We start from the raw sequence: 235084 nt of genomic DNA, 5'->3' as shown, positions 1-235084 counted from the left end.
GGTGCCCTGCACTGGTAAAACTGGTGTATATGCTTCAGAAACTCTACTACACAATGGGATTCTGTATAACTTATCTGTTATCTACTGTGTATCCTGTGCTTGAATGGCTGCCCCCATGGCTACACAGCAGCTTATTTATATAAACTATAGTAGTACTTATCTGTTATCTACTGTGTATCCTGTGCTTGAATGGCTGCCCCCATGGCTACACAGCAGCTTGTTTATATAAACTATAGTAGTACTTATCTGTTATCTACTGTGTATCCTGTGCTTGAATGGCTGCCCCCATGGCTACACAGCAGCTTGTTTATATAAACTATAGTAGTACTTATCTGTTATCTACTGTGTATCCTGTGCTTGAATGGCTGCCCCCATGGCTACACAGCAGCTTGTTTATATAAACTATAGTAGTACTTATCTGTTATCTACTGTGTATCCTGTGCTTGAATGGCTGCCCCATGGCTACACAGCAGCTTGTTTATATAAACTATAGTAGTACTTATCTGTTATCTACTGTGTATCCTGTGCTTGAATGGCTGCCCCATGGCTACACAGCAGCTTGTTTATATAAACTATAGTAGTACTTATCTGTTATCTACTGTGTATCCTGTGCTTGAATGGCTGCCTCCATGGCTACACAGCAGCTTGTTTATGTAAACTATAGTAGTCTACCTGAAGCAAACACACCAGTTTTTCCAGAGCAACACTACATTATATTGTCATTTGTTTAAAGAGTTTTCATTTTTTTTTCTTTAACACTTAGCAAGTATTATTGCATGTAAAAGGGACAGAGACCAAATAGTGGTCTTTTATCCCTTCATAGTTGGTCTTTGTCTTTGGAGCCTGTCTACAATTATTATTATCCTTTATTTATACAGAGCCAATCTATTTTGCACCACTTTTATACTATTATACATCCCTGACACCAGTCTCTTCCCCGGTGCAACATACAATCTTAGGACCCTATCCCATTCGCACACACACGGGTCAGTTTTATTAGGAGTAGTGATGGGAGGATTAAATTCGCAGGGGTTTCGCTGCCGGAAAAATTTGCAGTGGAGAAAAAATGTGGGTGCGCGTCAGAATAGTCGCACGCGTAAACATTGTTGCGCAACAAAATTATTCGGACACCCATTGACTTTAATGCGTTTCGCTAATTTTTTGCCGTTTCACGAATTTCGGGGGAAATTCGTGAATTTTTCTGCGAATCGAAACGGGACAAATTCGCCCATCACTAATCAGGAGCCAATCAACCTGCTTTTGTATGTTGTTGGAGTAATTGTACTTCAACTGTAGCTCCATAACTGACCTGCACAGAGGCTTGTGTAGTCAAACCTGGATATCCTGTTATTTTTTTACAGGGATACCAATAAACATGAGTTCTGCCCTTTTACATCAGGGGAGCTTGTCTCTACTCATCTCACACAAACAAACTGCTCACTGCCTTGACCGGGCGCGTCAGCTTTTGCATCTTTTGTACAAACTTTGTAACTAAAAGTGTATTTTTTAAGAAAGTTACAGTTCAGTTGTGCAAGAATATTTAGATAAAGGGGTCAACCCCGAAACGTTGCATGCTGCATTAAATAAATTTCAAGCAAGGGTTTCACCCTGCCAGCATTACCTGTGTGTCAGTGAATTTCTTGCACCTATGTGGAACCAGCCACTACAGCCTAAAATACCTTCCTGCCGTAGCGGGTGTCAGATGCAGCAAAGGTGCCAAACTGGTAAAATTTGGCAAAAGTATGGATTAAAGTCCACGTTGCAGCCTTGCACAATTGTTCCGCTGAGGCTTGGTTTCGAAAAGCCCAGGACGCACTCATTCCTCTGGTGGAATGTGCCCTGATTGAGTCTGGGGGAACCTGACCCTGTGATGAATAGGATCTCTGGATGGCCTGTTTTATCCAGCGGGATATGGTAGTCTTAGTAGCTGGTGTGCCCTTGAGAGGGCCTGAGGGAAGGATGAACAAGGAGTCCGATTGACCGATGTCCTTGATCTGCTGCAGGTAAAACTTGGGGGCCCTAACGGGGTTGAGGGTGTGCAGTGCCTCTTCCTTCGCATTGGAAAGGGATGGTCAGAAGGTAGGATGCACGCAAGGTAGAATGACAGCGTCAGAGAACCCCTTCCATCTCAGGATCGTGGTTTCAGTAGCCACGCCATCAAATTGAGGTTGGCAGGACAAGGGTGAAGGATTGGACCCTGAGAGAGAAGGTCCGGGATGAGAGGCAGAGTCCAAGTTTCCTCTACTGAGAGATGTACTAGATCCGAGACCCAGGATCGACGGGGTCATCTTGGAGCTATGAGGATGAGAGTAGTGTGTTCTCTCTGAAGCTTCTTGATCGTTCTTGGAATGAATGCGAGATGGAAGTCCCAGGGAGAGGTGAGGGTGTCTGTCGCCAGCATTAGATGATCCCTGGACCTTACAGGAACTTTTCGATTGTGACGTGATCGACCTCTGGCGTCCCCCATCTTTGAGTGATCTTGTGGAAGATGTCATCCTTTAGAGCAGGGATCCCCAACCTTTTGAACCCGTGAGCAACATTCATAAGTAAAAGGAGTTGGGGAGCAACACTAGCATGAAAAATGTTCTTGGGGTGCCAAATAAGTGCTGTGATTGGCCATTTGGCAGCCCTTATGTGGATTGTCAACCTACATTGAGGCTCTGTTTGGCAGTACACTGGTTTTTATACAACCAAAACTTGCCTCCAAGCCTGGAATTCAAAAATAAGCTCCTGCTTTGAGGCCAATGGGAGCAACATCAAAGGGGTTGGAGAGCAACATGTTGCTCACGAGCTACTGGTTGGGGATCACTGCTTTAGAGACTACTCGCCGGGATCATAGGGATTGTCTGCTGAGATAATCTGCTTCCCAGTTTATGAGACCTGGAATGAAGATGGCGAGTCGGATTGCCCGTATCTCAAGAAGGTTGATGTGAAGACGTCGTTCCTATAGAGACCAGCGACCCTGCGCTGACCGACCCTCCAGCACCGCTCCCCAACCGGAGAGGCTTGCATCTGTGCTGAGCAGTCGCCATTGTGGATCCCCTTTTTTGTTTGTTTCTCCTTTAACATTAAATTTAAATTAGCTGTATGCTCTCAGAATGTTAGCTAACTATAGTGGACAGTATTTGCTTGGAACACTTTCAGGAATATAAGTTACCTGTTTTTTTCTCACCGTAAATTGTTTAGTAGTAAGTGTTGGCAATAAAATGCAGATAATTATCATAGATCACTGGGTGGGTCTGAAAACACATGCATCATTATTAGAGAAACCATGCTTGTGAACCCTTGCTGAAGATAATGATGTTTACTGTACATCTCTGTGCTCTCTTCCATAACAGAGCAGATGATGTTGCCCAAAGGGAGAAGCAAGAAAAGGAGAAGAAGGCTCGGAAGGCCTCAAGCCTCTCAGCTCAGTAAATGGCCGTCAACCAATGGCAACACCTATACTGTTCCATCCAGTAAATGTGGCCAGAGAGCAATACAGAAATATGGTTTGCTACATATACATGTATGGGATCCGTTATCTGGAAACCCGTTATCCAGAAAGCTCCAAATTACGGAATACCCTTCTCCCATAGACTCTGTTTTATCCAAATAATCCAAATTTTTAAAAATGATTTCCTTTTTCTCTGAAAAAATAAAACAGTAGCTTGTACTTGCTCCAAACTAAGCTATAATTCATCCGTATTGTTAGCAAAATCAGCCTATTGGGTTTATTTAATGTTTACATGATTTTCTAGTAGACTTAAGAGTTGAATATATAATTTATGGAAAGATTCATTATCCGGAAAACCCCAGGTCCTGAGCAATATGTTGGCACTCTATAAATACATGATAATAATAATAATACTTAGGATATTAATGCTCATGTGTAGAGCCCTATCCACTCTGACTTTGCAACAGTTTGCAGCAGAGAGCTGCTTCTTCTTCTTAAGAAATCTGAGATGACATTGCTCCCTGTAGTTTTACAGCTCTTCAGAGGATGTTCTAAACTTTCATTCTCTCCATACCAGTTAAATTTAAAGGGATACTGTCATGGGAAAAAACATTTTTTTCAAAATGAATCGGTTAATAGTGCTGCTCCAGCAGAATTGCGCACTGAAATCCATTTCTCAAAAGAGCAAACAGATTTTTTTATATTCAATTTTGAAATCTGACATGGGGCTAGACATGTTGTCAATTTCCCAGCTGCCCCAAGTCATGTGACTTGTGCTCTGATAAACTTCAATCACTCTTTACTGCTGTACTGCAAGTTGGAGTGATATCACCCCCTCCCTTTTCCCCCCAGCAGCCAAACAAAAGAACAATGGGAAGGTAACCAGATAACAGTTCCCTAAAACAAGATAACAGCTGCTCAATAATAAAAACCCATGTCTCACTGAGACACATTCAGTTACATTGAGAAGGAAAAACAGCAGCCTGCCAGAAAGCATTTCTCTCCTAAAGTGCAGGCACAAGTCACATGACTGGGGGCAGCTGGGAAATTGACAAAATATCTAGCCCCATGTCAGATTTCAAAATGAAATATTGAATATAAAAAGATCTGTTTGCTCTTTTGAGAAATGGATTTCAGTGCAGAATTCTGCTGGAGTAGCACGATTAACTGATGCGTTTTAAAAAAAACATGTTTTCTGATGACAGGATCCCTATAAGGAATGTCTATAGAGTATTCTGGCTGATTAATTCTTCAACTTTGTGGTTAGGTGACCCCAGTTACCACTGTAAATCTGCCCATAGCAACCAGTTAGTTTAAATTGGAAAAGACAGACAAACTGAACAGCAATCATAGCAAAGTAATGATAATTATTATCTAGCCTTTACAAATATCCACCGTTTTTGCTGCATGTTTCCTTAAGGGCCATGTCAGATGAGGCGTTTTCTCCGCAGGCATATCTATGTTTGGGGCGAAAACGTAGATTCACTTCTTTCTGTCTCAACATCACTGTGTACAATCTTTTTTTTTAATAATGTTTGTAATAAAACAGCCCAGTCAGTGAGAGCAGTGAGGCACCAGCTACTAAATGGAGAAAATAATGCAGCTACAAAAAAGAGAAAAAATGGCTGCTTCCCCACTGCCAAATACAATGATACCATGTGTAACAGAACTTAATACAATGTACAGGTTTATATGACACACGCAGCACTTTTCCGTTACAATCTACACAACCATGAAATATAGAAATAACTAAAAACTGAAACTATATGAATGGTCAATGTGGCGTTCCCCCAGTCTAATGGGTAGGAGGTAATACATCTAAATAACTGTAATGGTGCATCTAGCATCTATTTTCCAGTGATGCTTTGTGTGGTGTTTATACATTAGCCATGCACTCCCCTGCTCTGTTTCATCCATTTTTCCATTTTTGAGTTTTCTAATGTATTTTAAATGAACTAATAAATCTGGATTTTATTTTACCTGCATTTGTAATCTCTATCCCCACCATTGAGCCAGTGATTGCGCCTTTAACCTCATTGAATTGTTTATACAAATGGCCTGTAGATGTCACTGTGCCCAGACTTATACTGTGCATACTTCCTGACAGCTTAAAAATGAAAGTTACTGTTGTGTAATGGCTGCTTGAATCTGCTAATAAAGCACTGTTATACTCTACTCATCCTCTGCTAGAGTCCTGCAGCGGGTCGGGTACCTGCAAAAACCTGCGGTACCCTGCGGGTTGCGTTTAGAAGTTCCAGGTGCAGGTATACCCGCGGGTCGGCGGTTCTGCGGGTTTGCGAGTTGCGGGTCTTCTCAATATCGATATTCACTCCTTTCTTCTGGTCACGTCTACTTCCGATGATGTCACTTCCGGTTTACAATGACAGAACTTCCTGTTTTACTCCTTTTTTTTCTGATCATGTCTACTTCAGATGATGTCACTTCCGGTTTACAATGACAGAACTTCCTGTTTTACTCCTTTTTTTTCTGATCATGTCTACTTCCGATGATGTCACTTCCGGGTTACAATGACAGCACTTCCTGACTCATGATGGTCAGCGGGTCCGGGTTGCGGATAAGGTACTTGCGGGTAGGGTCGGGTAGCGGGTCCAAGCGGGTTAGAATGCGGGTTGCGGGTCCGGGTTGCGGATTGCAGGTTGCGGGTACGGGTCGGGTTCGGGTCCCAAAACATGGACCCGCGCAGGACTCTATCCTCTGCTACCCAAAACATAACAGTTTGCACATAAAAACACTGTGTCTAATAAAGCTAGTGCATCGCCTGGAGATGAGCTTCTTTTTTATATAACTACATTATTTTTAGCTCCATAACAACACTTATTTCAGGAACAAAGGTCTAACCAACCTCTCTGTGAGTGAGCTAAAATAATTCTGAGGAAGTTTGGGATGGTTCACCTGTTGCCTTGGCAACACAGACTTGTTATCCACTCATGGTCGCTACCTGGAGAGCTAGTCAAACCTAATGAGATGCCGTCCGTCAGCAGCACAGACTGGTACAAGGGGCTTTTTAAGGTTTGCATGAATCACATATTATCTGTTGCATATATTTTTTTTTTCATTTAAAGCCTGATATCACAAATACCTATTTTTGTTTATTAATGTTACATTGATTCTACTCACCAAGGTCCCCCCCACCCACAAAGAGAAATTGTATCTCCACTGCCTATGAAATAGAGTAGCTGGAGCTTTCTCTGTATGACGTCTATTTGTTAAACGGTGAAACTGAGTGATTTTCATTCTTTGATAAACGTACCTTGAACATTCTATACAAATATGTCCCATAGGTTACAAATTGAGCTTTGCTCAAGAGGAAATTGCACAGCTCTCTATCCACTGCAAGTCTGAAAAACAGAACAATAAAGATCAATATCACAATAACCTGTGTCCTAAATGTACATTTTAGTGTTTTGCTGACCTTAAAGGGGAACTATCATGAAAATGAAAATTTAAAATAAGCTGCTTCCTCATACTGCTATAAGAAACTTTCTAAATACAATCAATTAAAAAATGCTGCATTGTTTTAGATGAATGATCTGATATATCTTTCCTATACCTTTCCTAGCAGATGTATTAGAGCTCACTCAAATAGCCGATTCCAGTACAAACAAAATCTGACAAAATAACTGACTTTTGCACAAATTCTGCATGTAGAGAGACAGGATTTCTGGTGATTTCCATCCATCATAGTTAACAATTCCCCGGTGCCTTGGGGTTATCCTAGATTCTGCCCTGTCATTCACTCCTCATATCCAGTCACTTATTAAATCATGTCACTTTCACCTAAGGAACATATCCAAAATACGATCATTTATCACCCAAGACGCTGCCAAAATTCTTATTCACTCTCTCATCATATCACGTCTAGACTACTGTAACTCTCTTTTAATTGGCCTCCCCCTCCAGAGACTGTCACCTCTCCAGTCCATAATGAATACTGCTGTGAGGTTCATACACCTCAGCAACCGCTCCTCCTCTGCTTCGCCATTCTGTCAATCCCTGCACTGGCTTCCGTTACCTTTCAGAATCAAATTCAAATTAATGACTTTCAAAGCACTTCTTAACTCTGCCCCACCCTACATCTCTGAACTCATCTCTAGATACGCACCCAACCACTTACTACGTTCCTCTACTGACCTGCCACTCAACTCTTCTCTCATTACCTCCTCACATGCTCCCATTCAAGACTTTGCAAGGGCTGCACCCCTCCTCTGGAACTCTCTCCCACGGTCTGTCTGACTTTCTCCCAACCTTTCTGCTTTCAAGAAATCTCTGAAAACGCACTTCTTTCGAGAAGCCTACCCTCACTCTGCTTAACTACCAAACGCAACACCACATACAATACCACATTTCTCACCCACTTAATTCGATCTTGCCCACTCCCACACCTTGTGTATTACTCCCTTCCCTTTAGACTGTATGCCTATGCATAGGGCCTTCCTCACCTTCTTGTACCGGTATTGATTGTGATGTATGTAACTCCATATGTTCTATGTATATAATTCATGTGATTTAGTTGTATAATGACATTTACTCTACAGTGCTACGCAATATGTTGGCGCTATATAAATACATGTTAATAATAATAGGCAAAAGGAGCCCCCAGATCATTCATCTGACACCCAACTGCTGCATGAAGACAGAATGAATAGAAACAGATGCTGAGAGACGATAGTGAAGATAAACTTGATTATTTCAAAAATTGTACAGAATTTTAAATTGATTGTATTTAGAAAGTTTCTTATTTCAGAATGCTGAAGCTAATATTAAATTTTCATTTTTGCAATAGTTCCCCTTTAAAGAGATGTCGCTTTATTATAAAATTGAAAGTAATCTTTTAAAATCATTACAAATATTCATTTAAGTATTCAAGTTGAACATCAAATCTTAACTGCAGATGTCAAACATGGAGATTCTAGCTGTAAATTTTAGACTTTGGCTGTAAGTGCAATTTCATTGTGTAATGTCCAAACCTAAAGACTAAAATGCCTGATCTGAACTGAAAACGTGGCAGAGGTAGCTCTGATAAGAATTAAAAACAAACACAAGGTCTGACAATAGCCATTATGGCCCCACCCTCTGTAACCACATCAGATATCCTCCTTACTACTAAATCCTGAATTCTACTGATAAGCCCTGTTATTATTGTATTGGCTGAAGTAGAAGGTCTGGAATGGCGTCTCTTCAAAGAGTTTAAGTATTATAGAAAAGGAACATAAAGATGGCCATAGACTCAAAGTTCATCGCCAAACGAGCGGATCTTTCCTCGATATGCCATTAACGAGCATGGCTATATCGGGGGAAATCTGAACGTTCGGCCGAATTATCCGATTACGATGGGCTCCAGCGGTATCGGTCAGGTCAAAATCAAACCTGTCCAACCGACCAAACGACCGATCTCCGCCGGACGAAAGATGTCGGCACTCACCACACATAATCCGAAAATCGTAGGAATCCTCGATTCGTACAATAGGATCTGTGCGTCTATGGCCAGTTTAAAGGTCTATATCCAGTGAGTCATAATCTGCAGTATTTGCCAATCTGACTTTATTGTCAGTTGGCCGTCAATCCAATGATGAAAAGGCTGTTTGTGTAGTGGGTCAGGGGGAATCAGTGTATGTCCTTTAAACCTTCAAACACGCAGGGTGAGGTGCAGGAGTGACTGGCAACTAAACGCTGTTGGGCAGACAGGGTTGGTAAACTTAAATCAAGATTTTATCCTCTCCAAAAAGGTTTTTCTTTTGAACTGTATAACCTCACTAAATAGTGAAGACCAGGAGTGCCCATACTTTACTATTGCAGAGTCTTCTTTTAGTGATGTTGTCCCATTATGATCTACATACATAAAAGCATTGTTAGCATTCTGTTCCATGGAAAATATTACTTAAATATCATATTGATTTATGAGATCATTTATATTGCTATATTTATCAGACAACTGTTTCTTATCTAACCTTAACATAATAAATATCTGAATGAAAAGCATGAACCTGGAGGGTAATTTAGTCAAGCTGTTTGTTGACAGTGTCTTTAGATCTAAAGGTCTACTGGTAGATCCCAATCTACTTTTTGGGCATCCGTGGTGTAGACAGTCTAGGACAGTTGTGTCCAAAAGGTAGAGGGGGATCTACAAGTAGACCTTAAGTTGGTGATCAGTAGATCTCAAGACACTGTCAACAAACAGCTTGACCCTCCTGTTTCACTCAGATATTTATTCTGTTATATAAGAAATACATAAGAAATCGATTTTTCGTATATATATATCAATATACAGTACATTCATAAATCAATATAATATTTAAGTATTATTTTCCATGGAACAAAATGCTAACAATACTATTATGGATATAGATCATAATAGGACAATGTCAGTAAAAGTAGACCTTGCATTAGTATGAGCACTCCTGGGGGCAAATTCACTAAGCGCCGAAGCGCCGAACGCTAGCGGTAATTCGCTAGCGTTTGGCATTTTCGTTACTTCGCGAATTCACTAACGAACGCTGGCGTAGATTCGCTAGTGTTACTTCGCACCGTTACGCCTGGCGAATTTTCGCTACGGACGTAACTACGCAAATTCACTAACGCGCGCAGTGTACTGAACGCTACCTTTTACGCTAGACTTCCTTCTCCACCTCAGACCAGGCGAAGCGCAATAGAGTAGATAGGCATTGCTTCAAAAAAAAGTCAAAATTTTTTCTAAGTCCCAAAAAACGCTGGCGTGTTTTCTACATTATGGGTGATAGGCTGAAAAAGATCAAAAAATGTTTTGGGGCTCCCCTCCTTCCCCCCTACATTTCCTGACTCATGGCAACTTACCTAGACAGTGGGCACATGTGTAGGGCAAAATAAAATTTTTATTTGATGTTTTGAAGGTTTTCTAGCCATTTGTAGTGCAGATACGTGTTCCTCCATTGAAATTTGAATTTGGCGCCGTATGCAAATTAGCCTTCGCTAGCGTAACTTCGCTTCACTTAGCGAATCAACGCTAGCGCAACTTCGCAATCTTACGCTACCCCTGTGCGCAACTTCGGATTTTAGTGAATTTGCGGAGCGCTGGCGAAACTACGCCTGGCGAAGTGTGGCGAAGCGCGGCGAAGTTGCGCCTGGCGCAACTACGAATGTTAGTGAATTTGCCCCCTGGTAGGGTTGCCACCTTTATTTAAAAAATTTACCGGCCAGTGGGGGCGGGCACCAAAAGGGGGCGGACCGTGATGCTAAAAGGGGCGGAGCTATGCTGTGTGCCGCAAAAGGGGCGGAGCAACATTGAACAGCGCTGGAAAAAAGGTAAGTTCTTTGCGATCTTTGTGAATTGGGGGGCAGGCCAGGGGCTTTTTTTAAAGGATGAACCGGCTAGGCCGGTAAAATACCGGCCGGGTGGCAACTCTAACTCCTGGTCTAGGAGGACAAACTTGTGAGCAACCCACCAACAGGATGCAAAGTGCAAAAAACATGGCACCTATGCTTCACAAATAAAACCTACTGTCTCGTAGTTGCTGCTACTTCCCATGGAATATATAAATTTGTGGGTAATGATGGTACCTTTTGTGGTCTCATCAATTATAACCACTGTTCCACCAGGCACCAAAGTGGGCTCTAGCGCTCTCACCTCTGTGTGCCCCATCTTAAAGACATAACTGGGTAAAGACCAGGGCCGGATTTACATATTGTGCGCCCCTAGGCCCACTGCCGTTTGTCGCCCCTGTTCCCTCCCCTGTATTCGTGCAAATTTTCATCATCTGGACTGGAGCAATGGGAATTGGCGCACGGGAAATTTAAAAAATTATTGTATCTCCAGCGCATTCCCTGTGTTTTAAATAAATGTGGGTGCAGGCCCGGATTTGTGGTGAGGCCACATAGGCCCGGGCCTAGGGCGGCACATTTTTGGGGCGGCATGCCGCCCAGCCGCCTGTGCTTCCCAGTGCTTCGCTTTTGCGCCAGCGTGTGGTCGCACGGCCTAGGGGCGCCCGCCCAGTGAATCCAGCGCTGTGTGGGTGTGGTTAGGCAGCATGCCGCCCCCTAAAATCCTGCCCGCCTAGGTGGCCTTTCCACGAATTCAGGCCTGGTAAAGACAGTGCCTATATCTGTTTCAGGTCAAAACTACCACATGCTTTTAAGAGACACATTTATGGGTGATGGGAGATAGTTTGTGTGCAGTCAATAGACATGATTGCCTTTCCCAAATCTACCACCAAGAGGCAGTATTCACCCTATAATGCAGTCCAGTCCTCAAGCCTTGCCATCATCAATAACACATTTTATGAAGTAATTTTTTTTGCTTTTCTGATAAAATGTAATTTCAACAATACAAAAATATACAATATACTCCCTGGTACATGAGTACAGAGACTGTTTACAAACAGATATTGAAATCAGTGGTGGAAGCTTTGGATGGTGGCATTTTTGTGGCAGCTGCGAAAATACAAAGTTTGACATTAGCATATTACAGAGAAAAAACAAACAATTAAGAAATGTTCCTTTAAATTCCAACCAAAGGTGCGGGCTAATAGCAGCACTAGGACATCCGCACCAGGAGGGAGCTCCTTGTACGAGCGGCCATGTTGGGGGCAGGGGGCAATTTAAAAAAAAAAAAAAAACTAATTACTCCCAACCGAAATGCAGGATCTATTAGTAAACACCTTTGGTTGGGTATTATATATTTAGCTAATAGGTGTCCATTAAAGGATAAAAATGAATCAGCAATGATCCAGGACTTCAAACTTGTCACAGGGGGTCACCATCTTGGAAAGTGTCTGTGACACTCACATGCTCAGTGGGCTCTGATTGGCTGTTGAGAAGCTAAGCTTAGGGCTCGTCACTAATTATCCAGCAGAAAATGAGCTTTCCCTGTAATATAAGCTGATGCTACAGGTTTGCTGATTATTAAATTCTGATGCTAATTGCACTGGTTTCTGTGCTGCCATGTAGTAATTATCTGTATTAATTACTAATTAGCCTTATATTGTGACATTTCTATGTGTACTGTATATTGTGAGTGGGTCCCTAAGCTCAGTAAGTGACAGCAGCACAGAGCATGTGCAGTGAATCAGCAGAAAAGAAGATGGGGAGCTACTGGGGCATCTTTGTAAAAACAGATCTTTACTGCTATAGGACTGTGGTTGCCTTGGTTATTACAGAATCCCAAAACATAACGTACAATATTTCTGGCCTACTTCTTTAGTTACGCTTTAGTTCTCCTTTAAACATTGTCTTTTTCCTGAGACAAACACTGGCATTGCCATGTTTCAAAGACTCATTGTTCAAATATAACTGATTAATGGAGCCAAAAGGAACTGTTTTTCAAAACAATGTGACCACTAGATGCCAGGTCTATGGGAAACATTTTATACCTAGAGATATCACAGAAACCAGTGTGACAGCTTCCAGTAAGACACATTCAGGGGTATTGTTTCTCTTTTGTGTGTTTGCTGCATTATTGCTAGTACAAGCTGTGTAAAAGCACAAAGCAATACAGTGGATACAGACCAGACAGACTGCAGAGAGTCGCACAGGCTGGACATCTCTATCCCAGAGCTGTTTACAGACCAGATTATATGATTGTTTAGGGGGATTTATTAGCACTTGCTCTTCCATTTCTATTGAGCAAATCCTAAACTAGAGCTGGACATAAACTGGTGAAATGGCAAAATGGGCAGTTTTCCCCCCTATAACGTGTATCTCAGGGGGAGGACCACATCAACGAGCTGATGTGGTCTTCTCTCCAAAAGTCTGCTTGATATTCCCCCAGAAATCAGTCAAAGGACTCAGTGTCAAGGATTAGCATCTTAAATCTACCCATGTATAGCCTTCTTAATGCTTTCCTGTCTCAGGAAACTCAGGTCAGGTCCCACCAGGATAAATCCCAGTACCCCTACCCCGGTAAACCAGTCCAGCACTGGGTGTGAATGTTGTCTGGGAAACCAAGTTGATAAGTAACTATAGCGAATACCAGAAGCTTGTTAGAATGTAATGCATTGTTTTAAGTGCTAAATACTTAGGGGCTGATTCACTATGGGTCGAATATCGAGGGTTAATTAACCCTCGATATTCGACTAGGAATTGAAATCCTTCGACTTCGAATATCGAAGTCGAAGGATTTAGCGCAGAAAATTCGATCGAAGGATAATTCATTCGATCGAATGATAAAATCCTTCGAATCGAACGATTTTAATCCAACGATCGAAGGAATATCAAAAAAAGTTAGCCAAGCCTATGGGGACCTTCACCATAGGCTAACATTGACTTCGGTAGCTTTTATCTGCCGAACTAGGGGGTTGAAGTTTTTTTTAAAGAGACAGTACTTCGACTATCGAATGGTCGAAGTCGTAGTCGAAGGTCGAAGTAGCCCATTCGATGGTCGAAGTAGCCCATTCGATGGTCGAAGTAGCCCATAAAAACCTTCGAAATTCGAAGTTTTTTTTACTTCGAATCCTTCACTCGAATTGAGTGAATCGGCCCCTCAGTATTTTGGTACTTTTTGCTTTCAATAGTATTTTATATGCAGGTGCTGGACAAAGAAATATAAGGACTTACTTGACAATAGGACAGGTGTAAGTGCTTGACCACTAAGGGGCACATACACAGAGCACTTACACCTGTACAAGTTTAGGTGCATGTTTTTTTTATAAATACTGGGGGGAGGTGAATTTGGAGTGTTTGGGAAAGACGAATAGTGATGGGCGAATTTGCACTGTTTCGCTTCGCCGAAAAATTCACGAATTTTGCGCGCAATTCGCAAAACAGCGAAAAAATTTGGGAAACAGCGTTTTTTTTTACGACAGCAATTTTTTTCGGGCGAATTTTCGCGGGCGTTTCGCGCATTTATTTGCTGGCGGCGAATTCGCGCCTGGCGAATAAATTCGCCCATCACTAAAGACGAACTAGAATACTTAGGGTCTAAGCTGTAAAGCTGTAGCAACTACACTAACCTACTTTAGTGCATGAAGGAAGGACTAGTTTTTCACAACATATGACTTTTCAAAACACTGACAATTTATGCTTATTATCATTAGAACTTCGACTGAATTGATTCTTTACCAAATAAACTTACCACATTCACCCATTATCCAGAATTTCTATACTACAGGAAGGCCATCACCCACAGACTCCACTTTAATCAAATCATTCAAATGTTTAATGATTCCCTTTTTCTTTGCAATTATAACACACACTTTGGGGCTCATTTATAAACACTGGGCAAATTTGCCCATGGGCAGTAACCCATGGCAACCAATCAGATTGCTGCATTCATTGTACTGCTTGCAGCTGGCTTTAAAAAGCTTATCATTGATTGGTTGCTATAGGTAACTGCCCATGGGCAAATTTGCCCAGTGTTGATAAATGAGCCCCCTTGTACTTGATCCCAACTAAGATATAATTAATCCTCACTAGAGGCACAACTATCCTATTGGGTTTATTTAATGTTTAAATGATTTTTTTTTAGTAAACTTAAAAGTAGGATATCCAAATTACCGAAAAAGATCCCTTATGCCAAAACATTTTGGATAACAGGTCTCATACCTATACAGTTATAGTCACCAAAGCTACAGAATCATCGACTGTTTCATTTCAAACAAAATTCAAAAATATTTTTGCAACTTCATGAACAGGAGAAGTGCTTCCATGTTTGTTATTTATTCTTGATATTACACTCTTCCATAAAAGGAATTTACATGTAAAAACACCATATAGCAGAATAAGGGAGGAGTATAAATCACCACTTATAGCTGTTTATTGCTTTATGCCATGGCACAAGGTTAAAAAGAACAAGGACATTTTTTTCCATTTTTTCCTTTGGGTATGAACCATTAAAGAAAAATAACAACTGCTGTGACATTGTTAATAGCAATATAAAGCAAATAACAGGACACATGGTGAACTTTTCCGAGTGCCAACTGCTGTAATATAAACCACAAGGGAACTGGGTAAAGCTAAATGTTTCCGTTAAGATGAGAAATTTCTTCAGCGTGAGGGAAGTTTGAAGATTCTGATGCCGTTCCATGGAATCTGTTGTCTTTATGAAGCAATTATGTGCATTGATTCTGTTTAAGAAGCACAGATGGCTCTCCATGGTGCAGAATTATGCAGAGGAGATGTGATTCCATGGACCAGTATTTATTGGGAGTATGAGTCACTGTATGGATCCAAACCTCGGAAACAGAGGGTCAGCCATTTGCATACTTTCTCTTTCCTTTGCATCGGTTTTTTTCCATTGGGGAAGGGTTCTTCTTCCATATCATTCTATTACCTTTATTTATAAAGAAGAGAATTAAATATGATGGGGATATCGAGCGAAGGGTACTTCATGGATTCTGTTTTTGAAGCAGGGGAAAACATTCCATGGATACTCAATATAAACAGAAGTGTTTTTTTCCTCTAAGTGTAATATATGCCTCCCATTAGTATTTGTTCATCTTACTAATGTCTTCAACATAGGACTTGGAATTTCTTTGTCTCTTGTCACTTATTTTCAGTGGGGAACGGGGCAATCAGATTTAACTCTGAATCAGCTTGATCTCTTTTTTTTTTTTAAAAGGTAAGTTTTATTGTTTTAAACACGTAAAACAAGACATAACAGCACATCTCGTATGCATTACATGAAATCAGACATGAATTACCAGTCGATAGAGTATTGTAACAGTAAGAACCCTGTATTGGGGTCAATTGGACACTCTTAGAAGTATTCTTTATGAATTATTTTTGAGCCACTGATTTGCTCCAAACTAAATTGTGAAGTTGCTTAATTGTCTTATGTAGGGGTACACCTAGGTTACCCTAATTCAGGGATCGGATCGATATCACACCACGGCCCCCAGACCTTGTCAAATTTGGTGGGTGAACCTCTAATTTCATATGTAAGTTTGAAAAGTGGGACAGCATTGTTGACCAACTGCTTCCATACTCTGAGGGAGGGTGGAGAACTACCCATCCAGTGCATTGCCACTGTTTTCTTTGCATAGAATAATAGGATACGTGACCGTAGCCTGGCATGTTTGGAAGGGATTATAGCTTCTACAACCCCCAGGAGACAGATAGCTGGTGTTATTACCCTTGGGAAATCTAAATTATCTGCCAGGTAAGTTACAACTTGGGACCAGAAGGTAAAAATTTGTGGACATTCCCATATCAGATGGAAAAAGTCGCTTGATCTCTTTTTAAAACAATTTGTGGCTTTGGATAGTTCCCAAAAAAATCTCGTTCTTTAAAGGCCCTAAAGAATCTGCTTTCCCAATCTCACCTTCCAACATCTGTTTGTTGAAGGTAAGCTGCTTTACATGAAATCAAATTCCATGAGTTTTCTATTTATAGGGATGCAGTGAATCCACGATTCAGTTCGGTATTTGGCCTATTTCAGCAGGATTTGGCCGAATCCTCGTGCCTGGCCTAAACATATCCAAATCCTTAAAATCATGTGACCTTTTGTCACAAACAAGGAAGTAATAAAAGTTTTTGCTACACGCTGCTCTTTTTTCCCTCCCCCTGATTTGCATATGCAAATTAAGGGTCAGATTTGGTTCAGTATTCGGACTAATCTTTCACAAAGGATTCAGGGGTTTGGCCGAATCCAAAATAGTGGATTCGGTGCATCCCTTATAATTTAATGAATGGATTGTTCGCTATAAAGAATATGTATCTCTGATCACAGATATATGGTGATGAAAATGGAATATCTGCTGTAGCTCTACCATAATTTCCCATTCATATTAAGACCCTTAACGAAGCCAGTGACTTCTGCAATAAGGTTTTTCGTCAATTTGCCCTTCCCCCTGCTTCCACTAGGACAAATGGTTGAGTTGGTAAAGTGTTTTATATTCTAACAGAACAGAGGCATATCTAATGGCCACTACATAGGTTGTTGTTCGGCAACTTATTGCATTATGATAGCTACATTTGCTCAATAACAAGATGGTTTTGTGAAAGATGAAATAACATCAATTTAGGAAGATAAAATGTAGGAATGAAGAAGGAACGTAGGAAGAAGGCAATACCCCTCTTTGGATTCTCGTTATGGACATGGAGATTCCATTCAATGGTTTATCTTTATTAAGATGGGGGATTGCATTCCTGGGGTTCTCGTTATGAAGAGGAAGGATCAGGTTCAATGAGATCTCAATGAGAGGAGAAGGTTCGCGAACTTCGAACACCCGCAAAATCATTTGATTCGAACGATCGAAGGATTTTAATCGTTCGATCGAAGGATTTTCGTTCGAATCGAACGATCGAAGCCGTTCGATCGAATGCTTTTCATTCGATCGAATGCTTACAATCGTTCGAACGAATGGAAATCGTTCGATTTTAGCGGTCGAAGGAATCGAATGGTCGAATGGTCGAACGATTTTTATTCGAATCGAACGCGAACTCAAATTGGCGAACGTCGCGCGACGTTCGCGAACATTCGGCGGACGCGAACAGTCGAAGTTCGCGCGAACTAGTTCGCCGGCGAACAGTTCGCTACATCCCTAGACTTCTAGTTATTGTTGTTATACTATGAAGAGGATGCTAATCTATGTTTGAATTGGGGGCCCTATCCTGTATATTCATCTGACTGGAGGACTGATTTGGCTTTCACGGTCTTGGTGGATTTACAGACTGTACAAGTGCTGTAGGCAAAGCAGGTACAGGGATTCATACAGACTGTGCTCTGAAACCATGGGAACATTTGTACATTCCCAACATATATGTGCAAAACTTAAAAAGTAAGACTCCAACCTGTTTACATACCACCTACTTTAAGGCCCGGCTCACCCTAACTAAGGTATGTGGGATAGTTTATCTAGAAAATGAATAGCACAGGTATGGATTCAAAGGCGATGTTATATTTTACAACCCTTACGTATTCACTTAGCAAACCACTCATTAACAGCTTTCAAGGGGGGGGTAGTACAAGCATATATATTCAAATGTAAAACCTATATAGGTACAAAGCTTTAAGAGACTTAAATTTGAAGCATTGATGAAAAATTCCTGAATAACATGAGCAATAGAAACCTATTGGTAAGTATAAGAAAAGCTTAGATTTGTATACTTCCCAATAAGAGAATAGTAGAACTATCCACAGTTATACTACATAACATTTTAAACAATTTTACTTTAGAACATCTGTCACCCCAAAGCTTTAAGAAGTTTGGAAAATGCACTTCTACATCTCTGGTCCTCTCTTTGTGTCTGTTGAATTCACTACACCTTATTGCCTTGTTCTACTGTAGCAAGATGTGTTGTCTGAGTCATGACAGGTAGTAATTATAATAAGCGACTGCTTGAGTTGGCAGGGTGATAATACAGCTGATATAGATAATAATGGGACGTTCTATGTCAAGTACCAGATACACCAAATAATAATTCAGCATAGTAAGTTCTTTATTTTGTTCTTCTACACTGTGTTTGCTGAGTTATACAGACACACTGAACTGGCCATACCTGTTTGATGAGGTTGATTTGGACACCCAAGTGCAGGGCCAAATATGGCTGATACATCAAATTATTGCTGGGACTCTAAACAAAGGTCAAAAAAGCTTCCAACGCAGTCTGGAGGAGCCCTATCTGTTGTGTATGGCCAGCATCAAATTAAAGCCATACTCTAGTCTAGACAGTGCCATCTATAATAATTATACTATGCTATGAAGTTGCTCCGCTATGTCTCTCGTGTTGGAAGAAACTGGGTAATTATGTCTTGGCTTTCCTACAAGCGGTTGTCTTTCACATGGATGTCCAAGGGTGTTTGGAGTAAACTACTGGCCCTAATGATATTCTTGCTCGTTGGGGACTTGATTTCTTGGAAAAATGACTCATTTTGGAACATGCACTGCCAATTTCCTTTCTCGTTTCATACCTTCTTCTCCTTCCTTGTACCCTATTAATTATTTGTCATTTCACTGGGGATTGATTTTTGCTCTATTTTAAAGCTTTGTTTAAATTATGTTACATTCTTTTTTTTTTTTTTTTAAAACAAATGACTTTAGAAATGAGTCAACAAAACAACATTCTCTGCAAAGGACATTGTATTCTCTAAGCCAGGCCTCGGGGGAAGCAGAATCTGATAAGAACAAACCTCAAGATGGCAGCCTAGGCTTTTCCTCGATAAGATTTTCCAGGCATATGCACATCTGCTAATAGTTCAGATTCCTACCATTATAGAAGCACTGTAGGGATGACCCAGATATATTTATACTAGGGATGTCCTCTACGTGTCCCTGATGACTCTGAGACCTCGGAGAGAGTGATGACTCCGAGACCCCATTACTCATATTCCTTCCAGGTCACCCACAGGCAGGAATCTGTTTACCTTTAGGCTTCTCTCAAGATATTTCCACTGCAGCATAGAAATCATTTTGTGAATGCCTCTGTTCTGTTATATTCTGGTAGGTTTATTGATAATCTGTAGTCCGTTTATCAATGACCACCATTTTCTCTTTGCATGGTGTATCCATACTAATGAAGGCATCACATGCTCTATAATATCAAAAGATTAATTGACATAACGATACTCTAAGTAGGGTTTATGTTAAGGATGTCCAGTAGATCATGTCTCCAGCTGTTGTTGAACTACCACATCTTATTAACCTGTGGCTGTCTTATAATAAGCTATACTTAAGGCCCATGGCACAAGGGGTTTTTGGTTTTCCAGCAGACTTTTGCACAAGTAAACTTTGGTTCTCTCAGGCCAATCCAGGCAATTTGGCTGGCACGGATCATACCTGTACAAAAAGTAAAGTAGATGGATTCCTAGCTAAATGAGATTTTTGAGGGGAGTGAACTTTGGAACTATAAGGAGCACCCAATAGCAATCCCGTCTCCGATGTCGGTGTGTCCAAGATGGCGGCGTCCATGACTCACGTGGGCTGATGCCGGCGTGATGATGTCACACGGCCGCCGCAAAAATAAAAGGACTTCCAGGTCACAGGTCCAATTATAGGAATTGCTGAATCGTGTTCCTGGGTTTCCTAAATTCCTAATTTACCGCAAACTTGGCCTTTAACCCCTAAGCTTCCTCCTTGGTCTAGACTTCTCCCCTAGGAGCCAATAGGCCCCTGACAGGAACGTAATAGATGCATTTTGAACCAATCATTTCTAGCATTTGACTTTGATTTAGATTAACCATTTAAACATTCCTCTTGTCAGAGCAGCCTGCAGCATGTTGTACCTACGTCAGGAAACTGCTCATCCAGAGGATTTCTCATTTGCTGTTTTATTTTGCCAATATTGTTTGCCTCATTAGTTTTTAGTGGTTTAATTTTGAATTAATGGCATTCACATATATAATGTCATCAAAACGGTGACATAAATTTATATATGTGCAGACACTGTATCTTCACTAATAATCCTGACAGCGGAGATATGTTTCCAGGGCAGTTTATAAGTGGATTGCTAAAGAATCATCCTTCCCTTTCCTTTTTAACCTCTTCAAAGACGTACAGAATAAAAATTTGCAAGAAGGTGATCCATTAACTGTTCTTGGGACTTGGCTTTGTGGCCTGTCCACCAGTTTTATTAGGCGAATGGGCTAAAACTTGGACTGCTGTAAAGGGTAATCAGCTCTGATTCACTAACATTGTGCACTGGTTCAGGAAAACTCTAAGTTGAATTGTTTCCTTTGGACAAGGGCCTCCTGCTGTGTCCCCCACCCTTTACTGTTTTTCACTTATTACTGAATATTTAACGACTTTATGGAACTATACCATGTCTTCATAATGAAGAAAAGGGGGGTCACCTCGCACACTCTGGCCGTCCGAATCTTGTGAAACCTGGTGCTCGATGAAGGAGGTATTGGCAGCCTCCACAACATGCAGAGAAGTGAAAAATCACCGGCACAACAGGATATTTCTAGCAGGGAAACCCTTGCTCGTTTAAACTTGATATCTGTGTATCACAGGCTTGGTATCTGAAGGAACTGTTGGGGCTGAAGTGGTTACCCAGTCTGAGCCGACTCCAGGCCAAAGAAATCACTCCATATGATGTATGAGACCCTCCATGGCAATGGAGCATAGAACACCTGATTTCGAATCCAGCCTTGCTGTGTGCCCTGCGCTGTTCCAATGCCTTTGCCACTTTGGGGCACACAGTCAAGCACCTGGCACCCACTTCAGGCAAAGAGAACCCCCAGCTCATTACATAGTTACATAGTTACATAGTTAAATTGGGTTGAAAAAAGACAAAGTCCATCAAGTTCAACCCCTCCAAATGAAAACCCAGCCCCATACACACACCCCTCCCTACTTTCACATAAATTCTATATACCCATATCTATACTAACTATAGAGTTTAGTATCACAATAGCCTTTGATATTCTGTCTGTCCAAAAATCATCCAAGTCCCTCTTATAGTCATTAACTGAATCAGCATCACAACATCACCCGGCAGTGCATTCCACAACCTCACTGTCCTGACTGTGAAGAACCCTCTACGTTGCTTCAAATGAAAGTTCTTTTCTTCTAGTCTGAAGGGGAGGCCTCTGGTACAGTGATCCACTTTATGGGTAAAAAGGTCCCCTGCTATTTGTCTATAATGTCCTCTAATGTACTTGTAAAGTGTAATCATGTCCCCTCGCAAGCGCCTTTTTTCCAGAGAAAACAACCCCAAACTTGACAGTCTACCGTCATAATTTAAGTCTTCCCTCCCTCTAACCAATTTAGTTGCACTTAGTCTCTGCACTCTCTCCAGCTCATTTATATCCCTCTTAAGGACTGGAGTCCAAAACTGAACCACATACTCCAGATGAGGCCTCACCAGGGACCTATAAAGAGGCAGAATTATGTTTTCATCCCTTGAGTTAATGCCCTTTTTTATGCAAGACAGAACTTTATTTGCGTCTTTATTTGCGTCTGCTACACCTAAAAATCGCATTTCGGCAGGCAGCTCTTATATCTACAGTTCGGGGTCTTGTTTCCATTAACCAGCTTTCTTCTCATTTCCTTAGCATTCATGCACCACTTTCCTTCCTGCACCCCACAGAAAATAGGGACATTTCTCATCATGAGATTAATCTGATGTTAATACTATGATTGTTCATTCCATATAGACTCCCATTCTCTTGCTTTACCAGAAAGCTGAGCAAAGAAAATTTACTTTACTTAATAGAAAATTTACTACAAATTAATTTCTAATAAACCTTTCTTATTGGTCAACAAAACTACTGATAATAATAATTCTCAATAATTTTTCCCTGTGACTGCTGCTTCTGTTTATTCTCCCAGTAATCCTTCCTTAAGTTAATTCTATCCTTTACTAGACTTTTATCCATAAATCCTCTTCAGCTCTGTACAATAAATCTTCCTCGGTTAGCTTGAGTAATAGATTATCTTGATTATTCTACAGCCCTGGGAACCAGAACCCTAATATCTGCTCTCTAACTCCTCCAGTAACAGGCCCATAACTCTTTTCTACCAGGTCTTTGTAACAGCTCTTTATAAATCCTCCTCTCACTGATACTTTTACCTGCACTTTTAACTCAGCTCTTTGGATCACTGTAGATACACCTGGAACAAATTCTATGTATTTTTTAAATTATTTTCTTTTTCTGACTCACATGCAGAAAATTGTTCAAGTCTGATGTACATCCCCCCAACTGGAATAAATTGTAGAACTGGAGGTGAGAAGTTATATACTGTATATTGCACCTACATCTGGTGCATATCCCTGCATGGAATTATGATTTTTTTTTAGACACCATTCTTCATATTTCTTTTATTATATCACTTTTAAGGCTCAAACAGTGTATTTTCCCATAAACAGAGAGGGCTCAGATGCACTAGCGCACGCTGTCATTTTGTTGTCACTAGTGGTGTGCACCATATGTATAAAGGGCCAGCAACACATTGACAGGTTTTGTTTGTATTTTATATTATTGTTTTAAATATTAATTGCATTTAAATACTTTTAGGCAAAGATCGTTCAGGGTTGTGTCTCGGCTTCTCTCATCTGCGTTTTCTCTGGAGGCCAATTCACTCCCATCCACTAACAGGCAAAGTAGCAGATTTCAGTGCAAGTGGGCTAAAGCATTTCGCACCGATATCTGCTCCACACTAGTAATGGACGAATAAATTCTTCAGGCATGGATTCGTTGCAAATTTTCATAATTTCGCTGCCTGTGAATTTGTTGTGCAAATAGCCACTACAAAAAACAATTGTCCCACGTCAAAATTGGCGCACATAAAAATTATTCGGACGACCATTGACTTTGCTGCGGTTTAGTCATTGAGTCAACCATTCAAGTTCCAGTTGGATGGAAGGGCCCACATTTGCATGGCAGTTAACTGATAAGCTGTCTATAATACAATGTAAAAAAAAAAGACTGTTGCTGCCAAGTATTTTATTTCCAGTTGTAAAAATGCAAAAATTTTTTCCAAACGAATCAGTTAATAGTGCTGCTCCAGCAGAATTCTGCACTCAAATCCATTTCTCAAAAGAGCAAACAGATTTTTTTATATTCAATTTTGAAATCTAACATGGGGCTAGACATATTGTCAATTTCCCAGCTGCCCCAAGTCATGTGACTTGTGCTCTGATAAACTTCAATCACTCTTTACTGCTGTACTGCAAGTTGGAGTGATATCACCCCCTCTCTTTTCCCCCCCAGCAGCCAAACAAAAGAACAATGGGAAGGTAACCAGATAACAGCTCCCTGACACAAGATAACAGCTGCCTGGTAGATCTAAGAACAGCACTCAATAGTAAAATCCAGGTCCCACTGAGACACATTCAGTTATATTGAGAAGGAAAAACGGCAGCCTGCCAGAAAGCATTTCTCTCCTAAAGTGCAGGCACAAGTCAAATGACCAGGGGCACCTGGGAAATAGACAAAATGTCTAGCCCCATGTCAGATTTCAAAATTGAATATAAAAAAATCTGTTTGCTCTTTTGAGAAATGGATTTGAGTGCAGAATTCTGCTGGAGCAGCACTATTAACTGATTTGTTTTGGAAATTTTTTTTTTTCCCATGACAGTATCCCTTTAATCTGTTCCTGACCATTCAAGGTAGAATATCTGTTTAAAAGTTATGAATATGAAACAGATAAAACACTGTCTTTTCACACCAATCAAGCCCAATGCTGTCTTGCCTAAATCTTTCTATATCGCTGCTCCTTACCTCTGAAATTTCACCCCTCCACAAGGAACACCTCCCAACTGTCCCGTTTTAGAGGGACAGTCCCTCTTTTGACAGCTCAACCTGCAGTCCCTCGTTTGTACTGGAAAGTCCAGCTTTTCTCTGCACTGAACAGCCAGAAAAAGAAACAAAGTTAATTGACTTTAGGCAGGGAGCCCAGAACAGCCACAGCAGCAGATAAGATACTTTTGTAACAATTTCGAGATAAGTAATTGTAACAATATAAGATAAGGAGGTCCCTTGGGAAAATTTAGACTCACAGCTTAAAGAGATACTGACACCAGAATATAACCTTTTTTTATATCTGTCATAATATTGTCTTTGCATACGATTTATAATTTTGCCTGATGCTTTTACATTACCTTTCTTACTCCCATTTTCCTTTATGAGGGGGCTGCCATATTTGTGCAGCAGGAGTCCGTTAGCATTAGAATCTCTAACTGACATGCTGAGATGGGACAGTCAGGTTGTCAAAACAGTCAGGTTAAGGAACTTCAAGTAACAATTACTAACAAAAGCAGTACAATCTGTGAAAACAATCAACATGACCTATAGGTAATTTTTTAAGTAGATTAATATTTTGAAAAGAAAGTTTTTAGTGTCAGTATCACTTTAAAGGGCAATTCACCTTCATTAGCAAAACTGTAATAACTGAAAAAAACACAGAAATATGTTCAAACTTTCATAACCTGCCAAATTTTGTAAAAGGAATATGGTAATTAAGGGGTGGTCAAATACATTTCGCCACGCTACGCGCGCCAACTTTTTGTCCCTCTTTTTATTTCCAAAATGTTGGGAGGTATGTAGCCTCCTCTCTTTTCCGCATTCGTAAGTGTTGATTTGTCTTTGATGTGAACAGACCAGGCATGGGCCACATTGGTCCCTATCAGCTAGCTCAAATACACTGGCTGCAGAATAGAGGGAGGCTACTGTCCGCGCAGTGGTGGAACTACTGGGGGAGCAGGGGGTGCGAGCGGGCCAGGGGCACCCCCTCAGGGCCCCCCGGCAGTCAGTTCGCCGCTGAAAATGCGGCCAAATGCGGCCGTACGGAGGGGGGCGGGGCCCGGCTGCGCATCAAGCTCCAGGGACCACCCCCCTCTAGGATCGCTACTGTGCCTGCGGTAGGACTTAAATCAGCCAGTGTATTTCAGCTAGCTAATTATGCCCTTGTGTAGCCCTAGCCTATGTTCTGGAAGTTAAGGACCAATATCCAAACCTTTGTGCAATTTGTTCCACATGGCACTTAATCGCTGTTTATTTACTTATTCATTTACTATAATTTATTGTAATGTTGTCATCCCTGTATTGTAAAATTGTACAGAGCTGTATATCGTAGTTGTGCTAAATACATACAGTACAGTACATCAGCTGCCCATTCAGTTTTGATAATCCAAACCTGCAGACAAGTAAAGGAAAATGTACTGTATTCTGGCAGCTGAGTCATTTCTAGTTTAGTTTTATCTTATTCATAAGCCAGTATTTGAAGAAATGGTGTCCAGGTTAATTTTAATATACCTTGGGTACCACACTTCATTGATGAAGGCTCCCGAAAAAAATCACATCTAAAAGAAATATTTTAGGCAACCATTCCTCGTCTTCCTCTTATTGGACCTGCTCAAAAGCCACTAAATTATTCATTCCGTTTTTTTACTGTACCAGGAATGCTCACATTTTTTCATGTTTCCTCTCATTTTGCTTTCTAGGTCTGTGAATGCCATTTTCACCCCAAATCCTATGAGGCTACTTCATGCATCAGCTGCCTAATTTGTGTGTCACTGGGCCAGACTGCATGCACTGACTAATACCCAGCATACGGCCAAACCCTTCCCTTCAGTTCAAATTAAATCCTCTCTGCTCAGGCCCAGGTATTAGTTATTCTGTGCTATCCAATAAAATAGGTTATATATTTCAACTGCCCGCCACTATGGCAGACAGACCGGGGACTCATCGATTTATTGACGTTGTCTGTGACTTTATGCCCCCTAAAAGGTCAAGAAATGAAAGACTTTACCCAACGGGTCCTGGAACGTTTACTGAATATTTTGCAGTGTTTTGAAAAAAGAAATTAAATGCTGCCTGACATTTTTTCAACGATTTTAAAGTTATTTGATAATGTGTTTGCTGTTGACAGTCTGTCATCTGCACTGCTGCTTCTGACTACATGTACCACTGTAGCAGTAGTCAGCTCTGCCACAACAAGAGCAGATTTATCAAGATTCGAAGTTTTTTAAGTGAAATTAGACTAGGGAATAGTTAGAATTAGATTCTAGTTTTAAAATAAATTCACACCAAAATTGGTGTGCGCATACAAATTATTTGGACGACCATTGACTTTAATGCATTTGGACAATATAGTCACTTGCATCAAAATTGCAGCGCATCAAATTACTTTGACGCCCAACGACTCCAATGCGTTTCACTCATTTTTTCAATGTTTCACAAATTTTTCTGTTTTTTCAAACAAAAAACTCGATTCATATTCGACATCAATTCGATTTGAGTTTGCGGGTCGATTCCATTCACCCGAGTTTTGAAAATTCTAGTTAATGAATGCATTTCGATTGGTCGAATTTAGGTTGAATTTACTGTTCATGGGAGTTTAAAAAACCTCCCATGAACTCTAAATTCTACCCTTGATAAGTTTGCCCCTAAATTCCCCATGACGTATTGCACACTAATAGGAATCAAAAACATGAAACTTTGCAGCAGTGCAGTATCCCATAGCAACCAATTGCTTTGGCTCACTGTGATGGTGTCAATTGCCCAGTGTTCGTAAATGAGTTCCCCTTGTCTCAGGCTTTGCTTCTCTGCCAGGCCCTTCAAGAAACCAGTTTGCCCTATTCGAACCAAGGAAGAAAGCAAATAAGAAGATTCCCGACATAAATCACTGCAGACATGATATGAATTGGAGGATGCTGCTTGCATGTAAATGAGAAGTAGCCAATGGCAACACAAGGCAGTGTTGGATAACAGCAGTATAAAAGGTTAAGTACCTGAAAAAGTAAAATAATTAATAGAAATATATTAAATTGAAAAATTACCCAGACACTTGCCGTATGTATATTTTGCTGCATAATGTTTATACAGTCTGTTGTCTGCTCTGCACAGGAGCATGATTTCTAATACTGGTCGCCCTTTGACATTTGACTGACCAGATGTCTAGCCGATAAATAGAGTCAGGGGTTAGGCAAGGGAATACAGTAATCCATGAGTAGCCTGTTCATATGTCTGGCTATAAAAGAGCTAATAGCTGGCTTGGATGTAAAGACTACAAGTGAGTACACCAAGAGCATTTTAAGCAAGAGATGATAAGTAAGCATTAGTAGTGCTTCTTTTAATGGACCATGGCTTTTGTAATGCATTACTGTTCTGTTAATTCTTTTACAGCAGCTGAAAAAAATAGAAAGATTATATTGAAAAGCTTGCAGAAAAAATGGTCTCCCTTGATCTGAAAATCAGATATGTCACTAGATAGACATTTACCCTTTGTTTTTCATGCTTATCCATGACATTTCTGTTTTACTCTCTGTTCTCATCTAGGTTCCACTTCCTACCAGGCTCCCATAAAGACATTTTTCATCTTTTCTCTTTGAAGAATCCACTGTACTCCAGGCTGAGCAGGTAGCATATAACCGACCCTTCTGCTTCTAAAGGTGACCATACACCAGTGTCGGACTGGCCCACCGGGATACCAGGAAAACTCCCAGTGGGTCCAGGTGTCAGTGGGCTTCTGTGGCCAATTTCATGGTCATTCCTTATTTCTTTATGGGAAAAAAATGTGTAATAATGGACTAAGAAAATATAAAAGACTAGGAGAATAAAGCGGTTGAGTGAGGAGAGGAGAAATAATAGTTTGGAATGTGGGCCCACAGTCTAATGTTTTCTGGTGGGCCCCTGGCATCCCAGTCCGACACTGTCATACACGATAAGATCTGCTCGTTTGGCAAGTTCGCCAAACGAGCGGATCTTTCCCCGATATGCCCACCAACGGCAGGGCGATATTGAGTTAATCCGAACGTTCATCCCTAGGGCCGAATGATCCGATTACAACAAAGAGAATGGTATCAATTAACCAATGCGGTCCGCAATTGCCAAAAAAATCAAACCTCCCTGATCAATATCTTGGTCAGATATTGATCAGGGAGACCCGTTGGAAGCCCCCATACACTGGCAGATTAGCTGCCGAATCCGTCTAAAGGTTATCTAAAGGTTACCTAAAGTCAACTTTAATTGGCCAGTGTATGGCCACCTTAAGCCCTGTCAGGGAACTGTTGTGGGGAAGTCATGTTCTATCCTTATGTCACAATGGACAACAATGTCATCTCTATTCATTTACCAGCAGTGACTTGCAGTTGTGCCAATACAGTATTGGGAAATTTGAAGAAAGAAGAAACTGGAATAACCGGTGCAGTTTTCTGCTGATAGGAGCACCGTCCCAGGGTTTCAGGTAAGTAAATAGATACAGTTGGGGATGTCAAACATTTGGCACCCCCAAGTGCTAAACGACTTTCCTTCTCCTTTAAAGGAATATTTCAGACAATGTCGCTCACAGCTAGACCACCAGTTGAGTGGATTAGGGTTTCAATTTGGCTAGCCATTGAGGGTTAGGGTTGGCTGTGGGTCAAACTGGGGGAGTACACTCCTCTACTGCTCCCAAAGATTCAGTTTCTTGAACTTGGAGCCACACGACTAGAGGCTTTTGTAACAGCAAATGGAGGCCTTCTTATTAATATTCTTGGTTTTAAAATGAGATGCTTTTCTGTATTAAAAAAAGTATAGCTCTGCCTCCATGAGATCAATGGAACCTATAGATTGGATCTGGATAAATGCAGCATAATAGGCAAAGTAAGCTGGCATCCTTCTAATAATATGTAGGTTAAGTGTTGCAATGTAAAAAGGAGACCTGAATACTATAAATAGGAAACTTGTCTAGAAATAGACTGTTGGTGGAAATTGTCCTTCTCTGTTACTCTATAGGTCTATGAGACTGTATAATATGGGTTTTAGTCGGCACCTTGTGGATGTTGTGGAGTTATAAACCTCTTCAGCCTTTGGCCTAAATTTTTGTGGAGTACTTTTCGCCCATGTAATTTTTAATGCAGTTTCATAAATAACCAGCAATGCGTAGGATAAGTGGTGCTTAGAGTAAAGCAAACCCTTGTGATCCTAGTTGCTGTTTAAGACCAGACCACAGTCACTTCTAATCCCCTGAGTGTTGGGACATCAGAGCTCAGTGCCTTTTAATCGGCCTACGTTCCCAATGGTAAGACATTAGGGATTTACTACTTTAGGGCTTGTGCTGCTTTCTATTTTTCTGTGCCTTTCTGTAATACTAAGAGTTAACATTAGCATTTCTTGATAAATCAATGCATTTGGCCAGCTTTGAAGGAACAAGACAGCTTTCTTCAGTGTACTATGAGACTTTCACTGAAATAGATGCAAGGAAAGAACAAGACGTATGCTGATATTTTTGGTTGGCCTGACTGCCTTCTGGATTAATTACAAATTGGAGAATCTGCTGGGAAGACTTTGTCTCTGTACATTAATATGCGATGGATTTATTTAGCCTTCGGCACACAGTTTGTGTCTATAACCCAACAACAGCACTAAGTTTATCTGACTTTTTCTTCATAGTGTATAGTAGTAGTTGAAATATAGGATCTGACAGCACATAATAACGGCTTTGTCTATATAGGATAAGTATTTAATTGCTCCTGTCCTTTATTCCTTATAATGTATGTTTTATCATCACTAATACAGCGATATATTGTGCCACTGTGCTATTGTGCTGTTCCCCCAAAACATGCAAACCTTAAAGGGATACTGTCATGGGAAAAAACATTTTTTTCAAAATGAATCAGTTAATAGTGCTGCTCCAGCAGAATTCTGCACTGAAATCCATTTCTCAAAAGAGCAAACAGATTTTTTGATATTCAATTTTGAAATCTGACATGGGGCTAGACATATTGTCAATTTCCCAGCTGCCCCAAGTCATGTGACTTGTGCTCTGATAAACTTCAATCACTCTTTACTGCTGTACTGCAAGTTGGAGTGATATCACCCCCCTCCCTTTTACCCCCCCCCAGCAGCCAAACAACAAAACAATGGGAAGGTAACCAGATAGCAGCTCCCTAACACAAGATAACAGCTGCCTGGTAGATCTAAGAACAACACTCAATAGTAAAAACCCATTCAGTTACATTGAGAAGGAAAAACAGCAGCCTGCCAGAAAGCATTACTCTCCTAAAGTGCAGGCACAAGTCACATGACTTGGGGCAGCTGGGAAATTGACAATATGTTTAGCCCCATGTCAGATTTCAAAATTGAATATAAAAAAATCTGTGTGCTCTTTTGAGAAATGGATTTCAGTGCAGAATTCTTCTGGAGTAGCACTATTAACTGATTCATTTTGAAAAAAACATGTTTTCCCATGACAGTATCGCTTTAAATTAGCTTCATGCAGCAAAACTGCCAGTCTCATATCAATGGAGTTACTACAAAGTTGTGCTTTGGGAAATACAAGAAATCCCACTGTCTAAAAAGCCTAGAACACAAAATGTATTGAACATGTTAAAGGAACAGTAACATCAAAAATTTAAAGTGCTTTCTTTTTGTTTCAATATTTTTTTATTGAAGGTTATTTTTCTTCCTTTTTTGTTTAAATCGTATAACATTGCTTTTATTTTTAACAATTGCAATTTCATATAATTCCACATATATTAGTTTTACATGGTATATATTGGAGCTGCGTTATACGTTTATCCAGAGATATGTATCCTATGAGATGCAATATTTTCATATAACATAGTGTACATAAGCTTACAACATGGTATATAAGAGACAGAGGGGGTGAAAGTGCTTTTAAATAATACAAATATAATGCAGTGTTGCCCTGCACTGGTAAAACTGATGTGTTTGCTTCAGAAACACTACTATTGTTTATATAAATAAGCTGCTGTGTAGCAATGGGGGCAGCCATTCAAAGGAGAAAAGGCTCAGGTTACACAGCAGATAAGCTCTGTAGAACATAATAGTGTTATCTGTTATCCACTATTTAACCTGTGACATATAGCTAAACAGCAGCTTGTTTATATGAACTATACTAGTGTTTCTGAAGCAAACACATCAGGTTTACCAGCGCAGGGTAACACTACTTTATATCTTAATTACTTTAAAACACATTTTTGGTGTTACTGTTCCTTTAAAAGAATAGGGTTCCTTTACAGACTCACAATGGTTTAAAGGAACAATAAAAACTGGGTAAATAGATAGGCTGTGCAAAATAAAAATGTTTCTAATATAGTCATTTAGCGGAAAATGTAATGTATAGATGCTGGAGCGACTGGATGTGTAACATAACAGAAGAGAACACAACTTCAACCTGCTCTTCAGCTCTCTAACTCTGAGTTAGTCAGCGACTTTAAGGGGGGCCACATGGGACATAACTGTTCAGTGAGTTTGCAATTGATCCTCAGCATTCAGCTCAGATTTAAAAGCAACAGTTATGCCCCCCTCAAGTCTCTGATTGGTTACTGCCTGGTAACCAATCAGTGGAAACCAAGAGAGCTGCAAAGCAGGAAGTAGTGTTCTGGCTATTATGTTACACATCCAGTCACTCCAGCCTTTATACATTACATTTTTGGCTAACTTACTATATTAGAAACATTTTTTATTTTGCACAGCCTATCTATTTAACCAGCTTTTTGTACACTGAACTGTTCATTTCTGAATTAAATGGAATCTGATTGAACCCAGGAGATGGGCACTGGGTCATGAGGCATTTTACACAGCTTGATTTAGGAAGAATTACTAAAGGACTTAGTCTTCCATGTCACCTAGAGGTTTGTCAAAGGCACTTACAGTCCCGTGGCAACAGCACTAAGATAAACTGATAGCCCAGCAGAAACGGTTTCTGCACCTTGCTTCTCATTCAAGATGTTATACAGAAAGTCACTAGTTTTTTTGAATTTTTGACTGAAGATAAACATTAAATTTTCTCCATGTTTTGCATTACTGCATCTAGATATTAATAAGCTTTCTTCAATTCCTAAGATAAATTTTATCTCCCATGAAAGTAAGTTATTGACTACTTTATTTCTAGCTGCTTCTAGGAAAGCATTATCTAATTTTTGGTCACAAAAAGAACCCCCCCTCATTATCGGACATCATTTCTTATATGAACCAGCTTAGTTGGCAAGAAGCCTTAATAGCTAAAACAATAGGAAGTACTTCCAAAGATTCTTATAGGCTGATCTGGTCTCTTTATTTTGAGATCTGTAGCTCCAATACTGGTGATCAAATAATTCGGTTTCTTCAATTGTAAAAAGATTGTCTATTGGGTTGTCCGGCATTCCAGATGATGAATGGGCTTTTTCAGTTTGATCAGACAATAAGATCTTCTTGTGTATGGCCAGCTAAAGTCAAAAAATTTTGATAGTTTTGGCTGTTTTGCATATTAGGAATTTGATCTGATGTGGACACACTGCTCTGAATTTGGTGCATTCAATTTATACCTAAACACTTGTGCCATATATACCCACTGTGTAGTGCAAGGATAGGTAACCTACAGCCTTCCGATGCCGTTGAACTAAAATTACCAGCATCCCACCAGAAGTCTAATGGTGTCAGGGGTCCTGGCAATTGAAGTTTAACGGCATTTTAAAGTGGACCTGTCACCCAGACACAAAAATCTGTATAATAAAAGTCCTTTTCAAATTAAACATGAAATCCAATTTCTATTTTTTATTAAAGCATTCATAGCTGCTGTAAGCTCATTTAAAAATCTCAGCTGTCAATCAAATATTGTCTGCCCCACCTCTATGCCAATCGCATAGAGGCGGGGCAGACAATTACTTTCACTTTCCATTCAGCACTTCCTAGATGTCACTGCTCTCCACACATTCCCCCCGTTCTCTTAACCATTTAATTGTGTATCCAAGGCATGGAAATGGACATTGGGTCCCCCATTCTGGTGCACAAACAAGATTCTGAGATGATACAAGGCTTGCCTTAATAACAGTGTCCACAAAATGGCTGCTGCCTGCTTGCTATCATTTTGAAATCCCAGACTGAAGGACACAAGATTCAAATAATTTATATAGTGTAATTAAAGTTCATTTTGCTTGACTAATGTGATAAAATAGGATTTTGAATAATTTCTTTGGGTGACGGGTCCCCTTTAATGGCACTTAAGGTGGCCATACAGTATGAGATTCATGCCAATCGAGTAGATCTTTCCCCCAGTATGCCCACCAACGGGCAATATTGGGCTAATCCGAACATTAAGCCTTAGGGCCAAACAATCGGATTACAATGATGGAAATACCAACCGACAAGTCAAGAACTGCATCAACTAGCCAATCTGGTTCTCAATTGGGTGGGAAAATCAAACTTGCCTGATCGAGATCTGGACTATTTTTGGCCAGATATCAGTTGGGGAGGTCCATCGGAGGGCCTTAGGCACTGTCATACATTGGCAGAAAAGCTGCTATATCTAAAGTCTAAACGCCTTGAATCAGCAAATTAAAACTTCTCGTGTATTGACACCTGTACCCAACGTTGATATATGGGTACAAGCTCAGTGGAGCAAGATAAATAATATGCAAAGAGTTTTTATCTATTGCTGAGGCTGGTTTCTTTGAGCTGATGCAGTGTAAGCTGCTTGCCTAGCTATGTCCCAGGCAGGGTTAAGCTTCAGACTGTTGCAGACACAAGTGACTTTATTAGCAATGACAGTGGCAAAAAAATCCTAAAGCTTATCCGCTGGGTGTATGGAAAATGCTAGTCACATACACAGTAACACGTGTGCCGTATACTTATGACGCACACTAGTGTCAGCTTCTATACTCAATCACACAGCTGTACAACTCAACTTCATCCCAAGCTAACAGCCAGGAACCGGTAGCACTTTTCTGCTTAACCCCTTCCTCTCCTACAGAAGAATAAGGTTCTGTTTACACAATCATCTATACCTCAGTATTTTTATCTATATCAGGGACAAAAATATTCATTTCAGAGGGTTCTCTAAATCCCTGGCAATACTGCGCACACTGGCTTTAGTATTTAGAGAATATTATTTAGTATTTAGTTGACTATTCTTGACACTCGAGTTCCTACTTCACATAAAAGGCAGAGACAGATTTTTGCAGATATCAAACAGACAGATGTCTATGGATGGAGTAGAGAACCTGCAGCTCTCCATCTGTTGCTGAACTTGAGCTCCAGTCATCTTTAGCCAGGCAGCTGTTATTGTTAAGCAAGTGCCGGAGGCCCCCAAGTGCTCACTTCTTGCCAAGGGTAGCACAGATTGTGTGGGTGACACTGTGATCTTTCTCTTTTCACTCCTTTATCCCAAGCTCACATATCAGACAGATAAGCAGAGATGTTCCAGCTTTGGATTAATGGGACGTTTATGCAGAGTGCTTTTATAATACAAAAAAAGCTTTACATCAAATTGATAAAGTATGTGTCTTGCCTGTTCATCCTGATGTTATTCAGCGGTTTTTTTAACTGTCTACAGTTGGGTGTACCCTAACTGGTAATGAAGCTGACCCCCAATGCCACTGCTTCAATCCTCCTACTGGTGTCAGCCCTACAGTTTGGGAACCATTGCTTTGCCACTGTCATTGCTTTTTTTTAACGTGCCTAACTGCCAGTTGATCCAGAGGAAGGCAAAAAAAACCATTTGAAGCCTCTCCAATTTGCCTCAGAGGGGAAAAAAAATCCTTCCTGACTCCAAATTGGCAATCGGACTAGTCCCTGAATCAACTTGTACTATGAGCTATCTCCCATATCCCTGTATTCCCTCACTTGCTAAAAAGCCATCCAACCCCTTCTTAAAGCTATCTAATGTATCAGCCTGTACCACTGATTCAGGGAGACAATTCCACATCTTCACAGCTCTCACTGTAACAAACCCCTTCCCAATATTTAGGCGGAACCTCTTTTCTTCTAATCGGAATGGGTGACCTCGTGTCAGCTGGAAAGACCTACTGGTAAATAAATCATTAGAGAGATTATTATGTGATCCCCTTATATATTTATACATAGTTATCATATTTCCCCTTAAGCGCCTCTTCTCCAGAGTGAACATCCCCAATTTGGCCAGTCTTTCCTCATAGCTAAGATTTTCAATACCTTTTACCAGCTTTGTTGCCCTTCTCTGTACCCTCTCTAATACAAAAATGTCCTGTTTGAGTGATGGAGACCAAAACTGTACGGCATATTCTAGATGGGGCCTTACCAGTGCTCTATACAGTGGAAGAATGACTCCCTCCTCCCGTGACTCTATGCCCCTTTTAACAGCTGAAGACCTTATTTGCCCTTGATGCTGCTGACTGGCATTGCTTGCTACAGCCAAGTTTATCATCTACAAGGACTCCAAGGTCCTTTTCCATAATGGATTTGCCTAGTGCAGTCCCATTAAGGGTATAAGTGGATATTTTTACATCCCAGGTGCATGACTTTACATTTATCAACATTGAATCTCATTTGCCACTTAGCTGCCCAGATTGCCAGTTTGTCAAGATCGTGTTGCAAGTGCCACATCCTGGATGGAATTAATTGGGCTGGATAATTTTGTGTCATCTGCAAACACTGATACATTACTTACAACACCCTCCCCTAAGTCATTAATGAATAAGTTAAATAAAAGTGGACTCAATACTGAGCCCTGAGGGACCCCACTAAGAACCTTACTCCAAGTAGAGAATGTCCCATTAACAACCACCCTCTGTACCCGATCCTGTAGCCAGTTTCCTATCCATGTGCAAACGACTTCATTAAGCCCAACAGACCTTAGTTTAGAAAGCAGTCGTTTGTGGGGCACAGTAGCAAAATCCAAATAGATCACATCTACTGCCCCCCACTGTCCAGCATCTTACTTACCTCATCATACCTCATTGTGACTAGAAGAAAGTCATTTTCCATATCCGTCTATGGTTTCAGGTACCAAATGTAGACAGAAAGCTATATAAGGCGTGTTCTTTTGCATGTGCAGTGCTGCATACATAAGTATATGCAAATATGGTGAAAAGTCATTTTGTGTTCGCAGAATAAGCTAATTAATCTATATCCACTGTATCCCCCATTAATATTTATCAACCTTTTTGTTCTGTAGTTCTCAAGCCTGTTTGCTGTAGCCTTAACAGTGGTGCTGCCGGGTGTTTTCTGATGAAAGGACATGGGAGGCAGTAGGGTTGGTTTCAGGGGCCTCTCCATTAATTCATTTTAAACCAAAATGACAGTCAAAATTAACAGACATCATTCTCTGTCGGCAGTTGACAGCCCATGTGCTGAAATGAAAACTGGCACAGATCAGGGTATTCTGATTATTTTGCCACGTTTAAAAATAAAATTGCTCATCAGAATCACTGAGCACAGAGTATCAGCAGGACCACTTTTATTTGCAATTGTCCTTGTGAAGGTTCCAGACCTTCCTGCACCGCATGAAACTGGCCTTTATGATGAGATATATATATATATACACTTTATTAACATGCAAATCAGATGCCACAGACATTTCGCTCAGCCTCATTTATTAGCAATTCTGTGTCTTGAAGCAGCAATCATTTTTGGACACAAATGCAGTTTGGCAACACTTTCAGCTAAAGCAGCAACTGGCCAAGCGTGTGACATCAGTAGAGGATTTGCTTGTGGGCAAGATAAGTAATGTATGAGCCTATGGGCGCTTGGCCCCAGCTGCAGTGCATAGTTTTAGTCTGAAATTATTCTTGTCTGGCATATTATTCTGACATACTCTTGAAGTTACATATTTCTAATATTTTTTATTATTAAGAGACTGTCATTATCTGCTGAATATCACGATTAAACATCCGAAACTTAGTGCAGTTCTCATTACGAAAGATTGACGAGAAAGAGAGATGTAGATGTAAAGAAGTAGGTAGTCTATCTGTGCTATGAACAGGTTTCTTTGGGTTACTGATGACAATAAACCTATGTTGTCAGCCCAGGAGACTAATGTCAAGACTCAAATGTTGATACAGGTATGTGAACCTTTATGGGAAAAACCCATTATCCAGAAAGCTCCAAATTACAGAAAGGCCATCTCCCATAGACCCCATTTTATCCGAATAATCATTTTTAAATAAATTGATTATTCGGATAAAATAAATGTTACATTTTTCTTTGTAATAATGAAACAGTACTCTGTACTTGATCCAAACTATTATATAATTCATCTTTATTAGATGCCTATTGTTTTTTTTTAATGTTTACATGATTTTTTAGACTTAAAGTGCACCTGTTGGGTAAAAATGTTATCCCCAAGCAAAGGTGCCGGCATGCGAGTGACACAATATGTCTGCTTGCAGCGGGTAGCGTAGCACTGGCGGGGGGCATTTTTATTTAAAAAAAAAACTACTGTTATCCCCAACCGGAATGCAGGTTCTATTAGCCCGCACCTTTGGTTGCGGATAACATTTTTATCCAACAGGTGCCCTTTAAGGAATGAAGATCCTATGGAAAGATCCATGATCTGGAAAACCGCAGGTCCCAAGCATTGTGTATTACAGGTCCCATGCGTGTATCTGTATAATCAAACATATCAGAGGGCTTATTTACATCTGTAAGTGCAGTGGACAACATGCAATTTCAAACAGTGTTTTTTCCTAGAATTCCAGTGTCATTGAGGTCGCAAGATTGCCAGTGCATGAAGATTAAAGGGGTGGTTCATATTTCAGTTAACTTTTAGTATGTTATAGAATGGCTAATTCAAAGCAACTTTTTAATTGGTCTTCAGTTTATTTTTTAATTATTTGACCTCTTCTTCTGACTCTTTCTAACTTTGACCTAAAAAACAAATGCTCTGTAAGGCTACCAATGTATTGTTATTGTTACTTTTTATTACTCGTCTTTCTATTCAGGTCTTTCCTATTCAAATTCCAATCCCTTATTCAAATCAGTGCATGGTTGCTTGGATAATTTGGACCCTAGCAACCAGATGTCTGAAATTGCAAGCTGGAATGCAAAGCAAAATAACTCAAAAAACACAAATAATAAAAGATGAAAACTAATTGCAAATTATCTCAGAATATCACTCTCTACGTCACACTAACAGTTAAGTGCACAACCCCTTTAATGCAATTGCACCTTCTGTTCACCATAAATCAGATGCAGTTGTGCAAAAAGCTATCCAAGTCCAGCTGACGTCATTTCTGGTGTTGGGTGTGAGAATGGTTCTGTAAAGGTGGCCATAGACACACAGATCTTATCGTATGAATCGAGGATTCGTACGATTTACGGATCGTGTGTGGCGTGTGCCGACATCTTTTGTCCGGCGGAGATCGGTCGTTTGGTCGGGTTTGATTTTGACCCGACCGATCCCGCCGGAACCCAGGGCACATAGTAATCGGATCGTTCAGCCATACGGCCGAACAATCAGATTACCCCCATTGTAGCCATGTTAATGGAATATCGGGGAAAGATCCGCTCGTTTGGCGATGTTGCCAAACGAACGGATCTTTGCATCTATGGCCACCTTAAGTCAACTGCACCTATTAATGCATGGCAGTGAGGAAACCCTGGAGCTACTGCCTGGCCTGGAGGAGATGGTAGCTAGAGGGATCCTCTGTGTAAGTAGGTGCAGTTGCACTTAATTTTCGAACAGGAAGCAGGAAGTACTCACTTCCACCATACACAACTATACGTAAGTGCAAAAAGTTCATTGAATGGGGGATTTCACACAACTGGCTGCAGATAATTATGCACACATGTATCACAATAAAAGCCTTGACTCCTGAAACACAAAAAGTTAATTTAAGATAGGATATTGTGCAACTTGGCAGGGACTAATGTGTGGATTAGCTGGGGAATATGTTGGCACTATATAAATAAAAGATAATAATAACTTGGTCAAAACCAAATCCCCTTGCTTTCATAATATTTTGCTGCACTGTGCCACCTTATTGAAGGCATTGTCATTTGTACAGAGCAGTTGAAAATATTGTCACTTTTTTTTAAAGATGATACAAATAATTATTGCAGAATAAATTAACAAAATATATTTTCTAATTATTTATAGTAATGGGCGAATTTGCGCCGTTTCGCCAAAAAATTGTGAATTTCGCGAAACCGCGAAAAATTCACGAAACTGCGCCGGCGTCTCATTTTTTTTACACCGGCGCCCGTTTTTTACGGCAGCGTCCGTTTTTTCGGAAATTTTTTTTTGACGCCGGCGAATTTTTGCCACAATTTTTTGCGGCCATTTTGCAAATTTATTCGCTGGAGGCGAATCACGCAAATTTGCCGCCAATTCGCCCATCACTAATTATTTACCTTTTTTTAATTTTCAGATTTGCTCTTTGTCAGTGCCCTCTGCCAGACACTTGCCTACTGTTTCCACCCCATATGCTCTGTGCCTCTCCCCCACCCTTCATCCTCACTTAGGGTTGCCACCTGGCCGGTATTTTACCGGCTTGGCCGGTAAAAATGATGGTTGATCCCAATGTTATTAAAAGGGAAAAAAAATAAATATATAGGAAGGCCGGTATTTTTTTCCAGAAAAAGTGGCAACACTATCCACACTCCAAAGCAGGGGTTCCCAAACTTTTATATCTGTGAGCCACAGCTAATTGTAAAAAGAGTTGGGGAGCAACAAATGAATGAAAAATGTCTTAGGGTGTCAAATAAGGACTTTGATTGGCATTTTGATAGTCCTTATGTGGATTAACAGTATGAGGAGGTTTTGTTGGGCAGTACACACAGTTTTTATGCAACCAAAACATTCCTCCAATCCTGAAATTGAAAAATAATTAAAAAATAAGCACCTTCTTTAGGCCACTGGGAGCAACATCCACGAGCCACTAGTTGGGGATCACTGCTCTAAAGCAACTAGTGTCTAAATAGTTCCATATCACAGGCCAACAGCAATTGACCAATCACAGGCACAGCTTGTGGCAGAAATGTACAGCCCTGGAAAATACTTGTTTTTTTAAGGTATAATAATGACCAGAGATTGAGAAATTAATGATTTTATTTATGTGTATTATGTGTTGTTAGAAATACCTCAATATATTACAGTATATGTGTGTTTTATCACTGCAGACTGGAAAGTTTGAGGGTGTAGCTCAGTGTCCAGAACATTTGCTTTATACATAAAATGCATTGGTTTCAGCCTGTTTCTAGATTGCCCCATTTACCCAGTGGGTTCCCGGGGGTCTTTGCCACCCACAGTCGGTCTTTCTGTTTCTACCCCTCTTCTACCCGGTGCTTATCATTATGAGCAGCCGAGCAGGACAAAGTGGTCCCATATAGTCTGTTTGGTACTTACTGCTCACTTCTACATCCTAATCTCAGTCGAATGCTACCTCTCTCAAATGTATGGGAATGTTGGGAGCATATTTATTATGTTTAATAGTAATTACATTTACATTATTGATGTACCGGCTGACCTGAAACCCACAGTGACCCACACATTTACCGCTGGTTGGTTTAAAAATTGAAAACCAATTGCAAATTGTATTGGAATATCTATGTGACATTATACTAAAAGTTGACTCATAGGCGAACTACCCCTTTAACCTTCTAAAGCCCTCTTATTATGACCCCCCTCAGAGGGGGATGGGATAAAAGGTCAGGAGGACTGGTATGGGGGAGCATGGGCTGTATATGGCAATTTCTGTAGCAGGGAAAACTCCTTAGGCTCAGGGCCGGATTTACATAGTGTGCTCCCCTAGGCCCACTGCCGTTTGGCGCCCCTGTCCCCTCCCCTTTATTCGTGCACATTTTCATCATAAGGAACAGGAGCAGTGTGGATTTAAAAAATGATTGTATCTCAAGCACATCCAGTGGCAGAACTAACGTGGGAGCAGGGGGTGCCCGCGCGCCACTGAAAATGCAGGCGGTATGGAGGGAGGCGGGGCCCGGCTGCGCGTCACACACCAGGGCCCACCCCCCTCTAGTTACGCTACTGAGCACATCCCCAGTGTTTTTGAACCAATGTGGGTGTGGTTGGGCAGCATGCCACCCCTCTAAAATCCTGCCGCCCTAGGCCCGGGCCTAGGTGGCCTTTCCACAAATCCGGGCCTGCTTAGGCTTTCCTGTATCCTATACAGAGAGATACATTAAATCTATATCAGCATTGTAACAAGTGCAAGAAATATGCAGTCATATGGACCTACTGAACTCACTCATTCTGTATGTACTGTGTATAATGAAGATGAGTGAGTTCTTAGTCATTCAAAAGTAAATGTACTGTAAATGAATTCCATATATTCATTCTCCTTATATCTGTGGCTTATTCCAGGTAACGCGTCTGACAGAAGGGCCCTGCCTGTTAGTAGCTGCCCATGGGGAAAATGCAGTAACTTGTTCTCCATTATTAATGCACGGGTAAGTCCAGGGGTTATTGTAAATATCTGTCCCACCCACATTAATAGAATATATACATCCGAGAAAATACATCTGAGAGAATTTGCAATTTGTCTTTGTTTCATATTTGGTGTGATTAAAGAATATTAGTGATGCACCAAATCCAGGATTCGGTTCGGGATTCGGCCAGGATTTACCTTTTCAGCAGGATTCGGATTTGACCAAATCCTTCTGCCCTGCTGAACTGAATCTGAATCCTAATTTACTTATGCAAATTAGGGGCGGGGAGGAAAATCACGTGACTTCTTGTCACAAAACAAGGAAGTAAAAAATGTTTTCCCCTTCCCACCCCTACTTTGCATATGCAAATTAGGATTTGGCTCAGTATTCAGCCGAATCTTCCCCGAAGGTTTCAGGGGTTCGGCCGAACCCAAAATAGTGGATTCCGTGCATCCCTAAAAAATATAAAGGGGTCATTTATGAATGGCAGGCAGTAAATACAGGCCCCAATTGAGCACTGCTCACTAACTGGCAGGTCTGAATGATGAGCCTGTGTACCCCTCTCCAACCAGTCTGGACTGGGAGTCAATATAGGCCCAGGAATTCCAAGTACAGAGAGGCCCAATCAGCTCCCCACCAGCCCCCTAAACAGTGGCATCTTATGGCAGCCCCATAAGAACCCATAGATTGCCAGCCCGGGCCTGTCTCCAACTCCTTATAGAGACAGGGCTGCCAAATACAGACAGGTAATTGTTTTAAAGGACAAGGAAAGTTAAACTATAGAAGTAGGCTAGAAATGTTGTACATTATGTTTTGGGCTTCTGTACCAACCTCAGGCAACCACAGTCCTTTAGCAGTAAAGATCTGTGTCTCCAAAGATGCCCCAGTAGCTCCCCATCTTCTTTTCTGCTGATTCACTGCACATGCTCTGTGCTGCTGTCAATTACTGAGCTTAGGGACTGACTCAAAATATACAGTACACACAGAATATAAATCACAGTCACAATCACAGTATAAGGCTGATTAGTTATTAATATGGATATTTACTACATGGCAGCACAGAAACCAGTGCAATTAGCATCAGAATTTAATAATCAGCCCTGTAGCATCAGCTTATATTACAGGGGAAGCTCATTTTCTGCTGGATAATTAGTGACGAGCCCTAAGCTTAGCTTCTCAACAGCTGCTCAGAGCCCACTGAGCATGTGAGTGTCACAGACACTTTCCAAGATGGTGACCCCCTGTGACAAGTTTGAAGTCCTGGATCATTGCTGCTATTGACAAGCTGAAACTTTAGGCTGGTGCAATAAGTTCACTATATAAAATATGGCATTTTTAAGCCATATTCATTTTTAGGGTTTAGTTCTCCTTTAACTGAAGCACTCATACTTGGTAAAAAAATGAAAAAGAAAAAAATGCAGGAAGCCCATTTGTATTCAGGTTACAAAAGGATCTCGGTGAGGTTGCCAGCAGCTCCCATCGGCTGACTCATCTGCTTCTAACTAAGGCCGGCAACGTGACCCTAGTGCTAAGGTACCTCATGAGAGCCCTGTACATGCCATTCAAAGCAAGCGAGGGGTTAAACTGCAGCATAGCACGGAGCGGATTTAATAGATGGAAGGTTCAGTTCCCCCTGATGGATTATGCGTTCGGAAAATCCGGTTATAAAAAGCTTTTGTTGTGCCAGAGATTAGATGGCGTGCCTGGGTTTCCATGACTTAAAAGATGTATTGGAGCAGCACAGGCGTGTACTAGCTGCACCCATATACATACATGTTAGCCAGGCCATTGGCAAGACATTTAACCCTCTCTGGGCTGCAGAAAGGCTGTGATGCTAGTCACTAGTAAAAATGCAACTTTGATTTAACACATAACAACTAACTAGACATCTCTCTTAGGAAAGGTTAACATGCAGCATCTCAGATGTTGTTTACCAACAACTTTCAATACCACCACCCACAACAGTAGTTAAACAACAACAAGATAATTGCTAATTGGCTGGTGTAGGTGTTCCTAGTGCATGGCCTTCACTTACTTACAAAGGTAGAAACTAAGGGCTGAACTACACGGTGCACCGCACGCAGCGTCTTCATCCGACAGTCAGATACGTGTGGTTTGTGTGTTCAATTTCCCCTTTGGTGCCATTATCTTCTGCAGATCCGTAACGTCTCATGCATGTCATCGCATGGCGACGTGTCGGATAACCGCAGGGTCGGACTGGGGGGCCGATCGGGGCTGCTGTACAGGGCCCCCTCCGGACCCCCAAGCTGCGCCTTCTTCCCGCCGCACGTTTGTGCACAGGCACGCATTATGTTTTTTGGGCCGCCACGCACTGTTTTTTAGACATTTGAGTTAGGAAGAAGTAGGCAAATCGAAGGATCGGGGAGCGGATCTGGGTCGAGGGGCCCCCAGGTTTTTTCCCGGTGTCCCGCCGGCCCAGTCCAACCCTGGATAACCGTGTGCTGTGTAGTTCAGCCCTCAGGGGAAAACTACATGTACAGATATTGTGGCATGCAACACCATGCAACAGCACGAGATTTGTAGGATCCTATAAAATCTGATCCACTTATAGCTAGAATGTACATTAAAGATCAAATAAAGATCAGAAAAAGTTGGATGGTGCAGTTTGTTCCTGCATCTGCATCAGTTTATCTCAATAGAAAAAAAAGTCGGACAAATACCATCAGAATTTATCTTCTCGGATAAAGATGCAGCATGCAGCGTTTGCATCCGACAATCCGATTGTGTCACATTGGATGGGAAATTTCCTTGTACTTAACACATCTGATTTTTGCATCAGTCCGATTATCTTTTGACCGATGGGGCCACATCAGACTTGTAGGATATGTTTTGTTGATCAGACACCATTCTACAAAATCTCCCGTTGCTCTAAGTCAAATTCAGTAACCCACAGCAACCGGCGAAATGATTCTTTCATTATTTTTAATTGGCTCTAACCCAGTCAAAGCTAATAGCACAGGTCATTGCAATAAGGAGCTAATTTCCTCCTGCATTTGGAGTGAGGAGACCCTCTGCTCATTAGGATGCACACCAACAGGAATCATGAGTTGGAAACCCAGTTTGGTTACTCACCAGGGGCAAATTCACTAAGCACAGAAAATGCGCTAGCGGCGGCTTCGCCGCACTTCGCCAGGCGTAGTTTCGCCAGGGCTGTGCAAATTCACGAAGATACGAAGTTGCGCACAGGTTACCGAACGGTCGCGAAGTTGCGCTAGTGATAATGCGAAAAGCAGTCCGAAGTTACGCTAGCGACGCCTAATTAGGATACGGCTTGCAGTTAAAGTAGAATGGACACGTATGTTGCAGCAACTACATTACACTACACAAGGCCAGGGGACCTTAATAAAATTAAATAGAGGTCTTATATTGCCCTACATATGTGCCCACTGTATAGTTTAGGTGCCAAATGTAAGGGGGAAGGAGGGTACCCCAAAAAAAAATTCTATCTTTTTCAGCCTATTACTCAGTAAAAAGTAAAAAACACCAGCGTTTTTTGGGACTTCGAAAAATTTTCAACTTTTTTTTGACAAACTCCTATCTACTCTATTGCACTTCGCCTGGTCTGAGCTGGTGAAGTAAAGTCTGGTGCAAGAGGTAACGTTCAGTAAAATCCGCAACTTAGTGAATTAACGTAGTTACGTCCCTTCGCCAGAGCGCAACTTCTGCTACTTTTCGTTCATTCCAAATAGATTTTGCTGGCTGTGGCTTCATCCAACTTGTCTCCTGTGTTTTGTGGATCAGAGGAGACCTGACGAAAAACGCCCATGGAGTTCAGCCCTTAAAGGAGAACCAAACCCTTTCTATTAAAATCCCACCACCCTACATAGATCCCCTTCCCTGCTGCCCCCACCCAGCCTAGGTGATACCCTCAGTAAATGCCCCTAACTCTTTACTTACCCCTCATTGTAGATTCAGCGCATCAGAGTTCATGGGCGCCATCTTCTTCTCTTTGGTAATCTTTGGGTCTTCTTCTGGCGCTTCAGCAATTTCCCTGAGATATGTTGCTTACTTTACGAATAGAAGAAGATGGCGCCCATGAACTCCGATGTGCTGGATCTGCAATAAGAGGTAAGTAAAGAGTAAGAGGCATTTATCAAGGGTAACACCTAGGCTGGGGGGAGCAGGGAGGGGGGTCTATTTAGGGTAGGAGATTTTAATGGAAAGGGTTTGGTTCTCCTTTAAAGCACAGGGCAGGTGCTGATCAGATCCCAACTAGAGACCAACTCTGCCCTAAGGTTAGAACTACATGGGCGTTTTCGGTCAGATGGAAAAGTCGCAGTGTTGATCCGACGCGTCACGACTGTGGACTGTCGGATCAACGCTGCTCCTTCATCCGACATTTCTATCTCTTACCTTATTTCTTATTGACTTGTCGCAGTCGTTTTGTCGCAGCGCGTCAGATCGTGACGAAAACGTCCATGTAGTCCTACCCTTATTGGCACTCATGAATGTAACACAGGCTTTTCTCATAACACAGGGATGAGCAGCAATAAAGGCAACACCAGTCAGTAGTTAGGATCTGATAATCCAGGGAGCTTCAGCCTGAAAGATATTCCATGACAATGAAAAGTTTAGGACCAAAAACTTGGTTTCCTTCCCAGGATTTCTTCTACTTTGAATGATTAGATTTCCCTTTTAATTAAGAGTATTTCTATGTCAATGAATTGATTTTTCTTTTCATTTTGAATGAGCAGAGTAAAAATGGCCAGGACTGAGTTAACCCTATCATGCCTTGGCAGGTACCTTACAATCCAGCTTTGTATTTCTGCATAGTTTAGCAAACTGGCTGTCATGGCTTCATTTTGCTGCCAATGACAAACGAGCACCTATTTCTGGTCACACATATACATACAGTATATATATATATAGAGAGAGATATATGTATATGCATAGTCAAGCACGTATAGTGCCTATAGGGCTGAAAGGCAGCAGGGAACAGACTGTGTGACAGGAGGCTGTGTCAATCCCAGCGGGAAGCTCTCTTGGCTTTTTTTTTTAACAGTTCTGTCAGGGAAAGGGGGTTGATAGGAGCTCCTCAGATGCCCCCTCCCTAGTTCTTATCTCTTAGCACTGCCAACCTCAAAGCCATGAGTTATAGCCAGCTGCACAGCTAAACTAGGCCAGGCATTGCTTAAAAACAGAGTATTCAACAAAGCGAAGGTATTTCACTTCTACACTGATTTCGATCACAAAAAGAGAACTCTATTTTTACCCATCCTAATGAAAATAAAATTGCACGGGGGCAGAAATTGAGCCACGTGAAACGCTCTACAAACAATGGCATCTTTATGTGAGAACTGGGTTAATAGCAGCCATAAAGCTTTCCTCAGTATCGGATTTGTCATTGGTCTCTGTTTTTAGCAGCATAGGGGTGGTATAAAGGATGAAACGGAAAAGCTAATGAGATTTTTCTTCACAATGCTTGACATTGGTAAACTGAGCCAAAAAAGATCGAGCCTTCCTTTTAAAGGAGAACGAAACCCTAAAAATTAACTGGCTAATGAACTTATTGCACCAGCCTAAAGTTTCAGTTTGTCAATAGCAGCAATGATCCAGGACTTCAAACTTGTCACAGGGGGTCACCATCTTGGAAAGTGTCTGTGACACTCACATGCTCAGTGGGCTCTGATTGGCTGTTGAGAAGCTAAGCTTAGGGGTCGTCACTAATTATCCAGCAGAAAATGAGCTTCCCCTGTAATATAAGCTGATGCTACAGGTTTGCTGATTATTAAATTCTGATGCTAATTGCACTGGTTTCTGTGCTGCCATGTCGTAATTAGCTGTATTAATTACTAATCAACCTTTTATTGTGACATTTCTATTCTATGTGTACTGTATATTGTGAGTGGGTCCCTAAGCTCAGTAAGTGACAGCAGCACAGAGCATGTGCAGTGAATCAGCAGAAAAGAAAATGGGGAGCTACTGGGGCATCTTTGGAGACACAGATCTTTACTGCTAAAGGGCTGTGGTTGCCTTGGTACACACGACAAAAACATAATGTACAACATTTCTAGCTTCTTCTTTAGTTAAGCTTTAGTTCTTCTTTAAGCAGAGGTGTTTCATCTCGTTGGGTTCAATCCAATGTTTGAGGTTCAACATTTAAGCATCTCCCCTTAGTTCACAGCAAGAGAATAGATATATAATATATATATATATATATATTTATATATATATATATATATATATATATAGGCATATGAGACTGCTACAGTTCAGGAGTATCCAGAGAAACCAATAAGTACTCTTCTCTGATTTAATCCTGTTTAGCTGTCAGACTGGGTCTCCATGGACTGCTTTTATACCCACTCTTTCAAAATCTGTCTGTCCACATTCTTGGACTACAAATGTGGAACTGAACACAAAAACAAATATCTGATGCCATTAAGGTCAACATTGCAGCCATGTCAGTTTGACCACTATGGTATTTTATAACAGTCCATTAACCCCATCTTGAGTATTTTATAAATAAAAAATTGTGAAATCAAGAACGGAGTAATCTGTAAGTTACCATGTTTGATGGTTCGGCCTGGGTATGACCATAGCCCCGGCTCTGTTTGCCAAAATAATAATATGTCACTCAGCTGTAGTGAATGTTGCTCTAGTGTACAGACAGAGGCACAACTGACTATAATGGCCAACAGGAGAACCTCCTTGATGTGGGGGTCCGACCTGCAATATAATGCAGATATTCACGGACCTCAATTTGCAGCTGCCCTCAACTCTCTCTCTCTTTGGTAACTCAGACCCACCCACCTTAGAGCCATAATGGTGAAGGGACAGCCTTAAACCCCATGCTTCAAAACTCCCCCCAGCTGCTCAGTGGTGTGCTCGAGAGCTCAGGGGTTTGCTGGTGGTATAAGGAATATCTGTTGCCGCAAAAGGCCATCATGGAGAAGTGCGGCTAATTTTGGCAATGTTCCTGCACACACAAACCGCCCATTGACTTTAACGCATTTGGACAAAAAAGTTGCCTTAAGGAAAAAATGCCTATTTTAATGCATTTGGAGTGTGTCAAAAAACTGCCCTGCATACATTTTTTTTTTTATGCCCATTGTTTTCAATGCGTTTCGCAACATTTTTGCCGGCACAAAATCGCTCCTCACTACTTTTCTCTTTAACCACAGACTCCAACGCTTGATAGCTGTGTTACACTGACTCAGTAGAAATAAATAATTATGCAGAAAGACATTTCTTAACCAGCTCCATCCCCTTATTTACTTGCAGTGATAATCAGCATTACGTGTCAGCACACGGCCTTACTGAGTGAGTGCTCTGTCCGCAGACTAAATCGCAGGTACGGAGCTCTGAATGGATATATTCCCCCTGAAGCCAACAGATCTTCAGCCTCATAATGTGATGACATAAACATGACTTGAACCAGATGCTGGCAAATAGAGAATCATTTGTGCAAAATTGTATTTATTTTGTTGATTTCATTTGCTAGAAATGAATTCCATTCTCGGCTATACCCTCGGGCAATAAGAGATAAAAGGAAAGATGTACTGTGTTTCTAATCATGTTACTGCTTTTCATCTTCTTCCATATCTGTCACTTGGATGTTTTTTCCCTTGAATCCTTTCTTATCCTTTCTCATTTCTCTGTCTCTACAGGCCAACAAGATGCTCAGCTGCTTCTTTGATTCCCTGACCCCTGACAGCATCCACCAAATCCTGCCGTAGGCTCCATGACAATAGACGTATACCTGTGCGATCGTCAGCGCCAAGCCTCTTAATGAGAGATTCAGTGTGACCTTGCCAACCCATAAAGGTGGAAAGCATGAAGGACTTAGCTTGAGATGAGACTGGAAAGCGTTGGCAAGCACAGTCAATAGAAATGAAGTATTACGCTGAGAGAAGCAATCGATTAACGTGAAAAGGTATGAAATGAAATCCAGAAAATGCTCTAGGCCAGGCCAAGCATCTCATATTGTGGGCCTTCAGCTTTTTTTCATTGTTTTGGATGCAATAAGCAAGCTTGTCCATTTTACCAACCATTCCAATAAGATACACAGTATATATATGTATATATATATATATATATATATATATATATATATATATATATATATATATATATATATATAGTACAAAAAAGACCAGCAACACCTTGATACTTTGTGAAAAAATAGGCCAACGTTTCGGTCCCCTACTTGGACCTTTTTCAAGACACCATTTTTAATTTGCAATCTCAATAAATAGTTAAAAACAAATTGGTTAACCAATCAGTATAAAGCCGCATTGTGGGGCATGACATCATCGTAACACTCCCACTCCAGATAAGGGAATTAAACTATTTGCTGCAACAATGTATCGGAAGATTATCTAATGTATGCAGTTACATTATATTATTAAGTCACAATTGTAGATATATAGCTTATCTTTGATTCAAGAAACATGAAAAGGAGCAATGTTCATTTAGACCACAAGGGGCGAGAGTGTTTAATCTCTTTATCCTATTAATACCTCTCTTTGTAATAATGCCCTTGATCTGTCACCTCCTCTGCGCAAAGGAGGAACATGATCTATAGCGATATATTTAAATGTAGGGAGTCTGTTGCCCATCTCAAAATAGTGTTTTGCCACTGGCTTTTGAGTTTTCCCATCCCTAAAAGCTGTACTTATCGCGGATCTATGTCCATCCATTCTTATCTGCAATGTTAAATCTGTTTTCCCTACACATGATAAGCCACATGGGCAGGTGACTAGATAAACTACATGTGTAGTGCAACAAGTGACATGATGTTTTATAGAAAATCTTTCACCTGTATGGGGATGGGTGAAGCTAAGTCCCGGAGTCATATATCTACAGGAGGTGCAATTAGAGCACCAAAAACACCCCAATTTGGCATTCGGAAGCCAACTGCTGGGACTTTTAAGGATAGGCTACTATCTGCCTTTCTGCCTTGGCAATATTTTAATTTCAAGTAATACTATTACATATTCCCTTTGATGCATCATTATATGTGGTACTAAAAATAATATTCGATCGCGTCCTAGGGACGCTCTCTTTAGTAGTTGTTAGGGCTCGTAAAACCCTGCTTCATGTAAATGAACCATTATCATAATAATATACTTTTTTATTAGTATGTGCCATTGGGTAATCATAAATAGAAAATTGCCATTTTAAAAAAACAAGGGCCGCCCCCTGAGATCGTAAGATTCTCTGTGTACACATACAAACCACATGTAAGGTCACATGAGCCAATTAACAGACAGAGTTCTGCCTTTTGCTTCCTCACTTCTTCCTGTTACAGTTAGTGTTGTAGTATTTCTGGTCAGGTGATCTCTGAGGCAGCACAGATAGAGTCACGAAATGGTGGTTCAAAGCAAGAGATGTAAAAGGGCAATATTTATGTAAATTTATATTCCAGTTTGGTAAGATTCTTTAATATGTCATTCAATTTGATATAAACTATCTGTTGCTTAAGTATTCATTTTGGGGGTATAGTTTTCCTTTAAGTATATTAACAGGAGAGCCCTTTTGTCTAAACCTAAGCCAAATGTCATTGATCTGTTTTGATATTCCTTCTTCTTCTGAATTGTTCCTTAACACTCTACAAAACTGTGATATTGTTAAAGAGCACTTTGTCGCCCATGGATGATAACTGTTATAGTGTAATATGACATTTATATCCGTTTTCTTACAGTATTAAGTATATCCCAAACGAGTGCCCTTCCGGAACACTTGCACATCCAAAAAATGTACTTGTTTCTCATGTATAGTAAAAGTGAATTTCACAGGTGTGGGTAACTGATTAAGATGTTCTACCATATCAATTAATTCATCTGTGGAGCCACGGCATATAATCAGCATATCATCGATAAACTGTTTAAAAATAGGATTTTTTTGCCAAAAAACTGCTTAATATAATTAGACTCAAATTGATGCATATACAGATTGGCATATGCTGGTGCCATGGCTGCTCCCATCGCAGTCCCTGAAACCTGCAAAAAATAATCATATTCAAAAATGAAAATAATTTGAATTCAAAAATTCAATTGAATTGTAAAAGTTCCAAAACCAATGGTATATACAATCATGTAATATCATGTAAAGCAAGGCACTCACAGGAAAAGAAATACAGTTTATTTTAGGGATGCATCCAATCAACTCTTTGGATTCCATGCAATCCCCAAAACCTTTGTGAAAGATTCGGCGAATTCCGAACCAAATCTGAATTTGCATATGCAAATTAGGGTCGGGAAAGGAAAACATGAAAAAAAATGTTTTCACTTCCTTGCTTTGTGAAAAAAAGTCACGTGAATTCCCTCCCCGCACCTAATTTACAGATGCAAATTAGGATTCGGTTCGGCCAGGCACAAGGATTCCGCCAAATCCGAAAAAGGCTGAATTCTGGCTGAATCCCTAACTGAATTCTGGATTCGGTGCATCCTCAGTTTATTTACTATTAAAACGTTTCGATCTTCCTTGAGACCTTGACAAAGGTCTCAAGGAAGACCAAAATGTTGAAATAATAAATAAACTTTGTCCAATAAGTGAGTGCAGTATATATATATATATATATATATATATATATATATATATATATATATATATATATATATATATATATACAGTATATATATATATATAATACACAAAAGCCATGAATATCTTGTAAATTATATCCTTATAAACGGTGAGCTCTGATGCCATCAGTTATAAACGGTGAGTTCTGATGTCATTTCTGTCACATGACTCACTGAAACTTGTGTATTATAATAAATAAAGTACCCCCAGTTGTAAAATATGAGGATATTAGAAGTTACCTCGGAGTTCCATGACCTGTATAAAATCACTCGGCCTTTTTATATGGTCATGAAACTCCTCGGTAACTTATAATATCCTTATATTTTACAAGAGGGGCTACTTTATTCACTATATATTTCACTCTGATACCGGCACTCTCGATAACTGCGGTCAGGGCCGCCATCAGGGGGGGACAGGGGGGACAAGCGTACCGGGCCCGGGCATGAAGGGGGGCCCGGCTGCGCTGCATTTTTTCAAGTTCCGGGCCCCCCTTACGAGCGCCCGAGCCGTACGTCCTCCCTCTGCGTTGCCGAATGCGGAAGTGCCGAAAAGCCGAAGCCGATGCGCCGGAAAGACCCGAAGTCACGGAAAAAGCCGAAGTCCCGAAGCGCTGAAAAGACCCGAAGTCAAGAAGCGCCGAAAAGACCCGAAGTCACGAAAACAGCCGAAGCCAAAGTCCTGAAACGGCGCAAAGACCCGAAGTCACGAAAGGAGGCGAAGTTGAAGTACTGAAGCCATGAGTTCAATTCTACTGAACACCAGTTTGTGTATTTTTTTTTTTAATCCCCTGGCCACCAATGTATTATTTTAATATTCTATAGGCCCCTGCCACCAATGGTTTTTTTTTTTTTTAAAGAAAAATTTTTGGGCCCCAATTTTTTTTAACTTGTAAGGGGGCCCCTGCCACTTTTTTTTTTTTCAAAAAAACTTTTTTATTTTTTTTGGGTCCCCAATTTTTTTTAACTTGTAAGGGGGCCCCTGACACTTTTTTTTTTTTCAAAAAACTTTTTCTTTTAAAAAAAATTTTTTTCGGGCCCCAATTTGTTTTTAACTTATAAGGGGTCCCCTGCCACCTATGTTTTTTTGTTTGTTTTTTTTTACATTTTTTTTGTTGGGGCCCCAAGTTTTATTTAACTTATAAGGGGGCCCCTGCCACCAATGTTTTTTTAAAAAAACATTTTTTTTTTACATTTTTTTTTTTTGGGCCCCAATTTTTTATAAGGGGGCCCTGACCATCAATAGCTTTTTATAACTTGTGTGGGGGGGGTTACTTTTTTAGCGCTGATGTCCGTGTGGTCTTTTAACTGTGATGTGGGCGGCATATGGGGTGGAGCTTGGTCGTCAGTGTGGGCGGGGCCCAGGGGGCCCCAAAAATTTTGTTGTACGGGGCCCCGTGATTTCTAATGGCGGCCCTGACTGCGGTAAATGTGCCTGGGGGCAGAGACAGCAAAATAAACTAACTATATCCAGAAGAATCCTCTCACAGTTCTTACTAATTAAAATTTACGTTTTTTTTTTTATATATATAAAACTTAAATTTTAATTAGTAAGACCTGTGAGTACTGATTCTTCTGGAGAGCCTAGCCTCACTTCCTGAAGAAGGCTCGAGTGTAGGAGCCGAAACGTTGAAATAAACCACTTTTATTTGCACTGAATAAGTCCTGTGAGTGTGGTTTTTCTCTGGTTGTTTTATATATTTATATATATATATATATATATATATATATATATATATATATATATATATATATATATATATATATATATATATATATATATATAGATATATATAGATATATATATATAGATATATATATATACCTGTATATATATTCACCCATGGAGAGTTCTTAAAGCTTTAGTTGTCTTTAATGCATTCCACACTTCATATAAATTTTTTCATCTGATGTTTCATTTTTGTCCTGCATGTGACTTTGTTTATCTGAGAACATTCCCTCTGCTGGGCTGTTATATCATCCCAGGTTCTATTGACTCTTTACATGAAGGTAGGATGCCCAGACAATGACTTCATTCACGCTGCCTTTGTGAGAACCTCCTATTGTGTTTATCCTCTTGCATTTCCTTTCTTGTTCACTAAATGATTCTTTAAATGGGACACAATTGCACATACGTGCTGTGTTCAGATGTTTCCCTTTAGATGTTGCCTGGGAATACTAAGGATAAATAGCAACTTTCATGCTAATGCAAGTGTTTTGACAGCCAAAACATGACGTCCTAATGTGGGATACATGTGAAAACTAAACCTGACACTTACCAATAACCTGATTGTGACTGTTAACCCAAATATAAAATAATGCAAATGTAATGAAATGCAGATGTAAGTACAGGTATGGGATCCGTTATCCAGAAACCCGTTATCCAAATTACGTTAAGGCTGTCTCCCATGGACTCCATTTTATCCAAATAATTCACATTTTTAAAAATGATTTCCTTTTTCTCTGTAATAATAAAACAGTATCTTGTTTGTTCTTATATTATATAATTAATCCTTATTGGAAGCAGAACCAGCCTATTGGGTTTTTTTTAATATTCAAATGATTTTCTAGTAGGCTTAAGGTATGAAGATCCAAATTATGGAAAGATCGGTTATCCAGAAAGCCTCCAGTCCCCAGCATTCTGGATAATAGGTTCCATACCTGTACTATTAAAAGCAGTATCTGTGCCTTGCTATGCTTTGCACTGCTGGCCCTGACTACATAATCCGCGGAAATGATTTAGCAGTCATCAAGTCTTCTCCAGCCAAGACCTTCAGTTACCAGATTTTTTTGCATGATCTGTGATTAACACCCCTGTCAAGGAAGAGAATAAAAGATGTGCAAGGTATTGTGGGAATGTAGTATTAACTGGGGAAGAGTTGCTAAGAATTACATTTGATTCCCTATGCAAATTATTATTGTGGTTTACTTTCCCTTAAGCGCCTTCTATGCATCATTCTATTTGTGTTTACTTGCCAGCTCACAGGTGAGTGTGGACTAGTTCAATGAGTAACATCAAGGAATGTATGAGAAAATATGATTTTGTTCAATTCCATGTGGTTAGAACATCTGTAGTCACATGGTCATTTCATTTATCAACTGTCAGGAAAGAGACTATAGTCTAATTGGAAGCGCTGTTCACTTAATGGTCTGTTACACGTGTTTTGCCAAAGAAGTGGCCCTGCATTTCTTTATATGTAGGCCCTAAGTTTGAAATAGCTGATTTAAAGGATGGCTTTTGTATTGATTAACTTGTGTCAAATAATTCATTTTCACAATTCTAAAATTTAAGGGATACTGTCATGGGAAAACATGCTTTTTTTTCAATATGCATCAGTTCATAGTGCTGCTCCAGCAGAATTCTGCACTGTAATTCGTTTTTCAAAAGAGCAAAGAGATTTTTTTATATTTAATTTTGAAATCTGATATGGGGCTAGAACTATTGTCAATTTCCCAGCTGCCCCCAGTCATGTAACTTGTGCTTTGATAAACTTGAGTCACTCTTTACTGCTGAGCTGCAAGTTGGAGTGATATCAACCCCTCCCTTCTACCCCCAGCAGCCAAACAACAGAACAATGGGAAGGTAACCAGATAGCAGCTCCCTAACACAAGATAACAGCTGCCTGATAAAAAAGAACAGCACTCAATAGTAAAATCTAAGTCCCACTGTGACACATTTAGTTACATTGAGTAGGAGAAACAATAGCCTGCCTGAAAGCAGTTCCATAGTGCAGCACTGGCTCTTTCTGAAAGCACATGACCAGGCAAAATGGCCTGAGATGCACCTACCAACCAATATTACAACTAAAAACATACACTTGTTGGGTTAGTAATAACATTTTACATGCTAGAGTGAATTATTTGCAGTGTAAACAGTGTAATTCAGAAATAAAAACTACACCATAAAAATCATGACCAAATCCCTTTAAAGTTCGCTTTTAAAGAACCTCGGTGTTGGCCTGCTCTCAGTGAATGTACCAATAGCAGCACCACTGTGCTGCCGGTGGGCACATACAGCCTTACTTATTTCTATAACGTTGAGAAGAATGCTGTGATTTTAGTATCTCTCCATTTTTATGGGATTTGAAACAACAATTGGGGTGCAAAAGATCAACATTTGGATTATAATATGCACTAATATTATACAACTACAACTAATGTTCTACAAAAAAACTCTGTGGACCCATTGAATTGGCTCAAAAGACTGAATTCAACACATGGGCCTCTAGATGGGCAGTCCTGGTTTAGGATTTATTGGCTATATTCCTTTTGTGCCAAAAAAAAAGTCCTCCTGGTAGCCTTTTGGATCATGGGACAGTGCTCTTTTTGGTATTGCTCCACTTTATTATCCTGTGGATTCCACTTCTTTAGTTGAGGTTGGAAGGCCACTGCTGAGCTGGACCTCTAGGAGAAACACATTTGCCATTAGCCTAAGCCCTCTTAAAGGACAAGATATTCAAACTCTGTGTACACAGAGTTCAACACAGGCAGCACTTTATTGACAAGAAGATACAGCTTTTTGTACTGCATTCTGGAGGTTTACAGAGGTCACTGATGCAGAGTTGGCACAATATGTTATTATTGTTTAAGACTCAGGGGTTAGCGTGTTTTGTCTTTCAGAAGTGTGGTCCAGAGTTTGATGATGACCAAGGCACTACCTGCTTGTCTGTTCTCACCATGAGTGGGTTTCCTAAGTTTAAAGTAACATACTGTCAGGTCCATTGGCTCCTGATGAAACTGACCCTAGTGATATGAAAATAACAATGTGGGCCTGACTGGTGACAAGGACTGAGGAATGATCAGGGCAATAAATATAAAAGAGGCCATTCACATTGGGAGTATGCAAACCATGGTTTGGAACCTGTAGGTCGTGCTAACAATGCATGAGGAGTTTGTATCATAAATGCTATAGCATGTGGGAGAAGACAATAAGAAATACTGTTAGGAGAAGGGCTGGTGTGTTGCTGGGAGGAGACCATTAAAAAGGAAGGAGAAATGAAGTCTAAAGAAGAGAATGGATGTGCGTGTTCATCTGTGCAAAACCGAATGGTGTGATGATCAATGCACTGCTAGCCATTCGTTTTATTGTTTAATGAGGTTTTTCTCTTGTCTGTGGTTTTCCTTATTTAGTGGTGAAATTGTGCTGCTTTCAAACAGGCTGCATAATGGGGCTGATAAATGATAACCTTGAACAGACATCAAGTGGCGGCTGTCAGCATTCGCGCAGTTCTGTGCCGCTAAGGCCGTGTGCTGTGCCTCATTAAAAGCAGTTTAGTTCATCCTAGTGTGCCATTGCTATGGTTTCTCCCCGAGATCACACACGAGGTATTGATGTGGGTCTCGCTCTTATTATCTCCATATATCTGGAAATCAGCACTGCCTATGGGGTTTGCAGCTCTTGCAGCAAGAAATGAAATACTGCCTCTATTTTGGGGCAAGCCGATTCTACCTGCAGAACAACTGACCATTTTATTGTTTTTTCCAGGGACCATAAATAAATGGTGTAAAATCTAGGAAAATGTAAAGTATTATGTAGTGACAAAGTTTAAGCAGTGAAGGACAAGGAAAACAATCTATTTTATATTCATGCCCTTCAAAGCCCCCTCCTGAAATGAACCATCCACAAACCCAAATATTGCCCTATTTGCCCATACCTGTTAAAAAAAGCAGAGAAGCACATTGGGATTGGTCACCATGTTGGGTCATTTAAGCTCCTTTCTCCAGCCTATTGGCAATCACTGTCCACAAAACAAAAAAAAGGACTTAAAATGGCCCAACATGGTGACTACCAACCCCACTGCACTACCCTGCTTTTTCAACAGATACAGGGAAATATGGAAATAATGGGGCTTGCAGATGGTTTGTTTTGGTAGTGGAGTGGGGAAAATCTACTGGGGAAAGATCATACGGGTCATTAATTATGTGCAGAGCAGGGTGCAAAGTGCAAAAGAAGAATTCAAACTTCAATTTGGAGTGCAGAGACCTGTGTCTCTGTCCCCGATGACTGTATTCATGAGGGACGGTAGGGGGAGGCACGAGTCCCACAGAAACCTCCATAAAAGATCTGAGCGAATACATAACTGAATTCAAATGCTAAACTGCACGTTTGAGAAAAATAATAAAAAGGAGTATCATACTTGTCAAGTTTAGCTGTCTGGAGAAGTCACATGATCCCATCTAGAATACACCATACAGTTTTGGTCTCCAGTGCTTAAACAGGACATTATTGAATTAGATAGGGTAAAGAGAAGGGCAACTAAGCTGGTAAAAGGTATGGGAAATCTTAGCTATGAGGAAAGACTGGCCAAATTGGGGATGTTCATGCTGGAGAAGAGGCGTTTAAGGGGTCATATGATAACTATGTATAAATATGTAAGGGGATCATATAATAATCTCTCTAATGCTTTATTTACCAGTAGGTCTTTCCAGCTGACACGAGGTCACCCATTCCGATTAGAAGAAAGGAGGTTTCCGGCTAAATATTAGGAAGGGGTTTGTTACAGTGAGAGCTGTGAAGATGTGGAATTGTCTCCCTGAATCAGTGGTACAGGCTGATACATTAGATAGCTTTAAGAAGGGGTTGGATGGTGTTTAGCAAGTGAGGGAATACAGGGATATGGGAGATAGCTCATAGTACAAGTTGATCCAGGGACTGGTCCGATTGCCATTTTGGAGTCTGGAAGTGAAGCCTACTGAAATCAGAAGGTATTTACTTGTCTCATGCCATACATACAGCACTGTAGATACCAAAAATGAGAGTTTTGATTCTCCCATAAGGCATCATGGGTGGAGACATGCAAATCACTCCACTTTATGTCCCTGTATCAACTATGCACCCAGAACCACTGGTTTTATAGCACAGATACAGCCTAATAGTTCAGAGCCATATATCCAAACTTGCAGACAGCCTGTTTCCATCTTGTTAGATCTCATCAGTGCAAGATATTGGAACTTGGCTTCTGAGGGGGAAGGACTTGGAGAGTAGCGAAATAGAAAACCGAACCTGGTTAGGGTGAAATGGGCTAAAAGGAGCCAAAAAGCCCTTCACAATTTCATGCAAAGTGAAGCCTTCTGAAATCAGAAGGTGTTTAGTTGTCTCATGCCATACAAACAGCACTGCCTAGATATAATGTTACTATGATTTCAGTGTTGGACTGGGACATTGGGGAACACTCTCAGTGCTATTATTCTTCTCTCCTCACTCAACCTGTATTCTCCTAGTTTCTTTTCTTTACATACTATAATCTATTATTCCATCTATTTAGCCTCTTTGTTCTCATTGAAATAGGGAATAGCCATGAAAAAGGCCAAATGTTTAGCAGCAGGAGTTACCAGGAGTTTTCCTGGTATCCCGGTGGACCAGTCCGACACTGTATGATCCGATCCAGATTGGATTTTAGCCAAATCCTTCCAAAATGTAAAGTCGAATCCTGGATTTGGTGCATCTCTAGTGCATGTATAGGGGGTTCTCCATTGGGAATCCTTCTAGCAGCAGAATTGGGACATTAATCATCCCCATAAGGCAATCGCATACATTCTTGTATACTGTGCATTTGTTCTACTGTACTGTTGCCTTGTTCTGTTCCATTTTGCTGTAATGATTGCAGATAAACAAGGCAGGCAGCCCCAAACACATGCCACGTCAGTGCTTAGTAACAAATCCCAGGAAACGGCAAACTATCCTCATTCTCTGTATTCCTACAGGACCATGCCCACTCTCCTGCTTCATATAATTTTCAGTTTCCATATTAACTGTAACAGATTGTGTGTCTCAATTTGAGATAAACCACAAAGGATCCCATTGCATGTACAGCCAAGGTTAGACTGGCCTGCCCAAGTACCTAAGGACCCCCTGATGGGCCCAAGCAATAGAGGTCTCCAATCAAGAACAACTACCATCAACCCTTTCTTATTTCCAACATAGCCCTTTATATGACCTGTAATATTCGTCACCATCTACAGTATTTCTAATTGCTATGAGAGTGGGCCCTGTATGTCTGATGCCATTTCCTAGTTTGTACGTCTGATTCTCTGATGGGTCCTAAGAGCCCCAGTCTGATTGTGGCAGGAACTAATGGGAAAAGGAAAAATAGAGTAAGGAATATAAAGGAGCTCAAACCCCCACTATGGTTGTGCCTGAGAGACAAGGTAACTTTTCTTAACATGGTTGATTTGTAACCTCCTTAGGCAGCCAGAAATCTGGGCTATACATTACTCTAAAGAAATTAGTAAATTGATAGTTCTTCTTCTGCATCACCTTCACCAATCAACCCCAACTTGCATCATACACTGCCTGACATTGGCCACATCCGAGACACCAATCACAGGCAGTGACCAACCTCTAATGTATCCAGAATATCATGAATTCTGCCAAAGAACTCTTTTCTCCAAAGTAGTTTTGCATGCAAAGGAGGCAGAGCTTTGGTCGCTGTGGTCAACTCCAGTGAGCTTCAGTCTGAAGGCCCTTCATTAACATGGAGAACCTTGAAGTTTTTTTGTCAGTATTTTGCTTTTTTCTTAGGCTAGAATCACAGCCCTTTCTCACCTCTAAACAAACCATTAGTATGATGGCAATTGGTTTTCATTTTTTGTTATTAGTGGATTTTGAGTTATTTAGCTTTTTATTCAGCAGCTCTCCAGTTTGCAGTTTCAGCAATCTGGTTGCTAGGACCCAATTTACCCTAGAAACCAAGCATTGATTTGAGTAAGAGACAGGAAAATGAATAGGAGAGGACAATCAAAAAGGAAAAATGAAGGCCATTTAAAAAGTTGGTCAGAATAAGCCATTCCATACAATACTTAAAGGTGAACCACCCATTTAATTGGAACATAAATCTAGCTCCGCGGTATTCCTAAATCCAATACTGTTTTGGTTATTTGCAAAAAAAAATTATGTCTGAAGTTTTTAATAGAATGCAGCAGTACATGGGAGAGCCTGCATATGGGACATGTCCCAGAATGCACTGCCGCAGCTGCTTTTGCTCCTGTTCCAGACCTTCTTGTCTGCAAGGTACGGCATGGGCAGCAGTCATGCCAACACTCCCACGCATTCTGCCCTGCCAGATTCTCTGCTTGTACACAGAACAGGTACAGAAGGGTTTGCAGTAATATTGTCCTCCCCCACACGTGCTGCCCTACCATGTGCTCTCTATGTATATACAGGAGGTTTGAGGACCGGCTTCCCATTAACTGAAGCATTACCATGTCCTCTTACAAAAGGCCACAGTTGTGTAGCACTGAATGTTCATTGGTGAATACATTTACTTCTTACTGGTAAATATCTGAGCCTCAGTAATAAAGCCACACAGAGGGTAAGTCAGCAAATTACCCAACTATGGGTTATCATCTGTACATCAACCAAAGGCTTTTGCTTGTTGGATGTTTTCAAATTAAGCCCCCGTGGGAAGTCCAACCATCATGGATGAATTTATAATTATATACTTATGGCAATTAGTTACTTTTAGGAGAGGATTAGTTTCTCCAAACCTTCATTATTCTCCGTCTATGGTAAAGGCCCCACCCAATAATGTTACAGATGTAGGAAGAAATCAGTCATTCAATCATAGTTCCAAGAATATCTAGGACAGAAAATACATATTCACCCCAAACATCAACCTAACTAACCTTCATGCTGGGCTTTCAGGTGCATCTAGGAGGAAAAAAGGTATTCTACCCAAAACGTACTCTACCTGGCATACCCACTTTCCGAGGGCCTATACCCACTGTTTGAGAACCTCTATTTTAGGCTCTGCGATTGCTTTTGTATCATATCGAGGCCAACAGCTAGGGACATTCATTTTACTTTCTTAAATGAAAAAAGAAATCTACAATATACTTCAATTAAAAAATGTCTACCGTTTTTATAAAAACTTGACTGTATGCAGTGAAATCCCCCCTTCATTTACTTGCTCTGACTGCAGCAGATTTGAAACTTCAGTCTTCAAACAACAGGGGCTCCTGACCTGCTTACTTCCCTGACCTTGAGCAGCTTTGTTTGTTTCACTGTAGAGCAGTTGGTGACCGTGTAGAGATTTGTATCTGCAGATCCAGTGCAGTCTGCATATTCTAAATATTAATCAGACTTGCTGTATCAGCTTCTATGGTAGATATTATATGACTGTTTTGATCATTTATGACGCTCCCTAAGCTTAACCTCCCAGCAGAACGGAAAAAAAGCTTGACAAAGGGCCTCGTTCCCGAAACATTGCACAATTGCATTAATACAATTGCAAGAGCTTGCCCTGCTAAAGCAATTCTTGTGTGCCGGTGAATTTCTTCATACCTTGGATGTGAGGTGGCCAATTCCTCTATCATTGAGCACCAAGATAGGACTTCTGGGTATGTAAGTTGTGCGGTTTCTCTTACCTTGCTTGTTCCTCCCAACAGAAGCCCAGACTACACTGAGCATGTGCAGGGTCTTGGTCTTGCAAAGATTGTTAACAAAGTTACAAGATGACAGACCCCTGCTGCCAACTTTGAAATCATTGATCATTTGTTTGATTAATCATTAATCATTTGATTGATTAGGCTTCTGGTGCAGTAAGTTCATGTTTATGTTTATACAAAATACTGCATTTCTAGCCTTATTCTATTTTAGACTTTAGTTCCCCTTTAATGTCAAGTAGGGTTGCCTAGCGCCCCCCACTGTTGCACCTAAAGCACACCGCTCTTCTTCATACCCCTAGGTCTTCTTTGTATGTGCATGCCGGATACCAAGGGTCTCTCTAATCTCGTAATCATTTACAGTAGCAGGTACATGATTCATAAAAACATTCACAGGATCTTCTCCTAGTGATCTGTTACACTGCCGAGTAACACGCGAGTATATTAAAGACTAGGAGAAGAGTAATATTATGACAAGCCATAATCATTTAAAGAGGAGTTTGCTACACAGAGAGATGTAATTATGTTCAGAGACGCACAGAACCATCTTTAAAAGATAGGGATAAATACAGGGGTTAGTAATGAGGTTTACTAATTTATTATTCAAAATAACAAGGATTACAGCATGAAAAATAATGTACTGTGATAAAATTATTATTATAAACCACAGTACAACAGACCAGGCCATTTGTTATATGCAAATATTATCCCAAGCTCAGGTCTATTAGCTGATGTGCAATCAGTATAAATTGAACTTGAGCTGCAGAGACCTGAAAGAGAACCCCTATGTAGCCGATGCACTGGGAATATCCTTCAAGCGATGCAGGAAATTTATCTGATGCGGTTGCCAGGGTAACCACAGGAGCTGGATGCTGTTTAGGTACTGCCCAAATGAAGACCAGCTCTGCAGGTTAGGCTCTTAACCTGAAAGTATGAATACGACTGCTATCAGTGGTAAAAACAAAAAGACCATGACGCCTATCTGAGGATCAGTTTTGGGTGCCTGACCCAATTGGGAATCTCTTAAAGGAGTCAGATGTGCCACTCAGGAGCCTACAGGTTATGGAAATGGTGGGTATTGCCCATTTTGCAAGGGAGGGAATATTTATTGGGCCCCTAGAATCATGGGCTCCTCTGGAGATACATTGTAATAAAAGAACAAAGAAATGATTATATTTTTGGATATACATCAGGGATGCTCATCCTGTGGTCTTCCAGCTGTAGTTCAAGTACAACCCCCCAAATCCTTCATCTTTCATTAATTTCTGGGAGTTGTAGTGTAACAGCAGCTGGGAGGTTAGATATCCAAAAGTTACATCATTTTGGGTCATCTGTCCTGCAGTAAATGCTCCCTGATGTCTGCTGACACCAGAAACCCATAGTGTCCCCTGTTCTCTACTAAGTACTAGTCCCAAAGCTGAGAGGTCCTCCTACAGTTGTATCTGCCCCACAATGGCTGCCCTGACCCATATTTGTAATTCTAATACCTGAGGAGAGGGATAAGCTAAAAATATATATGTATCAGATATGACTATTGGTGAGTATGAGAGATTAATGAGTCAAATTTTATTGGACTGGAAAAAGGAGACTGAGCAGCAAGGGGGTGGTTATAGCAATATAAAAATGCAGAATAGTGGGTTGTTTGCCAATATAACAGTTGAGAGTAAAGCTGGACTTACACATAAAAATCTGCTCATTTGACAAGGTCTCCAAATGTATGAATCTTTGCCTGATTTGGACACCTATATGCTGGGCACAATTTGAGCAGTGCAATGTTCATATGACAGGATTTTCTAATCTGCTGGTCAGTTTTAATCTGTAGGCAGGCCACTGGAAGCCCAATGGGCCAATAAGATGAGGACTCATTGAAGTCTGGAGGCTCCAAGTTGGTACCATATATTATCAGTGAATGGCTTGCTTTAAGGTGCTAAACAAATGTTGGGGAAACAAATGTGAATGGCTTGCTTTAAGGTGCTAAACAAATGTTGGGGATTAGTGGAGCAGCAGAAAGCTCATTGTTCCATTCTAGGAAGAGGGAGATTTAAAAGAATGAAAGGCAGTTTAGTGTCAGAATATAAGAAGTAGAGTAATGGTTGGCAGCAAGGATTTGGGGTGAAAATATGAAGTAGTGGTATTTGCAGGAGTGACAGTATAACAGGAGGAAGACAGTGGTGCACATTGGGTGAGAATATAATAAGGTGAATTAAAGGACATGTATGTAAACAATATTTAAAGGGGAGGGAAGGGGCGCAGCAGAGGGCTGGCAATGTTGATATGAAGGGAGTGAGATAGCAACCCTCCCCTGCATGTGTCTCATACAAGTTATGTGTTCGTGTAAACTTCCCGCTGGGCCTCCTGCACACCTATATGCACTTGGGAAATCTTTGTAGCTCTCTTCCCCACGGTAACTTTTCTAAACTACAATTTTTTACTTTATTAGGTGTTAACCGTTCACTGCAGGATGCGGTGAGGGAAGATGGCTGGAATGGAGTCCATCAGTTGAAGATCTATACTGTGCAGCTCACAAGGGAGAGGCAAATGCCAAATATACATTCATTTTTCTTTCCAGCATGAAGCCACATCAACAAGTCACATTATAGCAGCATCCCTGCAAGAGACAATGTAGGAAGGGCCACCTCTTTCTGCCCATAGACTTCTACTCTAGATTTATTCACAAACTTGGATAGAATGTAAAAAGTGTTGCTAGAATAAAGTCTATAATATATATATATATATTTTACCCATTGTTCATTATTTTATAATCTGGCCAACCTCACCCAGATATTGATTGAACAGGACGTTGGTTTGGCCCAATAAATGGACCACTAAGGTCTAGAGTAGTGACGCTGATATGGGCCTATGTGTGGCCAACTGCACGGACATCTCTTGCAGTTCTTATCAGTTACACAATCTTTGCTTGGTCACAATTAAGGCTGAATGGTATTTGTAAGAGCTCAGATTGACCACTTAGTAGGGAAAGAGAAGGACTACTAGTGCTTGGTACTAGCCCATGGTACCCCAAGTGTTTGCTCCACTGGCATTGCCTGCCTTTGAAGTGATTGTCATTAATTTTGACCTGAAAATGTGCATTTGAATCATTCAAAGCCATGATAGGCAGCAAGTTGTGATAGGCTTTTCTCTCATGAGCCATAGCCTAGATCAGTGTCGTCCACCTTCTGTAGTACTAAGGTTTGGAATTTTTCTGGTCTATGTAGTGGAGAGCGATCATGGAAGCCAGTGTTGACCACTTTCAGGTTTTAAGCCACTCCTACTTTAAACCAAGGGATATCATCCATCACTCATATGTAAAAACAAGTTTATTAAGTCCTATTGAGACATACCCTTAAATCCCTAAGCCTCCTCTACACCCGTGGATAACACAGAAACCCTCACAACATAATTAACACCTTAAGGACCCCCATAGAACTATTTCCAAATGCCAACAAACCCCACCAAGCTCATCTCCCACGGGCAGATTAGGGCAGGCAGATTTTGGCACTGTACAGTAACCTGAATTGCTAGTAGTGACAAATTCACCCATTTTAATCCCAGACCCAACTTGTCGGTGATTTCTAAATCTGTGCTCCACCCATCCCCTTGGTTGGGACAATTGTAGAACTAATGTCACCAGAAGGGCTGTGACAGTAAGGTGACATCACCAAAGGAAATGGCTCTGGGAAGAGTTAGGGCAGCAAACAGCCTGTAACCCAATAGAGGAGCAATTTATTGTCCCAAATTGAACTGTAGGTAAACTAGTGTGTCCTGGGAGTTAAGAGCCACCCTACCATCATGTGTTACTAGTTCTCACCAGACTACACCTAGACTAGAAGTCTTCTTATTGTTGAGATGCTAGAAACAGTTGTTCAAGAACGGTCAGGGCCAATGAGTGAAGATGCAGGTCTACCTAGTACACTTACTGTACTTTTCTCTAATATTTTATATTATGGTTTAAATATTATTATTTTTTCCCTGGTCACTATGGCAGCATCCACACCTATGGGTTTATCCCCGCCCTTACTTCCTAATAGGACAGAAGTTAATATGATTAATTAACTACTGTATATGACCCCCCTCTCCTCTCAGATCACTGTCTTTTTTCTGTCCTCGCTTTTTTTCGGACCATCTGGGGGGGGGGTCAAAATTTTTCTTTTATGACACATGGACCAAAAGAATTGGGATCCCATACCTGGGAAGTTGGCCTCTCTTCCTGGTAGGGCTTTGCGGGAGTATTTCCTCTCAGAGGAGATCGGCAAGCCATCCCCGTTATTAGGCAGCCCGGGGTATCATGCTCCATATTGTCACTGGAGGAGCTTCTGAACCTGCGTCTAAGACCAGGTCTTGGGCGGCACTTAGTTAGTTAGAGTTTCCGGAAGTACGCGCTATAGACCCGATGCGTTCCAGCTCGGTGCGCATGAAGTTCTTCCGGTGCGCGCGTCACTTCCGGGTTTTGCAGTGTCGCAAAACTCACGCGAGTGACTAGTTCTTTCTCTACAGATACTAGGAGGTGAGCCATGGTAGGCAAGTGTGCTTGTAAGGGAAAAAAGAGTGCATATATTTATTATTCTCTTATTGGCTTTATTTCAGTGTGCCTGCCCCAAGAAAATCCTTATCAAAAGAGAAGAATAGGATTTGTGTGGCACATTATAACACAGCCTTAAAACATTCAAGATTGTGTGAGCGTTGCTCAAGGAGATTGGCTGGTGATACAGCTGCAGACACTGCTGATGTTATGAGATGGATCAGAGAGGCAGTTATAGAAGGAGTAACTCTTGCTACTAAACGTAATAACGAAGATGTAATGCAGGATAATGGTGCCTCAACTTTGCGGAGGAGTCATATGTCTGCAGGATGGCAGTCACCTACAGAGTCAGCTGAAGATGAACTTGAAGAAGAACAACTTAGTTCAACCTTTGATATGTCTCTAGTGGAGCCTTTAATTAAAGCTGTAAGAACCCAACTAGAACTCCCGGAAAAAGTGGAGAAACAAGCATCCACTTCAAATCCGCTTAAGTTTCTAAAAAGAGAAAGTTTGACTTTTCCTTTACATGAGGTAATTAAGGAAATTATCTTAAAAGAGTGGGAAAAGACCGATGCTAAGTTTCCTATTCCTCCAAGATTGCAAAAGCTATATCCTTTTTCAACAGAGGAGGAGATTATTTGGGAGAAAACTCATAAAGTGGATGGAGCAGTGTCCAGACTTTCCAGTAAGACGCTATTACTGGTGGAAGACGTAATTTCTTTCTTAAACCCAATGGATAGGAAGATAGAATCATCTTTAAAGAAGACTTATCTGGTATTAGGGGCTACATGCAGACCAGCTTTAGCACTGACATCAGTATCTAGAGCAATGCAGATGTGGCTGTAAAATGTGAAACTTGCCTTAAAAGAGGGAGTTAACAGAAGAGACATAATAGAATCATTAGCCGAACTAAAGTTGGGTACAGATTTTGTCACAGAGGCTTCAGTAGACATGGTTAGGTCATCATCTAGAGCTATGGCCCTGTCGATTGTGGCAAGAAGAGCATTATGGTTAAGGGCATGGAATGCTGACTAGGCTTCTAAAATGAATTTATGCAACTTACCATTTGAAGGACAGATGCTCTTTGGAGCAAAATTAGAAGATATAATTAAGAAGGTGACGGGGGGAAAAGGTGTATTCTTGCCCCAAGAAAAGAAAGTGTTTAAGCCGGCAGAGTTCCGGACAGACAGACCTTCCTTTTGGAAAAAAAGTAATTTTTCAGAACAGAGAAATTTCAGGTCTGCAAGACAACCTACTCAGTGGAGAGGAGGCCAATTTTCACTCTTCAAAACTCAAAGGGGAAGAGGAACAGAAGTCAAGTCAACAAAGAGGTTCTGAATCCTTGACAGTCCATGCTTCAGAGATACCAGGAAGGCGAACATATTTTATAGAAGTGTGGACGAAGTAAATAATCGATTTGTGGGTATTGCAAACGCTAAGTCAAGGTTATTACTTGGAATTCAGAGAAGTGCCAAAGCACAATCACTTTGTGTTATCGAAGATTCCCAGTGCAACAGACCAGAGAGAAGTGATGATCAGATGTTCAACAATAATTGAAGGATGGAGCCATTCTGCCTGTTCCAAGAGAGTTTCAATGACAGGGGATTTACTCAGTCCTATTTATGTTGATGAAAAAACAGGAGATTTTCATCCAATACTGGATTTAAGGTCAATAAATGTGTTTCTGCAAATAAGAAGATTTAGGGTGGAATCCATTTATTCAATAATAAAGGAAATTCAGACAGGAGACTGGCTTCTATCATTAGATTTAAGAGATGCATATTTTCATATCCTGGTGGCGGTCTCACACCAAAAGTTCCTAAGATTTGATTTAAGCCAGGATCTACACTACCAGTTTACTTGTCTTCCATTCGGCCTGGCAACGTCACCACGGGTGTTCTCAAAAGTCCTGCAGGCACTTATAGCAAAAATCAGAAGACAAGGAATTCAAATATTTCATTATTTAGACAACATTTTGATGAAATCGCAAGACCCACAAGTAGTAACGAGACAAAGGGATGTAGTCATCAGGATCTTTCAAGATTATGGCTGGGTTCTAAATCTGGAGAAGAGTCAGCCGGTTCCTTCCCAAGATCAGATATATTTAGGAGCCAGGTTTCTAACAGTGCATGGTTTAGTGACTCTACCAGACAAGAAGAAAGAGAAGATAAAGATAGCAATCAGAGAACTGATGTGGAAACCCTGGAGCTCAGCTTGGGAAGTGAGCAGTGTATTGGGTCTCCAGACTTCGATATTCCCAATGGTGAAATGGGCACTACAGAGCATGTTTCTGAGTCAATGGAATTCAATTGTTCAGGACTGGAATCAGAAGATTTTTATGCAAGTGGAAACCAAAGAGAGGTTGAGATGGTGGATGTTGAAAAGCAATCTGTCGAGGGGACATTCTTTAGAGGCAGCCAAATGGAAGGTGCTAACAACGGACTCCAGCCTGTACGGGTGGGGTGCACATGTAGGAGATCATTGCCTGCAAGTTTTGTGGGGAACGGAGGAACAAGTACTGCCGGTCAATGTGTTGGAACTGAGGGCAGTATGGAAAGCGATTCAACAATGTGGTCACATGTTGAATGGAGCAGCACTGTTAGTCAAGACAGACAACATGGCAGCAGTCTCTTATATTAGGAAACATGGGGGGACTCACAGCCAGAGTCTCATAAAGGAGTTGTATCCGATCAAGACTTGGGCAAAGTCAAATTTAAAGGACATATCAGCCATTCATCTCCCAGGAAAACAAAATGTACTAGCAGACTTCCTAAGTCGTGCAATGATAAACAGACAAGAATGGGAATTGAATCCCAAGGTGTTTATTCAGATTGTACAGAGGGGGGTCTGCCGGATGTGGATCTGATGGCCACAACGAACAATCGGAAAGTCAACATATTCTTTTCCCAATTCCCCTGCAATCAGAAAGTAGCGGTGGATGCTCTTCAATAGGATTGGAGTGTAGGTCTCCTATATATCTTTCCTCCAAAATCTCTAATCCCTCACATACTGAGGAAAATCAGAGCAGAAAAAGCGGATATACTGTAATTGCAATCATTCCAGATTGGCCAAGAAGAAGTTGGTATCCGATGCTCAAATCCATGGTAATAAGGAGCCCCTGGAGGCTGCCTCAAATGAAGTATATCTTGAGTCAGGGTCCTGTCAGACACCCCAATCCGCATATCTTATGCCTCACAGCTTGGAGGTTGAAAGGGAAAGGTTAAGCAAAGAGGGCCTTTCTCATCAAGTAATCAGTAAGATGTTGTCTGCTAGAAAGATTTCTTCAAACAAAACGTATGATAGAATCTGGAGCATCTTTTCAGACTGGTGTAAAGAAAGGAAAATAATTCAGGAGCAAGTAAATATTACGCAAATTCTTGATTTTTTACAGGCAAGTCTGAGAACCCTAAAGTTACAAGTGTCTGCTATTGGCTCTCATAGGAGTACAGTGCTCAAAGGATAAAAACAGTTCAAAATTTATGGCTGAAGTTTTACATCTCAGACCTCCACTATCAGCAACTTGGAATCTGCCGTTGGTGTTACAGGCTCTTACAGAAGAACCTTTTCAACCCATTAAAGAAATATCGCAGATGTTTCTCACACTTAAAACTGTGTTTCTTACAGCGATAACCTCCTCAAGGACAGTCAGTGACTTGCAGGCTTTGTCGGCAGTTTCACCTTTTACTGCTGAGATTCAACCCCATCAAGTAATATTAAGTCCAGTACCTGGTTATTTACCTAAGGTGGTATCAACGTTTCATGTCAATTATGAATCAATTTTACCAGCATTTTGCCCAGATCCTGCATCAGAACAGGAAAAGAAATGGCATACGTTGGATCTGGTTCGCTGCATTTCCATTTATGTGGAAGAGACAAAAGAATGGAGAAAGTCAGATAGACTTTTTGTGGTCCCTGATGGTGCCAGGAAAGGACAAGCAGCTTCAGTAACTACATTAAGCAGATTGATTGTTAAATGTATTCATTTAGCTTATAAAGCGAAAGGATTACAATCTCCTAAAGGGGTTAAAGCACACTCCACAAGAGCTTTGAGTACATCATGGGCAATTCAGGCGAATGTTGAGTTGGAAAAGATTTGCAAGTCTGCATCTTGGTCCTCAACAAATACATTTCTGAATCATAATCATGTGCCAGGTGCCAGGGTTCGGCATGTGGTTGATCGGATAGACAAATTATTGGGTGGGGCTGGGCATGACCCATCTGTCTTAGTGCATATTGGTACTAATGACAAAATAAATGGTAGATGGAAGACCTTAAAGAGTGATTTCAGGGATCTATTCTCTAAGATCAAGGAAAAGTCTTCGCATTTCCGAGGACAATGGACTTTTTTCTATCTTTATTTATTTATTTATTTTTTGATTGTCTTTGCATCCACTGGTATAGTTAGTTTTAGTTATTTCTTGTTAATTTCTTTTATATTTACTTCATTGTAAGTTCTACTTTTTGAATATTGTGTCATTATACTAATTGCAGCACATTTTCTTTTTCTGCATTCTACTTGTTGTCATATTGTCTTTTCGGTTTATTATAAAAATCAAATAAAATATTTTGAAAGGAAGGAAAGGTCTTCCAATGTCATCTTTACTGAAATTTTGCCCGTGCCACATGCAAGTTTAGGAAAACAGTGGGAGTTTAGGGAGCTAAAAGCGTGGCTCAAGTTTTTAAATATGTTAATAGTAAAAAAATGAAGCAGGAAGGGGTGGGACCCTTACTATCAGAGGGGGGTCAGCTGGTTGGTGAAAACAAAATAAAAGCGCAGATTCTGAACTCATATTTTTCATCTGTCTACACAAATGAGGAACCAGTAAGTGAAGGTTTCCTTCTTAATAGTACCAATTCTAGTAATACAACTAATGATGCATGGTTCACACATAAAGAAATTAGAAAAGAGACTAGAACATGTTAAGATTAACAAAGGTCCAGGGCCAGATGGTATTCATCCCAGGGTAATTAGCGATCTTAGCTCTGTGATTGCCAAACCTCTTTACTTAATTTTTCAGGATTCATTGAGATCTGGCATAGTGCCGAGAGACTGGCGAATTGCTAATGTGGTGCCTCTATTCAAAAAAGGATCCTGTTCTCAGCCTCAAAACTATAGGCCAGTTAGTCTGACATCAGTGGTAGGAAAGCTTTTCGAAGGGTTAATAAAGGATAAGATACTGGACTTCATAGCAAATCATAATACTATGAGTTTGTACCAGCAGGTTTTATGCGTAATAGATCTTGCCAGACTAACTTAATTTCTTTTTATGAGAAGGTAAGTAGGGACCTCGATTCTGGGATGGCAGTGGATGTGATTTACTTAGACTTTGCTAAAGCATTTGATACAGTGCCACACAAAAGGTTACTGGTTAAAATAAGGAACGTTGGCCTGGAACATAGTATTTGTACCTGGATAGAGAACTGGCTAAAAGATAGACTACAAAGAGTGGTGGCAAATGGAACATTTTCTAATTGGATCAGTGTTGTTAGTGGAGTACCGCAGGGCTCTGTACTAGGTCCCTTGCTTTTCAACTTGTTTATTACTGTTTCTATTTTTGCAGATGATACTAAATTGTGCAGAACTATAGGTTCCATGCAGGATGCTGCCACTTTGCAGAGTGATTTGTATATATATATATATATATATATATGTAAATAATATAAATGCAAGTTATACACTAAATGGCAGTATGCAGTGCAGTTTTGGACTCCAGTCCTTAAGAGGGATATAAATGAGCTGGAGAGAGTGCAGAGACTAAGTGCAACTAAATTGGTTAGAGGGAGGGAAGACTTAAATTATGAGGGGAGACTGTCAAGTTTGGGGTTGTTTTCTCTGGAAAAAAGGCGCTTGCGAGAGGACATGATTACACTTTACAAGTACATTAGAGGACATTATAGACAAATAGCAGGGGACCTTTTTACCCATAAAGTGGATCACCGTACCAGAGGCCTCCCCTTTAGACTAGAAGAAAAGAACTTTCATTTGAAGCAACGTAGGGGGTTCTTCACAGTCAGGACAGTGAGGTTGTGGAATGCACTGCCGGGTGATGTTGTGATGGCTGATTCAGTTAATGACTATAAGAATGGCTTGGATGATTTTATGGACAGACATAATATCAAAGGCTATTGCGATACTAAGCTCTATAGTTAATATAGGTATGGGTATATAGAATTTGTATGAAAGTAGGGAGGGGTGTATGGATGCTGGGTTTTCATTTGGAGGGGTTGGACTTGATGGACTTTGTCTTTTTTCAACCCGATTTAACTATGTAACTATGTAACTATGTAAATTTGTTTACTTCAGAAAATACTTCCTTTGGTAGGAAAGTATTGGAATCGGTCCAATTGGCCAATTAACATAATTTCAGTTATGCATATAAGTGGTGTAAGTGTTTATGTTGTGAACCCACCCTGTTCGGACTGCTAAGGTACTGACCCATAGGTGTGGATAATGCCATAGTGACCAGGGAAAATGGAAAATTTTATCATACTTACCGTAATTTTCGTTTCCTGTTTACTATGGGCAGCATTCACACCGAACCCTCCCACTATAATCTCGGACATCAAAAGACAGTGATCTGAGGGGAGAGGGGGGTCATATAGAGTAGTTAATTAATCTAATTACCTTCTGTCCTATTAGGAAGTGAGGGCGGGGATAAACCCATAGGTGTGAATGCTGCCCAATAGTAACCAGGAAACAAAAATTACGGTAAGTAGGATAACATTTTCCGTTATTCAGTGAATGTAGTGAATGGCAGACAATGTCTGATTGATCTATCCAGTCCAACAGTCAGGTACAAAAGCTTCCCCCAGATACCATTTGCTCTGCTCAGTAAATTGTGCACAACCTGCAAGGGAAGGGTTGGTATAACAGAAGATAGCTATGGGAGCAACACACAATGGGGAGCCTGTAATGAATAGCAGGGCAAGGTAGATGATATGTACAAGGTTTCCTTGTAGTGCACCTAGTATAAGCCTTCCTTATTGTTGTATCACAATCCCTGGTGCTGATATAAATTCTCTTCTAGACAGTCTAGAAATAAAAGTTCATCAATAAGAGAGCATTATGTTTGAAGGTGACATCCACGCTATGCAATGGCCTGGGGTTTCTGCACTGGTACATAGAAATAAAACCCCTGTCACTTCCAATGATACTATAGTAGGTCTATACTTTGCTCTAGGCCCTTATTAAATCAACCCTACTTCCTTGCCTTCCAATCTCTTGACTATTTTTAAGGCCAAATTCCTCTCTTCCTTAATCCATTTGTTATTTAAAAGTACAGTAAATACAGAGTAATTTTGGACAATAGATAATGGCAGTAATGGACTGTGATATCTCTGACCTTTCAGCAAAAGCAATTAACTGATCCCAAGAATCTAGGTCTATGGGTCAAATTCTGAAGCGGATTATTTGTGACTAATAGGACCAGCTGGTTTTCTTTCGACCATTAAGGTTTTTCAGCTGGATTAATGCAAACAAACGCAGGGTAAAATGAAGTTTGCTAAGCCTTTAAACCCAATGATTAGCTGGATCAGAACCAGGCAATTACAAGGAACCCATTTGGGCTAGAACACAAGCAATTGAAAGCTGCCTTTGTATTGCTCTTTCAGTGCTCATTTTCAGCATCAATGAACTTTAAACCCTTATGGGGGGAAAGCACAAAATTGTTGGTTAGGACACATTTCTGAAAGTGTCAGTTGCCAAATTGTAAGTGTCCCAAGTACAAGAAATTCACAGGAGGCATTTTTTTGTGATAAACTGTTGTGTGAAAATGTTTGTGTGCCAGAAAATTCTCACTATAAAGATTTAAGCTATCAACATTTTTACTTAAAAAATGTTGTGGCCACATCCAGTGTCAGACTGGGATGCCAGGGGCCCACCAGAAAACCTCAGACCTAACTAAGCCTCTTTTGTCCCAAAAAGAAAAAGGGAATGAAATAGGCCAAATGTTTAGAAGCAAGAGGCCCACTGACACTTGAGCCTACTGGGACACCAGCAATACTCCTTGTGGGCTCAGGTTTTTGTCCACGCCTTAATTTTTTACAACATTTTTGCAATAATGTTGGTGGAGGCATTTACTGGCAATTTTTGGGATTATCTCCCTTAAAGGAGAACAAAAGGCTAAAAGCAGGTGGCGGCCCTGGTGCGGGACGTGAAGCTGGCCCCCCCACCCCCCTCCATACGTGATTTTCACTGTGGCTTCAATCGGTGAGCGAGCTGCAGGGGGGACCTGATGGAGTAAGGGCCCTGGTCCAATTGCACCCCCTGCTCCCCCGGTAGTTCCACCACTGGCTAAGAGTAAGTAAGCTTTATCAGAAAGGTCTACATCAATACACTAATAAACCCTCAAAGTAATGCTGCTCTGAGTCCTCTGTCAAAAGAAGCACCACATTTCTTCTATTGTGTACACATGGGCTTCTGTATCAGACTTCCTGTTTTCAGCTTAAACTTCCAGGGTTAGGGCTTGAGCATGCTCAGTTTGCTCCTCTCTCTCTCTCTCCACCTCCCCTCCCTAATTTGAGCCCAGAGCTATGAGTGAGCAAGGATAAACTCAGGCAGCAAATTATGTCACAGCAAGCAAATATGGCAGCTGCTATCCTAAACAAGCAGAGAGCTTCTAGAGCTGTTATTCTACAGAATATATGTAGAGCTATAGCTTGTCATATTGTGGCTAATCTATTAGCAATATACTGCTTCAGTAGCTTTCCTTTTCCTTTAATGTCAGGTGGCTCTAAAGCTCTGTATTAATGAATGCGACACATTTTTGGCTTAGACTGATTTTTCTGAAATTTAAGATGCAAATTGGGGATATAGCAATTTTGGAAGTGTAATATTGTTAGACAAAGTATGGGTGTTTCTGGATTATTCATGTGATTGCAGAACTGGGCTAAGTAGTGTTGGTGACCAAGGCAATACAACTTGGCCAGGCACCTCGCCAGCCTAGCCTACGCCTGCATGTAGCACCCATGCATTTATGCTTACCCAGCTAGCCTCGCTTGCTTCAGCTTATGGCTTGCTTCCTCATTCACTTCCCCCCCTCCACTCCCTTTTTCACCTTGGCCTAGGATATAGTGCAGTTGTAGTGAGTTTCCCAGTTAGTGTTGCCACCTGTCCAGTTTTGACCAAGACGGCCTGGATTTGGGAAGGGCTGCCCAGGTAAAAATTGTCTGGTTTTCCAAATAAAGAAAACCGGGCAGGGCTTTCCAAGACTGATGCGATGATCAGCCAATTGCCACATCATAGCTCCACCCCCAGTGACATCACTGCCCCCCTTGTGACATCACCATCCCACTCCCCTCTCCAGCTTTTGCAATGGGAGAAGGTTGTAACCCTATTCACACTTCCGTAACTAGGAGATACCGGGCCCCACATATATATCAATTTAGGTCCTCCTAAGTTTTGGAATAACCCAATTTTTCACAAAGCTTATTATTCAGTGACCTTTATACCACCCCCTGAGCAGTCACACACACTGCTTCCTCTATATTTACATCCCTGATATATATATATACACACACACACAATATAGATCATTTTGTATGTTGTAATACCACAGAGATCTTATAAGAACTAGTAGAAGAAGTGATTCTCCATAGATTCCTGGCACGCGATGAACAGGTGTTGCCTTTCTTTTCAATTGAAAGTGACGTTTACACTGTTATGTACTAGGGATGTCGCGGACTGTTCGCCCGCGAACTAATTCGCGCGAACATCGACTATTCGCGTTCGGCGAATGTTCGCGAACGTCGCGCGACGTTCGCCAATTTGGGTTCGCCTTAGCTGGCGCTTATTTTTGCCCTCTCACCCCAGACCAGCAGATACATGGCAGCCAATCAGGAAGCTCTCCCTCCTGGACCACCCCCACACCCCCTGGACCACTCCCCTTCCATATATAAACTGAAGCCCTGCAGCGTTTTTTCATTCTGCCTGTGTGTGCTTGGAAGAGCTAGTGTAGGGAGAGAGCTGTTAGTGATTTGAGGGACAGTTGATAGTAACTTTGCTGGCTAGTAATCTACTTGATACTGCTCTGTATTGTAGGGACAGAACTCTGCAGGGATTTGAGGGACATTTTAGGTTAGGTAGCTTTGCTGGCTAGTAATCTACCTTCTACTGCAGTGCTCTGTATGTAGCTGCTGTGGGCAGCTGTCCTGCTGCTGATCTCTCATCTGCATCTGTTCTTCAAACAACTGCCACCTAGCTGTGTGATCTTTTTCACATTCTGTCTAAATATCAATAATAATACCGTCTCCAGAAACACCACCTGAGTGACGTTTTCCAAGCAGCAATAATATATTCCGTATCCACTGCTGTAGTGTATACGTTGCCCTTGCAGGCATTGTTTGCCCAGTCTTTAACCAAGTGCCACCTAGCTGTGTGAGCTTTTTCACATTCCGTGTCCAGAAACATCACCTGAGTGACGTAGTGTGATTTCTGCCCTTTACAGCACAAAACGCAGCGCTGTGTCAACAATGGATTTTTCAGATACATTTTTGCCCTTGATCCCCCTCTGGCATGCCACTGTCCAGGTCGTTGCACCCTTTAAACAACTTTAAAATCATTTTTCTGGCCAGAAATGTCTTTTCTAGCTTTTAAAATTCGCCTTCCCATTGAAGTCTATGGGGTTCGCGACGTTCGCGAACTATTCGCATGTTTTGTCGCAAGTTCGCGAATATGTTCGCGAACATTTTTTCCGCCGTTCGCTACATCCCTATTATGTACACACGAGGTGGGAGAAAAAGGTGTCTGGCGGTTAAAAATATCAAATCAGACTTAAAAATCGTAATATTTATGTGTTTATTCATTATCACCCACGTTTTATTTTAACAGCTTTAGTTCGCAGTTTATTTTTCTAAACGTTAATCTGGCTGCCAAATATAGGGAACCTTCAGCCTATCATGAGTTTGCAGCTATAAGAAGGAAAGAGGTTTGTATCCATGGGCCCTGGAAAGAGGTGTGATAATATTTATAAAGAGAATATTCTGATTTACAATGTTGTAGTATACTAAAAGGATACAAAGTGTAGGGGTCTGGTAAATTAGCCACCCCTAATAATATTGGCAGGCAAATCCCCAATGGTATAAATGCCTAAATGGATCCTAAAAGGGGACCTATTTCATTATTCTGCCTTCTGCTATGCCCTTGCTGTTCTCAATAGTGACCAGTAGATGGCACTGTGCTAAAGTATAAAACCCTTTGAAGCCATGCTCTCAGGGTCCATCTTGTGCTGGCTCTAGCCTGAGCAGGCAGGCAGAGCTCGAGTGGAGCCTAGACAGATCAGGTCTAGAAAGGATAGGCTACTCAACTTAAGAGGTCACTCTAGGAGTGACAGATAGACAGGCTATTTAGCTGAGCAGCTCAAGGCTCCAACGAGTAGAGTCAGAGGGATTAAGATCCTGGGTACTAATTGCCCAGAAGTAGGGACTAAGTGTATAGACTTAGGGATGTAGAATTCCCCTGGGTTCCAATTAGGGAAAAGGCTGAAAGCTGGGTGTACCTTCATTACTGCTGCGCATGTTCTCTTCCCTGTGGGGACTAATACTGACCAAGGTGCTTTGAGTATATGCCTATCCACTGTTCTGTATGATCCTTTTTTGCTATTATGTACAATCCACTGAGGATTGTAATTGTTCAATAAATATGTTCATTGGTTAAGTTATAAGAACCACTGGCGCCCAATTCTTGCACTCTGTATCTAGTTACAGTTACACTACACCCTACCTCCACACCGTTTGCGAGGGCTTACTCCCTAAGATTTATCCAGAGCACAATATTGGGAGTGGAGCTCATAGATAGAGAACAGTGCACTCAATTTACTATAACGCTACAAAAGTTTAATTAGTAAACTGCACCAGAATATCAGCCCCTGTTATTAAGGAACCCTGAAAGGTGCCTGAAAAAGAATTGCTCTTTTGTGGATCAGAGAACCCCCTGCTGGCACTGCTCTTAATTGACACCATGGAACTTTCTGCGGTAGGACCTACAGGGGACTTGAACACTGCAGATATAAAGATCAGTAGCAACAGGGTGTAAAAAAGGAAGAGGCAAACTTCTCAGTCAGGTACAGGCTAGAGATCAAGGTAGGAGGTAGAAATCGAAGTAAAACAGGCAGCAGTCAAGAACCAGAAAAGCACCCAAAAAACCAAAGGGCTTGAGTAGGATGTGGAAACAGAAGCCAGTTTGAAAAAAGATGAAAAAGAATCTAAACTTTGACAGAAAAAGTATGATGATGCTCAGGGTTGCATATGAGTGCTGGGACATAGGCTACAAGCGCCATGATATACGCCACTGCATAGTGACAGTACGTGTGAAGGTTGCAAATGTGCAAAGGCAAGCAGGGTTTGACTTAAGAGGTAGGAACACACCAGCCTCCTCTTATGCCTTATAGTATTGAGACATAGTGAGTTTAATTGTGTTTTTTGTACAGTGTGTCCAATGCATGTGCAATTGAGTACAGTGTTAGAGAGCACCAAATTTGGGCCTATATTTATATTATAGAACTGAGGATGAAAGCATTGTGAATTGAAGCAAATAATGACACTAAAAGGGAATTCTTTGTGAGAACCCCCGCCCAGGTTTGCAGGGCAGTAGTCTCTATAGTAGTTGTCTATACCAGACGTCCTCTTCTTGTCCAATGGCACTGCTTATACTGTGCCCTCAAACTGTATTGTATAGCAGCCCATAGCAGTGTAACACAATTTCTTGGGAAAGAGAACATAAAGAAACTTTATGCATTGTTGATTGAGGTTTTTGGGATTTGCAGAGCGGCAGTTACCTCAAAGCCATGAGCAGAGGCAGACTCTGTTGGGGGCCTATAGGAGCTATGTGTTCTAATTGGGACTCTCATCACTCCAGTGTGTAGCCAATCTGAAAGACACACCTGCAGAACCGCTTTCCACTAGGGGGAGTGATTCCCAAACTGCAGGGCTGGCTCCCTAAAACCTAGAGCCTTGTTTGGGGTGGGGGGGGGACCCAGCCTTAAGGCCAGGCTTGAGGGTAATACCTATTTGCTCTCTTAGATATCCTCAGCCCATTTTGGAACTCAATTAGAACAATATTTGGGTGGACACTTCTTTGATGTATTAAATATTATTGGAACTATGGCTGATGAGCTAATTGCAATGTTTTCATATGTTTGTAACCTTGTTTTCTTGGTATCTGATTCTGCCATAGTGCTGTCCAGGGGTAATACACCAACCACCTCATGCTTTGAGTGAACATAAGGGACACAAGTCCTGCTTCTTGATGTGGTACAGTTCACTTAAATGAATCAGGCAGTTACACCAACAATATACTGCTGGATGGAACCCACCTAGGCATTTCAGATTTCAGATGGTTCCATGGACTTCTTTGTATGAGCCCATAATTCACAAGCAAATAAGAAGTTCTCTGAGGTGGCCATACACGATAAGATCCGCTCGTTTGGCGAGGTCACCGAACTTGCGGCTCTTTCCCCGATGTGCCCACCAACAGCAGGTCGATATCGAGTTAATCCAAAGGTTCGTCCCTAGAGCCAAACGATTGGATTACAATGACGAGAATGGGTGCCGGCGGGTCGTAGGACTGCACCAACTAGCCAATGCGGTCCTCGGGGGAGACCAGTCGGAAACCCCCATACACTGGCAGATAAGCTGCCAAATCAGTCTATAGGACCAATATCGGCAGCTTTAATCTACCCATGTATGGCCACGTAAGTGCTTATTATTTGTCCAATTTCTTCCTTAAAGCAATCATGAGACATGAATGTAGCCTTTTCCATTTTAATTTATAATCTACAATGAAAAACAAAAGAAAAAAAGCAATATTAAAATACATACAGCTTCATAGAAAACTTTCCTCTGCACTGCTGACTCGGCGCATCTTAGTTTTCAGGGGCTGGAGAGAACAAAATACCTTTTTTTTAAATTTTTATTTTTTTTACTCTTCTAATATTCTTTCCTAGTTTGCAGTGCAAGAACACATATATCATGTCATCACAAAGACAGAAATACACAAGTAAATGACAAAGAACAATGCTTTGTTTTGTTCCATAACCTTCTTAACTGTCAAACCACTGGCAGATTTGGATGCTGCTAAACGGGTTCATTATTTGATTGAAAAAAGGGGGGGAGGGGCACCATTATAGTGGTACAAGTTGTATCCTGTATAGATGCATGCTTTAATATTCATAGTTATAGTTTGGGTTAAGCTACATGGGTGATCTTGCTGGAGCAACATAACCGATCCAATATGTTCTTGTAGTGACTGGAGGATCGATTTAGATTAGATTGTCATTGACAAATTACAACTATAGATGTATGGATCTGCATGATGGGTAACATGGCCACACTTTATGCTCATAGAATCAACCAATCACTGCATGGTATCCTTGCTGCATCACTAAGCGCTACGCCAGTCTACTCCGGATACCTTTCTGCACCCAATGTGTTTGCTCTGCCTTTTACATCACCCTGATTTGATTTACCACTGATACCACATAGATTTTCTGTAGGGCCCTAGATATTCATTGGCCTCCCAAAAAAACTAGACCCAATTGCTGAGTAACATTTTTCATTGTGTACTTGTCCTTCAAAGAAACCCCTTAAACCAAACCACGGGGTAAACTCTAGGATAGTTGCCTGGTTGGGTCTGAAGAAGCCTGAACATTCCTGGCAGAGTGTCCAACAACTTGACAATGGATGTAGATAAAACTGTATATTCCCTACTTGCTATCAGAAGAAGCAATTCTCCACGAGGAGCAACACAAGGGAATGGTTAACGTCATAGCACAATCCTTATCTGCAAATTAGATTTTTCCATTTTCTTATTTATTTACTTCTTTATATTAATGGAAGAAGCTGCCATTGAATGACACATGCCAACGATTGCAGTGATTGACGTCATCAACAAAGCTCATGGGAATGAGAGTGGCTAGATTGTTTTTACATTCCAAATGATAATGCCCTTTTTGACGTCCTACAAGCCTGAGGGTCTAATCATTTCTGGGAATTGTGTAAAAAGCCTGTTCTTGACTGAATTGAAAGCTATCTATAATAAATTGTATAGAAATGAATGGCCAAGTGGACAATTTACATGGACATGTAGACGTCAAGTTATTCCCTATTCACCCAAAATTCCATGCTGGGGGGCAAGAACATACAGAACATCACCTCACTGTGATTGGCATCTTCATGGACTTCTTTTTTTTTTTTTACTTGCCCATCATTTATTGGTTAAAACCAGCTCTCTGCAGTTATATCATCAACCTTTTACTTCTGTGACGTCTTTGCTTCTTCCCAGTGCACATACCCTTTATAAAGCACACATAAACTCATTAGATACAAGTGCAGAAGAGGCCTATGGAACAAAAAGCATTATATTCACATTTAAACAATTCACAAATGTTCTCTTTAATTTCTCTAGCACTAAACACAACTTTAAATATATATATAGAGATGTTATTCTAGGTCAACTAAACTGAGGTAACTTTTCTAATCTAGCCCTAAACTCAGAACTCAGTCCTACAGTTAAGTTTAAAAAGTTTCAGTCATTTACCCTTATCTACATTATTGCACTAATATTGTGAACATCGAAGACTTCTAAGGCAAGAAAGGGAATTTGCTACTTTAGTTATCTATGCCACGTCCTGTTTCATGTCCAGGGTCTCAATCGAAGAAAAAGAAAAGACATATAAACCTCATTTTGGACTGTCTAGAAGCCTTAAAACCAGGAAGAGACAAAGAGGAGAGGAGATTGTGCTCTGACTGTTTCATTATAAAATAGTAAACACATATTTCCCCAGCTAATTTGAGTTTGTGTTCAACAGCTTCTCTTCCTGCAAGTGGCTCCAATCTCTTGTCAAGAGGATGAAGTGAGTTTGGCCAGTGTTCGGCCATATTCAATCTGATGCCTATGATGCTCCGTCATTGTGGGTTAGATGTCATGGCACTTCTGCTTGTATTATTAATGCTGTAGCCCTTATTAGAGGATTGCAATTAATGAAGGTTTGATTGCTAGAGGGACTTCTAGAGGGACAACTCACTGAGCGTACAAGGTGTACATGTGGAGGTGGAGGGGATGCAGTCAGGTTCCTGCTGGTTTTCCCATACATTAGTGCCATAAATCTAAGAAATATAAGACTAAGAATTTCTTATTTTCCCAGGATGACAATATTGAAGAAGTGTAATTAGTGCTACAATTGATTTGAATCCTGGTTCTGTTACCTGCAGGGGCTTCTCCATACATAGCAGGAGCCTCCCGAACAGCAAGACCGATTCATTTGTATTAATCTACTGAAATAATGGAATGCCCAAGCAGGTAGAAATTGAAAAGCTAAATCCTACGTACACAGACTGATACACAACACTGTCGGCAAAACAGTGCCTAAAACAACACAAAGAAACACAACTGTACACTTAGCTACATGTACGCTACATAGGCAGTGTTTGTGGTTGGGCAGGGAATGATATTATTGGAAATACTTCCATTGTCAACTATCCCAGTCTTTCTGCCAGCAAAGGTTAGAACTCCTGAGAATTCTGTTGGATCTAGGGCTTTCATTTAACCAAAGAGTTTGTAGGTTATACAGGTATGGGGCCTGTTATGCAGAATGCTCGGGACCTTGGGTTTTCCTGGTAACAGATCTTTCCATAATTTTGATCTTCATACCTTAAGTCTACTAGAAAATCATGTAAACATTAAATAAACCCAATAGAATGGTTTTCCTTTCAATAAGGAGTAATAATATCGTAATTGGGAACAAATACAAGCTACTGTTTCAATATCACAGAGAAAAAGGAAAGGAAATTATTTTTAAAAAGTTGTTTGATTAGAATGAATTCTATAGGAGATGTCCTTTCCGTCGCTTTCTGTATAATAGATTCCATACCTGTACTGTAAATCAGCAATTCCTTCCTATTACTGCACTATTGTCTCACAGTTTAAAATATCCCCCCCCGACCATCCCATACCTGACTCCACCTGTAGAAGGTGACCCTTAAGATATGTCAAGATATAATAATGCAATATTGTTGATATCTACTAATATATAGTTGTGAATGCTGCTCATTGTGTGTACAGAACATTCCATTCCATTTGGTTCAGAACTTGCCTGGCAAATGGCTTTCCCATTAAATCCCATATCAGATACAAACAAATCCATAAGTTAGAGGAACAATAAGTACTGATAAAACAAACACTTATCTATAATGTTTGATTGCCCCAGTTTGTTTCTATTTTCCTTTCATGTTATTTTGGCTCTGGAGATACATAAATAATAACATACAAACACAAAGCTGCAGCGTCTTTTTAGAGACCTTGGTAGAACATAGTCAAATCAAAACAGAATAAATTTTTCAGCCAACGTCTGTTAAAACTGTCTTAGCTAAGGAAAAGCAATATTCTTCCCTCTTTCATATGTATAAATTCCAATCAGCAGCAGAGTGTTCTGTGCACACAATCAGTCGCCCTCAATACCTTGTTTGATGATCAATACTCAGAACATCAAGCTCTGGTTTGAACTCTTTTAGTGCCGACTGCAAATAGACTGCAAATGGTAATAATAAAGGTGCTATTGTCCTGTAAATTTAAAGTTTCAATTTGCTCTGTGCTGAGCCATGTTGTTTACTGAGACAATGTGGGGTGGCAAGATCGAAGAGAAGCGGCACACAAAAAGTTCAGATGAGACATGAACTTCCTACTTCCGAAATAAAATCTTGGTGTTCTTGGCCGGCAGGATGGTCATAAAATTTCTGGTGCGAAAAGTCTACAACTGCAAGTTTCTGTGCTTGCACTTAGTATATTTGAATATAAACATACAAAATTCTTGAGGGTCAACCCTTATATGAAAGGTCTATTGACCAAGTGTTGTGTTTGATACTCTTTATGTAGATGATTATCTTATGTAAGGTCTTCCTAAGGGTGGTGGCACATGCTCTGTCACCCAGCTACAAATCTCCTCTACTTCGGGCGACTAATCTCCACAAAATGCTTTCCCGCTGGCTAGAATGTAAATCGCCGGCAGCATGGCACTCGGATTGGTTCGGATTTCCGAAATCGCCAGAAGTTTCCTCTTGAAGCAACTTCGGGCGACCTCAGAAAATGAAGCGATCCAAGTGCCATCGCGCCAGCAATTTACATTCTAATCTGTCAGGGAGATTAGTCACCCCGAATCGGATCGCGTACCACCACCCTTAGAGTATTACTACAGTAAGATGTATGCATGTAAACCATTTATAAAAGTCTAACATCCATGTTGTCAAAGTTCTAAGTCACCAAGTTAACAGATGAACTTGTGTCACCCTAACATTTTGTATTTCAAATCAATCAAAAAAAAATCAAGTTTTTTCAAAGTTTTTTAAAATGTAGCCAAGATGCCAGATGTTCTTTTATAAATAAGTAGCCACTGGCAACATCAATATTATAGTAATGTTATGCTCAGAGTGGGGATCAATTAGGGTTGCCACCTTTTCTGGAAAAAAATACTGGCCTTCCTATATATTTATCTTTTTTCCCTAATAATAACATTGGGATCAATCATCATTTTTACCGGTCAGGCCGGTAAAATACTGGCCAGGTGGTAACCCTAGGATCAATAGATGAAGGTGAAAGGAATTATTGTTCAAAGGTCTGGGAATGTCACTTCAGTGTTTCGATATTCCTTACGCCTGGGTACCCATTTAATCAAAGTACTCAGGGATAGTCATGTTGCTTTTGTATTCTACAAAGGTATTTGAAGCCCTTGTTAAGTAAAAAAAAAACTGGGCCTGGAGCATTGTACTAATGTAGCCTTTGACTCACCTTGTTTATTATACTATAAGATCTGGCTGGAGTGCAAGTTTAATAAAGGTTTGGACTGCCAGTGCCTTCTCTGTAGGGTTTGGCATGGCAGTTCTAGTAGAGAAGGATTGCAATAGCCCTAACTGTGCTATTTTTCTTCTGGGTATTGGCATATTGCAAGAATTGGCTTCATAGAGGATATAAAGGATGTCTTGCAACCGACCTGACTCTTGTGCCTTCTTGGTACTTTAGACAGTGGTAATCTGGCACATTTGCAGGCTTACCCTGTTGCCTACAGGGCTTTAAGGTGCCTAATTCTTAATGAGGCAGAATGCGGCAACAATAGCACAAAATCACTACTCCCAATGGTGTTATACCAAATATAGATCAAAAATATCCAAGGCTCTTCTATTCATGAACTAGGACACAACTTCTTCATTTTTTCTAACTCTTACTCACCAACTAAAAATAATTATTTTTTTGCTTGTAACCTGAAACCCGTCTAGCTCAATTGAGGTCAAATTTACTAAAAGTCCTGATGATGAACTGACCATTAATTGGGACAATGACATCAGTTCCTAATATAGCTGAATCCAAGTGAATAAACATCCTACACACATATTTCTATGGCGGTGGCCAGCAGCATTTGAGCTTTGCTTTTGTCCTGCCGTCCATCTGTCCTGCCACTGCCAGCAGAAGCCTGGCCAGGGTCAGGCAGGGAATGGGGGGCACGTGGTGAGGAACCTCCTTCTGTGAGGATTGTCCTCTTGAGGGGAGTTGGGTTATCATGGCGCTGGGGCACTGATGGTAACTTATCGCCTGTTTGCTTGCGAGAACGGTAGGAAGGTCTCCGCCTGGCTTCAGAAAGCAGGTCATACTTAATATAGAAGAAGACCTCCTTGACTGGGCTCCTTTTTTCTGCCTCCAAAGCCAAGAGACGTTTGAACATTCGTAGAGCATTGTCAGAAAACCTTCTCCACTGAGAGGGGAGACCAGGCAAGCGTCCTTTCTGCCAGTGCACAAATTCCTCAAAGAAGGCATCTCCTGGTGATGCTGATTCCCAAGGAAAGTTGCCAGTGAGGACACAAAATATAAGTACCCCAAAAGCCCAAACATCCAAGCTAGTCTCTACTGGGAAGCCCTCTGTGCGTCCAGCCTGGCACACTTCCGGAGCAGTGTAAGGGATGGTGCCACTAACTCTCTTCACTCGACAACCCACTTTACGAGTCATGCCAAAGTCAGCAAGCTTGACCCGACGGCACTCACGGTCAAACAGAAGGACATTCTCAGGTTTAATATCACGGTGAACAAGGCTCTTGCTGTGCATAAAGTCTAGAGCTAGGCCCAGCTGCTGCACACAACGTTTCACCATGTCCTCGGGAAGACCCACCTGAGAAGAAGAGATATTAGTGACAAAGCAGGTTGTTATAAATGCAAAACCTTGGGAGATTACAATATTGTGATGGGAGGCCAGGGAAAAAAGGGGGAGTTGATAGCTCTGCAATGGATTGATATAATGTACTACCTAATGCAATAGCTCTCCCATTTACACTGTGCAAATTATTCCTAAGTCACTTATCTGTGGCAATAAGTTCTCTCTTTCCAACATCTTTTTAGTATGCCATCGTCTTTTTCCTGACACCATCACAAAGTCCTAACTCTATCATATCTTGGTTCTCTTGCACTTCTGTCCTGGGTTATGGAAAATTACCCTTATAGTTATTTCAACTTTGCAACCTTCTAACTAACCTCTGTTCCCATAAATTAGGCCTTTTGTCTTCCATTTGCTTCACTCCCTCCCTACTCCACCAGACCACCGTCATCTCACTGCACCAAAACTAGAACACATCATTTGAGAATCATATCTCCTTGCAGACTTGTGATGTGTGCACATCTTACTTGTGGAGGGATGATATCAAAGAGGTCTCCAGCAGGGGCGTACTCTTGGGCAAAGACGTAACAATCCTCTGTCTGAAAAAGAACATGGAATGCTCTGATGATGAAAGGGCTGCAAGACAACGCGCTCGTCACACTGAACTCGCGAAGAAAACTTTTTAGCTTGGTCTTGTTCTTGTTCACGAATTTCAGGGCCATCTTGTTTCCTGCAAATTAAGATTGGATCTCGGGTGAACAAAGTATTTGCAAACAATAACTTATTTTTAACATGCTTTATTCTGTAATTCCCAAGACGTAATGTTATGGTTTTGGTACTTATTGTATGATAATGAATTTTTTTGGCGTTACTGCTGTCCAAACCTTCAATCATGATTCCATTTATCAGCAATGTTCCAACCAATAACTGATTGCGTATAAGGAGGAAAGCCCAGGGTCACCAGGTGACACCTGTCAGGCCCCAAGTTGTGGACCACAAAATGGATGTGCCTAGAGGTGGGCAATAGTTTTTTATTGAGACCCCATTCTACTTGTCAGGCTCATCATCCAGGGGGGCCAAGGTGGGCCCGTGGTGGGAGGGCCCTGATAACTAAGTAGTATTGGGCCTTGTTATTTCTAATGGAAGCCCTTGAAAAGCCAGCAGTAGTGTTAAAGGGTGTTTGGACCTCTGAACCACATAAATAAGACTTTTTAAGAAAAAGGGTATCATCCCTACATTATTAGTATCCCATTAAGCATTTCACCATATTGCCACTATTGTCCAAGTTATTATTTCTTTATAAACAATAAATAGGAAGACATGGCAGACAACAGAATATTCTTGATATCAGTGGGTTCTGCCATTTTGCTAGGGAAGGTAAGGTGCTAACTAGCTCATCTCACACAAGTTGCACCAGATTCGACTTTGATCACTGGAAGCTGCAATGAATTCTGGAGAAAACACTGTATTATGGGTAAGAACAAGGCAGCATCTCAATGTTTCACTTTGCACTGGCTTTGTAATGAGCTAAGGGGTCTGTGGCATAAGAAAAACGACTTCAAGGGTGATGAGACAATCTTGTCCGGGATTTCGATGTGTCTCATCAGCCCACGCCTACGCGCCCACTAAGGTGGATCTACTGTTGTGGTCTAAAGTATCCTAACCTGTTGGGATAGTAGCACTGCATTCTTTTCTTTGTTTAGAAATATCTGGTTTGTTATGCCAGCTATACCACAAATGTTTGTTATCACAAAGCATTCTCAGCCACATCCTGGAAAAGGGCATGATTGAGCCATAGTAAAGAGGGTAGAGTTTCTTTCAAACATTTTTACATGAAAAACCCAATATCTTTTGATATACATCATTTTGTTCTTGTCACTTTGTATAACTGCTATGAATAGACTTCACCTTCTAAACACCCATTCGGGTCAGAAGCCCTTCAAAGTCAATCTATTCCCTAATACTTAATATTATTTATCCACCATTTGTACCCCTTTCGGGCCACAAACACAGACAACTAAAATACTACATATACATTTATAGATCTTATCGGTATCCCCAGCGACTGGCAACAGTCTTGTTCTTCTTGGAGATCATCAAACCCTTTGATGTTGCTCCTGGTTTCCTCAAAGCAGGTGCTCAGTTTAGGAAATCTGACTTGAAGGCAATTTTTAGAGGCATAAAGACCGAGTGTACTGCCAAATAGCCCCAACTGGATGCTGTCAGTCCACATAGGGGCTACCAAATAACCAAAGCCCTTATAGGGTATAATGCGGTGTTGCTCCCCAACTATGTTATATTTAGATGTGGGTCCCGGGTAAAAAAGTTGGGGACCACTGCTGTAGAGAGTGTAGAGCACCTTGAATACAGCTTGACCTTTGCTTATCAGCACCTGTATGGTAAGGCTAATGTTAGCACTTTGGCATGGGTATTAGCCCAAAAATTTACACTTGAGGGAACTGTTGTGTTGCAGGAGGACAGTTTCAGTGGTACATATTGTCAGAACAAGCCATGCAGAGAATAGCTAAAGTTTTTCAATAGCAATTTCATTGACAAATCTACTTACCTGTGCTTTTGTGCGATACCAGCTCCACCCTTCCATATGTGCCTTTTCCCAAATCCCGAATCAGCTCATAGTGTTTCTGCACCTCGCTCCCAGACAGGCTGCGGATAGCTAAGGCCTGCATGTCTTCAGTGATCACGGGCACACCACAACAGCCTAGCTTCCGGGCCGGTTCCTGTTCCACCGACCCAGCACTCATGTTCACACTGCATGGAGACATAAAGAGAATATGCAATGTTACCTAGGTTTTAATTTGTTTGAATTGCTTCTATATTAGTCCTTGACATGTTCAGAAGAACTATCATTTTATTTCTTTTGTTATATAATAATATGTCACATCTGATAAAATATTCCTGTCCCCATTTATATGAAGATGCCAGTGCTGGGTCCGGCTGTATCGGCACAGAGAAAAATATACAGTACTCAGTTTCTCAGGGGATCAGGTTTAACATGTTCAGAATTGTGAAAAAAATTTGAATTTAGGGAAGAATAAAATTAGGTCTGGGATTTGGGGACCTTAAATAAAGGTGTAAATTGAGTCTAAATTGTAAATGTGGGAATGAAGAATTCATGTCGACTGTGCCATAGCCATAAACCAATTTATTTTTCAATTATAAAGTCATAAATGGAATGTAAAGGAAATCAGCACCGTGATAAATACCCCCATATATTTAAAGATGAAAAATGTTTCATTTACTTGGGGTAAGAAATTCTAAGAAAGAGATAGTATAGGAATATAAATGCATTGTTTATTGGTCCCAGTGCACAGTGCCAAATTTACATTATATGTCTCCAGTACACATAAAATTATAAATTCAGTGCCAACACCCCCAGTGTATATAACAGTGTAAATGCAGATCCAGCTTAATGCCCACAGGACACATAGCAGCATTGGCAACTTCATATTTGAATTTTCTTTTAAACTTTATAATATTATAATAGCCATCAGGGGGGGGGACAGGGGGGAGAGTTGTAGAGGGCCCCGAGGGTATGCATGGACGTTTAAGGGGCCCTGACCACCAATTTTCTTATAATGTGGGGGGGCCCTGGCCACCAATTTTTTTTTCTCATGTGGGGTCCTAGCCACCAATATTTTTTAATGGGGGGGGCCCTGACCACCAGTATCTTTTTATTAACATGTGGGAACCCTAGCCACCAATATTTTGTTTGTTTTTTTAATGTGTGGTGGGGAGGGCGGACCTGTAGGTGGGGCTTGCGGTGGGCGCAGCCCAGGGGGCGCAAGAAATTTTGTCGTACAGGGCCCTGCGATTTCTGATGGCGGTCCTGCATGCGGATGAGAGTGGTGACGTCACAGGGGGTGGGCAGGAGTGTTTGGCGACTACCTGGAGTGGAGGAACAAGGCTCTGGAATAGGGGTAGGTAGGTTATGTGCCCATCACTCCTACACCCTTGTGCCCTAGGCACATGCCTCCTCTGCCTATCCTTAGTTCTGGCCCTGCATTCTAGGGACATTTAAGGAGACATGTGCTGTTTCAAGCACAATCGCCATGATCTGGGTCCAAATTACCCTAGCAACCATGCATTGATTTGAATACGAGACAGGGATATAAATAGGAGAGGCCTGAATAGAAAGAGAAGTAATGAAAACGAGCAATAACAATACATTTGTAGCCTTACAGAGCATTTGTTTTTTGATGAGGTCAGAGACCCCCATTTAAAAGCTGGAATCAGAAGAAGCTAATAATTTAAAAACTATAAAAAAAGAAAAAACGAAGGCCAATTGAAAAGTTGCTTAGAATAGGGCATTCTATAACATACTAAAAGTTAACTTAACCACCTCTTTAACCCTCACTGCAGGGAAATTTACAGGGCTATGCTAGCGCAGAGCTGGCATCTTTAAGTCAGTCATGAGGAGGATTTGCTGAAATATTCCTGGGTTTGTGACGTCACCGGATGTAACATCATTGGAAGTTACATCATGCACATGCGCAAAAACCTCTAAAGCCGCATGCACACTTCGCTCTACTGACTTCACTGAAATGCATGCGCACACCCGATTTTTGCCTGCAAATCGTTACAGAGCAGAAAAGCTGGTACCTGCCGAAAAATCGGGGGAGTTGACAGCTCTACTAGCGGTTGTAAATAACTGCCTTCTGGGTATATTTTAGTGCTGTAACAGCAGCAAATAGTAAAGAGGAAAGAACATGCCACGACCCACATGTAAAATGAGGGAAAACTTTGATTCAGGGGATGTAAAATTGAGGTTTCTCTGTACAAACACAAGTCATAAACTGCCATCAGTAACCCAACAGGTCTTCTAGCCTGCTCAAAAATAATTGCTGATTGGTTGCTCTTGCAACTGCCCTTGTGCTGTGTGTCTAGGGTTGCCACCTAGACAGAAAGACAGGGCAAGGGTGGGCCTTGTGATGTTAGGGTCGGGTGATGTAAAGGGGTGTGGTGCGTGACAGTCCAGAGGTCGGTTAATTTAGAAATCCGTACAGGCAGTTTTCATCTGTGTTATGTTTTGATAGCCAAGGATGAGTAAAGTATAACAGTGCTTTATTAGCAGGTTCATGCAGCCATTACACAACAGTAAGCAACTCTAACACCACAAGCTGTATAGAAAGTATGCACAGTATAAGTCTTGAGCACAGTGACATCTACAGGAGATTTGTATAAACACCACATATTCCCCCTATAGTAGGAAAGCATTTGGACAACTATAATAAACAGCAACAATTAACCAGTATGCATTTTAAAACAATATTATACATTCTTCACATCACAAAGTCCTGGGTCCATACAGGTAGTTTTCTGATTCTCTCAGTACGCCTTATAGGTTCACTTTCTTCAGGCCCATTGCAGTTGACATCAGGGGTAGGAAAATGTCCTTCATCAAATGGAGCTTCTTCAAAGTCAGATCTAACAACCTGGACAGCCCTCCCCAAAACTGGGCTCTCCGGGTGAAAAACAGGTGCCAACCCTAAGTTTGTCAACTATGCAGCCCTTATGCATCTATTAAAATAGTGTCCAAATAGGAGGTTTATGGCAGATAGAAGAAAGGACCTCATAGGCTGTACATGTGATTTAATGGCATATATATATATATTTATATATATATATATATATATATATATATATATATATATATATATATACACACAGTAAAACCTCAATTTTAAGTACCCTGACTTTAAGTTTTTCTGCATTTTACATTTTTTATTTGTGGTCCCACCAATTTATAATGCATTTCAATGGGTGTATATCCCTGATTTTAAGTCATGTTGTTGTCCTGATGTTCCCAAAAACTGTTTTTTTTCCCTCTATGAATGTTATTATTTGTGAAATAAGGAGGATTAAAATAGTAACCAGATGTATATTTTGCCATGGTTCTGCCTGTAAATGGTGAATTCCAATGAGTCTGCCCCTTATACAGTCCTGCACCAATCACTTATTGCTTTAGGTTGTGTATGTGACTGACAGAGACTTGCACATTCCCCCCCCCCCCATAGTGTAACATTAACCCTGCAATGTTTAACCCTTGTTATTAACACAAGGCAGTAACCAATCAGAGACTTGAGGGGGAGCCACATGGGTCATAACTGTTGCTTTTGAATCTGAGCTGAATGCCGAGGATCAATTACAAACTCACTGAACAGTTATGTCCCATGTGGTCCCCCTTCAAGTCGCTGACTAACTCAGAGTTAGAGAGCTGAAAAGCAGGAAGAAGTGTTCTGGCCTTTTAACCAGTATCTCAAAGTAAAACTGATTCCTGTGCTTAAGAAAAAGTTACTTTAACACATTTCCCTAATTTTACATTTTTCCGGATTTTACATAATTTTTTCCTGGTGCCCTTAAAAACATAAACTGGGGGTTCTACTGTATATGTAACTACCCACCAACGTACAGGTTTTTTATAGAAATCAATCTGTACTTAAAGGAATTATTTAACTGGCTGTATTTTATTGAACAAAATATAAAATGGCCAACATGGATGTTAGAGGCCTGTGCACTTCGACCATTCCCATAGTTACCAGTATCAACCAATCAGCACTTTTTTTTCCAGTCTAACAGAAGTTAGAAAATGAAAGCAAAGAACTGATTGGTTGCTATGGTTCACTGTACAATTGCAACTTATCACCTGTGTTAGTCACTGAGGCCCCTTAATAGTGTTTATGGTGTGTTTAGAGGCTGGCAGGGATTGAGACTGGGTTGTGGGTGATGCCGTGAGAGATCTGTAGCAGAAGGCAGCAGGGAGTTGGGAGAGGCAGGAGCAGACAAGCTGCAGAAGAGGGGGCAGTAACAGAAGGACTGAGGAGGAGAAGAGAATGTAAAAGATGGAATAGAATCAGGAAACAAGACTAAAGAAGCATGTGGCAGTCCCAAATGGATTGTGGCAATAATTATACGTCCTAGGGTTTTTGATGCACAGATTTTAGTTTCTGGGCAATGGTGGCGCACGCACAGTGAAAGGGGAATGATAGTGAGGAAAAAAGGTTCTGGGACTACAGAGCAAAATGAGGGCCCCCTTGTGTCTCTTCTTGCCCTTTCATTGCTGCAATGGTAGCTGCCACAAGTGTGACATTTATGAACAAGAATGTACCCCGGGGGAGGGGAGTAGATACATTCTGGGCAAAAACAATGGTGGTATCTTCTGTTGTGGCTGTTCTGGGCTCTCTGCCAAAAGCCAATTAAGTTGGAAACTTTGTTTCTTTGTCTGGCTGTTCAGTGCAGAGAAAAACAGGACTTTCCAGTACAAATGAGGGACTGCAGGTTGAGCTGTCAAAAGAGGGACTGTCCCTCTAAAAATGGGACAGTTGAGAGGTATGATATAGGAAGGCCGGTATTTCTTTCCAGAAAAGGTGGCATCCCTAATCAATCCCCACTGCACTGGTAATGTACAGATTTCTATAACCGTGTCGGAGTATGCGCTGGCAAATACAGGGTTAATGTGCTAGTCCCTGTTGTGCCTGTGATGTTCCGACTGTCACTGTGTCACCCTACAGTGGGAGATGGAATATAATGCAAACTGCCCTTATTGTCTGCAGCCTCATGGTTCTAAACAGGTCTCCACCTTCACACACATATATATATATATATATATATATATATATATATATATATATATATATATATATATATATATATATATATATATATATATATATATATATATACAGTATATATGGTGTGTAAAGGAGGAGACCAGTACTGAACTATATACAGTAAATACCTCCCAACTGTTTTCAGCGGGACAGTCCCGCTTTTGACAGCTCAACCCGTAGTCCCGCGTTTGTACTGAAAAGTCCCAACTTTTTCTGCACTGAACAGCCAGAAAAAGAAACAAAGTTTCTAACTTATTTGGCTTTTGGCAGAGAGTCCAGAACAGCCATAGCAGCAGATAAGATACTTTTGTAACAATTTCAAGATAAGCAAATAAGTAATTGTAACAATTTAGATAACAGGTCCCTTGGGAAAAGTTAGACTCACAGCTTAAAGGACAATTCACATTCATTAGCAAAACTGTAATAACTGAAAAAAACCACAGAAATATTTTCAAGCGTTCATAACCTGCCAAATTTTGTAAAATTAACATGGTAATTAGGGGGTGGTCACAAAAATGTTGTCCCTCTTTTTATTTTCAAAATGTTGGGATGTATGAAATACATATATATAATAAAAGAAAAGTGCGGTTGTAAGTAAAGTTGCACACTTTGAATAAATGGATCTATATAGAAGATTACCTAAACAACCACTAGATATCATTTCTGCACCCAAATACAGCTTGATATGGCACAGTGGGCCCCAAATAGTTCCCCCAAATAGTGTCTGGGTTACCAACCAAAAAGTAAGGTTTATGAAGAGGTGACTCTATCCACAACTATGCCATACGACTCCACACAGAAAACAGTGATAACCACCCTTTTGCCGGTGCCTCATAAGCAAGTGTATGCTTCTCAGCCTCAAGTATAACAGCGGAAAAAAGCAGAAAATTAGCACGTAAACTGTGATACATCCCTGTGGAAGTTGCAGGCAGAGTGCACAATAGCCCTTGTTACATAGAAGCACATCCCTGCGGAAGTAGCAGACTCTGGGCAGAGCCCTGGTTCACAGAAAGAGAGAGAGAGTTAAATATAACTCTGTAAAATAAATATAACATAATATTATAGTACTGGCACTAATTATTAGTGGTGCTTGCGAAGCAAAGCATCACTACTGTTATCTTGCAAACTTATTTTTATTCTTCTTCCGTATGAAAGTTTGGCGCGTAACTAGTCCCGCACCGTTTGTCCTAGACCCATGAATGAGGTGTCAAATCGTGCGGCTTAATCGGGAATGGGGTGGTATGACTTTTCTAAGGGGTGGGTGGTTAATTGCCCCTTGCGGGGGCAATTAACCACCCCGAAAAGTCCCATAGATTAACATTGAGGCCAACTTTTGACGGATTCTAGCGCAGAGAGGGAATCTTGTAGAAACGTTAAATTTACCACATTTGAAGAGGTTTGCGACCTGTGTCAGATGATACCCCACACGAGGGTATAAGTTTTACCCCCGGGGCAGGAGAGGTCCCCAAATTTGCCCCATTGACTTATAATGGGGAATTTATCGAATAATTAGTTTGTCGCAGACCCATGAATGAGGTGTCAAACCGTTCAGCTTATTCGGGAATGGGGTGTTGTGACTTTTCTGTCCTATTTTGGGGACCCAAAAAAGTGAGCGGAGCCGCAAACAACCAATCAGATTTTCCCTATTGACTTCAATGAGAAAATGTAAACAGCTGTAATTCTCACAGTAATAAAGCTAGAGCTCCCAAACTTGGCACCGTGGGTCACTGGGTGACTGCAGCCAAAATTTACAAAAAGTGGGCGGAGTCTACAACAGCCAATCAAATTTCAGCCATTCAATTAAATAGGAAAATTTTAAACTGCTGCCGCTCATAGACGGTTAATGGCAGCCTCCTCAAAGTTGGCACAGTTGGTCACTGGGGGACTGGGATTAAAATTAAGAAAAGTGGGTGGAGCCAAAACCAACCAATCAGATTTCTTTGATTGGTTTTAATGGGAAAAATTAAGAAGGCTGCCATTCTCTCAGTATTGATGTCAGGGACCTTGAATATCACAAATGTGGTCGCTGGGGGTTTCCACTTCAAGTTTAGAAAAAGTGGGCGGAGCCACCAACAACCAATCAAATTTCATTCATTGATTTTCAATAGAAAAAAATAGAAATGCTGCCATTTTTACACATTAAATGACAGCATTCCCAAACTTTGGTATGTTAGTCACTGAGTGACTGTGGTTCACAATTAGGAAAAAAAGGGGCGGGGCAACAACAGCCAATCAGATTTGGGCCTGAGTTTTGCCACGGCAAGCACCACTCACATTTTGTTCAGGAAATGTACCTCTCTAGTGTGGCATTACTATCTTGCAGGGCTAGGTCATTGGTTTGATTCTGGCTAGTGTACCCTATGCATGGTTGTATGTTTTTCCATGTTTTTTTGGGGAGTTCTCCCCCCAAAAAATAAGTATATATATATATATATATATATATATATATATATATATATATATATATATATATATATATATATATATATTATTAGGGTATCCACCTTCTGGTAAAATCTGGTCAAGATTTTGGGTTAGGGGGTGGTGACATCACAGAAAGGGAACAATGAACATCACATGGGCAGGGATTGGGTGGATCAGGGAAAGGTTGGAGGCTCTATACCCAACATCCCCATAACCCACCCCAGTGCTTCCCTTCACCCAGACTCCCGCAAGCCACAATGGGAACAGAGTATATCAGTGCAGTCATTTGTTTCCTGAGTTGGGCTTTCCCTGCGCCCTAGGCAGCTGCCTCTTCTGCCTACTCCTAGTTCTAGTTCCAGGGGCTAAAGTGCACCAGTGCAGTTACCCATAGCAACCAACAGGTCCCAGGCCCATATAAAAACCATACAACTGCCTACATGTGTAACAATGTAAAGTACACAAGGTTCTTCTGCCGGAGCAAAATAGCACAGTGTTCCAATCACAAACACAATACAGATATTTAGCGATCCGCTTGTTGCGATGCAAAAGGGCAATCTCTGTTCTGCCTTCAATTTTAACGAGCAAAATTAATGGAACAGAACATCCAAGATTTAGGATAAAAAAAAGCTAATAACAGTACGGATACATGTCAAATATATATATAAATAGTTCTAGGAGAATGTTCTAGTTGTGCGTATGGAAAATTATGGGGTGGGGGGCGCAGTTGGTAGCAAATCCTGATATGAAGAATGTGTGTCATGATTTCTCCTTTGGAAGCCCTTAAATGGAAATTCCTTTCCTATATATAATTAGGTTTCATTTCCCCTCAAGCCGTAAATCCTACTAAACTCAGAATATAACAGCAGGTAGAATATAAAAAATAAAGAACAAAAAGGCAGCAGCTTAACCAGAATTTACAGGTCCCCTTAGCAAAATCATTTTAGGGCCCCACTAGAATTTTTAAAAAAATATAAGACAGTGCCCACTGTGCCCCTGTACCATCTACAACGCTAAGGGTAGGGGCACACTGGGCGATTAGGGGAGATTTAGTCACCTGGCGACTAATCGCCTCGTCTTTGCATCGACCAATCTCCCCGAACGTCTTCCCTCTGTCTGTGACGGCTGTAATGAAAAATTGCCTGCGCTAAAACACACATGACTCTTAATTTTCCGAAGTGCCCGAAGTTGCCTCACGATGAAACTTCGGGCGACTTCGGAATACGAAGTGCCACGTGTGCTTTATCGCAGGCGACTTTTCATTATAGCCGGCGCAAGACAGAGGGAAGGCGTTCGGGGAGATTGGTCGCCGCAAAGACGAGGAAATTAGTCACCAGGCGACTAAATCTCCCCGAATCGCCCAGTGTGCCCCTACCCTAACCATCACAAGGGATATGATATACTGCATGATACTGCAACAGGCAGCAAAGCTTTTAAAATTGCTTTCTATTTATTTGCCTGTGGCTCCAATAGCAAGTTGTGCAGAATCACTGACAGCCATGGTTCCTATTATCTTACCCTCCGGTGCACCTGGAAGTCCAGATGATTGCCACTGAAATCAATGGGGAGCGATTAAACTAGTGATTCACCCGCCCAGGCACGGTGTGGCTTTGAAAAATAGAATATATGAGGCCAAGCTGAATGGTAATAAAAAGCCTACACCTGGGACAGGACAACAAGGAAGATAAAAGGCAGATACAACAAGCAAGGGGCAGTAGAGAACACAAGGCCATAGGAAGCTTATATCTGTGATACAGAAACTCATATCCATGATGCAATAGAACTGAAAAATGACATGGCCCATGGATTGACACTCCCTCAGGGACAATGAAGAAGGAGTGATGTTGTGGGAAGAAGCTCAGTGAAACCCTCCAGCCAAAATAAAAGTCAAAGTACGTGGGATATGTTCGAAGTGGAGGACATCAAAGTAGTCACATTTACGGAACTTGCTCGGTATTTGGTTACTAGTACCAGGTTCCGATCCTTATTGTGCTTGTTCTTGATGCTCTTTTTTATAAGTGATCTTGAAATCAGGCCAATTTCTATCGCAGACCCTTTTTCTAGGATACATGACTCTGAAACCTTCTTAAAAGTATTGACATTTAAGTTTAAAGACTCAAGTTGTTTGTTGACCTTAAAATGGTTGGCACTTGTATGGATGTTCACTGTATGCATACAGTATTTTATATATACAGTACATATCCTCTTCCTCTCCCTTTTTTCAGTATCTAGTGGTATTGGGAGTTGCTCGCTGTGCCAGCATCAGTAGACTTCTTACTAGTGGAAGAACTAAATCGTGGCCAGGTTTTTTGTTTTTGAAGAGGACTTCTGATGCCAAGCTATTTGTCAGTCTATACAAGGTGAGTACGATGCTCACATTGGTTCTGTCTCAACCGTAAGGCAGTGGTTTCAAAATTGTAGGGTTGGCCCCAGTGGGATTCCAGAGCCTCGGCTGGGGTGGGGCATCACTAAAGGCCGATTAGAAGACATTCAGGAAGAATGCCTATTTTCCCTCATAAAAAGGGCTTCAACCAGCTTGAAGGTCAGTTGACCCAAAAATGTCTTGAATCTACTGCCTTAAGGAATGACGTCTTCTGTTTCATTTAGGCTTCATACAGAACTGCTAGCCACAGGGACTTTGAGGCATTACTGTACAGCAGGCGGCATGAAACATCCCACCAACTTAGTATTTTGGGTACATCTTTCTTGTTGACTTTCAGTCTATTATCTGATCTACACATTGCATCTCTGGAAAGGCACTCTATGGGGCAGATTTACACATTTTTGGATTTCTATTTTTTTTTATTATTTGCTAAAACTTAAGGTCCCATAGAAGTTAAACAAACCTGTGCTGCCTGGTCCTATTGGACCATTTTTAATCAATTTGGACCTTTAGAGGTTTTCGGATATTTTTGTTTGTAAACTCAAATATTTACAGGTTTTCAAAATGTTTTAGTGCATCGCTCATCGTTTTTTTTTTTCTATTTGTTTAATCAATTCCACGGCATTCATGGTTTTAGAGTAATAGAGTATAATCGTGGTTTCAATAACCTCTAAGACCTAGAATCTAAATCGCTGGCGGGATGCCACTCGGAGCGATTTGTTTTCCAAAGTTGCCCGAAGTTGCCTCACTAATGACACTTTAGGCGACTTCGGAAAATGAAGTGCTCCAAGTGGTATCCCGCTGGTTATTTCGATTCTAGCCGGCGGGAAGGCTTTGCGGGGAGATTTGTCGCCCGAACAAGAGTCGATTTGTCACTGAGAAAACTGATCTCCCTGAATCTCCACGTCTGTTTCTCCCCTAAAAGCAATTTACAAATAAACCATTCCAAACAAAAAGGCACGAATAATAACATATAATGCACCTTCTTCATGCTCCATAAAAACTCACTGTATGCAACTACACTACTTACATATGCTTAGACCACCACTCTGTTGATTGACCCCAGCTTCCCCTCAACCACACATGCCCATAGTAGCCTAGGAGAATGCTAGCGTCAACAATGGTGCCAATTATGTTGTTTATTTGGACATAATAGCAGTTCACTTACGTTCACCTTATTTTTTATGCTACACTCTTTGTGCAACCAAATTTGGCCTATTGTTCAAGCATGGGTCGTTCTCAAGTTCCTTAGCTTTGTATTGTGGACAATTACGGCATTTGTTATGTGCAACATTTCTCTGGAGAGGCCGCTAAAAGCTTTATGGTGACATTGCACCTTCTGAATCAGTTTTAGACTTAAATAACCTAATCATGACTAAAACTGGAAGATGTATTGACCTGCTGTATCATATCTTTTTCCTAATGTCAGACAATTACAGACTGTAATGATACACTATGTAGATGCCCCTTCTACTGATTTCAATTGTCTATGTATTCCACAGCCATCAATGTTAACACAGGTGCCTTTACATCATACATTGATATTCATGATAAATCTGTGCTTCCTAATTTTTGACTTTGGGGAAGGTCCTTTCCTGTTTCAGCTGGATAACAACCCTGTGCAAAAAAGTAAGGTCACAAAATTGATTTGCAGAGATGGGAGTGGAAGAACTTGATTGGCCTTGATCTCAACCCAAAAAAAAAACCTGTTGGGAATAACTAAACCACAAGTTTGATCCAGGCCTGCTCCCCCAACATCAGTGCCCAACCTCACTAATGCTCTTGTGGCTGAATGGAAGCAAATCTCAACAACAATGTTCTAACAGTGAAACAGTGAACTAGTGAAAAGCCCTCCCAGAAAATGAAAGGTTATTATTGCAGCAAAGAGAGGCCCACTTTCATATTAATCACCTTGGATCTGGAAGATGTTGGACAGCCACGTGTCCATGCCGTGTATCTGCTTAAAAATAAACGTTCACGTTTACGTGATTACTACAGATGGAGCAAACTTTGTTAGAACATCACCATGGCACAACATTCATTTAAGTAGAAAAAAAGTGTGATCATGATTTGGTGGGACATGGTTCCTAGATATTATTTGCTCCATTTGCAAGAATGAAGGGAAAGAGTGGAAAACAAGCAGAAACAATATAGTCCTGAGTCTGTGCACATCCAGTATGGTTGCCCAATGTGTGCCTAGTGCTTGGTAAGGAGCTCAGCAACAGCTGGTGAGCCTCAGATAGGAGCCTCTGACAAGCTACCCACAGCCTCTCTTTGATCATCTGTCTCATCGGTCTCATATACAGTACTAGTAATAAATGATTTACTACCTTGGATCCCTTTGCTGCCCCACTCCCCTGTGCCTCCATAGAGCATTTTAAACATCCAAATTGTTTGCCTCCAGAAAACCACTTGAATTAGATGTTGATTTTTGAAGCTATTAAAAGCACCCCCAAATAAAAGGCAGTGTTATTTTAAGTTAATAAGCCTTGCGTGCGGTAATGTTTTTCCTTTGAAGGTTAGGTTTTAATCAGCTATCAGGAAGCCAGTGCTCTGCGTGAGTCATTGTTGGATGTTTAGTGAAACAGTAGGACTCAACATGAGTATCTGAGACCCAAACTCCATCATACATTAGACCAGGGATCCCCAACCAGTAGCTCGTGAGCAACATGTTGCTCTCCAACCCCTTGTATGTTGCTCCCAGTGGCCTCAAAGCAGGTGCTTATTTTTTAATTCAAGGCTTCGGGATAAGTTTTGGTTGTATAAAAACCAGGCGTACTGCCAAACAGAGCCTCAATGTAGGTTGACAATCCTCATAGGGGCTACTAAATGCCCAATCGCAGCACTTCTTTGGCACCCCAAGAACATTTTTCTTGCTAGTGTTGCTCCCCAACCCCTTTTACATCTGAATGTTGCTCACGGGTTCAAAAGGTTGGGGATCCCTGCATTAGACTAAGCATGAAATGAAGATCAGCTAATCAGCAGCCACACGGATTCTACCATTGTAGCAATGAAATAGGCTTGTCCTCTGGGACTGCTGCCTAATATTTCGGTACATGTATGGGATCTGTTATCCAGAAACCCATTATTAAGAAATTTCCAAATCATGGGAAGTTCATCATCCATAGACTACATTTCCTTTTTCTCTGTATTAATAAAACAGTACCTTGTATTTGATCCCCGCTAACATAAAATGAATCCTTATTGGAGTTTAATTTATGTTTAAATTATTTCAATAGACTTATGGGGGAATGTGATGAAATTCACAAAGAGTAAAACTTTGAGAATAAAAATGTTCCTGTCGCAATGTAATATTCTTTGTTAGGCTTTTATTGCATTGCGAATCTTAATTGCGCATTGCGAACCTTTAACACCTGCTCTGCAGTTTCTTTAAATATTTTGTCGCAAAAAATGGTTTGCGATTGTCAAACGTTCGTCGTTGAAGTCGTCAAAAATTGTGCAAACATGGTCACTAACATTCACAAAAGGGTCTTTGCAAATTTTTTGCACTAGTGAAATATATTATATTCCCCTCCTAAAGGTATATAGATCCAAATTATGGAAAGACTTCTTATCTAGAAAATAGAGTTGCCACCTGTCCGGGTGTCACTGAGATAGCCTGACATTTGGAAGGGCTGCCCGGGTGAAACTTTCCTATCCGAATTTCCAAATTAGGAAATCCAGACAGGACATTTAAAATAATGTCATGGAGATCAGCCAGTCGCTGATCGCCACATCATCAGTCCTGCCCCTGATGTCATCAGTCCCACACCTGACATCACCGGTCCTACCTCCACCTCTGATGTCATCCGTCCCACCACCCGTTTTGCGGCCCCAGAAAAGGTGGCGACCCTACTAAAAAAAAACAAGTCTCAAGCATTCTGGATAACAGGTAAAATACTTGTATTTTTCCAGCAGAATTGCCCCAAGCTGTAGAAAGCAGTCAGGAACCACAGTTTACATTTATAGCTGACCCAACAAACACCAACTGACACGTCTTTCCTTATCCATTAAGAACCATCCTTAGTCCCATCTTGTCCTGTAAAATCCAGTTCCAAAACAAGACATATGTGCATCAGTATTGATAGGTATGCTGCTTAGTAGACAAGACAGATGGGAAACTGATTTGACAGATTTAGCTCAGATTCAAGGTTCAGAAACATGCGCTATTAGGGGTTATTGTGATTAAGCCAGTAGGTTGTGGCACTGTTACAAACACAAAGAGCACAGATACACGGCATTATAGATGGACAGATAAAGGGCAGTATACTGCATGCACACAATACAGAGCCAGGGGTGCAGCACTGACACAATGCGATATCTGCATGCACAGCACAGATAAACAAACTTGTCTGTGCACACAGTACTGATGTTATCAAAAAGTTTGAATACATTTCTGTGGCTTTTATGTGTTATTACAGTTTTGCTAATGAAGCTAAATTGCCATTTAAGCTGCAATTCACAGTTTCCCCAATAGACCTGTTTATCTTAAATTGTTACAATTGTTTCTTTGCTTATCTTAAATTGTAACAAATGTAGTGCACCTGCCACTTATTCTGGACTCTCTGCCAAAAGCCAATTAAGTTTTAGAAACATTGTATGTTTTTCTGGCTGTTCAGTGCAGGAGATCAGAGAAAGTCGGACATATCAGTAACAATCCGGGACTGTGGGTTGAGCTGTCAAAATCGGGACTGTCCCGAGAAAAATGGGACAGTCCTGGCCGAATAACAGATTCTCGGATTCAGTACATCCATAATCATCTAAAAACAACATATGCAAGCACATTATATCCAGGGAAAGTATGTGCACACACCATAGATGCCATATGGATACAGCAGGCTAAGCATGCGCATGTCATATAGAAAAAGGAATGTCTCTATACAACATAGATAGATGGTATGAATACACAGCACAAATACAGGAATTATCTGCACACAAAGCACATGCAGCACAGATGGCAGGCATGGTCTAATACACAAGATCAGGACAGGACAATGTGTTAGAACATAAGACTGCAGTATATGCATGTACATCTCAGGGGAATATGCTGTAGGAATGCCAGTGACCTACATTAGCAGGGAAACTTCGGAAAGCGAATCGCTCCGAGTGCCATCCCGCTGGCGATCTCGATTCTAGCCTGCGGGAGGCAGTTTGGGGAGATTAGTCGCCCTGAAGAAGAAGCAATTTATCGCTTGGCGACTAAATCTCACCGAATATTCATGTCTTCCAACAAAGTATATATATATATATATATATATATATATATATATATATATATATATATATATATAGTGAATAAAGTACCCCCTCTTGTAAAATATAAGGATATTATAAGTTACCGAGGAGTTTCATGACCATATAAAAACACGAGGCCGAAGGCCGAGTGTTTTTATAAAGGTCATGGAACTCCGAGGTAACTTATAATATCCTCATATTTTGCAACTGGGGGTACTTTATTAATTATAATACACAAATTTTAATGAGTCATGTGACAGAAATGACATCAGAACTCACCGTTTATAACTGATGACATCAGAACTCACCGTTTATAAGGATATAATTTACAAGATATTCATGGCTTTTGTGTATTATATATATATATATATATATATATATATATATATATATACAGCTACACAAACACCTGCATGTACTGATACAGAGTAATATCTATACACACACAGCTGCACCCACAGCACATATACAGGGTTATTCTGCACACACGCAGCGCAGATGCCTCGCAGTGTCTGCCTATATTCATAGCAACTGCAATAAACAATATTTCCACCCTTACTGGTAGAAGACAATATTTGCACACAACACACAGGTGTCCAGATACATTGAATATCACCAGAAGGAGTATACTGACGGCACTTCTCATAAATAGGCAAACCCTGCACAAACATAGGACTCATAAAATGCAAAATACCCATACAGTGTTAACATCTTTATATGAAAACTCTTCTATGATTATACAATACACAATAGATTTTGTGCAACAGAATAGGCACAGGCATAATGTCTAATACAGTGTTGCTTGACCTTTTTCAGGATCCTGACCTCAGGTGAGAATTTATTAATTATATTAATAATGTATTTAGTGTATATAAATCAATTAATTGTATATAATACTCAGCATACTTTTTCTTTAGAATATATACATATATTTATATATATTTAGCTGTAAAAAAAAAAAATATAAATGTTAAGAACCCCTGGTCTAACATATGCACTTTCCAATGGGTATATGCTTAAAGGTTTTTCCTTATTGTTGTAGTTCCTATTGAGCAATCATACTGAGAATTACAATGGCATCGTTTCAATGAAAACATAAATATAATTTATTCCTATACACAAAAATGCAATGTATACTCACACAATAGGATCTAATGAGAGTTTACGTCTATTCAGTGGCACAGCCTGCAGTCAAGCAATCCTCCTATGTCTCCCATTCACCTATAGCCACACCTCACCGAACACCTAGCAACAGGGAGGGCCCAACACCTGCACAGATAGAGCGCAGAATCCATGCCTCCCCGTGGGCAGTTCTGCTGTGACAGCTGGAGAAACCTCCACGGACTCAGGTTACACCTGAACAACAGACTGAGATGAGCTCACACAGGACTTAATTACAGAACCCTCCTTATTTGTATGAAAAATACATACCTGATTAGTTCAGGGCCCAGTTATGCTTTTCTTTGTCTACAATCAAGATGATACCTTAATAATGTTGATTTATTATTTATATATGCAAGTGATGCACCATACAGGCTGGTGTGAAGGATAGCGGATAGAGCAGTTATGTCCAGCTCTTAATAAACTACATTTCCCAGAATGCTTCAATGGATTATGGCTGTAGAGAGATGTTGGGAAATGTAGTTCATTAATAGCTGGAGTATACTTGGCTGGATAACTCTGAGCTAAATTCTAAAGTATAGCTGGCCAAACACAGAATATGTACGAATATGTTACCAATTTTATAGACCTTTGGCTAATTTAGTGACCAAACTGGCAGCCAAATTGACCGCAAGTTCAGTTCTGGGGGGCAGGACAGTTCTAATAGGTTGAGAGTCAGCTATCTAGTTTGATGGGGAGTCAATAAGTAGTAAAATGTGTAATCAGAAAAGGAACCCCCATTTTCCTTCTCAAGAGAAGGGCTCAAGGTAGCTCCCCCTATTTGCCTGCTAAAGATGGCTCTTCCTGGAGGTTAGCTACTGGCCGACTTCAGGAGGCTGCTGGCTGAGTTCAGTAGCTGCACTTCTAAAGGCCCCCATACATGGGCCAATAAAAGTTGGCGAGAGACCTAGTCGGCAGCTTATTGGCCCGTGTGTGGGGCCATCCGACGGGCTTCCCCAATCGATATCCGGCCGAAAGTTGGGCAGATCTCCTTTGGGCAGGTTAAAAAATCCAGTTGGATCACGGCCGCATCTGTGCATCTATGCGGTCCCGCGATCTGACCACCTGGGTCAAATCCATTATGATCCGATCATTGGCCCTAGAGCCCACAATCGGATCAGCCCAATATCTCCCACTTCAATGTGTGAACAATGTCGCCAAACGAGTGGATCTCTACGTCTATGGCCACCTTTATCCAGCTGAGCCCTGATCATATAAGAAGTTAGTTGAGGGCGATGTACAGTATGGGTAGGTAGCTGCCCAACAGAAAACCTTATATAGTCACATCGTTTGTGCTTTATATACAAGCAATAAAAAGCCAGCCGGTGAGTCCCCAGCTGCTTCTGAACTATAACTCCCATCATCCTCCTTTCCAAGGTAGGAACTATATTGCATGGCCTGAAGGACGATAGATTTGCTACTCCTGTTGCACAATGTCCAAGCTATGGTTACAAAGGGAGGTGTGCCTGCTCAGATACAAAAATCTACTTTGAGACACAGATATAGAGCAGTTTGTTAAAGGCTAAAAAAAGATTAGCACAAGTCAGTTCTCCTCCAAGTCTGCTGATCAGCTGGTTTCTGCTACATTGTTTCAGGAGTCAGAAGCAGTGGTACAGGTAGGATATTTACTTCCAGTAAAACACCAGCTAAGGCCAGGGTACATTGTGTGTAGGCACCATCTTAAGTTATTTTGCCTGGTCATTTGATTTCAGGAAGAGCCAGCACTTCACAATGGAACTGCTTTCAGATAAGCTATTGTTTCTCCTACTCAATGTAACTGGAGGAGTCACAATCAGATTTTTTCCATTGTATACTGTTCTCATATCTACCACTAGGTAGGGCATGCAGGTGTCATGGAGCTGTTATCTTGTTACCGTCCCATTGTTCTGTTCTGCTGGGGGGGGGAGAAGGGAAGGGAGTGATATTACACCAACTTGCAGTGCAGCAGTAAAGAGTGAAAAGTAAGTGAGAGCAAAAAGTTTATCAGAGCACAAATCACATGACTGAAGGCACCTGGGAAACCAACAATATATCTAACCCCATGTCAGATTTGAAAATTCTTTAAAAACCTGTTTGCTCTTTGGAGTAAAATGTAGGATTCTGCTGGAGGAGCACTAGTAACTGATGCATTTTGTAAAAAGAACTGTGTTTTCCCATGACAAAATTCCTTTTGCCCTCATTAACTTACCCGACAGCTTATGGCAGATGTTTTCAAATTTACGGAGTTCAAGTTCACCTATGCTGTGTGACATATGTTTAGGCTCTGCTCAACTTCTAACAATGTTACAGAGACTTAAAAATAATATTATATACTTTCACTTATAGTGGAATTCTTTTAAAAGTTCACTCTGTCTACTGGTCAAGCTTTGCCCCCTATCCTCTGCTAGGGCTAAATTTGAAGGCCTCAGGCCTAAGGAGATATATACAGGTTTATATTCCTATGTAAGCTCTGGTACGTTGATTCCACATTGGGCCCAGGGGGTATATTATAATTACAACCAGATGGTGCAGCACGTGCAAATGCAGGTCAGTGCAGGTATATATATAGTGAATAAAGTACCCCCTCTTGTAAAATATAAGGATATTATAAGTTACCGAGGAGTTTCATGACCATATAAAAACACGAGGCCAAAGGCCGACTGTTTTTATACAGGTCATGGAACTCCGAGGTTAACAATCCACATAGGGGCTACCAAATACCCAATCACAGCACTTATTTGGCACCCCAAGAACATTTTTCATGCTTGTGTTCCTCTCCAACTCCTTTTACTTCTGAATGTTGCTCACAGGTTCAAAAGGTTGGGGGTCCCTGGTTTGAGGTAATGGAATAGGGAAAATGCTGTTTAACACACAGCACGTAGCAGCCGTGAGCCACATTTTAAACTTGGACTGGGAAAGCTCTCCAGCTCCCTGCAGTAGATTTGGGTTGCAACTGCAACTGGGAATGGAAAAGAGACATAAATCTATCATGTTTAGTCTGCCTATTGTGGGAGCCCAAATGCACCAGGTGTATTCACACACAGTTGTGCCTCTGGGTTCCAGTTTAAATCTTGTTCTTTTGTCAACGGAGCTGGTGTAAAATATCAACCTTTATTGTATGGAGTTATCCCTGCAATGCTTCTATTGTACACACACTGACAGCATGTTATTTGAGCTAGACAGTGCTGGGAAGGCATTGGGCTTATATGGGAATATACAGAATTTAGAAAAGATAACGTGTTTCTTTACGTAGCATTCGCAAGTCACTTCCTCCTGCCTTTGTCTAGAAATATTTACAATAAATATATATGCACATATACAGGGGCTTCATTTCACTCACTCTGGCCTATACACAACTAGATTTGGAGCTGGGTGGGGTAACAGGGGTTAGAAAAGGTAATGTGGGAAATAATGGGGGGTTGCTGTAGGTGGGATTCGGAAATTACTGTTGGCTGGATTTATGTACTTAAAACATGTAACAATTGTTGAGCGAAATATATGTCCTTTGTACTTTTATTTACATTCATGTGTCCTTCTGATGTAGGGCAAATGCCCCAGGCCCTGTGGGGTAGAATCCTGCATTATGATTAAGAATAATTCTAATAGAGAGGTGTTGTTCTCCTTTGTTCTCTGGTCAGTGACACTGTAGACATGTAATAAATAAATAAATAAATAAATAAATAAAAAATAATATATATATATAGGGGTTATATATATAATTGTGTATATATATATATATATATATATATATATATATATATATATATATATATATATATATATAATTGTGTTGATTCAGTATGTAATTAAGCAGAACAGACTGATTAGGCCCTGGGGTATAGCCCCTCTGCCAGAGACACACACAAAGCTGCACAGTGCTGTCTGTATGTGCTTTCTCCAAACCATTGACAATGCCGCAGAGTAGCTCTATTCATACCCACGGCCCAAGACTGTAGGTGTCATTCACAGCCACCACAGAGCAGTATGTATGTCAGACACACACACAAAACCTGCCTTCAGGACACAGATACACAGCAGTGTTACACAGGGAGTGACGTGGCTGCTAGGCAGAGTTTGTGTGTACAGAGCTGAAATGGTTAAGTAGACACACACACACATAAATCCATAGAATTTCCAGGATACTGTGCTGGAATCTGGGTTGCTAATATTAAGCACTGTAAGGAGCTAAAGTGGTGTTGCTCAGCAAGTCTTTGTGAATTAGTATCTAGGGGAGAATGTTGGCAATGCTCTGCTGCTCACTGAAAGGGGCAAATCATGTAACGCTCTGCAGGGCTCTAGCATGGAGTTAATATCCAGGCAGCAAGGCTTATGCATTGCAATGTGCACATCCCTCTCATGGAGAGGTTAATGGAGTAATGACCTGCATTTGAATGGCTGGAAAGATAGATGTTCTCCAGGCCACTGGCAAAAGAAGGGGGGGAGATATAAATGACCATTCTGCATGTTGGGCCAAGGCAGGGTTTATGGTGTGGATACACTGTGTCAACACATTAAATAATGAGTCTGCTAAACCTAAATAGCCAGTAATTCTTGTATGTTCTGCCGGATGGTAAGTTGACAGCATTTAAAGTATCAATGGCATTGAAGCATCTGGCATGGAAAGTGGAAACAAAGGAGTGAGTCTGTGTGTTGTACCTTACCTGGAATTGGTGGTGATCAGATCCAGGGTAATAAGAGTCCTCAGCCGTCCACTTTCATCCCGTGTGTGCCAGTCCTGCAGGATTCCCAGTGGTTGGATTCCTGTCCCCCCAGTTCAGCACATCAGATGCATTTCACTGCTGCCCTCCTCTCCATAGGCTGGGCCTTCCCACCCTCTGCCCTAACCTGTCTTCCAGCAGCAGCAGCAGAGCCCCTAGTCCTCCCTAGTAATAGCCACCGGCTTTATTGTGCCAGGCAGGCAAGTCTCTAACAGTAGCAGCAGCCTGTGAGATTTACTCTGCCAACCTCCTTCTTTTCTCAATGTCCTTTTGTCTCTTTGCTCCTTCCACCTTATCTCTTCCTTCCTCTCCTCTCACTATCTGTCCTTCCCAGCTCTGCACCTTGCTGTTCCTCCTTTCTTTCTGCCTATAATCTCCTCTGTACACTCTGTCTTCCTCTTCCAATCTGTTCTCTCTCCTGTGCTATCTCCCTCCCTCTAGCTCTCCCCCTCTGTCTGTCCTCTCGTGTGCTTTCTCTAGCTCTCCCTCCCTAAGCCTTTTCTCCTTCTAGCCTCTCTCTCTCTCTCTTGTGCTTTCCCTGTGTCTGTCCTCTCCTGCCTTATGTGTCTCTTTCTCCCCTTTGTCTCTATACAAGTTGTGCTTGGCTCTGTATTCTGTCACCACCTTATCCCCTGACTCTGTGTTCCCTTAACTTCTTCCTGGGTGTCTCTGCTGCTGAGTCCTTTTATCCTCTGCTTTTCCTGCAGATTATCTTTATTTTTGTGGAGTTTTCCTGTTTTTTTTGTATCTATTTGTGATTTATGTTTGTCTTTGTCCCCTCTTGTTTTATCATAATGTGTTGGTGTTATTCCTCAGTGTCTCAGTTAGTGTCTCTCTGTCCTCTCTTGTGCTATACCTGGGTGTCTTTCTGTCTATTCCACTTGAATTTTCCTTATGTATAGCTGTCTGTCTCCTCTTATGGTCTGCTGTGTGCTTCTATCTGTCCCACTTGTGAGATCCCTGTGTATATGTGTCTGTTTTGTGTTCCTCGGTGCAGCTGTATGTAACATGAGTGATACCCCTGTGTATCTCTGTCTGTCACTTCTAGTGCCATCCCTCAGTGTCTCTATCTGTCCCACTATTTGTTATCCCCTTCCCCATGCCTCACTGTCTCTTTCCTATGTAATCCTTATATATAATCCGCATATATTGCTGTGGCTGATCTCTGTCTCCCTCTGCCTGCTTTCCCTTGTGTTGCCCCAACTCTGTTCTCTCTACCTCGCTGATATTCCCTTGTGTGTCTCCCTACCTCCCTGTTAAAATGTGCCTTTATCTGCCTATTTTCTTTCTTTTCATTCTGTCCGTGTTCCCTCTGTGATCCTCTAGGACTCTCGTCCTCCCAATGTGTTTATCCTTTGTCTGTCCCTTTCCATTCTGCTTTCCCTCATCTATTTCCCTCTCACTGTGTATCTGTCCCTGTCCTCTTATGACCCTGTCTATCTTCCGTCTTTCTTTATATCTGCTTCGCTTTATCTTCTCTCCTTTTATTAGATCTTCCTCTGTCAAACCCTACACTATTGCCCCTTGAGCCCAGCACACTTCTCTCTATTAATATGAGCTCCCTAACTGATATTCCTACACCTCTGATTTAATTGGAACAGCATTTGTTCCATTGTATGTCTCAATAAATAATCTGACTGTTGCAGAACTACAACTCACAGTAACTCCTGTATGTTAAATATCACTGCTTTACATAGACACCTCATTCTTCATCTTTTGTTCCCCTTCCTCTGTACCAATTGTAAATACACCTAATAGCCGAATCCTATGCCTCCATATAGATTTGCTCTATATTTTATTATGATCCTTTCCAAATCAGCTTTGCATTCCCCCACACTTCCCCTTGTCATGTTCTGTTTGCAGTCATGTGCTCCACAACAGCTGGGTCCTAGAGGCCGCTCCTCATTTTTTTAAGGTCAGCTGTGCTAAGGAGGAATTTGGGAGTGAGAGCAGGTGCCCAAGCCTCCCTTCAAGGCACTCAGCAACACTAGGATTTCTGCTGAGGACTGGGGCAGTGCATGTATATATTACATTTTGGAACATATCCTAATGTTTCATCTCTAGATGTAGCCATTAATGCACAGTTCTTATGAAATATGCATATTGCGGCTTGATGGTGGCTCCTATGCAGTCCTGCACAATGCTCCTTATGGCTCCTTATAACTCACCTTCACTTACAGTCTGGCTAATTATTCTTCCAATAAACTGCTCTTATAACAAACAGCAATTACGAATATGCATTGTGTCAAACATATTCCCTAGATTGTAAGCTCATGTGAACAGGGCCCTCTGATCCCATTCTTATTCTGCATGGATAGCAATGGGCACAGCCAAACAGTCCAAACATTCAACCATAACAAATATATGTAGGGGAGAAGAGAAATCCTTCCCCTGCTTTTCTGTCTGTGACATCATTCAGCCCAGTAACAGGCTGGAGAGCGACCTGATTGGCTGGAGACCGCAGTGCATCCTGGGAGGAGAGGGTGTGCCAGACTGTGAAGCTGTGTGTGTAGGCCCTGCTGGATCTGTGAGGTCTGCAAGAGTGCAGAAAGAGGCTGTCTGACCCTGCCACGCTGCTAAAGCTTCAGAGGAGGAAAGTGCCATTGGTGAGAGTGATTCTGGAGAAGAGTTATTTGTGATTCCAATGTGATCTGCCTCTGAGAGAAAGCGCTGAGTAAATCCCTTGAAAAGAGGATTTGCCACAGGAAGACAGGCCTTGTGTAATTTTGCCTGCTACGTGGGAAGCTGCTATTTTCCAAGGGAAAAGGTACTCTGTGGAAAGGTAGCGCTACCGGGGGAATAAGAGCTCTGGGGAAAGGGACATTGCATTTTGAACTGTGTGCTTTTTAACCCTTCCAGACAAGTGGGACTGTGATACTATACGAACTGTATTTGAACAGATTGTTAAAACCTTATAGGGATTTAGGTAGTGTCCCTTATATTCCCATACAGGCGTGACTTTTGTATTAGTTACTACTTTACAGTTTATATAAAGTTAAATATTGTTATCTGCAAAGTGTGTGTGTTTATTATTTCCTAGGGGATTCCTCTGAGGTAAGTTCCTCAGTGCTCCCTAGGTGGAGGCACTGCGCTGTGATTCCCAGTTCCCAGTACTTTTCGACTTGCAAAAGGGACTCAGGGCCCCTGAATTGCCAAGGAAGCTATTATTTAAAGGGACAGTAACCAAATTAGCGTTACATTTTGGAGGCACTGCTGAGATGTCGACTGGGAAGCTGGGGATGTTTGATGAAAATATGTCTGCTTTTGAAACTCCACAAAGTGTTCGCCAATGGTGCACTGCATTGGGACTTAACCCCCGAAAGGTTGCCGCTGTTGGGCCCATGGTGCCCAGAGTGAAGGAAGAATTTATTTATCAAGTTCTGGATGGGGAACAGATTTTTTACCGCCCAAGGGTGGCTGCGTCACGGCGGGATTCTGCCGGGGTCCTGTTGAATGTTCTTATAGACAGCCCCAGAGAGATAGATCGAGACCGTGTTCCCCCTGATATTGATGCTGAAAGTGAAGGGCCCTGGAAGATTGTTCTGCCTGATATGTCTGATGACGCAGATGAGTTAACTTCCCAGGGTGATGCCCTTACTACCCAGTATGCAGTGAAGGCACCGGAGAGTGTGCAGCTGAACAAGACGTTGTTTGATTCGCCAGCTGAAAAGAGTCACATAAAGAGATGTCCATCCTGTGAGAGCGTGGTCTCCAAGGGGAGTCGCCATAGTTCTGGTGGCCGGCTGGATACTCCAGAGATTGTGAGCGCGCTGGGACAACTTACTGACCAACTGACACAGCTAGCCTGGAATGGTAATTTTAAGAGACTTAAAGTGTTTTCAGGTACCAATCCTGTACCCTCAGGTGAAGAGTCCTTTGAGAGTTGGAGAGACTCCACTGTTGTGTCCGTGAGAGATTGGACTGGGCCCGAGACTACTATGAGAAGGAAGATCCTTGAGAGTCTTCGCAGCCCTGCCGTGGATGTTGTTAAGTCCTATATGGTTGGTCACCCCGATGCTACTTCGGGTGATCTGATTGAAGTCCTGGAGGTGATGTTTGGCCCTGTAGAGAGTGCTACAGAGATGCTCTACCGCTTCCACTCTACTGTCCAGAAAGAGAAGGAAGATTTGTCTGCTTATCTTGTGCGGCTAGAACAAGGCCTGAGACTGCTAGTGAGCCGCGGTGCAATTACAGACGATGAAATGGATTCTATGAGAATTCGCCAATTGAAAAGAGGGACTCTGAATAGTGACCCTGTTGCCATGACAATTAGAGCACACTACCAGGATAAGCTACCCCCTGGGTATGTTGCTCTGATGGAGAGGGTTCGGCGAGAGGAGGCTGATGCCTACGTGAGGGTCAAACGGAGTTCCACTGCAGGGCATACAGAGAAATCCCCTGCTGAAGCAAAACTGGCAGAAGAGAACAAGAAACTTCGCAAAGAGTTGGAGGACTTAAAAGCTCAATTGTATGAGAGAGCCAAACCCCCAGCTGAAACTAAGAGAGTTCCTACGTGTTACCGGTGTGGAAAGCTTGGCCACATCCAGTCAAACTGCCCAGTTCCTGATGAAGGTGAAACCCAATCTGCACTGTGTAAAGTACGCCGTAGGCGTAGAAGATTCCATGGGAGATGTTACAAGTGCCAGGTGATGGGTCATCAGGCCCGAAGTTGTAAGACTTACAAAAATTCCACCATACAGAAGTCTTATTATGAGCCTTCTGTCTGTGAAAGTGACTCCCCTGAAGAGGATAGGGTGTTGAGTCGAGAGAAGACTACTGTGGAGAACCCTATTGGCATGAAGGAGGCCCCTGAAACCTTTGATACCCCCGATAGATCTAAAGTACTGGGTCTGGGTAAGCGCAGGTCTCCAGGTAAGGCCAATGTTAGGGTCCCAGGTAACAATAGTGATAAAGACATTTTTGACTGTTTTGCTGTCCAGGCATGCCAGGGCATACGGCAAGCGAGGACGTTGCCGATTTGTCCAAGGGGAGAATGTAGGGGAGAAGAGAAATCCTTCCCCTGCTTTTCTGTCTGTGACATCATTCAGCCCAGTAACAGGCTGGAGAGCGACCTGATTGGCTGGAGACCGCAGTGCATCCTGGGAGGAGAGGGTGTGCCAGACTGTGAAGCTGTGTGTGTAGGCCCTGCTGGATCTGTGAGGTCTGCAAGAGTGCAGAAAGAGGCTGTCTGACCCTGCCACGCTGCTAAAGCTTCAGAGGAGGAAAGTGCCATTGGTGAGAGTGATTCTGGAGAAGAGTTATTTGTGATTCCAATGTGATCTGCCTCTGAGAGAAAGCGCTGAGTAAATCCCTTGAAAAGAGGATTTGCCACAGGAAGACAGGCCTTGTGTAATTTTGCCTGCTACGTGGGAAGCTGCTATTTTCCAAGGGAAAAGGTACTCTGTGGAAAGGTAGCGCTACCGGGGGAATAAGAGCTCTGGGGAAAGGGACATTGCATTTTGAACTGTGTGCTTTTTAACCCTTCCAGACAAGTGGGACTGTGATACTATACGAACTGTATTTGAACAGATTGTTAAAACCTTATAGGGATTTAGGTAGTGTCCCTTATATTCCCATACAGGCGTGACTTTTGTATTAGTTACTACTTTACAGTTTATATAAAGTTAAATATTGTTATCTGCAAAGTGTGTGTGTTTATTATTTCCTAGGGGATTCCTCTGAGGTAAGTTCCTCAGTGCTCCCTAGGTGGAGGCACTGCGCTGTGATTCCCAGTTCCCAGTACTTTTCGACTTGCAAAAGGGACTCAGGGCCCCTGAATTGCCAAGGAAGCTATTATTTAAAGGGACAGTAACCAAATTAGCGTTACATATATATTGTGAACAACAAAACTATAATTGAATGCAGTTCAATACAAATGGATTACAATCTGTGGATCGGCACAACGACAAAGCTTGTGTTCTAGGTTCTACATTGTGTGGCCGTTATTTAAATTGCTGCAGGATTTAGAGCCCTCTATGGAGATATAGTATCATAAGTAGGGATTGGGTGAAGCAATATACACCTCTTCATATAAAAGAAATTACAATTTCAACTGCTTAAATGAAAATCTCCCTAAGAATCTTGCTAGCAGCACCCAGTTACTTCCGTTGGCTGCCCTCCCAGGCTGTTAAGGAAAGCAGGTGGCACTCGGAAATTTGCATTACAGGATGCCAGCCAATCCCTATGTTGTGGGTGGGCAGCCAAACTATGTTGTCCCTCAGCTGCCAGCGGCTCATTGAACTTGACAGGGAATTTCAGAGGATGGGAGCAGCTCTCAGACATGCTGGGTAAATTACTTACATAGTTAGCATGTGAGATATGGGCACCCCTTCTTCCAATTATGAGGAATGATCTCTCCCAGTAGAGAAAGAACATACCACCATTGGAAAGGGTAGTGATCCTCTCTAAATTTGTTACATGTACCATCCCAAACCACCGCCATACAAGCACCCACACTACATAAGCAGTGACCAATAGACCGTATCACAATAACGCCAATAACCCAAGTAACCCAATATTATATCAAATCTATCCCAAAATAAAGCCATTCATTTTAATGACCACTGAAACACTGCTGGCATTAAGCCCAAGTCTGTTGATGAGACTGCTACTTTAAGATATTGGCAGATATCCCTACAGGATTATGGTGGAACTGGATATTATATGAACCCAATGGAAGCCCTTTGCCATATTGGTACTATGTAAAGGTTTTCTCCCATAACTTCTCAAAGTATGCGCCATATCATAGCAGATGTGGTTTATTAAGAATTCTTTATATAGATATCAAACCATCCTACGGGCAGGAAAGCCATCCTTGGCATTAAACTAAAATGCGTAATACTGCACTAGGCACACTAGATGCACAAAGTGCAGCAAAGCCAGCACCTCCCTAGCTAAACAACTAACAGTGGCTTCTCAGCGGTACGCAAACAAACTCCATAGCCCTAAACACACAGATCTATTTGCAGTTCAATGAAAAACTCTATATATAACATCACTGAAGGCCCGATGTAAAACAATCACAGCAAACAAGCAGAGCAGCCTTGACAAAATCACAGCAGACCAAAGGCCCTGCTAAACAAACCTATTAACCCAGCAGAAATTGGAAACCTAATTAAGGAATGCTGTAGAATAAGGCACCAGGCCCAGGTGTCTGCACCACCATCTGCTGTCACTCATACCAACACTTACCCACCTGCTCACGGCTATTTTTACCTGCTTTACAGAACGAAATACTTGGGTCAGTTGCAGCAGCTCACCAAAAGCCATGAGAGCACCCAGGCAACTGCACAAGCCAAAAACTATTATCAACCTTCAAACACAACTTATAGTAGATCCTACATACCCTAATCATATCTAATCAGGTGGGGTTCATCTGATGTAGACTAGTGCCTTTGTCTTCCAAATACATTTTTGGCCTATAGCTGAAATCGGACACTTTTTTTACTCTCTGTGTTCACAAGCACAAGCTTGCTGATGGGTGCAAAACTGCCATTAAAACCCATGTGGGAATTGGCTTCCTAGGGCAAACCAGAGAACCAGAGTCAGACTGGGCCGGAGAGACACCAGGAAAAAGTAAAAAAGAGGTGGTCCCCAGTCTTTATGGGCCCTGCCAACCTAGACCTGCTCCCCAAGGATACTGCTCCACCTGTTCTCAGGAGTTAAAGCTAGGGTCACCTGCAGCAGGCAGGAGCCTCCTCTCTTTTCCTCATTAAATTAGCTCTTCGCAAAAAGACCAGTTGATCTTGGCTCAAATTGCAAAGACTTGCCAATTCACTGTAGAAGATAGAGGATGCTACTGCCCACGGTAGGGATGAAATCAGCCAGAGGATTTCAGGTAGCTGATTTTGGCCTCCTGTGTGGCCCTAACCTATGGAGGAGGAAGGTAGCATAAGGTATACAATGCTGCATGGGCACGGGAGGCAGGCAACAGCAGCTCCATTGGGCCCCAGACACGCCAGTCTGATGCTGCTCTCACAACAAAAAAAATTTAAACAGTCAATACCCAATGGTATAGAGGCTATAAAGGCTTTAAGTAGTAATGAGAAAGTGCTAATGATAACTTTGAGACTGGGTCCATCAGATTCTGGAGCCTCCTCTGCTACTCTGGAAAGCCAGCTCGACCAGGATTGAGCTTTACACTGAAGATGGGGGTAGTGCCCACATAACCTTATGGGGGGAATTCACAAAAGTGTCAACGAAAAAAGGTCGAAAAAAGGTCAAAAGCCTACAAATTCACAGAGCATTTACCAGCCCATCTTCCGACGTGTACGACACTTTTGAAATAGTGTAGTTAAAAGTGGATGTTTTTATGAATTGTTTGTAAACTCATTTTGTCAAATTGCCTTTTGAAAACGCTCAGTAAAATGTCGTCTGTCCGACGAAAACATATACGACATTTTAGAAAATTGTCGGACTTACGAGACATTCAGACACGGTAACATCTGCCTTTGTGAATTTGCCGTTTGTACAACATTTTACAAATTTGTCCATCGCCACTTCTGTTTTACTTATTTTACCGACACTTTTGTGAATTCCCCCTAAAGTATCATTTTACATGCAATAGTTAGTCTATTTCATCCATCATTAGAAGTAGTCTGACTAAACATACACCAAAATACAACAAATACATAAAGCATAACATACTCTCAGAGCCACATCTAATGCAACTGAAAATCCTCCGGAAGACTAACCTGGCAAGCTCAGTTATTAAATGGCCCATAACAAAGAATATTGGCAACAGAAGTTAATTTCTGACCACACTAGAAGAAATAGGCCCTTTGCTTAAAATACCTACAATACAGTTCATGTTATTGTCTCAACCTTTTGAAATGCCTAGTTCTTTATGTATAGATGTTGTTAAGGTGAATCCAGCGACAGGAATTGGACAAGAGGTGGTGGCTGCAGATATAAGAACATATGGAGATATCTGCTGGACATTGAGGGGAGATGGTCAGAAAGGTGTGGCCTTTTAATTCTTGTCTGCCTCTGGATATATTCATCAAAGATACAGAATATTGCATTAGTCATATTTGTTTTCATTGCGTGGGATCACTGTTAGATAAGCAAAAGCATTATCTTTTCGTTTCAGCGCTCTTGGGTATTGCCTTGATCAAAAGTGAATCCAAGAACGTTGCACTGTGTTCATCTTCGGTGACCCACTGGGAGGACACCGGAAAATCAGGGGGAGCAACTTCAGGATAGTAATCAAGGATATCCCTCAGGATAATCAGGAGAGCAAGAACACTCACAAGGCTACATCATTCAGGCAATGGAGAATCCAGATTGCAGTATTAAATATGGTGTCCGGTGATTTCATCATTTTGTTGATTGGTATAAAATTTGTAATGGGCTTAAAGAGTCTCAGGTAAGTTAATTTCTATAAAGCAACCAACCCTGTATTTTTCTTGGTAATCTAAAAAGAAGGCAGAAGAAAAATGCACACATGTCCCAAAGGACAAAGCACATGTGTTTAGAAGACCATTTAGAACAAGCCCATGTTGATATATGTGCCATGTTTCTTTTTTTACTCAAAACAATGTGACACTGATGACCCCATTGTAGGTTTAAGCCTGCACCTGTTGGGAAATGAAATGGGTAAGAAAGGCGCTGAACCAGAACCAGTGTAGAGAGTTCCGGGTGCATTTGCAGGGTTGGACTGGGCTGGTGGGACACCGGGAAAAAACCCAATGGGCCCCAGCTCTTTTGTGCCCCGCCAGCCCATAGCCCCTCCCTGCACTGCCGCTGCTTAAATCCCTCCCTGACCCCGGCTGCGGCGCACAGGAAAGGGTTCAGGGGGGAGGTGCGGGCAGGGCCAGATTTGGATCCTAGCATCCGTCCGCGGGCCGACTGCGTGGTCCTAGCGCCCGCACCACCCACACGAGTGCACACGCCCAGGGCCGGATTTCTTTTTGGGCCAACCCTAGGCCAGAGGGTCAAATACCTGCCCCCTCACGAATACTCCCTTCCCTCCCCAGCAACAACTTTTGTCGAAAAATCCGAAAAATCACGAAAAAATCAGATTTTTCATATGATTTTTTCGTTTTCTTCCCTGAACTGATTAGTTCATGCTTTTTAAATAATAAATAAGGTTAAATCATGGATTCTAGTTTGGTCAGACTTTTTTCATTTATAAAACCAGAAAAATTTGGATTTTGACACATAACCCCCTTAAACATTGTAACACATTATTAAACGAATGCTGCTAATTACCCACTGCCCACAGCCATTGCACTGGTCTGTTCTTCACCTGTCACAACCCTGATGAGTTGTCACCAATGCACCCAGTATAGTAGTAGACGTTATATAGGGATAAGCCGATCTGTTAATTCTGTAGCACCCAATCCTGACAACTTCATACGTAGGTACCAGTTACTACACAGACGGGAGCAGCAATTCCTGATTGTTGCGATGTAGGTGATAATTATAAGTGTTAAAGGAATTTGCACTTCTAAATATAATTCTTACTCTGTATGACTTATTCGTTACTTGGTATCCCGAGACATTGCTCTAAACTAAAATTAGCAGTCAGGTAAAGAATTTCATAGCTTGTGCGGGAAAGGTTAATTCTGATAACGTTTCCTGGAATGTATATAGGTGTAGCCATTTAAAGGGGAAATTCATCTTGCAAATGCATTTTTAGTGGAATGCTATTCCAATGTCATTTGCAATCAAATCCCTTATTTATTTATTTTTGGGCTTTTTGATTTAATAGAAATGAAGCTGTTATTTAGTGACTAGGGTCCCAATAACCCTGACAAACGGTTTTGATGAAACCAGACTGGTTGGTATAAAGAAAAAGTACTTGATTAGGGATTTAGGAGGGGCAATGAGAGCAGGGAACATTTCTCACATACAAACACCCCCACTTTTTTTTAAAGGCTCTTTGACCATACCAAAAACTGTTTTGACAGCTCAGCCCGCAGTCCCTGATTGTTACTGAAATGTCCCGATTTTCTCTTTGATCTCCTGCACTGAACAGCCAGAAAAAGATACAAAGTTTCTAAAACTTAATTGGCTTTTAGCAGAGACCCCATACTACATAGCAGGTGCACCTAGATACATTTGTTACAATTTAAGATAAGTAAAGAAACAATTGTAACTATTTAATATAAGCAGGTCTTTTGGGGAAACTGTGACTTGCAGTTTAAGGGTAAAGGCGCACGTTGCTATTTCGGGAGATTAGTCGCCCAGTCGCTTCTTCTTCGCCGACTAATCTCCCCAAACTGCCTTCTCGCTGGCAGGATGGCACTAGGAGTGCTTTGTTTTCCGAAATCTCACGAGGAAAACTTCAGATGACTTTGGAAAGCCGGAGAGATCCGACTGCCACCCCGCCGGCGATTTACATTCTAGCCAGAAGGAAGGCAGTTCAGGGAGATTAGTTGCCCAAAGAAGAAGTGATTTGTCGCTGGGCGACTAATCTCCCGAAATAGCAGCGCGTGCCCTGGATCTAAATTGCCAGCGGGATGGCACTTGGATCGCTTCGTTTTCCGAAGTTTCCTCACGAAAAAAACATCGGGCGACTTTGAAAAGCCGAAGTGATCCAACTGCCATCCCACCACATTCTAGCCGGCAGGAAAGCAGTTCGGGGAGGAAGCGATTTGTCACTGGGCGACTAATCTCCCAAAATAGCAGCGTGTGCCCTGGCCCTAAAGGGCAATTCACCTTCATTAGCAAAACTGTAATAACAAATTAAACCTGAACCCTAAAATCCCCAGAAATGTGTTTCTAAATTAGAAATTTTCTAAAAAGGATGTGGTATTTAAGAGGGTGTGGCCATAAAATGGGCATGGCCAAAATAATTTCAATATGTTTTATGTCCCTCTTTCTATTTTCCAAATGTTGGGAGGTATGTCTTTGACAGCTGGTCTGTACTTTAGCTATATACTGTACATATATTGGTTGATAGAACCCTCCCTAAATTGATACAGGCACAGTAGTGATCCCAGGTTTTATTATTGGCTTTGTTTTACTGGTTTCCTTTAAACCCTTCTCTTTTTCACTTTATCTGCTTTAACCTTCTTGTTCTTCTTCAGTCACAATTTTATCCACTCTTTCAGGTGAACATGACCTTTAGGGCATTGGCCGACAGGGAGATTTGTCAGCTACAATAAAAAATCACGAATGCGGGCGACAAATATCCTGAAAATGTGTCTCCATCAGAAACTTGAAGGTGCCCCAACATCATAATGTTAATGCTGATCATCAGATAGAACAAAATAATTATTTTTGTTTTTACCTGCTTGTCTGATGATTGCGCTATTAAGGTTAGTAGAGTGGACGAAAGATCTTTTGTACGACCAATGGTCGTGGGAAAGATCGTTCCACTTAATGCTCTGTACTAGGTCCATTGTTGCTTTCGCTGTACACTCTGTTTTTGAGAGATCTCTTTCACTCATTTGGCTTTAATTATCATCTGTACGCTGATGATACCCAAATATTTATCCACCCCTTCATTAAAACCTATAACTGAGGCACAATCTCTAATTGCCTACTAGCAATCTCCAGTGCCACCTCAAACTCAACCAAACAAAAACTGAACTAATCGTCTTTTCACCTAAGCCTTGTCCTATTCCCCCATTTACTATCTCTATTGATAGCATGCTCATTAACCCTGTCAACTCAGCACACTGTCTGGGGTTAATCTTTGACTCCTCTCTCTTTCTATGATCATATTAACACCACTGTCAAGACTGTCATTTCTTCTTATGCGATATTGCCAGAATCCATCCTTATCTTTCACCTGACACAGCCACAACTCTCATGCATGTTCTCATCCTATCCCGACTAGATTACTGTAACCTTCTACTAACTGGTCTCCCTAACTCCCTTCTCTCCCCTTTACAGTCTGTATTAAACACTGCTGCCAGAATTCTCCTCCACTTATTGAAAATGGTACAGGCCCCTACCCTGCAGAAGTCCTTATCATGGCTTCCCATAAAAGAAAGAATAACTTACAAACTCCTCTTCATAACCTTCAAAGCCCTTCACTCCTCTGCACCCAACTACATCTTGTTTCTCTTGTCTCTCTATATGTTCCTGGCCGGATTCTCTGCTCCTATCAGAGCTTGGTTAGACTCCCCCACTGCTAATGCTGTTTCCCGCATCAAACCCTTCTGTCTTGCTGCTCCTTATATTTGGAATGCAATTCCTGAATTTCTCCGGAGAGAATTCTTCCTCAATGTTTCAGAACTAAACTCAAAGACTCCCTCTTGTAGCATTTGCATAACACCTGCATTGGGGACTGGCACTTATATGTCAGTGTCACCCACTGTAACTTACAGCACTTAATATCCCTCTGATTTGTGTCTGTATGTTACCCTCCCATTTAGACTGTAAGCTCTAAGGGACAGGGACCTCCATCCTTTGGTCTTCTTGCCAATAAACACTTAATATGTATTGTAACTATACTTGTATTTATGTGTATTGTAGTTTTGTACTTATTTGTACTTATTATTTCAAAGACCCCCTGTTTGTTCTATTAATTTACTGTTCTGCTGTATAATGCTTTGCCCTCAAGGAAATATACAAATAAAAATATACATACATACATTATAGATCCCTGTACTTGGACCATGGCAGGGGGATGGCTTGATAGTGCAGAGAGGGTAGTTCAGCTCTGTGTTACTAGGGGCCACTTTCTGCTGCCCCGATACAGGCCTGGATTTGTGGTAAGGCCACAAAGGCCCAGGCCTAGGGCATTAAGATTTTAGGAGTGGCATACAGCCCAACCACATACTGAGGAGTACTGGGGATGTACAGGGAATGCAGCGGTAATTGCTCGCAGAGGGGAGTGGGCTCTCGAGGGCAGGCGCCAGGACCCTGTGGCCTAATGGCAGTTAGGGTTGCCACCTTTTAAAAAAAAAAATTATTGGCCACTGGTGGGGGGCGGAAAAGAAAGGGGCGGGACGTGATGCAAAAAGGGGCGGAGCCGACGAGGAGCGTTGCAAAAGGGGTGGAGCCATGGGAGTAGCGTCACAAAATGGTGGGGCCACCGCCCGAAGCCGAAGAAAATGTAAGTTTTTATCGGCGGGCAGGGGATTTTGTAAATGGTATTACAAATTACCGGCAGCTTCATTGCCGGTAAATTTGTAATACCGGCCCCGGCAGGTATTTTACCGGCTAGGCCGGCAGAGCCATGATGTGGAGGGGCAGGCGCATGACATTGAAAGGTGGGGTTATGATGCGGTGATCACCGATTGCCCGATTGCCGCGTCAATCATGGGGAATCCTGCCCAGTTTTCCTTATTTGGAAAACCAGGCAAGAAGTTTTGACCCGGGCAGTCCTTCAAAATACAGGACTGGTCAAAACCAGACAGGTAGAAACCCAAAAGGGAAGCTAAACTGCAAATAGGGGCCTGGGGAAGTGCTGTTTGAAGGGTCATGGCTTGTGGCAACATGCCCACTGGTCTTGATTTAAAAAAATATATTTAAAAAAAATTATTAGTCGGGAATAAGAGGAATATTTTCAGGCCAGCTCTTAAGAAGGTACAGAATAACATTGCCAAGAAGAGCAATCACAAAATGAAATGGAATGTATACTATAATCTAATATGTCTGTTGTTAAAGTGCAATTTCTAATATATAACAAAATAGGAAAAGGCAATGTCAGAGGGTACATGTTGCTCAGCAGCAGGAGTTTCCTTCAACAGACATGTGTTTATATATTGCTGCAGGGCAAGACATACTGGGAGAGCTCTATAGCGGTGTATAGGAGCTATCAACAATGTATATTTTCTCTATACATAAACTGCCTCTGCCTTGGGCCGACTCCCTCTAATGAATGCCTTTATGCGGTGCTGGTTGATTCATTAAAAATGCACTTTAATGCATTTCCATTTCATATTAACAAGTACTGCCTAGGATGAACCACTGTGTCAGTGGAATGGAATAATTGTATTTCTTGTTTGTGGATGATTGTCCTTGATATACACAAGCACATATAAAGACAAGCTGCATGTTATTGGTGCACGGATCAGTTTAGTGCTCAGGGTGGAGATGTTTTTGAGATGCAGCGGTGTATGTTGTTCTTACATATATTTTACATGTTTGCATGTGATGTAGGTCAAGAATCTACAGGGAGAAGCAGCAGCAAAACATGACAATGTGGGTTGGGTGGGCAACAACAGCCCCCTTAGACTAGCTAGGCACAAAGACAATGGTGTCTGCCCTCTCCTATCTGCTCCTAAACAGGCACAGGGGTACACTTGTCTGCAGGACACTGTTCAGAAATGGACTAAATATTTCCTTTCTGTGTTTTTTTTACACCATCTAGTATTAAGCCATGTTTATGGTCTGCAGTTTACCAGGTGTTATTCATGTGTCTACAGCCCTAGTAATGGCACTAAGAAATATGTATATAAGGGCATCATCTAAAATACATAATGATTCCTCCAAATAATATTATTATTATTATTGACATATGCATATACATAGATGTTCCAAAGCACTGTACAGTAGAAGGGTGTATACAAAGAACATACAGATTACATACAACATTGACCAATACAGGAGGAGCAGGCAGCCTTGCTCAGTAGATCTTACAATCATTGGTCAATTGGTTCAGTCCCGTACAGGGGGCATTCCATATTCTTTTATTAAACTGTTGTCAGCATTTGTTCCTTTTTATCATTCCAACGGCTGGGGAATATCTAATGGGCCGTTTTTTTCTGCAGATCTTGGTATTTTTATAAAGATAATTGTGATATCTGATTCAGGAAGCCATAGGATTTCCATTCTACAATGGTTCCATTCCCCGCATCCCTAGATAGCTGAATGTTAGGAGTTTTATAGATGATATTTTTTCACTAAAAAATGCTGTGCTATTTTCTTTTACTTAATATTTACAGTTTTCAGATGGATTTGAACATGGCTATGGCATTGATTCCCCTGCTTTTACTCAGCTTACACAGCTCAGCCAAACCATGGTTCCCAGTAAGGCTGACCCTTTTAGGAGGGTCCCAGAGAGGTGGATGGGGGGAGGGACAGACTGAAGATTAGTTTGGGTAAGATTGCGAAAAATGCATGTATTCTTTTAGATACTCATGGAAACAAATCAGTAATATAATTTAGGGTGAGATTTGGAGCTAACACTTTTTGTTCTAGATAGCCTTGGAACTATGGCAGACTTGCTACTACAGCAATGTTTCCATATAACTGGGACTTCGTTATTAGCTAAAAAGGGGCCTGACCAAATTTTGGATACCAAAGGGAACTTAGAAACTTAGGTTAGGTTAGCAAGCAGACAGTGGGCTGTTGCATTAACAGTTGTTGCATTGGGCACAAGTACCTCATTGTCCAGCTCTGGTCATAGGGATATCTTACTCTAATGTAAGGAGGGTGTTAGAGATGGGTTTATGCCAAAAGGCAAGTCCCTGGTAACCACAAATGACAGCCTGGCAAGGGTCTTTATCGTATTATTGTAGTGTCAACTACCAGTCCAATCTCAGCCTGTGTCTAGCACTAGGGATTAATGCTGTGGCCAGTGGCCATCACAGCTGACGCTCTTCTGCTTGAAGCTAAAAGGGAGCACAGCACCAATACAGACTGTTTATTCTAATTATAGTCTCCCTTTAAATGAATACATTCTTTGACATCAAACACATTGGTTATGTTTAGCTCTTTTGCATCTTTAAGAATTTACAATACAAATCTGTCAGTTTGCATGACAGTAGAAGGTTTATAGTGACCCTACAAACTGGCGTCTTGTGGTTACATATCGCTGGCGTTATGCATTAAGATGATTGATAACAGTGATTTTACATTGGACATTGTGATATAAATGCTTTCCATTCCTCAAACCCATGTCATTGCATTTATGACATTAAGCCAACATCACCCAGTATAGAAACTCAGCTTAAGGGAAAAGCCACCTTGCAACATTTACAGAGGTTGGGGGGGCCTAGGGCGAGTAGTGGCAAATGACAGGGGGGTTGTTTTGGCAGCAAGTAGCAGGTGGTGACCAATAAGCAGACAGTGAAGGTGGTGTAAAGTGGAGGTTGGTTTCTGGTGGCCTTTGGTGCTGTATCTATTGGCCTGGCTCTGCTCAAGATTGGTGTAGCCCCATAAAGCAGCTAAACCCCAATATCATTTGATTGACTTCACAGTAGATGGTTCCACTATTTTTGGGGTGCATGAAGAATTAGAATATGGTGTGTGACGTATGGCTGATGGCTATGGGGAACATCCTAACATCTTTAGATCATTAAGAGTGATCAGAAGAAGCCAACTCATTCTGACATTAAGGGGCCAATTCATTAACTTTGAGTGAAGGATTCGAAGTTAAAAAACTTCGAATTTCTAAGTGTTTTTTTGGCTACTTCGACCATCGAATGGGCTACTTCGACCTTCAACTACGACTTCGAATCGAATGATTCGAACTAAAAATCATTCGACTATTCGACCATTCGATAGTCGAAGTACTGTTTCTTTAAGAAAAAACTTCGACCCCCTAGTTCGCCACCTAAAAGCTACTGAACCCAATGTTAGCCTATGGGGAAGGTCCCCATAGGCTTGGCTAAGTTTTTTTGGTCGAAGGATAATTCTTCGATCGTTGGATTGAAATCCTTCGAATCGTTCGATTCGAAGGATTTAATCGTTCGATCGAACGATTATTCCTTCGATCATTCGATCGCAGTATTTGCGCAAAATCCTCCAACTTCAATATTCGAAGTCGAAGGATTTTCATTCCCAGTCGAATATCGAGGGTTAATTAACCCTCGATATTCGACCCTTGATGAATTTGCCCCTTAGTTTCCCTTTAAATATTGCTGCAGACAATTAATTCCAAAGTAGATGTTAAATCCAAGGACATAAACTATAACCCTTTGCTTGCTTACTCAGCATTTGACTGCAAATTTTCCATACTAGGGTAATGTATTCTCTGTTATATGGTAATACAGCGCATTAACAGTAATGGGAATAATACTGCTCTGAAACGTACACACTAAAAGTCTGTATATTTGTGGCTGACTGTATTGTCTTAGTGCACTCTCTCTCTGTTCGACTAAAATGAATTGTGCAATGTTGTGGAGAAAATTGCGGTCATTCAAATTTGTGGTAGCCATTTGGACATGTTTCTTGTATATTAATTATTATATTCATAGTTTTCTCCTTCACATTCTAGGGCTGGACCAACGCGAACTCAAGCTGCAAGGCAGCTTTCAGTATATTAAACTCCTCCCCAAAATGGCCTCTATCAGGGAAACAACCTACCGGCCCAAGATCAATGTGCAATAACCTGAACCCCATGCAGTGCAAAACTAGGTATGGATCCCTATCCTTGTAGTACCCAAGAGAGACACTATTTTTCTATTTAGGATTCCTGCCCCTCCAGCCTAAGATTAAGTAGTGCATGGAATGCGTAAGGCTATGATGCATCCTACATTAGCTCAAAATGCAGTTATTTTACAACAACTCTTTGTGGAATCTGGTAGTGCCTGCTGTATCCTCTGTAGATGAATTATCTCCTGCCCATGCGCCTTATTTATAACATCACGATCCAGTCATTAGATAATACGAGGGTCGATTTGTAAGCAGTAAGTACGTGCTTGCCAGTTCAATCACAGCATATAAGGCCCTATTTACAAACTATTAGGTGCAAAAAAGTTACATCTCTTTGAGCCTCATACACTAAAAGGTTGCCTTTTCTTTATTATTCATGATTTTCTTCTTCTTTCCCCCTTTTCTCCCCCTCTCTCTTTTGTTCTCCCTTTTGGTTGATATCCGTCCTGCTTGCTTGTCCCATTCATCTTGACCATCACCTTGTGTTATGTTTTCCACTTCTGATTTCCCCCAACCCATTTCCCTGATATTTCTCCAGTATGTTTATCCTATTCTCCTATCTTTACCTTCAGGAGTTCTAATCTGTGACTGAGCTTGTTTCTGGAGGATTGTCCTGTTTTGGGATTGATATGACTATGGGGGTGTACAGTTACTGTACTGTAAACATGTAGGCAGTGCCCATGGCCGTACCAGAACAAAGGACCTTGAATTAAAATATGCAATGCCTGTTCTGTCTGGAATGGATTAGCATGCAAACGCATTATTTTTTGGAGCAGTGAGAAGGGAATTATTCTATGACAATTATTCTATAACTGAAAGCATATGCTCACACGGAAATATACGATTGAATTTATTGTTAATTTGCTACAACAATTAAATTGCACATTCTCCAAAAATGTATTTATTTCTACAAAATATAGCATTAGAATTTGCAAATATATTCATTTTTAATTACTTGCCTTTACCCCCACTTTGCAGAACAGAAGCACAAGGAATCCACATGTAAAAGAGAGTGCAAGCTATGCTGGTTCATATGTCAGACGTTCATATGTTTTTACCATGTTTTAATTGCAGGGTTCTGTGCACATTTGGAATCTAAATCACTGGCCAGATATCACTCGGAGCGTTTCATTTTCAGAGTCACCTGAAGTTTCCTCGTTTGGCTACTGCTGACGCATTTCCAGTATAAAAGGATTTAAATAAGATGTGCTGATAACTGTGTGTAATTGGACTGTCCTTCTCCCAAAGAAATGTGGTTATTTTAAATAGATGGGGGGGGTTGTTTTGTTATTCTAAGTATGGGATCTGTTATCCAGACTGCTTGGAACCTGGGGTTGTATCGGATCTTTCTATAATTTGGATCATCATACCTTAAATCTGCTAAAAATCATTTACATGTTGATTAAATAGGATTGCTATGCCTCCAATATAGACTCATGCATCTTAGTTGGGATCAAAAGGTACTATTTAATTATTACAGAGAAAATGGTAATAATTTTTATAAATTAGAACTATGGTAGATGGCCTTCCTATAATTCGAAACTCTCTGCATAACGGGTTTCCGGATAACAGATCCCATGCCTTTTATTATCTGTCCCTCATTCCAAGAATGACTTTTTATAGCAGAGCAAAAGTCTGTAATTATATTCAATTGGCCTGGACTCCATTTTCCTCCCACCTTGCACCTTGTGTGCTCTTAGGAATCAAGCACAGTTTTGAGACTTTTTTGCCTCAAGAATTGGAACATTTAGTCCATGTTAAGGGTAAAGGCACAGGCTGAGATTGGGGAGGATTTAGTCGCCCAGCAACAAATTGCCTCATCTTCGGGCGACGAATCCCCCCGAAAAGCCTTCCCGCCAACAGTCCAATTACACACAGTTATCAGCACATCTTATTTAAAGGGATCCTGTCATCGGAAAACATGTTTTTTTTCAAAACACATCAGTTAATAGTGCTACTCCAGCAGAATTCTGCACTGAAATCCATTTCTCAAAAGAGCAAACAGATTTTTTTATATTCAATTTTGAAATCTGACATGGGTCTAGACATTTTGACAATTTCCCAGCTGCCCCCAGTCATGTGACTTGTGCCTGCACTTTAGGAGAGAAATGCTTTCTGGCAGGCTGCTGTTTTTCCTTCTCAATGTAACTGAATGTGTCTCAGTGAGACATGGGTTTTTACTATTGAGTGTTGTTCTTAGATCTACCAGGCAGCTGTTATCTTGTGTTAGGGAGCTGCTATCTGGTTACCTTCCCATTGTTCTTTTGTTTGGCTGCTGGGGGGGGGGAAGGGAGGGGGGTGATATCACTCCAACTTGCAGTACAGCAGTAAAGAGTGATTGAAGTTTATCAGAGCACAAGTCACATGACTTGGGGCAGCTGGGAAATTGACAATATTTCTAGCCCCATGTCAGATTTCAAAATTGAATATAAAAAATTCTGTTTGCTCTTTTGATAAATGGATTTCAGTGCAGAATTCTTCTGGAGCAGCACTATTAACTGATTCATTTTGAAAAAAAAATTTTCCCATGACAGTATCCCTTTAAATCCTTTTATACTGGAAATGTCAAACGAGGAAACTTCAGGTGACTCTGAAAATGAAACGCTCCGAGTACTATCTGGCCAGTGATTTAGATTCTAGCCAGCGGGAAGGTTTTTCAGGGAGATCAGTCGCAGCATAACTATACCTCTCCAAATCTTAGCCTGTCCCCTTACCCTTAACGTGGACTAAAGGGACTAGTATCCTTTACTAGTACCCAAATTTGTTGAAAGTTTCTCTTTCTTTTAGTCCCCAGGCAGCACACTTAGCCTTGAGGTGTTTGCAACACCTTCAGAAACGGCACAGAAAGTGATTCAGGTTAGTTACTCCCCAGTGACCTGCACTGTTTCTTAGAGTAATATTCGTTTAGCCCCATAGGAAAAAAGAACACAGATAAATGGCTAAAAAAAAGCTTTAATAGAAATGGTATGTGTGTGCTGCCTACGGACAACAGAAAAATACATATCCTGCAAGTGAAACTGTCATCCTCCTTGCTGGTTGGATAATGATGGCAGTTACAAAGGCAACATAGAGATGGAATGATGTCTTGGTTGGTCTTCAAAACTGCAGCCAAATAATAACTTGCCACAGGTCTGGTAGGAATGTATCACCTGGCTGTCCTTAATGTGTTGTATCTGCCATGAAAGGATTAAAGCCAGCATATACCTTTGGATGTCTGGCTTCTCTTGCCCTATGCTTTCCAACAGCATTCACCCTCTCCATAATGTGGAATCCAAAGAGGAAGAACTGTGGATCCCTTCATTTCCTATATATCCAAAGAGGAAGAACTGTGGATCCCTTCATTTCCTATATATCCAAAGAGAAAGAACTGTGGATCCCTTCATTTCCTATATATCCAAAGAGAAAGAACTGTGGGATCCCTTCATTTCCTATATATCCAAAGAGAAAGAACTGTGGGATCCCTTCATTTCCTATATATTCAAAGAGGAAGAACTGTGGGATCCCTTCATTTCTTATATATCCAAAGAGGAAGATCTGTGGGATCACTTCATTTTCTATATATCCAAAGAGGAAGATCTGTGGGATCACTTCATTTTCTATGTATCCAAAGAGGAAGAAATGTGGGATCCCTTCTCTTCTTATATACTAGGGATTACACCCCCTGGGCCAATGGGAAAACATGCTGCTCACAGGGCAACGGTTAAACCTCTCACAGTAACCTTCGCATTCCCTGGTGAAAAAACCTCTACAGAGCCTATACTTGGGCATCCACAGCCGAGGGGCTAAAGTGATAGACAAGCATTGTATATCTGATTATCATACAAGTAACCCTTATCTTTGGAGATTTCTCCAAACCTTTCACAGTGATTTATTTGACTCATTGTAAGTAGTGGTTAAGGAGAGATTACACTGATGTGTTTGGGAAGTTCAGGAGAAGTGCAGATCAATCAGTATTGGAAGTTCTAAGTGATATTTTATTTTCCGTTAACTGAATGGGATGAGAGAGAAAACCACAAAGAGCCTTTAAAAGGATGTCAGAAATGGCTTAGATGCAAATTTCAGACTCATCAGGGAGCTTTAAACTGGACGTCTGGTAATAGGATAATCATAAAGGGAAATCGCTTGGCTTCTTCAAAAAGAACCTTCTTCAGGGAGCATTTAAACATTCAGAGTGAAGAAAAGGTTGGTTGAGCAAAGTCAGATGGGGTGAGAGCCAACTTGGGATTTCCTTAAAATTCTGGATTAAATGAAGGCATGACAGTAGAACAGGGAAGGGGAATAGGGGTGTGCTCAAGTGGTTATTGGTGGACTTTGTAGAAATAAGCAGAAATGAGGCTGCGGAGAGATACAGTTCTTGAGGATACATGGAGCCAGTGGTACGAATTTGGCTAAGGTCACAAAGATAGAAATACTAAAATTTGTATATTTGGTAAAATTTCAGGAATAACACTTGGTCTCCTGGCATTGACACAATATTTGAGAACCTATCTACCACCCATTCCTCAGTGCACTTGTGTGTATATATACCCAAAGCGCAGGGTGCACACCGTATACTAGAAAAATTACCCGGGTGCCAGCGAAAATAGAGAAGATCTATAGGTTAGGAATAGCGACACTCACAGGGTTTTCAAAATTCAAATAAAAAAGGATTTATTGAACTCAACGTTTCGATTCCCCATAGGGATCTTCGTCAGGAGTGTTTGTTTGTACACTCCTGACGAAGATCCCTGTGGGGGATCGAAATGTTGAGTTCAATAAATTCTTTTTTATTTGCATTTTGAAAACCCTGTGAGTGCCTCTATTCCTTACCTATATATCTTCTCTATTTTCGCTGGCACCCAGGTAATTAATGCAAGTCCTTCAAATGGGGATTGCATTAGTCAAGAAGGGATATGATTCAATAATATGAACAATAATAAGACTTAAAATGTATTATAGGCAATGAATAGACTGGACAACATTGGGTCTCAAGAGGTTCAACGGGCAATAATTAAAATATATCTTAACTAAAGCAATTAGGACCTTTGGGAAAGAGTGACAACATTTCTGTCCAGAGAATTTTAGGCTGGGGGGCAAACAGCTTGAAAAAAGGCCAAACAAGGCCTGAAATGTCGCTGTTATCCAGATCGTTACCACGTGTATCAAATAAAGACTTTCATTTTAAACAAAAAACAGTGCTGTACTTCAAGTTTTCTATGGGGGGCAGACAACAACAATTATATTTTTTACTTTTTTGGTACCACAGACCCTTCTCCTCCTACAGACAATATCTGGGCTCCAGCGATGCTGAAAAATGGCACTCATCACAACCATTTAATGAATGGAGTCCCAATAATTCTGATTGCAGGCCTTGCATTAAATGTTTGTTGTTTTGGGCTTCTTAATATGTTGCACCTTTATTGGTTGGACCTGAGCTTTACTTGCACCTTGTGCCAATGTGTCCATAAGCTTTGTGCTTTATACCAGTCATTGACTTAACTTTCCTGTAAAGGGGTTAGTGTCATCTCTGATTGCAATATATAAGTTAACAATGGATATTGTGTAGTTCTCTCCACCACACAATAAGCAAAGCTCTGTTTAGCGAAGAGTCATCACAATTGCTGTGCGTGAGGGTTTTAATGCAACATTCACAGAGTGACCCTTTTAAACTTGACCTCCCCCCCCAATTGCAGTCGTGTTGATGGGCCTAAAGTACAATGAATACTTTTTTTAATCACAAACAAAATCACATTAGAGCACCACAATCCTTAATGGCTCTGACCACACACTGTCTACTTTCTGTCACAGCGGAGTTGGCTCGCTGTTCCATTATACCATTAAGAGCTATTAATGGAAATTTTTCCCTGCTTCGTGTATAGTGCTCTTTGTGTATTTAGGCGAGCAATATGACATGCGCCTGACTCAGACATCTAGGCCCTTGTTTCCTAAATTGTGAGGCTGCCCGTATTTCAGTCTTGTTTGTCATCTGATTTGGCTTTTTGCTCCCTACACTAGGTGACAGTTAATTTTACTCTTTCATGCAACAGAGGGGTTCATTGTGCATAAATGGATTGAGCTGTGACTTATGGTGTTTAATGAGAGAAATTGGTGAACAAAAGCCGAGATTGGCTTGCCTAGATCACACACAGCCTTCATCACACAAAATGTTATATTTAATGTTATTTCACTCAGTAATCGCAGGCCCAATACTACTAAGTAAGCAGGGCTCCAAATTATTAGTCCATTAGTTAGCTGGGTCCCCTAGGTCAGGAGTCCCCAACCACCGGGCTGTGGACAGCCCTGAACTGTACCCGAATTGGATGTGCAGTTGCCACTGGCCTCCCCAACCCCCTACCGACCCCTGGCGACCCACCTGCTCCCCAATCCTTGCAACAAAAAAAAATCCTTTACACTGGTCCCTGGGCCAAAAAAGGTTGGGGACCGCTGCCCTAGGTGGTGTACCCTGTCAAGTAAAGTGGGGCCCCCATGATTACTCATGGCTACACTGGCTGAGTGAAATAACATGAAATAAGTCAGAGGAGTGTCCCAAGATGTCACAAATGGGTGGGGCTTGTGATCAGTGGGTGGGGTTTGGGAGGGTCATGGGATGGAGTTTGGCACTACTGGGGAGCAGTTGACCCAGGCCTCTTTGTTATGCCCCAGTACCCATTCATCATTTTGCACAACCTATGGAGAAATTTTTCTATAGGCCAGTAATGTGCTCTAATAAAAAAAAAAAATGGACGGATCCAGCTTAGAGCAGGTCACATGGGCTAAGAGCAAAATATACATAAAAGTTGCAGCTAGGTTTTCATAGGCTATTGGCTCCCCAGCCAAATAGGGTTGCCACCTTTTCTTGAAAAAAATACAGGCCTTCCTATATTTTTATGCATTTTCCCTATTAATAACATTGGGATCAAGCTTCATTCTTACCGGCCAGGCCAGTAAAATACTGGGCATTGGCAACCCTACAGCCAAATCAGAGAAAGACACCAGCTTAATGCAATGCAGCTGTCTGAAATCTTGCCAAAACATTAACAGTAACATACTGGGTGCTTATGTCCTTGCCCACCACCTGTCCATCTATAGCCATACCCCACATAGATAAAGCTTGCTCCTAACTGTCATATTATCGTGTGCCTTTGCCTTCATCCATTGTTAGAGACATTGTGGTAACTATAGAGGAAGCAGACCCCAAGGTCCCTGGTTGGGGGCGTGCTGCGGGGTCTGGTTTCTCATTAGTTGTAAATAAATTCCACACCTCCTGTTGCTCCCCTACCTGCGGGCAGGGAATGGGGGATGCAGGCCTGTGTGGAGTGGATGGGCAGGGGGCCAGGAAGGATTCACTAAACAATTAAGATTTGTTTTTGGAAGGGACAGCACTGACTAGTTATGCCTATGGTTAGGGAAGAGTGAGGCAGATCCAAAATGTAACTGACCCTAACCTTGTCCTTGGAGTGGTCTCTTGAAGTAGCAAGAACCTGTGAGAATCAATTAGGGATGATACATGGCAGAGGTTCCTATAATGTGGTGGTCTTGGACCAGTGACATAAAGGACTAGATCTAAATGCCATTTCGGATGAGGTTTGGGGATAACACCTGTTTGCTCTTCTAGATGCCCCTTAAAGGGGTTGTTCACCTTCAGAAATTTCAGCAATCTGGTTGCTAGGGTTCAAATTACCCAAGCAACCATGCATTGATTTGAATAAGAGACTGGAATATGAATAGGAGAGGCCTGAATAGAAAGATGAGTGATAAAAAGTAGCAGTAACAATACATTATTACAAATACAATTCAAATAAATATTAAATATAATTACACTACATATTAAGTTCTATAACATACTAAAAGTTAACTGCAAGGCGAACCACCCCTTTAAAGCTCAACTAGGTCAATATGGATGAGATTTGGAATTTGTTGATGAATGAATGACCCACAAATGCGATATTTTCCTATATCTGTAACCATAAGCCTTGAATGTAGTCTGTTCTTCTAAAGGACATTTGTCTGCCAACCACTGCTATAAAGAATAAGATGCTGATGCCACAGTAATAAAACCTTTTCCACTAATAATTTGAGTGTTTATTCGGAGAGGAAAGGGACACCCCTTGTGCAATCAAACATTAAATTTAACGTGGTGATTTGCAGAAATAGGACTTTGCCTAAACATCAGTGCTTGTCTATGTGCACGTAAATTTAAATCGCCATTCCAAATACCTAGAAACCATGGAACGAATCGCATGTGTTGTCAGGCCAGCACGATACTGTAAATCCCCAGCAAAATAATCTGAATCTGGGTCATGATTCCTACAGTTGATTTCAATTAAAATCCTGCCGTTCTCCTTTATACTGGGTTTCTTCAGGCTAGAGATTCACAGTGTAATAATAGCAAGTGGAGGCATTATTTGTACAGTTATTGGAATGGAATGTTTACACTACACGCACATGGCTAATGTTCTGCCCACCTCCCGTGGAATTCTGACAGTGGCCTACAATAGGGCTTTGTCGTGCCAAGTTGGTGACTTCACAATGAGGGGGAGAAAATGAATAGAATCCAAGTACATTAAATTAATAGACTTTCTGTGCACATTGGCAGCGCTCATGTAAACATATCACAAATTATTCGTCCATGACGGGGGGGGGGGCTGGCACAAACACGCAGTGCACCTGTATATAAACAGTCTACCTTTTTCAGGTGTGTGATTGCAACTCAAGCTAGGTGTATATTCAAGGCTCTTGTAAACCATGTCCCACAAGGGGTTAACAAGCTATTTGCAGCTATGGAAACCTCTTTAAGCAAGTTGGAAGGGGACGCTTGAGTTCTCCCCAAAGGAGCCATTAACCCTGCTCTTTCCAGGATGAGGTATCGCTGGGTCAATCATGTGAAGAGCTAAAAGGTTTGGAATGGAATTAATTGATTCACATGGTTCTTCTTCCAGGAACACATTGTTCTCAAGGGGAAGGGGAGGTGGTGGAGGGTGGAATAACTTCACTTTCTGTAAATGAAGTCTTCTCTGTATAGGGATCATGACCCTAAAGACTCCAGTCCAAAGATGGAGCCACAGGGTGAAAGAGACTCATTAGTCATCATGGGCTGTGATACATATAAAGAGGCAACTAGTAAGAAAGCCCATTACTGGCACACATACGACAGTGTCTATTTTCTGGAGGTGGAAGATGCAAATCAGGAATAGATGATCCATCCTGAGAACATCCGAGCAAAGCAGGAGATGAAATACCCACAGTGTAGCCATCTACATAGTTTAAGGAGCCTGCTGGTATTGAGGATAGGGGGGAATTATCATCATCGTTATTTAGTTATATAGTGCCAACAAGATACACAGTGCTTTTACGGGGCTCTCACATAGGTTTCTTTTTCCTGGATGCTGGGTTTTCATTTGGAGGGGTTGAACTTGATGGACTTTGTCTTTTTTCATCCCAATTTAATTATGTACCTATGTAACTATGTAACTCTTCAAGGGGGAGCGGGATTATGGGTGCCTTACATGACTTTTCCTTCAAACCTTTCCCAGAAAGAAAATGACCTTATCTTCTGTACTTCCATTACTACCATTTGTTGGCAACAGCTGTGGGCTCTATGATCAAAGCAAAGAGGACACATTACACTTCAGCAAGTTTTAAAGTCATGAAGTTTTAATGACGGAGCCAGCTACTCTGTGCAGTTTGCTGGGGCCCAGTAGGAGCAACAGTAGAAGGGAAAGTAAAAAGTTATATTTTGGCCCCCACTCCCCCAGTTATGTATGTTGCTGTTGTGCATGTGACCCACATTGTTTGGGTGGGTGATAAAATTAAATAAACAAAATCTTGTGGCTCCAACCCTAGTTAACTTATTTCCACCTCTCAAAGGAAACATAAAAGTGCTAATTGTGTATAACCCTAATTTGGTTACTGTCTCTTTAAATAGCAATTAACCCTTGGCAATCCAGGGCCCTGAGTCCCTTTTTGCACAAGAAAAGTACTGGGAACTGGGATTTACAATGCAGTGCCTCCACCTAGGGAACACTGAGGAGCAAACCTCAGGGGATTTCCACTAGGAAAACTAAAACAAATATAAAGTTTATATAAACTGTATTTAGTAACTGTTAATGCAAATCAAACAATATAGCTTTTACTCTGGGAAACCTGTATGGACTATCAAGCCCTGGCATAGACTCTCAATGCGACAGTCCAACACCGGGTGGATAAATGTACAATCACTCCGGTCAGTTCAATGTCCCCTCCCTAAGAGCTCCTATGTCCCCAGGTAGCACTACCTGCCCCAAGGTACCTTTCCCTTTGAAAGTAGTAGCCACTCCCTCATGGCAGATACACAAGCAAGACCTGTCCTCACCCTAGGGAACACACAGTGGCCAAAATATTCACAGGCAAGAGATAGAAACAGGATCTCCCTGATGCTCACACACTTTATCCAGCAGAGCAAAATACAGCCTTTTCTTTTACTTCTTCCTGGAACTCATTTTCAAGCAGCCCTGTCACACACCACAGATCTGGATCTCTCTGGCTGCTGCAGCATAGAACCCCTGTTAAGCTCTGTTGGGAACCCTGTACATTTGGCTCCAAAGTCAGACACACCCTCTCTCCCAAGGATGCACTGGGACGCCAGCCAATCAGATTGCTCTCCAGCCTGTAACTGGGCTGGATGATATCACAGACAGAAAAACAGGGGAAGGATTTGTCTGATCCCCTACACGACTTTTAAACCATGGGTCCCCAACCACCGGGCCGCGGCCCAGAATCGGGTCGCGGACAGTCCTGGGCCATCGAGCCTAGCCCGCAATTAACACTGGTGCACCAAATTGGGTGCCGGCGCACCAAATTAGACATGCAGTTGCCGCTGACCCTCCCGACCCCCCCTCCTGACTGCAACTCCAACTGCAAATTTGAAATAATAAATTGTTTAGAATATTTTTCTTTCCAGAAAGCTTTGTTTCTATAAGGTTGTATTATTGTCTTTACATGTTAAATGATTCCATAGGGATATTTAAGTATATGACTATATTGGTATATTTATTTAAGTGGGAAATGCCATACTGCCCTAGTCAGAGAGAGATTTTTCAAGACTGGCTTGATATAATAAATTGTAGTGTTGAGGCCAGTAAGGTTTGCGGGTCAAGCAGCTTTGCTTCTATGCAGACCTGAGCGCCTGATGTATGTTGTAAATCACCATGGGGGAATGACGCCATTTTTTTTAAAAAAGCTGCAGTTTTAGAATAACAGCTCCACTCTCCTGTAATAATAATTGTGTTTGATTTATGGTTATCTTTGTTCTATGCAGGTATGGCCGGGACCTGTTATCCAGAATGCTTGGGACCTGGGCCTGTCCAGATAAGGGATCTTTCTGTACTTTGGATCTTCATACCTTAAATCTACTTAAATGTACTAGAAAATCATATAAATATTAAATAAACCCAATAGGCTGGTTATGCTTCCAATAAGGATTAATTATATGTTTGTTTGGATCAAGTACAAGGCACTGTTGTATTACTACAGAGAAAAAGGAAATAATTTTTTTTAATTTGTATTATTTGGATAAAATGGAGTCTATAGAAGACCCTTCAGAGCTTTCTAGATAACGGGTTTCCGGATAATGGATCCGATGCCTGTTCCTATACTACTTTCAGCAGCTAAATCTCAGTGTGCCATAAACCTAAGCTCTAACTCTGAACTTAGATCATTAAAAGTTCAATCATAAATCAGTAGCTTTTGGGGGAGGGGTAATTTAATAAAGGTGCATAATAAGCAGGGACGTCCTACAGCGGAAGCAGACCCTGCAGCTGCAAGTGGGCTCAGGAGGTATAGGGGGCCCCATGAAGCCCTAATTCATATACAATTTCAATAAATTTTGGTAAAACAGATTAAACTATAGACATCTTGGGGGCCTGAAAAATAATTTGCTGTGAGGCCCAGTGATATCCACTGATAATATGCTACAGCTCTTGTAACCTATAGCAACCAACAAGCAGTTCAAAAGCAGATTGAAAGCAAACATCTGATTGGTTGCTATGGATTGCTGGACCTGGGAAAACATTGCTGTCTTTATAGCATTCCTCCACAGCTAAATCTGAAATTCAGCACCACGGACAGCTCCTGTTCCCTGCACAATGTACTTCATCGACTGTACCTTGTCCATTAGACAGAGTCAAAAAAGCCCATAAATACCTGAAAAATTCTAATTCTAATACAATAATATATAATGGAGAATGGCTTCCAGCCTTAAATGATCAGGGGATTATATGTGTGTGGAGGTCTATTGTAAGTCACACTCTTGACTTTAGATCTACAACGACAAACCGGCTGAGCTTCTAAGAGGATACAAGGTCTTGATCTCAGAGCAGAGGCTTTGGACAAGGCCGGGATCTCTATGATGCTGGTGACCTTGTGACTGCAGATTTACATGTCTGATTTAGCAGTGTTTGGTTAATTGGTTTATGAATAATGTAAGTTGACCTTCTGGTGGCGGGAGTTTGTTGTCATCTTGCTATAGTGCAAACTAAAGTATTTCACATATTATATTCTTAATACTGATATTATTAAGAGCCTGCACAGATCCTACTACATGTCCTTACATCAACTGCAGAGCCAGATTGTATATAACTTTTAAATTGTGTGCAGTTACAACACCCTACCATATATTTATTAGATTAGTTCATAAGAGATGGGCCACATTCCGATTCCAAATAAGAGTTGGTCACCTTTACAGGTAAAAGGTCAGTTCATTGTGTTATTCCCTTTCTGTGTTATAACAGCTCTCTCTGCTGGCCATTTGGTGGCAGTGCATTGATTTTAAAAAAACAACAACTTTCTATTGAGACCTAAACAAAAACCAAACGCCCTGTACCCCAGTTCTGATTCGTGTAAATTTGCATTGGCCCTGAAAAATATCTCAGTCTTAAATTAAGATAGATATCCAAGATTAAATAGATAGTTTTCTATATAAAACTGTAGGGCACAGTGCAAAATGACTAGGGAATTCTATCCTCATCGCCTTCGGTGGAATATACATGAATACATTATAACAGAATTGTCTAGCACCGCATTTTTTGGAGCAGCTTTAACTGTACCACTTAGATTTCAGGAGCAATCATAATTTGGCTGCATTTGACTGCTTGGCTGCACTTGACCGCTAGCTTTTTTTTTTTTTTGTTTCCATTCTTCTGGGCCCTGCCTAGCTCTCTTTAACCGCACATATCCATCAGCAATGTATCCAGAGCAGCCACAAGCAGACTGAAAAGTGTAATTATTGCAGAAGGATGATGAGCGAAATGCATGGAGTCTGATGCCGCAGACTTGGGGAACAAGCTGTGGATTTCCAACCTGCAGACAGCCAGCTGCTGCTAAATCACTTACTACTGCCAGCAACATGCTAACTGAGCTAGACAAGGAATGGGATTTGCTGCCTGATGAGCTCTCCTACAGTTGATGGCCGGGACTGTAGTCTTATAGGTCAAATTCACCAACGTGTTTTGTGTCAAGCGGCAGCCCCCTATACCTGAGGCTGCCTACAGTTGCAGGTACAGACACATGCAAATAAAGTTAGTTCGTTTAGATAATTTTTGAGCTAATGCTTATTTGTTTAGGTCCACGTGAGCACATTTTTTCTAAATAAAAACTTGCTGGTTCTTATAGGACATCTTTGGCCAATGATCCTATTGGTGAGTGTTTGTGACCATCAGCTGATGGACTTCACCCACCTGACTGAGACCTAGTTAAGTTCACAGTTAAGCATTTGAGGCTAAAAATGATACACTTAAATCAACTTCAACCCTTTTGCTCTAGTAAATAGCTATTGTCTAGATCCTCTAGAGAGAGGCGGAAAGAAAAGAGGTCTTCTGCATTGGTTTCAGAAGGGGAAAGTATTCCTTCTTGACTTCAAAGGGCAATTGGACCAGTCCCTAGATCAACATGGTGGTGGCTGAACAGTATTGTCCCACTTGGATATTGATATGTCTAATTAAAATTGCAGCAATCTGTCTATTGAACTGTTGGATGAAACTGAGAGTGCTGGTCTTGTACAACCAAGTTTATTCTCTCTATCTATGCTTCATGATAGTTGAACCTGTATGATGTATGGCAGGCCTCAGACTCCTTTCTAGTTTCTTACTCAGTTTAGTTACAAAAATTGTTAAGAAAAAGCTAGGGCTCAAAGGTGTATCTGGGCAGTAACCCATGTCAGCTGATCTAATTATTGCTTGCAACTGACTAAAAAACAGTAGTCATGGGTTGGTTAGTTTGGGTTACTGATCAGGTGCACAAGTGTTACAAAAGCCATAAACCAAAAAAACATGAATATATTGGGTAAGAAGGATGACATCCAGACTGGCAACCCTTGGTTGTATCCATCAAGTAAATATACCAGGTTGGCAGAAAACCATGTCTGTTTATACCCACCCTATAAACATATAATCCAGCAATTAAACAGGCAGTGTGAAGAGCAGATAGATATTGCCTAAGCCATACCCATTCTTGGTATAAATAAACCAGGCGTCAGGCGTGGAATACAGAGAGTGGCATACAAAAAGAGGGGTATTGGGCACTCCACAAGGGCTGCTAAAATTAAAAATATAATATTTATTGTAGATTCATTAAAAAAGAAACAATACCCATCCTTGATATAAATATGGATCACACAGGTAACATTAATAGGAAGTTTTGTAATGTTCAGGATAAAATCTGTCTGGCATGTTAATAAAAGTAAAGAGCAGGCTGGCACTGATCTTGTTATAATGCTGAAAAGAACACGTTGGCACTGCCAATATGACATGTATACAGAGAACTAGAATTTGGGTAGGCAGTGGGAAGCCGGGCTGAAAATTCCCCTCTTTCTTGTGTATGAGAAACATCCTGGCACTGGAGTTCTCTGTGTACATATTAATGATTGGAGCCGAGTCTGGCACTGCCCTAAAAGTAGCCAAAATGTACAGCAAACATTGTGCTATGTTGGTTGGCATTGCTGCAATATGTGAATGGGTAATGCATGCCTAATATGTGAAAACATAAAAACAGCTCTGTACCCACCATACCCACTCCTACCTTGTGCCTGGCATCCGCCGCATAGCCTTTCGATGGAAGCAAATAAAACAGAAGGAATCCATGTACCAGATGGATGAGCTGGCATGAAGGATAGCTGGGTATGCAGGCACCAAACTGCCTGAGATTTGCCCCACTCCCCCTTATATACCTTTCAGAAGAATATATGCCAGGAAGAGATCTTGTTTAGACAGCATAAAAGTGTCTTAGAAACCAACTTTCATTGTCAGAGATGCCACAAGTTTCTATCTGTGGCTCCTGGTAAAACCGGTGGAGAAAACAGAGGAATTAGTCGAAAACAAAAGACCAGTACTTGGCAGCTGTTAATGAGCTGGGCAAAGAGTTCTACACCTAAAAAGAGCACTGACGCTGGAAAATAATCATCTCGAAAATGAGTGCCCGGCAGGTCATGGTCAGGAAAGTGATGGAGCCAGACTACGTGGATTTTCCATGGTAGAACAGAGCGATGTTCTGCAGCTCTTGGTCTGTTGTGGAGTGATGCTCTGCCAGTGACACTGAGGGGTTAAGAGAGGGCAGGACTGGTTAGAGGACAAGCAGTAACTGTGTATGTCAGAAGATAGCAGATATTTGGGACCCCCTCATTCAGCATCATCTGCCTCCTTCTTGCAGGACCCAGGATGCATGTAGCTGCTCTGAGCAAAGAGATTCTTTTCACTGCTTCGATCACACTTGTGTACACACACACACACACACACACACACACACACACACTGGGAAGGGTATGCGAGGAGCCTGCTGGCTGTAACAGACACAGCCTGGTATAAATAGATCCTGCAACCAATTCTGCCAGGGTAACTCTTCATGATCCATTACAGAAGAGACATTCAGCAGCATTGTTATCAGTGCACAATACTCAGCACAGCTGTATAGGGCAGCATGCTCATGGCCACGTGAATGGCTGATTATAGAAATACAGGCATGGCATCTATTATTTGGAAACCCGTCATCCAGAAAGCTCTGAAACACAGGAATTCCATTTTCCATGACTCCTACTAAAGCAAACAATTCTTTTTAATACTGCGTAAAACCATGCAGCGCCGGATTTCAATAAGGTGCGCCCCTAGGCCGCGTGGTCCGACCAGGCGGCCGCGCGGTCCTAGCGCCCACCTCACTTTCCCTTCCCAGCGCGCCGGCGAAGAAACGCCGGCGCAGCTGCTGTAATTGAATGGGGACGCACGCGTCCCCATAATGCGGCTGGGCATGCCGCCCCTATTTTTTTGCCGCCCTAGGCCCGGGCCTATGCGGCCTTGCCGCAAATCCGGGCCTGAAACCATGTCGATGGCAAAACCCTCCTATCTTTTATGTTTTATTCATAGTTAAATGTTTTTTAGTAGTCTTAACAAATTGTGATCCTAATGACAGGCCCATTTTCCAGAAAAACACCAGGTCCCAAGCATTTCAGATAACAGATCTGTACCTGTATATATTATGATCTTGGGCCTCAGGACCACAAGAGCTTACATTTATTTATTCTTAATGTAAAATGCAGAGTGTTAGGATTGACTCCCATTATTTTTAGACAATAAACCAAAGCACAGTTTATAGGTGAGGCCGACTTATAATAACCCTAAATACGTGATAGTTCATTCTTACACGTATATATATAAATAGAGCACCTACTGCCATATATATTTTAATGTTTACATGATTTTATAGTAGGCTTAATGAAGATCCAAATTACGATAAGACCCGTTATCTGGAAAACCCTAGGTCTAGAGCATTCTGGATAATAGGTCCCATACCTATATATATGTATGTATATATATATATATATATATATATATATATATATATATATATATATATATATATATATATATATATTTATATATTCAATTCCCCAAATAACTCAATAACTCCCAGTAGCCTTCAAATGTAGTTCAGTATCATCTGTAGGTCTACAGCTTTGACATCTCTTTTTTTAAATATTTTAATGAGCTCTTTTATTAAAAAAACAACTTCAAGGCAGCTCAGCCTGTATCTTGGCATTGTATAAATAAAGACTCCTGGTCATTATCTGAGAGCTGACAGTCATTAATGTCCATTATTTCAGTAACTGGAATCATCGACTTCAGATATCATCACATGAAGGTAAATTGTGGACCTTGCATTAGTGTTTAGTACCATTTGGGAACAGCCATGGATTTATCAGGGAAAGAAGAGGTTAACGTTGGATCCCCCTCGGACCACTGTGCTAGTTGTCCTGTCCTTGGGAGAATGTAATGTATGCAGCGCACTTGTAATCAGATATTGGCATGTCCTCCTGCCTCGTATAAAGGCAAAGCACTTACAGGTGAGCGAAGAGGGGATTGTGTTGGAAGGAAACCGGTGCAAATTATGCAATTTTCGTGCCCGTAGTCTAATGAATGTGTGTTGGTGTTGCATCTGTGTTAGTGGAGCAAGGGCAGCACTAGAGGGCAGTTGGCTGTTATGTAGTTGTCAGGTGTTTGCTACGGCCTGGGGGTACTGTCCGTTCTGTAACTAAGGCCCTGATATGAACTACAGCTTGATCTCTATACAGCAGGTGTTTTGGTTTTGGGACATGATAAAGCAGAGATCCATCTAATACAACCTGGGTCCTCCTAACCACCAACCACCTTGTGCATACATCAGGGGTGTAACTTCAGAGGAAGCAGAGCCTGCAACTTATATTAACAAATTTTTAAAAATTTCAATAAATACTGGTAAAACAGGTCAATTTGGGGGCCTGAAAATGAATTAGCTACGGGGCCCAGGAATATCTAGTTACACCATTGGCATACATAGTATGGGATAGTGGCTTCTAGGGTCCAAAGGAGAACTGGACATTAAGGACCAAGTTTTTAAACTATTAGATCATGTTCTTCAGCTAATGATAGGAACTGAAGGTTAATATATTTTGTTCACTGCCACCAACATGCTGTTCTGTCACAATCTCACTTAACCAGATTCCTTCTACTTGAATAGGCAAGACCTATTCTATGTACACTAAAGCATGCAGTGTCCCATAAATATATATGAGCCCCAAGAACATCTGCTTGCAGACTCAATATGAGTTGCATATGCTCAGAATCTTCCAAACATAGCCAAGCAGATGGTCTGCTGGTTATTTCTGGACACAATTATGATTTGCAGTGCTCAGAAGCATTAGGCGTGCAGTTGTGCTTGAATGCTCTCAGCAGGTAGGAGCTGTAAGTAGGAGTCAATGGGTTAGGTAGGAGTCAGCTAACTTCAGCCTGTCCATTACAGTTTACATAAAGAGGGCAACAATGCCCAAAGTACATAACTATTTATAGCATTACAATCAATAGGAGCCCTACATACAATATATTCACTCAAAAGAACTTAACCATGCATATATTGGTCATTGGTGGGTGAATCATTAAATGTTCTCTGTTACTTGTTCCATGGTGTATAACATGGTTCCATACAAAATTATTGTTGCATATAATATGTATTTATAGCATAGCTATATGTTGTTTGGTATCTACAGTCATATGAAAAAGTTTGGGAACCCCTCTTAATTATTTGAGTTTTGTTTATCATTGGCTGAGCTTTCAAAGTAGCAACTTCCTTTTAATATATAACATGCCTTATGGAAACAGTAGTATTTCAGCAGTGACATAGTTTATTGGATTAACAGAAAATATGAATCATAACCAAATTAGACAGGTGCATAAATCTGGCCATCCCAACAGAGATATTACATCAGTACTTAGTTGAGCTCCTTTTGCAAATGCCTCTAGACGCCTCCGATAGCCTTTGATGAGTGTTTGGATTCTCGATTCTGGAGTCTGGATTCAGGATGGTGGTATTTTTGACCATTCGTCCATACAAAATCTCTCCAGTTCAGTTAAATTTGATGGCTGCCGAGCATGGACAGTCTGCTGCAAATCATCCCACAGATTTTCCATGATATTCAAGTTTGGGGACTGTGACACCATTACAAAATATTGTACTTCTCCCTCTGCATAAATGCCTTTGTAGATTTCCAAGTGTGTTTAGGGTCATTGTCTTGTTGGAATATCCATCGATTTTTGTTATGACCAAATAACTCAATTTTTGTCTCATAAGTCCAAAATGACTGTGGCTTGTTTAAATGAGCTTTTGCATACAAGCGACTCTGTTTGCGTGAGTGCAGAAAGGGCTTCTTTCTCATCACCCTGCCATACAGATGTTCTTTGTGCAAATTATTATTATTATCATCAACAACATGTATTTATATAGCGCCAACATAATGCGTAGCAAATTGAGTTGAATTGTACAGCGATGTACAGATACACCATCTGCAGTAAGATGTTCTTGCAGGTCATTGGAGGTGATCTTTGGGTTGTCTGTAACATTCTCATAATCCTCCGCATATGCCACTCCTGTATTTTTCTTGACCTGCCAGACCTGTGTTTTACAGCAACTGTGCCTGTGGCCTTCCATTTCCTAATTACATTCGTATGTACATTTAATTTTGAAATCTGACATGGGGTGAGTGCTCTCCTTTCGTTGATTGACAAAGTGGATAATTTTGGATGCGTGGCACATCTGTGTGAAAGGATTGATGCATTCCACAAAGACGCCATTAATAGGCTGAGCGCGGATCTTCACAGTTGTATTTGGGGATAGACATAATGTCCATTTTATAGGTGTCCCCAACCATGTGACTTGTGCTCTGTTAAAGTTCAGTCACTCTTTACTGCTATGCTGCAAGTTGGAGTGATATCACCCCTCCCCCCCTCCATCAGCAGCATATGAACAGATTTTAATATGATCAGATTCAAATAAATGGATCAGGGGCACTGAGCAGATCTGCTTCTCTCAGCCTGCAAAAATACACAGCCTGACAACAACCAGAGCCAACACTCTGTGTGCCCATAGCGGGCCGGAACTAGGGGTAGGCAGAGTAGGCTCGTGCCTATGGTGCAAAACTGGGGGGGTTACCAGGCACGTACCTTCTCTGCCTCCTACCCCCAGTCTTGTCCCCTCTCTGCTCTCTGGTCAGTGTCTATTCACGCATGTGCCCGCGGTCCATTCACGCACGCACAAACATACCTATTGAGCACAATGACCGGCCAGGTTGCCTAGGGCGCTTGGCTGGCCTGGCCGGCCTGGCCCGCTGCTGGCCCATAGCCTAATAGTATAGTGCAGGGGTCCCCAACCTTTTTTTACTCGTGAGCCACATTTGAATGTAAAAAAAGAGTTGGAGAGCAACACAAGCATGAAAAATTCCATGGGGATGTCAATTAAGGGTTGTTGTTGGCTGTTTGGTAGTCCCTTCATGGACTGGTAGCCTACAGGAGGCTCTATTTGGCAGAACACCTGGTTTCTATGCAACCAAAACTTGCCTTGAAGCTGGGAATTCAAAAATAAGCACCTGCTTTGAGGCCACTGGGAGCAACATCCAAGGGGTCGGTGAGCAACATGTTGCTCGCGAGCTACTGGTTGGGGACCACTGGTATAGTGCTAAAACCCTTCCTTTTTTCTACTTGTGTGCTATTCTCATGTCTACCAGTAGAGGGAACAACTTGCTTTGTGGTGAAATACAATGAGAAGGGGAGAAACAATAGGTGTCTCAAAGCAGTTCCATTTGTGAAGTGATGGCTCCTTCTCAAAGCTCAGAATCAGGCACAAAGCACTGAGATGGCTGCCTCCACACCAATATAACAGCTACAAAAAATACATTTGTTGGTTCAAGAATAAAATTTAAAATGATAAAATTGAATAAATTAAAAATGGTAGAGTGAATGTAAATGATGTAGTTTAGAAATAAAATGTAAACCATAAAGAATCCCTTTAAGTGATCTTAGGCAGCGTTCATTGATGATGCACTAATTTTAACTGTTTTATACAGATATGGGAAGGCGGGCCTTTGAATGGTAAAGAGTTAATCCTTTGACCCACTGGTAAACTGTAAAACTAATCATATTATAATTTTGAGTAAAAGCGGGCCTAAACAAAAAAATTCTGTTTATTTACATTACCCCTGTCCTATAATATACACGCACTCTCGGTTGTATTTGAATTGTATCCGTTGGCTGAGCTTTATACACACACACAGAATGATTAGAGAAGAGCAGAAAGCCCCAGGTAATCTGCATTCTTGTTATTCATTACACATACTCTGCCTTGTGGCAATATAGCTGATTATATGAAAACTGTATGATAAGATAGAAACCAATGGGCAGTAGTTGTTTTGTAGAGTAGCGGGCAGTGACAGTAATAAAAGCAAATATCTGATTGGTTTATGGACAAACTGTCAAAGTCAGATGGAATTAAAAGACGATGCAACCATGGTCCCCAGTGCAAAATTCCATCCTGATGCTCAACTGCTTGCTGCCAATGCCCTTTATCACTACCAGTTTTTTAAGGGCTACACCATATGAATGGCTTATCCCTGACTACTAGTTGAAGATTAAAATAGGTTTAGTTATTACTGGAAAAGTCTGAACTTTGCCTTGTAGTCCATGGATCTTGGTCCATAGATCTCAATGAAAGCCTCAGGTGCTTTTAACTGAACAATTTTTCCATATCTTTTGTCCATATCTTTCATCTCACTCATATATCTCAGTCCCTACCCTAGAGGCAGAATGGCACTTTGATATCTTTGCATTGGTGGTGAACCCTAAACAGATCATATGTGATTATGTGACCTTCTTAGTACTTGCCCTAAGAACTTGCTGACCAAAACAGATGTCAGCAGAAAGCAAAAGAGTGGAAAAAAAGGTTGCAGGTTAAGATCTAATATGGTGGAAGAATCTGGACCCTCTCTGACCCTTAATGAGAAGTACCCAAAATGTTGGGCTGTCCACCCTAGAGGGAATTAAAACAATGGATAAAGAGATTAATCTTGAACAAAAAGTTGGTTGCAAATTGAGCTGTAAGGTTATTTACTACTGGAACTGCAGCACAATGACTGCTATCATGTATCTATCACATGGTTATGAGCTTATGGATGGTTGGTTGTCTACCTTGAAGGGTACACTACAGCGTTTTATAGTTATGAATTCAAAGTCACTTACCATATGACTCGTTTCCAGTCTATATTATATACAGACTAAACTATAGTGCAAAGTTCTCTGTGAGCCCCTTTCCTCTGTGAGAGAAAAATGGTTTTAAAGGGCAAGTCAACCCCAAAATAAAAAATTGCCTAATAATAGAAAATAGTGATGTGTGTGCCAACCCGATACCCGTCGGACAGGTTTGGGTCGCCTTGCTGCTCCTTTTGCGGCCTTACACTTTCAACTTCCCTTTTGTATAGGCATGCACCTGCTAGGAGGGTCTATAAATGGACGGTGGGAAGTCTGTTGCAGGCAGGTCGGGTGGGTGCGAGTTAGGTTCTGGTGTGGTCAAGGTTTTCTCAACCCACACGTCACTAATAGAAAACATAATTTTATGCAACTTTCCAATAGACATTTTTTTAGCAATTTTCAGTGCTTTTATAGTTATTTGTAAAAACAATTACTATCGAAAGCAGCATTTGCTTAACAGATAGATAGATGATAGATAAGACAGCAAGAGAAAAGAGATAGATGGTAGACAGACAGCGATAGATAGATAGACGGACAGACAGACAGACAGATAGAATCTGGCATGTTGATATTCATAGGTTATTTTTTAAACTTGTCAGGAATTGACAAAAGTCAAAATGATCTTTTTTGCTGTTGTTTTCTGTTTTCTTCAATTTTTAATTGAAATGCGAATCTACTGCCAAGAGGAGAGGATTTTGGGTCCCAACACAGGGTTATATTTCCAGAGAAGAGCAAGGAGCAATGTAAACAGATGGCTGCTGCACTATTTTGCCCTGTTACTGGCACCTTTTTATAGTGTCCTTAATATAGCACAATCCTATTCAATCTGTTAGGGCACCAATGATAAATGTGTAAAATTCTACTGAATTGAGATTATTCAGTCATGTTATGTGTCTTCTGGGTTGGGGGGTTGTTAAAAAAAACCCTGATATCTATTATTGTAGTGTGACACCTTTTTGAAAATGGCCTGTTGACTGCTACCTTGTAACTTACCCATATTTGCAACTCCCTGCAACTCCTGGTAGTGCACAGGTTACATGGGATCCTTTCCTCTCAGGTGGGTCCTTGCTGTACTGGTAAATGAAAGATCTCCAAAACCTATGCACCAGTGATTCTTACAATTATAACTCTTTCTTGACTGAATGGTTCCCAATCTCATTGCTGATGCTAAATTGGTGGTACAAACATTAATCATGTCAAAAATGCTCAACTATATTCATTTTTCAGACTACTGTAGCTGTAGTGTTCACCACACCCCAGAGGTAACCCCCTAGTCCCCAGAGCTAGGCTTTCCTTACAGTGATCCCTATTCCAGGAATCTCCTATTCCAGAGTCTAACCACTTAAGTTCCTATACTGGTGGATAAAACTGGGTAGTAACCTTTCCCAGTCTCCTCGTTGGAGCCTCTGGCCACTATACTAACTAACCCGATCCTGCCTTTCACTCCAAGAGTGAGATGTTACAAATCTTTCTAGCAATCACTTCATCTAATGAGGTCTACCACCATCTCAGGCCCTTCAGCACACCACCTCCTCCAGCAAGTGATCAAAGACTCAGAACGTGTGACAGCTTCCCCTTTTAAAGAATAGAGAACCTTGACACCCCCTGCCAGTTATTATTATAATTATCATTATAAACATGTATTTTTACAGCAACATATTCTGCAGTGATGTAAAATAAATGAGTTTATAAAAGGACATACAGAATTACATACAAAACCTCTACCCGCACCGGACCCACACCCGCATCCACCTGCACCCGACTTTCCCCCTCTATTTATAGACCCGCGACAAGCTGCCCAATTGTTGATGTCACAAAAGGGGCGGAGCAGGTGCGCTCATAAAACTAGAAGCTGGCAGTGTAAAGTCTCAGGCGGGGAGAGCAGGCAAAATAACTCGACCCATGTTGGCCTGAACTCAGTACTTACGATCCTGCCACATCAGTACTTAGGATCCTGCCAAGGAAAAACTTTGACTTGAAAAAAGGAACACTCCCCCCTCCCAACTGCAAATCAGGCCCAACTCTTAGCTGGCCAAAATGTTCATAGGGACTACCTGAAATACAGGTTGAAAAATCTTTGAAAAAGGCCCATGGCCTGCACCATTCTCTACTCCTACATGGCTGTGTTATGGGAGTGACAAAGAATAAAGACCACAGGAGTCATTAAAAGAGAACTAAAGCTTACAAATCAATAGGGCTAAAAATGCCATATTTTATATAATGATCTCATTGCACCAGCCTAAAGTTTCAGCTTCTCAATGACAACAATGACTTGTCACAGGGGGTCACCATCTTGGAAAGTGTCTGTGACACTCACATGCTCAGTGGGCTCTGAGCAGTTGTTGAGAAGCTAAGCTTAGGGGTCGTTGCAAATTATCCAGCAGAAAATGAGGTTGGTCTGTAATATAAGATGATGCTACAGGGCAGATTATTAAATTCTGATGCTTATTGCACTGGTTTCTGTGCTGCCATGTAGTAATTAACTGTATTAATTACTAATCAGCCTTATATTGTGACATTTCTATTCTATGTGTATTGTATATTGTGAGTGGGTCCCTAAGCTCAGTAAGTGACAGCAGCACAGAGTATGTGCAGTGAATCAGTAGAAAAGAAGATGGGGAGCTACTGGGGCATCTTTGGAGACACAGATCTTCACTGCTAAAGGGCTGTGGTTGCCTTGGGCTGGTACAGAAGCTCAGAACATAACATAGAACATTTCTAGCTACTTCTTTAGTTTAACTTTCCTTGCCCTTTAAAGATGGCATACCTCACTCTGCTCATGGAGAGCTTATTTAGTAAAGCACTGTGCCAAAGGGGTAATGGGAATGAATAAAAATAGGCACAAGGTTCAGTAACTCAGAGGTCATTAACTGATATAAATTAAATGTACAGAGAAATTCCAGCAATTAATATTGCATATAGTAACCCCTGTAACTTACAGTAGGTAAGCGAGGAGGAATCCTGATAGTGGGTTAGATAAGTAGCCAACCTCTTTGGCTGAAATTTGTTATTTCCCAGACTTTCATCTGGTTTATTATAGGTCCTTTTCCTTAAAGGGGAGCTATCGCGAAAATGAAAATTTAAAATAAGCTTCAGCACACTGAAATAAGAAACTTGCTAAATACAATGAATGAAAAATTCTGTACTGTTTCTGAAATAATCAAGGTTATATTCACCATTTCTCTCTCAGCATCTGCTTCTCCTCATTCTGGGGTAAATGTATCAAAGAGTGAAGTTCCGCCACTAGAGTGAAATTCCGCAGCTCTCCATTCATTTCTATGGGATTTTGAAAGGCGTATTTATCAATGGGTGAAGTGAAAGTTCACCCTTTGATAAATACGCCTATAAAAATCCCATAGAAATGAATGGAGAGTGGCGGAATTTCACTCTAGTGGTGGAACTTCACTATTAACTTCACTCTTTGATAAATATACCCCTCTGTCTTCATTCAGGAGTTGGGTGTCAGATGAATGATCCAATATATCTTATAGGGGGGATCCTTTTGCCTAGAAGATGTATTAGAGCTCACTCTATTAAAATCACTAGAAATGTCTCTCTACATGCAGAATTTGTGCAGTTATTTTGTTAGATTTTGTTTGTACTGGAATCAGTTATTTGAGTGAGCTCTAATACATCTGCTAGCAAAGGAAGCCCCCATCAGATATATTGGATTGAACTGATTAATGATTAGACCCAACTCCTGCAAGAAGACAGAATGAAGAGAAACAGATTGTGAGAGATGAATAGTGAACATAAACTTGATTATTTCAGAAACAATGCAGAATATTTAATTGATTGTATTTAGAAAGTTTCTTACTCCAGTATGAGGAAGCTTATATTAAATTTTCCTTTTCGTTATAGTTCCCCTTTAAGTTCCAGTACTTGCTGAAACAGGGAGTTAATTAAGGTAATTGGGTAACATTGCATTGTTTCCTAAATCATATGAAAGTGCCATTAGGCATAAATCAGATGTGTCCAAACTTTTTGCAATGAGGGCCAGATTTGGTGAGATAAAAATGTATGGGGGCCGACCATTCAGCCTGACATTCTTTGAACCATTAACATCATTTAACTCATTTAAACAAGGAATTGCATAGCCGCAGCAGTAATATGTGGGCACATTAGTGAAATGATCTGCCACTTGGTCTTTACCTCTGCCTGTGTGCTGAAGGTGTTAGTAATAGACACGTAGTGACGCACTGCTCGCGCGTTATTCTTCAGTTTACTGTACTGGCACATCAGTACGTCTATTGACACCTTTAGCCCTAAAGAAGTATGTGAGAGCAGCAAAGTAACAGTAGTCAGCAGGCTCATTTCACTAATGCTACGGCTAAGCAATTCCTTATCGCACTGAGCTGACGGGACACATTATTATCAATTTCATGATGGAGGCTGCTGGCCGGTGTAAATTTAAAAACGTGCCGCAATCGGCCCGCGGGCCGGATTTTGGACATGCCTGGCATAAATAAAGTGTGTGTGTCAGGCCTTGCATGCATCTGTGTTTCTGGTCCAATTTCAATCTGAGTTATATGTGTTATGTGTGTTATATGACCGGACAAAAACTGTATCAAACTGCAATTTTATCCTGATTATGTGCATGTCCCAGAACATAACAAGGTGCAAGGTGCGATCCTAATCCAGTGCCTAAAGTAATAGCAATTTACAATTGCACCAACAGACAGCATGCCGCCCCCAAATTTTTGCTGCCCTAGATCCACAAATCCGGGCCTACCAACCACTGGCATACGAGCAACATGTTGCTCACAAACCCGTTGGATGTTGTTTTCAGTGGCCTCAAAGCAGGTGCTTAATTTTTAATTCCAGGCTTGAGCCAAGTTTTGGTTGCATAAAAACTAGGGCAGATTTATCAAATACAAGTAGTGAACAGAAAAACGTGGACGCAGGAAAATAAAAACTCTGACTCTTTGGACTTTTTTTTCGTGGAAAAAAAAGCCACAAGCCAGCGACAATCTCATAGTCCCGTTCATTTTCAATGAGGCTGAAAATCTCAAATGTTTTAATAAATTGGGTAAATAAAAAAAAACTTGGTATAAAGTTGCATATTCCTATGGACTTCTATACGACCTCACCAGCTTATACTTGCCAAATTTTCCTTAAATACTGTACTAGATTCAAACTATTCCAGGTTTCAGAAAACACGTGTGTGCTTTCTCCATGTCTGTGGTTTTTTTTTCCTTGTGAATAAAGAAAAAAAAAAGGCATCTCAAATTTAGACAAATCGGCCCCTTGGTATACTGCTAAATGAAGCCTCCTGCAGACTGCAAGTCCACATAAGGGCTACCAAATAGACAATCATAGACCTTATTTTGACCCCCAGGGACTTTTTTTCATGCTTGTGTTGTTCCCCACTTACAGATCATCCGGACTGTGCCCACTACCTGTCGGCTTGGTGCTACGAGTTGCCCATCTATTTACTATTACACGAAATTAAAGTGAGTGTACGATTGGCACAACCAGGGATAAATTAGATTTACACGCTTAAATATCTTGTAATAGATAGACAACCAACCCATCTTTATATGGAAAGATATTTCAGTACTTTTGTCACTAAAAGTCTTATGTTCCTGATATGTCAAGCACAGAGGTTCTATTTTTTGCTACAGAGTCACAGGAGGCTATCGATATTGTGAGTCATGGCCTGGAAAATCATTTAAAATCCCTTGTGTGACTGCTGTTTGGATAATGGTTTATATTTCACTGCTGTGCACTCGTAATTTGCCCATATGCCTTGCTTTTAATAGAGTATTAGTACGGAGATTTCATGCATTTTGTTATTAAGACCCTGCCCTCACCTTTTCACCCAAAATGTGTTCAGACCCCTTCCCAAGCACATAAAAAGGTTGCAAACAATGCAGGGAAGTAAGATGGCAACCCATTATATCTTTTCTTTTGTGCCAATACATCCCTCATGTTTGCCAGTCGGATTAAAGTGCAGGGGTATAGTTCAGAGGCTGGGGGAAAATGGTGGCAGACTACCCACCCAATCAGTGGTGTAACTATAGTGGAAGTAAATCCAGTGGAGTCTCAGTTCTCCCAAGAGACATGCTCAACTCAATTAGTTACAAATGTATCTAAGTCATGGTGCTGAGTGTTCTGGGCTCTCTGGCAAAAAGCCTCTTAGTTAAGTTTCAGAAACTTTGTATCTTTTTCTGGCATCAGTGCAGGAGATGAAAGAGAGGACTTTTTAATAAAAAATTGCTGGATGAGCTGTCAAAATCAGAACTTTCCCCCATGAACCTGGACAGTTTGGCAATTTGGTCAACGGCACTGCAGGAGGATTGGGGGAAGGAGAAAAAGAAGAGGATGGGTACGTTTAGGGCAGGTTCAGGGTAGGGGGAGTTCAGATTTACCGTTACATTGCCGGTACATTTTAATACAAGCCCCAACCTTCCTAGGGGTATTGAAATAATAACTTCAATATTTTCTAAGCAATGTGCCCTAACATTACCCACACGTTCAAGCAAGTGGGTTAGGGCTGGGACAGAGGCCGGAGCCGTGGCAATGCAGCAAGGCCCCAGGGGAAATTGTTTGTGGGGTGCCCAGTCCAATGTTGTTATGCCTCGGGTCTACTTCCTCTATAGTCATGCCACCGATTGGGTAGTTTTCTAATAATAATAAGTTCAATAATTTATAAGCAGTGTGCCCTGACACTGGAATCAAGTAGGTGTAACCATGACCAACAAACAATACCAGATCTTCACCCATGAACATACCTTGTGCACAACTACTGTTATGGTTGGGCTCTTACTCTTTAAAGGAGGTGAACGATTAACAAGCAATTCCTTCTCTTTTAGATCGGACGCTCTTGGGAGCAAGGTCTTCTGTTCCATTCACCTTTTTTTATTTGTCAATTTTCATTGCATGAAGGTTGGCCAAAATAAAGGAAATTTATGTCAATGAAGCCTGTGGGGTTGTAAATTACTGACTAGCTATCACGCTGTCTCTCGGTTAGTTGCTATAATTGCCATGTGATAATCAGGTGATGGCCAGGAAACTGCGTCGGTGGGTGATGTAGGGGTGGACGATGGGATGAAGAATACATTGGCACAGCAGCCGACAGCTGGTTCTGCCTCCGTGTTTATGTACAGAGAGAAAGAGAGAGTAACTGTTAACTCCCTGTAATAATTCAATTTTCCAAAGCAGAGCTTGCACGCCAAAAACTTACAAGGTGGTATTTTAAAAATGAATTGTATTTGCACAATAGTACAGCAGTAGTACAATATAACAGCATATAGGCAAAGCCCTTGAAAAAGGCTTATTGCCGTAACGTTGGGTAATTCTCATTCTGTGGCAAGTATATCCGCTTCTTTTAGCTTTTGATTACTAAAGTGGTATGTATTTCTATTCATATTCTATGCTTATTGAACTGTTTTGTATGACATACATTGCCTAGTGGGTTTGCCTATATGCTGTAATATTGTACTGCTGCTGCAAATACATTTTTAAAACATCACCTTGTATGATATGTTTTTTGTGTGCAAGCCCTGGTTTGGAAAATTGAATGTGCTTTATGGCGATATATGGGGGCCTTTTGGGCTTATTGCACATATATCCAAATTTATAGGAACTTTTTTGAGTGTCCTCCACTGATTTATATTTGTATATAACTCCCTGTTATAATCACATAACCAGCAGGGTCACTTGGTGCACGGCACATTCATTTACGCATTACTGTAATGTAAAGAGTTAACTACATAGAGATCTGTATAAATTGGTGCAGATTAATGTAATAAAGTGCAATCCGATCCATAAATGGGAAGCTGAGAGCAGGACGAGGAGACAGTTGGAGGTCAGATGTCCTCCCACCATGCGCCGGGTGCACTCACACACACACAGGATATATATACCTCTATATATAGGACCTGCAAGGTCTGATCAATACCGTCTGAAATTAACATTGCCGTCCCACTGGGCACCACAGAGGAGACAAGGCGTAGCTTGACTTCTCAGTATAATTTTCCAATCACAATTTAATAGCTTCTGAGCAGGGACACAGCATCTTTAATGGGCCACAGCAGTGTTGGGGGTTACACAGTCCCGATGTCTGTGCAAAGCAGACTCTGTCATCTCTCTTTACTGATAATATATATATATATATATATATATATATATATATATATATATATATATATATATATATATATATATATATATATATATATATATATAAAGGAGTAGGCATGTTTTTGGTCATATAAAAATTTTTTTAAAAATGTTTCAAATGTTAAATTGAATGTTTGGATTAATACACAAAAAATGACCAGCCAAGCACAGCCCGCTGCTGTTTAAAGAGGTTGTTCACCTATCAAAAAAGTGTTATTCCGAGTCAATTAGTCATTAAAAAGTTTTAATTCTTTATTAGCGGTTTTTGAGTTATTTCGCTTTTTATGCAGCAGCTCTCCAGTTTGCAATTTCAGCAATCCAGTTGCTAGGGTCCAAATTACCCTAGCAACCATGCACGGATTTGAATGAGAGACTGGAATATGAATAGGAGAGGCCTGGATAGAAAGATGCATAATATATTTGTAGCTTTAAAAAGTCAGAAGAAAAAGGCATATAATTCAAAAGACTATTTAAAAAAAATGAAGCTCAATTGAAACGTTGCTTAGAAGTGGATATTCTATAACATGCTTTAATGCATACCTCCCAACATTTTGGAAATAGAAAGAGGGACCATTTTGTGGTCACACCCCCTAATTACCATGTTACAAAATCTGGCAGGTTATGAAAGTTTGAACACATTTCTGTGGTTTTTATGTGTTATTACAGTTTTGCTAATGAAGGTGAATTGCCCTTTACGCTGCAAGTCACAGTTTCCCCAAGAGACCTGCTTATCTTAAATTGTTACAATTACTTATTTGCTTATCTTAAATTGATACAAAAGTATCCAAGTGTACTTGGTGGCTGTTCTGGGCTCTCTGCCAAAAGCCAGTTAGTTAGAAACGCTGTATCTTTTTCTGGCTGTTCAGTGCAGGAGATCAAACAGAAAGTCGGGACATTTCAGTAACAATCCGGGACTGATGGTTGAGCTTTCAAAATCGGGACTGTCCCGGCGAAAAAGGGACAGTTGGGAGGTATGGATTTGCCTCCACATGTAAATGGTGGCTGTGAGTTAACCTGGGACCACCTCACAGAAAAGGGATTAGTGGAAAGGTGCATGACTCGGTGCTATGGAGGCTGAGGTGTAAGGTCAATGTCAGACTGGTGCTTTGACATACCCCCCCATGTCATTATATATTAAAGGGGTGGTTCACCTTTAAGTTAACCTTTAGTATGTTATAGAATGACCAATTCTAAGCAACTTATCAATTGGGCTTCATTATTTATTTTTTAATTTTTATTAATTTACTTCTGACTCTTTAAAGCTTTCAAACGGGGTCACTGACCCCATCTAAAAAACAAATGCTCCATAAACTATAAATGTGCTGCTATTGCTACTTTTTATTACTTGACTTTCTTCTTAGAGCCTCCCCTATTCACATTCCAGTCTCTTATTCAAATCAATGCAACCAGATTGCTGAAACTGCCAATTGGAGAGCTGTTAAATAAAAAGCTAAATAACTCAAAAACCACAAATAATAAAAAATGAAAACCAATACAAATAATCTCATAATTTCACTCTCTGCATTATACTAAAAGTTAACTCAAAGGTGAGCAAAACCTAAACATTAAATAAGTGAATGCCAAATTGCTGAGAGTGCTCTTCTAAGAACTTTAGCAATTTACAATTTTTTAATAAAGATTTCAAGATATTAAGGGGAAATATGTACTGTTAATATGAATTCATTTTGTTACAGTAGTACCACCTGCTGGTGAACTTCTATGATACAGTCAAGGAACTGGTCAGAAGAAAGAGGGTTGGTCTGATGTTCTTCTGTTTAGGAAAGACTTGAGAAAAGTTATCTAAGGCTTTCCCAAACAGAGGGACAGAGGATAAACAGCAGCAGTCAAAATGCTCCTATCTCCCTTTTTTTGGTTCCGCAAGGATCTTTTTTAATTTGCATTGGTTTTCATTTGTTGACAGCAGCCGTCAAAATATTCAGTATTGCATTAGCCTAAGAGAACAGCACAGTGATGTCCCCCATGTCCCCATTATACCTAGTGTACCCCATTGTACCTAGATCCCCCTCAGCCAAATCAATATTTTCCCACAATGGAGAAACTACTGTGCGCTGTTCCCCACCCCAGAAAAAATCCTCGAAGGAGCCGGTGTACTGCAATCCTTACTCGCCCCGTGTCTGCCCACTACCAGCCCCATGTCCACCAACCCCTTGCCAGAGTATCCTGCCCGCCTGCTGCCCCCTTTCCTGACTGCACTTAGGAAAATGGCTGGGGAGGGGTTTTTCTTTTCAGCTATAGAGGAAGCAGACCCTGCTAAACAGTCCACCACAACTGTGTGGTCTGCTTCTTCAATAGTTACACCACTGTTTTCCCACTTGGTGACAAGAAACGTGCTGTGGCTAATTTCAGGGGTGTAAATACTGGGGGTGCAGGGGGCGTGTACCCCCTTGGGGCTCTGCCTGCTCCCAGGCCCCTGCAATCATAGTTACTTTACTGGCTAATTTTATTTGGAGAGACAATTGCAGAGACAAGGGTTTTTTGCCAACTTATATTGTCCAATATATTTTCACATATACAACCCAGCAGGGCCGCCATTAGAAATCACGGGGCCCCGTACAACAAAATTTTTGGGGCCCCCTGGGCCCCGCCCACACTGACGACCAAGCTCCACCCCATATCCTGCCCACTCCACATCGCAGTTAAAAGACCACACAGACATCAGCGCTAAAAAAGTAACCCCCCCACACACAAGTTGTAAAAAGCTATTGATGGTCAGGGCCCCCTTATAAAAAATTGGGGCCCCAAAAACAAAAAAATTACATTTTTTTTTTTTTTTAAAACATTGGTGGCAGGGGCCCCCTTATAAGTTAAAAAAAAACTTGGGGCCCCAAAAAAAAAAATGTAAAAAAAACTAAAAAATAAACAAACACTGGTGGCAGGGGCCCCCTTACAAGTTAAAAACAAATTGGAGCCCCAAAAAAAATTTGAAAAAAAAAAAATTTTTTTTTGAAAAAAAACTGGTGGCAGGGGCCCCCTTACAAGTTAAAAAAATTTGGGGCCACCAAAAAGAAAATTAATTTTTTTTAAAAAAAACAAACAAAAAAAAACAATGGTGGCAAGGGGCCCCTTACGAGTTAAAAAAAAAATTGGGGCCCCAAAAAAAAAGTTTTAAAAAAAAGATTGGTGGCAGGGGCCTATAGAATATTAAAATAATACATTGGTGGCCAGGGGATTAAAAAAAAAAAAAAACACAAACTGGTGTTCAGTAGGATTGAACTCATGGCTTCAGGACTTCAACTTCGCCTCCTTTCGTGACTTCGGGTCTTTTCGCCGCTTCAGGACTTCAATTTCGGCTGTTTTCGTGACTTCGGGTCTTTGCGCTGCTTCAGGACTTCGGCTTCGGCTGTTTTCGTGACTTCGGGTCTTTTCGGCGCTTCGTGACTTCGGGTTTTTCCGTGACTTCGGGTCTTTTCGGCGCATCGGCTTCGGCTTTTCGGCACTTCCGCATTCGGCACGCAAGAGGCAAGACGTATGGCTCGGGCGCTCGTAAGGGGGGCCCGGATCTTCAAAAAATGCAGCGCTGCCGGGCCCCCCTTCATGCCCGGGCCCGGTACGCTTGTCCCCCCTGTCCCCCCCTGATGGCGGCCCTGCAACCCAGTATGGCTACTATAATATTGAAATCCAGGATTAATAAGTGACAAAGCAGACCCAGCAGCTGCTGGGGGGGTTACTTGACTCTATGGGGCAGATTTACTATAGGGCAAAGTGAGTAAAGCTGGTGACGATTCATCAGCGTTATCGCTTTCAGGCACTTTGCCGATTTACTAACGGGCGCAGGCGTAACTTCGCTAGTGAAAGAGACAGACATTAGCGGTCATATGCACTCTATCGCCAGACGAATTTTCATTTTGCGGAATGGACGTTTCTCCGCAAATTCACTAAGATGCGGATTTTACTGAACGTTACTTCTTTTGCCAGACTTGCCTTCTCCAGCTCAGACCAGGCGAAGTGCACTGGAATTCAAATATCTTCCTCAATCTTCTGTTACTTACATCATATTTTTAGTGGAAAAAGTCCCAAAAAACGCTGGTGTCTTTTCCTTTTTTCAGAGTGATAGCCTGCAAAAGTCCTTAAATTTTTTTTGGGTAACCGGGTCCCCCCATACATTTTCTAACATATGGAACATAAACTATACAGTGGGCTCATGTGTAGGGCATTATAACAACTCTGTTTTATCTATTAAGGTTCCCTGGACTCGTGTAATGTATTTGCTGCAACATATACCTCCATTCAACTTTATCATTTCCCGCCATATGCAAATTAGCCTGAGCGAAGACCTCTAACGAAGTTGCGCTTGGCATAGTTGAATGCTAGCGCATCTTCGCTTTGATTGCCAAAGTAATGCTAGCGAAGAATCACCAGAGTTCGGCGCCCTGGACGCAACTTCGCATTTTAGTAAATTAGTGTTGTCTGAGCAAATTTTCGCCTGGCGAAGTGTAGCGATGGGTGCGAAGCCGTCGCTGGCGAATTGTCGCTGCTTATTAAATTTACCCCTAACACTGATCGTTGGGTTGTACCAAAGTTTTGAAGATAAGTGTATGTGTGAAATAGATTTTCTATCAGCAAGGTGTTGGTGGTGGTTGTCCTTCAAAGATTTTGCTGTGCAGTAACTAATCAAGAAGGAAGCAATGTTCGATACATTGTTAATATGCAGGTAGCTCTTCTGAACACAACGCTTCTGCTGTGCATGTAAAATATATATGAGTTCATGCACCAACTACTACTTTGGAGAAACATGCAAAGCATAAACGCATAATATATTAGTAAATACGTGTGCAGCAACAGACCACAATGTATTATAATTCATCTTGGCATATATTGTATATATATATTAATATTGATTTTTCTTATTACTCCTTTCAGTTGTGAAGGATTGTGGTGTTCCGAGAGGAGACCACAGGGTGCTGGAGAGAGGAAAAACAAGATGTAACATGACAAGCCCCCCTAGGACAGAACAGGAATGTCAGTTATCGGAGAGGCGTGAGCTCAGTGTAAGCCTTAAACCTGCAGAGATACTGTGATAAACATTTCTCTAATCTACTACTAGTAAACATATCTTCAGGGCAGTAATATACGGGATTATATTACTGCTATTCACAATTGCAATCATCAGGGTAGCTATGTCTCCCTTCTTATAATACGCAGACATCAGGCACCTACCTCTGCCCTTCCTAATACACATACATCAAGGCAACTTCCTCTCAAGTTCTCACAATTCACAGAAGTCAGGGCCCAAACCTCTGCCCTAATATAGAGATATTGGTGGCACCTACCTCTTCCTTAGGGATTACTACATTAATACACATTCTCGTAATTAGGGATGCACTGAATCCACTATTTTGGATTCAGACGAACCCCCAAATCCTTTGTGAAATCCGAACACTATTTTGCATATGCAAATCAGTGAGGGGAGGGACAAAGAAAGCTAAAAAATGTTTTATTTTCTTGTTGTAGGAAAAGGATTCGGATTCGTATCCGCCAGGCACAAGGATTCGGCCGAATCCGAATCCTGCTGAAAATGGCCGAATCCTGGACAAATACCAAACCGAATCCTACATATTCGTAGTAATACACAGATATCACAGCTCCAGTATCTCCCTTCATTCTAATTTACAGACATTATGTACCTATCCCTTCCCCTCCTAATACACAGACATCAGCGCACCTTCCTCTCAAATTTTCACAATACACAGAAGTTAGGGCTCCAACCTCTGCCCTCTTCCTTATAAACAGGTATAGGGGGCAACTTCCTCTTACCTTACGGCTTAATACAGTTCATTGTAGAAACATAAGAACCTGAACACAGGCAGAAGAAAAAAACAAATGTAATTATTCCAAGGAGAAATGATACTGAAATATGTTTTCCATAACATCACTTTACAACCAGACACAAGTAGGATGTACTGTATAGAGCAATAAACATATTGAATTGCATACTAATATGCAAGTTGATGCCCTAGCAACAAGATGCATGGGCTTGTGATAATGGGACTGGCTGAGAATGAGTAATCAGGGATTGGGTAGTGAAGTATAGCTGGTGGCTGATGTTTAGGCTATTTTACTATCTTCTGCCAGCAAAGAAATGCCTCCAACCTATGTTCCCTCTAATTCCTTCTCGGCTATGTGCACAAAAAAATAAATATTTTGTGAGCTCATTTTAAACTTGTGCGCGTAGTTTTTAAAAACTGTGTGCTCAGATCAGAATGAATACAAAATTTTGTGTTTTCACTCAAAATTTGTGCCATCCAATTTATTGTGTGTGCTGCCCTCAAAACTTGTGTGCCTGTCCATGAGCACACACCTTAAGATGGCCATAGATGTTGAGATTTTTAAAAGATCAGATCCTGATCGTGAGACCACGATCTTCTCGGAACGAATTTACCATCAACTAAAAAGACCAATTTGCCAGGAAAACAAAGGGGAGCTGCCTGCTTGTCCCTGCAAACATAGATAGATTGCACTGGGACCGACAAAGATTTTTTGACCTGGCCGATCAATTTCCTGACAGATGTCGGCCGAAAAATCGTAAGATGTACGATCGTTCGAATCCCATTAACCGCACGATAATTTCAAAGGATTGGTCGGGCTTCCCTAAAATCGGTCATTCGGCAAGAAAAATCGTCGCTTCTATGGGGAGCTTTAGAGAAAATTTCTTCTGACCATTCCATACTGTCCTTTTTTTCAATAGCAAGAGCCTGTCCCTATGGCGCACATTTTAGCAATTCCAGGCCAAAATCAGCCTCGTCTAAGTAAAGACAGTTGGTTACCAAAGACAAAAATACCAGATGGAAAAGACAGAATAATGTGGTTACAGTCTACCTTATGAGTCCTTAAGGGTAGAACTACATGGATGATTTCCCCGCGCTGTGCCGGATCCAACGCGCTGCGCCAAAATGCAGGCATCAAGTAGGATCTAAATCCAATAACAGCAAGAAAGGTGCCCAAATCTTTTTGTGCAAATTTTGTACATGATCAGATGGCTAATATGATTTATTTGATTATGGTTGGACCTATCACAAGGACCTGACTTTGGTTCTTTTTTTCATGTGACGTCAGACCTGTAAACTGGAGGGGCACCTGTGTCTTAAAGGGATACTGTCATGGGAAAAAAAAAATGTTTTCAAAATGAATCATATCTGGACAATATAACAGAGTGACTGGGGGACTGGCAGCTATGCTCTCAATCTCAGCAAGGCACCCCCGCTCCAGGTGTAGGAATTGAAGTCAATTAACAAGAGAGCTGAGAGAAAGCAAACGAAGTGACTCACTTGATAAAGGGCTCTGGGCCCAAAACATGTTGTGTGCAATAAAGAGCACTTCAAATGAAGAGGCAGAACTTGCTGCGAAGTGCTCTTTATTGCACACAACATGTTTCGGGCCCAGAGCCCTTTATCAAGTGAGTCACTTGATAAAGGGCTCTGGGCCCGAAACATGTTGTGTGCAATAAAGAGCACTTAGCAGCAAGTTCTGCCTCTTCATTTGCTTTCTCTCAGCTCTCTTGTTAATTGACTTCAAAATGAATCAGTTAATAGTGCTGCTCCAGCAGAATTCTGCACTGAAATCCATTTCTCAAAAGAGCAAACAGATTTTTTAATATTCAATTTTGAAATCTGACATGGGGCTAGACATATTGTCAATTTCCCAGCTGCCCCAAGTCATGTGACTTGTGCTCTGATAAACTTCGATCACTCTTTACTGCTGTACTGCAAGTTGGAGTGATATCAACCCCCTGCCTTTTCCCCCCCAGCTGCCAAACAAAAGAACAATGGGAAGGTAACCAGGTAGCAGCTCTCTAACACAAGATAACAGCTGCCTGGTAGATCTAAGAACAACACTCAATAGTAAAAACCCAGGTTTCACTGAGACACATTCAGTTACATTGAGAAGGAAAAACAGCAGCCTGCCAGAAAGAATTTCTCTACTAAAGTGCAGGCACAAGTCACATGACCAGGGGCAGCTGGGAAATTGACAAAATGTCTAGCCCCATGTCAGATTTCAAAATTGAATGTAAAAAAATCTGTTTGCTCTTTTGAGAAATGGATTTCAGTGCAGAATTCTGCTGGAGCAGCACTATTAACTGATTCATTTTGAAAAAAAATTTTTTTCCCATGACAGTATACCTTTAAGTTGGACAAACACAGGCTAATAGAAGCCATCTCCCAACGTTTTGGAAATAGAAAGAGGGACAAAAAGATTTGCAGAGCGTGGCAACATTTTTTGGTCATGCCCGTTTTGTGGACATACACCCTAAGTTTTTGCAATTTTACAAAATTTGGCAGTTTATGAAAGTTTGAACACATTTCTGTGGTTTTTATGTGTTATTACTGTTTTGCTAATTAATTGCCCTTTAAGCTGCAAGTCACAGTTTCCCAAAGAGGACTGCTTATCTTAAATTGTCAAAATTGTTTCTTTGCTTATCTTAAATTGAAACAGATGTATCAAAGTGCACTTGACATATGTTCTGGGCTCTCTGCCAAAAGCCAATTAAGTTTTAGAAACTTTGTAGCTTTTTCTGGCTGTTCAGTGCAGGTAATCAAAGAGAAAGTAACAATCTGGGGCTGCGGGTGGAGCTTTCAAAATTGGGACTGTCCCAAGTTGGGAGGTATGTATAAGCTGCTGATTTAGCCCCTCCACAACTGCCCATGTATGGGGCCTACCCAACAAATTGGTTGAAAATCAGGCATACATCAGGCAGATGAGGACTGCACTGGCTCATTGATGAGGTCCTCTCCCTTCATTATGATCCAATTGTTGACCTGGAGATCCAGATCTGCTCATTTGGTGACCTTGCCAAATAATTGGATCTTTGCATGTACAGTATACTTTGCTTAAAGGGCACATATCAGCCAAATATAAAGCTTACACGTTGGTTGGAGGAAAAAATAGTTTTGTTACCAAAAAAAAAAAGCCCCTGCTAGCACTATGCCACCTGCAACGGGACTCCGGGAGATAGGGGCCCAAATGTGCATAATGAGTGCGTCTCCCAGCTCACTTATTATTATGCCCATGCATTCGATTTAAGACATGTGCATATTCTGCAAAAGCTGCATGGCCATCAGCACCAGGGTGGCTTAGCACTCAAGGTGGTCATTTTTTGGGTGGAAATAGGTTTCCCCCAAACAGAAAGCAGTCTGTATTAGCCTGCAGCTCTGGTGGGTGTAACTATTTTCGGGTGATAGTTATACTTTAAAGAATGAGGTGACTATTCTCTTAGGTGGGTGTGTGCATTTCTAAAGTTTGGATTTTCACCTTTTTGAAGCCGCACCTCCCACTGATGGTTTAACCCCACTACCAGTATGTAAGTCTCTGTTGCATGCAGTTATTATGGTGCAACATAAACAACATTCAGACCTATGGAATGAAGACTCTTGGGGCAGGGAAAGACAAGTTGAAACACTGAGTTTTGCTGTTACCTGACCCCTGCTGCAGTAATTAGGCTGAGAAGGAACATGAAAACTGCACGAGTTACTGCCATGCAAAACATGTGATGCTTGAGAAGGCTCCACAATTACTTACAGAATCTATTTATTGATTATTAGGTACAGATACATCAAAGAACAGTGCCCTTAAATAAGCGAGTCAGTCAGTAAGAAACAAAGTAACACATTGGGGTGGAGGAAAAGAGGAAGAGGTTTGCAGTCTAGAGAGGAAATAGGCCAAACTCGAATGTGGAAACTAAATTTGGACCTTTTAATTGACAGTTGGGGATAACACTCTGTAAAAAGCGACCTATTCGTTGATTGTTTGCATTTTTCTTCTCCTTGTCTCTTAAAAGCAACAAACTGCATCACATTGCAAATATCTTTGACAAGATGTCCAACTCTTCAAATTCTTCTGTTGCTGCTGATTTAACATATTTCAGACTTAACCATAACTACTCTCTCCATCTCACCATCTTGCTATACTGAATATGAATATAAATGAATATTTAAGCAACAGATCTACATTGTTCGGGGGATATAGTTTTTCTTTAACAGGCCAGATCACCAGGGCACTCACACTTTTATTTCTTTAACAATGCTTTACAACCACCAGTAGCCTATGCAACTTCCTCTGCTGGGAATCTGTGGACTGCTCACAAAGTCAGGACATCAGGGCTTTTCCATCCAAATCCTGAACTTTTTGTGGGTATTCTGCAGGTACTTGACCTTATGCAGGACCAGTGGCAGATTAAAGACATGTGGGGCCCCTAGGCTACATCAACACAACCCCCCCCCCCTTCTAGGCTACTGCTGGGTCCAGATGCATGCAGATCCAGGCAAGCATGCACCGGATTTTTCTAAGTGGAGCTGGCTTCAGTGTGCCTGTGGCATTACTGGATCTGCAAGCACCCAGATGCACGAATGTGCCTTGTCTACAAATATAAATTAATATCAATAGAAATAATAATTGAAAAGGCTACATGGGCTCCTGGTCACACTGGGTCCCTAGGTTATAGCCTAGAGTAGACTGTGAATTAATCCACCCCTGTGCAGGACAATACTACTTTCTGCCTATAACAATAATTGAGAAGCCCATTCTGCGACAGACACACTTTGTGCACAATTTATTTGCATCTATAGAAGCACACAGCTAACTGCTGTTTTTACACTTAGTATAAGTTCTATTTCAGGTCAGGGCCAGGTCTAGGGTGTTTTTCCTCCTAATATACTATGCAAAAACAGGAAAGAAATGGTAAGTTGACAACTGGAGCACTGCCTACCTCTGCTGACTGGGGCTCATATGTAAACACTGGGCAAATTTGCCCATTGGTAGTAACCCATAGCAATCAACCAGTGACTGGCTTTTTTTTCAGTCAACTGCAGGTTGAGCATTGAAACCAAACATCTGACTGGTTGCCATGGGTTACTGCCCAGTGCAAATTTGCCCAGTGTTTATAAATGAGCCCCGCTGTGTATGGTAAGACCTCTGTCCCTTTCCATGGAGACTCGCAGTGTTTGGAACCTGAAGCCAATTAATGCTTGCAGGATTGGTGAACTACAGGTGTGCGGTAGGATAATTACATTGTCCCTGGTAAGAGACACATGAAACAGAGAATATTCACCTCTAAGGGCTAGTCCACACGGGGAGATAGCAACGCGTTTGCGGTCGCGGCGACAAAGCGCCGCGACAGTCGCCGCGACCGGCACAGGCGACAGTTTTGTATGGGCGCCTATGTAAAAACGCCTGTGCTAACCACACGAGGCGATGCGCTTTTCAACAGTCGCCTGAAAAAGCCTGGCGAGGCATTTTCAGGCGACTGTTGAAAAGCGCATCGCCTCGTGTGGTTAGCACAGGCGTTTTTACATAGGCGCCCATACAAAACTGTCGCCTGCGCCGGTCGCGGCGACTGTCGCGGCGCTTTGTCGCCGCGACCGCAAACGCGTCGCTATCTCCCCGTGTGGAATAGCCCTAACAATCTTTGGTATGCAATAGATTGACCCGGGGCAATTCTAGTGTTAAAGACACCTGAAGCAATGTTCAAAATGCTGCACAATTGTGTTCTCTGAGCTAGAAAAGCCAAATTTTTCTGTTTGGCGACAACTGCACGTGCAGGGTTTTTTAACGTTAGGGTTGAATTCTCCTTCTAGTAGTATGTAAGGTGCAGTGAAAAATCACCCAATTTGTTTATCTTGCCCATAAATGGCCCACTGTGTACCTACCAAACTGCAGATATTTTGGATAGCATACCCTTGCTGCTTTATATTTGCTCACCTAGCCAAGCAATTCTGAATTAAAAGGGGTTGTTTACCTTTGGGTTAACTTTTAGTATGATGTAGAGACTGATATTCTGAGACAATTTATACAAATACAAGCGGTCCTCTGCCACTCAACCCATTATCAATATATTTAAGACAAAGACATTTTGTGCATACTGCTACTGAAAAATGCCTTACCCTTTAAACAAAACATGGATTGTTTGTCCATATATTGCAATATATTTAAGCTGGCCAACTACGTCAAAGTCATCCCATATCTGGCCAGTCCTATGCTCAATTTTCATCTGATTCATTAAGAATTCTATTGCTTCATTATACATTTTACAAAGGGACTAAGTTTTACCTGCAACTTACTTGCTGCTTTCAAAGTAAACCGCCATACTTGGCTGCCCTTTTATTAGACACCAGTGGGATCACCTGACTATAGTTGGGAAGGGTGGGGGCTACAACATGGAGCTGGTCACTACTCCTGTATAACTATAACATACAAGGGAAAGTTGTGCTCACCACTGTCTGTCTTAAATATATTGATAATCGGTTGAGTGCAGAGGACTCTTGTATTTGATTATATGTATTTTGTGGTCACAGCCTCATTGCACCCCCTCCTAATAGTTTTAAAAATTAGTGGTGGGCACAACTTTCCCTTGTTTGTTATAATTATACAGGAGCAGTGACCAGCTCCATGTTGTAGCTCCCACCCTTCCCAGCTATAGTCAGGTGATCCCACTGGTGTCTAATAAAAGGGCAGCCAAGTTTGGTTAGGGTCCTTAGCCAGGCTTAATAGCCCAGTATCCTCCATTTCATACTTTACCGCAGACGGGCAGATTCGGGGAGATTTAGTCGCCTGGCGACTAACCGCCTCTTCTGCGGGGTGACAATCTCCCTTCGATTTCCGAAGTCGCCTCACAAGGAAACTTCGGGCGACTTTGGAAATCTAAGCGATGCGAGTGCATTAGCGCAGACGATTCTTCATTCAAGCAGGTGGAAGGCAGTTCGGGGAGATTGTCACCCCGCAGAAGAGGCGATTAGTCGCCAGGCGACTCAATCTCCCCAAATCTGCCCCAGCCCTCAGGTGCTGTTCGTCTCACTAGCACCAATAAGGCCGCAATCTGCGCTTCTCACATATCCCTCCTGGGACTCTGCCGTTGCAGTCTGCAGACAAAGAGTGGGCCAAGAACCTCCAGATTTGCACACCAACGCGCGTTTCACTTTCATAAGGGCATATATATTAGTAGAGTGCCTGCCAATTGACAATGTTTAATTACCCTAGCAACCATGCACTGATTTGAATAAGAGACTAGGATATGCACAGGAGATGGGGTCAGTGACCCCCATTTGAAAGCTGGAAAGAGTCAGAAGAAACAAGGCAACAAATGAAAAAACAAATGATAAAAAAATAATTACACCCATTTAAAAAGTTGCTCAGAACTGTCCTTTGTATAACATATCAATATATTTCAGGAATGTGTGGATTGTTTCTACCTGGCAAACTATGTTTGTAATTCCAATTGAAAGCAGTACTAGTCTGGCTGTTCATAGTCTCTGCAGCGCCGCTTCTGACTCCTGTAACAATGTAGCAGAAGAGAGCTGAGCAGCTAGACCTGGAACACAGAACTAGTCTGCTCTGTTGTTCATATAGTCAGAACCAGAAAGGGATGGAAGAATCCAGCTTTCAAATTCCTTGAAAACCTTCAAACGCCACATAAATGATTTAGACAGTAACGTCCTTCACACAGTCATAGCTGAACATTTACACAAACCACTCTATAACCCCAGCTACGAGCACCGTAACTGTAAGTTAATGCAAACGAAACCACGTGGGCTCAATAAGTATCTGTTTCTCTAGCAATATGGTAGCTTTCTGTATCTACGCATAAGCTCCCGTCACGTGATTCTTGACAAGTTTTCTTTTTCCATATCATCCCGCCCTACCTTGCTCCGATTGGTCGACAGGCATCGCCTTCCTCTTTCAAAATGACGGCGATCCATTAGCTCGATCCTATTGGTTGGCGGCTTAGGCGAGCCCGCCCCTTTTCCTTTTTGTTGTTTTCTGATTGGCTCCGGTCCCGGCCCGGTCCGTTCTGGATGAGTTCCGGCGAGGCGTAAAGCTGTGACAGTGACTGAGAGAAGAAGTGAAAACGTAGGAAGCAAGGAAGACTTTTCACCTCCCACAACACCGGAAGCGGAAAAAGACAGGAAACGTACCCTCAGGCATGGGTGGTGACTGACCCCTGACCCTCCATCCCATACACCCGAACCGAAGGGTGTGGCCCCCAATATTGACAGGGGCCACGGCGATACTTACACCTTTGTGCTGTCACGTGGTTTTTTTTGACTGGTCCTTTTGGTTGTCCTAATTGGCATCAGTAATACCTGCATCCATCTTTCCTGAGTACTAATATCTGCATTTCTCCTCATGCACCACAGCCCAGCTGTACTGGCTCATTGTAGGGAAGGTGTGGCACCTGTTTTAACTTTATTAGGGGACAATCATCTGTTAGGTGCATAATGTTCCACTGCTTGGCACAGCCCTATTATTAGGGTTTCTGTATCTATTTGCAGTCAGTGTGTGGTGCCTGGTGCTTAAGGACCTTTTAGTTTCATTTTATAGCACTTAATTATATATGTTTTAAAGCCTATTTTTCACTATACAATAGATAAGTGGATGCTGCTAAATTAAAGGGAATTGAGCCATTCTTGTATATTTGGCATTCCCCTGCATGAAGATTGGGGTGGGTGGTTTTCCCTGGTGCCATTATTGCTGGATTGGGGGGGGGTCATCGCATCCAACCCGTATGACATGAGTGTGGAGAAAAAGCGCGACGCCAAGTGACCGAAGCTCAAAACCGCAGCACGACATGGTGAGTTTTTGTCTAGGACATAACATAAATGGCAGCCTGCGGGGGTTATAGTTCAGAAAAGCATTTAAAGGAGAAGGAAAGTCTGTTTGCACTTGGGGGTGCATAATGTTAGGCACCCCCAAGTGATTGTATTGACTAAAAGTGGCCATACACGGAGAGATCGCCAAACGAGCGGATCTCTCCCTGATATGCCCACCTTGAGGTGGGCAATATCGGGCTGATCCGAACATGGGCCCTAGGGCCCAACGATCGGATCTTAACAAATAGAAATGGGCGGTCGGATCGCGGGGCCGCATCAACGAATACCTTAACTAATCATTGCTGTATCAAAAATGACAAAGTGTTTATACAATCCTAATGTCTCAATTGTACCCTAACCTTTTAGTTTGTAAACCCTATTGTACTCTGTAATCCTTGTCTGTTATCCACCATTTATTCCCTGTTTGCTATAACTGCAGTAAAGCACTGCGTATCTTGACAGCGCTATATAAATAAATGATGATGATGATGAATAGATGCGGCCACGATCCGATGGGATTTTTCGTCCCATCCGATCGAGATCTGGCCGACTTTCGGGGGGCCCCATACACGGGCCAATAAGCTGCCGACACGGTCTGTCGGCAGCTTTTATCGGCCCGTGTATGGCCACCTTTACCCGAAACCCCGGGCGGTGCTCCTTTCAGCAGCAAACAGCACCGGCCGGGGGTTATACCAGTGAGCACCACGGATCAATCCTCTTCCGTCTTCCTCCTACTTCGCGTGGTTGTACGTGCGCAGTAGAACAAAAAGCCGAACTTAAACTAAAAAGTCGGCTGATTTGTTCTACTGCGCGTGTGTTTGCCCTGGGAAATTTGAAGAAAGAAGAAGCTGGAAGAAGATCGCACCATGGTGCTTGCTGGAATAACCCTGGGCTGGTGCCGTTTTTTTTTTTTGTTTTTTTTTTTAAACCCAGCTTTGGATGATGGTTTGGTCACCATGTTCCAGTCATAGTCTGTCTTCTGTACCATGTGGCTGGCATATTCAGTACTGATGACCTGTAGGCCATGGAGTTCGAGCCTCCATATGTGGTTTTGGGTGGAAGCAGAGTCTCCTGGCTGTTTTTGTACCACAAGAGTGGGGGCAATACCGGCCTTTATTCCTGTGTTTTTAATTCATTTTTTTTTTTATAGGCAAAGCAAGCAACGTTCTGTTACTAGTTATACACATTCTAATTAATATTATGATCCTGAAATATTGTTAAATGCATAAAAACACATTGGATGTAAACATTGTGACAGCGTTGGCCTTTTCTATTTGCTTATACATACATTTCTGTTCAAAATGATGAACATGTAAATGCTCCCTCAGTTTTATATACTAAGGTAGGTTATATGTTTAATTGAGGCCCTTTCAATAGCCTGACTAGCCAATTACTGGACACAAATTGGCCAAATATTTAGCTAGCAGGTTAGAATATGATATTGAGAAAACGTTCATCGGGTCCCCTTCTGTCAGGTCTTTCTATGCCCCCCATTGTGATCAAATCTTAGAGCCAAATTATCTGATCATCTCTATTGGACCCAATGTCTTGGTGGGCAACTTGGTTAAAGATCCGTCAGTCTGTCATGCACACAAGCTGTTTCCAGTCTGCCCATCATCGTTGATGTTTTCAGAGCACATCTTTCTATGGGAAATGGGAAGCAGCAATTCCAGTGTATGGGAAATGGAAAGCAGCAATTCCAGTGCATGCATCAAAATAAATCACAATTCTTGTTCTTTTCTGCTTATGTGCACCCCAAGCTATGCACTTTGGCGGATCGGATACCCACCAGTTTGTATGGGACAGAAAATCACTATCACTAACTAGAAAACCATTGTCCTGTGTTGCATCACACTGCAATGTAATATCCAATACACATGTTTTGATGCCTGTGTGTGCCATAATGTGTGTTATGTTTTGTTGTCCTACTACTAAAGACAATAAACAATAAACCTGCTCTTGTGGTTTTGTTAACCTTTCATGCCTGCGATTCTGTCAGTTCCAGTAATGTAACAGAGATTTTGCTCTTGCAGGCGTCCGAGGAGGCCTCTTTGCGAGCCCTCGAAAGCCTGATGAGCGAGTTCTTTCACAACGGCACATCAAACGAACGCAAGAGGGAAATAGGTAACTAGTTTTTTAATGATGCCTATAGATGGGAGTCGGAAAAGGTCTGTCTTGTAAACTCCAAAATAACATTCTGTGCAGTGAAAGTCAACCTTGCATGTTTTTCACAGTTCTATTAATCTACTGGCTTCTGCTACATTGTTTCAAAACCTACAGAAGAAAACGTGACATGTATCCAGGCCCAGACTGGCAATCTGTGGGTTCTGGCAAATGCCAGAGGGGCTGCTGTATGATCCCATTGACAGTTACTATTAAATGGGCTAGTTTGGGCCTCTGTGTTCTTGGAATGCCAGGGCCTCTTTTAACTCCCAGTCCAGACCTGCCTGTAACTAAGTTGTTTATAGACGGCAGCATGCATTTTATACTGATGTTGCACATGTTATACCGAACTGTCTTCTTTTCCTTTCACAGAGTCTCTGTTAAACAACTTTGCTCAGCAGCTTGGAGCATGGAGGTTCTGCTTCTACTTCCTGTCCCAATCACAAAATGACTACGTCCTGATGTACAGTCTCAGTGTGTTTGAGGTGAGAGGTTGCAATTGTGAGTTGTTAGCTGAAATGTATATATATATTAAAGGGATACTGTCATGGAAAAACTTGTTTTTTTTTTCAAAACGCATCGGTTAATAGTGCTACTCCAGCAGACTTCTGCACTGAAATCCAGTTCTCAAAAGAGCAGACAGATTTTTTTATATTAAATTTTGAAATCTGACATGGGACTAGACATATTGTCAGTTTCCCAGCTGCCCCCACACATGTGACTTGTACCTGCACTTTAGGATGGAACTACTTTCTGACAGGCTGTTATTTCTCCTACTTAATGTAACTAAATCAGTGGGACTTGGCTTTTACTATTGAGTGTTGTTCCTAGATCTATCAATACAAAGTCCAATAACTGCAGCACACTGTTAGTTGTAGTTCACTTTCAACTTTGTGATTTTATTAGCTCACGTGCAGGTAGACAAAAGGGGGGGGGGCAAAGTTTCAGGGCCTCACAGGGCCCTTTCTCAAGGCTTGAGAGAGGCTTGAGAAAGGGCCCTGTGAGGCCCGAAAGTTGCCCCCCTTTTGTCTACCTGCACGTGAGCTAATAAAATCACAAAGTTGAAAGTGAACTACAACTAACAGTGTGCTGCAGTTATTGGACTTTGTATTGGACTCTCCTGACCCGTGGCAGGTGGGGTTAATTACTGCTGAGCACCTGGTCCACAAGGATTTTGCACTAGGTGAGCACTCTAATATTGTGTGGAGTTCCTAGATCTATCAGACAGCTGTTATCTTGTGTTAGGGAGCTGTTATCTGGTTACCTTCCCATTGTTCTTTTGTTAGGATTCTGGGGGGGAAAGGGAGGGGTTGATATCACTCCAACTTGAAGTACAGCAGTAAAGAGTGACTGAAGTTTATCAGAGCACAAGTCACATGACTTGGGGCAGCTGGGAAACTGACAATATGTCTAGCCCCATGTCAGATTTCAAAATTGAATATAAAAAAATCTTCAGTTCAGAATTCTGCTGGAGCAGCACTATTAACTTATGCGTTTTAAAAAAAAAACAAAAAAACATGTACTGTCATTAAAGGGGTAGTTTAACGTTAAGTTAACTTTTAGTATGTTCTAGACCAGGGGTCCCCAACCTTTTTCACCCGTGAGCAACATTCAGATGTAAAAAGAGTTGGGGAGCAACAGAAGCATGAAAAATGTTCCTGAGGTGCCAAATAAGGGCTTTGATTGGCCTTTGGTAGCACCAATGTGGACTGTCAACCTACATTGAGACTCTGTTTGGCACTACATATGGATTTTATGCAATCAAAACGTGCCTCCAAGTCTGGAATTCAAAAATAAGCACCTGCTTTGAGGCCACTGGGAGCAACATCCAAGGGCTTGGAGAGCAACATGTTGCTCACGAGCTACTGGTTGGGGATCACTGTTCTAGACTAATTCTGAGCAACTTTTTAATTGCTCTTTGCTTTTTTTTTTTTTTTTATAGTTTTTAAATTATTTGCCTTCGACCTCTTTCCGATATTCAAATGGGGGTCGCCTACACCAGCAGCCCTATAACTATTGCTCTGTGTGGCAAAGTTTTTGTGTTATTGTTACTTTTTATTACTCACCCTTTTATTCGGTACCTCGCCTATTCCTATAACAGTCTCTTCAGATCGGTGCCTGGTTTCTTGGGTAATTTGGACCCTAGCAATGGAATAGCTGCTGAAATTCCAGGCTGGAAATATGTTGTATAGAGTTGAAAAGGCCACCTTAGAGTTAATTTAAAGGTGCACAACCTCTTTATCTCACAGGTATCCTTACTGATTTGTTGAGCAAATATTGCTGCTTGCCGAGTGCCTGTCAATTTATTACATTAAGAAAACATGGTTGCTCGGTTATAACATACTCAAATTTGCTTTGCTACAATTTCCAGCGCTAAACAGGGCAAAAATCTAAAAAGTGAACCTAAATGTATATTCTGCTTTGTGAATCCTGTTGGCGCAATCAAAACACATCAGCAATCCTCTGAGAAGCCTCTTTATAATGAGCTGCTTCTTATCTCACAGCCCAACAGGCCGTAGCTGGGAGAAGGGCGAGTATAGTTACAAAGCTTCCCAATGAACTGCTGATGTGTTTTGATTGTGCTTGCTTGGGTTTCTTCCCACACTCCAAATAGAAACACAAAAGTGAACTGGCCCCTGATAAAACTGGCCATGTGTGTGTAAATGGTGGTCCGAATCTTAGATTGTTAGCCCTACTAGGACAGGAACTGATGTGAAGGATGTACTGTATAATGCTTAAAATGTGCTGCACAGCATGTGGCACTATATATAACCAACACAAGCCCTTTTCATTGTGCTAATGTTCAAAAATGGGGTAAAGTGAGCAACATTGCTCCGTAAAACTGCTCTTCAGCTCCCATGACCAAATGAATAATGAGCGTACTCCAGTGAGAATAGGTAACAGGTAAACAGCAGTGTGTTCTCTTTTTTCCCATGGGTCACTGCAGTGTAATTTCAGGAAGGCAAATTGATAAGAGAAGGATAATTGATATAGTGCTGGCAAGCATTTTCAGCCTGTCTTTTAAAGGGTTTGCTCACCTTTGAGTTAACTTTAGTATTTGTAGAGAGTGATATTCTGAGATAATTTGCAATCGGTTTTCATTTTTTATTATTTGTGTTTTTTGAGTTATTTAACTTTTTATTCAGCAGTTTGCAATTTAATCAATCTGGTTACTGGGGTCCAAATCACCCTAGCAACCATGCATTGATTTGACTGGGAAATGAATTTCAAACATTGTGCTTACCAATGCTTTAGATCACCTTTAAAATAGGTGGAAGATTGTTCATAGAGCGACACTTGGAAATTAATGGCCCAGATGGGCACCTCAGAATAATGTTATTTAGGTTTCTCTGATTAAGATGCCTTCCTGATATGCTAAGTGTAACATGTTATTAGGATGTAGCTTAGTACATAGTTATAATTAGGGAAAATGCTTAAAATTACACATATGAGATTGTCCACTAAAATCTAGAAAACACTAGGGCAACTTTAGCCTGACCATCTTGAGTTGGATTACATGGATGGAAATCACGTGATGGAATCGGTTTATTTGACTTTTCCTATGTTATTCAACCAGCCTGATGCAACTTAGAAGTCTGACTTAAAGGGGTTGTTCACCTTTGTTCTGTATTCCATGGTCTTAAACATTTTATTGCTGTTTTTCCTCCTACTTTGTAATTGCCCCTGTTAACTGTTGACCTGTGATCCTCCTGATGCTGTTCACTGGTTTATCTCTGAGCATATATTCCAAGGCTAGATCTGCACAGTAAAATGCAATAGGTACTTGTGGACCTCTGTCATGTTGTTCAGTGGGATGATATTTAAAGGGTTATTGTCATGGGAAAACATAGTTTTTTCAAAACATATCCGTTTATAGTGCTGCCCCAGCACTGAAATCCATTTCTATATATTTTTTTTTTTTATATATATATAAATTTTGAATGGGGCTAGACATATTGTCAGTTTCCCAGCTGCCCCCAGTCATGTGACTTGTGCTCTGATAAACTTCAGTCACTCTTTACTGCTGTACTGCAAGTTGGAGTGTTATCACCCCCCTCCCTTTTCCCCCAGCAGCCTAACAGAACAATGGGAAGGGAACCAGATAACCGCTCCCTAACACAAGATAACAGCTGCCTGGTAGATATAAGAACAGCACTCAATAGTAAAATCCAGGTCCCACTGCAACACATTCAGTTACATTGAATAGCAAAAACAGTCTGCCAGAAAGCAGTTCCATCCTAAAGTGCTGGCTCTTTCTGAAAGCACATGACCAGGCAAAATGAGCTAAGATGGCGCCTACACATCAATATTACAATTAAAAGAAAAATACACTTGTTGCTTCAGGAATTGAATGTTATATTGTAGAGAAAATTATTTGCAGTGTAAACGGTGTAATTTAGATATAAAAACGACACCATAAAAATCATGACAGAATCCCTTTAATCTAAATTTCTGTTTTTACAGACCAAGTCTTTAACAAATATGGTGGCCCTTTCAGTGAGTGATGTGGGATGCTCAGTAGGTCCTGCCTTGGGCAGCAGAATTACTTGCTCCATCTTTGTTAAATAATTTCACAAGTTCATCCTCCATTTGTTTGTAATCATTTATAACAGACTTATCTATCACTGGAATAGGCAAAAGTGAGTGAGCAAGGAGCAAATGTCCACAGTAATACCCCGCAGGAACTTGTGAATGTTGACAAGAAGACTCTGCATTTGGATCTCACGTACAGGATCTGGTCTATGGCATTCCCGTTTACATCAGCAGTTCCGTAACCTCAGAGGAATGCAGCCTCTGCTTATACAATGTGGGCGAGGGAGGGTATTGTCTGGAGACAATGAAAAAATTGGCATTAGTCTGTCGCATTTAGATTCTGCATTTTATTATATTGTTTTCAGTGTAGCAGTAGGAAATTGTAAGTGTTTGTACAGTATGTTAAATGCATTGTCACTTACCTTTATACCTCATGCATTTTGTAGGTGAATGCAATGCACTTTGTGTTGTATGTGATGATTTCCAGTTTTTGTTCCAATTTTACTTCTTTGTGTTGCTTTTGTAGAACATGATCAACAAAATGTGGCTAGGTGTCCCTTCACAGGAAAAGATGGAAATCCGCAATTCATTGCCTAAGCTTTTGCTGAGTCAGCACAAATCTCTTCCTAGCTTTATCTGCAACAAGCTGTGCAAGGTCATTGTGGATATGGGAAGGCAGGACTGGCCAATGTTCTACCATGACTTCTTCACCAATATCCTTCAGGTAAAGGCTTGGCACTTGCCATTGAATTTCACTTTGTTCCATTAAACAAGGAGGAAACTTAAGCTGGTCATAGACATGCAGATTTTAGCCTTGTATCTGACGAACAACATCACAATCTTCAGAACTGCCACTAACCATTCAGATTAAATAAAGAAGTAAAAGAACAACTCAGATGATGTTCTGGCTGTGACAGCAATCGTATGAAAGTTATGTCAATTCTTCTAACCTGCCTGATCTACTAAACGGCTGAACCTTCATTTCATAGGACTTTATCTTTGCTTCTATGGCCAGCTGTAGACTGTTACTTGCCAAATCCAATTCACATATCACTTGCCTATGTTCACAATTTTATTCTTCTTGTGCAGCTAATCCAGACCCCTAGCACAACACCTCTGGGATTGATCATGCTGAAAACTGCATCAGAGGAGCTGGCTTGTCCACGAGAAGATCTTATTGTGGCCAGGAAGGAGGAGCTCCGCAAGCTTTTGCTGGAGCAAGTGCCAACAGTTCTGGACTTGCTTACAGGTAAGACTTCTTTTGCACATGAACACCAGATTTTTACCTTGTTAAAGGAGAAATTAATTATTTTGTTTTCTACCCTCTGAACCATTACATAAATAAAGTTACCAATAGTCCTCTTTTCTTACTTTTGTTGAAAAGGGTCTGTAGTATACAATGGGATTCTTCACTTCAGCAATCCCTTCAGCACTTATCTGTTATCTACTGTATATCATGTGCTTAAATAGCTGGCCCCATGGCTACACATAAGCTAGTTTATGTAACCAAACCAGTTTTACCAGTGCAGGGCAGCACTACATTATATTGTCATTCCTTTAGATCAGTATAATTTTTTGATGGCTACCGTTACTTAAAGTGATACTGACACTAAACATTTTATTTCAAATTATTAATCTACATGAAAAATTACCTATAGGTCATGTTGAGAAAAGGGGGTAAGAAATGCTTCAGGCAGATACTTTTATGGCAAAAGTATAAGTAACATTCAATGTAATGTTATGATAGATATTAAAAAAGTTTATTTTCTGGTGTCAGTATCTCTTTAAGCAGATTCTTAAAGGAGAAGGAAAGGCTAAAATTAAGTAAGCTTTATTAGAAAGGTCTATATAAATACACCAGTAAAGCCTCAATGTAATGCTGCTCCAAGTCCTCTGTCAAAAGAAAAACCACATTTCTTTTCTTCTATTGTATACACATGGGCTTCTCTATCAGACTTCCTGTTTTCAGCTTAAACCTCCAGGGCATGGCCTTGAGCATGCTCAGGTTGCTCCTCTCCCCCTCCCTCCTCCCCTTCCTGCTGTAAACCGAGTCCAGAGCTATAGTGAGCAGGGAGAGACTCAGGCAGGAAGTGATGTCTCACAAAACCAATATGGCAGCTGCTATCCTAAACCAACAGAGAACACTTCTAGAGTGGTTTACCGTATATACTCGAGTATAAACAGACCCGAGTATAAGCCGAGGTACCTAATTTTACCTACGAAAACTGGGAAAACGTATTGACTCTAGTATAAGCCGAGACACAACTACAGCCCTGTCTCCCAGCAGCGCACATTCTGCCAAAGCGACCCCCCCCAGCGATCAACCGGACTTCTTTGCAAAGCTGATGGTGACAGATAATTGCCAAACGGTTTACTGTGTGCATTGTCCCACTGTCCCACTACCATGTGCAGAGGGTGCAGTTTGATATTGCCATCACTGTTAATCTTTCGTATAACCAACAGAGGGCGCTGTGTGATATTGCAGTCACTGTTAATCTTTCGTATAATCAACAGAGGGCGCTGTGTGATATTGCAGTCACTGTTATTCTTTCATATAACCAACAGAGGGCGCTGTGTGATATTGCAGTCACTGTTAATCTTTCATATAACCAACAGAGGGCACTGTGTGATATTGCAGTCACTGTTATTCTTTCATATAACCAACAGAGGGCGCACTGTTATTCTTTCATATAACCAACAGATGGCGCTGTGTGATATTGCAGTCACTGTTATTCTTTCATATATGCTCCAAAAAGGCTTTTTACACTGATTAGCGTTAATTCAAAAAGGTTCTTGTGGTGGTTCCTTGGGTGCTCCGCCTCTGGCATCCCTTATAAATTCAATTTGTAGTAACAGTTTGGAAACACTCACAAACGCAGCATAACTGCAATTAGGCTTTTATTCCATTACCACACAACATGTTTCGGGCGCCTGGCCCTTTCTCAAGTGTGAACATCAGATAGTGTAAAAAACATTTTATAACACCACAGTTGTTAACCCGCCCACCAATTACCAAGTGTATAACTTATTAACTCTTCGGTCCTTTTTCTTGGCTAAAATGGTTGTTAGATAAAAATGTGCCGTAAATTTGTGTCCATTGTGTGAATTGTCCCAGTCCATATTATCTGTGTTTTCTTTTTTGCTTTTTCAACCATAGCCTGAAATCCCAGCACAATTTCTACAAACTGTAAAAAGTGTAAACAGTAAAATGTGTAAAAAATCTATTAAAATAAAAAAATAAAAAAAAGCCTAATTGCAGTTATGCTGCGTTTGTGAGTGTTTCCAAACTGTTACTACAAATATTCTTTCATATAACCAACAGAGGGCGCACTGTTATTCTTTCATATAACCAACAGATGGCATTGTGGGATATTGCAGTCTCTCCCCAAGTGTACTGTTGGTATAGGAATGATTAAAAGTGACTGCAATCTCAGCTACTCGGGTCGGGTACCGCTGACCCGCGTATAAGCCGAGGTAGACTTTTTCAGCACATTTTTGATGCTGAAAAACTCGGCTTATACTCAGATATATACGGTACTCAGGTATGATAAAGCATTCTGCAGAATAAATATAGTGTTATAGCTTGCACTTTTATGGCTAATCTATTGGCAATAAACTTCATAAGCTTCAGTAGCTTTCCTTCTCCTTTAAAGGGTATTACTGGTCGGCATAGATTTGTCAGCCACACATCATTACAACCCAAGGGTATTAACCAGAAGTTTTACACAGGCTTCTGAGTTGTTCCCTTCCCAAAGAGTATACTTCGTATTTTTTCCTTTTTGTCTGCTTTAAAGGAAAATTATACCCCCAAAATGAATACTTAAGCAACAGATTGAATGACATATTAAAGAATCTTACCAAACTGGAATATAAATTTACATAAATATTGCCCTTTTACGTCTCTTGCCTTGAGCCACCATTTCGTGACTCTATCTGTGCTGCCTCAGAGATCACCTGACCAGAAATACTACAACACTAACTGTAACAGGAAGAAGTGAGGAAGCAAAAGGCAGAACTCTGTCTGTTAATTGGCTCATGTGACCTTACATGTGGTTTGTATGTGTGCACAGTGAATCTTACGATCTCAGGGGGCGGCCCTTATTTTTTAAAATGGCAATTTTCTATTTATGATTACCCAATGGCACATACTACTAAAAAAGTATATTATTATGATAATGGTTCATTTACATGAAGCAGGGTTTTACACATGATCTTTTAATAGAGACCTACATTGTTTGGGGGGTATAGTTTTCCTTTAAAGGGGACGTTAACCATTTTAGTATTATACAAATTTAAAATAATCTAAGCAACTCTGCAAATTATCTTTACAATTATTTATTTTTTTCACATATTTACATTCCGTTCAGGCACTCCTATTCATGCATTATCCTGGCATAGAATCATACTCCTGCTCTTACTCATTCTGTATGTACCACTAACCTTGACCTCCTGTGCTTACTTATTGTGCCTGTATCATTCACATGTATGATGACTTATGGTTTATATCCTACTCTCCTTTCTTTCAATTTGTAAAATGAACATCTATAGTTACTCTTTACTCACACAGGCACCCCATGAATATCCTGTAAATCATATCCTTATAAACAGCTCTTAGCGATGTCATTTTTGTCACATGACTCACTAAAACTTGTGTATTCTAACAAATGACCCCTTGATGGAAAACGAGGAAGTAACATCTGAGTTCTATGATCTGTATAAAACTCCTCGCTCAGTGACTTATAGTATCCTTATATTTTACAATAGAGGGTATATATTTATTATAGTGTGGGTGTTGAATGAAGTACCCCTATTGTAAAATACAAGGATATATATATATATATATATATATGTCAGTATCTCTTTAAAGGTCCCAATATTGTGAGAGGAAAACTAACCCAACCACTAAACATCTATATTGCAGCATTAATTGAATTAACAATAAAAACATGAGCAGAAATGTATGTATAGGATCCGTTATCCAGAAATCTGTTGGCGACAGAGCTCTGAACTATGGAAAGGCCATCTCCCATAGACTCCATTTTAATCCATTCAAATTTTAAGAAATTATTTCCTTTTACTTTGTACAGGTATGGGATCCGTTATCCGCAAACCTGTTATCCAGAAAGCTCTAAATTACCAAAAGGCCATCTCCCATAGACTCCATTTTATCAAAATAATCCAAATGTTTAAAAATAATTTCCTTATACTCTGTAATAATAAAACAGTAGCCTGTACTTGATCTAAACTAAGATATAATGAATCCTTATTGGAAGCAAAACCAGCCTATTGGATTTATTTAATGTTGATTTTTTAGTAGACTTCAGGTATGAAGATCCAAACTACGGAAATATCTGTTACTTGGAAAATTCCAGGTCCCGAGCATTTTGGATAATGTCCCATATCTGTAGTAATAAAACAGTGCCTTGTATTTGATCCAGAGTAAGGTATATTTAATCCTTATTGGATACAACAAAATCCTTTTGTGCTTAAAGAGATACTAACACCAGAAATTAAACTCTTTTTACATCTATCATAATATTGCCTTTGAAAGCTACTTATAACGTTGCCATAGTATTTGCATGATGCTTTTAGGTTACCTGTCTGATGCCCCATGTTTGTCTATGAGGGGGCTGCCATATTTGTGCAGCAGGAGTCCGTTAGCATTAGAAACTCCAACTGATATGTTGAGAGTCAGGTTGGCAAAACAGTCTAGAACGGTTTAGAAACTTCAACTGACAATTACAAATAAAAACAAATAAATAATACAAATAAAAACAAACCACTCCGCAAAAAACAATCATCATGACCTATAGGTAACTTTTAATGTAAATTAATATTTTAAAAAGTAGTTTTTTATTGTCCGTATCACTTCAATGTTTTAAATTATTTTTTAATATACTTAAGACATGGAGATCCAAATTACATAAAGACCCGTTATCCAAGCATTCTGCATAACAAGTCCCATACCTGTATTATACACCCAAGACAAAAGTCGCCAACACACCTTCAGTGATAAAACTTATCTGATAAGTCATTCTTGTCTGGGTAGGTGCTCTGACCTCATAAATCTGGTTTCTTGGGGGTTTTTGTTGTGTTTTGTGCAACACCGCAGAAACTGTTTTTGCTTTTTAAATACAGTCAACAGGAATATTGTCATACACTCTGATATGAATAATTGTATCTCCACAGGAGTCTTGGAAAGTATTTGGGATAAGCACAGCATCACTGCTGCAACACCCCCTCCATCACCCACAGCCTCAGATACTGGTAAATGTGCCTTCAACCTCTGATTTAGTATATATTGAGTTAGGTGTGTGTATAGATATAATATATATTGAGTTAGGTGTGTGTGTATAGATATATTGAGTTAGGTGTGTGTGGGTGTATATAGATATAGTATATATAGAGTTAGAGGGGTGTGTGTAAAGATATAGTATATATTGAGTTAGAGGGGTGTGTGTATAGATACAGTATATATTGAGGTAGGTGTGTCTGTATAGATATAATATATATTGAGTTAGGTGTGTTTGTATAGACAAAGTATATATTGAGTTAGAGGTGTGTGTGTGTATAGATATAATATATATTGAGTTAGGTGTGTGTATATAGATATATTATATATATATATAGAGTTAGAGGTGTGTGTATAGATATAGTATATATTGAGTTAGGGGGGTGTGTGTAAAGATATAGTATATATTGAGTTAGGTGTGTGTATAGATACAGTATATATTGAGTTAGAGGTGTGTGTATAGATATAGTATATATTGAGTTAGAGGTGTGTGTGTGTAAAGATATAGTATATATTGAGTTAGGTGTGTGTATAGATATAGTATATATTGAGTTAGAGGTGTGTGTGTAAAGATACAGTATATATTGAGTTACAGGGGTGTGTGTGTGTGTGTGTAAAGATATAGTATATATTGAGTTAGAGGGGTGTGTGTGTAAAGATATAGTATATATTGTGTGTGTGTGTGTGTGTGTGTGTGTGTGTGTGTGTGTGTGTGTGTGTGTGTGTGTGTAAAGATATAGTATATATGGAGTTAGAGGGGTGTGTGTGTATAGATGGATGTAGTATATATGGAGTTAGAGGGATGTGTGTGTGTATAGATGTAGTATATATGGAGTTAGAGGGATGTGTGTGTGTGTGTATAGATGTAGTATATATGGAGTTAGAGGGATGTGTGTGTGTATAGATGTAGTATATATGGAGTTAGAGGGATGTGTGTGTATAGATGTAGTATATATGGAGTTAGAGGGATGTGTGTGTGTATAGATGTAGTATATATGGAGTTAGAGGGATGTGTGTGTGTATAGATGTAGTATATATGGAGTTAGAGGGATGTGTGTGTGTGTATAGATGTAGTATATATGGAGTTAGAGGGATGTGTGTGTGTGTATAGATGTAGTATATATGGAGTTAGAGGGGTGTGTGTGTATAGATGTAGTACGTATTGAGTTAGGTGCAAATCTTCCCATTTTCCTCATTGGTGTTAAATGTTTGCAATGGACTGTTATTCTCTCTTCCATTATTTGATTAATGAGTGCTAAGCTGCCTGATCAACCAGAACTGCTTATGGGGAAGTGAGTGACATATTCTTTTATATCAGGACATACGTGGTGTCCCATGTGTCTCTTCCTGTGTGACACTATTAGTCATACACAGTGTGAGACGTTTCTCATCAGATCAGTAGAGACTCTGTGCTTGTGTTGCAGCTTCCTTCCTGTTTTCAAGTTATTTTGTGCAGTGCTGCTTAGTATCTTGTATTCTATATAAGTCTACTCTGCATCCCACTGTGTACTAGACTACTTCTATCCAACGGTTGCGTCACTTCACATTTCATAATATCATTGCATTTTCATTTGTACCTTATGTTTGTGCAGGGATAGCCAAGCCTCTTATTTTTTATTTATCTATTTTTTAACCTGATATAGGAGCAGTTACTCACCCTTTATTCTTTCCAAAATTCACAGCCACATATAGCCAGTGTCTGCTCTTGGAGGCAGTGGCTATAATACAAGGCCGCTCTGTTTCGCTTATGCACTAGAGTAATGAGAATAAGATGAGCGGCTGTATGGAGAGTTTACCAAACCTATAAAGACCTAAAACTCTCATTTGTAAAAACAAGTAATAGGCAGCAAGAAACACGCCAACGTTTCGGCTGTTCACCAGCCTTTCTAAAAGCTTTGAGAAAGGCTGGTGAACAACCGAAACGTTAGCGTGTTTCTTCTATAAACCAGTTTGTGATATACACAAGATCGGTGAGTGCGGCTTCTTCAGGGGAATATGGAGTGGATTGTTGGTGGCGTGCGCAAAAACTTTTCTTTCACTCATGGTTACGGGTTGGCTGAAGCCATTTATTGTCAAACAACTGTGTTTACTCTTTTTAAATCATAATCACTACACAAACGACCCTGATCAAATGTTTACATACCCTGATAACATACACACAACTTGACACAAAAGGTTTAGAATGGCTATTAAAGGTAACCATCTTCACCTGTGATCTGTTTGCTTGTAATTCGTGGGTGTGTATAAAAGGTCAATGACTTTCTGCACTCCTGACAGACACCTGCATCTTTCATCCAGTGCTGCACTGATGTTTTTTGGATTCTAAAGGTCCCCATAGACGCGCCGATTCTTCTTGCCGAACGACCGATTATAGGGAAGTCTGACCAATCCTTCAAAATGATCGTGCGGTTAGTGTGATTCAAACGATCGCACATCTTACGATTTTTCGGCCGACATCTGTCAGGAAATTGATCTGCCAGGTCAAAAAATCTTTGTCGGCCCCAGTGCAATCTATCTATGTTTGCAGGGCCAAGCAGGCAGCTCCCCTGTGAGGGGTATGGGGATACCTGTGCCCTGTGCGGCGGGGTCGCCATCTTGGGTTCTAGGCGCGCGGCACGCCTGTGCGCCTCTTAAAGGTGCAGGCACGCTGGCGTGTTTGAGCCAGCACGTTTTTGGCGCACCTTTTGGCATGAAATTTGAAACTATTTAATGGCCATTCTGTGTACAGCCCCTTGCCCGTGATAGAACTTGTTCTAGTGGTTTTCTTGAGCCTCGTGCATTTGTCTTGAAATTTCTGATTATCCGTGTTTGACCTTGCTTGTTCCTGACTACTCTCCAATCTGTATCCTGACCCTTGCCTGCCTACGACAACTCTCCTGCTTAACCCCTTGATTGACTACCTGGTTTTGACCCTTGCCTGCCTGACGATTCTGATATCCGCCTGCCTCGACCCAGCCTGTCTGACGATCCACTTGCCTAATCCTCTTGTACTGTGACCTTCGGCCCAAAAGACTCTGCTAACAGCCGTGCTCCTTTACCAGCCAGAACATCTCGCCTTGTACCCCTCGTTAAGTCCAGGTGGCACCCAAGTAAGCTGAGGGCTCCTCCCGAAGCCCAATGGTGGTCACACTACTGGTGAAGCCGAGACCAGGGTGCTTGGTGCTTGTTCTGGTATTGGGTGCCGGCCGTGACATCCCCTTTGCTTTCCTGGCAAATTGGTCTTTTTAGTTGATGGTACGATCGTACGATCGTTCTAAGAAGATCGTGGTCTCACGATCAGGATCTGATCTTTTAAAAATCTCAACATCTATGGCCAGCTTAAGTCATGGGGAAAGCAAAAGAATTGTAAAAGGTAGTTGAACTACTAAAACACTGGGGATAAGGCGTTTAAGAGGATACTGGATCCTGGTGTTCGGATTGTAGCACAAAAGGCCCCCACACTTAGGACAGCCTTCGCTCCTAGCCTATTTAATGTGGAAACAAAAGCACGGACATGGCTACAAAGTCGGGGGATGTATAGGTGTGGATCGACGCGATGTATGACGTGTGATGTGGTTGTGACATCGGAGACCTTTAAGTGTAGTGTTACTAGTGAAACGGCTATATTAATTGTAACACCAAGGCAGCAATCTATTTGATCACCTGTAAAAAGTGCCAAATACAGTACGTAGGTTGCACTATGAGAAATTTAAAAAATAGGATTAGGGAGCATTTGAATACCATCAGATCTGGAATTGATACTACACCGGTCTCAAGGCACTTCAAAGAGTGCAATATACGATTGGTATCAGTACAGGGCATAAAGAGAGAGTTACATTAGGCCCGAGAGGTGGAGATTTGCAAAAGGAACTATTAAGGGCAGAGGTGAAATGGATTTCCGTCTTTGATATAAGTTGCTTTTTCTAATCAGTAAGTGGAGCACTATTTTACACGCAATAGAATCGCTACAAACGTTTGAAACTAGAGGAATGAATGACTTATGTAACCATCTTTAGGTACTTAGGCGAACATTGTAACGGAATTTAAAACAAATAGCTATGAATTGAGCTGCTTGACTATCTAATGTTTGGAATAATTTTAATTAACTTATTTTTTGTATAAATATGAAACGATTTAACTCTGAGGAATGTAAATAATGAATTTATATTTAATTATGGATTACAATGGATTCGCTGGTTAAATCGTTGGTTTTTGATGCTTTGCATACTTTTACTTTATTTTAAATGATTTTGTTGGTAAAAGGGTTAATATGTTAATTAATTGGGAGTGTCTTTTTGGGGGTTTAAATAACATGTGTGCAAGTAGATCAGGAGGTCTCTGATGAAGTGCACGAAACCCGTCAGACCTCATGGCGCTATGTTATTTGGTGTACCATGATGTGTAAATAAAGGAAATTTGTTTTAAATGTCGAATTGAAAACGAGCGATTCTGTTCTAAGAGGGCCCTGGAGTGAGCTGTCCAACCAATATACTGCAAGCTGTGGATACTTTCTACTTAGTGACTCAGGGGGCAGCACCTGGGTCACAACACATCCTGGGTAAGATTTTTCGTAGGATAACCTGTTGATGTAAGGGGAGTATATACCGCTCCGGTTTTTTAGCGTGGGGTCCAGGGCAGAGAGCACCTGGGCCATAAATCTTTGAACTGTGAGCGAGTGCCAAACTTGTGGTTATAATTTTTGAATGGAAAAATCATTACTATAGCGCTAGGATTTGTTTATTTAAGTTTGAGTGTGGAGCTGCCAATCAGCAGTGTTCAAACTCTAATTAAGAAGTGAAAACCGCGGTCAGGTAGACCAACTAAAATTTCAGCCACAACTGCAAGAAAATTTGTTAGGGATGCAAGGAAAACCCCACAAATAACTTCAGGTGAAATACAAAAAATACTGGAGGAAAATTTGCACTCATCATGCGCATGGGATGTACTTGGACATTCTAACATGACAATGATCCAAAACAGAAGGCCAAGTCTACCTGTCATTGGCTACAGCAAAATAAAGTGAAGGTTCTGGAGTGGCCATCTCCGTCTCCTGACCTCAATATTATTGAGCCACTCTGGGGAGATCGCAAATGTGCAGTTCATGCAAGACAGCCAAAGAATTTACGGAAACTGGAGGCTTTTTGCCAAGGAGTATGGGCAGCTTTACAGTCTGAGAAGATAGAGCCTCATCCACAACTTGGGTTGCCACCTGGCCTGTATTTTACCAGCCTGGCCAGTAAAAATAATGGCTGATCCCAATGTTATTAATAGGGAAAAATGATGAATATATAGGAAGGCTGGTATTTTTTTCTGGAAAAGGTGGCAACCCTCTCCACAACTACCACAGAAGACTTCAAGCTGTCATTGATGTTAAAGGGGGCAATACACGGTATTAAGAGAACTGGGGTATGTAAACTTTTGATCAGGGTCATTTGGGTAGTTTGTGTAGTGATTATGATTTAAAAAGAGTAAACACAGTTGTTTGACAATAGAGTGCTAGCCGAAACGTTCAACGTTCAACGTTCATTGTTTCCAATAAACACTTTTATTTTTATTTATTTTAAGACCTGTGAGTGCAAGCTTCATCCGTTGCGCTATATATATATATATATATAAATATATATATATATATATATATATATATATATATATATATATATATTATTTATTTTAAGCCTTTTATTTTTAATTTTGTCAATGTTTCTCTGCCTTTTTATATTTAGATGACCTCCTGAGCAACCTCATTCACACTCCCAACCTGACTAAGCAACTGAGCCAGCCTCCGCCGAGCTTAGAAGCAGAAAGTGAACGTGTCTGTGCCCTGGCCCTTGAGTGCCTCTCCCATCTTTTCAGCTGGATCCCCCTTTCTGCCAGCATCACCCCATCTCTCCTCACAACAATATTTCAATTTGCACGGTTGGGCTGCGACGCTCGCTCCCGTCAAACCAACAGTGTTACCACCAACACAACGGCTTCTGTTGTAAATGGTAGAAGCAGTAGTCCCCCTACAGCACCCGCTCGGGATCTTGCCAGGTTAGGAGTCCTGGCCATGTCTTGTATCAATGAACTCATGTGCAAGAACTGTGTTCCCCTGGAATTCCAGGAATATCTGTTAAGGGTCTGCCAGCAAACTTTCTACCTCCTGCAGAGGATTACACGGGAGACAAACGCTCATAGTGTACGGAGTCGGTTTGAGGAGCTGGACGAGAGGTAAGGTCATGTTCTTAAAGGGGAACTATCGTGAAAATGTAATATAAGCTTCATCATACTGAAATAGGAAACTTTGTAAATACAATCAATTAAATATTCTGCATCATTTCTGAAATAATCAAGTTTAGGTTCACTAACCCTCTCTCAGCATCTGTTTCTCTTCATTTTCTCTTCATGCAGGGGTGTCGGAAAACCAATATATCTTATAGGGGAAGGGTTCCTAGCAGATGTATTAGAGCTCACTTAAATAACTAATTCCAGTTTGCTTCCACCTACTATACTTTCTGAACTGTAACAGTTTTGGCTAAATGTATGTTATTGAATATCAATAAAAAAAAGTTACCTTTAAAAAATAAATAGCAGATTCCTGTACAAAAACAATCTAACAAAATAACTGATTTTTGCACAAATCCTGCATGTAGAGAGACATGATGTCAGGTAATTTTAATAGTGAGCTCTAATACATCTAGGCAAAAGAAGCCCCCCCCCATAAGATATATTGGATCTATATCTGACACCAAACTCCTGCATGAAGAGAGAATGAAGAGAAACAGATGCTCATCCTCTGAAACCTTTTCTAAGCTGTTGCTAGGAGGACAATTGTCGGTGGCTTCTTCTGTGCTAACCAAAAGGGTAACAATTGACAGCATGGACCATTGCCCCTCCAGTGTTTCTTTAAAAATATATTCAAAACTGGGATGTGAATGTCCACTACATAATGTCTGATTTATTGTCCCTTCCTCTGTTGTTGCAGCTATGTGGAAAAGTTCACCGACTTCTTAAGGCTTTTTGTCAGCGTCCACCTAAGGAGGATAGAATCGAATGCCCAGTTCCCTTTGCTTGAATTTCTGACACTGCTTTTTAAGTATACCTTTCATCAGGTACCTTGCTTAGTCGTATGATTTTTATGTGATTTCTGAGTACTGCTGCTATACTGAGCTTCTACATCACTTAAAGGGCTTGTTCAACTTTGTCTTAACTTTTAGTATGATGTAGAGATTTATATTCTGAGACAATTTGCAATTGGTTTTCATTTTTTATTATTTGTGGTTTTTGAGTTGTTTAGCTTTTTATACAGCAGCTCTCCCGTTTGCAATTTCAGCAATCTGTTTGTTAGGGTCCATATTACTCTAGCAACCATGAATTGATTTGAATATGATATTGGAATATGAATTGGAGAGGCCTTAATAGAAAGATCAGTAATAAAGTGTAACAATAACAAGGGGTCAGTGACCCCCCTGGAGACAGGCAGAAGAAGAATGCAAATAGTTTAAAAACTATTAAAAATAAATTATGAAGACCAATTGAAAAGTAGTTTAGAATTGGCCATTATATAACATACTAAAAGTTAACTTAAAGGTAAACCACCCCTTCAATGCTTATTGTAAAGTGTATCTGGTATTTATTGGAACGCTTGCAGATAATATTCCTCTCTTTCCTGTTTAGCCCACACGGGAGGGATACCTGTCTTGTCTAGATATCTGGGCACAGTTTCTGGACTATCTAACAAACAAAATAAGGAACCGGCTTGAAGACAGAGATGCCATTATCGGCAGGTGAAGTTCAGGAGGGAAGGCTTTGCAGTGTGGCATGATCTTTAGCCTGGGTGTATGATTTTTAATGAACACCATTAAGTTCTAGAACTGGATTAATACCAAAGGAAAGTTTAGTGATTTACATGTTTTAAAGGACAACTTAACCCTAAAAACGAATGGCTAAAAATGCCATATTTTATATAATGATCTCATTGGACCAGGCGAAAGTTTGAGCTTGTCAATAGCAGCAATGATCCAGGACCTCATACTTATCACAGGGGGTCACCATCTTGGAAAGTGTCTGTGACACCCACATGCTCAGTGGGCTCTGAGCAGCTGTTGAGAAGCTAAGCTTAGGGGTCGTCACTAATTATCCAGCAGAAAATGAGGTTGGTCTGTAATATAAGCTGATGCTACAGGACTGATTATTAAATTCTGATGCTAATTGCACTGGTTTCTGTGCTGCCATGCAGTAATTATCTGTATTAATTACTAATCAGCCTTATATTGTGACATTTCTATTCTATGTGTACTGTATATTGTGAGTGGGTCCCTAAGCTCAGTAAGTGACAGCAGCACAGAGCATGTGCAGTGAATCAGCAGAAAAGAAGATGGGGACCTACTGGGGCATCTTTGGAGACACAGATCTTTACTGCTAAATGGCTGTGGTTGCCTTGGGCTGGTACAGAAGCACAAAACATAATATACAACATTTCTAGATACTTCTTTAGTTAGGCTTTAGTTCTCCTTTTAAAAGGGTGATTTCTTGACAGAAGCATTAAAGGACCAGCATGATAGGCCAAATGAATAATTTTTCCCAGTATAAAGCTTTTAATGTACCAATTCCTCCACTATATGAAATCTGTAATTGATTATTTTGGCTCTTTCTAGGTACGAGGATGCACTTGTTTTGCTTCTGAACGAGGTGCTGAACAGAATCCAGTTCCGTTACAACCAAACACAGCTAGAGGAGCTGGATGATGAGACTCTGGATGATGATGTAAGTTTGTGGGGGTCATGGCTGATATTTAGTAGAAGCATCATGTCAATGACTATGTATATGTGTTATGGTAGATTTTATCAGCATCAAAGTGGCCTTTCTGATGTTCCGCATGTGTTTTAAACAAATTCCACCAGTAGAACGGACAGTATGTAATGGGGCACAGCATGTGCATTGTGAACTATTGGGGGCCATATTGAAATTTAATTTGCATCTTACACATTCAGTTTATTTTTTCTGGGATAGGCTGGGACAGTAACACTTCATTTGTATTGCATTATCCCAGCTCTAGCAGAGATATTACTGACTTGATGTGCCTTTTTTTAATTAGGCCTGTGACCCCAGTTATTGCAGAGGGAAGCCAGCTTACCCTAATATTACATTATGGTATCTGGATAGATAATACCTGATAACTAAAAGTTTTAAAGCTGTGGGGATAGCCTTAACTTGTTGGCTCTGTTCTGCTGCGCAGTGCTTTGCCCTCAAAAAAGTTCTATACAAATAAAAATATACATTTGTACTTGGGCAGTCCATCATTTGCTGCTTTATGTGTGGCACCTTAAACACAGAGCAGCAGTTTAGGAATTCCTGCCGCTTCGTACATTGCCATTTTGCAGGTACAGGAATCCATTGACCTTAAATATTTCTCAGTTTTATATATAGACAGTTGCTGTATTTGATGGCTTTCATGCTAACATCATTGATCTTTTTGTCCCACAGCAGCAGACGGAGTGGCAGAGATACCTGCGGCACAGTCTGGAAGTAGTGGCCAAGATCATGGACTTGCTTCCTACTCATGCCTTCTCCAAACTGGTAATTTGTTTCACTTAAAGGAAAATTTACCCCCAAAATGAATACTTAGGCAAAAGATAGTTTATATCAAATGAAGTGGCATATGAAAGAATCTTACCAAACTGGAATATTTAAGTAAAAATTGCCCTTTTACATCTCTTGCCTTGAACCACCATTTTCTGATGGTCTGCGTGCTGCCTCAGAGATCACCTGACCAGAAATACTGCAGCTCTAACTGTAACAGGAAGAAGTGTTGAAGCAAAATACAGAACTCTCTGTTAATTGGCTCATGTGACCTAACAAGTACTGTATGGCTTATTTGGTATGTTTGTGAGTACAGTGAATCATATGACCCCAGGGGGTGGCCCTTATTTTTTAAAATAGCAATTTTCTATTTAGGATTACCCAATGGCACATACTAATAAAAAAGTGTATTATTATGAAAATGGTTTATTTATATGAAGCAGGATTTTACATATGAGCTGTTTTATGCAATATCTTTTTATAGAGACCTACATTGTTTGGGGGAAATACTTTTCCTTTAATCCTATTTACATTTGTGCTCAGGGGACTTATCCATATGTCAGCATTCAGCTTTTCCCTGCATGAATTCTGACTTATATTGACAGCACTTATTACTTATTATTGCAACAGCACTGAAATAACTGTAGATTGGGTCTGGGACTTAAAGGGGTCATTCATCTTTGAGTTTGAACTTTTAGGATGACATAGAGAGTTATATTCTGAGACCATTTGCAATTGGTTTTCATTTTTTATTATTTTTGGTTTTGAGTTATTTAGCTTTTTATTCAGTAGCTCTCGCAATTTCGGCAATCCCGTTGCAAGGGTTCAAATTACCCTAGCAACCGTGCATTGATTGGAATACGAAACTGGAACATGAATAGGAGAGACCTCAATAGAAATGAGTAATAACAAGCAGCAATAATAAATTGTAGCCATTTGTGTTGGTTTTTTTGGTTTTAGATGGTATCAGTGACCCCCATTTGAAAGCTAGAAAGAGTCAGAAGAAGGAAAATAATTAAAAAACTATAACAAAATAAATAATGTAGAAAAGTTGCTTAGAATTGTCTATTCTAGAATATACTAAAAGTTAACTTAAAGCTGAATTACCCCATTTATGAGGCAGAACTACTTGCCATCGTAATTCCTAGATTCATAGTAAAGAAGGTTGCCTCCTGTTTTTGTCCATATCACTCTCCATTCTAATTTCTCCAATTTTCGTGTTGTTCCTTATCTCCCTTACTACTCTTGATCTTACCAATCTATCCTGTTCTGCAGTCTTTTTTAATTTCGTTATTTTCCTCCAGTGCTCTACCCCATGGCACCTCCTTCATTTCAGTGCTCATTTTATGTCCCCACTACTATGATCTTGATTCCTGCTTTGCCCATTATGTGCCTTTTACCAGTTTTCCTCCGAATTGATCTTCAGTCTCTTGTTTTACTTTTATTACTCTTCTTTAGTCACTTGCTTCTCCCGTACCTTGAGTTTGCTGTGTCCCAAACAACTATGGAGAGCTTTCATAGTGTATGGAACGTTGTTTTTACCAATCTCCCACACTCTAGAAAGCCTATGAGGGGTTGAATTGAACACCAGCCCTATGCATTTAATTTGGCTAAAAGGGCATTTGTATTTTTTTTTTTTTTTTTATCTCAAGCCAGGATTTCTTAACTTAGAGCTTTTTACCCAAAGATGGGTCCCCATACTGTTTAGGTTGGTACTCCATATTCCACCTAAATAATGTAAAACTATTTCCTACTGTTAAACATTCGTAAACTAATTAAACAGATTAAAATAACAGGTTCTAATTCTTTAGTATGAAAGCTTTAACATCGCTTCTGCAAAATAACAGGTTCTAGTTCTTTAGTGTGAAAGCTTTAACATCGCTTCTGCAAAATAACTTGAGTCCCCCAAAAAAAAAGAAGGTTAAAGGAACAGTAACACCAAAATATTAAAATGTATCAAGGTAATTATATTTTAATGTACTGCTGCCCTGCACGGGTAAAAGTTCTGTGTTTGCTTTAGAAAGACAGAAGCTTCAGAAGCTGCTGTGTAGCCATGGGGGCAGCCATTCAAACTACATAAAAGGAGAAAAGGCTCAGGTTACATAGCACATAACCGATAAACACAATTATATTATAGAGAGCTTATCAATTACATACTTTGTAACCTGGGCCTTTTCTTCTTTTTTACAGCTTGAATGGCTGCCCCCATGGCTACACAGCAGCTTGTTTATATAGACTATAGTAGTACTTATCTGTTATCTACTGTGTATCCTGTGCTTGAATGGCTGCCCCCATGGCTACACAGCAGCTTGTTTATATAAACTATAGTAGTACTTATCTGTTATCTACTGTGTATCCTGTGCTTGAATGGCTGCCCCCATGGCTACACAGCAGCTTGTTTATATAAACTATAGTAGTACTTATCTGTTATCTACTGTGTATCCTGTGCTTGAGTGGCTGCCCCCATGGCTACACAGCAGCTTGTTTATATAAACTATAGTAGTACTTATCTGTTATCTACTGTGTATCCTGTGCTTGAGTGGCTGCCCCCATGGCTACACAGCAGCTTGTTTATATAAACTATAGTAGTACTTATCTGTTATCTACTGTGTATCCTGTGCTTGAATGGCTGCCCCCATGGCTACACAGCAGCTTGTTTATTTATATAAACTATAGTAGTCTTTCTGAAGCAAACACAGAACTTTTACCAATGCAGGGCAACAGTACATTACATTGTAAATACACATTCATTTTTGGTGTTACTGTTCCTTTAAGAACCACTGCTCTGCCCATCATGCTGCAGCTACTGAACTGAAAGCTACTTGCCCCTTCCAAATCAGAGCACAGTTGTCCTTCATTTTTTTTTCATTAACAGGTGACCATGAACTTCTGAACATTTTGGTATATTGCATTTGGTGTGTAAACAACTGACAATTGCTTAGACTCCTGGCTGGCCCACTAATCACATCCATCTATTCAAATATACATTTCCAATATAACTCTCAAGCTGAGAACCTTGAAGCGATACGGTCATCAAAATAAAAGGTTCCTTGTCCCTGTAAACAATCTGTAATAGTGGGGGTGGGGATCAGGAATTCCAGTTCTGATAGCTGTACGGGCCAAGTACACTGTTAGAATAGAGAAGTGTATTTTAGATCATTGTGTTGTCTTCTTCCTCTTGGGAAAATATGTGCCCCCCCCCCCCCCCAGAATGTTTATTAAAATGCATTGTACCATAAATGTGGCAATGTATTTTATCATCTTTGAATATAGTAGGGCCATTGTACAGTGGCAATACTATTAACAGATACCCATAAATACCCAAGAAATCCTGAGAATCCTGTTGTTTCACACCACCTGTGTGCCCACATGCCTTCAATGCTATCAGAGACCTGCAGAGATTTTGTTTTTCATTTATATAGTGCCAACATATTCTGCAACATTTACAGAGATTGTACATCATTTACATAAGTTCCTTCCCCAGTGGAGCTTACAGTTTCCAACACACACGCACTTTGGCCAGTTTAAAGAGGAACTATCTAAATATATTAATTAATATAAGCTTCAGCATACTGAAATAAGAAACTTTGTAAATACAATCAATTATATATTCTGCGTCATTTCTGAAATAATCAAGTTGATCTTCACTATCAGCATCTGTTTCTCTTCATTCTGTCTTCATTCAGCAGTTGGGTGTCATTTACCTTTAGATCAAATATCTTATTGGGGGGGGGGGGCTCCTTTCCTTGAAGATAAATTAGAGCTCACCGAAATAACGGATTCCAGTACAAACAAAATCTAACAAAGTAACTGCCTTTTGCACAAATCCTGCATGTAGAGAGACATGATGTCTGGTGATTTTAATAGAGTTAAAGCTCTAATACATCTTCTAGGCAAAAGGAGCCTCCCTATAAGATATATTGGATCTAACTGTCAATGATTATCTGACACTCAACTCCTTCATGAAGAGAAACAAATGCTGAGAGAGGGTTAATGAAGATTAACTTTATTATTTTCCAAAACCGTACATAATTTTTAATTGATTGTGTTTAGAAAACGTCTTATTTCTCCATGTCGGCTTGGGGGACACAGGAGACAGTGGGTATAGCTAATGCCACTAGGAGGCAGGACACAACAGAATAAGAAATGTGACTCCTCCTCCACTGGCTATACCCCCAGCAGTAGGCAGACAGTGACGTCACCGGTCCTTCCGGTTTTTCCCTGCATTGCGAGACACACAGAGCTGCACGGGGGACACAGGCTTCCGTGGGCTGTACTCCCGATGCGTTCCTGACACCAGCACTGACTTCTGGTTCCTTCCCCCTGGCTATCCCACAGCAGGGGCATCCACAGCAAGTATTATAAAAATAAAATACAATACGCTTGGGCTCAACATGTCTGAGGGAGCTAGCGAGGGCATTTTCTCCAGGGGATCCTCAGCCTCTGTAAAATACCTGGCCTGCGCCAAATGCCGCAATAGGCTGCCAGGGGGGCCACAAGGAACCCCTATGTTCCAGATGTAAACCAACCACGCAATTTTCTGATTCCCCAAGCCATGCTCCCCCCCTGGTGGAACAGGCCCCCCCAAGGGGACGCCCCTACAAACCAGGCAGAGGCCTCAGTCTCAGGCCCCAGTCTCTGGGCAAGATCTATTACACATAAAACCATGCTGGCACACACTCATAGTATTAGGATTTGCTATAAAGTCCAGTATCTTATCCTTTATCAACCCTTCAAAAAGCTTTCCTACCACTGACATCAGACTAACTGGCCTATAGTTTTGAGGCCGAGAACAGGATCCTTTTTTGAATAGAATAGATGCACCACATTAGCAATTCGCCAGTCTCTCTGCACTATGCCAGACCTCAATGAATCCTGTAGAATTAAGTAAAGAGGTTTAGCAATCACAGAGCTTAGCTCGCTAAGTGCCCTGGGATGAATACCATCTGGCCCCAGACCTTTGTTTATCTTAACATGTTTTAGTCTCTTGAATTTCCTCATGTGTGAACCATGCATGATTAGTTGTATTACTAGAATTGGCACTATTAAGAAGGAACCCTTCATTAACTGGTTCCTCATTGGTGTAGACGAAAAATATAAATTCAGAATCTGCGCTTTTATTTTGTTTTCATCAACCAGCTGACCCCTCTGATACTAAAAGTCCCATCCCTTCCTCCTTCATTTTTTTTAATATTAATATATTTAAAAAATAATTTTGGATTCTTTTTACTGCTTGCTGCAATATCCTTTTCCATATCAATTTTAGCTTGCCTTATAGCTTCTTTGCATGATTTATTGGCCTCCTTGTACCTAATAAATGATTCAGCTGTACCAGCTAACTTGAAAGCCTTAAAAGCACGTCTTTTCTTACCCACCTCAACACCAACACTTCTATTGAACCAAAAATGTTTTGCTTTGCAACATCGTTGCTTGCTTACAAGGGGAATATACTGACATGTATATTTATTAAGCAGCATTTTAAAGACTTCCCATTTTTGTTCCATGTTTAACCCTGTGAAAAGCATTTCCCTCTAAATATGTTGCAGAGATGCCCTTATACTGTTAAATCATGTCTGAAATTTAGTGTTTTAGTTACTCCCTTATAGAATTGCTTCTGCAACAGAATCTCAAAGAAGTCCATGTTATGATCACTATTCCCTAAATGCTCATCCACACAAATGCTAGAGATGATTTCAGTATTATTAGTTATTACAAGGTCCAAAAGTGAGTTATTCCTGGTAGGTTCTTGAACGAGCTGGAATAAAAAGTTGTTATTCAGCATATTTACAAACCTACTAGCTTTTTCTTTCTTGGCAACCCCATTACCCCAGTCAATGTCTGGATAATTGAAGTCACCCATAGCAACAACTTGACCCAGCTGTGAAGCCGCTTGTATCAGCAAGAGTAGCTGGGCTTCATACTCATCACTTACTTAGCCACGAGGTGGTTTATAGCATACACCAATGATAATTCTTTTTGTTACCTTTTGCCCAGTCAAAATCTCTACCCAGAGGGATTCTACACCTTCACCAGTGCCAGCTATTGTTATTTCTTTAGTGCATGGCTTTAATTCAGGCTTTACATACAAACACACTCATCCACCCTTTTTTATCACTCTGTCCCTCCTAAAAAGGGTGTAACCATTTAAATTCACAGTCCAGTTTCATGTTTCATCCCACCAGGTCTCAGTGATACCAATTTTATCATAATTTTTAGAGCATGCAATTAATTCTAGGTCTCCCATTTTGCCTGACAAAATCTATGCATTTGCCAGCATACAGCGGAGGTTACTACTTTTACTTTTGAAATTACTTAGTGGAGAATTATATGTTAAGTTAGTATTATTCTGTTTTCCTTGTAACAGAGGGACCTCCTTAGCTGGTAAACTGTATGCCCCCCCTCACTCCTCCCCCATGACCCTTACTAACCCCACTGCCCCATCTACCCTAGCTTCCCCATAAGCTTCCCCATAATTCTTTATCTCATGCCCCCCCTTGCCTAGTTTAAACACTCCTCCAGCCTCTTAGCCATTCTTTCTCCTAGCACAGTGGACCCCCTTCCATTGAGGTGCAAAATGTCACAACCGTATAGGTTGTACCCCAAGGAAAAATCAGTCCAGTGCTCTAGGAACCCAAACCCTTCCTTCCTACACCAAGACTTGAGCCACGCATTTAGCTCCCTAAACTCCTGCTGTTTTCCTAAACCTGCACGTGGCACGGGCAAAATTTCAGAAAAGATGACATTGGAAGACCTTTCCCTGATCTTAGAGCCTAGATCCCTGAAATCTAAGGTCTTCCATCTACCATTTATTTTGTCATTAGTACCGATATGCACGAAGACCGTTGGCTCGTGCCCAGCCCCACCCAATAGTTTGTCTACCCGATCAACCACATGCTGAACCCTGGCACCAGGTAGACCGCAAACTGTTCGGTTGTATCGAACCGGACGACAGATAACCCTATCCACTTTCCTAATAATGGAGTCCCCTACAACCACAATCTGCTTAGGCCTGACTCTCCTCCCCACCACTACTAGAGAAACTGGTCTCCCAGCTGTTGGAGAGATCAGCCCCATCTAGAATTGCCAATCTGGAGTTCATACTCCCATCATCATCACGCAATCTGGCAAATTTGTTGTGATGTATAAGCTCCGGATCAGCCTCCGTTTTCCTTTTGCCCACCTTAGATTTTCTAACGGTCACCCAGCTAGCTGCCTCAATATCCTACTGCTGTTCCCTCCAAACTATCTGACCGGCTAGGTCCTACTCGGTGAGCAAGAGACTCCTTTCAAGATTGTCAATTGATCGTAGTGTTGCAATTTGTTGCTCTAGTGCTCTAACTCGAGCCTCCAGAGTAGCAAGTTGCTCACAACCACCACAGAGGTAAGCATTTTGGATCTCTTTTCCAAATTACTTGGAAGACCGTTTTTCTCCTGGCAATAGCCTCGGCCAGAAGCGTTTCGGAACTCACCGCACCATCCTGCAAGTCACCCTTCCTCATCTTTCACCACGATAGAGCGGTCCGCCGCACCGTACCGTCTTTCCTGCCAAAGGTGGTTTCGGCCTTCCACTTAAATCAAGAGATCACCATTCCAACATTCTGCCCTTCGCCCTCCAATCCAAAGGAGGTGACACTGCATACTCTCGACCCAGTCAGAGCTCTCAAATTTTACCTACACAGAGTTCAGAATATCCGCAAGTCGGATGCACTGTTCATCCTCCCTTCTGGACCTCGACAGGGTATGCCAGCAGCTAAATCTTTTGTCTCCAGATGGATAAAACAAGCCATACAAAAATCCTACATAGCACAGGGTCAAGCTCCACCTGTTAGAGTTAAGGCTCACTCCACTAGAGGGATGAGCACATCCTGGGCCTCCAGAAATCAGGCATCAGCTGATCAGCTATGCAAAGCGGCCACGTGGACTTCCATCCACTCATTCACAAAATGTTATCACTTTGATACTTTTTCGGAATCTGACGCACTCTTCGGCAGGAAGCTTCTCCAGGCTGCCGTGGCTACTTCCTCATAGGCCTATCCTTCCCGCCCTGAGGATAGGGGACAGCTTTGGGACATCCCCACTTTCTCTTGTGTCCCCCAAGCTGACATGGAGAAAAGGAGATTTTGTATACTCGCCGTTATATCTCTTTCTCTTCAGTCGCTTGGGGGACACAGGACTTCCCTCCCCGGATGGAGGCCCTCTCTGTCCGTCTGACATGTTACTGGTTATAGCCAGTATGTTCAAGTTATAAGTTATAGGTCATTATTCTCTACTTAGTACTACTTTGGTAAAAACTGAATTCGGCTTCGCCTACTGCTGGGGGTATAGCCAGCGGAGGAAGAGTCACCTTTCTTATTCTGTAGTGGCATTAGCTATTCCCACTGTCTCATGTGTCCCCCAAGCGACTGAAGAGAGAGAGAGATTTAATGATGAGTTCACAACATCTCCTTTTCAGTGCACTGAAGGTGAAGATTAAATTTTCATTTTCACGATAGTTCCCCTTTAAGCTGCCTGAACATAAGAACCCGCTGTTGGTAATAATTGCTATTCCAATGTTTTCTTCTCTGGATTTTTTTTTCTCTAACAGTTTGCAGCACTGCAGGAAAACCTTAATGTGTACTTGGGACTCCAGCGGTGTTTAGTGACAAATGGAAATGGTATGTGTATCCTTCCTGCCCATTAACAAAATGCCTCCACGGTACTGTATATCCTCCTTTTGCACAAATTAAAGACACACAGACGTACTTGTTGTTAGATAGGGTTTGACTACTGCCTGTCTTTCCCCTTACAGATCAACGGCTGAATGTTACAGCAGAGAATGACTGCCGTCGGTTGCACTGCTCTCTTCGAGACCTTAGCTCCCTTCTGCAGGCTGTGGGCAGGCTCGCTGAGTACTTCATTGGAGACATGTTTGGGGCTCGGTTTAATGATGCACTTACTGTTGTAGAGAGGTGAATAATGAACTAGATTGATTTATTTATTTATTTATTTATTTTACTAGCGTGGCATCTTTTACTCTTGGACATCACTCTTTGCTATTAAATGAGAACTAAAGCCTAACTAAAGAAGTAGCTAGAAATGTTGTACATTATGTTTTGGGCTTCTGTACCAAGGCAACCATAGCCCTTTAGCAGTGAAGATCTGTGTCTCCAAAGATGCCCCAGTAGCTCCCCATCTTCTTTTCTGCTGATTCACTGCACATGCTCTGTGCTGCTGTCACTTACTGAGCTTAGGGATCCACTCACAATATACAGTACACATAGAATAGAAATGTCACAATATAAGGCTGATTAGTAATTAATACAGATAATTACTACATGGCAGCACAGAAACCAGTGCAATTAGCATCAGAATTTAATAATCAGCAAACCTGTAGCATCAGCTTATATTACAGGGGAAGCTCATTTTCTGCTGGATAATTAGTAACGACCCCTAAGCTTAGCTTCTCAACAGCTGCTCAGAGCCCACTGAGCATGTGAGTGTCACAGACACTTTCCAAGATGGTGACCCCCTGTGACAAGTTTGAAGTCCTGGATCATTTCTGCTATTGAGAAGTTGAAAATTTAGGCTGGTGCAATAAGTTCAGTGTATAAAATATGGCATTTTTAGCCACATAAATTTTTAGGGTTTAGTTCTCCTTTAGTACTATCTGTCCTACTCTTCTATGCTTCCATATGTTAGGCCTGTGTGCAAAGCAGATGATGTTCCGTTAGATTTCTAATCATATAGTTATATTTTATAATTCACCATAGAATATGAAATCCTTGTCTTTATGTAGTTGTAGGTATTTAGACATGTGCAGTAAACGGCTGAATCTTTTGACTGGACAATAAATATCACATGAAATTTGCCCAAGCAGTTCATGTACCTTATCATTATTTATTTATATAGTGCCGACAAGATTTACAGTGCTTTACTTTCGTTATAACAATCAGGGAATAAATGGTGGATAACAAACAAGGGTTTACAGTGTACAATAGGATTAGAGGACCCTACAACGTAGAGTTTACAAAGTAAAGGTTAGGGTACAATTGAGAACTTAGGATTTTAAAACAATTTTGTGATTTTTGATACAGCAACGATAAGGTACAGTGAATAAGCTTCTTTAAGTGGGTCTTTAAAGGGATCCTGTCATCGGAAAACATGTTTTTTTCAAAACGCGTCAGTTAATAGTGCTGCTCCAGCAGAATTCTGCACTGAAATCCATTTCTCAAAAGAGCAGATTTTTTTATATTCAATTTTGAAATCTGACATGGGGCTAGACATATTGTCAATTTCCCAGCTGCCCCTGGTCATGTGACTTGTGCCTGCACTTTAGGAGAGAAATGCTTTTTGGCAGGCTGCTGTTTTTCCTTCTCAGTGTAACTGAATGTGTCTCAGTGGGACATGGGTTTTTACTATTGAGTGTTGTTCTTAGATCTACCAGGCAGCTGTTATCTTGTGTTAGGGAGCTGCTATCTGGTTACCTTCCCATTGTTCTGTTGTTAGGCTGCTGGGGGGGGGGGAAGGGAGGGGGGTGATATCACTCCAACTTGCAGTACAGCAGTAAAGAGTGATTGTTTAACAGAGCACAAGTCACATGACTTGGGGCAGCTGGGAAATTGACAATATGTCTAGCCCCGTGTCAGATTTCAAAATTGAATATGTTTGTTCTTTTAGAAATGGATTTCAGTGCAGAATTCTGCTGGAGCAGCACAATTAACTGATACATTTTGTATTTTTTTTCCCCATGACAGTATCCCTTTAAGGAGCGTTTGAAATTTTGGAAAGAAGGAGAAAGTCTGACAGCTCAAGGCAGAGAGTACCAGAGAAAAGCAGAAGCCAGAGAGAAGTCTTGTAGACCAGAATAGGCAGAAGTGATGAGAGGAGAAGTGAGGCGAAGATCAGAAGCAGAGAGAAGGTTGTGTGAAGGAGTATATTTGGAGATCAGAGATGACATTTAGGGAGGGGCTTTATTGTTAAGGGCCTTGAATGTGAGTGTTAATAATTTGAATTTGAGGAGATTGGGAGCCAGTGAAGGGACATACATATGGGAGCAGCGGATGTTGAGCGGTGAGATAGATGAATGAGTCTAGCAGCCGCATTTAGAACAGATTAGAATTGTGAAAGGTGACTTGTTGGAATAGCTGAGACAAGTAGGTTGCAGTAATCAAGGCGGGAGATAAGAGACTGGATAAGTGTTTTGTATGATTCTGAACTGAGATATGATCTTATTCGGGCAATGTTGCACAGTTGAATACGACTTTGCCAGTGTTTGGATGTGTGATGGAAAAGACAGATGCGAGTCTAGTATAACTCCTAGGCAGCGTGCCTGTGTGGTGGAAAGAAAGGTGGTGGTGTTTACTGTGAGTGATATCTGAAGGACAGGGGAAGAGAGATAGTCTGTAAATTGGGAAAGGACAGAAGGAGGGAGATTAGGATTAGACAAATAGATGTGGGTGTCATCAGCATAAAGGTGATACTGAAGTCCAAATGACTGAATATGTTTTCCTAACGAAGCAGTATAGAGCGAGAACAGCAGAAGGACTCGAACAGAGCCTTTAGGAACTCCGACAGAGAGAGGGAACGTAGTAGAAGTCGAGTTAGAGAAGGCAACTTTAAAGGAACGGTCAGACAAATAAGATGTAAACATGAAAGAGCAGTGTAACAAATGCCAGCTGAGTATAGAATGTCTAGGAGGAGTGGGTGGTCAACTGTGTCAAAGGCTGCAGAGAGATCTAGATTTTGTAGAATCATACAATAAATAAAGAACTTACTGCTTCCTTTTCTAATCTGGTATATCCTATGTGAAAAGCTTAGGAACAGGTTAGGTGAAATTACAGTTCACTCCAGGTGAGAAACAAAGAGGAAGTCATTCTTCCACACCACTATTACCTGATCTCTTAAAGGGGAAATGGAAATGCAAAAAGCTCTTCAGGTTTCCACAGCTATATGATAAAAACTGCCTAAAGAAACATTAACATCAAAAAATAAATGTTTTAAAGGAATGACAACATAATGTAGTGGTACCATATGTAAAACAGGTGCGTTTGCTTCAGAAACACAATGATAGTTGATAGAAACAAGCTGCTGTGCTGTGTAGCCATGGGGGCAGCCATTTAAGCACAGGATACACAGTAGATAACATAAGTAGTACTATAGTTTATATAAACAAGCTGCTGTGTAGCCATGGGGGCAACCATTCAAGCACAGGATACACAGTAGATAACAGATAAGTACTACTATAGTTTATATAAACAAGCTGCTGTGTAGCCATGGGGGCAGCCATTTAAGCATAGGATACACAGTAGATAACAGATAAGTTCTGAAGAATCCTATTGTATTCTACAGAGCTTATGTTGTCTGCTGTGTATCCTGAACATTTTCTCCTTTTTCAGTTTGAATGGCTGCCCCCATGGCTACACAGCAGCTTTTATTTTATATAAACTATAGTAGTGTTTCTGGAGCAAACACACCAAGGCAGGGCAACAGTACATTATATTTTTTTTACTGTAAATGAAAACCGTTAATATTTCTTTAAGAGTTGCCGGGTAAGGCCAGATGATGCTGTCTGCCAGCATAGCATTGTTATTTATTTTGGGGCTGCTATTTGATCTACACTGCTCCACTTGTTGTATATCAGGCAGAGTGGAAAGGTCGGCGTGATCTGACAGGTTAAAGGATAAACACAGTACTTTTTAGGATACCTTGGGACACGGGAACTGTCCATGGGATTGATATCTATAGTAGCAGGACAATGGAAAATGATATCAAGACTGATCTGGTTTGAGCCGGACACTCCTTGCCTTACTTATACCCTCTCCATATACCCTTCAGTCTTTTTCCAGTATGGCCTTACCCATGGGAGACCCATCTACTCTCTACAGGCAGGGCAAAACTCTGCATCCTCTATGATGGGATTCTGCATCTATTTTATGTTTTAGTGTGTCTTGTTGTTTCATAGGAAAATGCATAGGGCCCTAGATGCATGGTATTGGTATTTTGCTTCTACAGTGCAAAGCGAACTTTCTAAATTCCTTTGTGTCTTTTTTTTCTCAGGTTGGTTGAAGTCACTTTATATGGCTCTCGAATTAAACTGTATAACATGGAGACTGCGGTGCCATCTGTGCTGAAACCAGACCTCATTGATGTGTGAGTATAATATCTGGTGTAAAAGGGGGCTACATTTTGTTTAGCACCTCTCTCATTTACCAAATTGGCAGCCCAGACAAGGATATAAGGAGGGAAAAAGCAATTTGCCTTAGTATTTCCATTAAAGGGGTTGTTCACCTTCCAACACTTTTTTTCAGTTAAGTTGGTTTCAGATAGTTCAACAGAAATACAGACTTTTTCCAATCACCTTCTATTTGTGACCGTTTTCCTAATATTAAAGTGTAAAGTCTATTTTTTAACCTTCTAAAGCAGCTCTAGGAATGTAGGGGGGTCACCGACTCTCTAAGGGTCAGTCCACACAAGCAGATTCAGGGAGATTTATTAATTAATCGCCTCTTCTTCTGGGTGACAATCTCCCCAAACTGCCTCCGCTTCTCTTCCCGTCCCTCGTGAGGCGACTTCGGAAAACGAAGTGCCACGTGTGCTTTAGTTCAGGCAACTTTTCATTATAGCGGACAGGAAGACACGCAAAGGCAGTTCGAGGAGATTGTCGCCCAGAAGACGAGGCGATTAGTCGCCATGCGACTAAATCTCCCTGAATCTGCTTGTGTGGACTGACCCTAAACTGTTCTAAATTGATACATTAGTTGATACATTTCTTATCTTTGTCCCTGCTGAGCAGAATCTCTGGGTTTCATTACAGGCAGCTGTTAGAATTGATACAATAGTTGCTAATACTCCAGAGATGCTGCTGAGAAATTTATCAGCTAAGGGGCAGATTTATCAAGGATCGAATTGAAAATTTTAATTAGAATCTAAGAATTTTTTTTATGGTCAAAACTGTCAAATTTGACCAGGGAGTTATTCAAATTTGATACGAGTTGATTTCAAATTCGACTATTCACGTAAAACCTGCCGGATTGCTGTTTGAGACAATTGGAGAGGTCCAGGGATCAATTTGGAGCTATTTGCAGCCTTCCTGACATTCAAGTTTTTTGGAGAATGTTTTCGAGTCGGTTCAATTCATCCGAGTTTTAACAATTTGATTTTATTAATAAATTTAGATTTTGGAAGAACAATCTGAAAACAACTCAGATGAAAAAGTGTTTGGAAAAAAATAGGGCAAAACCAATAAAGACATTTTAGAGGCTGTGGTCTTGGTGTAATGGGAAATGGGAATTCATTTGAGTATAATGTTTAATTACTATATAACGTTGGCTTTAGTGTTTTGTGAACTAGTTTTCAGTTATGTTGGTGCCCATGGCTAGTTCATTAGAATAGGGATGTCCAACCTATGGCCCTCCTGCTGTTATTGAGCTAAATCTCTTCTTATTCTGGAACATGTTGGAAACTGGACAGCCACATCCAGTGACAGAAATATCCGCTGAAGGAGTATAAAAATTATAGTAAAATATATGGGAGGAGAATTGAAATGTGCATTTAGCGACGTAAGGTACATCTTGCAGAAGAGTATGGTAGTATATGCTGAATGGTTGTGATTTCCTCATATTGGAGTCATCTTTGGGAGACAATTGGGGAAATAATTTCCTCCATGATATTTGCAAGATAATGGATCATGTTCAAAAGGAGACTGATCAGGTCTTGTAAAAGTACAAATAAGTGAAGAAAGGATATCGGCTGATCAGTTTACAATTAAAGTTCTTGCTTCTATAGGTTTGAGAGGAATCTTAATGTTTTCTGAGAGTAGTACCTGACCTTTATTATAGGGAATGTGCATCCAAATAATGAACTTATTTTTTTTGTTTTGAAATTGCAACTGCAGAAAGTTTTATCTGTCCTTTTCTCTTCACTGCTTGCCTGACTACAGAAACTGTGCAGTCTAAAGCTGGCCATAGATGCAAAGATCTGATCGTACGAATCATCGTACGATCGGACTTTCTCATCTCCCGACCCGCCACTAACCATTCAGATCAAAGTCTTACCAGTCAGATTAGTTAAAGAACAGATCAGCAATGTTCTGCCCCTGACAGCAATCGTACGATATCTATGTCCAACCAAAGCTAGTGACAGTGTCCCACTGAAAATCGTACGATCGGCAATACACGCAGAGATATTATCGGCAGCCGACAGAAATGTTCTAACCTGTCCGATCGGCCAAACGACCGATCTCCGCCGGACGAAAAATGTCAGGACTCTCCACACACGGTCCGAAAATCGTACGAATCCTCGATTCGTACGATCAGATCTTTGCGTCTATGGCCAGCTTAATTCCCACAGTGCATTGTCTACACCTTTTCTTCCCCTTCTTTGGTTCAAAATAATACAGAGCATTCAAGGCATTATAGGCAATAAAGTCTTATCTGCTGGAGAGCTCTACATTGTTTCACTTGGACATAGTCCGAATGAGCAGTGCAAAGGAGAGGCCGCTACCAGTGTTTGAGTTTCAAATAAAAAGGTCCTGCGGTGCTGTGCTTTTGAATTTAAACTCTTGTTCATTCTGCCTGGTAGACATGCCCAGTCCTTGGCAGCGTTACAAGCTTACTCTCATTGGCTGGCTCGTTACTACAGTGAGGTGCAGAGGCAGAACCCTGAGCAGTTCATCTCTATCATCTCTACTGCTATGGAGGCTTTGCCTCCCCTTATCAGCACCAAGGTGAGAAATAAGTCTAGGGCATTCTTACTGGCTGGATAGCACATTCTAACTGGTATATTCAGAGTAGTATATGATGCTATTCTGCCCTTTCTCCCACAAGGTACAAGAAAAGTTGCTGCTGTCTGCATGCCATCTGCTTGTGTCAATAGCCACAACTGTACGGCCGATGTTCCTTCTTAACATTCCATCTGTCCAGAAGGTGTTCAGCCGTGTCACAGACAGCTCAGCACAGCGGCTCCCAGAAGAGGTAAGAGAAGGGGGTTTGTATGAAGAGAGACCATGCTCGCAGAAAATGTGTGTGTTTGCAGACAGCCTCAATTTATTTTATGGGAATCATTTTTTTCCCTTTTGTTAATGTTTTGTTTTAAACGAAAGTGTACCTGTTTATTTGGTTAAGGCTGTGCCGTGTAGAACCTTGGAGCAACCAAACAGTGTCGTTTATAACCAGCGTACAGAGATACAGACACAGAGCCTCTGCCATCACTGGGCTCATAGACCAGAGTATTAATTGTTTAGTGGGGCTGTCATCCTTTGGCCATTGTAGTGTTTGCAACTTACAATATGGATTAGAAGAGACCCATTTATAATAATGATGATGCGCTAGCAAAAATAATTATAAAAGTTAAAAAAAAAACTTTTATTAGGACATGTATAGCTTAACGCGTTTCATGCCAAATGTGTTCAGGATTCGGCCTTTTTCAGCAGGATTTGGATTTGGCTGAATTCTTGTGCCTGGCCGAACCGACTCCTATTTTGCATATGTAAGTTAGGGGCGGGTAGGGAAATCGCATGACTTTTCGTCACAAAAGAAGAATTTTTTCCACTTTTTCCTTTCCTGCAAATGCAAATTAGAATTCGGATTCAGTTCGGTATTCGGCCGAATCTTTCACCAAGGATTCGGGGTTTCAGACAAATCCCAAAAAGTGGATTCGGTGCATCCCTATAAAATATATCATGCAAAATGTATCGAAATCCAAGAAAAGTACATCAAACAGACTCTAAACCACTAGCCAATCAAGATAAAATATATCATACTAGATTTATCCAATCAGCGTAAAGTGCATCCAACAGACCTTAGACCAATGGCAATTCACTGGATAAACAATAACCAATAAAGATGGATGTTCTTATCTATGTCGGTTATTGTTTATCCACTCAATTGCCATTGGTCTAAGGTCTATTGGATGCACTTTACTCTGATTGGAGAAATCTGGTATGATGTATTTTATCTTGATTGGCTAGTGGCTTAGGGTCTGTTTGATGTACTTTTCTTGGATTGGATACATTTTGTATGATGTATTTTATCTTCATTGCCCCTTTAAAAAGGATGTACAAGGGGGGTTACTCTCTAAGTTTATACTTTTTTACTTAAAGGGATACTGTCATGGGAAAAAAAAAAAATTTCAAAATGAATCAGTTAATAGTGCTGCTCCAGCAAAATTATGCACTGAAATCCATTTCTCAAAAGAGCAAGAGATTTTTTTATATTCAATTTTGAAATCTGACATGGGGCTAGACATATTGTCAATTTCCCAGCTGCCCCAAGTCATGTGACTTGTGCTCTGATAAACTTCAATCACTCTTTACTGCTGTACTGCAAGTCGGAGTGATATCACACCCCTCCCTTTCCCCCCCAGCAGCCAAACAAAAGCACAATGGGAAGGTAACCAGATAACAGCTCCCTAACACAAGATAACAGCTGCCTGGTAGATCTAAGAACAACACTCAATAGTGAAAACCCATGACCCACTGAGACACATTCAGTTACATTGAGAAGGAAAAACAGCAGCCTGCCAGAAAGCATTTCTCTCCTACAAGTCACATGACCAGGGACAGCTGTGAAATTGACAATGTCTAGCCCCATGTCAGATTTCAAAATTGAATATAAAAAAATCTGCTCTTTTGAGAAATGGATTTCAGTGCAGAATTCTGCTGGAGCAGCACTATTAACTGATTCATTTTGAAAAAAATTTTTTTTCCCATGACAGTATCCCTTTAATTGTAGGAACAGAGACACACACCACTATTCCCTTATTCATTGTAGTGTTTGCTTCACCCTATGGTCAGGACCAAGGATTTATCAGTTGCTGCATAGATGTGCTGACAAGTTGTATATTTCAACCAAGTAAATGGAGTTTCTCTCCCTCCTTAGGCTCAGGTACTGCTTTGTCGTGCTCTTTCCAATGTCTTGCTGCTGCCATGGCCCAATGTCCCTGAAGGGGAGCAGCAATGGGCCGAACGCTCCAGCCATCACTCCAATTTGTTGAATGCCCTGACCAGAGATTACAGGCTGCTGAAAGGCAGCTCCCTCCCACAGAGAAAGGGGCAGCTGGAAGCCAGTGAGTACTTTTATACCGTATACTCTGCTTATTGCACTATTTTTCCATCTATTAAATGGGTTGTATTAATTCCGAACACTTTTTTTTCAGTTAAGTTGTTTTCAGATTGTTTACAAAAAATAAAGACTTTTTTTTTCAAATTGCTTTCCATCTTTTTTTTCGGTTTTCCAAAATGGAAGTTTAAAGTTTAATGTTCGCATCTCTGGTGTTCAAGTCTGGCAACTCAGTGATCCAGGTGCGGAACTATTACAATTTTTCAACATTAGTTGATACAATTAGTTGATCCATTTCTCAGCAGCATCTGTGGAATATTAGAAACTATTGTATCAATTCTAAGAGCTGCCTTTAATGAAACCCATGAAATCCGTTTAGCCGGGCAAGAAGTGTATCAATTTAAAACCGTTAGAAGTCGGCGACCCCTCCTCACAGAGCTGCTTCTGAAAGACATAAGGAGGTGAAAAATGAACCTTTACATTTCAATGTTAGAAAAACTGTCACAAATGTAAAATAGAAAGTAATAGAAAAAAAGTCTCTATTTCTGGTAAACAATCTGAAAACAACTAAACTTAAAAAAAGTGTTTGAAGGGGAACAGCCCCTTTAATAACTCCAGGACTTTATGATGTTCTTTCTTGCTGCATCTTCATTTGCGCTCTCGTTCTGTCCCACACACCTTCTTACTAATTTACTTTCTCCATTTACTTTCATAGCGAAACGAGTGATCTGTCAGACCCTTGGGGTCCTTCGGGACATTGTGGAGAATATCTCTGGAGAGGGCACAAAGTCACGACAAATCTGTTACCAGTCTCTACAGGAGTCTGCTCAGCTGTCTCTTACCCTCTTCCCTGCTTACATCCACCAGTCAGGTAACTACAGGTTTACTGTTGCTGTGATCAGACCTGGACTGTTGATGTAGAAACTTCTTTAAGCAACATGTGCTGTTTGTTGACCAAGTGTGGGCTTTTTTTGCTCTTGTTTTTTTGTGTTCTTTGTGTACATTAAATGCCAGGGCATAATTCGAACCTCAGTCCAGAGTCTGTAGTGAGAAGAGTGGGAGTATAAAATACCATCTCAGCTAGTCAGGAACAGCGAATACCTGTGGCTGTGGTTGGGCCTGTTCAAGATCAACATGCAGTTTCAGCAACCATTTCTTCCAAAGATCCTTGGTAAATATCGCAGGTTAAAAATATCGGCCAAATAAAAATGCTGCTCTTGCGTAAGCCACTAGTGTGACCTCATGGCCAAATCCTTTATAAATGGAATTTTGGACAACCACACAAGCGGCCATAGCGCACATGCACCTGCCATTCAGCTCATAGACCAGATTATGCTGTACTATAGAAGAAATTTGATCGTGATTGGCCCCTCTTGAAGAGGGGGGCTTTTCACATAATGAAAGAAATTGTATTTTTAGAGTTTTAAATCTTCTGCAATTCTGGTTAGGGATGCACAGAATCCACGATTCCTTTTTCAGCTGGATTCTGCCAAATCGAAGTGCTTGGCCAAACTGAATCCTTGACGTGACTGATTAAAGAAAACTTTACCCCCATAATGAATATTTAAGCAACAGATCAAACTGGTATATATATTTGAGCAAATATTGCCCTTTTACATCTGTTGCCTTGAACCACCATTTAGTGATGGTCTGTGTGTTGCCTCAGAGATCAGCTGACCAGAAATACTACAACTCTAACTGTAACAGGAAGAAGTGTGGAAACAAAAGACATAACTCTGTCTCTTAATTGGCTCATGTGACCTTACATTTATGTTTGTTTGTGTGCACCGTGAATCATAAGATCCCAGGGGCAATTTTCTATTTATGATTACCCTATGTCACATGCTACTAAAAAAAGTATATTATTATGGAAATGGTTTATTTACATGAAGCAGGGTTTTACATATGAGCTGTTTTATGCAATATCTTTTTATAGAGACCTACATTGTTTAGGGGGTATAGTTTTCCTTTAATCACACACTGGGTTCTCTTTTGCTCATCCAAGCCCAATTTTAATATGTAAATTAGGGTTTAGAATCGGGTTCAGTGGTTTGCCAACTCTTTCACAAAGGATTTGGCCAAATCCCAAAATAGTCGATTCATCCCTAATTTTGGTTCTGATTCTTGAATCCGTATACAAGACCTGTGAAGAAGCTTGCATGGCAAGGAACTGGAATCTTGGCCAGAGCAGAGCCAGCTTCTAGTGCATTGTGCCAGCATTCAGAACCAGCTGTGCAGAAAGGGAGAAGCAAATGCTGCTTTTTAATTTCATTTACAAATGTTTAAACACAGAAACAGAACAGTAGCTCCTCCTCCTGGGAGGTAAGTTTATTGCATCTTACAAAACGGATGCATTTTCTAGCAGCCATAGTATAATATGATAAGCCTAAAGGTGGCCATACACGGGCCGATAAGAGCTGCCGACAGACCGAGTCGGCAGCTTATTGGCCCGTGTATGGGGGCCCCTGACGTGCTTCCCCGATCGAGATCTGGCCGAAAGTCGGCCAGATCTCGATCGGATGGGATTAAAAATCCTGTCGGATCGCGGCCGCATCTGTTCGTTGATGCGGTCCCGCGATCCGACCGCCCGTTTGCAAACGCTAGGATCCGATCGTTGGGCCCTAGGGCCCACGATCGGATCAGCCCGATATTGCCCACCTTGGTGGGCATATCGGAGGGAGATCCGCTCGTTTGGCAACATCGCCAAACGAGCGGATCTATCCATGTATGGCCACCTTAACACACCGTATTGCAGGACCATTAGGTTAATGTAATGTTGTTCTATTGTTGTATGGTTATTCTAATGGTGATTACTGTCTCCCTAGATGTAACAGAAGAAATGCTAAGCTTTTTCCTGGCCTTGTTCCAAGGCTTAAGGGTACAGATGGGGGCACCTTTCACTGAGCAGATTATCCAGACCTTTCTCAACATGTTCACCAGGTAACGGCAGGAGTCAAAGGAACAGTGTCACCAAAGTATCACATTTGTGTGTATTTAAGCAGCAGTCCTATCCTCTTTTATGGCTCCTGTCACATTGATCATCAGACCTACCTACTACCCCCTCAAGCCTTTAGTCTGGCCCGTGATTCACATCATATCCAACCAGACTGTGCGTTTGCTCTATTTTTGGGTTGGTCAAACTGTGGTGCAGTGACATTATTGGCCAGAATAGACAATGAGGTTGAGCAGAGATGCTTGCTGCACAGTGAGGGTTTTATTATTGTATAGGTATAGGATCAATTATCCGGAAACCCGATATCCAGAAAGCTCCGCATTACGGATTAGCTGTCTCCCATAGACTCCATTTTATCCAAATAATCCAAATTTTTTAAAATGATTTCCTTTTTCTCTGTAATAATAAAACAGTAGCTTGTACTTGACTCCAACTAAGATATAATTGATCCTTATTGGAAGCAAAACCAGCCTATTGGGTTTATTTAATGTTTAAATTAATTTCTAGTAGACTTAAGGCATGAAGACCCAAATTACAGAAAGATCCATTATCCGGAAAACCCCAGGTCCCGAGCATTATGGATAACAGCGTGAGAAGAGAATAGATTTTTGTAATATGGTATTGTTCCTGGCATGCATAGCTTTAACACTTCGGGCCTACCTTTTTTTTTCCCAGGGAGCAGCTGGCAGAAAGTATCTTGCAGGAGGGCAGTGCTGGTTGCCACGTGGTGGAGAAGTTTTTGAAGATTCTGCAGGTGGTAGTGCAAGAACCTGGTCAGTCCTTCAAACCTTTTCTACCCAGCATCCTGTCTGTGTGCATGGAGCAGCTTTACCCCATCATTGCTGAGGTAAACATCTCGTCCTCTATCGCTATCCAACACTGATACTCTTGTGTTTTATATTTATGGGTTCAAAGTTCTCCTCTTGCAGCTCTTATTGGTTGTCTTTTTTTTTTTTTTTTATATATATCTTGCAGCGTCCCTCTCCTGATGTGAAGGCTGAACTGTTTGAGCTGCTATTTCAGCTTTTGCATCACAACTGGAGGTATTTCTATCGCTCTTCAGTTCTGGCAAGTGTTCACCGTGATGGAAGTGACGAGCCAATGGAGAACCAAGCCCAGTTTATTGTGGTCATGCAAGTGAGTTCAGAGCCATTAATCCTTTTTATTTTTTATATCAGAAGTATAGGATACAGTACATTCAAGGGTTAGGAGTTCTTTGTAAAAGAAGAGTTTTAAGGCCACTCAATCTTCAGGTGTTTGTGCAGAACTGAGCTTGGTGCGTACTAATAAAAATGCTTGTTTTTGATGGTAACGTTCTATTCTGGAAGTATTCTCATGGAGAACATATTGTATAGCCCTGTTTAACAGGCCATGCACACAATGCTATTCTGATGTTCTCCTAGATTGTTGGGTCATGCTCCACCCCCACTGGATATTTGTATATTAGGAGGCCTATGGAGTTTATTACAAAGCTTAAAGGGATACTGTCATGGGAATAAATGTTTTTTTTCAAAACGCATCAGCTAATATTGCTGCTCAAGTAGAATTCTGTGAATTTAACTTTGAATTCTGACATGGGGCTAGACATATTGTCAATTTCCCAGCTGCCCCCAGTCATGTGACTTGTGCTCTGATAAACTTCAGTCGCTCTTTACTGCTGTACTGCAAGTTGGAGTGATATTACCCCCCCCCCACACACACACACAGCCTTATAACAGAACCATGGGAAAGTAAACCGATAGCAGCTCCCTAACACAGGATAACCGCTGCCTGTTAGATCTAAGAACAGCACTCAATAGCAAAATCCAGGTCCCACTGAGACACATTCAGTTACATTGAGTAGGAGAAACAACAGCCTGCCAGAAAGCAGTTCCATCCTTAAGTGCTGGCTCTTTCTGAAATCACATGACCAGGCAAAATGACCTGAGATGCACCTACACACCAATATTACAACTAAAGAAATACACTTTGTGGTTCAGGAATGACATTTTATATTGTAGAGTGAATTATTTGCAGTGTAAACAGTGTAATTTAGAAATAAAAACTACACCATAAAAGTCATGACAGAATCCCTTTAAAGGGGAAGGAAACCTAGTCGGCGCAAACCCCCCACCCTCCCCTCCCGTTTGTTCTCCCTCCTCCCCCCTGGCCTACCCGTCCCGCTGGGCAAATGCCCCTAACTTGTTACTTACCCTTCTGCGCAGGTCCAGTCCAGGGAGTTCACAGACGACATCTTCTTCCACACGATCTTCTTCCTGCTTTGACCGGCGTCTTGGCGCATGCGCAGTAGGATCATTTTGCCGGTACGGATCTACTGCGCATGCGCCAAAAGTCACGCGCATGGGCAGTAGATCGTACCGGTGAAATGCTCCTACTGCGCATGCGCCGGTCAAAGCAGGAAGAAGATCGCGTGGAAGAAGATGTCGTCTGTGAACTCCCTGGACTGGACCTGCGCAGAAGGGTAAGTAACAAGTTAGGGGCATTTGCCCAGCGGGACGGGTAGGCCAGGGGGAGGAGGGAGGGGGGCAACAAACGGGAGGGGGGGTGGGGGGTTTGCGCCGACTAGGTTTCCTTCCCCTTTAAAGGAGTTCACTTTCCAAACACTTTTTTCAGTTCAGTTGTTTTCAGATTGTTGCCCAGAAATAAAGACTTTTTTCTATTACTTTCCATTATTTATTTTTTACCGGTTTCCCAAAATCTAAATTTAAAGTTGAATGTTCATGTCTCTGGTGTTTGAGTCTGGCAGCTCAGTAATTCAGGTGCAGATTCTAAACTGTTACAATTTTTTACAACATTTAGTTGATACATTTCTCAGCAGGATCTCTGGAGTATTAGTAACTATTGTATCAATTCTAGGGATGGGCGAATTTTTTCGCCTCGTTTCGCCGAAAAAATGACGCCCATAGACTCGTATGGCAGTGTGCGTCAAAAAAAAAAAGACGCGCGTCAAAACAGTTTCGCCGCGCGACAAAATTCTTTTGACGCGCCATAGACTTTAATGGGCGTCTGCGACATTTCGCCGGCGGCGAATTTTTGGCGAAGCGAAACGGGTCAAATTCGCCCATCCCTGATCAATTCTAACAGCTGCCTGTAATGAAACCCAGAGATTCTGCTCAGCAGGGACAAAGATAAGAAATGTATCAACTAATGTATCAATTTAGAACGGTTTACAGGCTCAGCGACCCCCCCCTCCCAGAGCTGCTTTAGAAGGTGAAGAATGACACTTTACACTTCAATATTAGAAAAACAGTGACACATAGGAAATAGAAAATATTTGGAAAAAGTCATAATTTCTGGTGATCTATCTGAGAACAACTAGTTGTTTGAGGGTGAACAACCCCTTTAAGGCCAAGCAGTCAGTGATACTGTATCAGCCAGAACAAAACTGCAAGCTGATCCAATAATGCAACTAATTTATGTTCAGTACTTTTATATTTTCAAAATAGTACACACAGGGAATATAAAAATGATAGTGCAGTGCGACTTTAAGATGGGCTGTTCAGACATGTAAACATGGAAGAGACAAATAGCTGATTTACTAGCTAAAGGCAATGGAGCATGTGTTTCTGGGCTGGCTTGATATGTGGCTTCTCATATATTCTGTGCCTTACTGATTGTCGCTCATGATTCCTTTCCTCAGGCCTTTGGTCAGTCATTTCTTCAGCCAGATATACACATATTCAGGCAAAATCTCAGCTACCTGGAAACCCTCAACAGCAAACACAAACTGTACCATAAGGTGAGACCATGAATAACCTGAATGTTACATGAGATGTCAGTCCATGCCTGTAAAATTGTTTCATAACCAAATCAGTCAAAATGTCAACAGCCTTTGGCACCTCCGTTTTATATTGACAACTACATCTTCCATCATCTCATGCCAGTTGGATTGATGGCAGCAATGGCGTAACTACCGGGGGAGCAGGGGGTGCGATTGGGCCAGGGCCCGCACCCCCTCAGGGCCCCCCGGCAGCTCACGCGCCACGATTCCCGTGCGGTTCTGGGTGTATGGAGGGGGCGGGGGGGCCAGGCCAGCAGCGCGTCCCACGCCAGGGCCTGCCCCCCTCTAGTTACGTCACTGGATGGCAGGATGCTGGTTTACTAGTTTGGATGAACTGTGTGCAGCAGGTTTCTCAAGCTTAGTCTACAATCCATATTCTTTTCTCACAGTTTGCTGCTCTAAGAAACACCTGTTTTCCCTTTGTGCTAAAATGCTCTTTCCTTTTCTCTCTTCAGAAACTGTTCCAGACTGGGATGCTGCCTCAGTTCGTCAGTGTTTTGCTGCAGGTTCTAATCCATAAATCCCATGACCTCCTGCAGGAAGAGATTGGCATTGCCGTCTATAACATGGCATCCGTGGATTTTAGCACTTTCTTCTCTACTTTCCTGCCAGAGTTTCTTACAGGCTGCCAAGGCCTGGACACCAGCCAAAAAAGCGTCCTCGCTCGCAACTTCAAAATGGAACGGGTGAGATGAACATTTTATCATAGTAAGCTTTATACATAGAACCAACCCTGAGAGCCAAGCCACAATAATATACCCAAATCTTCTAATAATGTGTTACAATGCCAGCCATAGAGCACAGCTATAAACGCCTTATAGGCCTTAGCCACAGAGGATAGACACGAGCTCCCTCCTTGTTGGGGATGCGTGGAATTACAATTTACATTCACTCTTCATGCAAAGGTGCCAGGTATGATGTAGTGTGTGTGTGTGTGTGTATATATCTTATCTATCTATCTATATCTATATCTATCTATCTATATATTAAACAAGTTAGCTCCAGCACTCTCAACATATAACCCCCTAAAAAAATATTCTTGCTCAACTGAACTCTAAGTTTCTTAAAAAAAGACACTTAGGGGCCGATTCACTAAGCTCGAGTGAAGGATTCGAATGAAAAATACTTCGAATTTCGAAGTATTTTTTGGGTACTTCAACCATCGAATGGGCTACTTCGACCTTCGACTACGACCTTCGACTTCGATTCGAACGTTTCGAACGAAAAATCGTTCGACTATTCGACCATTCGATAGTCGAAGTACTTTCCCTTTAAAAAAAACTTCGACCCCCTACTTCGGCAGATAAAACCTACCGAAGTCAATGTTAGCCTATGGGGAAGGTCCCCATAGGTTTGCTAACCTTTTTTTGATCGAAGGATTTTCCTTCGATCGTTGGATTAAAATCCTTCGAATCGTTCGATTCGAAGGATTTAATCGTTCGATCGAACGAAAAATCCTTCGATGGATCGAACGAACGTTTAGCGCTAAATCCTTCGACTTCGATATTCGAAGTCGAAGGATTTCAATTCGAGGGTCGAATTTCGAAGTATTTTTAACTTCGAAATTCGACCCTTAGTGAATCTGCCCCTTATAATTACAAAGTTTGTACAAAGTATGCATGAGCTGACGCGCCCCGTCAAGGCAGTATCCATGCATCGGTCCTATCCTAAGTGAAAAAAAGAAAGTGTTACCTTTGGGGGGGGGGGAGACAGACCAAACCTGCTTTTTTCTTTATTTAGCATGATCTCTTCCAAAGACACCATTAGGCGGGGGTTGGGAGAGCGAGCATTTAAGGACAGACACACCTCCCTAAAAAAAATATATATAAGGATGAAAGAATCAAACAGGGACCGAAACGTTGGATAAAGATGCAATAAAAGATTTTTTGTCTTGCATAAAAAGGGAGTGCTGGTCTGTGAAACATTGGTGTATACAAGATGTACTGTGCACCCCTGCCTTTATCAAGATTGATTTTGGAGTGCTGATACTCATCTGGAAGATCGACGTTTCGGCTCCCCTCTAGAGCCTTTCTCAAGATAAAAAAGTCATTAATTACACACACATAAATAACCCCCGCAGGTGTAGCCCCATCCCTTGTGCAACACCCATCTCCCTGTTAAACTTCTCACTTCACAGTAAATGAAAAAAATGCTATGCTTTTTCTAAATACATATCAAAATATGTGCAACTATTCCATATAATACAGTACAACCGCGGATGTAAATGTAACAAATGCCTGATGAATACTTGATACATATTATCGTGTGTTAAGGAAACAATTAAAAAAGCATTGTTCATTCAGGCCTTTAGGTGTCATGGTATTCAATCTTTTGATCCAGTACGTTTCCTGTTGTAACAACATTTGATCTATTACCACCCCTTCTCGGTTCAGGTACATGATCTATGCCTATGTATTTAAACGTCGGCAATCTGTGACCCTTCTCAAAAAAAATGTTTGCCCACTGGTTTCACTGATTTACCATCCCTGAATGCCGTACTAATCGCCGACCTGTGCCCATCCATTCTTAGATTCAGTTCTGTCTTACCAATATATGCTAAACCGCATGGACAAGTGACCATATAGATCACATGTGTGCTGTGGTGCAGGTTATGCGATTTTTAATTTTTTGTCCTGTTTCGGGATGGTGAAATACTTCGCCAGGTGACATGTACCTGCAAGACATACAACTCGGACACTTGAAACACCCTGGTTTGCCTGTTGATAACCAAGTAGCTTGTTGTCGCTGGTAACAATTAATCGGATCTGTTATGACCAGCTTCTCACGCAAATCTGCCTTAATGATCGACCACCGATCTCTCACCAATTTGCTAATCTGACCTGAAGAGGTATTAAACCTAGTAACAAACGTCATTCTAGAGGTTCCGGCTAAATATTGGGAAGGGGTTTGTTACAGTGAGAGCTGTGAAGATGTGGAATTGTCTCCCTGAATCAGTGGTACAGGCTGATACATTAGATAGCTTTAAGAAGGGGTTGGATGGTGTTTAGCAAGTGAGGGAATACAGGGATATGGGAGATAGCTCATAGTACAAGTTGATCCAGGGACTGGTCCCATTGCCATTTTGGAGTCAGGAAGGAATTTTTCCCCCTCTGAGGCAAATTGGAGAGGCTTCAGATGGGTTTTTTTGCCTTCCTCTGGATCAACTGGCAGATTGGTAGTTAATAAAAAAAAAAAAAAAAAAAAGGTTGAACTCGATGGACGTGTCTTTTTACAACCTTACTTACTATGTTACTATGTTATGTCCCCTACCTTGTCCTGTGGTATTCTTACTCCATCTCTGGCCCGAACCAGAGCTCTCTGTAATACTCTTGTCTCATAATCACGAGCTCTAAATTTGTCCCACATCTCATAAATCTGTAATTCACATCTCTCTGTCTCTGAATTGTTAACGCAAAACGCGACACAATTGCGAAACTGGTAGTGATTGTTTAAGAGTGGGAGGGTGACAGCACGGCCTATGTAACAGCGTGTTTCGATCCGTAGCCTTCCGATATAAGACATAATGAAGCTTATTTTGTTCATGCCAAACCTCTAAATCCAAGAACTGAACTTTTCGTTCATCGCACGCGGCTGTAAACCTAATCGGAGACTGTAAGCTGTTAAGTTGATTATCCGGGCGGATGATTAAAGAGTTAATCGGAGGAGTGCGGATCTGTTTGGTTGATATACAGTATATATATATATATAGATAGATAGATATATAGATATATAGATATATAGATATATATAGATATATAGATATATATAGATATATATAGATATATATAGATATATATAAACTTAGTCCAAGTGGGTTCAGCACACCTTGCAGTAGAAAATGACCCAGGTGCTACTCTCATTAGCAGTATACAAAATCTCAAAAGAGCGAGGTGCACACCAGGAACCTTTAAACGGTTAAAAAATCTTTTCTTTATTTAATACATCATTAAAAAAACAGGTCAACGTTTCGACCTGTTTTTTTTTAATGATGTATTAAATAAAGAAAAGATTTTTTAACCGTTTAAAGGTTCCTGGTGTGCACCTCGCTCTTTTGAGATTTTATTTATATATATATATATATATATATATATATATATATATATATATATATATATATATATATATATATATATATATATATATATATATATATATATATATATATATATATATAAAAATATATATATATAAATACACAAAAGCCATGAATATCCTGTAAATTATATCCTTATAAACGGTGAGTAGTGATGTCATCAGTTATAAACGGTGAGTAGTGATGTCATTTCTGTCACATGACTCACTAAAATTTGTGTATTATAATAAATAAAGTACCCCCATACCCCCATGACCCCATGGCCTTCGGCCTCGTGTTTTTATATGGTCATGAAACTCCTCGGTAACTAATAATATCCTTATATTTTACAAGAGGGGGTACTTTATTCACTATATATATATTTCACAGTCTCTGTACATAAACAAAAATATAGTTCACTTGTAATTAATGTTCACTCACTTGTATTACCCAATTTCAGGCTGTGTAGAGGTATATAAACCAGAATAGGGATACTAAAACAAGAGAAAGCAGTAAAACCCCACACTACCTTACTAAAATTAATTGAGATCTAATTATATAAGTGCTTAGTGCTATTATAAACATATGCTTAGTTCTCAATCAATTTAGCACCAACAATCCATTAAATTTCTCTGGATCCGAGATTCAATTAAAGTTTAAAAAGGTAAGATTTCAATAATGAGCTTTATTTTAAAAAAAGGGTTTGAAGGCTCGCCGACGTACGTTTCGCTTACGCTTTATCAAGGCAAAAAAAAAAACCATAAAAATACGCGTAAGCGAAACGTACAGCGGCGAGCCTTCAAACCCTTTTTTTTTTTTTAAAAAAAAACTCATTATTGAAATCTAGGGATGCACCGAATCCACTTTTTTGGATTCGGCCGAATCCTTCACGAAGGATTCGGCCGAATACCGAACCGAATCCGAACCCTAATTTGCATATGCAAATTAGGGGTGGGAAGGGGAAAACATTTTTTACTTCCTTGTTTGCTGACAAAAAGTCACGCAATTTCCCTCCCCGTCCCTAATTTGCATATGCTAATTAGGATTCGGTTCGGCTGGACAGAAGGATTCGGCCGAATCCGAATCTTGCTGAAAAAGGCCGAATCCTGAACCGAATCCTGGATTCGGTGCATCCCTATTGAAATCTTACCTTTTTAAACTTTAATTGAATCTCGGATCCAGAGAAATTTAATGGAATTGTAGCGCTATTAGTGCAGCATTCATTCCTTTTATTCTCTTTTATCTCTAAGGCACTGAGGATTTGTTGGTTTTATAGCAAAGTTATCTCTCCTTACAAGACAGTTAAACGTAGTAACGGGACCACAGTCTGCCTTCCTCCCACGTGTGGTGTCCCAGGGCTTAGAACAACGCAGCTAGTTTCTTTGGGACAACTCCACCTCTATACTATTTTCTCATTTCTAACTTTTATTCATGAATTGCTGATGCTTTATTTTTAATTGTTTGATACCATGAACTCACTTTAAAATGATAACTACAGCACTAGCACCTTATTTAATTCCTATAAGAACCATGAACTTTTCGATTATTCATCAATTGTGTGTAGATACATTTTGTTGAAGGTCACAGTGCCTAATTTATAGCACTTAAGCACTTTTATCATAATTATTTGTAGGAACACAATCGATTGAAATACCATTAATTGTATGTTGGTGCTAAATTGATTGAGAACTAAGCATATGTTTATAATAGCACTAAGCACTTATATAATTAGATCTCAATTAATTTTAGTAAGGTAGTGTGAGGTTTTACTGCTTGTAAGGTAGTCTCTGTACATAGTCATTTGCTAATTGCTATATATGTGTCCTTGCAACCAGAGCTTCTCTATTTAGGTTGAACTTTTATTTTACTGACCCCCTCTCTTCTCTCCCCACATACAGGACCTGCCTTCGTTTACTCAGAGTGTCCACCGTTTAGTTAACGACCTCCGATACTACAGACTGTGCAATGACAGCCTCCCTCCTGGAACTGTGAAGCTGTGACCTCCCTCTCCCCCGTTTTCCTGCCAAATGCACAGACTTTATCCATCATTCTCTTCTCTCTCTCTCCACATCGACAGTCTTAAGTCGCCTCTATACAGCTGTGAAACACCCTCGTCTATTTTATTGTAAGCGCGAGCAGTTTTAGTGCATAAATGGACTTCTGTGCCCATTCCCACTCCACCCCTAGTCTGACAAATGGGTTGTGTTCCTATGCCAGCGAAGGGTTGGGAAGGCTGCCATTTTTGTTCTTTATATATATATATATATATATATATATATATAATATATATATATATATATATATATATATATATATATATTCAAATTATTGTTTTTTTTAATTTATGCACACGCTTCACAAACCTTCAATATCATTCCCAGTTGTAGTGGAGAAGAAGGGTGTGGTCTGTTATCTGACTCGAGTATGGACTTGCGCGTGTCTCGGACTTCTGGATTTTAACTGGCCATACAGGCCGATTGCCACGCATGGACGATATTATGATTGTTTTATATTTTTTTTTGTGTTTTTATCATTCCTTTGTGAATCGGCGTCATCTTTTTGCGAATAAAAAAAAAACAAAAACTTTTTTTTAGAGCTGTGTTTTTTTGTTTTTTTTTTAAACCAACAATTTTTATTGTTTTTCATTCACAAGACAAGGGGGGGGAGGGGGGTATGTTCCTGCCTGGGAGACACTGACCATTTACATTACCATTCATCAGGTACAGATTGTACATACAGATTTTTCCCATGTCCATCTGATATAACTTTTTATTCACCTACATCAGTTATGCCCTCAGCATCAGTCCATGGCTGCCAGATTTTGTCAATCTTGTCCGGACAGCCCCATGATAAGTAGGTAAGTTTGATCAGGGGAAGGACACTATGAACTTGCTTACGCCACATTGTCAGTGTGGGAGACCTGGGCCCCATCCACCTCAGTATAATACATTTTTTTGCATAATATAACAGTCCTCTAGTGAGAACGTGTAAGAATTTCCCATGAATAACTCCATCCAGAATGTTTAGAGCTGTGTTTGCCATGACCAAAGTCATAAGTGGACTATTCCAAGATCTACTGGAGGACTAGAGGGGCATTTTAGCCTTGGCCGTGTTCTGCCTGATGATTTCACTGGTCACAAAAACCCATCTGTTATTAATCAGCAGGAGGAAAATGCAAGAACCGTTCCTGAGTTTGTATTTTACATCCTGCCCCATACAGACTGGGTCTAGGGGTTAGAATCACATGTTCCCTTTGCTGTTCAATAACTATAAGGATCATTTGCAAATATTTTGGGGCCCTAAATTAAATTTGCTGTGGGGCCCACTAACATCTAGTCACACCACCTCCAGCCTCTTCCCTCCTCACTACCCAGCTGTTCCTGATCCACCCGCACCCACTGCCACTTTTTGGTGTTATTGGTATTTTAAAGGGAAACTCTGCCCAAAACATTTTGTTTTAAAAAAAAAAAAATAGCATTAATGGAATAAAATATTATGCAGAGCAATTTACCCCTATACATCCGTTCCAAATTTGTACTATTGAAAGGAGTGTCTGTCTCTCCTTTTCAGTTCTCTGGTCCTGACTCCTCCAAGTCTGTTAAAGGAGTTGTTCACCTTTAAATTAGCGTTTGGCAGAGTGATATTCTGAGACAAATTGGTTTTCATTTTTTAAATGTTATTTTTGAGTTATTTATTATCAACATGTGTTTATATAGCACCAATGTATTTCGCATCACTTTTACCTATTTATTAGGGAGGCACCGAATCCACTATTTTGTATTTGATCCGAAAGATTCTGCTAAATACCGAACAAATCCTAATTTGCATATGCAAATTAGGGGTGGGAAGGGGAAAACCTTTATACCTCCTTGTTTTGTGACAAAACATCACGTGATTTCCCTCCCCAAGCCTAATTTGCATATGTAAATTTGGATTTTGCTGGGCAGAAGGATTTCGGCCGAATCCTGCTGAAAAAGGCGGAATCCCGAACCGAATCCTGGATTCGGAGCATCGCTACTATTTATTCAGCAGCTCTCCAGTTTGCAATTTCAGCAATCTGGTTGCCAGGGTCCAAATTACCCTAGTAACCATACACTGATATGAATAAGAGACTGGAATATGAATAGGAGAGGCTCTAAAAAGAGAGATGAGTAATAAAAAGTAACAATAACAATACATCTGTAGCCTTACAGAGCATTTGTTTTCAGAAGGGGTCAATGACTCCTATTTGAAAGCTGGGAAGAGTCAGAAGAAGAAATCACCCAAAGACTATAAAAATGGGAAAATAACGAGCAATTGAAAAGTTGCTTAGAATTAGCCATTCTATAATGTTGCTAAAAGTTAATTTAAAGCTAAACCACCCTTTTAGCATGCTTGCTTCTGTTACTTTGTTTCAAGTCAGAACCAGCAGTGCTGAGAATATAAACAGACCAGCAGACTCTGATTTCAACAGCTGTGACATCTACAAACAACTATAAAAGTAAAAATGCCTCAGGAATATGTGGTGGAAAGGCACTAAGAATGATATTTTCTAACAAAAAACAAAAAAAGTTTTGGGGCGGAGTTGCCCTTTATTAAGAGGCAGAGGGTCTGTTTAGACTTAGAAGCAGAAGTTGAGGCGAGATAATAAGAAGGCAGCCATGTAGGTACAGCAGTGTGAGGTCACCATAGCAACACAACAAGCACTTTCCCAGAGCAAACCACGTGGTGGGCGGAGCTCGTAAAGTTTTGACGAAAGTTAAACTGGAAGACACGCCCTCTGCTGTAGGCTCCGCCCTCCATCTTCGGCAAGTTTATTTGCCGGGAGGAGAAGGATTTATTGTGCTACAATGAACTTTTTGCGGCGGGGGATCAGATCCGCGGCTTCCGCTGTCCAGAGCAGGAGCGGCTGCCAGTTGTACAGTAGCGGTGAGTGTGCGTGGGGAGCGCATGGGATGCTTGCGAGTCGCACGAGCATTGGAAGGGGCTGCTGAGCTTTGCAGTTTTGGCCACAGCCGCGCACCGTCAGACACAAGCTGAATTCAGACTTACACAGCCCATTGTGATATCAGTACGGGCCCCACCGGCTCCTGCTGCTGTAATTACTGAACTCGCCGCCCCTCGGTGCTTTCCATTCAGACATCTCCTGAGGTGACCGGGACACGTGCTGTGCTGCTCATTCCATTATCCAAGTGTAGGGGTTTTGTTTTGTATGACTTTGGGTGATAGGGTATAGCAAAGCCTGCGGCATTTAAATATTAAAACACTTTAAAAAGTAAGAGACTTTACACAAGAGCTTGCAATCTAGATTATTGTGTTGCCTTGGCTGCCAGTCAATGGCTGTGTTTTTTTAGTTGTTGCTTTAGGATCAGAGCAGTCAGTCGTCCAGATGTGTCTGTTAGGAAAATGGTGCCAGTTGTCTTTGGGAAGGGGCTGTGGGATAGTAGGGAGAGATGGTGTCTATAGTAACAGTGGATAATAGTCTCTGGGAAGGGAGGGTGACTGTGGGATAGCAGGTATAGTAGGGAGAGATGGTGCCTATAGTAACAGTGGATAATAGTCTCTGGGAAGGGAGTGTGACTGTGGGATAGCAGGTATAGTAGGGAGAGATGGTGTCTATAGTAACAGTGGGATAATAGTCTCTGGGAAGGGAGTGTGACTGTGGGATAGCAGGTATAGTAGGGAGAGATGGTGTCTATAGTAACAGTGGGATAATAGTCTCTGGGAAGGGAGTGTGACTGTGGGATAGCAGGTATAGTAGGGAGAGATGGTGTCTATAGTAACAGTGGATAATAGTCTCTGGGAAGGGAGTGTGACTGTGGGATAGCAGGTATAGTAGGGAGAGATGGTGCCTATAGTAACAGTGGGTAATAGTCTCTGGGAAGGGAGTGTGACTGTGGGATAGCAGGTATAGTAGGGAGAGATGGTGTCTATAGTAACAGTGGATAATAGTCTCTGGGAAGGGAGTGTGACTGTGGATAGCAGGTATAGTAGGGAGAGATGGTGTCTATAGTAACAGTGGGATAATAGTCCTCTGGGAAGGGAGTGTGACTGTGGGATAGGCAGGTATAGTAGGGAGAGATGGTGCCTATAGTAACAGTGGGTAATAGTCTCTGGGAAGGGAGTGTGACTGTGGGATAGCAGGTATAGTAGGGAGAGATGGTGTCTATAGTAACAGTGGATAATAGTCTCTGGGAAGGGAGTGTGACTGTGGATAGCAGGTTATAGTAGGGAGAGATGGTGCCTATAGTAACAGTGGATAATAGTGTCTGGGAAGGGAGTGTGACTGTGGATAGCAGGTATAGTAGGGAGAGATGGTGCTATAGTAACAGTGGATAATAGTCTCTGGGAAGGGAGTGTAACTGTGGGATAGCAGGTATAGTAGGGAGAGATGGTGTCTATAGTAACAGTGGGATAATAGTCTCTGGGAAGGGAGTGTGACTGTGGGATAGCAGGTATAGTAGGGAGAGATGATGTCTATAGTAACAGTGGATAATAGTCTCTGGGAAGGGAGTGTAACTGTGGGATAGCAGGTATAGTAGGGAGAGATGGTGTCTATAGTAACAGTGGATAATAGTCTCTGGGAAGGGAGTGTGACTGTGGATAGCAGGTATAGTAGGGAGAGATGGTGCCTATAGTAACAGTGGATAATAGTGTCTGGGAAGGGAGTGTGACTGTGGGATAGCAGGTATAGTAGGGAGAGATGGTGTCTATAGTAACAGTGGATAACAGTCTCTGGGAAGGGAGTGTGACTGTGGGATAGCAGATATAGTAGGGAGAGATGGTGCCTATAGTAACAGTGGATAATAGTCTCTGGGAAGGGAGTGTGACTGTGGGATAGCAGGTATAGTAGGGAGAGATGGTGCCTATAGTAACAGTGGATAATAGTCTCTGGGAAGGGAGTGTAACTGTGGGATAGCAGGTATAGTAGGGAGAGATGGTGCCTATAGTAACAGTGGATAATAGTCTCTGGGAAGGGTGTGTGACTGTGGGATAGCAGGTATAGTAGGGAGAGATGGTGTCTATAGTAACAGTGGATAATAGTCTCTGGGAAGGGAGTGTGACTGTGGATAGCAGGTATAGTAGGGAGAGATGGTGTCTATAGTAACAGTGGGATAATAGTCTCTGGGAAGGGAGTGTGACTGTGGGATAGTAGGTATAGTAGGGAGAGATGGTGTCTATAGAAGCAGCAGGGGACTGTGGGAAATGTTGAACAGTCTCATTTTGCCCCAGTCCTGCTGGAGTTAATGCAGAGCCAATCATTGCAGAGTGATGCAGTTCTGCTGGGTTGCTGGCAGTGGTATCCAGAGAAACCCTATCAGTTGTAGCAATTACCTCTCTGTGCATGAGGCATGTAATCCAGACACAATGCCAGTCATTCATGGGAACATCCCTGAGGCCCTTTAATAATTTTACTGCTAATTGGGAGCAGCTGATTGGGCACAGGCTTTCAATCCCCAGACTGAATGAAGTTTCACGTGTGTTCACTTGCAGAAGCCGGTTCCCTGTGTGAATGTGGGGCTACAGCAGAGTTTGAATGAAAGATATCCCGCCTGTATTTATTAATCTATAATCCTGATATACTCTGTGTATAGTTAGACTTTTCCTTCTCTGGTGCATCTGAGACTCCTGTCACTGTATGATCAGTAAATAATAACAGATCTGAGGTTAAAGGGGAAATATGTTGGCCCACTATAAATACATGTTAATTATAATAATAACTATCCTACTATCTTTAATTACTCACAAATCAGTCTACTTCCCAGTACTGGCAGACTAGCACTAATAGTTACTAAGTCCCCCCCCCACACACACACACACACACATATGAGAATAATTTAAGTCACCCCTAACCATGTGCATCTTATTTTTAAAGATTTCAACTCAAAGGGGTTGTTCACCTTCTAAACAATGTTTTCAGTTCAGTTGTTTTCAGATTTTCACATTTAGTTGATACATTTCTCAGCAGTATCTGTGGAATATTAGCAACTATTGTATCAATTCTAACAGCTGCCTGTAATGAAACCCAGGGATTCTGATCAGCAGGGACAAAGATAAGAAACGTATCAACTAAATGTATCAATTTAGAACAGTTTACAGGGTCGGCGACCCCCTCCCAGAGTTGCTTTAGGGTCTGGCCACACAAGCAGATTCGGGGACATTAGTCGCCCCAGCTCCTTGTAAGGTGACTTCGGAAAATGAAGCGCCGCGTGTGCATTGCCGCAGGCGATTTTTATTTTAGCCGACGGAGGGCAGGGGGAAGGCAGTTCGGGGAGATTGTCGCCCCGAAGAAGAGGAGATTTGTCGCTGGGGCAACTAATCTCCCCGAATCTGCCTTTGTGGCCTGACCCTTAGGGTAAGGGCACACAGGGAGATTTAGTCGCCTGGCGACTAATCGCCTCTTCTTCTGGGCGACAATCTCCCTGATCAGCCTTCCCCTACCTTCCCGCCGGCTATAATGAAAAATCGCCAGCGGTATGGCGGTGGTTTGTTTTCCAAAGTCGCCCGAAGTTTCCTCGTGAGAGGAAAATGAAGCTTCGCGAGTGCTATACTGCTGGTGATTTTTCATTATAGCCGGCGGGAAGGCAGATTGGGGAGATTGTCGTCAGAAGAAGAGGCGATTAGTCACCAGGCGACTAAATCTCCCCGAATCTCCGTGTGCCCTTACCCTAAAGCTAGCCACAGACGCAAAGATCCGATCGTACGAATCAACGTACGATCGGACTTTCCCATCTCCCGACCTACCACTAACCATAAAGATCAAAGTTTTACCATTCAGATCAAATAAAAAGTTGTAAGAACAGATCAGCCAATGTTCTGCCCCTGACAGCAATAGTACAATAGTTAAAGCCAGTGACAGTCTCCCACTAAAAAACGTACAATCGCCAATACCCCGCCAAAGTACCCCCTATTGTAAAATATAAGGATATTATAAGTTACTGAGGAGTTTCATGACCATATAAAAACACGAGGCCGAAGGCCGAGTGTTTTTATACAGGTCATGGAACGCCGAGGTAACTTCTAATATCCTTATATTTTGCAACTGGGGGTACTTTATTATAATACACAAATTTCAGTGAGTCATGTGACAGAAATGACATCAGAACTCACCATTTATAACTGATGACATCAGAACTCACCAATAAGGATATAATTTACAAGCTATTCATGGCTTTTGTGTATTATACCTGTATATCTGACGATTCAGCTCTATACGTGTGTGTTGAAATGAATGATCTTTCTTGGAAAGATCGTAATTGTAAAGTTTATGGCCATGTGGAGGGCAGAGTGAGGTTTATATGTAGATACAATGGCATCTGTCTGCCCAGTGGAGCTTACAGTCTAAAGCTCTGTCACACAGACTTTGTTTTTACTATGTATATATACTAGGGATGCACAGAATCCACTATTTTGGATTCGGCCGATCCCGCGAATCCTTCACGAAAGATTCGGCGAAACACCAAACCGAATTTGGGGTGGGAAGGGGAAACATTTTTTATTTCCTTGTTTTGTGACAAAAAGTCATGCGACTTCCCTCCCCGTCCCTAATTTGCATATGCAAATTAGGATTCGTTTCAGCCGGGCAGAAAGATTCGGCCGAATCCTGCTGAAAAAGGCTGAATCCCGAACCGAATCCTGGATTCGGTGCATCCCTAATGTGTACAGGCTTTACATTTAGGGTCAGATTTATCAAATGTGGAAGTGAATTTG

At 41.2% G+C, this 235084-nt stretch overlaps 3 protein-coding genes and 1 long non-coding RNA gene across 8 annotated transcripts in view; 3 read left to right on the top strand and 1 right to left on the bottom strand.

Moving 5' to 3' along the window:
• The first annotated feature begins 49586 nt into the window (after positions 1-49586).
• Positions 49587-65535, top strand: LOC121399184. The gene is made up of 2 exons (XR_005964799.1): positions 49587-49773; positions 65247-65535. It is a non-coding gene; the product is annotated as an uncharacterized LOC121399184 (long non-coding RNA).
• A 15534-nt stretch (positions 65536-81069) lies between these two features.
• sbk1.S (SH3 domain binding kinase 1 S homeolog) lies at positions 81070-173209 on the bottom strand. 3 transcript variants are annotated; one of them, XM_018239247.2, is made up of 4 exons: positions 173078-173209; positions 90018-90220; positions 87979-88181; positions 81070-87469 (listed from the first exon to the last, which is right to left on the bottom strand). In XM_018239247.2, exons 2-4 carry the CDS (start codon positions 90211-90213, stop codon positions 86690-86692), a joined length of 1179 nt encoding a protein of 392 aa, XP_018094736.1. In that variant the 5' UTR covers positions 90214-90220; positions 173078-173209; the 3' UTR covers positions 81070-86689. The 3 variants fall into 3 exon arrangements, with proteins under 3 accessions (XP_018094736.1, XP_041434854.1, XP_018094735.1); XM_041578920.1 differs by lacking the exon at positions 173078-173209 and adding an exon at positions 144289-144838; XM_018239246.2 differs by lacking the exon at positions 173078-173209 and adding an exon at positions 110920-111426.
• Positions 173210-173236: 27 nt separating this feature from the next.
• Positions 173237-227987, top strand: xpo6.S (exportin 6 S homeolog). 2 transcript variants are annotated; one of them, NM_001095136.1, is given in 25 exon segments: positions 173970-174006; positions 176059-176149; positions 176561-176673; positions 181248-181445; positions 181811-181970; positions 186911-186988; positions 192716-193202; positions 193957-194083; positions 194649-194758; positions 195629-195737; positions 196458-196550; positions 205138-205207; positions 205342-205501; positions 209589-209681; positions 212112-212256; positions 212357-212503; positions 214409-214595; positions 215304-215459; positions 217414-217528; positions 218217-218388; positions 218517-218678; positions 221182-221280; positions 221778-222008; positions 227293-227651; positions 227679-227980. In NM_001095136.1, coding segments are annotated over 24 exon segments (3408 nt in total). In that variant the 5' UTR covers positions 173970-174003; the 3' UTR covers positions 227395-227651; positions 227679-227980.
• Positions 227988-230136: 2149 nt separating this feature from the next.
• Positions 230137-235084, top strand: part of nme4.S (NME/NM23 nucleoside diphosphate kinase 4 S homeolog) — a 16927-nt gene continuing 11979 nt past the window's right edge. Inside the window, exon 1 of one of the 2 annotated variants that reach the window (XM_018237572.2) lies at positions 230137-230302. In XM_018237572.2, coding sequence (XP_018093061.1) covers positions 230224-230302 — 79 coding nt within the window. In that variant the 5' untranslated portion in view covers positions 230137-230223. 2 annotated transcript variants of the gene reach the window in all.

Source organism: Xenopus laevis, chromosome 9_10S, assembly GCF_017654675.1.
Source record: "Xenopus laevis strain J_2021 chromosome 9_10S, Xenopus_laevis_v10.1, whole genome shotgun sequence".
Lineage (NCBI taxonomy): Eukaryota > Metazoa > Chordata > Amphibia > Anura > Pipidae > Xenopus > Xenopus laevis.
Note: the sequence above shows the minus strand (reverse complement) of the source record. Positions and strands in the feature narration are given on the sequence as shown.

Bases quoted from the DNA above. Each gene is read 5' to 3' on its own strand.
- sbk1.S (XM_041578920.1), bottom strand. From the start codon at position 144,350: ATGGATTCCTTCTGTTTTATTTGCTTCCATCGAAAGGCTATGCGGCGG. The intron at 90,221-144,288 runs GTAGGAGTGGGT...GTCTCCATGCAG, and splicing joins CGGCGGATGCCAGGCACAAG to TGTGAACATGAGTGCTGGGT. The intron at 87,470-87,978 runs GTAAGATGTGCA...TCTTCTTCTCAG, and splicing joins TTGATATCATCCCTCCACAA to GTGGGTCTTCCCGAGGACAT.
- xpo6.S (XM_041577841.1), top strand. The intron at 181,971-186,910 runs GTAAGACTTCTT...GTATCTCCACAG, and splicing joins AGTTCTGGACTTGCTTACAG to GAGTCTTGGAAAGTATTTGG. The intron at 193,203-193,956 runs GTAAGGTCATGT...CTGTTGTTGCAG, and splicing joins TTTGAGGAGCTGGACGAGAG to CTATGTGGAAAAGTTCACCG.